This window comes from Lonchura striata, chromosome 3 (assembly GCF_050655825.1).
Source record: "Lonchura striata isolate lonStrDom1 chromosome 3, ASM5065582v1, whole genome shotgun sequence".
NCBI classification, from domain to species: domain Eukaryota; kingdom Metazoa; phylum Chordata; class Aves; order Passeriformes; family Estrildidae; genus Lonchura; species Lonchura striata.
In genome coordinates this window covers 74,930,726-75,196,042 of record NC_140705.1, presented here as the reverse complement: position 1 = coordinate 75,196,042, position 265,317 = coordinate 74,930,726, and the positions used below count along the sequence as shown (strand labels likewise).

General features: G+C 37.9%; 3 protein-coding genes across 16 annotated transcripts; all 3 read left to right on the top strand.

Annotated features, from left to right (window-relative positions):
* Positions 1–14,892: 14,892 nt before the first annotated feature.
* LOC110477952 (sulfotransferase 6B1-like) lies at positions 14,893–23,044 on the top strand. Its single transcript, XM_021544215.2, has 7 exons — positions 14,893–15,660; positions 17,096–17,235; positions 17,927–18,016; positions 18,659–18,785; positions 19,567–19,661; positions 20,174–20,330; positions 21,256–23,044. Exons 1-7 carry the CDS (start codon positions 15,459–15,461, stop codon positions 21,384–21,386), a joined length of 942 nt encoding a protein of 313 aa, XP_021399890.1. The 5' UTR covers positions 14,893–15,458; the 3' UTR covers positions 21,387–23,044.
* A 1,938-nt stretch (positions 23,045–24,982) lies between these two features.
* LOC110477941 (sulfotransferase 6B1-like) lies at positions 24,983–59,376 on the top strand. 4 transcript variants are annotated; one of them, XM_085575479.1, is made up of 7 exons: positions 24,983–25,337; positions 27,483–27,622; positions 28,059–28,148; positions 30,201–30,327; positions 30,742–30,836; positions 31,246–31,402; positions 32,858–39,484. In XM_085575479.1, exons 1-7 carry the CDS (start codon positions 25,136–25,138, stop codon positions 33,004–33,006), a joined length of 960 nt encoding a protein of 319 aa, XP_085431605.1. In that variant the 5' UTR covers positions 24,983–25,135; the 3' UTR covers positions 33,007–39,484. The 4 variants fall into 4 exon arrangements, with proteins under 4 accessions (XP_085431605.1, XP_021399874.1, XP_021399875.1 ...); XM_021544199.2 differs by lacking the exon at positions 32,858–39,484 and adding an exon at positions 46,587–47,050 and having other exon boundaries at positions 25,004–25,337; XM_021544200.2 differs by lacking the exon at positions 32,858–39,484 and adding an exon at positions 55,764–59,376 and having other exon boundaries at positions 25,032–25,337.
* Positions 59,377–67,909: 8,533 nt separating this feature from the next.
* Positions 67,910–204,500, top strand: SMOC2 (SPARC related modular calcium binding 2). 11 transcript variants are annotated; one of them, XM_085575475.1, is made up of 13 exons: positions 67,910–68,512; positions 112,514–112,685; positions 124,795–124,901; positions 126,009–126,108; positions 132,879–132,926; positions 136,889–136,939; positions 137,708–137,782; positions 160,754–160,940; positions 167,980–168,062; positions 196,522–196,624; positions 197,520–197,767; positions 200,147–200,190; positions 202,915–204,500. In XM_085575475.1, the coding sequence occupies exons 1-13, from the start codon at positions 68,438–68,440 to the stop codon at positions 202,936–202,938; spliced, it is 1,317 nt and encodes a 438-aa protein (XP_085431601.1). In that variant the 5' UTR covers positions 67,910–68,437; the 3' UTR covers positions 202,939–204,500. The 11 variants fall into 11 exon arrangements, with proteins under 11 accessions (XP_085431601.1, XP_085431600.1, XP_021399880.1 ...); XM_085575474.1 differs by having other exon boundaries at positions 197,520–197,794; positions 200,150–200,190; XM_021544205.4 differs by having other exon boundaries at positions 197,520–197,794.
* Positions 204,501–265,317: the final 60,817 nt, after the last annotated feature.

The following is a 265,317-nucleotide window of genomic DNA, read 5'->3' as shown; positions in this document are numbered from 1 at the left end:
TATGAATAATTTGTCTGTCTGCAACCAATAGTTGCTATACTTAAAAAATGGGAAGTAGACAGAATTACTTGTATTTTAATTATAAGTACATCCATCCTCAGGCAATCAGCTGTTGCTGCCTCTCAAGCACTGATACAGAACTGCTATAAGGCAGGAGAATAAGTCAACTCCAATGCAGTGAAGTCCAGAATGAGGTCTTGAAAACCGTGCATTGGAGAAATAAAATAAGAAAAAGGCAATTCATTTCAAAGTGAGTTGTCTTAACAAAGGAAAATGGCTAACATTTCATATTTTGTACAAGTGATCAGACCAGATACTTAATTGTTCCTTTTGGACTTCAAAAGAAATCTGTATTTTGAGCACTGATGGAAGTAGATTGATTGTGAAATGCTTTCTGCAGAAGATGGGTAGGTAACAGGGAGTCTTCCTACAATAAATAGACTGCTAGGGAGCAAAGGAGAATGAGTTTGCCTATGGCAGTGGAAGGTTTGGGACAAAACTGAAGCCAGGGCAATACTAAATGCAGTCAGGGATTTTCCTGAATGACAGTTATCCATCATATCTACTTATAAATGTGGGCCCATACAATACTGAATTTAGTATTGTGGACTTAAAATATAAAATAAACTGATATGAAATAAAATTGAAAAATTAATAAATAAAGCAAAAAAAATAAAAAAAGAAATTTAATGGAATGAAATTAGGTGCAGTGAAATTTGCCACAACTTCATGAAATGATAGTAATTGAAATCTCAATATTTCATTTCCTTTCATGGATATAAAGAATGAAAAATCAAGGAATGGAGTTAAATGAAAAGACATGAAAGGAAATACAAGGAAATTAGATTGTAAAGAAATAAAATTCTTAGGACAAGTTAAATTCTTGAATGGGAATGGAATGAAATGAGGTGCAGTGAAATTACCCAAAACTTCAAGAAATTATACTCAATGAAAAGGTGAGATTTCATTTCTTTTCCTAAAATGAAGAATTCCATTTCATGAAATGAAATAAAATCTTGAAAACAGTGAACAAAGTGAAACAAACACATTGGGAAGGACATATGAGGAAATCAAATGTAAGTGAAAAAAAAAAGGAAAAATTGGAAGTGGAGTGAATGCATAGACATAGATTGGGATGAACTAAGGTGCAGTGAAAATGATGGAAACTTGCAGAAAACCCCTTTTCCCAGTTCCAATTTAGATGATACTAGGAAATTAAAAAAAAAGCAAGGCAACCATTAATTTAATTTTTGGAAGAAAGAGGAGACTGAAGTTTCCTTGGATGTCCAATGTGCATTTTCTTCTGTGCTTTCTCTGTTGGTGGAAAGCCTTGGTTTTCTTCTGAAGAGGTTGGAGTAAAATGGGATAAGCTTTGAAAGTTCCTGAAAGACACGTGAGAAAGTTTATGAGAACTGTGCTGGCACTTTGTCACTTCCATTGTAGCAAACAAATATTGAGAGTTCCACACTTCTGAGCTGAAGTCTCATTAATATCTCTGAACATCTGTTTGCACAGTTATAAGAGCAGGGATATCAAACTAGAAGATTCAAACTACTGGAAAATGTTTTGGATTATCTAACTGAATTTCCCATACCTCTGTTAAACACATTTCTGGCAACTGGTATGTCCAACCAGGAAAAAAATCTTTAATGCCAGAAAGAAAGAAATTGATTTATTTTCTTCTGATCTTAGTAACAGGGAAAGATGTTCAAATCATTCTTGAAAATAGTAAATTCTGGTTTTAGAAAAAAATGCCAGGAAAAGTCACGGAGAATGAGAATATTCTCCCTTCTGCAAAGAGAAATTACCACAGATAGAAATGTCCACACATGCCAGTAGAACACCCCTTTGAACTGTGATGCAAATTGTGATGATATTACTGAAATTGAAGTTTTTGGATGGTATGTATTAGCAGATGAATTTTGATAAGGCTAGTAGTAGTCTTGTTATTATGGCCTTCTTCATATATCATATATAGATAAATAATATTTGTTAAGAGAAGGTCTTGTATTGGATTACCATTTAAACTGGAATAAACCTGTGGCCTCAGGGCAAAAATTATTAAAAATTAAGAAAGCAAAGAAGATAAAATAATTTATTTCCTTAATGCTAAAATGGTAATATTTTTCATATATATTTTGTCCTTTTGTCTTTGTTTTTTCTTAAAATTATTGCAACAAAATTATTGCTTTAGAGCAATAATGGGCTGAAACAAAATCATTCAACTAGTCTGGTTTCCAGTAAGTGCAGTAAATGAAAAGAATCTAAGCCTAATTTTATCAGCAGTGTCTCATAAAATTATTCAATTCCCATAAAATAGGTTCATTAGAATTTTATCTTTGGGATCAGGCAGTATTCTCGGTTCTATTCCATCTCAACTTCTTTTTAAAATCAAATTGCCAAAATCTTTCTAGAACCTCACAGTCTTCAATATGAAGGACAGCAGGTAGATTTGCCCTCTCAGAATACAAGATTCATGTCATGTGTCATCTGTATTCTGACTTTCCTTTAAGGTGTCAGCAGTGCTTTTCTGATGAAAAAAAATTTTTGATCAGAAAGTACTCCAAAAGTCTCCAGAGATCCAGTTATGTATTTATAGTATTTCCTCTCTATCTTTACATACAAATTCATCAAAACCATGTTACTAGCCTAATTATATTTTTTTCTACATTCCAGACTAAGTTCTCATAAATGAAATAGGTATACATTCAGTGTGTGTATGTTCCACAATGTGTGTTTCATTCTGTATTGCCTATAAACATGGAGCAATTTTGCTGTGATTCATGGCAGTAAGATTATGTAAACATCAAAGTAGAGTTCATAAATATATATCAAGTCTACTCTATATTCATCAAATGGTGATGATCTGAACAAGGAACTCTGGCCTAGGTCAGATTCCATAGCCAGTGGGGCACAGTCCTGCTCAGCCTCGTGCTGAGATCACCAAAGGTAACTCCTTTGGCAATGAAATTGGACTAAATGATCTCCTGGGACATCTTCAACTGCAGGCATGTTGTGTTTCTGTGATACAGTGTGGGCAAAGGTGGCTAAAATCTCCTCTACTGAATTGGCTCAAATATCTGTCATTAAAATGCCTGAGTCCCATGTTGCTGCTACCTGGATATTTCAGCAGCTGAACTGTTGAACAAAGGTCTCCCTTTTTTTGCTAAGTACCAGGTATGTGACTGGAGATGTTACTTCTGATGGGATTACAACTCTGCCCAGCATTATCAGAAGCCAGGACTCAGCTCTTCTGCTCCTTACTTGTTCCATATCCTGTAGTGACCTGAGCTTTTATGCAGGGTCATGTGTTGAATGACAAATAACAAGGTCAAATTTCTGCTCCTTAGCCCAATGATGAACTTCAGCTCAGCTGCCTATGAAAGTAAGGCAACAGCAGGCTGGTGGTAGCTGTTGTTTCCATTCTGCTAAATTTGTGTAATTTAGATAACAAATAATGATACCATTTCATGCACAGGAAATTTTAATGTTATTTTACTCTTTAAAGCATGGAGAACAAAATAAAACTGGATAAAACTCATGAGCTTTATACTATGCTCATTAAATCTCTAACTAGGGTGAAGCTTAAAATTTTTTGTTGAGGACGCAGAAAAAAATAAAACTGGATAAACTCATATGAATTATACCATGATTATTAAAGCTCTAAGTAAGTCAAGGCTTCAGTCATGACTTCAGTAATTAAGTACAAATCATAATGCCCATAAAAAGGAGGGAACAAACTATTTTCCCAACCATTTTTTCACATACTTGAAAGTGGCAAGATCATTTTCACTCAAATACTCATAAAAATATAGCCTGTGGCAACAAGTTAAATTCTTAGCCTGAAAGGCTTTGGAATGATTGACAGAATTTACATGATCCATTCTTCATAAAATTATATTAAAAAATACTCACAGGCCCTATAAATACATCCACCTAGAGCAGGCTAAACCTCTCTATTTTTAATTATAACTGTCAGCTAAGCAAATAGAAAAGTGAAATAAAAGCCTGAAAACTGATCTTTTCATGAGTTGCAACCTGAGAATGAGCTTAACTGTGTACTTTAAATCAAACATTGCATAATAGAACACATATAGAAGCTTAAGCAATATTTTAGATTAGTTATTTTATTTATGCATTCCAGGATAAATATTGATTCTGGCTAGACTCCTGCGACATGAGACCAACTTAAAATGGCATCTTTAAAGACTATGGATCATAGAGCATTTAGCCATGAGTCCTAGGTACAAGCATTTAGCTATTTGTTCTAGGTATAAGGACAACAGAATATCCAGCACTTAGTGACAATTACTCAGAATTGTTTCCTAGTCAAAGACATCTTGAATCTGGATTTTCTTATATTTCACAGCCCTCTAAGAATTTATCCTCCATAAGGCTGTTTGAAAGCTTCTTTAAGGCAGTGTGCTACAGCAGGGTTTTGCCTGAACTGGTTACATACTCTTAGAATGTAGCAAGTGCTATGACTCCTCTTCTAGTATGGCAGATCTTCATTTATGTAATGCTTCCAGTGATAAAATACCAGTTCATATTGTTAGTTCACCATTTAAAACACTGAAATATGGATCATTGCTTACAGAAATAAGCATTGAGAAAAAAGAACTGCTTACCCGTCTTTGTATGTAGGACCTCCCATGACCTTTCCATGCCTAATATTTTATTTGCCTAAAATGGCAATAAAATGCTGACTAGTTCATAGGATGGTTTGGGTTGGAAAAGGACTTTAATGATAATTTAATCCAGCTCCCAATTATTCAGGCTAATAATACTTTTTAGGAAAAGGCAGATGTCTGAAAAGGAACAAGGAGCACTTTTTTTAGAGTCCAATAATCTGCTTCCTTTATCACACTGACCCAGAGATCTGACCCTCAGTGACACTGCAATGAGTGTCCATTTTATCAGTCATCAAATCTCTTTTCAGGACCCTGTCAGCATGCTGATAATTCTGCTGCCTTGTCCCTTCTTCTGGACCCTCTATTTCTTGATCTGCATACCCAGGCCAAAACTCTGGTGTTGCTGAAATAAACTGAAAAGTAAATTGAAAAGACCATCAATGGAGAGTCTTGACGTTGTTTGTCACATATGGGGTATTCTGAATCTCCTCTCTCAGTGTGTATGAAAAATACCCACATTCTTCCCAGGTTAGTCAGCCATGTTATATTCATTTACAGGTAAAGTATTAAGCCTAATTTCCCTTAATTATCTCTTGTTCAATGACCATCTGTCAGAGGCCATGTTAACAATCATGAGATTGGAATAAACGCCAGACACATAAAAACATAAGATGCATGCTAGCTGTCCTTTGAGTTGTCATTAAAAACATATTCCTTTATATTTCCTCTGGAGTCTATGGGTTTCTAAGTGGAATGGTGTCAGTGAGACAGTTTTAAGTGACTCAGTGATTTATTAAAAAAATACGGATATTGATCTAGTACCGATATCCAACTGTGATGGACAAAAACTCTCTAACAGTATAAAGTTAGAAAGTGTATGTTTATTCGCCGCCGAGCAGCGTGTGGGATAGCTCCCAAATACACACCACACCTTCCAGGTGATTACAGAGTCCTCTTATCCATACAAGTATTGAATACCCAAAATACAAATACATATTCATAATTTTGGTACATCCCATTCCTCGCTTTGTATACTAATCACTTCAAAAGCTATTACGCATGCGCAGTTTGTTCCTTGAAAGGGGTCAGTGGTCCCTTTCATGGGGAGGGGTCCCAAAATGAGGAAGTAAATGAAGTCTTCCTTGTTCTGACCTTTCTACCTTTTCAATGCAAATATGACAAATGAACTCTTGGTAGAACTCCCATTCCTTGTCTTCAATTGGTTTCAGAACAGAGGAGGCCCACAATTGTCTTATGTTCCTAAAAGCTATTTGTCAGTTTCTATATTCTTCATTATAAACCCAGCTAACTAAACATTGTGCTAACAAGCAATCAATTATTAGTTAACTACTAACTCTTAACTTCATCAAGGCCTACTCATTTATTTAAATTAACTCCAGTAAGGCTTATTTCTAGCTAAAATCTTAGCTCCTCTACAATCTCTAAATTCCTTAAAATTTACCTTTCAGGAGGAGTGGACCTAGCTCCACCATGTGATACACGACCCTCTGATCCTGCTAAATAGTGAACCCAGAGACTGACAAGAAAGCATCACTTGATTTAAAATTTCTAAGAAGCAGCTTTCAAAATACAGAGATTAAGAACAGATTAAAGGATTTGATTATCTCCAGATTGGTAGCATTTGTTGTTCAAGCCACCACAGTTTCTCTGAAGGTTTCTGACTTCCCATGCTTACCAGACCTGGTCTTCCCTGATGGTGGAGCTTGGCAAAAGCAGGCTGGCGACATTTCTGTGATAGCTACAGGACAGTGCCAGCTGGTCCTTACATACTGCACTGATCTGCTCATGCAGATCCATTCCTTGGTAAATGAAACAACCTCAGAAAATGAAAGCTTCAAAACATGTGCTCCCAAGTGCTAAATAAGAAGAGGTATGTTTTTATATTTATTTCTGTGATCTGCATTTATCTCAGTAAAACTCTGGAGAAGGCTTCCATAAATTAATCCTCTAAAATAAGCTGGTGCCCAGTTTTTGGATAGTTCCATTAAGATTGATCCACTCAATGAGGTACCTTAAGACTCTGATCATTCATCTGTGACAACAACAACAAAAGAGAGAAAAAGAAAGAGAGAGAGAGAGAGAGAGAGAGAGAGAGAAAGAAAGAAAGAAAGAAAGAAAGAAAGAAAGAAAGAAAGAAAGAAAGAAAGAAAGAAGAGAAAGAATTGCTAACTGCCCTCTCCCTCCCATTAATTCTACACAAGATAGTATGAAAGAATAAGCCAGTAGATACAGATAATGTCATGACACACAATGCTTGAGAAATAATCTTATACCAACCTAAAGATGTCATATATATGCTAACAAATTCCCCAACCATTATCTGGTCTCAGTGATTACAGAGTTAATTTTCTTACCAGTAGCTGGTAGAGTGCTGTGTTTTGGATTCAGCATGAGAATAATGTTGATAACACACTGATGTTTTAGTTGCTGCTATTAGTGCTCACCCCAAGTCAAGGGCTTTTCAGCTTCCCATGCTCTGCCAGCCGGCAGGAGCACAAGGAGCTGGGAGGAAGCGCAGCCAGGAGAGTTGACCCAAACTGGCCAAAGGGATACTCCATACCCCATAGAGTGTCATGCCCAGTAAATGAACTGGGAGAGGTGGCCAGGAGGGGCTGATCACTGCTCAGGGATGGAATGGGCATTGGCTAGTGGGTGGTGAGAAATCACATTGTGCAGCTCTTGTTTCTTCTGGGCATTATGCTCTTTTTCTTTTCAGAATAATTATTAGTTATTATGAATAATATGATTTTGTTTTTATTATAATTTATTTCAATTATAAAATTGCTCTTATCTCAACACACAGGTTTAACCTCTATCTGATTCTCCTCCCCATGCCACCAGTAGAAGAGGAGGGTGATGATCTGAATGGGAAGTTGCATGATACTGAGTTGCTGGCTGGAATTTAACTCTGACACACCAAAAAAAAAAAATATTTCCTTGCTTTTTTATCTGATCTTACCCAACCCTATTGGTAACATTGATTTTAAAAGCTGGAAGTCTCTGGCTAGAACTTCATATAATGAATAAATGTGAGAACCCAAGCCTCAAGAAATTATCTCTTGCCTCATTGTGTAGCTCTACAACTGGACGTTAAAAGAGGAAGGGGAGGAAGGAGCAAAGAAGAATGTCACAAAACACTCACTGATGTTATGGAAGACTTTCTGACTCTTGCTAATGCACTAATGTCCTGTTACCTTCAAACCTGTCATTAATCCCATACTGATCTATGTCCCTCAAATAATCAAAGCTCTGGAGCCTTTAGTACAGAAGTAATGATATCATTTGAAGTGTGATGTGGCAATACAAATGAGGCTGAATATAAAATGCAAACGTATAGTATGCTAAATTAAGCTGATTAAAGTGGTATTTGAAATAGGTCATCCAGATACATTAAAATAATTAGTCCTGCCACATCCTTTGCAAAATGAAAAAGGCACTTTAATTTTCAGTATATGAATTTGAATGTACAAATCAGGATTATCAATGCAACTTGCAGGACCTTCGCACCCAGTGGAAGAGACAGAGATCATCACTCGCTCTCTATCCCTGGGTGAGCTGCGTGACCTGTGGAGAGAATTCACCCACCAGATGAACGAGTCCATCCTCACCTGGCTACTCCGCATCTGGGACGCTGCAGCCAATGACACCATTCTGGATGGAAGTGAGGCCAGACAACTGGGATCACTATCCCGGGATGTGGTCATTGACCAGGGGATCGAGAGAACCCAAGAAACTCTCAGCCTCTGGCGGTGACTGCTCGCAAGTGTGAGGGACAGATACCTTTGTAAAGAAGACCTCCAGGTGCACCAAGGAAAACGGAACACCATGGAACAAGGTATCCGATGCCTGAGGGAATTGGCTGTGTTGGAGATAATTTTCTCAGAAGACGAGAGATTTCCTAAGAGTCCAGATTGTGTTCAGTGCACATTGCAAATGTGGTTGAAATTTGCGTGGCTTGGACCTGGCAACACTTCAATAGCAAAAAGGTGAGGACAGGGTGGGCGTCTTTGCCAATAAATTAAGAATTTACGAGGATACTGCCACGACCCCATTTCACACCCATGTCTCATCTCTGGAAACAAGGTTGGCTGAGCAAGTCTGAGACTTGATTGATGACAGTCATCAGAAACTAAAAAAGGAACTTAAGGAAGAAGTCTACCATATTTCATCAGAACCAACAAGAGTCTCTGCTATTAGGAGCCGGCATTCCCAAGCCAAGGAGAGAGGATACACTCCATGAGGTAACCTCTGGTTTTTTTCTTCAGGAGCATGGAGAAGACATGAGGAAGTAGGATGGAATATTTTAAACAATGTATCTCATTTCAGAACCACTGATTGGGAAGTCATTATAGTGGACCTGTCAAACAGCTCACAAGACCTGCAGGCGTACAATATGGAACTGGACAGTGAGTATTTTGTTAATGGGAACACAGCATACACACCTTCAAAGACTGAAATAGTTCCCATGACTACTAAAGGAAAAATATCCAGTCTTATGCTGTTGGCACACTGTTTACACCCTCCATTTCACCTAGAAAAGGGGCAAATTCTGGCATAAGCCATTCCCATCCCAGTAGAAATAACAGTAGAAGGAAAATCACCAGAAGTCTACTGGGCAGAGGTAGTAGGAGAGGATAGACTCTCTATGGCATGCAACCTAGCACATGGGTCAGGGCATCTTCAGGTGGAAGGGGCTCTGGACACAGGTGCAGACATCATGGTAATACCTAAAACCATGTGGCCACCACACTGGGAATTGCAACCTGTGGCAGGCAAACTTCAGGGCATAGGAGGAACCACATTGGCAAAAATTTCAAAAAATGTTGTGCAAATTGAGGGACCTGATGGGAAATTGGCAAACGTTTGCCCATTTGTGGCAGACTGTAAGGCTCCTCTGTGGGGGAGAGACACCATGTCCCAGTGGGGAGTCCAGTTAATCATTCCTAAGACACCGCAGGATTTTTGGAAGTAGCCACTGTGGGGCCCCCTGCCCACAAGCTAAAGTGGTTGGATAACACCCCAAAGTGGGTAGCACAGTGGCCTTTGAGTAGTGAGAAACTAGAGGCACTTTAGAAACTTGTGAAGGAGCAGTTAGCTCAAGGACACCTGCAAGAGACAGACAGCCCTTGGAACTTTCCAGTCTTTGTAATAAAGAAGCCTGGGAAGGACAAGTGGAGAGTGCTCCATGATCTCAGAGAAATGAACAAAATTGTAGAGGACATGGGACTTCTCCAACCTGGGATGCCTAGTCCAGCTATGCTCCCCCAGAATTGGAAATTAGCTGTATTAGATATAAAGGACTGTTTCTTCCAAATTCCATTGCACTCTGAAGATGCCCTGAGGTTTGCATTCTCGGTTCCTACCATCAATTGGGAAGCCCCGATCAATTGGGAAGCCCCGATGAAACGCTATCACTGAAAAGTTTTGCCCCGAGGTCTAAAATCCCGTCCTTTCATATACCAACAGCATGTAGCAGCACTACTGTCTCTGGTACTTGCAGAGAGAAAGGATGCCATCATCCTTCACTGCATTGATGATGTGCTTGTGTGTACTCCCAATGACTCTATACTCCAATACACACTTGACCTAGTGGTTGAAGTTTTAACCTCTCTGTTGGATTTCAATTGCAGAAAAACAAAGTTCAAAGAATGCCACCTTGGAGATACCTGGCCCTGGAAATCTCTTCAAGGACTATTGTCCCTCAGAAATTGGAGATCAATTGCAACCCCAGAACACTAGCAGACCTCCACTCGCTGTGTGGGTCTTTAAATTGGGTAAGGCCCTGGCTAGGCCTCACAAATGACGACCTAGAACCTCTCTTCAATTTATTGAAGGGGGAGAGGGAACTAGCCTCCCTCAGGGAACTGACCCCAGAGGCAAAGACAGCAATCAAAAAGGTACAGAAGGCCTTGTCAGAAAGGCAGGCACATCGGTGTGACCCAAATGTGCCTTTCCAGTTCATTGTTCTAGGAAAGCTGCCACACCTGCATGGGTTGATTTTCCAATGGATCGAGGAGCAGAAGGATCCCCTCTTAATCATAGAATGGGTTTTCCTGTCGCTCCAAAGATCCAAAACTATCACTAGACCACAATAGCTGATAGCAAAGCTGATTCAGAAGGCCAGGGTGAGGTTGTGCGAATTAGCAGGGTGTGACTTTGCATGTATCCACCTTCCAGTCAGGCTTTCTGAGAAGGAAGGAACTCTCCTGAGAGATTGACCAAAGGGATGTTTGAGCATTTGCTCCAGAGCAGTGCCAGTCTCCAGCTATTTCTGGACAGCTACAGGGGACAAATATCAGTCCATGCCCCATCTCACAAGTTGTTCAATGAAGAATTCCACCTTATTCCTCAAGAGAAAAGGAGCCAGAGGGCACTCAAGGCTCTCACAGTGTTCATGGATGCCTCTGGGGCTTCCCACAAGTCGGTGACGACTTGGAGAAATCCACAGACTCAGCACTGGGAAGCTGATGTTGAGCTTGTGGAGGGATCCTCCCAAGTGGCTGAACTGGCTGCAGTGGTGAGAGCTTTTGAGAAGTTTTCTGAGCCAATCAACTTGGTGACAGACTCTGCCTATGTGGCAGGAGTAGTGTCCAGGGCGGAGCAGGCTGTGCTCAAAGAAATAGAAAATGAACATCTCTTCAGGTTGCTCTCAAGGCTGATTTATTTAATCTCTCACCGAGAGCATCCATTCTCTGTGATGCATGTGAGGTCACACACTGATTTTCCAGGTGAGATTGCAGAAGGGAATCTCAAAGCAGACTCACTTGCTGCTCCAGTCAAAAAAATACGTCTCCCTGATGTCTTCCAACAGGCAAAGCTGAGTCACCAGCACTACCATCAGAATGTGCCAGGTTTGATTCGACAGGTCCAGGCTCGAGCCATTGTGACCAACTGTCCTAATTTCCAGCTCCAGGCCGTGCCATCGTTGGGCATGGGGGTAAACCCCAGAGGCCTTAGCAGCTGTGAGGTATGGCAGACAGACATCACACACATTCAAAGTTTTGGTCGCCTTGAATGTGTTAATGTAAGCATAGACACATTCTCAGGTGCTATATAGACCCCTGACATTTCCTGTTCGTCCTCTTTTGCCCCACTCTCCCCTGGGACATCACAGAATAAAGAGAGCTGCACCAACGTATATCAGAGTTAAGAGACTCTTTTGGAAATCTTCACCATCTCCTGATATTCCTCCCCTCACAGCCTTGGTTCTCTGGGCTAGCCTTATTATTCAAGGGGCTGTGTGAGGTGGGGAATTTCAGATGATATCGTGTGTGGGAGCACAGCAGGGGAAGTCTTCGAAAAAGGAGAGAAGATTCTTCAGATTCTGCTGAAAGCTGGTTTTGCCATTAAGCGAAACAAGGTTAAGGGACCAGCTCAAGAAATTCAGTTTCTAGGAGTCAAGTGGCAAGATGAATGCTGTCAGATCCCAACAGAAGTAATCGACAAGATCACCGCTATGTCTCTACCTACCAACAAGAAGGAGACACAAGTTTCCTAGGTGCCATAGGCTTTTAGAGAATGCAAATCCCTGACTACAGTCAGATTGTGAGCCCTCTTTACCTGGTCACCTGCAAGAAGAGCGATTTCCACTGGGGCCCTGAACAGCAACAAGCTTTCACCCAAATCAAGCAGGAAATTGCTCATGCAGTAGCTCTTGGCCCAGTCAGGCCAGGACCAGAGGTGAACAACATGCTCTACTCTGCAGCCAGAAACCATGGTCTGTCCTGAAGCCTTTGGCAGAAGGTGCCTGGGGAGACTTGGGGTCAACCACTGGGGTTCTGGAGCTGGAGTTACAGAGGGTCTGAAGCAAACTACACTCCCACAGAGAACGAAATCTTGGCCACCTATGAAGGAGTTCAAGCTGCCTCAGAAGTAATTTGCACCGCAACACAGCTGCTTCTAGCACCCTGGCTACCAGTGCTGGGGTGGATGTTTAAAGGAAAGGTTTCTTCCACACATCATGCCACAGACACCACATGGAGTAAATGGATTGCACTCATCACTCAGCGCGCCCGTATTGGAAATCTGAATTGCCCTGGGATTTTGGAAATTATAACAAACTGGCCTGAAGGGGAGACTTTTGGATTGCCTTCTGAAGAGGAGGAGCAAGTGGCATGCTGAGGAGTCCCCACTATATAATGAGCTACTGGAAACGGAAAGACAATATGCTCTTTTCACTCATGATTCCTGCTGAACTGTAGGCACTAGCTGGGAATGAAAAGTATGGAGCCCCACACAAGGATTTGCACAAGCTACCGAGGGACAAGGTGGATCAAGTCAGGTTGCAGAACTTAAAGCTGTCCAGCTGACTTTGAATATTCCTGAATGAGAAAAGTGGCCAAAGCTATATCTCTACACCGACTCATGGATGGTAGATAATGCTTAGTGGGGATGGCTGAGTCACTGGCAAAAGACCAACTGGCAGTGCAAAGGGAAATCAATTTGGGCTGCTGAGATCTGGCAGGACATTGCCACCCGAGTAGAGAAGCTGATTGTGAAGATTCAACACGTGGATGCACACGTACCCAAGAGTCAGCTACTGAACAGCATCACAACAACGAATAGGTAGACCAAGCTGCCAAGGTGAAAATATCACAGGTAGCTCTAGATTGGCAGCATAAAGGAGAATTATTCCTAGCTCATTGGGTCCATGATGCCTCTGGTCATCAGGGGAGAGATGCAACATACCAATGGGCCCGTGACCAAGGGGTGGACCTTACTATGGACAACATCTCACAGGTCATGCACGACTGCGAGACCTGCACTGCCATCAAACAGGCCAAACGGATGAAGCCTCTGTGGTACGGTGGGTGATGGTTGAAAAACAGGTATGGGGAAGCTTGGCAAATTGACTACATCACGCTTCCCCAGACCCGACAAGGCAAGCACTATGTACTGACCATGGTGGAAGCAACCACAGGATGGTTGGAAACCTACCCTGTGCCTCATGCCAATGCCCGGAACACCATCTTAGGCCTAGAAAAACAGGTCTTGTGGAGACACGGCACCCCTGAAAGAATTGAGTTGGACAATGGAACCCATATTAAGAATGGCCTTATCAACACCTGGGCCAGAGAACATGGGATTGAGTAGATATATCATATCCCCTATCATGCACCAGCTTCCAGAAAAGTGAACGATGCAAAAAAGGACTGCTTAAGACCACCTTGGTGGGAGAACCTTCAGGAATTGGGAATTGAATTTGGCAAAAGCCACCTGCATGGTCAACACCCGAGGGTCCATCAATCAAGCTGGTCCTGCCCAATCTGAACCCTTGCAGTCAGTGAATGGAGATAAAACCCCTGTGGTACATACGAAAGGTGTTTTAGGAAAGACAGTTTGGATTAATCTCACCCCAGGCAAAGACAAACCCATCCGTGGGATTGTTTTTGATCAAAGACCCAGTTACACTTGGTGGGTAATGCAGAAGGATGGGGAAACCCGTTGTGTACCACAAGGAAACCTAGTCTTAAGTGAGAACTATGTGTACGGTTTCATCATGATGCAGATGGAAATAGAAAAAGAGGTCCATAATGTCTGAGATTGAAAGGCAAGATGTTTTCTAGAACCATCTGTGTAGCAATTACCCTCTGGGCAGTTTTCCTTATCTCCTCTTAATGAGCCCTTCAATGTCTTGCCACATGACTCAGAGATAACACTCTCCAGAGGCCAGTTCTGTTTAACAGGTGATCAAGAACACACCAGAATGACATCAGCCCATTGTGAGATGCTCTGCCCGGGGGGAGGAGCTAAGCATTCCCACCTAGATATATTCTGGGATTTCTAGACAGAGAAGCAGTCTTCCCACAGGTTTCCAAGAGGACACAGCTGGGGTTTTCCACTGGACTGACTACACCTTTTCTACAGGACCACTGCACAAACAGAAGCCACATCTGTCACTCCAAGAGGACGCAGCCACTCCAATTTGGACTGCTACCAACACGCTGGCCAAAGGGGTGTCAGGTTGTATTCTGAATTTTTTGGTGGTCTTCATTTTGTATCATTGCATGTACTTTGTCTCTTTTCCATTTTCCCAATAAATTGTATTTCTGACTTGAAGTTTCTCACTGGTTTTGCTTTCAAACCAGAATAAGATGTTAAACAATGATTGAGTTCATCAAAGAAATGTAGAAATGAGTAAATTCCTGTAGCTACCAAAAAAACAGACCTCTGTAGTGCAGACTGATGAGTGGCCCAAAGATTGCCTGTGCCCCTGTGCCCTCCTGGGCACCAGCTGCAGGCAGCAGTCGGCCACACTCACAGGACTGTGCTCAGCTCAGTCTCTAGTGCACTGAACATTTTCTCTCCCAAACCCAACACATTAAATCTAACTTTGATGAGAATGATAAATTATATAATAAAGAAAAATTATAAAATCCCAGCAGTGAGTACTGGAAAGAGATGTCTGCTTTGAGGATTTTGATCATGGCATTTAATATCCAGTCTGCAATTCATGCCATTCTCTTTTATTATATTCTGTTTATAAACTCTGTGTTGTAATCACAGATTTTCTAGCATGATATTCAGTAATTATCTAAGCCCTTTATCCCGGAATGCAATTGCATTTGGCTGCTTATCTTATTCAACTTCTATTGATTTCAAAGGTTCATATTATGTAAGGTCTTTGAGTGGAGCTGCATATATCTTAGCAGGTTCAGAAAGAGGTAAATTATTGTTCATAGGGTCCAGAAAAAAAAAAAAAAGAGCAACAAACCAAGCACCTCTTAAAGGACAATCTGTGGCTTTCTCCTTCTACACAGCAGTTCACACTGCGACAGAGCCTGTGTGGTGAGAGTTAGAAGTAGAATGGAGAAGTCCAGGAATATATCTGAAGATTTCATACAAAAGGCAATGGCAGCTGCCAACTCAATGCGTCGTGATGAACTGCTTTTCTCTTACAAGGGAACTCTCTACCCTACCACTATTTGCAGTCCTGAAACATTCAAAGCTTTGGAGTCCTTTGAAGTCAGAAGTGATGATGTAATTTTGGCAGGATACCCAAAATCCGGTGAATACATTTTAATTTTTTGCATTAACAAGGTTCTGTAATAGTTAGTAACTAGGGTTGTACAGAATATAAGCAATATATTTGGATGGTTCACAATATTATATATTATGCTAAATAATAGTCTTTAGAATGTTCAGCAAATCTTGTAAAACTTATTTAATTCTCAAAAAGCACAAGAAATTAGTTATGAATATTTGATATGGGAAACTTTCCAAAAGACTGAGAAAAACAATCTGATTTTCTTTTCTATAGCAACCAATGGTTTTTGTTATTTTTATTTGGATAGTTGTGATATTATATGCACAAATAGGTGGGAATCTAAATACAATTTTTTACACCAGAGGCAACTAGATCTCTTGATATTACACAATCTCCTCCACATGTATGTTTGTAAAGTTAAGAGCTTTATGTTTTCACAATGGAGTTTTTGGTACCTTCAAATGGTGAATATTCCATAGTCTTTATTTAATTTCCCATAGATGTCAGGAAATAGTTACCAACAATATTTTTGTTCTTGAAGTGATTGCAGTGTTCTTTAATCATTGAGAAATCAAGAGGACATATTTGCTAGGCTTGCAAGTTTACCCCACATATTTACTCCTTCTTTCTCAAAGCACTGGTCCACGTGCAAGCCAAAGTTTGGATGAGATGGGCCTCATATACACTTTAATCTACCTGTTTCTCTCTTCCAGCAATTGGCTAACACTGCCTTACAGCAGATAGTCACAGCTGACAAGATTGTGAAGTTTTTGCTTTTTTATTTATTTTCTTTTTGAAGAAATGTTATGCAGTTGAATGCAGTTGCTAAGATTGCATTGAAAAAGATGAAGGTACCCAGTGTCCAGATGTCAGGAAATGGTAAATTAGAGATGGGAGGTTTATGCAGGCTCTTTGTTGTCTTTTGAATAAAAAGATAACAAATGTTTCTAGGAAATGTCACTTTAGAGAGTTTTTTCCTATTGTTAAAGAAAATGAGTGCACAATTTTCAGATCTAGTTCTGCTGCTGTGTTGAAGTAGTGTGATCCATCTTTCTCCCTAAAGTAATCCAGCACACCAGAAAACACTTAATGTTTAAGGTTTTAAAGTACAGGTTTACCACCCCAGTCTTCCCTTTATATGTCACAATAAAATTTATTACTTTAATGCAGGTTTTCCTAGTTGGATCTCAATGGTTCTTCTCTTTTATTAGTTAGTTCACAATATACAAGGTAATTTATGGTGTCCTGAACTGCTCAAGCTGGAGAAATATGTCCTTCTGAGGAGCAAAGGTAGGAGCCTGGGAGGTGATTGACCAGACAGTCAGATGTGATTGCATCATATGAAAGGAGGCCAAGTAACTCACCTGGTAGTATTACCACCACTTGATTTCCCTGTTAAATTCATTTCTGCTGATTCTGAAAGTTTTACAGCAGTTCTGTATTTTGCTTCTTTTAGGCACAAACTGGCTAAGTCAAATCTTAACTGACCTGATAGCCATATCTCAAAAGAAAACACCAGGAAGTGAAAGTAGTTTGAATGCTGAAGAACAAAAAGAAATAGCCTACCTTGAAGTTGGAGATGCCAAGAAATATGAGGTGGGAACAGAATATGTATGGAAATGATCAAAATTATGTGCTTCAAATACTGAATATATGATGTATTAGTTGTCCCATTGTTTGATAAGAATGTTACTTCTATTGTCCCATTGTTTGATAAGAATGTTACTTCTATTTATGTGACATCTTTTCAGGAATAACTTTATCTGGACTGTCAAATACTGAGGGGTAAATTAACACATCTGTGGAACAGAAAGGGGAACATACCCATGAGATACATAAGTATTTCCAAAATTCAACATAGCATCTTTTGTATTTAAGAACAGCTTCATGAAGTGTCAAATCATGAAGTATTAGCTTTTGTCTCTTTTACTTGCTTTTCCTCCTTATCCCCTCTCTCAGTCCTTCACAGGCTTCAGCTTTCAGAGATAGCTAATCTGTATCCTACCACTAGATTTTATCCCTTGTCTAACAGAAATGAAGAGAATTATCACTGAAGAGAACTAACAATGGATAGTCTTTTTCCAAGTGCTCATGGGCTTTGGAAATTAGAACTATTCAGAACAGCCCACTAATCTCCCAGAGCAACACTCACAAAAAAATCCCAAAAACCATTTCTATCAGCCAATAACTGTTGATAAGTTCATCAGAGCAACATTTTAGCATAGGTTAATGAAAAGAATACTTGTACTAAGTGAACTCGCCATTTTCCTCCTTCCAAATCTTCAAGCGAATGACTAGATTACCTTCTCCAAGATTTCTGGCTTCTCATCTCCGTCCTGAAAACCTTCCCAAGTCTATCTTCAAAAACAATGCCAAGGTGAGTGCTCATTTTAATGTATTAAAGCAAACACTTCAACAGATTTTTGTTTAAAGCAAATTTAGTACTTTATTGCCAATTTTCAGAATCACACTTATACTTAAGTGTTTAGCCTGGCCATTTCTACATGAGTCCTTAAGCGCTGTCATTCATCTCACCTAACCACAGTTTGGCCTTTATTGGCACCTTTGTGACAGTTTCCACAAGACACTTGCAGGGTTTGAACAAATCCTCCAGAGGCAGAATGTATTTTGATGTAATTTCCTGTGGGAAGAATTTTATGGCATTGTTGCAAGTGAGGGCTTCAATGTGTCAAATTTCCAGGACAATTTATATTTTTGTGAATTTCCCCTGCTACTTAAAAGATGAACTATGCTTGTATTGATCAAAACATACTTAGATTCTGCATAAATAATTTGGTCAATCTGTAAAAGATAGTAATTATAGGCAATCATCTTCTCATGGTACCAAAGCAAAGTTAAATATTGCACCTTCAGAATTGGGAATGAAATTGCTACTTCTGCAAGGAGCACACAAGGTATTAGAAATCCCCAACTGCAGTTATAAAGAATATTATTGTTTCTTTTTTAATGTTGTAGTCTGCTATGTCTTTCTCTATAAATAATTCAATTATTTTTCTAGATATTGTTACTGATTCGTAATCCAAAAGATGTTGCTACATCATTCTACCATTTCTCCAATGGCATAGTTTTTCTTCCCTCCTATGAGACCTGGAATGATTTCTTCACGGATTTCATGACAAAGAAAAGTACAGTATATTTTTTCTGTCTGTGTCAATTGTCCAATGATTTGTCTTTGTCTAAAAACCCTTGTACTTTGTTATATCAGTTTCACTAGGATCTCTTGCTTTACAAAAGCAGAGATTAAAGACAGAGAATTAGAAATCTGAACTGAAGTCTACCAGGCTTGTCTTACTGCTTGAGGATAAATATTTGTCAAAATGCACTTCCACAGGCTTTAATTTGTACAAACTGGTATTTTTCCTGGAAGAAGCAGTTCTTCCTTACCTCTACCTCGGGTCCCCTTTACCCCTGCTCTCCTATGTCCATCATCTTGTGTCCAGGGAGCTGTATAATCACCTCCATGCCAAAATGGATGAAAGGAATTATTTGGTCTAGGCCTAGTGCATTAAAAAGTGAACTAATTCTAATGCATTACAAAAGAGAAAAAGTAATAGCACTAGTTTAATTAATTAGCACTAGTTATGAGTTTGGCATAGCACATGGTCAGCAGAAGAGAGGGTTCAAAATGGTTTTAGACTGGATTAAGGCAGTCTTACAAGATCGTCTGCAAGAGGATAGCTATTTTGGTGAACTCAAAGCTTTCTTGAAATACTAACAAGTTTTATTTTTCTGACTTACAAATGGTATCACATGCCTGAGTCTGGAGCAAAACTTGTACTTACCACAGAAGGTGGTAAACTCTGCCATAAATACAATTAACAAAGCCCTTGGTTGACACAACTTAATGAGCAAAACTTGTATAATCTTAATTTGTGCTTCATCTTAGGATCCTTTTGTTTTATTTAGTGGCCTGGGGATGCTACTTTGAATACATTTCTGAATGGAACAAATATGCTGACAAAGAAAATATTATGACAATAACTTATGAAGAGGTAAAAGAGGTAAGACTACCAATAGTTACAAATTCTCTTTACATAAGGGGACACTTTTTTCCTGAACTAATTCACCATTGTATGCATGCAGGGTATCTAATTTGTGTGAGACAGGTTCTTGTTATAAGGGAAGAAAAGGGGAAATTGAAACTTAAAAGCCCTCTTAAAATTTTTCTTGTGAAAATGATTCTGGTTTTTTATTTATCTGTGATATAAGCCCAAGTAATTGTAAATCCAATTCAACTGTAGTGTCTTTGCGGAGGAGCTTTTTTATTTTCAGCAGTGTAGGTTTTACACACCTGTCAATCATATAAAATATTTTGTAATCTACAGGAAGGCAGCTCATATCTCCTCCAAAATAATTATGGACAAGAGAAGCGCTATGGCCCACTCTAGTCCTAGTGAAGTCTATGACTATCCTATGTATGCAGCCAGCAGAGTGATATAGGGATGTGTAAACACCTTGGAAAGCAGTGTCATTTGTTTGAACATCATGCCATATGCTACATTCCTCTTTCCAGAATCCAGCCCTGAGTGTGAAGAACATAGCTACATTCTTTGGAATACCTCTGACTGAGGAAGAGCTCCAGCTAGTGCTAGAGAGGAGCAGCTTCCAGTCTATGAAGAAAAACTCGGACAAGACCCATGGGCCAATTGCTAATGCTCTCTTTCGCAAAGGTAGGAAGCTGCAAGTGGCTCAGAGGTAGAAATGTCCCACTGCCAAGAACTTGGGCCATCCTTTGGTTCTTTTTCCTGCACTCACATTAGCATTGCTAAGCAGGTTATCACTGCTTTGCTTGAGAAGACTATTCAAGAAAAACTGGTGAGGAAGATAGCCAGCAAGGCTCTCACAGCAGAGACACTTTTGGAGGCTCACAGACGGCTGGCAGGAAGGAGGAACTGTCATGCATCAGAATTCCTCTCCACTCTGTGCCTGGAATACCAGTTGCCCAGCCTTTGGAGCAGGCAGCACTGGCCCAAATTCAGCCTGAGTGGCGTGACCACACTTTTTAGGAGTGTAGGAATCTTCTGAGATGGCCAGTGCCAAATGCCTTCTCACTCTTACCCATTAGAAATAAGCCAAACAAGCAAGAATCCAGGTACACAAAAGGGTGGGAACACAATTTGGGAACAACCTTTGCAGTATAGTGTGTGGGACATGGACATGAGAAGGGCAACCTGGTTGTCAGAATCTATTTCTTCATTTTATATTAGAGACATAATTGGAGAATAACTCAAGCTGCCAAAGGAGCAGAAACTCATCTCTATCTCCTGGCACATAATTCTTAATCAATTCCTCATGATCTTCCACTTTGCCAGTCATGACTGACTAGAGGAGAGAGATGGATGGAAACAGGATTTTAGGCTGCATTTTTGAGTACCATCACCTAAAGAGGAGTACGTTCTTTTGCATTATAGCAAAAGGTTATTCACATAGACATGTAATGCCATGGAGTTCACAAAATTATATTGGTGTAGAAAAATGCTTCATCTGGAAAATGCATCAACGCAATTTAGTGTACAATGCAATAAAAATGAGAGCTCTGTAGAATAAAAAATGAAATTCCTTGCTTTTCAAGAGTTTGTTCTTGCTTCTTTGAAGGTGGTGTAAGTGACTGGAAGAATCTTTTCAGTGAAGATCAGAGTGAGAAAATGGACAAAGCATTTGAAGAACATATAGCAGGAACAAAACTTGGAAAAAAGTTAAAGTATGACTTGTACTGCAAAGCCTGAAGAATTATGAAACGTGGTTAGAAGAAGAAATTTGCAAGGCAGACTCAGATCATCTGAAGGGTATACACAGGACAACTAGATCAAATGATACAAGCACCTTAGAATTACTGTGACAGTCATTGCAGCAGTCTTTAGAGTGACTCTCTTGAGGAATGGCCTTCTGTTTCATGGTGAGACCTCAGGCCACACCCATTTGCTGAAGAAGATGACAACTAATGACATTTACAAAAACTCAACAGCCCTGTTCCAGCTGTCACCTTGAAGGAAATGCCCCTTTTCTTTCTAGACAAAATTGTATCCTTCTAGACTACTAATACTTATCTAGTATGCAGATTATTTTTCTCTTCAAAACCATTTCAAATGAAGCAACATCTTCACATAAAATATCACTAGCAAAAATAGAGATATGACAGAAGCTTAATGTCAAATGAGATCTCCCGTGAGTTCAACACAAACTAAATCAAAGCTAGAGGGTGGAGAAAGAAAGGCAATATGGATCATTGTTAAGGCTATTCATCTCTCTGAATGCAGAATATCAAGATGGATTTCAGATTATGGGCTGATGTTAATAGGCAAGATTCCCTGAGAAGCACTGCTTTCTATAGGATCACAGAGCAGCCCAGGTTGGAAGAGACCTTGAAAAATCATCTGGTACAACCTTTCATGGGAAAGGGAGCCTGGATGAGATTCATTCTAGATATAATATATTAAAAACCTCCAGTGATGAGGAGTCTACCACATTTATGGAGGCATTGTTCCAGCAAATGCTCGTTCTTGCTGTAAATAACTTACTTCATGTATCAAGATTAAACCTCTCCTGTTGCAACTTGAACCCATTGCCTCTTTTCTTCTCCATGTGGTGTCTGGTAAATAGGGAGCCTTTATCCTCTTTGGAGCTGCCTTTAAGTACTGGAAACTCTGATGGGGTTGTCCCTGAGCCTTCTCAGCTTTGTGGTCCTCCCTTGGAAACCCTCTTCTTTGTCTGTTACTTGAAAATGTCTCTATTGAGATAGTGGGGTTTCAAGAGTGATGGTGGAAGACATTGCTGTACCCAGCCCTCTTCTAGTGCCACTGGCATTTGCCTCTCTAGACACAATATTGCAGACTTGTCCAAGGACCTATTCTAGAAAAAAAGAGGCAAAATAAGGTTCTGTAATTATGGTTGATTAAAAACAGGAAAAACCTGACCCAATTTATAGAACCACCACCTAACGAGGTAAGATGTAAAAATAAAAGATACAGTTGAACAGTGAGACAGGGGCTTGGAAATTTAACTCTTGTTAGAAACCAAATTTGGATTTAGCTGAAGTCTGCTTGTTTAATCTGTTAACTCATGTGCTCACAAAAAGGCCTGGGGAGACAACAGATATGATTCAAGGCTACTTCAAAAGGAATAAAAGCATTCAAACTGAAGTGAGATAAGAGGCCTCACTGACCTTGAGGCTGAAGCAAATGGAAAAACTGAACCTGGGTTATGTGACTGAATAACTTTGCAGGCTCATAAAAATTTGAAAGACAGTTTAATACATATGCATATGTCTTTTATGCATATGCAACAGATTAGGGGATAAAGTAGACTTGGGAATTTTTGGGGGTGCGCATGTCCTTGGGGAGCATGTGTCCAGCTCGGAAATAAATCATACCGGCTTTACAACTTTTACAGGTTGTGGAGTTTTTTTTCTGCAAATCAAAGGAATGAAATATCCAAAGAATTTTTGTTTCACTCTTCTAAAGCTGGTTGCTTCTGCTTGGACATAAGTGGACATGCAGAGTTTTGTAAAGAAATAGGAATGCTCAAAGTAATACTTAGAAATATTTAGAAAATAAATGAATGAGCAGCAGAAAATCCTGTGGCAAGCCATCTTTGAACAACTACAGGTTATCTTTAAGCAACCAGAAAGGTACCAGATTTCTAGAGGAGAACATACATAATAGTAGTGTTTAAAATCTTGCAAAGGAAGAATCAAAATAGAACAGTCACCTTAGCTTGATCCATAGAAATATGGTAGCAAAAATGACAAAGCAACTGACCATGGAACATTTTGAAGAACATGAAATAGTAAATATATGTTAAAAAAGTTGGTGATCCTCCTTAAGATAACTTACCTCTTGAATAAGCCACTGACAGAAAATGCAAGAGGTGACAGCATTGGGGAGAGCCTGACATGTGACTAAAGAGACAGAAATTTATGTGGGGATGGCAATGTACAAACATTGGCTATAGAAATGAAAGTACTGGAAGCAGACTTAGGTTCTTAGAAATTCATACAACAGCAATAAAAGGCATTCAGAAGCACTCTCAGCACCAGCAGCAATACTTCAGGAATATCCACTTGTTCACATGGATATTATGAACTTGGTTGCAATAGTATGCTTATGGTCACACTGCATGTACAGGTTGAGAGCAAAATTGGGAGGGCAATTAAAGCAATCTTCTTTAGTGGTGAGTCCTGATCATATTCAATTTTGTTTTTAACATTGGTGGGCAGAACTACTACCATACAGTGTGTCATAAATGTCTGACTGGTAGGTCTGGGGATCAAAATAGAGAGCTGAAAGTACTAGGAAAAATGGCAAAACAATTTGAAACATAACACATTGAGAAGATTAGAGAACACAAAGTTTAGTAAAGATAAATGTAAAACTCTATATTTAGAAAAGGGAAGCCAAAAGAACAGGTACTTGATGGCGGTAAATCAGTCAGGCAGCAGCTGGCATAAAAACGCCTGAGGAATCACACTTAGCAAGGACTAACATGATGACAGTGCTAGCAAAAAAAGTCACAGATCTTATTCTGGTCTTGGTGATCTGATTGAAAACCAGACCATGACCTGTTTCTGGAGTTTTGTCCTCCCCTGTGTCATCCCAAGGCTTGAATTCAGTCCCTTTGTGCCCCTAACAATCTCACTCTGAAGGACAGAGCTATTCAGAGCAGTAACACCTCATGTGCTTTTGCTCCATTTGAGATAATCTGTGGGCCCTTACATTCAGTGGGGTAAGGGGGTGAAAGAAATGAGAATGGTAAAGGCAGGCTGCCATGTCAAAAAAATGAATGTAGGCAAGGAAACTTGGTATGTCACTTAAGTGACATATTTTGAGAGTGAAAATTAAGCTGAGATGAAGCTAGTGAGTGTGAGAAACAATTCAGAAAACTTGGGAATCTGTTTTGAAGGTAAGACATAATTGACTGACACAGTAACAGAGCTCTCAAAATTTCTTACTTCTATGTTCTTGCCAACTATCAAAAAAAGAAAAGTATATTTCTTTTTGGTCTAGTCTTTTTTGTTGCCTCTGATGCCTAAAAAGAGAAATTTCCACTGAAAATTATGTTTATATTGTATTTTTGTCTGTTTCTTTTAAAAAAAGAGAATGAACAAACCAGAAAAATTATATTAACATCTTCCACCTCTTGTACTTTCCCTAATCCATTTCAGGATTTTATTTCAGGAAATACAATTTACAGATGTGCCTTTGGTGTAATTTAACATTATTATTCCTACTAGTTGTTGCCCTAATATTTCCTGTTCCTAGTATTAGTTGCAGCAAAGACCATAGGTCACTCTTGTCAGTCTCCATGGAGTTCAGTAATATCAAAAGGATTTAACAGAGTACAGAGTTAATCAGTGACTTGCACCTTCACCCCTGAGTGAACAACCCTGTCCTATTTACTTATATGTTGCATAAAGCTTTTCTGCATTGTGGACAGACAACCTATTTCTCTTTGGGTAGATTTACACAGGAATATAGATATGACCCGAAACAGTGAAAGAATCATTGAAATAGTGGACAAATGTTTTTCAGAGGGTGACAAGATGGCCCCAGAAGATATGCTGTTTTCCTACAGAGGTATTTTATACCCAGCTGCAATTAGCAGCCCGCAGACTTTGGAAGCTCTGAAATCCTTTGAAGCCAGGAGCGATGATGTGATTCTAGTAGGTTATCCTAAATCAGGTAAGTGTTTTCTTGATCAGTAGTCAAATACACAGTGCTACAATCCTGAAGTTGATTATTTAATGCTGTCACTTAACAGAGCAACAATTCCTGAGAAAAGCTTATGATGACATCGGACTTCAAAGAATCATGAATTTAAGTTGTAAGGCATATCTGGAGCTCAAATAATGTAACACCCTGCTCAAAGTGGGGGAATGACCTAACATCCCAAGTTAAGTTTGGTTGCTTAAGGCCTTGTCCAGAAGGGTTTTGAAACTTTTGAGGATGGCGCTTCACCACCCATTGAAATCTTTTTCAGTGTTTTGCCATAATAGTGTTTTTGGGGGGATTGGGTTTTTCTTTGTTACTACATCAGTGCAGTCAGACATGCCCTTGTTTTGAGTCTCAATCTTCATTACTACCTGCAGTAGTGGAAGACTGCAGTGAGTGTCCCATGCCTTTTTTCTTCTATCTGCAGCCTGAGCAAACCAAGCCTTTCTATGCAGTTCATTTGCTCCAGCTCCCAGTAGTTTCATGGACATTCAACAAAACTTTCCCCAGGTTCTCAAAATCATTTGTGCTTCAGTCTAGGAACTGCACACAGTATTCCAATGGTGAACACACCAGTGCCAGCTAAAGCGGGACAATCACATCCTTTCCTTTGTATCTAAATGGAGAAAAAGACATGAATGCCTTTGATATGAAAAGACAAGGATTTTTACATATTTTCTCTCTCTTTTACTCTGGGCCTTTCAGAATCCTTGTTTGTTTTTTTTTTTTTTTTCTTTTTTCCTATTGGCATTACAGAAATATCTTAGTATGTAATTTGCAGAAAAAGAGGAAGTTGATCCTTATCACATCACCTTTGTGTGCAGACTCTAGAGCTGTACGCAAGCAGAACTGGTTTATATGTGTGAGGATCCACTTAAACACTGCAGGAGGTGTTAGTTGAAAACTGAGATTTGTCTCTCTGAACCCAGATCCTCACGCACCATATTTCTCCCAGGCTGCAGAAGCCAAGACAACTAAGTCTGGTGAAAGATGGTGTCAGGAGCATGATGGTCTGGTGGCTGACTAATGACCCTTGTGCTGCCAGTTACAGAAGCCTAGCTGGGAATTGTGAATGAGACCAAAGTGGGTCAATAATGAAGAGAGAACAGTGCTCCTAAAGAAAGCACTGTGGAAAGAAAGCAGAAACAGAAGAGAGATTACTCAGTTGGCCCAGTGCTGGGAGACACACAGCTCTTGAGTAATTTCCACAGGCAGTAGTGTGTGGTAACCAAAAAGTAGAGAAGTTGAAAGGAGTTGAAAAGAGCAATAGAGGTCTGCTTCTGCTTCTACCAATGTGACTCTGAAGCAAGCAGGGCACAGTATCTGCTCTCCACAGTATCTGCGTAACAGCTCTGCCCCTGTTGACCTTAGGCATACCCTTGTTGATTGTTAACCAGGGTGATTTACCCTCAGCTGGCAACTCACAGCTCAACTCAGTGGCCACACAGGGCCACTCCCTCTTTCACCCACAAGGCGATGGGCAAGGGAAACAGAGTGAGAGGAGTCATGGGTTGAAGTAAAGACAAATACTTAAAGCAAGATCTATGTATGTAAGCAAAGCAAAATAAGGAATTCATTCTATCTTTCTGTCAGTCAAATGTTCAGCTGTCTCCAGGGCTCCATCACCCATGGTGGTGATACGGTAAGACAAGTGCTTTAGCTCGCAGCATCTCTCTTTCCTTCTTCTTCCCTCAAATTTTATTTCTGAGCATGACTCCATATGGAATAGAATACTCCTTGGGCCAATTGGGGTCAGCTGTCCCATCTGTATCCCCTTTTAATTTCTTGTGCACCTGCAACCTACTCTCTGGCAGCTCAGTGAGAGAATCAGAGGAGGCCCTGACACTGTGTAATTACTGCCTAGCAGTAACTAAGATATCTCTGTGTTACTGACATTGTTCTCAGCAAAAATTCAACACAGAACTCTATACCAGCTACTATGGGGAAAATTAATTCCATTGCAATGAAAACCAGCACACACACTTGTTGAAAGGTTAAAGTACAACATTGAACCAAACTGGTTCACTTGAAACCAATTTGACAGGTACCATTGGCCAGATTTACATGAAAAAGAAAAATTGAATGGATGTCCTACTGGTGTCTTTATCCTTTCAGGAACCAATTGGCTTGAACAAATGGTGAAGGAGTTGGCAGATGCCAAATATACAGAAGAGGAAATGAAAGAGAGAATAAATGCTGAAAAGAAGCTAGAGACATTTCAGCGGCTAGAATTTGGGGATCCTGGGATATATGAGGTAAGCAATAACTGAAAATACTGTTCCTGCTCTTCCTACAGGTAATAATAGCTGAAAGACAATGGCTGATCTTAGAGGTAATGGAGAATTTCGAGCCTTAACAGCAGCTACAGTCTGCAGAATTAGCAAGTGTAGTATCTCTGGTGTCCCAACAAAAGGGCTGAGAAGGCATAGTGTGCTCCTGCTATAGACCCAGTAAGTTTGATTAGTAAGACCTTTTCCTAGGATGTCCTGTTTTTAGGCCTGTGTCATGTGAAATGTTGCTTGGTGGCAGAGGTTGCAGAAGCCTACACCACCAGTGCATCCCTGTAGGTTTTTGAAGTGATAAATATATCTCTGGTCTCAACTTTTCTTATAACCTATAATAACTGAACAGGCACAACTCACTGAATAAGCTACTTCTCTCTTGTCGCATTTCTTCTCACTTTCTTTAAAGAGGATGAAGCAGCTTCCTTCCAGAAGAATTATAGTAACCCATCTGAGACCTGGTATCCTGCCTCCATCCATTTTCCAAAGCAAGGCTAAGGTGAGTCTTCTCTTTGCATCATGCTGCAAAAGCTTTCCACCCTAAATTAGCTTTCTTCTGTGTGAGATATCTTTTCTGCATTTTCACCAGAGCTGGTCAATACACAACCACATTTCCAAGGTTGGAGAGACAGCTCTGTGTGCCAAGGCGGTGAACAAATATCCTCTTCCAGCAGCAGCTTTGCTGACTGTTGGTGGGCTTATTGCTGAGTGTCACTATCCTTTCAGAAAAGTGCTTCCACGTTGGTGGTAGAGAATTGAGCAAGGCAAGGAGTAACTTGCCTTTAAAACCAGGGTACCTGGGAAAAGCCCACCACAGGCTGTGGCTAAAATAATCTTAGATGGGAATTACTGCAGAGAGAAGCTAGGGTGCATCTAGAGACTGTTTGTGCCTCTTTTGTTCAGTAGATCATGAACTCATTGCTCTGGAGTGGAACTAGGTCAGAACTGTCTTGAGGAAATCAGTGACATCTTGTTTTCAGCCTGAAGCTTACATTAGCAACAAGTAATCTGCCAAAGCTCTGATTTCTTACTCAATAAAAAGAATTAGACCAGAATTGTATGGTCTGGCAAATTTTAGTGGACAAGTAAGCTTGCAGACAACACGAAGGGTGGGAGTGTTGATTTGCTGGAGGCTAGGAGGCTCTGCAGAGGGATTTAAACACAGAATGAGCGGACGCCAATTCTATGAGGTTAAATAAGGTATGTACTGGGTCCTGCAAAATGGGGGTCACAACAACCCCATATGTAGTATCTTGGCACTACTGAGGCCCTTGGAGTGTCCAGCATGCATGATCCCAAAGCTCACTGCTACCTTAGAAAGCTGGAAAATAGGCAGGATGGGTCTTTGTATGAGCTCCAGCAAACCAGGTTTACTGGTACACGAACCAGGTCCAGCACCAAACAAGGTCCAGGGATAAAGACAGGGTGCAAGCTGAGGGCACAGGGTCTTATATGGGATAGTGAGGGTGGAGCTGAGGGTCAGGGTCCAATGGATACAGGGGAAAATGGTGCCAAGGAGGGGTTAAGGGTCAGGTCAGCCAATAGGCAAATAGGGGTGGAGGAATGCAGCAAACTAGGGCAAATGAAGGGACAGAGAGAGGAAAACATTCTAGGGTCTAACCAAACATGGGCAATAGAGATTGAACTAGGGTAATTACGCCAATGGGCCAATGGGGTATCATAATTTTACATAAATCAGCATGTGCCTGCAAAGATCTATGAGAGAAACAAGCTTCTTACCCTAACCTAAGAGCCTATTCCTCTTACCTGGGACTAGTCTTCCATGGCTGGGGGATTGAAGACTTTGATGGTGGGTTTCTGGGCCTTTGTAACACTAAAGGTTGGGGGCAGAGTGGATAGAAAACTTCCCAGTGGAAAAGGACCTGGGGGTGCTGGTTGACAGTGGCTGAACATGAGCCAGAACTCTGCTTGGGTGGACAAAGCCGTGGCATCCTGGCCTGGAGCAATAATAGTGTGGTCAGCAAGACCAGGGCAGTGATTGTTCCCATGTACTTGGCACTGGTAAGTGACAGACCTTGAGTGCTGTGCCCAGTTTTAGCCTCTCACTACAAGGAGGACACTGAGGTCCTGGAGTATGTCCAGAGAAAGAAAATAGATCTGGGAGGGATTTGGAGCAGAAGTCTTAGGAGAAGCAGCTGAGGGAGCTAGGGTTTTTTAGCCTGGAGAAAAGGAGGCTCAAGTGGGACCTTGCCACTTGAAGGAAGGTTGTAGCTAGGTGGAGCTTGGGCTCTTCTCTGAGTAATGAGTGACAGGACAAAGGAAATGACCTCTAGTTGCACTGCGGGAGGTTTAAATCTGTATACGAGAAAATTTTCTTCATAGAAAGGGCTGCCGACATTAGAACTTGCTGCCAGGGAAGTGTTTGAGTTACTGTTCCTGGAGATATTTTTTAAAAAATGTAGATCTGGTACTTATGGACATAGTTTAGTGGTTGGACTTGGTGACCTAAATGATTCTGTGATTCAATGCCTTTATGTGGTATGTCAAGATGTCATCTTGATCAGTCAAAATATGTGTTTTCTTCCTCTAGATTCTTGTGCTAGTTCGGAACCCCAAGGACACGGCTGTCTCCTATTACCACTTCTGCAACAAGCTACCAGTGATGCCGTCCTTCGCCTCCTGGGATGAGTACTTTGCAGACTTCATGAATGGAAAATGTACTCTGCCCTACATCCTCTGGCATTCCTCCTAACATGAGTGGCACACACAGGGTCTTGTGCATGAGAATCCTTCTGTGACATACCAAGGCACTTACCAAGGCACTCCCAGAACAGGCACACAGGCTGTTATGGCAGAAACAGAGTACTAGAGAATCAGAGTTTTGTCTCTCACTTAGAATAAGAAAGCTTTTGCCTGACTTTTACATTCCCACAATAGAGCTTGTGGTTTGCCATATCAAGTGGACAGACTTGGGCCATGCTGCACTGATATCAGGAGAAAGGACATGTTGAGCTGGTCACCCCTTCACCATTCTAAAGCCACACTTAGCTGTCTGGGCTGACTCCTCTGATTTGGTTAAAGGCCTGTATTGGGGAGTACTCTAGACAGTTATGCCTCTTCTTTGTTTGCAGTGGCCTGGGGATCCTACTTTGACCACCTAGTGGAATGGAACAAATACATTAACAATGAGAGGATCATGACAATAAGCTATGAGGAACTCAAAGAGGTGTGGCATTTCACCCAGCTCTTCCTTGATGAGTATGCTGTGCATCCCTCCTGATATGTGTGCGTGTGGGAAAGGCAAGCCTGTCTGCCCCTTTAGAAGGGTGTGCCTGAGTTACTCATTTATGTTTGGGGCAAGCCCACTTAGGAGCAGGATAGCCTTGCCTATTTGTGAAAGGAGATTTATCTGGCAGAAGCATGGATTTTGGGAAAGAAGAAAAGGCCTTGAAACTGAAGCCAGAATGTGTAGGTTTCCTGGTTTGAAGGGTTTTCTGTTAGAGCTCTTGGAATTCCTTGGTGACATTGAGGGAGACAGCTTCCCCTGCTAGCCTTTCCACACAGTGCTGGCTCCATGCCAAAGCCACAGTATCAAATCTCTTGGTTTCACCTCTGTGCTGTGTTCCTTTGGATAGGACCCAATTCTGGGGATGAAAAAGATTGCTTCCTTCTTTGGATTTTCCCTGTGTGAGGAAGATTTTTCCAGAATTGCCAAGAAGACAAGTTTCAAAGCTATGAAAGAGAAATCCAGTGAAACTCATGGAAAGTTTGGGGACATCCTCTTCCGGAAAGGTAAGTCTCTGCAAATGGAGACCTACCTTTGGAAGGAGAACTCCAGAAGGAGTTTTGAGCATGCTACTTTGCTTATTTGTGAACTCATTGGACTGTCAAGGTGACTTTTCTTCTGTGGTACCACCTGTACAGAAAGCTTCTGCTGTTGACAGGATTTGGGGCCTATTTGTGAGAAACTTTATCAGAGTGCCAGTCTTAATGTCCTCAGTCATTGCTTTTGTGTTGCTGTCTCTTTCTGTAGCAGCCCTGGTTAGTTGGGTAGGTGAGGTGCCAAGGTGAGGGCCAGCACCGGTGAGGTTATGGGGGCAGTTATGCACCAAATCTGCCTGGGCTCTGTGTAACTCTTTGTTACTCCATGTTGTAGTGCAGCTGTTTCCTGTTGTTCAGGTGATGAGGCTGCGCATGTCACTTCATGAAAGTCACCTTTTGGAGGAGTTGTGCTAACAGGCCAAGCCCCTTGAACCTCAAGGGAATGCATTGCTCACTGCTCTGCTGGCCTCAAAGGCATTTCCTGTTAGCCACTCAGCAAGAGCTTTATATGTCTCCTCTCAATGGACATGTCAGTGGTGGTCCCAGAGATGGTCTCTCACAGGCTTGGGGCTGGGGTCAGAGCTCTGGCTGCCTTCCCGCTTTCCACAACCTCAAGTGTCTTTGGTTTCTTAGTACTGCAAACAGGGGCTTTTTAAAATCCATTTCTTTCACCACTCCTTGGAGAAAGAGGGATTTAGCCACTCTCCTCACAAAAAAAAGTTCCCCCTTCAGAGAAAATAATTCACAATGAGCTTTCCCTTGTGACAAAAACAGATTTCCTTTTTTTCTGTGTAAAAGCTTCATGAAGTCACCTTGGAAATCCCCTTCAGGGGAGGGAGTGCTTGCAGGCATCCAACCAGAAATGGTCCCTGTTTTCTGGCTACAGTCTTTGCTTCTGATCTTTGATACCTTTCCTCTCCCAAGCAATCAGACCACTCAGGGCAATTAATGTGATAGTTCCTGCCTTGTGTAGTCAATGACTCTGCACCACTGCTGCCTAGATATTATTTTCTCTCAGGAGCATCTCTCTTCAGTTTTTGGTACTTGTACACAGGGGTTGTTGGAAACTGGAGAGACGTCTTCTCTAAAGCTCAGAATGAGGAAATGTACCAGAAATTTCAAGATTCCCTAGGAGGAACAAAGATGGCAGCAAAGATAAAATATGATGTGTACTGCAAGGCCTGAAAATAAGCAGATGAATAGCATGACAGCGAATCACGTTCCAAAGGTGATTCTCCAAAGGCGGATAGTCCCCATTTTTCCTTCCCATGAGAGAAGAGAGAAACCCCTACGAGAACTACCTGGTACCTCCAAGAATTTGGTAGGTAATTCTTAGGTGTGTCCAGGGTCTAAAACTTGTGCTTTGATTGATGTAGCCAAATAAAATGTGTGTATACCTCAAATGAATGCCTGGCATCCTTTCAGACAGATGTCATGCACAGACATCATGCCATCAGTCTGGTGGCATCCCTGTCTCTGCTTCTTGGCCTGAAGTGATGAATGAGGCCCCTGCAGGTCTTGGTGAGACAGAGGGATCAACACAGAGCCTCTCCTCTGGCACAGAGTGGACTTGACATGGATATATGGTGTGGGTCTGAACCACCAGATGTCTGTGTACAGGTAGAATATGTTAGTCTGGGTTTAGATCCATCATAGCTGCCATGGTGTTGGCAGGTCAGAAAGACCTTTGACACTTTGTCAAACTTCACACATTGGTATGGCAAAGGGTGGAACTTCTCAAGCTCAAAGAGCCATGAACTATTAAGTAATGAACAGCTATATGCTTTTGGGAGTGTTTTGCTCCTGTTGGACTCTCTGGGAAGGTAAGTGGCAAGTAAGAAGAACCATGACATTCAAATGGGAGGACTGTAGGAAATAAGATACTTGATGACCCTAAGCTAAACTAGCTAAACTATGAGAGTGGCATTTATTTGACAATAAATATGCTATTCTACATAGGTATGTTCTCCACACCTCCTTGCTGATGTTGATGTCCTTGCTACATCTGTGCAGAATGTCACAACCTTGTCTCGTCACCCTTGTCACAACCAGTCTTGTAGGAAACCACAAAAGCCAAGGATGTTTCTGTCTGGCAAATGGAATTCGATTCCTTAGAAGAGGGATTCCTCTGTCATATTCCTAAGTAGATTTAACAGCAGGACTCTTACACACTGAAGTAAGATTAAATACTGAGCAAACAGAAACCACAAATGTAATTAACAAAACTGGGAAATTCTTAAGTCCCTGTCAAAGTACTGGCTGTCCCTGCACAGCTCCTTGGGACTACCCTACTCTGTCCATGGTCCAGTGCTCCATGCCAACCCCTGCTCCAGGCTCTCAGCCCCTGCTCCAGTGATGGTGCAGCAGGGTCAGGCTTCAGCTCATCACAGTCTGCCCTGACTAGTCACTGGCCCTGCCAAGCTGGACCCATCCACAGATCCACATCCTGGCCAATCCTCAGCCCATCTCCTTCCCCAGGAGAGTGTCCAATGCCTGGGCTGGGGCTGCCCAAGTGCAGGTGGCTGTGCACCTGGCTGGACAGTGGGATGTGCTCTGGCTGCCATGTCCTGCATCCCCTGTGTGACAGGGATAATGGGAAGTGATGCAAATTCAACTCTGAAGGGCCACTCAAAGCCTGCTTCCCAGGCAGATTTTCTAAATGTGTGTGCAAGAGCTGCACATGTTAAAAAGCTCTGCATGGAGAGGTATGTTTTTTTGAACCTGATGATTCTGGGTTTGTTAAGTTTCCATTTCCAGAAGAGTAGGACTTTTTCTTATTCTGGGCTTCCATGGATGAAAAGAAGCAAGTGACCATGACATGTAATTTTTGGAACTAGCAACATTTTTACCTGTTACATAGTACAGACCCTATACAATTTACTATATGGTGATAGCAAAAGCTATCTAGACAACAGAAAACACTGTGTAATCTCAATGTCTGCAAGGAGTTGAACAAGGAGTTAAAGAAGGAAACAAGCCTGATCAGAAATGGAAAAAATTACTGAAATATTCAAAAGGCATTTATTAAGATTAAGAGGTGACCACCTAAGGTCTGTTGGTTTGGCTTTTTATTCTGCAAAGACTTTTTGCAGCCTAAGCACCCTTAGCAGTCCAGAAACTTTGGAAACTCTGAAGTTCTTGTAAACCAGAAGCGATGATGTGATTCTCAGCATCTTTCCTAAAATGGATGTCTTTCTTACTTGATGAAGTGTCCATTGCTGCAGTACAGAATTGCGTGGCTGCACATAACAGAGCAGCAATGCCCATGATGAATTCAGATTTCTGTGGAGGAGCAGGAACAGGAGTTGCTCCCTGGAGGAAGTCAGAGGGTGCTTCCATAGGCGTTCTTTATTGCAGGATGTAGATAATTTCTTGGTGCTGGGTGGAGCTACAAGCTCACCTGCCGCCCAGACTCTTGGACCTTTTTCCTCTCCCCATGCCTTTCAGTCCCAGCATTTGGGTTTACTGGTTGCCCTCACATTTTCTCCAAATCACTTAAAGAAACAACCAACCATTTGAGGGAAAAAAAAAAAAAAAAAAGAGTTGATATTTGAGCTAGAAAACATCTCTGGAATACATCTTCTTAAATGCTCCACTTGAATTATTTTTTTTTCAAACAGAAAAGGTATAAAATTGTCTTATGTAAATATTGTAGGCAATTTAGTGATAATTAGATGTCTGGGTTGTAGCATCTCAGATTTCCAACCAGTCTTTAAAAAAATGTATTAGATAATGCTTTATGTGTCTTATTTTAAATATAATATGGTCAAAGTTCAACTCACTTAGATAATGTAGTGGTGAATTATGAGTAAGTTGAGAGGGGTGCAGCCAAACTTTCAGGTCTACAGAGGGAAAGGACTTTTGGCTTCCAAACAATATTTTTCACAGAAACAGAAATTATAGCAATATGACTTGGGGAGATGAGCTCAGACTCTCTTGATGATTAAAAGGCTGAAACTGAATTTGGTTGTTAAGAGACAAGGTAATGGCTGCACAGAAACTCTTCTGAGAACTAGTGAAAGCCTTGCATGGAGCCGAAATAATTCTAGTCTGTAAAGACTATTATTTTTGACTGATTCCTGCAATTAAAAAAAAAAAATTCAGAAATTGATCCACTGTATTTTCTTTTCACAGTTGTCATTCCAGGCTGTTTTGGATTTACTTCAGAAATACAGCCTTTGCTGATTTGTGCAATCTTATGGTTTCTCACCCGATGTTACCCTTAAAAGATTTCCTTCTTCTGACCTCTCAGTCTATGTATGCTTATGAGTGTACAAGCTGGAAACATTGTTTGTAATGAAAGTCCCTTCCTAAGGCACACAGTTTTAAATATTTTTCTTTGTTTTATTTATTTTAATCTATAGTTCATGGAACTATCTTTTTCTAGTAAAATGCTTACTTTGTATTTGTTTCCAGTCCTGTTAAAGAGAATGAAAAAATTATCTTTCAGAAGGTAATTCAGTCTCATGTCTTGCCCCGCTTGTGCCTTTTCAAAGTAAGGCTAAATCTTTTTGATTTGATCTGAAACTATATAGCATTTTCATACAGATTAGTTTTTAATTTCTGTGTAAAATATCTTTTCTGAGACTGTATGGAGGATTTAAAGGAATGATTATACATTTCTGAATGTGAAGTGATAAAGTGCCATTTAAAAAGACTAAGGACACACATTCTTTTTCAGTTGTGGCTCCATAGGCTACTGTTGCCTTCCCTCATCCCTGCTAAAAGACAAATGTTCCCTCAAATTTCCATGCGGAGCTGCTCCCTAGCCTCTTTTATCCCAAGTAATCCAGACTAGGATACCTTTAAACTAACAGTGAAACAATCTTCAGCTGCCCAAAGTTTAGAGGTGATCCTAACTAGAACTTTTTTTTTACAGTGGACAGACCATAATCACTGAGAGGACTGTAAATTTCTAAACGCTACGTTTAAGTTTAGCTAAACTCAGACAGCCAATGTTTAAAATATATAAACTCAGTTTCTTCTGAGTGACCATAAAAATATAACAGATCTTTCTCTTCACATTCTTTGTCTCAGTCCAGCAAGATTTTGTGGCATTTTGGGTTGCAGCAGGCCCCACACAGGCTGAATATTCCCGCGAAATCTGAGCTCATGGCTGCCCCAAAGGCTAGGCTTACTTCCCGGTTCTGGCTGCAGTTGTCTGCTCCTTTTTTGTATAAGCTCTTCTGTTTGTTAGACACCCCCAGCTTTCTGAAACAGCAGAAAACACTCACTTTTGGTGGCAGCAAGCTGTCTGATTGACCCAGCTGTCTTGCACAACCTCACCCTTGGTGTCTCTGGGTCACTAAGAAAGAATTTTTTGCTTCAAAGACTTGGCTCTGTCATTCTCTGCTTCTTTCAGGCGTCTGCTAATATGTGCCCTCGCTGCAGGCTTCCTCCCCACTGGGTCATGCCCTCGTGCTCCAGAAGACTTTCCCCTTCAGCCAAGGCAGGGCAGGCACAGAAAGGCAGAAGGGCAACCCCCTGGCTGGCCACTGAAAGGGAACGGGGCAGACACAGCATTCTGTGCATGCACTGATATTTAGCATCCCTCTCCCTCATACCCAGACAGGGACAGCAGTGGGTATAGATAAGCTGGAAGTCACAGTCTTTTGGGTTGGGGGTGGGAATTGTACTTCTTTCTGTGAGCAGAACTTTGGACCTCAATTCAGTGGTGATAATTTCAGGTTTATTCTATTCCCTCTGGTTGTTTTACCAAGAAAGTAATTCCTTATATGAAAAATAGAGATTTTATATATTTTCTGTCCAGAAACAGCTTACTAAGAAAGGTGTGCATTCATTATTTTTTAAAACAATATCGAAAATTAAAAAAATGTTAAACATATATATTTTCTGAGTATTTACCATCTTTTTCTTAGCCACTCAATTGCATACTTAGAAGTTTTTCTCATGTTAGATCCAGGACATCAAAGATAAAGCCATTTATTTTAACTTTTACGTGTCCTAAGTCCTTCGTGTCTTTGTGAATGAGAAAGGTACTTGACATTCTCTAGAAAGATGTTCTGATTATCAGAGTGTACATGTGAAAATAGTTGTAGCCAAAGTGAGCCTAACTTTTTGGCAATAAACAGAAAATCAGAATTTGAACTTTTGCTTGGCAGAAACTGCATTTTCTGATACTGTGTTATTTGGGTCTTTCCACCAGAAAAGTACTCATAAACCTTAGCCCTGAATTCCCCCACTCTTGAAATAATTGCCATGTATTATTTTTAAGGTTCCAAAGACACACATGTGGTTCTGCATTGAACCTTTCCTAGCAAGAGACTGAACCAGTGGCTGATGACAGGGGTTCGTTCTATGCATTTGGCTTCTCTCCAGCTAATGCACATTGGCTGCTGCAGTTAAAACGTGATGAGGGAAGCATGGAGGGAGGCCATTGTATCCTCTTCAGTGATTCCCATGTGCTTTCCTACCTACTTCCAACTTTCTGATGGCTGATAAGAACCAGATGTGGGGTGCTTGAGCAATGTTCATTTATAAGAGAGCTTCTCTGTCTCGAATCCTAAGGAAAAGGAAAGGATGGCCTGAAACATATGGGCAGGTTGGATATAATCCTCAGACTTCCTGCTGGACAGTGTTTTCTAGGCCTTATTTTTTTTTGAAGACATGTAATTGTTTATAAACTGTGCAAAGCACAACATTAGAATAATCAGACCAGTGTTATTGCCTGAAGATTTGCTTACATTAATAGAAATAAAAATCACAAAAATATGTTTGTTATGTATGATTCAATAAGAGTTTATTAAAGTCATCAGAAGAAAAATTTTCACCAAGACTCTATGCATCAGTATGGACAGTTTCATTCATTCTCCTTACTTGCAAAAAATATTAATTACTGATTTTTGAAGCTTTGCTGTTGCTATTTGTAAATATTAAAAAAAAAGATATGTTGAGTACTACAATCTGCACTAAATGGAGCAGTAAAATGTTTGAGTGGCAATTTTTTTGAGGGGAGAAGGGTATAACATGACAGTGAGAAATACTGTTATCATGAAAAAACTCATGTTCAAAAATACAGAGATCAAAGGTTTGAGAGGACATAACTTTAGAGACATAGATGATGTTCATTATACCACAGACACGCATGCTGAAATAGTTGAAGAATTCATTCAGAAGGTTCTTCCAGGACTGAAACCTAATAAAGCACCTCTGATTATCCTGCTAATATAGAAAATCTTTCTTTCATCTTAGTCCTCCATAGACAGTTTACTGTAAAGAAAGTTAAATGCAACCCAGGACCTGGGAACAAGTCAAAATTCAATCTGTTATTTGTCCCAGCTAGCTCTGGATATGATGCTTCATTGCTCTTCTGTTTCTTAATCCTTGCTTCATAGTCCATGTTCCCCAGGTGAATATAAATCTAAAGTTATGAAAGGAAGGTAGTGTGAAGAAGAAACCCTTTCTTCTGTACCTAACACATCTATGCTTTCATTGCTGCTAAATATTTTTTCTCTTCAGCACTGACTTGGGAATTGACTTGCCTGTGCATTTGAGTGAAATAAATATTTCAGTGATCAATATCTAAAGTCAGTATCTAAGCTATGAGGAATCAGAAAAGGTGGGGTTAATGCTATTGAAAGTAAAACATAATTCAACTTTTAGTCAGAGTAGTACTGAAATAATGTACTGCAGGTCGTAATGACCCATTAAGATCACCTCAACAATGCTTCAAAACAGAAATGGTCAGGAAACTGCTCTTCCTGCAAGTGACATTAAAATAATGCATATTTATGTAATATAGTTACTGGCTGCTATTGAAACCTGAAATATTAAAACATAGTTTTGAAAAAAAAAAAAAAAGGAAAATTTTGCATAAAATTTCTATTAGTCAAAAAGCCTGTTTTTTGGAAAATATTTTGGCAGAAGCTCTTAACATATATGTTGAAATGCTTTTAGAAACACTCAAAATTTGGTTTGGATATGACATAATTCTAATTAAATTCTTTGGCAAAGGAGCAATTTTTCCAACTTCAATCAAAGAATGTACTAAAGAAGATGGGCTTCAAAAATAAAAGCACATTGTATTACAAATCATGTGTCAGTGCTCTCCATAATGATTCATGGCATACAAAGTACACACATCTACACATCCCCAGTCTGTTGACAGAATCAGGACAGGTCTTAGAGGTTCACTTTCTTTCCTAAATTGTCTGGAATATGTTGGCTCTGTATGAATCATCAGTGACCTAATTTTCAAAATTACAAATTATTTATTTTCTACCCATTTTACACATATCAGTAGATGGTGATACCATGAAATAGCTCTTAAAATCAGACTAGCTGATCTATCTTATGTAAAAATACATAAGGTGTTTTGGAAAGAAATTTTGCCCAATATGGCATTATTTTTTAAAAAATAATCAACATATTGTCATGAGATTTAAATTACAAGACTGAAATGAAGAGTTAACTATAAAGTATGGATCCTATAGATGGAATTGAAAATTGCATTGCAATAACATGAAATATTATGCATCTAGAAAAGCTTTTAACTACTGCTTGCATGTGTTTTCTCTTATTTGCCTTACTAAAAATGTCTTCTAACTGTCTTCAAAAAGTCTGAAGTACATGGGCATGTTGGGAATGCTACACCATCATCAGACATTCTGCTTCCTTGTTCAGTCTCTCCCTGTCCACTGGGATCAGTTCCCTGAGAAACACATTTTTGGCTCATGGCTCTGTATCTTCCCAGAACACTTATTCTTACAAATACAGAATCATAAACTGTGTCAGTGAATATACCAGAGTTTCCTGAAAGATATTGGTAGTCCAGTGTTTCCCACTTGCATAATTTTGTACAGACAGTATAGCTTTGCATGAAGAGAAACCTCTGCCCACTGCTCCCCTTCCTATTCTGCCTCTCAGATTTTCTCAGTGGAGCCAGGACCCAAAGCCTTTTCACAGCAAGCCCACTAAAGGAAAATTGTAAAGCCTACAGTTACAGTGCTGGAACACTGCCAAAGGTACAGACAAAATATAATTCTGTATACATTCTGAATCACTATCAGATGCTGGGAATGAGAAGGGTAGCTGAATTCCTTGGGTCTCCTTGACTAGTTAAAATTGAAGCATCTGCCAAGAAGACCAGTTTCCAAGCTATGAAAGAGAAACCCTCAGAATCCCAAAAACATTTGGGAATAATTTTTCAGAAAGGGTGAGCTGATAATTTTTGTAGGCAGCAGTAAAAAATTCTATTCTAGTTCTTAATACTAATAATATCTCTCACAAACATATAGCTCTTACTATATAGAAAAATATGTGGATGCATTTACAGAATAATACCAAGAATCATTGAGCTTACCTAGGCTCAGTTACCTGGTATCCTGGTATCTTCCTAATGGAGAGAGGTAAGTGCTTGCAGCAGAAAGTTCATTTATTGCTAGATGTGAGTCTTGGAGCATTATCTTGTGAGGGTACTCTTCCCTAAGACTGCTTTGTCCCCTGAGAAAATCTCATCCAAAAATACAATATATTTACCACTTATACAGAAGTAATCTATTGAAGAGTTATGTTATAGGAAAATGGGCCATATTTAAAAAAAAATGTTATGAATCATATCTTGTCAGCTGAGGAATACAATTCAGTTACTGCACACTCCTCATGATACCAATTCTAGGTTTCCCTCACCAAGGCCATGCAAAAGTGAACTGCTCTATTTGACCTTGGTGAAATGAGTTGGATTCTTACAATTTTGTGTACTGGTTCATACAACACAATGTTTCTGTGAAGAAAAAAATAATCAGTTGGATTTTCGTATTCTGTTGAGAAATTCCATTAACTCCATGAATGTTATGATTGCTTTTAGATGAAGCTGCATGTGACTTACTGGATAAGAAGAAATACTTAATATCTTGAATTGTGTTTAAGCAAGAATTAAAGTACACAAGTGTAATATTTTTCATCCTGTAAACCACAGATCAGGTGCTGCCTCAGGTGCTCCAGAGGTGAAACAACTCAGTTTTTGTCTTAAAGCTTTCTATACTCCCAAACTCTGCTTCAATACATAACCAAGAACTTTTCTATCTTAACAGCCTCAGGGGCTTCTTGCAATCATGTACAGCCCATTTGAACTCCATAGTTAGATACCATCTTTCCCTCATACTCAGAAATTTTGGAATATGAGCCTCCATCTAGACCTCTCCAGATGGAAACATCTAAAAATGCTAATAATTTTTACAAACCTTTTGCAAAGTATGTAGTTTTGATTCACCAGAACAGCATTCGCTACAATAAAATACTTGCTAATACTGATCTGCCTAAAGAAGCCCAGAAGAACAATCTTGGTTTTACTAAAATTACTTATTTAGCCTGTCACTTTTAAAATGCTTTCTTCACCTCAGAATTGGTTGGAGGCTGAAAGGCTCAACACAGCTCTTCTGGTAATTGCAACCTGAGTCAAAATTCTTGGAACTGGACTGAGGAGAAATGTGCCAGCCTAGGCAGCAAAATCTTCTGGTGGCCTTAAGGGAAACATTGGCAGGAGACTAGGGCACTGTGGGGAAGACATTTAAAAACTGAAGACATATGAAATAGTGCATATGTGTTGGTTAATATAGCACAGCATAGTTACATCTCTGGAAAAAATATTCAAGAATTAAAAAAAAAAAAAAAAAAGAAATTCTCATTTCTAACAGTTTATTTTCCCTGAAGTTAAAAGTTAAAAAGGGAACTTTTTAACTTAAAAGTTCCACAGAAACTTAATTTGAATGCCACTTATGAAAGCCAGACTATGTTTTACACAGAATTATGTCTGAACACAATTTTTCAGATGCTCCTTGTCTGGCATGCTGGGAAGGGCTGAGCAGTTCCAGTTTCATCCCATTTAAAGATTATCTGAGCAACATGCCCTTGGGGAAGCATTATAAGCCCTCTCTATAGTTACTGGAAATCAATAAATCCCCCTGAGTATAAAAGAGTGAGTTTGATTTTATATGGGTTGAATCAACTTTTAGTCTCCCCTGACACTGCAGCAAGTTTTTGTTGGTGGTGTAACTAAGCTTACCAGATGAAAGTTTTCATGGTATTAATAAATCCACTTATTAGCAAGGATGGATAGAATATGTAGGCAATGCAGTTCTCATTTTATCCCAGTTTTAAGAGATGGTAATAGTCACTGAATATAGAAGGTGTACTAAAAGGATTCCATAAACTGAACCAGAGACTCATAGGAGTTACTGAAAAAACAGAATAAAATACTCTATGGAGTCTTCAGTTGTTTTTTTAAAAAGTCAGCTCTATTGAGTTCTGTAGCAATAACAGAATTTCCTATTAAATGCTTGCAGAAAAAAAAAAAATAGGACATTCTTAAGTTAGAGAAAACACACACAAAAAAAAAAGTAAAAGAGCTGTGCTGTGCACATAAAACTCCCATCAGCACTGATGGTAAGGAAGACACAAGCACACTGTGGAAACAAGCCCACTGAAATGGCCAAGATTCCAGTCGGGCGATAGTGATTCCAGCAAGTGTGACTCTTGTTCTACCCTACCAACAGGCAAAACTTATTTGTGTCTTAGAGACTGGCATTACTTTCAAAAGGGAAAGACAAAAACCTTGGGTGTCGCTACCAGATTCTTTGTGAACCTGGTGGCACTTTGATTTCATCGAGGACTTGCTTTCTCTGAGCTGTGGCAGAAGCAATATAACCTGCACATCTGCCAGTGCTTTTAGGAGACATCCTGTGCTCCTGAGTTGTTCGCTGCAATGTTTGAAGAAGCGCACCAGATGGCTGAAGTGTTTGACTGCTTTCCTTTCCAGAGCTGGGCTGGCAGGAGCGGGAGTGCGGAGCCCTCTGTGCCCTCTGCCATGGGCCAGCTGTGTTTAGGTGATGTGATGGGGCTGGTGGGGTGGTTTTGCATGGACAGACCTCTTCCAGCCTGGCACTCTGAGTTGCTTCTCTACTGGAGACCCGTTCTCCTCATCCTCGTGACTAAACTCAAACCAGATGATACCTCCCAAAGTGAACAAACGTTTTTTTCTTCATTTAGTGCAAGAGTAATGCATACAAAATGTTAAAAATGCAAAATACAAGAAGTGGTGTGATAAATGTGGTTCTGTGGCAAGGGAGTCACACATCTATGAAAAGACTTGTTAGATATATCTTGATAAACAAGTAGCTTTAAATAGCTGTACCAGAAAACAATGAAATAAGCAGTACAGTTTCCCTTTGAAGTTTTGACAAGGGTAGCAATCACAGATTGTACTATTTTTACTAACCTCACTAAGTACTTACATGCCTTTTTTTCAATCTTTTTTTTCCAAGACAGATGCTAGCAGTCAGCATAGCTACTCACACATTTGAGTACTCTGCAAAAAGAAATGTTGGAAAGGCTTTTGGATATATTCAATCATTGTCTTACACTTCACAGTGCAACATGTGGGCAGGATTTTCTGTGCAAAAAGGACTGAGAATATTCTTCTGTGCTATTATTGTCACTAAGAAAAACTGATTCTGCTGGCAATGGAAAATGTTAAATTTCAATCATGGTGGATCTGATTTTTCAATCCCAGAGTGGAGGGCATATGTGAGAAAATATTGTGTCCATATCTGATTATCATATATAGCATTAGATAACAGAAAATGTAGTGCTTTATAAGTCTAAAATGCCTAAAAAAGGTTTTTCTAGGGGTGAAACCAGTTTTATCGAGTCACTCTTGTGTCCTTGGCAGCTGGTAACTTTCACCTCATGGATGAAGCCTGCCATTTGTACAGCTCGTTCAGCCAAGAGCTGAAAAAGTACATCATGGATGTTATTTCATCTCCGGATGTTCTGTGTGACAAGTCTGTGCCACAGCTCACATGAAGCCCTTTGAGGCCAAAGCAGGACAATCTAAAAGAATGCTGCCAATTGAATGAAAAGTGTTCAATGTATTTTACACAGATTTGAACATCTGTGGTAGTCAAGGAAGATTTCATGGAGTTGTATTAATCATAGAATCATAAAATCACTAAGGCTGGAACTTGTACTTAGCTTCACAATATTGATGAATTTTTATACATGGTTTATGGCTAGGGAGATTGACACAGAAAAGATAAGCACTTAGCCCTTGGGAAACAATAATATTTTATGCTCTAGAGGGAAGCAGAACTCAAGCAAATGAAGCAGTAAACCATATTCCATAACACCATTTTGTGGAACTACTGTTTCTAATTTGGAGGAGATGGCAAACAGCAGTTTAAGGTTTCAAAGAGGTGTTTTGCTTTACAGCAATAAAAAGAGACGGGAAACACATTTCTTCTCAGATCTTCTTCTTGTAGGTATCTAGCAGAAATTCACAATTCCAATAACAAAAAGCATAAAATCATGTAATTAATTATTCATGCTTCTTAAAGAAGGAGATTGTTTTAGACTGCATCCTTCTTTTTAAAAAGGTATTGTATATTTTGCCTTCCAATTTTGATCTTGTATGATACAATTAAAAATATTTTTAGTTCTCTTGCACAGCCACTGAAAACATTGCTATTGTTGAGAATGACAGCTGAATTCCCTTTCAGAAAGGAATTAGGGTTTTCTGGAAAAGCCAACTTTTGCTTCCCTTGGTTAGCAGAATAAAGTTTTAAAACATCCCTATGAAGAGATAGGGATACATGGACAACATGGAAAGTAAACAGGATCTTCCTGCTGCTTTCAGATCACAGGGCTGTAAATATTTCCTGCTGGGATGGTCAGTGCAGGTGTCGGGGTTCTGGTTTGCTGGCTGGCCAAGCTGGAAAGACCTTCCATGTACACAGCAGTTCCTCCTGGTCCTGGCAGACACTGCAATGTTCAGGGGGCACTGATGGCTGGAAGAAAATATTCCCTCTGACAGGTCCTGGGGACCCCATTCAAGACATCCTAGATTTTGCAGTACCACCATTTAGATGTAGTTTACAAGACTTTGGTGAAGTAATTGGTGCTGCTCCTTATTAGAAGTTGTAGCTTATCACAACTGTGCAGCCTTTGCTGTTGCCTGGAGATGCAGAGAGGCAATCAGGTACTGAGCAGCAGTGGTTAATACAAAAGGAGCAAGTACCCTTCTGCACATTTAAGAAGGGAGTCCCAAGCCCAGAGGAATGTAGCTTTGGCTTCCAGACCCTAGGCTGAGATTTGAGGCAGTTAAAAAGAAACAGATTTTGTAGAAGTGTTGTAATAGCAAAAGGGCTTTCAAATTGGTTTTGAGACTTTTGACACCTGAAACAGTGTAAGGACAAATGTGTTTGTTTTCTGCATGGGAAGGAGTGGTTCCATGGATGTATCAAGGTGGTTTATCAGTTGAAGGTGAAAGATGTGGAGTATCTGTGTGCATCACACAGCCATGTTCAATTTTATGCTTGCTGCAAGGGGTGGGGCAGACTAGTGAGTATTTCTGTCTGAATTGCGATACATCTCCACACTTGTGTGGTGGGAAAATGGGTAGTGGGGGTTAGAGGTCCTACAGTCAGGACTAGGAGGATCATGGATGTGGTGGCTGGGCTCCAGGACCCTCCTGAGATTCCAGAATTACCATGATTGGCCAAGAGCTGCCCAGGTCCTTCTCAGCCCCACCAGTGTCAAATGGCACCATCTCTCACAAGTTGAGAGTAAAAGCTGGTTACAAACCCAGAACAGCTTTCTGGAGCCAGTAGTGAAAGACTGTGGGGTAAAAGAATCCCTCCTGAGAGGCTGAGCCCTGTTCTTGATGTGGGTCAGTGCCTTTCTCAGAGTTTTAGGGGTGTGAGCAAATGGTCTAAGCATAGCTGAAATTTACAAAATCTCTCTGTCAACAGGCAGGAATTTTTGCTTCTCTGATGTTTGAGCAGGTAATGCAAGAGTAGATATTAGGTTCACAGTCTTCTTGTAGGTATACTACTCAGTTTCTAAACACTACTGTATTATCAAAAATTACTAATGAAATAACAATTCTTCGAGAGAATTTCATAGGAAGAATGTGATTATAATTCCAAAAAAAGAATCAGAAGAAATGGCACCTAACCATGGGAGATAACATATTGCACTGAGATTTGTTTCTACGTAGGAGAAGAAGCAGAGCTTGGTTAGGTAAATTCCTGTGGGTACCACTGAAAGTGCCCTGCAGTGTGACTTTCCTGCTCTATCAGATGGAAGATGCTTTCTATGGGATATCTGTGACTATGACGTTTTTTTTTTTTTTATACAGGCTACAGTTCTCCTGCCTTCCTCATCTTTAGGATACCAGCCAGCTGTTAATAGCAGGAAACAAAGGTGGTGAAGTAGAGATCCTGATTTTGATTGTAATGTTTTTTGGAGGGAGAGTAGAGACCCTGTTGGTTTTTGCCTGCTCTGGGCAGATTCCTCATGACTTGAACAGCATTGCATGGTGGAGACAGACTGAAGGGAAATTATAGAAATGTATGCCCTGGCTGAAGAAGGGAAAACATTAGTTTTACTGCACTGACGACTCTGGTTGCAAACTCAGCAGCACCTGTATGGACATTAGATGGAAGAGAATAGCTGGTTAGTGGTGGCCTGCTTTTTTTTGAGGATCCTTCTGGCTAGCCAGTGTTGGACATATACAGTGGCAGAAAAATAATGGCCAAGAACTTAGTGAATCCCACTGGGTCTGCTACTTTGTAAACTACATGATAAACTGAATTAGAGATACTCAAGATTCTTCTTTTTTTTTGGTATTATTAAAGCCTCCCTAAGCCATGAATCCAAATGTTACTTTCATGTTAAGCTGAGATGCTGGAACTAAGTTGCTGTTGCCTGGACCCCCTTCCTGCTGCACTCCCTCAACAGAGACTGTCATACAAGTTCCCATTGCAGGTACTCCCAAGCTGCTGTAAATACACTGGTGTGACTGTATTGACGGAGCAGACACTGTTGTTCGGCGTTGCCTAATAACGAGAAAATACCCAAAACCCGGCCAAAAAGCAAAAAAGCCAAAAAGCGCGGGCTGCCCCGGCCTTGAGGGTGTGAGCGCTAGATGTCACTGCGGCCCAAGGAAAAGTCAGCGTTCAAAGGCTCCCAGAAAGTGCCGGGGAAAAATCTTCCGCATTTCAGGAAAAATTGATTCTGCCGATGGCAAAGAAATAAAAAGACAGCTATGTTATAAATACGGACTCAGGTATAAATATATGAATTTTATGTGAATAGAATCTTTTATTCAGAAGGCAAAAAGTAAATTGCTCTCTATGCTTGGATCACCTTAGCACACAGTGATAGAACTCTCATCTTGTTTCAGCTGACGACTCCCATAGTGAAAAAGGTCTGCTGTACTGAAACGAATCAATATTAATTCCTTAATTACCTGCAAACTTTAGATAACTGATATAACTTAAGACAAAAGAGAATAAGAAATACAGTATGTAAGTACAGGGCATACAAGCCTCTGGAAAACCAGTTGTATATCTCTCCAAAACCTCAAATTGTTCACTCATATTTCTTAAACTTTTTAACCTTTCCCCCTGCATCCTAGATATCTTTATTTCCTCTGCTCTTTCAGTGTAAATGTGTTCTAAAATAATTGCAGATATTTCAAGTTGGAAAAAATAGTGAAAAGTAAGAAATACAAATTTATATTCAAAGCAAATGAATCCTTTTATTTCTTTATGTCTGGATTTCATCATTTGCTAATTTTTAATGTAGAAGAGCAGTGTGAATAAGAAGCAAAAGTTCTGGCAACGGGTTTGGGGTTTTTCTGTCTTTTGACAAATGTTGGCTTCTGTCAAAATAACCCCCCATAAAACCTTACATAACTCCCTTGTGAGTTCTTTATATACCAATTAAGTTCAAATGAGATTGAATGGCTTTTCATTTGCTTTTAAAAATTATTATTTATTAGATGTGTTCAGACAGTCTCTGGCTACCATTAGAAATTTGCAAATAAAACAAACAGCTTATTGGTCTGTGTCAGCTCAGCTCAGAGTCCCCTCCAGGATAAACTAGACATGTTCACCACCACATCCTCAGGCAAGGACTTGAGCAAATAGATGAACCATGCATCCTGCCCAAAAAATCAACAGGCTGGGATACTGGTAGACCAGTAGAGGAAATGATACTCACAGGCAGACAGATTTCTTACTGGTGAGTAGGTACGAGGCATTTCCATGATGAAATCTGCCAGCTAAGACTGACAGGTGAAAGACTATCCCTGCTGCTCTTCTGCAAAGAAATAAAGAAGGATTGGGAGGTAATTTGGTATCTGTCTTGCCAGCTGAGCTCTACATTCTCCCAGCAGTGGGTTCAAAGCTGAGCTGGTACGAGCATTTTCCACTAAAATGGATGGGTAATCATGGATCCAAAAAGGTTTCTGGAGGAGGTGAGTCACAGGATTGGCTGTTCATTTTGCAGATGCAAGGAAAAGATACAGATTCATGGTGCTAAGTGAGCTGCTCTTGACCCTGCTTTGAGAAGGGGGGCTAAATTAGAGACATCTAGAGCTTCCCTTCCCACCTGAAAGTTTTTTCCATTTCTAGTTCCCAGGTTCATAGATTGTATTACAGAGGAATGATAGCGAAATTGAAATTCTGATTTACATCAGAATTGCAGAGAAGGAAAAAACAGAGAGTTCAAAGATGTTGTAGAAGGATCAAAGCACTCCAAGAAAAGAATGTGACCTCACAGTGGCCTACCAAATTTGCTGTAGTTTAATTTAGGAACTTTTTTCACTCATTTACGTCAAGTGTGAAATTATCCTGTTACGAATGGGTGTTAACAGGTTAAAGAGCTGCAGACTGATAAATGCAGATCTCCTCAATCATGCTGGATGAGAGGCACTTACAGGCCACATGTGCTGCCAACAGGACCATCTATCAACTCTGTAGGTGTCCAGACCATAACTGAGGCAAGCCAGCAGATGACATGCAATTTTTCATAAGATGTGAATATTGAGATTTATGACACACAGCTAACATCAAATGTTATATAAAAAAAAAAGAAAAAAAAACCATTTAAAGGTAGGCTGAGGTAAACTGGAAGATTTTGGGTAGTTGGAATTTTTTAGGCTATAATTACTAGTTAATTTATAATTAGTGAGAGATAATTAATATAATTAACATGAGCTTAAAACAATGTTTTCCATAATAAATTGTGTTGCTTTATGTTAAGACCTACAATCAGGGTCCAGGTCCCTAAACAAGATGAATGTCTCATAGACCACTTAAAGCATAGCATTTTGCTTCATATTCCTTCTGACATTATGCCGCTTTCTTCTAACAATCTCAGTGATCATAAGATCTAATACTTCAGTATCAGGCCTTGTGCTCTTGGTGTGTTTGGTGCCATCCCATCATTCTGCTTTCTTCTTCTGTCCTGTACTTCTTCTCTTCTCAGTTTATTTTCCTTCATATGGTCATGGTCATGTCTTTTCCATAAACTACATGTTCTTTCCTCATTTTTCTTCTCTCCTTAAACATAAGCTCTCCTTCACTAGGGCCAACTCTGTAAATGTCTGAGTCTTGCTGAATCACTCATTAATATCATCCCCACAGACTTCTCTTGAACAATCATTTCCAACAGCACATCAGCACATCATGACTGCCAAAGAAGCCGCTTGAATGGAAACAAACTGCAACTCAACGTGCCCAGTGTGACACCAAACACATGTGATGTCATTCCACGACCACAAGACTTAGTGTTATTTTGTTTTGATTCTCCCCAGCCACTGGTACTGGACTAGCAGCTTCACAAAGAATGGTTATTTAATGGCTGCTGTGCAAGCCAGAGAGTCTGAGCTAGTAGCTTGAGAAAGCTGTGATTTGATTTCATCCTGGCCAGTCTGGAAGTCTGAAGCATCTGACATTACACAGGCCCAGACAAACAGAAGACATAAGACAGTGATTTCATAAGAGGAATTGAGCTGTTATAATAAGCTTAGGGACCAAAAGGTGAACAGCAAAGGTTAAAGAGCGCGTGTGGAGAGACAGTCTACTTTTCTTCCAGGATAAGAGGGAAAATATTTGTCTTCTTTCCTCTAGCTTGGAGCACAGCAGAGCTCTCTCATTTCTTACTAAGTAGAGGGATCATATGATGAATCAAAATATGGAGCTTTTGGCTATAAAGTAGCAATCCAGACATATAGCCTCTTTCTAGCCCTTGGCCAGCAGTCACTCAAGCACTATTATGTACTGTATGTGGCAGAGTATTTAATCTATCCCTTTTCAATAACATATAGCACAGCAGATAAAAGAAGATCTAGATTGAGCAGGGCAAGACAGGAATGGTTTTGTCTTCTAATGGCTGCTTCTGTGAAAGGAGGATTGAACAGACCCTGCCTTGCTAACTAAGAAAAATAGACAGTGTCATCAGTATCAAGTGCTTGAGCCAAAACTAAGAGAAAAATAAAATTTCAGAATCAGCAGATTATTTGTGGCTTTCCATGTTGGAGAGAGACTAAAGGACCCAAAGAGAGCGGGCACAAGCATATATATGTACCATCTTTCCTGATTTACTGTCAGGACACACCTCCTTCCCTGTTTTTCTTTAACCATCAGGTCACCAGACCTAAATATTTTTCTGGATATTTAGATACATTTTAGATAATACATGTAAGGTTTCTTCCCAGGTGTTTGGTCTACATCTAATGAAAATATGAGAGGAAGTGTTTATCTTCCCCTACTCATCAAATCCTAGTCTCCCATTAGAAACACAAAAACTTTATTTGTCGTAAATGCTGTGCCATAAAGCTTCCTCTGCTTTTAGTCACAGAAATTCCATCTACTGACTTGTCTTGATGTGCCAGGTCCATGCTTCTGCCATGGCCAAACATGACATTCCCAGTGTTTACAATGGATGGGAACTATGGTGACAATAAGTTCAGACATGTGCTCCAGGTATGCCTGTACAAGCACCATGGAAAGCCTCTGAAAAACTTCCAGCTAAGTATTTTCATTGTCATTGTGCTTTTAGACCCTAGCTAAAAATTCAAGATATAAAGTATTAATTTTTCTAGACATCTTTTCTGATTCTCAGACAACCCACAGAAATATTTATGTTTTCACACTGATATTTTCCCCTGAATATACTTGTTTCAAAACTTGTTTACCATAAATTGCCTATCTCCAAAAATTTGAGCCGGGTTGTGGCAGGTTTCTGGCATCATATGATGTCATTGCTGTTATCTGAGTTTGATAAACAGGAGAGCATTTCCTGCAAAAACTGTTGCACATGCATTTTTTTGAATAGTCTCATGGAAGAACATTCAATCAACTTTATTAATTCTTTTTCTCTGGGTATTCATGCCAGGGAAATATAGTCACTTCAATGTTTAAGGAAAGACTGAAATGTCAAAGAGAAATAGCAAATGGCATAAGCATATTTATTTCATTGCAGTTATAGAAGATTCTTGGATTACTTTTTTAGTTCTGATTTTCTGGAATTTGAAATAGATTGATAAAATGGTACATTCCCCCAAAGACTTAAATATAATCTGTGTTGCTCACAGAACTGCAATATATCTTCACAGATTTCATTGGAGCATTGTATTTCAGTTCAGGTTATCAACACTAGAATCTGTAGGACAGAAATAGAAATATCATGGGTTTTTTAATAGTTGCTTTTCTGCTGAGCTCACTAAATGTACAAAGAAATATGCCAAACATCTCTCTATTTCAACCACAAATTTGCATTTATCATTTCCTCATTCCAAGTTATTTATTTCTCTTTCATTCTAGGAGTGAAATGACAAATTTCTCTTGTAAGGAAAGCATGCTTCTCATCATGCTTTAACCTTTTAAAATGTATTTTTTAAAAGCATTATAATGACAGTTAAAAATACCTGGTTTGGTTAGACAATGTACTATACTCTTTGAACAGGACATGTACTGAATTATGAACAAAAATAAATAATAAAATATGTTTTAAAGGTTCACTTGAACTTGACAGCAACTTTCTACCCAGGTTAACAAATATGACACTTGAAATGTTGGCAGTTCACATAATTTAAGTTTTAAAGTTTCAAAAGTTTGTGTTCTGCTGTGAAGCTTGAAACTGACCCATTTGCAAACCTTAATCTGAATTATCACCAACATATTGAGAAGTGTCTTCTGTCTGTATAAGTGAAAATTATACAATTTCTTCTGGGACTGAAGTCATCCAATTGAGATTAAAAATAGTATCGGATGACTCAGCTTCAAACAAAAGTAACCCAACAGTGGGTATTTACAACTCCTAAGTGGAGAATATGTAGTATTTTAACATTGAAAGCAGAACTATTAAAATCACTGGGTACAGCATTTGCCCCAAACCATATGAAAGTCTGATACATAAAAGAGTTAAAAAATCTCTCAGGAATGATTGCTTCAGAAAAGTGTGTGTGAACTACCTCTTTTCCCTCTGCAAGTCAGAATGAAGGGAAAGAGAAGTTGTACAGGCCTATTGCTATCCTTTAGTACAAAGACACTGATCACTCTGTCCTATGGAAGGTTCATTACTAGAGCATGACAGCAGCTAATGCACCTATACATTGGAAATTGTATTATTAATGGCCCTACTAATAGCTGGTGACAGTGAGAGAATGAATTTCCACAGTTCACAGCCCTTTGTAAGTCTTCTTCTGGAACATTTTTCTCTACTATCATCACCCAGACTCCCCCTCTGACCTCTTTATCAGTCAGTGAGTGGTACCAGAGGTATAAGACACATAATGACTGCAGCATGCCATGTGTGCTCTGCAGGGCAACACAACACACGGAGAAACTAGAAAAAAAACCCCAGTGTTTTAAATAAAAATAATTTCCTATAAATACTTTATGAGGTAATGATAATATCATTTACTTCCATTTTTATTCTTGTGTGCTTACTTACTTCACCTGAATTTTCATGTTTCATTTTCAAGTGAATCTTCTTATTTACAGCTATTCAGCCTGATCTAAATTTCACTGTGGGCAGTGGAAATGCTGCCAATGACTTCAGTGGACTTTGGATCAAGCCCATATCTACATTAGAACTCTGGTTTCCTTGACTCCTATATATGAAATCAAAGGCTGGACCTGGCTTATCTATATATTTGAGGAGTACAGAAGTAACATTAAAAGAAAACACTATTATGTTTGCTTCCACTTCTGCCTCCCTTTCAAGGGGAAGAGAAGTAGCTGCTCATTTCAGCACCTCTGCAATTGAAGATAATATAACCAGCTATATGTTACAGTTAGAAAACTGATACTTCTTGCTCCCAACTTTTTGCACCACAGAACAAGTGGCTGAATTTGTTTGGTACAGTACAGATAATGTTACACAGATGTTGCTGAAGCACAGCACTGGCCCTTGGACTGTACTTGGTGTCTGCAGGAGCACTGGAGTCTTCCAGGGCCTTTGAAGTCTTGCACTTGGCCTTTCACAGAAATGTACCAAAACACAGTGATGCTGCTGGTGATTTTAACAGGGAGGGTTGGTGTAATGTTGTGCTCCACGTGAGACAGCAAAGGCATCACCTCTCACTACTCCAGCTTTTGAAATTGCCAAAACTTCTTTAGGCTCTGTTTTTACTGTTAATGCTATTAAAGGTTACTGTACTTCCAGGGAAGCCTAAGTTATGAGGCTGGCAAAATCATCCTGAGTTTCATATTGTGTCTAAGAAGAGACAATATGAAAACAATATAAGTACTTGACTATCAATTTCTAGTAATGCAGATTTTGAGTTTGCATCTGATCTGTTCAGAGAGGTTTAAAACATTTTTTTTTCAGCAGAATCGAGGAATTTGTCTTGCGTAGCATTTTCCATAACTAAAAGGTCAGTGAAGCTATTTTCAAGTCTGCTTTATAGGAGAAGTAACTTTAATTTTCCTATTATTATTCTTGGTGTTTTTCAGCATCCTAAAAGAGCACCTGAATGAATCACTTAGAGTTAAAATTTTAAAGTTCCTAAAGTAATATTTTACTTGGTTTGTTTCCTTAACACAAAATTTGTATATAATTCTTACTCAAATGCAGAAAAGCTGAATTAAAGTTCAATGAATAGAAAGAACTACCCTGGTGTGCACAATATTGCTGAGTGCGGGTCAAACATGGATAATTTATACACTTCTCCCCCCTTTTTTTTTTTTTTTTGTTTGATTATTAATACTGGTGGCACTTTTCAGCTTTATTGGGGACCCAGGGGAATTGAGGAGGTACCTTTTCCTTATTTTTTTTTCAAGGAGCACCAACTCTAACAGGTCAAGATATAAAACACTCTGATTAAGGGCAAACAGGATCCACAAGCTGTTCTGGAAGCACTGAGACTGAATGGCTTCCCAATAACATATCATATCATTGAAGATGATTCTGATATTTCAGCAGCTGGAAGATACCTTACCTCTTTCTCTGCCTCAGCAGCTATTTCTGGCTGCTTACTTTAATGAAATTTGGAGGATCTTAAGTTTCTCAAAGATTGTTATTCCTAAATCAATTAATTCACCGGGAGATGGGGCTGGAGGAGTGGTCAGGCACAACCAGACATATGCAGATCATGATGAAAGTCTCATTTCTCTAAGACATCAAAGAGAAAATCATCTATCATGTTATATTCTAGATATGGTATTTCTGCACATTTTGCATGGGTAGCATACAGGTCCTTGCAGTGAGATGCCCAAGGTAAAAGGTGGTTTGCAAGCCTGCCTTCTCAGCAGCCTCATGGGGAGAGAGTGGCAGCTGCTCTGAGCCAGCCCCTCCTTTGCCCAGGACTAGACCTTTCCAGGTGCAGCAATGCTGGCCCCACTCCAGCAAAGCACTCACACACATGCTTAACTTTCAACACATCAATTACTCATGGAGAAGTCAAGCCCGGAGAAGCTGCTGGTGCAGAGATAGCAGTGAAAAGGAAATGAGGATGTGGTGACCTTAGTGCCTCTCTTTCCCAATGGACCTGTCTGCAGACATCATTCAGGGCCTGGGGTAAAATGATTGCAGAGGCTAAGAGGTCAATGACCTGCTGCTCTGTCCTTAGCCCAGCCCCAACCTTTGCAAAAGAGAGGGGAAGGGAGTGGGGAAGATCCGTACAGTTTGTCAGATGTTATCATGCTTGATAAGACAAAGCTTTGCTTTCAGGAATTTTTCTTCCCTAGTTTGCTGTGAAGAAGAGATGGCAACCCAGAGATCTGTAGTGGCAAAGAGGAAATTTGCAGTCTTTTGTTCTTTCTCTGCCACTCACATCTGTGACAGGTTTCCTTTCTCCCTTAAGCTATTCTAATTTCTAGCTCAGCTTGTGTCAAAATAAGTTTTCAAAGCAAATCACAAATGTATGGGGTAATTAGAACTGTCATTTTATTGTCAGGGGAAGGCACTCCCCTTCCTGAAGAAGAGTACACCTCCCTGTCAACTTCATACTGTAGTGATGATGAAGAATTTAACATTAGTCTCTTTCATTAATTAATATTTCTTTTTCTTTTCCCCTGAGGAATGGAATAAGGAAAAAGAAGAGAAGTGCCTCATGCTGCTGCTGTATGAACCCTTCTCTGTTTGAAAATTTCTTGGAAAATGCTGTTGAGTGGTAGACAACTAACCTCTAAAGGTGTGCCTTTAGTGGCATAAACACTAAAACACACAAAAGTGACCCTAGAGTCACCTTTTCAGACATGTGGAGACTTAACTGAATTTAAAGAAAATTCAAAGCTAAATATTCAAAAATTTCATTCAGAAAAATTGAAATGCAGCAAATTGAAGGACAAGATCTGTTCCTTCATATTGCCAGCAACACGAAAAATATTTTCTAAACATTTGGAGGAGTATCTGTAGAAAGACATACAGCCCAGATCCTCACTTTTCCAGAGTATCCCTCAGGAAGGGACACATCTGGAGCTCCCTTTACAAGACACAGTAATGACAAGCTGACCATAAACCTACTCTCAAATGTTTTCATAGTTTTTTTTAAATATGTGTATTCTGTAATAATGGCAACATATATGGAGACAATTATTTCAAAAATCATTTGTGGGAGTTCAAGTGCACACAAAAAGAAATTATCTTCCAGTTAAACTTCCGTGCTTTAGTTTTATATTCCTGTACCATATATGACTCCCCAGTCTTTGCAAAACAGTTTTCTCTGGGGCACCCACAGCATGGGGACAAATGGAGTCAGAGATGTGTTTTAGATGCAGAAAGAGTGGATAGATTTCTAAAATGCATACTGCAGCATTGAAAATGCATACTGCAGCATGGAAAAATGGGCTTTCTAATCAGTATGCAGGACACTTGCATTCAGATTTGCTCTCTTACTGCTGTCCAATATATTTGTGATGAGCCACTTACTTCCAGTGCCCAGTGAGCAGATCCCAGCTCCACAGAGGGAAGCACTATGACTCCTTTCTTCTATGTTTCTTGCATATTTTGCAGCATGGCATTTTATTAGTGTGCTGGGAATCCTGTGGAGCATAAAGCATGGTGAAAGGAACAAGCATGGGAAGGCTCTCTGAGGTGCCGTTCAGCTGTGGGGTTTAATGGTAAAGTCAATCTAAGGACTCCTGCCCATTTCATCTGCTAGTCCCTGCCTGTGCACTGCAACTCACTGCCCTGTCAGTTGTTCCACTCTGAATTTTTCTGGAAGGTGCTGAAAGCAGATCAGGGAACTTACCTAGTTAAAAGTAAGTCTTGTCTTGCTAACATACTTTCTCATTCAGGTCAATGTGTAGATAAGGACAGCGTGGTCTCATCAACAGATCTTAGCACAAGTAAGATCTTGCGAGGGCTGTGAGACAGCACAGGGCTGAAAATAAAGACTTTGGGTGATCTTAAATTAGTTTAGTCATCATTTCATTTCACTGTAACCTGAGCAAAGCTTTTTAGACTGGAGAAGCATTAAATGTTGTTATATGAGTCTGTGCTCCAACTCCATTGTGAAATTTTGCCCTTCTGCAGGATTTCTGATCAACTACCACAGCAGCTCTTTGCAAACATTAAGTACTGTGTCCCTACAACACACCTGTCAGGCAGATACAATATCCTCTTATCAGATGGGCAAAATGAGCTGCACAGAAATCGCAACTGGCTCAGCCATGCAGCACGAGCCAACAAGAGAAGCAGCAGGAAGTAGAAAGTCCCAGCTGCTGGACTGATGTTTTCACTACCAGGCTTCTGCTGGAAACCAGTGACCACTCGCAGTAACTGCCAATACAAAGATGCTTCAAGCAGCAATAGGAATGGGATGAGGAGTAACAATGATACGACTTGCAGATGGCTTTCATTAAATAGAGTTTATATTGGATTAAAGACACAATTTTGAGTCTACAGCAAAACTGCTTGAAATAGTTTAATCTAATCTTGAAGAGGCTTTTTGACCAAATCAAACATTTTGCTGCAAATTTTGCAACTCTGCTGAAAGTTCCTGGGGGATTCTGTGTTTGAAAAATAAAAAATACCTCCACACTCTCCTTCCCTCCCTCCCCCCAAAAAAGGGGAATCTCAATACTGTCATGTTTGTAAGTCTTATCCCTGAAAATGAGATATATTTTATAGAAAATGCATGTCTATTCTTCTAAGAATAATGCTTATTTTTGCTAGCTCTTGTCAGCAGATTTGTCATTGATTAAAATGAGTGAGTGACTGAGCTACAAATAATGTAAAAAGCAAAATGCTGTTCTATGTTGCAGCAGTAACAAGAAAATATTTATTCCAGTGACAACAGTAGTGGTAATCATAATCAGCTTTTCTTGAAAGACAGATTGTTTCATGTTGTATTTGGTGTCTACCTTCAAACTTTAAAAATATTATTGCTTCCATAGCAAAATTGTTGTCACATGAAATTGTTTCTGTTCAGGGGTTTTGGGAGCCTAAAAATGAAAAGATAATTGTATTATGCCAGAAGTTACCATTTTCACATACATTCATACAAAACTGCGTCAAGGCACATATTACTTGATTTACAATGCACAATGCAAATAAGGTTCTATACATGCTTTCAACTCCATTTCCTGCTATATTCTTTGACATTAATGAAAGTTTCCTGAAGCTTTACTTTTTGGGGACAAGCCCACATAGGTAATCATGGATAGACACTGAAGCTATGACTGAACAAGGTAATCATAAGTTTGCCTTTGAACAGTCAAAAGAAATAAAGGAATTGCCTTCCTAGGTTTTTGAGCCTATATGTGATTGGTCAAATGCCCAAACCAACTGAAACTTCAGTTACATTTTCCTTCTAAATTTCAACTGTTCAAAATTAACTGGGGACCTCAGGCTCCAGTAGAGAGACCCAAAACCCACTTTGGCTGACACCTTGAAGGACAGAGAAATCCCTTCTGATTACGGTCCATAAAAAGAAAAATAAGCATGGAAAATAAGATTCATATTTGCATAAATGATAACAAGTGGTGAGGGATGTTAATGGAAGGGATGGATCTTGCAAATCTAAAGCAAAGAACAAAAAGCAAATCTCCTCAAAAGATTAAGAAGTCCTATCAGACCAAAACCAAATGTTTTCAAAATCTGCAAAAACCTTCTGGTATAAAATAATTTCAAGTCTCAATGACAGTGCCGTTGGCAATAAACTATAAATCACTGTACACAGAGGTTTCTAACTGGCAAGTGGCAAATACATGAACGCTGTTTCTCCATGCTTTTGGCTTATTCAAATACAATTTATTTTGTAAGGAAACAAGATTTATATAACATTGTATTTCTCAACCCTTTTAATCTCTCTGATCCCTGCTGGATAACTCCAGTTGGAGTTAACAGAGCACCAGAGGCTTGGAGTATTGTGGTCCTAAATAACCTTTGAATGTAACTACCCAGGTACTGGAGAGAGGCTCAGAGGCACTGAAGAGCTGTGATAGGAGAGCAAGTGCATCACCTGCTGCCAGGAACACTGAAGAGAGGAGATCACTGGTGCATGCACTGGCAGTAGGGAAAGCTATAGCTGCAGTTCACAGTTTGCCAGATGTGAGGTGTTTCAGCAGAATTGAAGCCAGAGGTGGAGTCTGCTACTCACTGAACAGGTTTGTGGAAGGAACCTCTGCTTGCTTCACTCTCCTTCTACATTGTTACTTTTATGGTTCCCCCCCCCCCCCCCACACACACACACATACATTTTTCTCTCCTTTGACTTCATCTTAAAAGTTAAAGAACAGAAGTTAAGCAAACGCCCCTATGAACACAAGCATGTGGGTAATCAGATGATTTTGTAACAGCTGCTATATTGCTTTCTCCTTCACCTTAAGGGAATTCCTTGTTCCACAGTGTTCCCACCACTATTCCCTGTGTCTGCAACAGTCACTGCTCCAGTAGTATCATGTAAGACCCCAATGAGACAGAAGCCTCCCCAGGATTCTTCATGGGGACAAGAATGATCTTGGCAAAATGTTCTTCAAAATGTTGTTTAAAAGATACCTTTCTCTTAACCTGCTGTGATAACATTTCAGTCACAGGCAGGAAAAGACCTGTCTGCCGGCAGTGGATCCATACCTGACAGTGGCAGGAATGGAGAACGGTGTATACAATAAAAGGCAGGAATAACTGGCATTATACAAGCATCTGAGGACTCTTCCATAAGGACCCATGGAAGTCAAAGTTACGTCATCATTCTTAGTGCATCAATTTTCAGAAAAATCTGTATATCTATGTCACCAACACTCCAATATAAAGGTACTTTTTTTGCTGCCTGCTGTATGGTGCAGAAGCAGGTGCAGACAGGATCACATTCAGCACTGGGAAGTCATCTGAGTATTTAATAGCTTCTCAGCAAGATTTGAAAACTTTATACAGATTCTGGTTCAGCCTGCAGCCAGTGATATTTCTCCTAACTTCTGACTCCAGCTGGTCAGCAGTCAGGACTCCTCTACAATCTATACAATGGGTGTGACAATCTATACAATGGGTATGGCTTTGAGGTGCTGCTAGTCATGGGCAGGCATGACAAATCTGAGGAGCCCGAACCTTGATTCAACCTGTAGTGACCTTAACAGGCTGTTCAGATAGCATATTCATTGTATTGGAGTGGGAATTATTACTGTGCATACTGACACAGAATTAAATGCAGGCAGAGACACACAAGAGAGAAGGGATACTCCCCAGGAGCATTCGAAATGAAGGTCTATATTGGGGGACAAAAAGAAATTAGCCAGCTGAGATTGATGTTGGAGAACAAATGTGGTTCGTATTTTATTAATAAAAGAGGTCTCGCCACAAAGGAAATTCCCATCTTGGCCTGGCAATGTAGCACTAAATGGTAATGGATACATGAAATGCCAAAACCCATAGATCTCTAGTTACACCAGAGTAGACACTCTTTGGGGCTTGTAATTACAGGGAGCTGGCAGACATTCAGATTTTGTCTTTGAGAGAGAAAAGGACTTTCTGCTCTCTTGCCAGCTGGGATGACTTAGCTCAGTGCCAAGCTGGACATACCTTCCAGAGTATTTGCAAAGTAGCATTCAGCTCTACCTCAGATTCTTTAACTTTCCAGGTTTCTGAAAATGAACAAATAAAATATTTGTAATGGCACCTGTAGTATTGAAGCATCTCAGAGAGAAAAGCCAAGTCCTGCCTCCCAACCAGAAGAAAGTACAGTTGAGAAAAAGCAATAGCTCAGAGCTGTGTGAGACTGAAAAAGAAAAAAAATTATAAACTCTGGGACATAAACGATGTGTCAAGGACAGTAGATATTCTTGGAGTCAGGTTTGTTTTCTGGACGCATCCTAATGATGTAGATTAGGCACTGATGCACTGAAACATGAGGCAAACATCATTTCTCAGGCTAAAGACAAACTGACCATGCTGCCAGGGGTCATCTATGTAGTCAAGACCTCTTGTAAGACCTGGAAAGACAGACCTGTCCTGTGTTACTCTCTTCAGATTATCCCTGGACATTTTCTGTCAATTTATTGTACTGAGATTAACCCTACCAAGTCTGCCCTAGGAGATTTATGCTGACTGCCAAGGTGGCAGATGATGAGCTATCTGATATTAAATTAGACCTCGTCACATGACATATGTAAAACCTGTGGGCAAAAGAGCAGGCCCAATACTTCTTAGCCAAATTCTGTTCTCAGTTACACCAGAGGAATGCAACAGAAGTCAATATGATTTATGGCAAAAAATGACAGTACATGGCTTGGATATTTTTTGAGATGGCTTGTAGATTCTAGTTGTAGCTAATAGGTCTGGCTACAGGAAAAAACTCAAAGAAAAGTAACACAGTTGTTTGTTTTTCTTCCCTAACTCTAATGTCAGCCCCAGTCTAACAAAGCATCCAGTAATATTTGATTAGGCACTGAATTTGTTAGCCTAACTTATTTTCACTGTTTATCTCACATTTCTGTAAAAATGTGTTAAAAAGAAATTATCTGTTAATGCCAAAAGTTCTCAAATACTCTATTTCACTGGCATGATGTACACTAGAAGGAGCTTGCAAGCACCACTGTGCTGGAATTTTTATATCAATAAACCCCAGAGGGGTGGTGCAACTCCTGACACTGCACCGGTTCCAAGGATGAAATAACACATCCTGGCAACCCAACTGGATTTTGCCAGCAGAGCTGCAATTTTTTTTTCTTTTTCTCTGGGAGAGAATACAAGCAAAAACTTCTGAGAAACCAAGCAGGGACTACATACACACTAGCTGTCTGCTTGGGATGCTCATCTGGCACACAGGAGACAAAGGTGTGCACCCCAGCTCTGTTCAAATCAGCTGTATCAAATCATAACCCCTCTCCTAGTGAAAAGTCTCCTCAGTCCTGGCCCCGCCTGACTACAGAAAGATCCTTCTGAGTTCATCTGTCAGAACTGCTCCAGAACAGTTTGCTGACCCGGTGGTTAGGGTGGGATGTGGGAGAGCTGGGTGTCATTTAGGCAATACAAGAGCTCAAAGAAGGGTGTCCTCTATCTCCAGACATCTCAAACAGCAGCTTTTGGCTGGGGGGCAAAGTTCTGTCTGCTTGTCAGCAGAAACACTTGTTGGGGACCCAAGGAACCTTTCCTGACAAGGATATTATTGCAGTTGTTGTGCCCCCACTGTAAAAAGCATACTTTTTTAAAAGCTGGTGTGTACTTGCACAAACACAGGTACGTTTTGTTTCTCTGAAGAACTTCTGATCGGCTCTTATGAGCTCAGGAAAGGCCAAATGACCTAAGGGTTATAAGGTGCCAGTTACAGATACTATTTCACATTCTTTCTTAGAAAAATAGTTATGAAACGACTGGATTCTCTTTCCCCCCCACCCCTTTGTTTTTCTGCATCTCTTCCAATGCAAAGTATTTTGTTCTCCCAGTGGAAACCAATAATTTACTAAATACTTAGCGTAATTCCTATCACCGTCTCTCAAGTGGGCCCATGTTTACATTTCATAAGCAAGAATCTTATTTCTTATGCCATAGTCACTACATAGAAATAAATATGAGCCACAGAACCTGCACAAATCTGCTGACACACAAAATTTTAAACACCTAATGGATTAATGTTTATGAAGCCTGTCAGAGGTTTAAAACCACAATGAGAAAGAAAAATTTTCTTCAGGTCTGAGAAATGTACTTTTGGTCTAATGTCAGCCCTACACAGAAAATGCCTTAATAGTTTGTTTGTTTAAGCCGACAGCTCCTTAGTCAATTGTTCACAATGTCTCTCCACTTAATTCTTGCTATAAATTTGTCTCTTTGCCACAGTCTTTACACTGTACCTCAGTGTGTCCCAGAGACATGGTGAGCCAGCAGCTCACCACTAACTCAGCTTAAGGAGAAATGCTAGCAACAAAGACCAGCCTGCCAAAACCCATAAAACTTGCTGCTTTTTGCCTCAGTTTAAAGCAAAAAAATAATATTGTCTTTTCTCTAAAGTGGTAAAGCAACACATGCCCAAATGACTTCTTGACATTACAGGATTTTTAACAGTTTTGAAGAAACCTTGGCACTTATAACACATTCTCCAAAATGTATGGTGGTTAATTAGTTTTGTAGTTAGCATAAGTAAAAACAAACTGGTGGGAGTAAGCACAACCACTGGCTTTTGGTAGGCAATGGGAAGTACATGAAATCACAGCTTCTGAATTACTGAATAAATTGTAAAGGAAAGAACTGATTAAAAGCTGAGAGGTAGTCATGTCCATTGCCATGTTAACCTGCTATTTTACTGTTACCACTGTGTCTATGAGAATGTACCTGTACTTACCAGCTGGCAAAAACAGATAATGAAAATGTAAAATATGAAGAAAAATGGGCATTTCCCCCCAAAATGTGTTTTTTTTTTCTTTTTTTCTTTAAGATTTAAATGAGCTTTTTGCATTATTTGTCAATTTTGTTACTTTTTCTGAAGAAAACTTGGTAAGAAAAGATGACTCACAGTAGATTAAAAGCCACTGCTATGCATTGCAAAGCAAAATTTCTCTAGGTCACATGTAGCAATTTTTGCACAGACCACTGCATGCTGATAATACCACTTCCTACCAGAAGTGCCTGTCCCCCTGCACATGTCCTCAGGATCACTCAAAAACTGGCTGCAGGAATATACTGCAGATCTGCACCCTCTGCAAGGCCTGCAGGGTAGATATTCCTGCTTTCACCCAATTTCAGGGTCCTGTCCCCACTTTTGCTTATGTTTCCAGTACTTTACCCCTGCAGATAAGGCTGTTGTTTGTAGTCTTGAGTTATGTTTTCTTATCTAGCACAGAAGATTTGTTCTGACTTTCCTTGAACAGTCATGGGGGGCAGAAAGGAGCAAATAGGCTTTTCTTTGCTGTGTGCCCATTATAAGGAGGGGGCAGAAGTGAAGGGCAGAAGGGCTAAGGAACAACTCGCTTATGCCTGTTTATTTTCTACCTCCTAATGTCTTAAAAGGAATTAATGTCTGTGTAAGGTGCCCTAAAAAGGAAAGCCTTCTGTTTATGTAGGAGGCAGGAATGATATGGGAAGAGACAAGGATGGCTGCCCTGCATTCTCAGGCAGCTTTGCCTCTCTCCTGTCCTGGACTGATCTCTGCCAGTGGTGATGGGCAGCTCTGGCACTGGGCCCATTTCACATTGCCATTTGGGCTGAGATCACTGGGTGTGGTGAAGGCTTTGCAAACACCTCATACTCACAGACAGCTGGCTTGGGACCATGGAGCTCCCCTTACACAGGGCTGAGGAAGAGGACTGACACTGTAAAGGAGTTTGGGTTACAACAGGTTAACAAATCTGAAATAGCAAGCTGGTACACAATACAAACATCAGTGCTCGGGATTGGAAATAAAAAATATACAGGCACTAAACCTAGCTTTTTATTCCACATTTAGGACTGCATGAAATTTCCACTGGTAAAATATCACACTTTCCCTGCAAAAGGATTTCCATTTAACCTCAGAGGATTAGAAGAATGGAACCTCTTCCTATTCTTCTGAGAAGCAGTGCATATGGATGCTGAAGCGGTACATCTCTGAGATCTGGTCAGAATCTTCCAAATAAGAAGATTTTCCATATTTCCACATTTAAACTGTTTTTTCCTTCTTTTATTTGACTTTTGTACTTTTATATATACTTTTATAAAAAGTATTTCCTCCAAAAGATGATGAGCCATAGAATAAACAGGTAATGATAGCAGAACAAGTCCAGCCAGGAAAGGGACTAATAATAATAATAATAATAATAATAAATTATAAACACATACTACTTCTGTGCCCAGGAATTTTGATGTCTTAGATCCTCTGGTGCTATTTTGTGTTCTTATTTTCTGCATTCTATGTCACCTACATCAGCTACTCCACTGGCTCTCAGAAAACATTTTACAGCCGCTATTTCACTTCACACGATAGCTCCCTTCCTGTGTGATTTTAATGGTTGGTGCAAATCTAGATGCGAGAATTAGGGATGCATTTATCCTCCCCAGACAGAAATCCTCCTGCTGACATTCTCCACAGCATAGTTTACGTCCAAAGCTCCAAGAATCATGCAGAATCCCATGGTTGTTTCCAGACAGTCAAGCAGGAAACCAGGTTTGTCAGCAACAATTCTAAAGGCTGTCTTTTTTCTGTCTTTTTCCTTCTTGCCTCTATTGGTGTTCACATCCTTCTTGCCAACACTGGTGCTCCTTTAACTCAGCCACCAGATGTTTTTTCAGGGTTTGGTTCTTATCCCAGCCATGCCATCCCAGGCTCCACATTTGAGTGAAAGAGGAACACCTGTGGCTCCTCATTAAACCTCTGATTTAATGCAAGGTGAGTGAATCAATACCAATGCCTCTCTCTGCACTACAATAAGCAATCTTCTGAGAAGACCAAAGAGTGTGCTGGCATTGGGTGATGGGGAGAGCATAGAAGAATTCTGTCTCTAGCAGGTGGGAATGCTACTAGCACTGCTCTCACGTCAAGATGGGAGTGGGGTTTTTGCCATTGTTGTTGCCCTGAAGATGTTTAAGTCCTCTTCCTCATACTGACTACTCACTAAATACTCACTAAAATATGATAAATCTCCACACAGTAAGCTCTAATAATGAAAAATGCAATATGCTGAAACCAAAAAGTCTAACTGAAGTATGATGCTTTTCAAAGCTGTCTGTTTTCCCAAGGACAGCCAGCCATACACACTGGTCTATGCCTGCACAGTTTTGACTTGATCTCTATATTCTGTCCTCTCCCTAAAAAGTAAGTTTAATGTATTTTGACAAATCATTTTTATTTTAAAATTATAATATCAACAGTTTCTGGACTCTAAACTTGCCTTTTTGCAGAATTTTGGCCTTTTGGCTATTGGCAAATTTGTGTAAATGCACTCACGTTTGACAGTTATAAACCCTCAAAAACCTCCAGTTTGTTTTTATTAGATACATTTCTCATCAATTCTGAGAATGTATTTTTTTCTGCAATGTCAAATCCAAACTGTGTGCTGTGTCATTCAGCATGTCCTGACAGACAAGCCAAGAGCAAAGGGACTGTTGGCCATGAATTGCCTTTGCCCAGCTACATGCCAGCCGTGCACAGAGCACTGAACTGATGGTGAAAGAGTGTGGGGTTTGCAATAGAGAGAGAGAGAGAGAGGTGAAAGAGAAGGGAAAGAAGGCATGGGCTTTTGATGAAGGGGACATGGACCTAAACCAGGAAACAAACTGGGGTGGACTGAAGAACATGGAAGAGGATTAGAAAGAAGGGGAGAACATGATCTTGTACATGTGGTGAATAATTTTGTGGTATGAAAGAGGCTAGTCATGGTCACAAAAAAAAAAAAAATTACTTTTGTTTTTGACAGACACATCAACATTGCCAAATTTCACCCAGCTGAGAAGAAAGAGCTATGAAGCCAAGGCTGGCAAATTGTACTGCAGTGCCTAATGCAGCAAGTGGCATCACTATAAGAGATGCTGCTAATTTGGGAGCAATAGAGGTCTGGTGCAGTGAAGAGCCTCAAACATGCTTGGGTGATAGAATATGGTATTTGTTTTCTCCATTTAAAAAGCACATGAGATATTGCAGGCCATTTACACACAGATGTGTGCAAATACTTTGTTAAAAATTGCATAATATAAAACAAAATATTTTGAAAAGGCTTACTTTTAAATTTTTGTGACTGTGGGTGCTCATGGTGGCCTGGCAATGCTGTGACTACCTTGCTGGTTGCATCCACTGAACGTTGTAAGATCTGGAAAAGCTAGCAGTAGGTGTCTCAAGTAAGGCAGCCAAATGTCTCTGTATTTAATGCCTACTTCTCTCCACCTTGGCTCACCATGCCTTAGAGAGCGTGCTCCTGAGCCCCTCACTGAGTCACGTGTGACAAAGCCTGCAAGGATGTTAGATGTAATGCTTGAAGAAATTGTCACTTGTGTGCTGGGACTGTGCCACTTTGCAGCCTTCCTAAAGCCCTTGTGTCCCATCCCACAAACAGGCATACGTGGAGAATAAAGCAAGCCCTGATAGCTTCGGCGTCCCTTCCAGTACCACTTACGTGTGAGGATCTCTGCAGGCTGGCAGCGAGCTGTGGGTCCCTGGGAAGAGTGGGGAACTCCAGTGACAAAACTGTAGTGAAAGGGTTTCTTTCAGGCAGCAGGGACGAGGATTTCCTCGTCCCTCACAGTAAGGAAATACAAACAGACCTCTATTTGTCTCCTAAGAGATGAGAAAGAAAAGCGCAACTCTGGGTGGAAGGTTTCACCTGGCATTAAGTGCACGCGTAGCGACGGCACCGCAGCCTCCGCATCTCACCAGGGTATCCCGCCCGGGGCCAGCAGTGCCCGCTCCCCGCCGAGCTGGAGCGCCTGGTAGTCCCAGCGACAGCCAGCCCCACGGGGAGCTGCCACCTTGGCTTTTGTCCCGGCTCAGAAGCCTGGATGCCACGGGCCGGGCTCCCGCCCCGCGCGGTACCGGCGGGAGGCGCGGCGGGGCCAGGGCAGGGGCGCTCCGGTAGGAGGTCGGGGATCACCGGGGAGGGGTCGGGACCACCTCCCGCGCCTGCCAGGGGCTGCCGGTGTTGGTACACGTTGATTCAGCATGCGGCGGGGGCGTGGGGGAGGAATAAACCCTGCGGGAGAAGCAAGCGGCAGCCCCCCGGGAGCATTGGGGAGGGTTAATCGGCGAGGATCTGTGGGGCTGGGAGGAGAAAGCGGAGGCCGGGCTGGGGAGGGGGAAGGATAAGAGGAAAAGGGGCAGAGCGGCTCGGAGCGGTCGCACACCGCCAGCCTCCGTAGCCGCGGCAGTGCCTTCCCGCGTGCTCCCGGTGGTGGTGGTGGGTCCTCCCTTCCCGTCCCAGTCGTTTCCTCCCGCTTCCCCTGCCACAGAGGGCTCAGGGCTGGAAGGGAGAGAAAGGGACCCCCAGGGCTAGACAACAGCCCGCCCGAGGCGAAGGCAGGCGCGGCGCCCCGGGGGAGGCGGCGGCGTTCGGCAGATTCCCCCGGCAGTGGGAGGGCTCCGGAGAGGAGAGGCTAGGGGAGCATCTCCTAGCCGGGGCTGACTCCCAAGGAGCGAGGGAGGGACAGAGAGAGAGGGAGAAAGTGCCGCCTCTCAGTTTTACAGGCGTCCCCAGATTTTAAGGACTGGGGTGGGGAAAAAGAAAACTGAGGACCTGAGCTGGGACCTCCCAGCCGGAGCGATTGAAAAGGAGCCAAGCAGGCGTCGAGGGGGAGCGACATCCCAAGGAGAGTCCCGTCCTCTGCTACCCGCAGCCGCTGTGTGCCCGCCGCCGCCTCAGGATGTGGGTGCCGCTGCTGCTGCTGCTGCCGGAGCTGCTCCCCGCCGTGCCGGCGCAGAAGCTCTCCGCCCTCACGGTAAGGCCACCCCGCCGCCGGGAGCACCTGAGCGGGCGATGCGGGTCCCGGGTGCGGGCCGAGCGCCGCGCCCTGCCCGGCCGGGCGGGAGCTCCGCCGCGTTCGCCCGGGAGCAGCGGCACCGCCGGGGAGAGCGCGGCCCGCGGCTGCCAGGCGCAGGTCTGCTGCGGGTCCCCGCAGCGCTAATGTCCGTGTTAATGCTTTTATTTGCCCCAAGAGCAATAACGCTGCAGTGAGGTCCGCTTTTGGACCGACTCGGGCCGACCGACTTCATTTTAATTATAAAGCAACGTGAAACAAGCCTTTCTGGCTATTCCAGGCTCCGTGGTGCTATACATTGAACTCTGCGTAGAGATGGGTGAGCCAATTCATTAGGCTTACTAAATAAGCCATAACCACTATTCTAGCCAAGACCTGAGGTTTGTAGCTAATAGCTCAGTTCAGTCTTCTTGCAGAGCTTGCAGTGTTTGCGAAGCTATAATTAATGCAATCTGTAGAAATAAAAACATTTTCCTTAAATGTGTTTTTGAACAAGTGCTTGAGTAAACATAACGGGCAGCAAATACCTCTTTCAAGCTGTTTTTAAGTGTTTTGGTGAAGGCTGTGTGCTTAGAGTTTATTATGGTAAAGTTACAGGCAGCTGCAAAGTGAAATAGATCTTATTTGTTTAAGTCTTTCAGAAAATTTCTGTAAAATCCCAAGCGTTGAGTTTTTTCCTTTTTTTCTCCCCCTTTTTCCCCCCACTTATTGACGAAGGTGCTATAGGGACAGCTCAAGGTGAAATGGCTGTGGGGGATGGCTGTGCTGTTCATACCTGAAATACTTCAGGAAAAGTTTTGCCTTGTTGACTAAATTTGAATGTTTTTTTTTTTCCTCTTAAATGATTTGTAGATTAGAAGCTGCTAACTGAAAACCTTAAAGGTTTGAGCTTGCTTTGTGAATTTTATTGTGTGTGTGATTTTAAAGTGTGGGACAGATAAATTCAAGTGATTCTCATATTTTACTTTTTAAGACCCTCATTTGAAACTCCTTAGACTGTCAGGTGATATATACTATTCTAGTAAACAGATTAACATTGTAATTTACTTTCAAGTTTATTTTAACAAATGTATAAACATAATTTGCTATATAAGACATGTAATATTCTTTTTTCCTGTATCTAAAAAGAGTTCTAAATATTAGTGTGGAAGTAAACTGGAAATGCTACCAAACCTTAGTTTGTCCAAATATAAAAGTTAAGAGTGATGGTGACTGTTACAATATCTTTAGATGATACATAACCCAAATTATGTTAAAGCTGTTTAAATTATGGATATAAATCACTGCAGAATGTTTTTCAGTCACTGAGGGGTTTCAATCACAAAAGGGAAGAAAAATATGGCCAAGAGCACTTTGGCAAACTCTGAAAATTAAATGCCATAGGTTCATGCAAATATATTTGACTTCACTGTTATCTGAGTGATGTTAGAAGTCCCTCTGTTCCTTCAAATTCAAAGTGTGCATTGCTCATTTATGTACCTTATAGCAGTCTGCATCTTTGTGAACCATGAGCAGAAAAGTCAATCATGGTGGAATTCCCTGCCTCTGCTACCAAAAAGGTAATAGATTTGAAGACGTCAGACTTTCAGACTGAAATGAACTTGAACATTTTGGTAGGTGTAGCTAGTCTTGTTAGTAGAGGACTCTAGGTAGTGAGCTCATGTTAGTTTTTCCGCTGCCTCTGCTCTTCTTACGGAAAGGGCTCACCCATACAAATACTAGACTAGATTGGAAATACTTCCCTGAAACAAGTAAGGGGACAGGCAGACACCCATAGGAACGAAATAACACACGCACACACTGATGCACATATACTTTCTACATCTTCCCATAAGGCTGAACTTTGAGTGAGGCAGGTTTATTTCTACTATTTCTGTACTTAGCTGTTTCAACAACAATAAAAACCCAGAGCTATTACAGCAACAAATACCACATCGCTTAATGGTTGTTAACTCCTGTAGTCATTTTGCTTGTATCTCACAGACTATATAACCCCCTTCCACATGCACCTTTCTCAAATATCCATGGATAGTATCTGCATAATTACAAGGAACTACAAACCCAAGCTGTGTAGAAAGACCAAGAAAATCTGTGGCTTTTTCTTTTCACCTGCTGTACCACTGTGTGGCGACTCAGAATAGCCATTTTTTTCCACACATCATATGCAGATTTTATTTTTATTTGTGGTTTGAAGAATAACAGATATAGGCCAGAGGTCATGAGAACAGGGCATGTTTCACTGTGGATATGAGTTTTATGAAAACTATGGGATGATCATGGAGAGGGAATGCACATCCCTGATCACAGTACTGTCAGAGGTATATTCATCTTGCCAGGTGGTGGCAATATCAGGGAAACAGCCTACTGCAGTCATAAATCTGACATAAGATGAACCTTGGCAGAGACAAGATAATAAAATTATAGTTCTCTCTAGCAAAACACACTACTGTTTTCCAAAAGGTAACACATGGATAAGAGGTTTGTTCCTTGCCTGGGCTCTAAGCAACAAACTGGGTGATAGCATGGCAGGGAGGGAAGATATCAACATCTGTCTTTAAGATTTTCATCTGTATAAACAGATCTCTGGCCTGCTTTAACTATATGTCCTCACTAGGTCAAGGAGCAGATCAAGTACTTCTTTCAGAAGACACTTTCAGTAGTTTACAGATCTGTTTCCCCATTTAATTGGGAATAATATTTTTGCATTTCACTTGGGCAGAAATACCCACAAGAGCCACCCATGTCTGTAGTCCAGGTGAATATGTGATTTTCAGATGCTGGAAGCTTTGCAATGGTCTCATAGTAATAAATCACAGAGTTTTCACAGAAATAATATCTCCAAGAGATTTCTGATTGTCTAAGAGTCTTATGTGATTGCAGGTTTGCAAGGCGTGATGAGCATATGGGTTCCTACTACATTAAGATGATTTCTGGCAGGCAGATGCATCAGAATAGTCAGCAGATAGTTGAAATGCTCTAGTCTAGAGTCTTGTCCCCTGGATCTCATGGCTATATCTAAAGGGAGTGTGTATGTTATAATTTGTCCCTCTCTGCCCAAACTGTGGACCCAGCCAGCACTTACTTGACTGCCTGACTATGTGCCAGGATAGAGAAAGACTGATGAGAGATGGGCTGATGCACACCTGAATCTTTATTGGGAAGCCATGATGTGCATCAGGGTCTAAGAGTTTCAGAGTTTCTATATGTTCACTGGGTTAGAGATAGTCCAAATCTTACTTTGAGTTTGTACCAGTCTTGGCTTCTTGTCACAAAGATTACTCTTTCCTAAGGTTCTCCTGGACTCTGCAATAATGGATAAAGTGAGGTGAAATGTAATATTCAAATTATTAATTGCTAACTGAGCCTCAGGGATGCATGCAGGAGGATAATGTTCTTTAGTATTGTATTTATTGTTATTTCAAATGAACAAATATTGGCAACAGAACAATGGCTTTCATTATGGAAAGGTAGGCTGAGAGCTGTCTCACAAGAACCCATGAGACCTGGAGGTGCTGTAGCCAGTTTGGCTATTCCTGTTTTTTTCTCCCCTTGTGTCAAATACTAATGTAAAACATTCTTACATTCCACAAAATATCTTAAGTAGCCTTGTCCTTTTACCTTGTTTATAGAAAACCAGGTAGCACTCTGCAATTTTTGTAACACAGTGTTGGATTTTTTTGTTGCAATGTTACATTTTTATTCTGCTCTGTGAGATGTACCCGTTCTTTCTGGATATATGAAACTGCAGAGATCTGAGCCTTGTTGATTTCTTGTATTAGGAAAATTCGGTGTATCTTGAGGATATAGGTACTTTTGTTTTGAAATACAGTGCTTTGAAGAAAGCTCATTTTGTTTATGAACACTGCACTTACCAACACACTTTGTCATTGTTTATACTGCATTTTTGAAACCATCAACTTCACTTTTATCTCAGTTGCAGTGTTGTGTGTGTGGATGTACTTCTAAAAACAATAGGATACAAGTGTTTCTTATTTTAAAATCTTGATGACTTTCAACATACCACAAACTATTTATACTTTCAAAGCCTTGCTGCACCATGTGCTTTTCTCAATACAATTGATAGATCTTACAAAGGAAGAAAGTTTGCTTGAAATTACTTCTTGAAATGAACACCTCTGCTTGGTAATAGTTTCTTTCATCAGCAGCTGAATATTTCAGGGAACAATTGTTTTCTTTTTCTCCCTTGGCACATGCTTTGTGAGTATTCAATAGCATTTAGTGCGCTTGATAACTTCGCAACACTGACCAATATAAAGTGGACCACTAAGGTAGTACAGTAAAGGGAAGCTAAAATCAAAGCTTTCCAAGTTAAGGACCCATTTGGATGGTGCCTGCAAACCAAAACATTTGGAAAAGTTACTCTAATTGTGACTGAAAAAACAAGACCATAAATAAAATTGTAAGTGGCTCCAGATCCTAACAACATTGTTACTGCAAATGGGCATTGGTACAACCAAGGGTACATCAGCTCTGAAAATAAAACATTTTCAACAATGTTCCTTGCAATAAACTCTCAAGACACTTCTTATTAAAGAAACAACACCAAAAAATGTGGGAGTTGATCCTGAAAGTGTCAGCAAACTTTTCATCAGGGGTCAGAAGTAATTTTTGTGCATGCAGCCAACATAAACTGCACCTTATAATGTGTAAGACATTAATGAAGATGGCCAGTTGACTGCATGCCCATAAAGTTTTTACAACTAATATTGAAGATTAGAAATGAATGTGAATGGGGAGGGAAGAGCAGGACAGAGCAAATAAAAAGAAGTAGATAATGCATATTGTGGCCAATTTTAGTGCTGTCATTGGCCCCCTGTTGCCTACTGAATACCTCGAGGAACAGCTGTATTCCTTGACAGTGGGCAAACTTCAAGGTTTAGTTAATTTTGAAAAGCCTCCAAAGGTTCAGCTGCTATCCAAAACCTATCTGAACCCTGTTGGTCTGGAAACCAAGCTACAGATATTTTCAAGATCTGGCTTGCTTGGGACTTTGCTCATATTTCCATTTCTTCAGCCAGACCAGCCTCACCACAGGCACAGCCATTTTCATGGTATTTTGGTACTTCATTTCCTGTCAGGCCTGAGACCAGGAAGTGCAGAGGCGCCTGAAAATTAAAAACTGAGTAAGAAAGAGTTGGAATCAAAGACCTATTTTTGAACAGCAATGAAGGTCTGAGTTTGGTTCAGGAGTGACATTTTTATCTGAACAAATTCAAATATTCTTGGGCAATCTGCAGAGTGAAAGGTGGTTACATCTTGCAAGGGACTCAGAGATTTCCAAAAATTTTGTGTTTTCTTTAAAATCAAAATGCAAATGCATCTTAATTTTCTGTTTGATTCAATGTTCTGGTCTGAGGTAGATTTTTAAGAGTTGAAATTGTAGATTAATGATGAAGGCTATTTCACAATTAAAATTTGTAATCCTTTCTTCCAAATTAATATAGTCAAAGTAGTTTTTGTCTTAGTGAATATTGCGTCCTCTGCCCCTCTACTGTCTTCTACAGCAAAATGCTGGTGATGCCAGTCATTTGGTCTCAATGCCCTGTGTATTTTCTTTCGACATTTCTTTATCCACTTCTGGTTATTAATTGCTAATCACTGCCTTAATATTATCTACAGCAGCAGTGCAACAGTGCAATACTGGAGACAAACCTGGAAAGAGAAAATACTTCAGAAAAAAATTGCAATATGCTAATCTCACACATAATTTATGCCAAAAGAAAAGGAGGGATAGTGAGATGTAACACGATATTGTCTATAAGCAAATAAACTAAGTAGAGAAGGTATAGCATAAATACCTGCATTTTTTCCTACAGTTTTCGGTCTTTGCCCAGCTGCTGCATGTACATAGGAACTGGTCTGAATTACAGCCATTGCTGTAGTGCAGTGATGTGCATGAGATACAAGGATACAAACTTACAGGAAAGTGAAAGCTGCCTAGAAGAATGTGGACAAGTTTTTAGATTGGTGTGATAACACTTAGTATCAGAGGGCTGCTTAATATGAGTTTACCAAATTATCAGTGGTCCTCAAGCAGCAAAGCTAATGCGGTGTCATATCTTACCACAGAACTCATGAAGTTGGTCCCCCAAAGGGAACTTTCAGCCAGTCCTTGGAGAAGAAATTGCTTTGATGAGTTGGTTCACTGCCCTTCAGTGAATTTTTTTCCCCTCTCTAATTTGTTACCTTTTAAAAATGACCACTAAGTGTTTCATCAGCTGTTGAAAATCCAGGCTAATAGAGAATACAACCTAGAATTCTGGTCAGGACAAAAAGAGAAAATATTTCCTGAAGGTGATCCTTTCCAGCTCTCTCCCTGGCTTGCTCAGTGGGTTGCTAGAAAACTTGCTCAAGAATGTTTACTTCATACCTATCCAAAACCTAGCTTTTTTTCCCTTAATTTACTTTAGGCTGCTTGTTGTGTCATCTTCTGAGTCACTGAGTAAAGAAATTTTTTTTCTTTTGTGTTGCTTTAAATTTGTTTTGAGGATGTAATAATATACTTTCTTGTCTTTTAGATGTTCATTTTTAAACTGTATGCAAATTAGCTGTCCTACATGCGCTAGAAATGTCTGAATCTGCCCTAGAGCACCTAAAGAGTACTTACATGCAAATAAAGAAAAATTCCTTTACTTTGGAATGCTCTTTAAGTCATGGCTTTATGCTGTATTCTGCAGAGTTTTTGAATAAAATTACTGCCATGAAGTACTCACAGTCTTTTTACTTGGCTTACCTTTATCATGCAATTACTTATATTCTGACCTTTTTTCAGAATTAATTCAAGGTACTATGAGTGAACAGTCTAAAAGCTCAGGAGAGATCAGTACATTTTTTGAAATGCAAGTAGTGACAGATAAAGAATACTTTTATTGGTATTCAGGATGGATTCACTATGATCCATGTAGCAAGCTGCAGTACAGAGAAACAGATGACCCCTGGTGACCCCTGAATGTCAGAGTGGGAAGGCAGTGCCTTAGTTCCATTATTTTTTCTTGCTCTTATCTGGAGTAACGTGGAGGAATGGTTGAGTTTAGTCTGAGTAAAATCTGACATTGAGTCTCATTACTACTTTGAAGGATGGGGAGAAGATTGGGTGACCTTTTAGTAGACGTGCAAACCATTTTAACCATATTTTAACTGCAACATGTCTGTTTGTACAGAAATGCTGTTAAAATAGACCATGTGTCTGGAAGTATCACAGAATACAAAGTGTGTGAGCTGGGGACCTAAATCATGCCATCTAGAGAATTGCTTCCCAAATGTTTTTCTTTGCTGCTCCTCACAGTGGCATCTTCCTGTAAATGGTAGAATCTAGGGTGTAGGGCTGCTGTTCTGAGAATACATGGTAGAAATATGGCACTGACAGTATGTCAGAAAGGTGGTGATACTAAAATGTGAGACTCTCTTCTCAGGGAGGCTGATACATGTGTGCCATGCTACTTTCAGTGCACTTGTCTTCATCCTGATTTTCTATGCCACCTAAACATGCTGTCTGGACCACCTAATGGTCTTAAATTAAAAGGAGATTTTCTATTATGAGCAGGAGGACATGTTGAACACAGCTTACCAATGGTCTCTGGTTCAGTTGTCTCAATTTTTTTGTGCTTATATGTGCAGGTGAAGACTTATTTATTGCATTAAATCACAGTATTTTAATCAGTTCTCATTCACTGTGGCCTCCATATGGATGCCATTTAGTGCATACAAAGGGGTGTCAGTGAAACTGACCCAGGCTCTGTAAAGTTATATTTGTTAATGTTGTGGTCACTGTACATCACCTTTTTTTATCTATAGTGCTGTATAGCACTACTCAAATCCAGGGAGTAGCTGTCATGTGGACTGATGGGTCTTCTAAAGTGAAAAATCACAGTGGCAAATGTCACTTTTTAAAGTAAAAGTTTCTACCAAAGAAATGAAATCAAGTAAGTGAAACCTGGTCCTGAAATGAGTATGCTACCATATACTCGAGGGTAGCACATATTGTAAAGATACCTTTGTCTCCACAAGAGGATGGTAGAAATGAAACAAGATTGTCAACATAGAAACTATATCAGACTTTGAGTTAACCATAGGTTTATTTGTTCAGTGAATTATCTCTGGTGTGTTGGATGGCTTTTTTTTTTTTTTTTTTGGAAGAGAGCCATCAAAGATTTAAGTGACACAAAATAAAAAGCAGAGGTGGGAGGGTCTGTATCGGTGTTTCTCCATTGCTCCCCTTGTCCATTCCGTTGCAAATACAGAGCGGTGGCACCGCTTGCACAAGGTCCTCAGGGGCAGGGAGGGTCACCTTTCTTCTTCATGGCACTGCGGGGATCCACCACGGGAGGGAGAGCAAGAGCAGCGCGGTCTGTCCCGGCTCCTCTCAGTCCGGAGGGGAGGAAGAGAGCAGCTGGGGACCTTGAGTTTTCAGTACTTTACAGTTACACATCAGATGCGAACTCAAATGGGAAAAATCTCAAATGGAAAAAAGTCATGACACATGCTATTGAAAGGTAAAAAGAGTTCTGCAAAAAGAAAGTGTCTTTAATGACATGGTGTGGCTTGACATCAATTAACATGAATTAGCATTCATGAGAGCTCAGAGCAGGCTGGTGAGAACAAGAGGGAATAATATATGGCCTAAAATATGAGATGCTCTTGGCTGTGAGATAGGAGGAGGGGTTCAGTCTGCAGAAAGCATAGGGCATATTAATTTCATTGCATGCATCCATGCTGTTTCTTTTTGCAGCATTTCTTACATAAATTCTGGTGAGCAAGACAAAACAAAGTGAACAACTTATTTTTTACGTTGTATTTAATGGGATTGTATTTCAGACCATCTCCTCCTGGGACGGCAGTTTCCAAGCATGCAAAATTTTTGAAAGATTTCAGCCTAAGTGGATTTAGTTGCAAATCTGAACTTTAAACAGGAGGTTTTATCTTCCTATCATGTTTTCTTCTTGAAAGGCTCCATGAATTACATTTCTGAAAGAAAGGGAAAGTTTTTTTGAAAGAAGTGTTCACTTGGCAAATTGCTCTTCTGTTTAAGCTTTCCTTTTCCAGGTGCTGAATGACTCCCAGAGCAAAAGCTCTGTCATTGCTTGATAATGGACTTCCATTAATTTGCAATAAAATTACAAGGCAATATTTACGCATGGATAATTGATTTCAGTCTGAAGGGAAAATGGCAAAAAGCAGAGCTCAAGTGTCTACTTGTCTGTAACTAGTGCAGTAATTTTCTTTACTGCAAAATGGGTATCAAGTACTTCTCTCATGAAGTGTCAGTGTTTATGTTCATTAGCTGCAAGACCAGGAGAGGTCTAGAGCAATGAGTTGGGATATTTCCTACTACATGAAAAAAAACAGATCTGACACCAAGACTAAATGGCTGATAGAGATTAATTCTTTCATCTTTGTGGCTTGAGATAGACTCACTAAAGCTCAGTAGACACAGTACTGCTGGTTTGGTAGAGGGACTGGTGAGATAACCACAGGTTCAGAATACGTGCAGGATTGAGGACAAAGCAAAGAAATGAACTAGCTGCAACATTGCTCCTAGGAGTGAGCTCAGAGGACCTGGAAACTGGCATCCTTTGGGACTCGGTTGTGATTGGGCTCTCTCTGGCTGCTGTAGATTTTTCTCCAATATTCTCCTTCTCCATTCAGTTGATCTTTTCTTAGTTCATCTTCAGTATTTACATGCCTTTTCTGTCTATAGTCTGTAAGCTATTTGTGTTTGCACAATGTTTTGGGCAAAAGAGGTTCATGCCTGGTTGGCTTTCTTGGTCTGCCACAGTTTTCAAGTTCAGTAATAAATTAATCTGGAATGACACCTTCTTGCAAGTGAAACTGAACACAAATAATGGAGGATATACAAATAGTAGAGTTCATCAGGCAGTTGTGGCCAAAGTCTGGTTCTTTACACCCTCTGCAAATTATCCAAACTGGTTATTTTGTATAGACTTTCTTATGACTATGTGTGTAAGTATATGTATATATATATATATATATGCACACAAATACGTATGTTTGATCCTACTCTGCCTTTTGTAAAGAATTGGAGCAAGCAATTTAACATTACAGGAAATGATCAGCAAAATTGTCTATTCTCTGGTTTTGTCATGCTTTTGGCCAAAGTGTTCTGTACGGTGCAGAGAGCCAAATGTCATCTGCTTGGTATTTCCTGACTTGTGAGAGCTTAGTGTTCCAACCTTATCATTGCCCTAAAGCTGGGGTTCTCAAGCTGTGGTATGTGTTTCCTTTCATGGTGCAAAACTCTCCCCTAAAGAAAAATAGCTCTGAATATATGCAGCATATATGCAACCTGGTCTTTCCTACAAAGAATAATGTGAATGTTTGGATGCCTCTTCCTTTTTTTGCATGTAGGTCAGATGGACCTGGAACAAAGAAGAGGAGATGGGTTTGGATGAGAGATGCTTTGGTCCTGTGAGTGGAGACCAAAGCGTTGAGAGCTGTTCTTGCTGCTGTGTTCACAGCCTCTAAGTGTATTCTCTCTTTCTATAGCAGCAGCACCAAGAACCCTCTGTGAAACCTGGTCCAAAGGCTCTCTTGACAAACTCAGAGGAATGTCAAGCATTATCAATAACTTCTTCCTGTAGGCCTTCTGTGGCTTCAGCATGTTGTATCCATCAGCTGCACTAAATTCCTTAGATTACCATTTTCTACCTTAAGATGACCCATGTCAGCCATAGATGTGTATGCAGGGGTACACTATTTACATTCCCATGCAAACCTTTTCTTCCTTTTGTTTTTCAATAATGATTGGAAAACCCCCATAAAAGCTTAAAGTTCCCTTGAGGTTAATAACCAGAATGTCAGATATTTTCCCCCCAAAGTTTATGTAATTTGATCTGACTGCTTTGATCTGATATTTTCTGTTTGTGTGTTTTGGTCTAAGGGAATGATGCATAGGAGTCTAGTGTTAGTTTTCATTTGACAAGATTTCTAAGTTGTTAGCTTTTGAGTGTGTTGGAAGTGCTACAGGGCAGCTGTGTTTGTTAGTTGATGAATTTGTGTAATCTAAAGACTGAAAAGAACAAAAAGAATACCATCTCCCTTCAAATCTCAGATCAGGTCACTTCAGGAACTGCCTCAGGCAATATTTGATTTTATTTTAGCAGCTTTCATGATTATCATTCTAAATAATGATAGAATAGAGCTTTTACTGCCTGCATTGCTTATTATGACAGGACAAATCAAAAGGTCACACAGTATCTTTCCTTGTCACAAAAGTTAATAATTTCTTTAAAACTACTGTCCTGAGTCTTCTCAATACACCTGGGGGTGAGAAAACTCCCAAGTGAGATTCATTTTACAACCATGTCAGGAAATCTCACTCTTTTAATAGAAGTAAGAAGCAACCAGACATCTCCAATGAAATTAGGAGGTTACAAATAGGACTAATCACATGTAAAAACTCACTATTTCCAGCTGACAGCAATTAAAACATTGTCAAAGATGAAATGAAATTCCCTCCAGGGATCTTCATAAAAATGAGACAAACATTAGAAAGAGTGTGTATGATGGATGGGAAAGCTTGAAAAAAAAGTGACAAGTCTATCAAAACTGAAGGGGGTCACAGTTCATACTCTCCAGCTCTGTTGTGGTATGCAGGATGTCTCTCAGGAAGAGCCCTGCAGCTATCTGCTGTCAACAAGGGTAAAGCAGGTGTGCCTGGATGATATACTTTCTTGTACCTGATGCTTCTTGCTTGAATAAAGGTCAACATCTTTTAAAACTTAGTGATTATTTTTTTACTGCTTCTGTTTTTGCTAGGAAGCTGTTCAGTGGAGTGAGATTTAGAAGCTGTTGTCAAAGTATAGTTGGAGCTGATTACCTAATTTCCTTTAATTTGTCGTGACTGTGAAGTAGCCTGAGGGCTGCATATGTCATATACACACATTCTGTGTCCTGTATTGATTAAAAAGTTGTGTGATGTGTGTCAGGTGTCTGCAAGGCAGCCCAAATGGCGAAGTAGCATGGGTGAGGAGAAGTGAGATGGTTTGCCCTTCCAGTACCCTCTTCTAAAAGATCAGAAATGATTCTGCCTCACCATGCTTCAGTCCTTCCTACTAAAGAGGGGTGTCACAACTGCATCTTCTGTCGTGGCTCTCGGGAATATCAGTTAGCTTCTGGACATCCCTGTGTTACTTGGGGAGCAGAAATACCTGCAGCAGGCACTCAGCTGAAGTAGATCTCTGGCTGTGGCCTGTGTGTTGTGGATACAGGAGCTGCAGGTTCTGCTGTGCATGGTTTCCCAGAGGAGGGATTGCATAATAGCAATTCTAATATTCTACAGTATTTATAATGTGTGTGTCCAGGCTTCTCCATAACATCCTGCTGAGTCCAGTGGGAGTTTGAGCAAGACAGAATTGGACATCTGTCTGCCCTCCTGAATCTGGAACAAGGAAAACTATGGGTCTACCCCATAAGGGCAGGAGCATGCAGAAGAGCTTGAAGATAATTGAAGTGCCTGAAACTGATGTGCATGTTTGGATATGAAGCCTGGTATGCATGATAAAATCTTTTAGTCTGTGTGTATCTGTGTGGTGGTGCTGTTCATAACAGATCATGTTGGTAGCTTTTTGCACATACAGGTAAAATTTGATCAATAGGATACCACTGGACATATACTGGGTATATAGAGTATAAAATCACCTCTCCCTCTTCTTTATTGCTACCAGATGGTGTTTACTTTCTTGAACCAACCCTGTTGTCATATTTATCCTTCTTACATGTTGTTGACAAATGCATGTGACTACAGAACCTAAATGTCCATTGAAATAATAATTAATGAAAAAAATTCACTAATTCATGAAACAAAACTTGTTAAAATCCTATAATTCCCCTTTCAGGGCAAATATACCTAAGTCTCTTACAATGAATTTGATAAATCCCATATCCATCAAAACTGTTACTATAAGACTACCATTTTTTCCCCTGTGAATATGATAGTTTTAGTCTTTGTGGCAAAGGCACAATCTCTTCCAAGACACAGCCATACTTAAACAACATGCTCAATGAAGGCTCCAAAGACTCTTCTGGGAGACAAGGATTGGCTAATAGATACCTGAGCATTGTGGAAGCACTGGCTCAATTGAAATAGAAGTGAGGAGAACCTGGAAGAGACAGAAGTTAAAGTCAACAGAATGGGGAGCTGTGCTCATGGCAAAAATGTGTGAAGAAAAAAGCTTGAGTCTCAGCAATGTTTATGTCTCTTTATTCCCCTCAAAACCAGTTGTCTGTTTCAAAATAAAATGGGTTATAAATAAAATGGGCTATAAATAACATGCACACTTTTTGTAAAATTATTTTCTTTCAAGCAACCTATAAGGCAATCTCTAAATGATACATATTCCCTCAGTGACATTGACTATCTGTGCATACAACTCTGTTAAATTAGACCTAAATTTGCATATGTGTATGGTTCATCAACACAATCATTAAGGAAAGTTCATGAAGCTGGGAGTGCTAAAATACTTGTTACTCATTCTGACTGCATTATCTGGGCAAGCCCATTCAGTGTGCATTGGTTTCACAATGCACTCTTTTTCCAAGCTCATGCCTCTCAATCAGTCCTGCTGTCCCCCATGGCCTGGAATCCTGCCCAAGCTTGATTGCAGTATGTCAGGTGAGGTTCCTGCTGCTTACCTGCTGCTTCCTTAGTTGGCAATGCCCCATGCTGTCCAGAAGTTCTTGCACATTGTGTTAAGACTCCTGCAGATTGCCTAAGAAAACATGGAATGAGGGAGTTTGTGTTTTCAACAGGCAGACTCTGCCTTAGCAACTGTGTGAAACAAGTCTGTGCTGTTATTTCAGTTAATGTGTCCAGGACTCCCTGGTGTCCATTAACCTGAAGCTGTGAATGATGCTGTGAAAAGAAGGGATGGTCTTTCAGTGTTCAAGTCACTTGCATAGTTGTGGTAGCACATTGATCAAGATTTTAAGCTTTTTCTAGCCCAGAGATCTCTGCTGCTTGCTCTTTTACAGTCTTAAATAGCTGTTGACTATCTGCTGTCTCTGAGATAGACTTTTTCTTCTGTGCATTTTTCATGTCAAAGGTGGACACCATTGTGCTATTGCTATTTCATTTTCCATATTGAATTGGGATCTGTGCCATGGGAATCCATTTAACTGTTAAGGTGTTGTTCAAATAAACTGAACTTGAACACTTGGCAGATTTAGCCTGATGGACTATGAATCCAGATGTTACCCTTCTTCTGCTCATCACCTAATAAAATACATTACCCAGTACTCTGTTATCCTAGGGATAATTTATCAGCCACACTCAGCTTCATTATGGACACTTCCTTTATCCTGTGAAGAGTGTCTGATCTGTCTGGTGAAGTGCAGTCCCACTCTATGTAGTAGGTTGCTTGGGAATTTGTCTGGGGATTCTTTCTTCTTAGAAAATATATATTATGGAATCCTGATTGCTAGGTAATCCTGGTGTTCTAGTAAAGGCCAGATTGGTGACAGTGTAATGCCCCTCAGAACCACGGGAGACAGGCAGGTTCAAAAAATCTTTGGCAAATATTCCTAGGTCACTGGCAGGTCACTGCTGTGTTTCTGATTGATGGCTGAGTACAAGAACAACCTCACATGTGAGGCACAGTTGCAGTTGCCCAGTTGTTGCTGTTTATTTACTATCACCTCTGTAGTTCTTCAGGAGCCAGTGGAAACTGAGTTGGTGAAAAGGATGGCTTCCTCATCTATTCAAAGACCATTTGTGAAAGGCTGAAAATTGTATCAGCTGTAGCAGGGGCTGAAAAACAGAGAGTGAAGAGTCACACATATCCAAAGATAGGTACATATACTTTTAAAGGATTGAAAAAGAAAAGCACAAAAGAAGAAGAATGTGTAATATCATATACAGGATAGCCATCTAGCTCCAGGCAGCCTGGGGAAAGTGCTTTCCTCTTGCCCCAGTCATGTCCATGCATGTACTGACTCCTTTTGTGGATCTTTTTGTTTGCTTTTAACTGATTTCCTTCATTTTTAGATAGACGGCTTTTCATTATCTGACATTTTAAAAAGAACTGTTACCAATAACAAAGAATGTAAAATCTTTCCTAGCTAATCTGATTAGATTAATGGCGAAATGTTTTCTCTCATGATAAGAATTATGTAATCAAAATTACAAGTGATTAATAACTATGTTAGCATAAAGACAGAAAGAACAAGAAATTTGGGCTTATTAAAATAAGTTTTTTTAAAAGGAAATTTGTTTATGAAATGTTGCATATTTAGAAAAAAACACTTCTTAACAAACAGCTCTTCTGTTTGAAAGATTTCTGTAAAATGGGTGGATTTTACTGAAATTCTGTGTTTAAATGCTAATGTTGTTAAGGAGATGGAGAAGCACTCTTGTATTCCAGAGATGCAAAAAAGCTCAGCTTCCAAAGAGAGCTGACAGAAGACAAAAATGCAGGAAATCTAGCAATTTTTAAGTAGAAAGATTTTAAATGGAAGGAACTTCAAGAAGCTGCAGCATTTAATGCACAGTGTAACATGGATGCAACTACATGCTGCTGTAATTATAGTTTTCTGTCAGTAACAAGGTAACTGCTAAACAGGAATGAATACAGTTTTAAAAGTTTCATGAACTGATTCTGCTTCTGTGAGTCTTTTCTAATCTGAAAGGTATTCTGCAAAATTAGCAAATTCTGCAGGTTTTCTGACTTAGCTTCTTGTTAACAATCACATTGTCTTATTTTAATATTGAAGATAATATAGAAATATTCACTGTTGTCTTTTTTTTGCAAATTTCTTGAGAAGTTCCTCTACCATTTTTAATATGTGAATATCTATTTCTGATGAAATATTTGATATATACCATAAATGTGGCTCATTTAAAAACCAGCTTATCAAGCCATATGTTCAGAAAAACAATATCTTTAATACAGAGTAGCTAAAATGTCCAAAGATTTTTCAGATTTTGTAGAATATTTTCCAGCCTTGAAATATCTTATAAAATCAGTCTCTGTTCTTGAAACATTTGTAGGCATAGCAAACACTGGTTAATTGTCATGCCATGGAGGACAATCCTGTATGAAGATGGGATCAACTGACATTTGTATTTTGAATTATTGTTAACAAGAGACTGAGATAAGACAGGTTAAGCTGTTGATTGTTACTTTTGCTAAATTTGTTTCTCACCAGGCATATAAAAATGTTCACAGACAGCTGCAGATTTATCCCTGCAGAAACAGGGGGAAAAAAGTCTTTGCATAATTATTACCAAAGCCAAACACTTATAAAGTAAAACTGTTTATTTTATTATCGCAGTTACTTTTCCTGTTTCATACTCATACTTTTCTTTGCATGGCAGATATGATCATCTCTAGAAGTAAAAAGGTGTGATTTGGGAGATGTCTCCAAAGATCCATTTTTGAAAAATCCCAAGCTATTTAATTAATGTATATTTAAAGGTATCTTTGGTTTTATATAGAAAATTGCTTTGTTTCATTGTGCAACTTCCTTTATGTTTATATCACTTCCATGATCTTAGTGTCAGAGTGACCTTACCCATATCAAAATGTTTAGTGTCAAAATAGTCCAGCTGTTTTCTCCAATTACCCTAATTACCCAATGTCAAAACATCCTAACAACCCAGTCTAAACACATTTGAGTCCAACAAATTAGCACATGTAAGGCTTTCTTCTCATATTATTCAATTAAAAATGAATTTCCCTTCTTTGGTCCAAAGAAAACCATTACACATTTCTCTCAGGGGACCAATTCCTTTTTACTTGAACCGCTACAACTGCCTCTTAATATGGTAAAATATGTAATGTAAAAGGCAAGAGGTCTGCATTAGAGTGTCAGGTGTTGTAAGGGCCAGGGAATGGGAAGAGTGGGGGCTCATTGTGGGCAGGTCCCATCCCCACCAGGAGCAGGCAGCCATGGGGGCCTGGGGCAGCCCCAGCCCCTGGCATCTGATGCCTCCCTGGGTATGGGCTGCTCTTCAAGTGGGAAGTCACTTATAATTTGGAATATGGGCATGGATGAGCAGAAGCCATGGTGAAGATTGAATGGGGCAGGAGTGGTGGATCAGGCAGAGGCCAAGCAGCAAGGTTTTAGCTGGAAAATAGGTCCCATGGGTGGGGACAAGTCTCAGCTGGGTTGCTGCCTCTCCAGCACAGCATGGGTGCCCCTCTTCAGGGACACCAGGGAAGAGGGGCTGCCAGTGGGCTGTGCTGTCTCTCCATTAGTCCTGATCTCAGGCAGCCAAATCTTTATGAAGGGCATCATCACAGGACCCATATGTGGGATCAAAAATCTCTATAATCTGTAAAGTAATTCTGATGAAAAACTCTATCAGCCATGTTTTTGATCTGGGCAAGGAGATACAAACCAACTTAAGGCAGGCATAGGCCAAGCTGCTTCTAGTTTTACAAGATGAAACTGGATTGGTTGGTGTCTGCATAAGCACCCCAGTAAACTGCCCCTGCATTCTAGTTGATGTTGAGTTACATTGTCCTTTCTATAGTATAGATTTTAAAGCTTTAATTGCCATGAAATACACAGGCAGTAAAGACAATTAACTTCTGATTTGATTGCATATGCTGTGATGAAGTTGCTTTGCTATTTGTGAGTGAAGACTTTTCCCTTGGAGAAAGAGAATTAAAAGAAGCTAGCACAGTACAAAACCGAAGGGTCTCATCATCTCCTAAGTCATGCAAAGACTGAACAGAGAATTTGCAGAAAACTTTAGGAAAATACAACCCTCTGTGTAGTGGACTGACTCTGACAGACTGTGGAAGCAATGTGTATGCTGCAGTCTTACAGCTAATCACCCAGTGTGCCTAAGGAACATTAGATTTTGTAGGTTCCTACATCTTATTGACTGTTGTTTTTCAAGACAGCAGTAACCAGACTGTTGACAGCTCATGTTCATATACTTGACAGGACAACAGCCTGTAGGTAAAGCTTCCCCACCCACAATCTCCTCAGGTGTGAGTAGCAAGCTATTACAAGAAATGAATAACGCTTTCCACATTGCTTTCCCTGCTTTCCACACTCTATAAACCAAGAAGTGCAAGTAAACCTTGTGGAAGCATGGGTGGGCTGGCAGAGACAGAAGCTTCAGAGGGACTTGTCTGTGTCCATGTGCACACCTGTGTGCCCAAGTGAAGGAAGCACAGGAAGGACAAGTGCTTTATAACTATTTCCCCACTGCACATCAGGTATTGATCAAACACTTAGTAGTAGGTAGTAGGAGACCACCTAGCTCAGTGTAGCTGTGTCACCATGGCACAGTGCCCATGCTGCTGTGACTTTCAGTTGTGCAACAGGGAGTAAACATATCCACCTACATCAAGACTAATGTGGCAGTACAGTTCCTTAGCAGGCAGTTCAGGGCTGCCAGAGATCACCATGGTTGTAATTGTCACAAGCATCTCTCACTGTTTTCAAATGTCAGACAGCTAAACTGAATAAGCAAGTTGCAGGTAACTAAGAGACATGTGGCTTGCCTTCAAATATTCACACCAAAAGTGCCCTAGTGAAATCAGTTTCTATTATATTGTAAGATCTGGTCAGAAATAGTTCTAGACAACAAGAACTGATCTCATGTTGATGAAAGATCAAATTTCATGCCTTGTGTTTGCAGTTATGAAATGAAAGGTGCTCATCAGCATGAGCTTTCCGGAGACAACAAGAAAAATCTGACATTTTCTCATCCCTGAAGAAAAAGGAAAGAAGTATCCACTTTTAATTTCTTGCTGCAAGAGAAAAATTTTTGCTTTCACATTCTTACTTTACCATATCAGGACATTTTCCCAAACTTTAGGAGAAATATTTGCACTGAAAGAACTTGCAAAATAATTTATGTTACTGTTATATCGGGTCATAAGGTTATACACTAAAACAAAACTTATTTATGGGATTTGGAGCTGATTTTCCATTGATAATATTTTTATCAACCTGAATAAATAAAATAATAGGAAGAATTTTAGAATCTTACAGTTGTCCTGGAAATTTTCCTTGCTAACTGATTGTTTATGCTACATTAGGCTTGTGTGACTTCTGTTATGTTTTCAGGATAGGCAGTAGCTCATTAAATGGTTTAAGTTTTCTACAGGAACTACTTATGAAGAGTTTGTGTGAGGTAAAAATTTTATCAGTAAGTCCTATCTGCCTTCACAATAAATGTATTAACCTTGAATGATCCATTCAGTTCCTCACTGAGATTTTCTTTAAGTAGTGGATATTTTGTCACATCATTGTAATAGCCTTGCTATTCTTCCAAAGACCATAGAAATTTTCAGCTAGTTACTGTTAGTGTGTGAATTCATCACTGTAGCTTTATTCACACACAATGTAGTTAGAAATAGACTTTTTCACTGATACAAACTTATGGGTAGCACATCAAATGGATGATATGGGGAAAGGAGAAGTAAAATCTGTTTTCCATTGCATGAGTTCTATGTCAAGGAGATCTTCTGTAGCTGTCTGTTTATCTAGCTCCTTCCCTGGCCTTTCTATAGCTGGTGGTGCCAGGGAGTCTGATACATTAGGCTGGGAAGGGGCTGAGTGAGCTTTTGGCAGAGCTGAGGTGTAGGGAAGGGGCAACACTGTCCGTGCATGTTTGCCTAAGTGCTCTGTGGGGTATTTATTGGCTCTCGGTGTTTTTTGCTGTGCTGCTTCTGCTGACGGAACAGACTGGGATTTCTCAGGAAGGCTTTCAGTGGATTGCATCTCTGTGACTGGCAGCTCAGATCTGCTGAGAAGACAGCTTCTTGTGGTGCCAGCAACAGGGCATAACGCATGCTACCTAGATAATAAAGGCAATATTTGATATGTTCTGGTTTGAACGAAGTGTTTGTGCTAGAAACAAAATCTGGTGGAGAGATGATCCCTAATGAAAGTTGTACTCTAGATGACTTTAAAATTTCTAGTGGGAAAGGAGCCTGTGCCTTTCCTCTGCTCACCAGAGCTGAATGCAGCCTGTGTGCAGCAGATCTGAATAGCTGTTTTTCCTGTCCCTTCTGTACTTTTAATGCCTTCTTTAGGTGCCATCTATAATGTGTTACACAACACTAACAAACTGTAATTTATGAAACAGTCTAATTACTCAGCAAAAGGTACCAACAGGGAGGGAGTTCTGAGGATATCCCTTTTATACTGCCTTTTATACTGCAGGGAGCCTTGAAAAGATAGATTAATAATTTGGGCAAAACTGTGAAACTCCTAGAAGTGTTTTAGTGGGGTGGTTTATGTGCCCCTTGATGGCAGTGGTGGCGTCAAGGATTCTGCTAAACTCTATTTGTTGATATTTTTTAACCTGGTGGAATCTTGCTTGTTGCACAGGGAGGAGAAATAAATTCATTGAAAGAAGAATGGAGAAACATTCCATCTTTCCAGGCACTTCCAAACTCAGTGCTTCTGTCAAGTTGTTTTGGCCTAGTGGCAGCACAAACCAGTAGCTCTGTGGCAGGAACAGATGAGAATTTATTCAGAGGAAATGGAAATTCTTCAACCTTGCCTTTTTGGTTTGAATAATCTGAGGATAAAGCTCTGCTGCCCATGTTATCCTCCCTTGGGGAGAACAGTGTGCTGGAAGAGAGGATTTGTTAGGCAGGTTGTTGTGTTACTCAATTTGAGCAATCACCAATAAAATCTTATATGGTGGTGAACTCTTACATGAACTGAACTTTAGGGTGGATTTAATGCCAGCTTGCATGTTATGACTTAACCTTGGTGCTCAGAGCTCTGTGGTTGCTTTCAGGAAACAGGATTTTCCTGCGCTAGCACTGTGTGTGATTCATTCCACAAGTTCATGTTTGGGAGAACTAAATGTCACCCCTAATTCTGGGGGTGGTGGGAAGGGGAGGATGTGAAAAATGTTGAAAAGATGTTGTCTAAACCACATAAGAGAAACAATGAAAAAAGGAAGAGTTATGTCTCATGCCTTTATATCCTATGTGTATGTTACTGTGAGTTCACTCAAAATTGCTGTGAACACAGTGCCAGTATTCTTAAATTAAGCTACTACTGTGGATTTAAATCTTTGTTGCATATGGGGGCATCCTGCATCAGTGAATTTGCAGCACATATTCCAAAAGGGAACTATGGGAATTCTGCTGAATACCAGCCCCCACACACCTGTCAAGCCCTCTTTTTATTTCACTGTTGTAAGAAAAGCTATTAGATATGTACATTAGACAACAAAAGGAAATTCTTTTTTCATTATAGCAGTGAATATTTATTCAAATGGAAGTCATTGCACAGCTGCAACTTGGAAGATTTTGGCCTGTAGTATTTACAGATGGGAGCACAGTGATGGATTACTGACATCTGCTATATATTTTGTCTTCTGTGAGATGCTGCTGTGTTTAGTGATGATAAACAGCATTTCTCAGTGATTCTGGATGTGCCCATATTATTCAGCTTGTAGTCAAACTGTTCAGTTACAAGGATGAAACTAAAATAGTTAAACACACTAGGAGATCCTGTATGGAATAAGGACTTTCACCATAGGAAAAAAAATTATAGTATTCTAAAGTGTCAGCAGAAGAAACCTGCACCTTTCCTGAAGGGAAAAGACAGATAGCATTTCCCAGTATGTGCTCACTTCAAGATTAGGAGAATAAACTCTACCAAAGGTTGTATTACAAATGAGTCCTTGCAAGAGTTCATCAGCCTCTTTTAGTTTTCTTGTCTCTTAATAACAGAGGAGATTGACATCCAGCTGGCTCCTGAAATGTTGAAGATCTTACCTATTTGAGAAGAAAAACACTATAGTTAGCAACACTTTACTGACTCCTGTAAACTGGATTGAGTTCACTAGTTTGGAGAAACTAAGATTGTAACCATGGAGTTTTTCTATTAATAGAATCTAAAAGGCATAAACACAGGATAAAGTAGTAAATTTTTTCTTAGTCTGCTAGGAAAATTCCTGAAGCTGAGCATTTTTACCAAAAAGTCTATTACCTGCACTAAAACACATCAACTGAAATTCTGCAATATAGTTAAAAGAAGTTTTCATTTTCCCTGTGTAGGTTTATAGTTAATAAAAATCCCAGGTGTTGTCTGTATCTTAGAAGTAACAAATTACAAAATAAAGGAAAAGAGGATTGTACTATGAGTTTTTAGATGTTCAGCCAAAGATAGATGGGGATGCCTTTATCTGCGGAATCTACAGTCCAGGGAAAGTTTAAATCTCATAGGAAAATTATGCACAACACAATATGTTCAGTTCTGGTTTTCTGCAGGTGCACTGCGTTTTGCTAGTGCTTTTCTCTGTGAAGTATAAAAAGTATTGTTACTTTGATTGGGTCAAAAACCCTTGAACACTGATCTCACCTGGAAGCTTTCAAGGCCTGGTCTCATAAGAAAATATCCTTGAGTTACCAGTGCTGAAAAAGGGATGTTTGTTTAACTTTTGATTGTCCCAGTTGTATGTCCTATCAATCTACTGATCAATCTAGTTAATGATTTACCCTTTAGGGATTCAAATGAGTTTAAAACATAAACTGTAAATCTCTCTGTCTGTGACCTATAGGTATTTCCACTGAGAAAATGGCACAGGGTGGGTAAGTTTATTAGCTTCTTCCTCTTCATCTCAGCATTTTAGGTACTGCTAATCTGAATTGTGTAACTTGCAAGCAAAAGACACATCTGGGTACACCTCTGTAGTTTACAATGGCTTCTTACAGACTCAAAAACCAGCATTAAAAGACAAGATAAAATTAATCAATTACTTGAGAAAATATTTTCCAGGTTTATTAGAATCTTTCACTTCCATAAACTACCTTTTCTAGTGACAAATAGCCAAAAAGATGTTTAGATAGAGATGTATCTTCAAAGTACAACAGGCAGCTGCAGTATTTAAAACTCTTCTGCATTCTGGGTAACACAATTCCACTTCACAGCTGTGTTTTTGCAGATGATACATTGAGAGTTTTGGAAAAGTTGCTTTGTGCCCACCAGAAACAGAAATAGCTGGAACTCCATTTCCCTAGTTCTTTAAGCCACAACAAAAGACCATAGAAATTTTCAGCCAGTTACTGTTAGTGTATGAATTCATCACTGTAGTTTTATTCACACAAAAGAAATTGAGTCTTCTGTCTGAGCCAGAGCGAAGAGTCATTGCAGACATGCTTGGGTTTTTGTAATGAGTGCTTATCATCCTTAAATGTAAATAAAAAATTCCAAGCAGACAGAGATCAGAAAAACCAAGATCAGATACTTCCAGAAACCTGTATTTTATCTGTGTTCTCTTAAGGTGCAGCTGGGCTGACAAACATACAGCTGGGCTGACAAAGTGTCACCTGGCCTTCTTGGAAACAATTGACATTTTCCCTCTTATCTCACTATTGACTGGAAGATTTTAATTAAGCGAATTTTCCCACTCTTGTGTAATGAAGAAGTTATTTCCTACTTTCTAGCTACCTGACTGAAGAAAGATACTAATAATTTAGTTTACTGAATGCACTCTCTGGGTGAAACAGTAGCTCCCCTCCTTGCTCTCATAGTAAGCAGTATGTTCTTTACTGAAACTGAACCACAGTATACTAAGTCAGTAAAATAATAGAATTTGTGTCTATAAATCTGACTTTGTATGTTTTTCTTGTATTTAATGTAAAGATCACAGTAGGAGCAGTAGTAAGAGAAATTTCTCATACACATCCTTGGCAATGTGACCTTGACTCAGATATGCTTTAACTGAAATAGTTCTATCCCTAAATCTTTCCAAGCTTAGAATAATTTTTAGGCACTCAAAAAAGTGGCTGTAGCAGGTCACATAGCCTGTATAAAGAAAAGAAAATATGCCCAAACACACAAAACTACCAGCAAAGTTATGATTTCACATATAAGCTAGTTCTGAATAGATGAGAATGCAGATATATACAAAGCAGACTGATGTATCAAAGTTCACCATTTAACCAAAAAACACCACAACAGCTTTCCCCTCTGGTTGAGAGCATTGAGTTTACTCCTACAGAGCAAACAAAAACATCTGGCTGTGATAGGTGTTGCAGTGTGGATCTCTCTGAGGCATCTGAGTTAATTTATGGATGCTTGGAAGCAATTACAGCTTTTGTAGTTTTATTTTGTTGAATAGTGTCACTGTTGATGTGGAGACTGAAGAAACTATTATTTCTGCTCACCATCTTTGCGCTTTGTGCTCAGATGACGCTGAGGTATAGCACTACTTGTTTTTAACTAACATATACAGTTTTGTTGTGTAAGATCATTCAGGTGGGCCTGAGAATATCAGTTCATATCCTTGTAAGTGTTGCTATTTTTCTGGCTGGGATGAGGCTAAAGATCTGCTCTGAAGGTTGCTGTTGTACCCCACAGACTTGTTCCTTTTTCTACCTAAGCAAAATCTATGGAAGTGGTGAAAGCAACTGAATAGAAGAAAGTAGGCAGAATATTCTTCCATTTGGAAAAGATTATTTCCCACTGATTAGTTGGGAAAGTGTTGCATTGAGAAGGCTGGCAACTAGCTACAGTTAGTACAGTAAGTACTAACATTCAGCACAAAGTTTCAATTTTGCATTTTTCCTCTTCAGTACTACCAGCAGAAGAAGAGGATTTGAGGATTTGAAACTGTCTGACTACACTACTTCGAAAACTTAAATTACTGGGTTGTTGTAGCTCAGAGTGAAAGGGGAAATAAAGGCTTATATTCCCAATATTTCTCAATTGTCAATTTGGTTGCCAGCATATATCACCCCTGAGGGAAAACATCTGTGGCTGGAGTCAGTAGACCTGTAACATAATTTGAATGCACTTTCTCAAATGTGGAATTACTGGCCTAGACTCTAGGAAAGAAACCTTTTTCTCATAACTAACTGCATAGTTGATATATTTTGGTTTGGACACTGATTCTCAAGGGTGGGAAGATGATTTAATTTTATTACTGGGTTAATTACTTCTTATACAACCACTTTCAGTATATACATATAAAAAAGATGAACACTTCAAAAATCAGAATAGTATATTAGGGAAGTATTAAGCATATACATATTCCTAGATGGGCAGCTCCTAGATGGGCTTCTCATTCATACTAAGGGTATGTAAAAATCATCTGATTAATAAGATTCAGCTTTTTAAAATAAAATTAGTTTGTGCTTTGAATTTTTCTAACTTTAGCTTCAAGTTACTGAATCTTTGCCTTTAGTGGAAGTTAAGGCAGGTCACTTGAATGAGAAAGATATTTTGCTTGTTTAATTACTTTCTGTCAAGTTTTCTTGCATTTCAAATGTTTTGGTAATAGGTAAGTTCTGCTTTCTAATTGTAAGCATTCAATGACTTGTCCTATGGAAGGAAATGGGATTGCTGCTGTTAATGACAATAAAAGAGTTCAATGTCCTCCACAAATATTTGAGCAAGGAAACAGCTGAGGCTGATGGATAATCTCCATAGAAGCAGAGTTCTAACTGTAAGGAAAAACTGGGTTTGCAACTATGACAATTTTTGCATGCTGGGAATTGTTGAATTCTGTCACAGTGGTCCCTACACTTTAACTCTGGAATGAGTTCTAATGATCATGTATTTGTTGATATAGCAAATTAATGATCACATCTGAGTTATGGACAATGGAATTTATAATTTCAGTGGAACATCTGGTTGGCACTTGCCTGTTAACATGTTTATTTTCCATGTTTCCTTTTTGTTCTAGACAAAAAAGTACTTACTATTTATGTTCCACAATTTAATTAACCAATTACCACAAAGCCTTTAAAATCCAAAGTAGGTGCTGATGTATTCAGTGTGATATATTAGTAAAAATTACAGCAAATTTTGAGTTGCTACAGTTGATATAGACAAGGGCCTGAATCAAAATCTTGGATCTAAAACACACCAAGCTTGAGGAGGGTTTGTATTCAGATCTAAATTCTGTGGTTTGGGTTTTTCTTTAATCACATGGTGTTACAAACATCTATTTCATTATTCTAAACTGTCCCAGCTGTGCAGAGTAGTTCCTTGAGCACACTGGACTTATTTTTACACAGATGCAAATCAGGAGTAGCTTTGCTAAAGTCAGTGCAAGTGGTGCCAGTAGGTGATGCAGAAATAAAAGTCTTTGCTGTCCCTATGGTGTCTCTCTATGCTGATAATGAAGAAATTACATGTATTCATTGCATCCACTTAGGAAAGAAACTGTCTGCAAGTCTTTGCGTGTACAAGAACAGGATGCAGGTGTGTTAGAAACACAGAATATAAATGAGTTGGAATAGCTGCTCTGTACAATGGCCACTTGACACTTTTCTTCAGGTAGCACTCAGTGCCATTGCTGCATCCTCCTTCCCATCTTCCTCCCACCTCACTGGTTTCTTCCAGGTTCTGCTACAACCAGTGAATTCTCTTCACACATTTCGTAGCCATGTCCTGTTGCACCCTGTCAGTCACTGGATTTGCCATTGTGCTTTTGCCTCTCTCATTTAAGGCTATCAGTCATCAGCTCTTAGGAGCCAACATTATACAGTATTTGAGGTAAAGAGAATATAAGACCTGGATCAAGTGTTGATTTCCACTCTGTCTTTCCCTATTGAATTACATAAACGTTTCAACTGAACTTGAGCTATAAAGAAACCCAAGCCTTTCTTTAGGTTGGATAGAGCTTGTAAAAGTCCTGTGTTTTTGTGTCTGTCATTCCCCATCCCTCCATCTTCATTATTCTTGCATGCATATCCAGTTTCGGATTAAACTGTGGCTGTTCTTGTGGTATTTCTTGTCCTGGCCAGAAACAGGAGCTCTGGGAAGCATTGCTGCACAACCCTCTTGTTGTGTGTTCCTGTGTAGTTTTTCAGGCTTGCTCAATCTAATCTTTGTTTTTAGGTCCTCACTGGATGAAAATAAATTACCATTCCTTTACCTGTAGCTTTATTTGGATGCAATTGCTATTCTTCTGTTTCATCAAAGGAGGGGACTTGACTTATCTGTAGTAATGAAAGTGATCTGATTTGCACCATATTATGCCAGCAATGAGAAACCACCTTACAGATTTGTATTTTCCAAAGATGATATGTGGTCTCTCCACAGCTGCAATTCCCCTGGAGGAAGATGGTCAGACCTCTTCTTGGGGGTTGTTCATTCTTGCCTCTTCGAGCCAAGAACAATATAAACCAGGGTCAGTCAAGGGTAAGATCCACGCAGTTACCAGTTCAGTAATGCTTAGCATGGAAATATTATCCTCTAAGGGAGCATGAGAGAAAACAGTGAGTCCTACAGAATGTCATGTTGCATATTCTATCAGATAGACTAAACCAGTACTTCAGGTGGCTCTGAGCAAGTAATAAAATAGAGTGCAAGGAGATTATTAGATCTACAAGCTCTTCTTAAATGAAATACTAGATCTTGACCAGGGCATATAAAAATCCTTATACTTCCTTTGAAGTTGCCATTCAAGTTTGTAACTTTCAGGCAGGAAAGGATGACCACTCATATACTGCTTCCCCTTGAAAAAAGTAGTATTTCAAAGATTGCAAGCAGTGTGAATTCTGGAAGGAACAGTAGAGATTTTCTTTTTGTGTACAAAAATATGTGACTAGGTAAACTGTTTTGAGAGCACAGGCGAATTTTGTAAGATATTAGTTTTTCTTTCAGTATCTTAAGAGCAGCTTAAGCAGGTAACATAGAAAAAACAAGTTTGTTGTAGCACCAGTTTTTTGTTATTTAGAATACATCATTTATTATTCATCAGAGGAGGAGGGGCACCACAATACAAGAAAGATACAAAGGTATCAGAAAGCATCCAAAGGAAGACTACAAAGATGTTGAAGGGTCTGGAGGGAAGACATATGAGTAGCAGCTGTGGTCACTTGGTCTGTTCAGCCTGCAGAAGAGGAGACTGAAGGGAATCCTCCTTGCAGTTACAACTTCCATGTGAGAGGAAGAGGATGGACAAGTGCTGGTCTCTTCAGTCTTGTGGACCAGTGACAGGACCCAAGGGATGGTTCAAAGTTGTGTCAGGGGAGATTTATGTTGGATATTAGAAAGGTTTTCACCCAGAGGGTGATCAGATGCTGGAACAGCTCCCCAGTGAAGTGGTCACAGTATCAACTCTAACAGAGTTCAAAAAGTGTTTGAACAGCACTCTTAGGCAATGGCGTGACTCTCTAAGTGGTCCTGTGCAGGGCCTCAATGATTCCTGTGAGTCTCTTCCAACTCAGGGAATTATAGAATTCCATAATATTCAAGCTGATAGCCTGTTTATGCTGTGCAAGAACACAACTTTATATAAAAAGTGTCCGGCTTGCATATTACATGAAAACAAAACAATAGAACTGAGGAAAATTCAAATATAAACATCAGCCTACGTAGTGATTGGGGAAACCTGTACATCCCCAAAACTTTAAACACAGACACCTTTACAGTTAGGTAATGGTGTATATTCTCTCTCATTGACAGCTTAAGCTTAGTTAAGGTTTAAAGGTTTAAATTAGACTCTTGATTGCTCATAATCAAGTTGCCCCAGATTTAACACTTGCTCTCTCCCTACTGGAATTTTATATATGCTTAACAGTAGATAACTTTTAGACTCCATCTCCTTTCTATTGTCTGCATTAGATCATCTACTCCTTTATCTGGAGTTCAAGATCCAGCTTAAAACCTGACATTTGTCTGCTGTACTTCTGCAGGAATTATTAAATATAGACTTAAAATTCACTGGTTTAATTTATTAATACAATTTTTTATATTTTTAAATAGTTTTATGTCACTTCTAGTGTTTGTTTTTGTGTTTTCGGAATGTGATATTCCTGTAGCCAAAGAACAAGGTCTTAGTTGAATTCTTGTACAGGGTTATGTCAGCTGTGCTGAAAGATATTGGAGTACCTCTTGAGTGGCAGAATTTTTAGAAATAGGAAAAAGGAAGAAGAATGTTTAGTAATGGGCAGCAACAATTTATGAAGCTATATGTGCAACACATCTACCATAAAAAATATTCTATTTGTCTATTGGTTTTTTACATGTTCTTGCACATGAAAACATGATACTATATTTCAGCTCCATCTGGACAGGAGTACTGTGCTTTTGAGCTGGGGAGAAAGGAGTTGTATGATAAGTGGAGTGTGCTACGGCCTTTTCTAAAGTGGAGTGTCTATTTGCCTTTTCTAAAGATTGCAGCTGAAATATTGTTGCATGAAGCAAAGCTTTGACTCGACCGACTTAAGCAATAAGAGTGAGCTGTTCTTTATCATATTAATTACAGTTGACTCATGTCACTTCACCTCCCAAGACCAATGATGTTTGGTTGAGATTATATCCAAACTGGTCATAAGTTACCAATGAATCAGTAAGAGAATATTTTGGGCTGGTATACAAAAACATGTCTTGCTCCATATTCAGCTTGGATCCACTTGTGGTTCAACAATATTTTACAGAAACAAAACATTTTCAGCTTCAAGCAGATTCCAGTTTCCTTAGTAAAACCCTTAGTGCAAGGAGAGAAAGAGTTTAGCCGATATGCAGTTTCATTCCTCTAAAAGCAGCTAACAGGCTTATGTACTGTGTGTTCAAGGCTTCCTACTGTCATTTATTTTCATTACCTGAAAGCTCTTGTGATATTAAAAGCATGGTGTGAAGGAGATAAATTATGACATCAGCTTCTTGTCATGCTAATCCTCTCAGCTTTTCCAAAAGTGAGAAGAAAAGATTGAGGTGTTTGAGTATGGAAACCATGTTGAGGAACATGCTCTCCTTGGTCGAAGTGTTTCCTGTTTTTCTCAGATTAGTTCACAATTTGGTTGAAATATTGCTGTGAAGAAGCACTGAGGTATAGCTTTTAAACAAATTAGTGGTAAGGAAAAATGTTTAGAAAAACCTTAAAACATATGCCTCTGACTTAACAGTGTCTGTTTGCTATAGAAACATTAATGTATCATATCTATTGTTTTGATGGCTATATTAACAATGCTTTCATTGTTTCTCTATATCTGACAGCTACATAAAGAAGTATCTGGAAACTGAGGTGCTCCTAAAAGCTAAAAAACACATAACTAAATCAAATACTGCACTAAGCTGACATATAAAATACAAGTAATTAATGCTTGGCCATAAATAAGCCTCAGAGAACTAAAGCACAAGTCAAGTCTGTGGCCATGTTTAGAGCCTGATCTTGTGGCTTTGGCACTTATTTAATATTCTGCTCTTATTGTATTTTTCATTCATGTTTTATGAAATGCTTTACAAACACAAGTAATGATAGTCTGATTTTTGTTAGGGGGGGTCTAAAGAACCACTAAGATAAAATGTCTTGTCTGTGATCTAGTCAGTTCATTGTGGGTAGGAAGAGTACAAATATTGTGTTTATTATGAAGGAGACATGGTTATTTCAAGAAGGAAAGTTGCAATTATGTATCTCTTATAAATGAAACTATTATTGTTCTCCTCTACTCTTTTAGGCTCAGAAGTGGAGAACTCTGAGAGACTGTGAATTCAGGACTTCCCCTGAAAGAACTAAAAACCAATCAGTACCACACTGTTCAAAACTTGGGAGAACTAATAACATTCAGAGTCCAAACAGATCAGCCTGTGGTTTTTCCTGAGAACATCATCCTAGATTGTGTTAAAAATGACATTTAGTGAAGAACTATTTTTTTTTTTTTTTGTAAATTGAAACAAGAGTAATAAAATAGTCTACAAAATATCCTCAAATATTTTTAACAAGAAAATCCATGTGTCAGTTTTGAAGGACTTATACTTTTTGTCTTGCCATGTCCTTGGTTTGTTAATGAACTGGGCTTATTTCAGCCATGACTGAATCTTATGTAGGAAAGACCATTTGGAAGAATGACACATGTGGTTAAAAAACAGGAAGGAGTTTCTGGAGACCTGTATTTAATTCCCAGCATTGCCACAGACTTCCTCTTTGACTTTTGAACAAGTCACCACATCTCTGTGACTAAATTAACTGTCTGGAAACTGATGCTAGCAGAAATTTTCTCCTTTAATGGAAAGTTCTGGGGAGAATGTATATTTGGGTATCAACTGCAGCTGCAGAGGATTTAGATTTTTAGCTTTCTAAAACATGAATCCAAGAGAATTATTTAAAGGTGTAGCCATTTTCTGTGAATTGTTTCAATAATGGAAAAATACCACAAAGTATTTGGAGTTGTTTGCATCAGCAATCTGTGATGCTTTGGCACCTATTCATATCTGACAAATTCATAGCAGAACATACTTTCCTACCTGTGAATCTAGGTCCAAAACTGTGATAATGACAGATGTGTCAGTCTGTGGCAGTTGTGTCAGTCAGCTAATGATGCTGCTCTGAGTAAGCTGTGGCTAGAGCTGTGGTGTAGATTGCAGAGGTGACAGAGCTCAGGGAACTTTAATTAAAAGAAACGTCTGGCCCTTAGGTGCTGTAGGAGATGGCTAGGGATACAAGCTTAGTGTATGGCATCCAACAGGTCAAGTGACAGACTGTACAGCTGACAGAAGGATAGCTTAGGTGTCAAAGGCAATCTGTTCTAGGTGATAAGGGACAAATTTTATGCCCCCAGGCCTACATCTTAAAGAGAAGAAGGTCTCTTCTGTATGGGCATGCTGAATTCACATAAAACATTTACTCTCCTGTTTTCTGAACAGTTAAACAGTGATTTACATTTGCCCAGGTGTGTGAAAAAATACCTTTGTTCATCTAGTCCAAGCCATATTCATGGCTGAATATATATTTACAGTGTCGTTTGTCTTTTTTATCGAGATTACTTTAAATGTGGTTAAGTGCTGTCCACAGTGAGCCTCAGTAGCCTGTGGTGGGCAGCTTGTAATTCTCCATAGGTAGTTGGCCAAGCTGTCCCTGCAGAGAATGGTGGTGAATGAGCAATTGTCCTTAGTCCATTCACCTGATGTTCCTTTTCCTCAGGCAACAACATAAAGGGAGGTTAGAATGCCTTAGCATCTGTTCTGTAATATGCTTTTTTTTCCCCTGTGAGGCAGATGACAAGGAAAAAAAATTAAGTTTTTTAAAAATGGCATCACTATTTCTTTTTTTCCATCCATGTCAGTGAGATATGGTCAAAACTAGCCAACAGACTGCTGGCTTTCCAGGCCACTCCATGCAACAGAGAAACAAAGCTGTGGCTCAGGCTGCTCTATTTGACCTCACAAGCACTAAAAGACAAAGTAAGATTTGTGAAAGATTCCATGCTCCAAGGAAGGCAACAACTTGTAACATTGGGAGGAACAGGATATGGAATTGGTATGATGGGTCTGCCTGTTATAAGGGGGATGGGCTGTCTTAAATATTCTTCCAAATGCTATCATTTGTGCAAAACCATATCAGGGAGCCATTTTTCATAGTGAAATAGGAAAATATTTCCTAGGTGCCACCTCTGCCTATATTTTGTTGGTCAATTCTGCTGCATAAAAGCATATCTGTAACATGAGATAATTATAGGCTTCCAGCAAAAATAATCAGAGATGAAAATATTTTCTGATTTTTCAAGTATAACCACAAATGCAAAATATTGCATCAGAGACTTTGGACTGCAGAAATCTTCACTCTTGAGCTGTAAAAATATGATGCCTATATAAGCTCTTGATAAGAGCTGAAACTTGGTGGGCCTTAATTCTTTCACTTTGTGGGGTGAGAGAAAATATGATTAAAATCAAATACCTGTTCTTTAGAGGTCTGGGATTCTTTATCTGTTTTATTTTTAAAGTACTTACAAGCATTTTCTTATCACAAATACAGTGTCTAGTCTTTCTCCAGCATGCAAAAATTAATTCTGACTGTGTAACATTAAAAACCCCCAAACTCTACAAAATTTCAAAATCTTTGATGTTGGTGATTTTTATTAGAAAAGGATCTCAATAAATTGTTATAGTCTTATTCTGTGTGTTCTCAGGTCCACTATGTATAAAACCAGCATTTTTATTTTTACTTCTGAAGTGCAGTAGTCTCTTCTCTTGCTGATTCTTCATCTACAAGACAGTATGTGTGACTGTCATTACAGCCTTTTTGGGTATTGTTTTTGGTACTGCACCAACTGTTGCGAGGTCTTTGCTCATGGAACCTAAATGGAAGCTCTTCAAATTCTCCATTTAATTTGTCGTCCATAATAATTCCTTATGCTATCAAGAAATCTCACACATTTGGGTCTGTGGTGGAAAGAGAGTAATAGTTTGTACTGTTAGTATGACAATTCAACATCCCTAGGACTACTGGATGATCTTTTATGACAGATTTTGGTGCTACTGGCCAACTGGTGTGTAGAAGGCAAAGAACTGCAAAGAAAAGTTCTGACAAAGAAAGCAGCTGCCATTTAAAATGTGAAACAGAACTTGGAAAAATTCTTTTATGTCTGGTTTGGATCATGGTTTGTTGACCACTTTTATCCACTGCTAGATGCACACAAAACTTTGTCTTTCATATTTAAGGGTTTTTTCTTTTGAAAAAGTCCTCATAATAATTATAAATAAATGGCTTCCTAATGACTTTTTTCCCATTGGAAAACAATGGTTTAAATTAAAGGAAAAATGGTTTTGCCCAACATACAAACAAACATACAAGAGTTCCATAAAACTTCAAACTTGAGAGGAAATAGAGCTGCCAGTGGTTTGAGAAAACTGCTTACAGGTTCTTGTGTCCCTGTGGAAAGTGTTTTTTGTTTTCATTAGACAGGCTTGTTAAACCCTTGTATATTCTAAATGTGTACTATTATACCCTTTGCTTTTAGCATGATTCCTCTTTTTAAAGATGACAGTCTTTAAACCTAGCAACATGTTATTTTAAGATCAGCAGTTTAGCAAGAGCAAAATCTGCCTCCCAGACTCAGCTGCCTGCCTTCTTTCCCAAATACTTTGTTCTGAAGGAGCTGATGGCAGTGATAAATGTAAGAGAGTGAGAGCTCTGCAGTTATTGTCAGCAAGTTAGCTTTATGGCTTGGGGATTAGACCTTTGATGTCTTATCGAGTTTCTGCCCTGTGTGAATCAGTTGCTTACTTGATTTAAATTATAAAAAGAAATGCTGTGTTGTGATATTGTCTCATACTGTGTCTTCGTCATTTGAGATGCCCCTGTGTTCTTTAGTTCCCTAGGAAGAGAAGGCAATCGGCCATATGGAGAGTGGCCAGTTGCCTGCCGATCCTGATAGGCACTCAATAGAGTTGCATAGAAATTCAGATATAGGAAAGCCCTGTTTAGCTGAGCCTTTCTGTCCTCCACAAAGGGAGATTGTTCCCTACAAGTCTGCAATGCAACATCCAGCACTGTTTCACTTTAGTTTTTGAGGGGGTCCCTCTATTCCTTTAATAGACAATTTCCTTTTCACAGAGGTAAGTGCTTCTTATGAAGTTTTCTTTTTTGACATCCCTCGGTGTAATTGCAACTGGAGTGCTGCTTCAGCAAGCATGTGGTGGGGGGAGAGCAAAGGTGGGCTGGAAGTCTCCCTTTCATGATTCCAGGAAAAATGATATCTTACACTGGAAATTACCATCTATAAGCTCATTTTCAGAGTTTGGCGTGTTCTGTATGCTGGAGATTTCTGGAATTTGTGACAGAGGTTTAACCTAAAGCTTCTTGGAGTTATAGGTCATTGCCTTTATTTTTATTGGTTTAAGCTACCTCAGACACTTTAAATGGTGTGTACTGATATTCTTTAATGCTAAAACAAACCTCTCAAATATAGAAATGTTGATGTCACTTAGATTTTATTTGCATTTAAAATAGCTTTTCAATATTTTGGAAGCCAAAATATTTTTCAAACAAGCAGCCTTTAAACAACACTAAGAAGTAAAACTTGTCTATTTTCCCAAGTTGCTGAGGTTATGAAAGATACCAGCCAAATAGATGAGCTGTGTCTCAAGAAACTGGCTAACAGGATGGTTGTGCTAGCCCACTTGTATTCTGAAAGCTGGGTCAGTACTTATGAAAAGCTTAAGTAAACTAGAGGATAATTCAATACATAGACAATGCATCCCACTGTTTCTCTGTTTATTTTCTCTCTGTGTGACTTCTGGCAACTGAGAAGGAACACTATAAATGACAGCGACCCGCCAAAGAAAAGATTATGAATAACAATACCACAAGAATGAAGGGCATGAAGTTACCACTGACTTGGGACAAATGCAGAGCAGTGGACACATGACACAGCCAGCCACTAGTGGATTGTAGTAGATGCAGAACAGAAGACTTTCAGATTAGAAACCCTTTCAATTTGAGTTTCAACTTAAATTTATGCTGGTTTGTCCTATCTCCGGTAATCAAAGGTCTTTATATCTGTAGGTTTTTGCCTCTGTTGAACCTCTATGCTTTCCTGGTAATACTCTGAAACCAAGAGAACTGATGCCACTGGGCATTGACAAAATGAAAAGGCTGAGCTCTCTCTTACAGTTACGTGTACATAGAGATGGTGCTAGTTTGTTTTAAGCACTGTACAAGTCTGTCATGCTTTCTATCCCAATCTAACATTCAGTTTTCAGGCAATGCATGCCATAAGTTTCAATACAGTTTAACTTTCTGGATGCTGCAAAATGAAAAAAAAATCCAGCTGTTTATGTTAAACTGGAGTTAAAAATAGCTATAATAAAAATCTTTCTCACCCCTGAAAAGTCAGGTAACCTGTTTTTTGGAAGAAAAGGTTGCAGATTGCTTGCCCTTGCTGAGATGCACTTTTATTACTTCTAAATATCTACAGTATTAAATGTGTTGGCTGTTTTCTTCTAAAGTGAATACACTAGGATCAGTTTGCAAAAATGAGTGGTTTCATGAAATATGAAGGAATCCTCATATTGGAAATGAATTAATGTAGTCAGATAAAATGCGTTTTAGAGTCACTTATAGTATTTATCATGTCTTGAAAAATAAGACGATTATTTTATTTTTAGTTGTATGGGGTCAGATGCTCAGATTTTGCAGCTTCTAGCATGACTCGTTTGAAGTGAGTGCTTTGTGCTTGAAAAGACTGTAGTATAGAAGCATTTGCATGAATCAGGGAGAGGTCTCTCTGAAAGGGTGATTCACCATGGCTGAGTGCTACTCAGCTGGAACCCAAGCCTGCTTCTGTCAGTGTCTATATCTACATTACTAGGAACGGAACCAGATCTAGAATTAAGATACTGAAGAGAATAGCCCTTCAAGAGGTATGGTTTCGCTACCTTTGAGTTTCTTTTTAAGACATAAAGAGGGAAAAAGAGTAGATTTGGATGAATTGTTCTTGGAGCATTTTTTGGCATTCATGTGCCCATGCTTTCTTGAAAGCATGTATGTCATGGTTTGCTTCAGTTTCAGCCTAATCCTTCTTAGTTTACATAGTTGCACAACTGAGATATTCTGCCTTTTTTAGTAATTTGTGAAGCAGCAGTAAAAAGAAATGATGGATGTGCTGACATTCACCCCCCCACCCGCACCCCTCCATCAGTACAGCAAAGTAGAGGTCACTTTAAAAAAACACCTGTTAAAGCAATAAACATTTAAAAAATAACATGCCAAAGCAAAACATATCAATCAAAGCATAACCCTGTTTAATAATTTTCTGTGCTGGTTGTAACAAGAGGAGACTGTAGTTTTGGCAATGAGGCACTAAAAGCTTTACTCCTCTCCAGGCACTGAGGGAGTAAATTGCAACACTCTTCTAATCGATATGTAGGTAACTTGGAGTTGACTTTGAGTACTAATACTGCATGATTAAAAAACAAAACAAAACAAAACCACAAGCACCACCAGAACACAAAAACAAAACCCAACAAACCCAAACTCCAACTTCCCACTCAGTGAAATTGCATACCCTAGCTGTTTATTTCAACCATCCTGGATAAATTTTATAGGGAAAGAGACTATACATCAGTTATTTTTGAAAAGTTTTATGAAATACGATAAAGCAAAGGTAGTGGTGGTGGAGGGTGTCTGTGTGCAAAGGTTTTAACATGACCCTTTTCAATAAAACAGTGCCTCAGCAGGTATTAGAGACAGTTCTGCCTCCTGTGTGTCCCTACAAATGCACAACCTATGGGAGACCTTTGATAAAGTTATTTTTGAAACCTAGAGTCCACCTTTATTTCAGTTGTGTGAAACCTGGGACTTTGAGAGTTTGTTCCCCTTTGGTTTTTTTGACATTATGGGATAGGTTATTATTACAGGAGAGATTGTTTATCAGGCTCTCCAGCTCATAACGTAGAAATGATGTTTTTAGGACATGATCTGTCTTTTCCAAGGCAGGTGAAGCTTATCCTAAATCTGCCAATTTCTAATTTTTGTAGTCTACACAATTAGTTCCACACTATGGCACCATGATCATGGCTTGCTACCCTGGAAAGTTCTGCACTATTGTGGCTGGGTCACTAATTTTTTGTGAAAACAGGGATAATGAACTCTAAATAACAAATATTCATTTTTTCTCAAATTTGAGATAACTTCATTGAAATCAATAATCTGTTCACCTGTCTGGTAGGGGAATATAATGGGAACATTCTGATGCGCACCATGAACCCTTGAGAAGAGACAGAAATGTTTCGATGAGATTCTTTGCTGTAAGTGCAAATGGCCTTGCCCACTGTAATTACAAGCATGGGCATGTTCTGGCTCACCAGAATCATATCTGATCAGTCTCAATTGCAGAATGGGTCAGGCTGGAAGGGACCACAGTGGGTCCTTTGGTCCAGTCTTGCTGTTCAAGCAGGGTTGTCCTAGAGCACTCTGCACAGGATTGCATCCAGATGCTTCTCAAATATCCCCAATGAAAGATACTCCACATCTTCTCTGGACAATCTGTTCCAGTGCTTAGTCCCCCACACAGTGAAGTTCTTCCTTATGTTCAGGTGGAGCTTTCTGTGCATTGCTTTCTGCCCATTTCTTCTTGTCCTATTTCTTGGCACCCACCTTTAGGTATTTATAATATTAATGAGGTTTCCTTGCAGTCATTTTTTCTTAAGGCTGCACAGGCCCAGTGTGTGATGGCTTCTGTGTAAATTCTTCCATGCAAGCTTAACCTTAATGGTGATATCCTGTATGTTTGTGAACTAAAGGAGGTCACAATTTCAAGTACACAGCTCTGGGTTTGTCATGGAAGAGTCATTAAGGACTATTTTGCTTCAGTGGGACAGCACAAGATGAACAAATATGTTTAAGATTGGTTGAGTACAGCAGTTATACAGAGCAGGTATTTTAAAGGCATCTTCTAGTACTGTCCTTTATAACAGGGATAAGGAGAACTTAAGATTTCCATCCATTTCAGTGCTAGGGCTGAATGCTTTCCCATGGCATTGGAATGAGAATAGAGTTTGTTCTGTAAATTTACTTTAGAATCATAGAATATGAGTTGGAAGGGACTCATGAAGATCACCATCTGCTTCATTCCTTGGGAGAAGAGTAAAGAAATAAACATGTAAAAAATTAGTGATGTTTCAGTGAAGCAGATTGAGACAGACTAGCTGATCGGAATGCTTTCTAAGGCAGAGTGTAGTATGGATATTTAAACATCATTGCTTTTTCTGAAATACACATGGGAATATGTCTTTACAGATTATAACTTGCATATGTATGCAGACACACACACACATACACAGGCACACACACACACACACACACACACACACACACACACACACACATGAGTTGTTGTCTAACTCATTTTTCCATTGTAGACAAGCCCAGAGGAAACAAAATATTCCTAGCTTGGAGATTTCTACATCTGCCTGTCAGGCAGCTATCAGACAGAAACAGCATGACTACATAAATCACTGCAAATCAGCACATTTTTCACCAGCACAAAGCTCTCAGCACAGAGCCACTTTAGAGTGCACTGTTCCATAGTTTGTTTGCAGACCTCCCATGCCAGCAGCAGGGAAGTCAGACCATTATATTCAACATCTCACAGTCACCAGATGGAGAATAAAGAAATTGCCTTTCAAAACTGTAGTCTGCAGTAGGTTTTTCCTAGCAAATCAGTGATGTCTAGCATCCAGCTTCTCTATTCTGCTTGTTTTTCAGGCCCTTTTGGCCTTCAGCCCTCCAAGATAAGGTGTTAGTCTGTTTTACAACCAATCTTGAACTGTATTTTAGATTCTGAAAGTAGCATTCACTTGGTCAAAGGGGAGATTTGTATATCAGCTATAAGGTGTCCACAAAAAAAAAAAACAAAACAAAAAAAAAACAAAACAAAACAAAAAAAAAAAAAAAAAAACCCTGTTGTGAATGTGCTTAAATATCCAGTATCAGTGGAGGTCCAGTCATAACTGAAGGAATCTGTAAATTGCAGAAAGATTAGTTAAAAACCTCTGATGAACTATCCAAATCCATGGAACTGAATGTCTGTCTTTTTCATAGTTCACAGACTCCAAGCTGGTGTTACAGAAAAGAATGAAGGTTTCTATATAGACAGAAAAAGTGGTTTCCTGGTCTTCAGCTTTATTAAGACAACTTATATTAGGGCAAGTTAAAAATAGGTTTAGCATGTTTATGAGTTATGCTTTATGTGCAGCCTGTTTGCATTGAGGATGTCTCTACAGGACAGTATTAGAGACAAGCTGACCCAAATTTAAGGAAAAAACAAAAGGAAAAAAAAAACAACACACACAAAAAAAGGGAAAATGGTCCTGCCTTGCTCAGATTAATCAAACAGTGGCATCAAACAAAAGACAAAATCCACAGCTATGCACTATATGATGAAATGTAGAGTAGAGCATTTCCCATTACTGTTTAAGAGGTTTTGAGCCAGAGTCAATAATTAATCTTAATGCCTCAGCCTAAGTGTGTCTGTTGTCAGCTTTTCTTCCAATGCAGAGAGATGCTGGTGCTCCCCATGGTCAGACTGTAACTCTGCTCTTGACTCTTCTGCTTTCTTGGGCTGGCAGTTGTGCTTCCAGGTGTATCTGTTGTTGGCTCTCTAGCCAAGCACCGCTTTTCTCACCTCATACTCCGTCATCTGCTAAGAAGCAAGGAGAGTTTCCCTGAAGTACAAAGGGTGGGGGTCACAGATCTGTGCACCAGAAATGCAAAGGTGTGCATGTGGCTCAGTTTTATCTGAAGATCTTTTCTGCCCTTGTGATGAATGTATCTGCAGGATGTAGACCAGTGGGAATGGCACTTAATCCCTGTATAAGAGTGAGCATAAGGTAAAGATGTATGTGAGGTACAGATATGTTACACCATAGCAGTGAGCAAGTTATATATGCATAATATTTATCAAAATAGTTTAATAGCACAGTAAGGAAACCATCAATGTCCTATTCTTAAGGTACTGGGAAAAATTTCCCGTTGACTGCAACAGTGTTTGTGGTTGAAGAAATAAGCGTCCCGATTGTCCATAGCCCAGATGTGGCACCAGTGACAGAAACAAAGAGGAAAGATAAATCAGAGCAGAAAACAGAAAAATCAGAGTAGAAAACAGCAAAAAACAGAGCAGAAATATTTTTTTCCAGTTTAAGCAAGGTTTCATTTTTCTACTATTTCATACTCTGAACTTCAGTAACAGATGAAAGATCACTGGGATCATCAGTGATAAATTTCATACAGCATTAAGATTCTTTGAAGTGTGAGAGTGAAGGAAAACACTGGAATTCCATAATGCCAGAAATATATGAAAATAAATGATATTTCAGAAATGCTTATACCTGTCAAATGGGTACACATATCTAGTAACTTTAATGATTAACTTTTATTAATGAGGTAAACCTAAAATCAAACATTTTTCTGCTATGGACCCATTATCATTCTTTCTTCTCAGAAATACTACATGAGAATTTAAAGCAGTGCCTCGTACAGAATAGTAAGTCCTTTGGAAGCTGGGTCTTGTCAGATTTAGTGCTTTGGAAAGGCTGAAATGAATGATACTGAAATGTAAAGGAGAAAATAAGTTACAGCGATTCCAGCTGAGTCGTGCCTCTTAATGTATGGAGTAATTTTTAGTTGAAACCAATTTTTTGAAACATGACTAGGCTGGTTTCTGTGTCATCAGGGCAAGAACATCTCTCAGTTAAAAGTGTTTTGCTTTTTAATAGGGTTTAACAATAATTGTCCACTTTCTGCTGGTTGTTCAAAATAATTCCATCTCAGATTGGTCAGCTATTGTTGGCCTAATTTCAGTCATTACCAGCATTCAACAGAAATGCTGCTTTAAGCTTGTCTTTCAGTGAATCATGTGTTTGTACAATAACACATTTGTTTGTTAAATGAATTCAAAGACAGAAATAGATGAACCAGTACTGAGAGTGCGTCACTTTCTGGTTCGTATTGAACCATATTTCTCTCTCTCTAAACTGTTTTAATCAAAATTCCATCCTGTCCTATAGGTTAAAAACTATGTCCTATTTTAATCAAAAGGACTATTTTCATAGGAAAGTAGAGTTCTAAGATGTGCACTACTGTGATCTCAGCTTTTCTGCCATTGACTATGCTTGCTCCTGTTTCCACAAGTAGCAAATATTATGGAAAATTCCATAGCCCTTTCTTGTTTCAGCATTTGTTTTCAATATGTTCATCAATTCCTTTGGCTATATAAGCAAGTAATACTAATTTTGATTTGTGCCATCCTATACTGCTGTAGTAAAGATGACAATGAAGTATTTTCCAAATTTCAATCACATATTTTCTGTATGTTTTTTTTTTTCCAAATACATTTTCTAGTCTCTCTTTCATGCTGTCTTTCCTTATAATTGCTTGCCCTTTTGTCCTTCCTGCTCTTAAATCCCTCAGTTGGGATCCTAGGTTGGTGGAAATTGTTTACATGTACAACCCAAATTCTCCAGTGAGGTTTGGCTAACCAATAGTCTATTCAAGTGGTTTTGTCTTCATCCTCTGCTTTTCCAGGTTGCTTGAATATCCTTGAACCCTTAATTTGCCCTAATCTTCTCTACGACTTTTAAATAATAAAATACTTAAATAAAACTCTTTGGATAAATGCCCTTTTAAATACAGCTTTATCTGTGAACTATCATACTCTCAAGGGAGTGGATTTTGTTCCTCAGACAATTAAGGGGATTTTCTGTCCACAGGCATATCCACATTAACTCCTGCAACAGTTCAAAACAGAACAAATGAAGAAACTCTGGGGCAAAATAATGTACAGGGGCTAGACTGCTGCTCTGTGTCTGATTTTCTTCTGGTGCCTGGGTTCAGTCCTCTGATCTGCTGCATGATTTTCTGTGGGTCACAAAGCCTTCCTGTGCTTTTGAAAACTAATTCTGTGCTCAATGGGGATGCTGCTGAGGATAAGTTAAGGGTGGAAAAGTGCCTATCCATTACAGAGGGGTAGTCTTCTACACACAGAAGGGCTGTATTCCTTACTTCTCAGAACAGAAAGAGGGAGATCACTTGACTTGCCATCACCAAATCCTCAGGGGAAGTCAGAGGTAAAGCAGAGAACTGGATCCATTTTTGTTTGTCAGGGGCTCCATGGAGTCCATTTTTCATTGAGAAATCCTTTTCGTAGTGCTAGGTAGGCCTAATCTCAGAGTCCTGCAGATGCCTGCCAGGCAAGAAAGGGAAGCTAGGACAACCTCACAGGGCTCCCACAGTGCAGCTCATCAGGGCACCCAGGCAAACCCTGGAGACCAATACGGTTTGGAGGGTGTTCAGAGCCATGGATATCTGTCTTCACTGTCACTAATTGTGCAGGTAAAGGGAGATGACTTCAGTTTTATTCCCTTCCCACTCAGCTCACCTAATTATCAATTTCTGTTGGTGAGAAGGAGCTGCAAAATAAATTGTGTGTAATTTGTGAGTAATTTACTTCTGAAGTTAATTATTCCTAAAAGTGAAAAGTTGCTCAAAAACATTTGGAAAAGGAAGCTTTCCTTTTCATCTTAGTGTGCCACTAAAATATAAAAATTCTGGTAAAAGTCCAACCATATGACTATTATTATAAAGTGATACCTTTGAGATAATCTCTCCATTTTCATGCAGACTCTCCAGAAAGGCATCTGTATTTCCTCACATTAAATGATAGGAAATGGAAATAGACCACAGTTTTAAGTATGAAGGTTATGGAGATTTATAATTCTTATTATATATTTCTTATGTGTAATAAAATGCAGGGGAACTATATGTAGCAATCTTTAAAAAAAATTTAATCCCAGATCCTCCTCTTTTTGCTCTTTTATTTTTCCCCTTGAAATTTTCCTCCTCCTAATTTAATTTCTCATCTGAAGTTCAAAATTTTTTTTGCCTGATGTTTGTAATGATGAATTAGAACCAATGAAAAAAGGGCTTTAGCTGGATGCAGGTCTTTTCTTGGGCACCTCATGATGCTTAGGATTATTATTACCTCCTGGCAGCTGTATGCCTTGCTTAGTTTTGTGCAGAAGCAGAAAGAGAGAAATTCATCTGAGTACTTCCTGAGTTTACCTTCTCCCTAGTCTCAGCTTTTCAAGAGCTCAAGATAAAGTATTACCTTTGTTTTTATCTTTTTTTGTTTTTGGCTGGCACATAGTGGCATCTGATTGGGGGTTTTTCTTGGCAGTGTATTTCAGGGTGAGAAACTTCTTTTCACAGTGCCAAGGATGATGTCAAACTCATCAGCCTTGCTGTCTTGACATTGGAGGGATGAACAATTCAGTCAGGTTCAGTGAACTTTGTGTCAAAACTAAAAAGAGACGCATTGAAATCCACCATGAGAATATTTATTTTAAAAATCTTGGATCTTAGATCAGCCTTTTTGGCTTGTAGAATAATACATAGCTAATAAAATAGACAAGCATCCATTGCTGTCTCATTTTTGTTGTGAAGAATGTTTCAATCACCATTTTCACTTCAAAAACTCAAGTTACTGTTTTGAGGCTCATAATGGTTGAAAGGGATTCAGAGAGTTCCTAATTGTGATACTGGATTTAGTGTATATTGTGGAGATGTTGCAATCACTGCCATTTCACAGCAGCAGTGGAAAAACCCGATATAATGAATCAGCTTGGATCTCAATACCAAAAAAAGGCAGAACTTTCTTTTCAGTTTTGGATAATATTTGTATGTCTTTGCTGGGGAAGGAGACCTCAGAGCAGTTTTCACATGGGAATAGCATTCCTACAGCATTAATTTTTTTTTCCTAGTTTTTGAGAGTGGACCAAGACAAAGACAGAGAATGCAGCCTGGACTGTGCAGGTTCCCCTCAGAAATCACTCTGTGCATCTGATGGAAGAACTTTTCTGTCCCGGTGTGAGTTTCAACGAGCAAAATGCAAAGACCCTCAGCTGGAAATAGCCTACCGTGGCAACTGCAAAGGTGAGAAAAATCAAAATTTCCCTTGACCATAATGAAAAATAATAGACTCTAAAATAGTGTTTGAAATGTCTCTGAATTTAAAACCAGGAGTGCTGGACTTGAAGAGCTTTTTAAAAGCAAATGGGTTGAAGTCAATCCTATTATTTATATAACAATATTCTATCTAAAGATAAATTAATCTTGGGCCTTCATCAAAATTGTGACTCTCAAATTCACTTATTTTTCAATAAGTTACTATTAAGGAAATTGCATGGCCAGGTCCTTGTTCAGAAGGACCATATCACTGGCAGGTTCAGATAAACTCTTAAAATAGTTATTTTGCAAGGTTTCCTGCCTAGTACAATTTGGTATTTTGCATTTGAGATGATCAATTTAAGTCTTGTATTTCCTAACTACAATCACATTGTGTGGCAAGGGTGGTTGTGATAGGGTGAGTTGAGTGAGAAAAAGTGAAAAGCAAAAGAATGCATATGCATAGATCCCTCACAGGCCATTCCTGCCTATATCATCCACTCTTTTACTTCTGATCTCTGTTTAGAGAATTTTGGTGACAAGCAGCCAAACAAAATATCCACAGTTAAATCTTTCAACTTTTAGAGTAGTATGGTGCTGGACAATGCACCTTCCTTACTGAAGGTGATTCCCCACACAGTGATCTTTCTAAAAGAAATCTACGAATAATATGTAAGAATAGCAGTGGTCATAAAGATTTACTTTTCCCTCTGTCCTAAAGAGAATGGCAGGGAGTGGAGGTAGGGGGTGGGGGAAAGAAAACTGCAGGCACCACACCAATTCAACCTGCAGGAGGCAATTTTCTACATCATCTCTCTCCATTAGCTCCTGCAAACCTCTGAAGCATCAAGACTGCTTCAGAGAAACATTCTGTCTCATCTTCTGCCTGGATGAAACAGTATCCTCATTCTTCAGCACTTTCATAGTAAACCATTGTACTAGGTGATGGATCTATTTACTGTGGTGAGCAAGGATAACATAATGAAGCTACCTGAGCCAAAGCTTTTGTTACACTCATGAATGACAGAGACAATTATTGTGCACTTGGTATTGTTCATTTTATACATTAGAGCTTTATGGAAATTAGTTTTGAGTGTTTTTCTTTATTTTTTTTAATATTGCATTGAAAAAGTTCTCTGCAAGAAATTTTATTCATTAAGATGAGAATTGCTCTGCTGAAGGTTTCCTCACTGATGACGTCAAATTTTTCTGCAGTCAATGGCTTCAATTTGGAGAAGTACTCATTTGCTGTTTGTTTATTAATGCATACAGTAGAATTGTAGATTTGGAATTAGACACCTTAGGCACTTTAAATATTGCTGATAACAGGTACACAGCATGTTCTCGTCAATCAAAAGTTTTTTCCCTTTGATTGGTAATAGGCAAATATTTGCCAATAATGCACTTAGTATCAGCAAGAGACAAATGCTCTTTTAGTTTTACATCTTCATGGTATATCTTATTCAGTAAAGCAGTCGTAAATTTTGAAGTGACCAGTGTCTTTATTCCTACTTACGGCTGTGATAATCAGAAATATTTCAAGCTGTAAAAACAAGTTTTAAAGAAGAAAAAGATGATTCATTGGCCTAGCTGAAGTTTCAATTTTAGCATTTGCTAGGGTTAGTTCAGATGATCATATCAAACATTCTGATAAAGCCAAGGAAGTTCATTGATTAAGACCTTTAGAGCCAGTTGCTTTTGAGTGGTAAAATTTGTTTTGCAGGTGATGCTTGATCAAAAAGAAGAAGGTAGTTGTTTTAGTAGGGTTAACCAAAAAGTGATGTTTCATTAGAGAGCAACTTTTAAGGTTTCAGAATGTATTTTCATTCTATGTAGAAATAAAAACAGATCCTTTTGGAAGTGTTTGTCTGTACTTCTGAAAAAAAAGACACCCACACTAACTCCTCATTAAAGCCTTAGTTTTGAAACAAGTTTTGGGCTTGCAGGTAAAAGGGAAAAAAGCATGCATGTTTTCATGTGAATGTTCTGAAGGGAGAAAAGCAGTGATTCCTGGTAGAGACTCCACAACTTTAAATCTGTGCCATGATAATCATCCACAATTGATCAAAAAAGGCAATCTTAAGTCTGTCTCCTCCTGTCTTCCAAAACAAATCCTTATTCACCTTACAAAAATCTTCTCTAAAACCAAAATATTTCCAGGTTTTCTATTTAAATCAATTTAATGATGACTAGCTCTTTGGTTCAGTGTATTCAGTAGAAATCTAAAGACCTTGACAGTTTATGTTGACAGCCTTTTGGAATAATTTTGAGTCCATCATTTCTTGATTAGGTATTCAGAACTGTGATTTCTTTTAACATCCATAAGAAATTTTGAATGATTATCAGACTGACGTCTACTTTCTCTGTTTCTTTTTCCTTTTGAAAGGCAAATTTGTATTGACTCTTTTTGTCTATTTCTCACCTGTTGTCAACATTTTTCTCATCTATTTGGTTTTGAACACTTAAATACTAACCTTTAACAAAACAAGCATCAAAATAGATTGTTCTGTTAGTTTGTTTTGTTTTTTTCTGAAGACATTAATTTTATGGTTTTTTTTTTTTTTTTTAATTTTAAGTCTACTTCCAGCCTTTGCTGGAATTTATTGCTAAGCTTGGAAATGCTATAAGAAGTTAAAAGGTTATAAAATAGCCAGCCTACTTTTGGAGTTTCTAAATTCTCAAATAATCTGTGTACACTGTAGATGAACAACCACATTTTTGGATACTTTTCCAAACAAAATCTTAATTCTGAAGTTCTGGAGATTTGCCACTTGCTTGACACAGACATTCACTGTGCAATGAGATTACAACTCTAATAAATAAATGTTTGTTGAAGGCTGAGAAATGCTACTTGTGTTTTTTAACAGTTAGGACTGTTAAAACACCACCTGTGATAGGGATTAACCACATGCACACACAAATGCTTCACAGGAAATCTGGCCCAACATAGCCAAAGGAACAAAACATACAAGAAGTGGAAAAGCAATATAATTGTTTTTAAATTGCTCAGAAAGAAACAGATGCTATGTCTGCACAAATTAATTAAGCAATGCAAGGCGACAGTATGAGCCCAGGCAGGTAAGGTGGTAAATGCTCCCTGTTACACATTGGGCACTGGCCAGCTGTGCTCATCTGAGGACTGTTTCTATGTGGCTCAGTGAAAAGATGGGCCAAGGACTGTTCCAAGCAGGCAGCATGCACAGAGGTGCCTTCTTTTACAGGTTAAGGCTTTTCAGCTTTTTTTTTACTTTCTTTTTCTGTTTCACTTTTTGTTTCCTAAATAGCATTAACAATGCTCATTTAATTTCTCAGTTTGTTTTTAAGTGAATGTACCTGGCCCATAATTGGGGCCCTGGAACTAATATTCTGAATGTATTAAGCAAGTGGCTCAGTAACCAGATTTTTATTCTGGCATCATGATCAATGAGAAAACCAATTAATATGTATCTTACCAGCATACCTCTACCCTAACACAGAGCTCTTAAAATATTCCAGCTGGAGCACTTGGATTTTGTGGCTTCTCTACCAGTACTTCACTAAAATAAGATTTCTCTAATGGCTGAAGTTTTGATACAAATTATCAATCACTATAAAATCTTCACTGCCGGCTCACATCACATTTCCTTACTCCACTATCATCATGTAACAGCACCTGGGTGTATAAGCAGCTGGTAAACTGGGCTTGCACAAATCTCTGAGTGGTCCTTTCTATAAATGGCAATGTAGGAGATTTACACAGTGATATTTAATTTCTGAGGGGTTTGGAATTTAATCTGTCTAGCACTGAGTACATACTCAGTGTTTGCAGATGTGGCCCCAACAGTGACTTACTGCTTTGTGAGTGCACCAAGGAGAGCCATCACATGGAGTAGTGTCATTGTTATTCTGTAGCTATGTAGATCCCCTTCCTCAGTTGGAAACCCTAGGTAGGTCATGTTTAACCTAATTAATTTATGGTATCTTAAAGAGCCTCACTGTTTAAAAATTCTGTTCTTTCATGAGCTATTATACATATAACAAAAGGTAATATCTTCATTCCCACAAGTCATATAAAGAACCAAAGCACATCAAAATATGAGTGAAATTTCTCATAAAACTGTTATTTTACCATTTGCTTTCCTTAAAGAAGAGAATATTCAACATTTGTTTCTTTAAATTAGGACTTTCAGGAATAGTGAAAAGTTTCACTATGATTAAAATGAGTTAATGAATGGATTAAAAGCATGTTTAAATAAGTTGAAATTTCTGCCTTTGGATAAACATGCTAATAGGATTTTTCCCTTTGTGCAGAGCATGAAGGCATTGCTGGGCAGTAGCTGTTTTGAGACCACAAGTTAATCTTGGTCCCATAATTAATGAATCCAAGCATAATTTGGAGAGACATTACTCTTGCCTATTAGCCAGAGAACTGGGTAGTAAATGCTGGACGTGGTTTCTGAGTGCACACCTTTTCCAGAATTCCCATGGAGGCTGCCATCCAGCTCAGGGCTGCTGTGAGCCAGGCGGGCATGAGCTTGATGTGAGCTGGCAGTGCCTGAGCATGTCTCTTGGCTCAGAGCATGGGCAGGGACCTTGCCTTGGCCGGTGCACCTGCTGCCTGGAAGGCAGCCCCGAGGGACGTGTTTGGGTGGTAGAATATGCTCCCAAGATGTTCCATTTGGAGAGAGAATAAAAGAAGTGAGTAGGTAGGGTTCCTTTTCTAACATAAATGAGTGAAAGTGGGACTGGACCAAGGAGTCTGTCTTAAAAATAAACCTGAACAGAGCGAGACCTTGCACAATTTGTATGTTGAAAACAGAACAGTTTTTATATCTCCTCAGCTCTCCCTTTTCATCTCTCCCTTTTATTTTTTCTTCTCATCTTTAATGAGGAAAAAGAAATGAGTGATGCAGGTCTGTTCATTATTTTGAAAAACATTAAAAAAAGAATATGTTGAGATGTGGCACTAAATTTGGGATTATTGATAATAATCACAGGATTGATTATAAGGCAGATTTTTGTCTTAAAATACTTTCAGCTAGGAGATGTCTCCTCCTTTTTCAGACATATTTTCTCACTATAGACACTGTGTTTAATCTGTAGATTACTGCAAGTTTCCAGACTACAGTGCTGGCAATCCTGATACAAATACTTCTCAACACCAACCTAATTTTGGTTTTGATTCTTCATTTATATTATGTATCAAGATGTTACACATTGAGCCACTGTAGAAAAAGTGGTGAGAAACAAAATATCCAACATGGTGAAAAAGGTATCAACATATAGAAGTTACAATATATGGTATCTCTTAAAGCAAGTGGAATTGGCTTCTGGTTATACTTTCTAGTATATAATGGAAATTAATAAAGTTTTAAGTATGTTTGGAATGTTTTTGTGTAATATTCTTTGGTCTTTAAAATGTATCTATTGGTACTTAGAACACAAGACAAGTAACACTGCCATAATATCTACAGTTTTCTGGAGATACAGTTTATACCTTTTTAAAATTATCAATTTTTATTGATAATTTTTCTCCAAGCAGAATTTGCTGAAGCCAGAATGCACAGAAACAAGGCATGTGAGGGCATTCTTATGCACAAAAATGAGTCTTCATAAAATCAAATATACAATACAACAATTTGATTTGAAATTAATCTTCTTCTGGTTTTTTTTTTGTTGTTGTTGTTGGTTTTTTTTTTTTTTTTTTTTTTGTGGAGTTTTTAATTCTGCTCTTGTATTTTCAGTTTGAGTTTCAGACATCATATAAAAATGAAGGTCCTAAAAGAAGTGGAGAGTGCTAAAGCAATAATACTGCACTGAAGACTAGGAACCACAAATCTTTCCAAACTTTCTCAGATTTCAGTGCAAGAATTAGCAAAATAGACTTCTCCAAGCTATCAAATCTCCACTCTTCTCAGAAATCCAGTGTAGCCTTTGGCATCTAAAAATTTAGAAAGCTGTTGCTTTAGGTTTGCTTTTTTTTTTTTTTTTTTTTTTTAAGTATTTGGTTCAGTTCTAATCAGACTGTATCTTTCCTAATGCAATTGTTAGCAAATTGAAATAGTGTGCCAAGAGAGAATCCAGCACAGCAGTCCTTATTTTATCTTAGAGCTTAGATATCTAAGTGGCTGTGTGGTTGCTAAATGTAGGGGGAAAAAAGAAAAAGCAAAAGCAGGAAGAAAACAACAAAGAAACCCCACACTGCCTGGCTCTGCCTGTTAGATGCCAAAAGAGCAGAGTTTAGATTGCTCTGCTGTTTTGCTTGAATACAGCAACCAGTTATAAAAATAAATAGTGAAAGAGTTGGCCAGCTCTTGTCACAAAGCAGCAAGTCATTATTTTATGGTTTTGTCCGGCTAAATGTCTGTGCTGACATCCTTTCCAACCCACGAGGCTAATATCTCTGCATCTTTAAAACTGATACTTTCAGCATGTATAGTTTGCTACATCTTTCCTATCACTAGATGCTACAGCTCTTTATCTGCTCTGCTGTTAGACACAATCAGTTCTTTACAATATACATTGACCTAGGTCAAATATAATGGGAAATTTTCATGAGTGGTTTATTCCATATAAACCAAATGGTGTCTTGTGCTCCAAATAAAGTTTTGGTGCTAAATTAACTGCAAATAAAGACTGTTTGACTTTTGTCATATCACTACGAGTTACCAAAAAGGTACAGCTGTGGGAAAGAAGTACAGAAGCAGAAATAAGTTCTAGTTTGTAGGACAATTCAGTAAAGTGCTCAGGTGAACAGCTAACTTGAACAGTTTGTTGCACTGCATGTTTCTAAGTTTAAGGACAAGTGTACACAGGTATTCTGGCAAAATAGAGGTGCAAAGGGAAATAGTGAAAGGTCTTTGGGCTATGTGTGTCTGCACTAGGTCTCGTTGCTTACATCTATGTGACTTTAGAAAAGATTTCTGTTTAGTGTAAGAGCAGCTGACTCTCTGTGGGAAGGTCTCAAGGAAACCTTCAAATGATTAAGTTAACCACTTTACATATAGTTTTTACAGAGTGGTAAATGTGTCTGATATGTTCAACAGAATATTCCATCTATAATAAAATAAGTAAGTAAAGGGTGAAGTGTATTTTTTGCATAAATAAATAACAAGGTTGTGTCAAACACAATAATCGCTTGCAAAGCAAGCAAAGTTTGTTCCATTTATTGGGACTGAGAAAGATATTTTTATTTCTATTGTGATACATAGCAAACCAGAAATACTGGATGAACTAAATTGAAATCTTTGCAAGAGATTTAGCTATACTTTTGGCAAGCTGTTTACTTTTCCATGAGAGAATCTGGGTTAGAACTCCCTGTAGAGCCCCAAAATGCCTGTAAATCAGTTGTACTGAATGTCACCTCAGAGATGGTGTTTACACCCTTGAGGAGTTTGTGTCATTGTTATAATGATAAACTTCTACTTTGCAGTAATAAACTTCCCTCTGTTTGATATATTATTCAAGGATTAACCAGCAGAGTTGATGTTGGTGCATATTTTTTCCTTGAAGCTCAGTGTTTTCAGAACTGTACTGTTGGAAATAAAGCATAAAATGAGATTAGTTCCAAGTCAAGCTGGTGCTGTTTGTGAGGTTAACTCTATTTCCAGAATTTCCTGTTGACTTCAGTGCTATCTCAGGAAGGTACTGCAGCAGTGTAGTGGCACCACTTCATAGGTGAAAGTTTTCCCTGTTGCACAGGGAAATGTACACAAGAATTAAGATGACTTTGTATTTTACTTGTGCTTTCTGGTCTCTGGTCTCCCCTGGAAGCCAGAATTGTCACCAGGGCAGTTCAGAAAGACCTGCCCAAACAGCTGCAACTCTGTACTCTCTTAAGTCCTGTGTATTTAGGTCCACTTCCATACACCGATTTTTATCTTCTGTTGTACACCTCAAGATGTATTCGTCTCATTAAATCTCTGGTTGCTTTTGCAGTCCTGGTGCTAAGTCACAGAGGTACAATCAACACATTGGCCAACATACTGTACTAAAATGCAATGAGCCTTGTACCAATCCAGTTTGACAGCTAACAGAGTCCCAGTGAGCTGATTTAAGGTAAACTCATGCTCCATTTCTATGCCAGGAGATATTTTTTCCCCAATTCCCCACAAGGTTGTGGGATGTAAAAGCCCATTTACCTGGAGTTGAGAGGATAAAGTCTCACTGAGTTAGTAATTGTCACAATTCCAAATTACAGCTGGAGATTCCTATCTGCAAAATTAGTTCTTCTCATTGTATGACTGTAGGCAAATTAGGCTGCATTTCAGCCAGATTTTAACAGGTCTTAGAACCTAATGGCCTTTTCACCAGGTCATATACCAAAATCCAGTTTGAGCCTGCTGTCTTCCTTAGTAATACTTTAGTTAGGAAGAAAAATAACGTATAGTGGGAACTCTAGTAAGAAACCTATAACAGTTTCAACACCCTTATTTTTTCTACTAGAAAGTTCCAAAAGTTTGAAAAACAGATTAAAAAAAAACAAAACAAAAAACAACTTTGCAGCATTGCACAGTGCTTGTCATCCTTCCAAAACCTTGCAGCCTCAGAGTCCCCTCTGCTCTCAGGTTCATCACCAGAGGGACACTGCTCACCTCATAAGACTTTAGCCTGCTTTTGTCAGGGGCAATTCTGAAAAGTCAAAAGCTGTGGGCTGATTCATCAGCACAGGGGTATTGAGTCAGTCCTATCACCTTTCATTCTTGGTCTTCATTTCAAAATAATCACGGTCCATCCTGATCAAAATTATTTCTGTCCTAGATAAATAGCCAAGTTGAATCTGTGTGTGAGAAACTTTACTGTTACCCATCCCCTTAGATGGATTTATTTATTGATTGATTCATTTATGTAAACTAAAGTCTAGCAAAGCACATAATTCTAGACTCATCCTATTAATCTGAGTTTCATATGAAGCATTTTCATTACCTGCACTTCTACAAAGTGCACAGAGGGGACTGTAGACAAGAATTATCTGGGAGATAATTATCTAGGGAGATTTTGTACAGTGAATTCCAGATTTGCCTTTGCTGAATGGTCATGAACAATGGCCATGTTGAAGGTTTTTCTCTCTATGGATTAGGAGGTCACACATCACTTACAGGTTTCCCTACAACTATTTTCTGATATTTAATGTGAGCTCATGTTTCAGCCTTTCTTCCAGTCATGTCAGGAAATAATTTTTGTGATCCTTTTTCAGCTGTTATTTTGCATAAATGTATAGCCCTTAAATGTCTTGAATTCTTTTTCTTTGGAAAAATTTCTGGAAATCATGCAACAGATTTTAAAGGCATTGTCATCAGGGCACAGTGGCAGATAATCAGATGGTGTAATCTTACAAATTTATAGAAAATATAATTTCTTTTCTCTTCAATGATCTCTTTTTTATTTGGGAGGAATTTAGCTCCTCTGAATGAACAATGTAATGATCATTAATATTCTGTGTATGAATGGTTTTTCATTTATTCTTTTTATCTTGATCACCTGATTACACTTCTCTCAGGTTTGGACCTCAACTCTGTGTCGTAATTATTCTTCTGCAGTAATATATTGGTAAAATAAAAAAAATAAAAAAAAAAAAAACAACAAACCAAAACAGAACTAAACAGAACTGGAAATAATATTTTGACTTTACACACTTTCAGATGCTTAACTTGATAAGAGATCTTCCTCATGGTTTTATTTTGTTATACTGAAGCACAGTAATACTCAACAGGTTTAAAATGTTTTCATGGTTATATAATACAAAATAAGACTTCAAATGTGAATTTTATATTCCAATAAATTTGGTGCCTGTTGATTTTAAAGCATATTAGATCATCCATGAATAGAAGGCCTTTAGAGCATCAGGCTGTTTAGGAACAAATGGTGGACAGTTTTGGAGAACTTCTCTTTTTGGCATATTTTTAGGATAATTCAACTATTGAAGATAATTTACAGCTCTGCTGGTTCTATACCAAAGACCTTATGTGATGGAATTTATATCACTTTTCCTTTTAGACATTTAAACCACATGTCATTCTAAAAAAACGAGGACAGAGGTCCAACAAAGAAGTGATTTATTTTCAGTTAAAATACTAGCTACATTAAAACCACATGTTATTAAGTACTGTATAACCAAACCATGCTCAGAAGAATGCTTACGACACCAAAGCTTGCTTAAAATGTTTCTTTATTTTTTTTTCCTGCAAAAAAAAAATTCTTGGCAGTGCACACATTAGCAGATTTTACCTGAGCTGCACAGTACATTGACTATACTCCCTTGGAGTAAAAATACTATTAAAGAGCCACAGTACAAATTAATTCAGTTCCTTATTGTTTTTCTTTCTCACATTTCTGGATGCTTGAACTTCTCTGTCCCTTTCAGTTATCATTTCATCTCTGTAAGTATCCCTCCAGAAACAGCATAATAATATTAATGATGCTAAGACTGAAACATAGTTTTTCAAAGTGAAACTATTTGTATTTGGGACATATTAGCAACATGAACTCTCATAGTGCTCCTTTGAGAAGACTAAAGTAGCACACAGAACTAGTGCACATGAATCCAAGATCAGGAGGGAAATTGGAAGATTAGAATTAAGGGGCCCCAATTTTGTTTTCAGAATGCAGATGCTGAGGACAAGTTTCTGTCCTCATTTATGCTACACTTCCACACCAGATTGTTTAGGACTTGGAGGGATTTTTTAATGCTAATCTTGCCAGGTGAGTTATCCAAAACTCAGTGGAGGTGACAAGTAAAAAGAAACTTCTGCCATTCCACTAAGTTTCCAGGTTGGTTCTGTGAATGTGTGTCTGGATCATACTGGCACAGAGAGGGTGCCTGGGGGACTGGGAATTCAGCTGACTCACCTGTGTGCTCCTAGGAATGCAAACCTCTGTCAAGTGCTGTTGATTCACTGTTCAGATTCTGTTTAATTTGCACCTTGCATGGACTAGAAAGGCTGTTCCCATGCTTTTGAAAACTGCACAAGCATTAATGAATCACCAAAACATCACTGTCTCAGAGGTAATCACTGGACAGTTTTAGCCTTAAAATGGGATTAACCACTTTCTGTCAGTCTTTAAGCCAAACAGGGATCAGGAGCAGCAAATTTCTCTGTCGTATGTTTGAAATCATTCTAATTCAGATGTTACAGTCACATCTTGAAGTCATTAATACTACCTTCAGCTTGCCTGGTATTCTCATTTTTTCTGAAATTGCTTAGCTCAAGCAGATTCTGAAGTTCTGATTCTGCATCAGCAACATGCTAAAATTTGTAGTGTAAAAGGTATGACAGCTTATGTTATTTGTCTTTTTCAAACTCTTGGCTGCATAACTGAAATAAAGTATATGTAGTAGACAATATAGTTTGTTAGACACCAGAAGTTCCATTAGAAGCCAGCTAATTAAAACTGGCTGGCTTGTTATTTGGTCTCTTGGATGGAGATCAATGCCAAGTAACGAAGGAGATGGTACAAGAGACCTCACAGTGGACAAAAAGGACCATGTGGTAGACTTGGTGTTCCATGCTTAAATCATAAACTGTGACATAAAATTTTAGCATAATGTGAATCATTCATGTCCAAAATTATTATTTAATCACCTTCCCAATAAGTTCCTGCACTGTACAGTATATATATATATATATTCTTTTTTTACCAGCCTGGTGGGGACATCTGTAGTCACAGCTGAAGTTGTTGCCTAGCTGCAGTAAGTAGGAAGTACAAGGCAGCTGTGCTCCTGCTACCTCCTTTGCCTTTCCTGAAGCACTAGAAAGATGTTGCTGCCACCATCTCTGGAAGAATAGCGTGGTGTTCAGTGTGGCAGCTATTGCTGTGTTAAATTGAGAGGAAAAGCCCTGTTTCGGCTTCTACTCCTTGGTGGCATTTGGAACAGAAAGTTTGTCTGTCCAGGCATCTCTCCATTTCATTTACCATTTATGGATTATTGTCCATAAATTATTGCCCTGAATTGGTTTTCTTCCCTAAAAATAATGCAAGTTGATTGTACATTTTCTCTTATTAAAATTCTGATTCTCTTTGCATGAGTCTTGGGGTTGTCTTTTTCATAAAATAGATGATCACCTACCTTTTTTTCATATTGCATTGTCTAACTGACTTACCTTTTCCCTTTCTCTAGATGTTTCCAGATGTGTGGCTGAGAGGAAGTATACCCAAGAACAAGCTCGCAAAGAATTTCAACAAGTGTTTATCCCAGAATGCAATGATGACGGCACATATAGTCAGGTTTAAAATTTTTCATTCAGTGTCTTGCATGACTGGAAGGTCAGACCATGTGTGTTTGAAAAGGCTGAGGAAGAGACAAATGTAATGAAGGGAAATGTAATTTCAAAATTAAATGTAATTTATACCAACATGTCAAAAAAAAAAAAGGAAAGAAAATCTGTGTTAGGTGTTGAGTCCTTGTTCTCTTTTTCACAGTTGTCCAGCAAAAGAGCCAAACGTTACCACTGTTTGTTTAATACACACCCTGTTCTTCTAGGGAGGCAGCTGAGTCATTATTGTAGCCCCCTGAATACTCATCAGATGGTAAAATGCTTGTAATTTGTGATCTGTTCCTGATTTGAAGCAGAAACCTTGCAACTGGAGTCCATATCTTAAGTGCTAAATCATGAATCATACAGAATCCTTCTTTATTCTCTGCTGAATTTCTTCACAAGCATGTGGTCTGAGGCTAATTTACTTAGATCATGGAATTCAGAAGGAACACAGTTAGAAACTTATCCTGAGGTATATATTCTAATCATGATCCCCTTCTGTTCCCTTTGTACTGCATTTTGGTTTTGGAGTTGTGCTGAAGACAATCTTTCTCTTTTTAAGCATGATGAGGCAAGTGATATTGGCCTTAGAAAATATAATGCAATTGGTTTTTAAGCATAATTCCAAGAGTTTCCTTTCTGACAGCTTGGGATATGAATAATGCTGGCAGAAGCACTCTGTCCTGCTCCTTCAGTGGGTGGAACAATATGTTCTCTATGTGGGAAAAAACTCAGGATTTCTTGTTTCAGGAACAATTTATGTGTCCCCTGAGAAGCTTCCTTGTGAAGTTTTTATAACACCTGCACCTCACTTGTCTAAGACAGGGTGTAAACAACCACATAGTTCAATAGTTTTCTCTTCCATTTGATTCTGATGGATCTACCACACTTAGCTTGAAACATGCTTTATGCTAAAAAATCATATATAGGACTGAGATGGGCCATTGTGGTTTATTGTTCTAGGTTTTGTCAATACAGTTTGCTGGATAAGTTTCTGTTCTCACGTGCCACGAATGCTGTGGTGTAACAGGCATCTGTCTGACAAGCTGCACATGGTTCTTGCTGTTTCTGACAGGTTCAGTGCCATAGCTACACTGGATACTGCTGGTGTGTCACTCCCAATGGCCGTCCTATCAGTGGTACTGCTGTGGCCCACAAAACTCCCCGCTGCCCAGGTAAATCTTGTTTATCTAGCTAGGTTATGGTGGTATTTCATGAACAGAAGTTTATCTGTGGCATCTGATTAGACTTAAGCAAAGCAAGTTTTCACTAGAAGAGTGGTTCATGCCAGAAACAGGTGGTAGTGGAAGCTGTGGATGCCCCATACTTGGGGTTTGGTAAAACTCAGCTGGATGAGGCCCTGAGAAAGTTGATGTAGCATTTCATGTAGCTGTGCATGAAGTCTGAGATCACTGCCACTCTGAGGTCGCTTAAGCTTTCCTGTGATTCTAGGATCCATCTACTTTATTTGTACATTAATCTAGCTATGGATGGTTTTCTGCAGTAGTCATTTATACCATATTTATGTGTCCATATATGAAACCAGGTGACTGAATTGATGATATAGTACTTTATGTTGTAAACTCTCTTGCACAATAAATCATTGCAAAAACTTTTCAGAGGGTTTTGCATTTTTCAATAATTCAATATTTAGAGTACAGGAAAAACATAGTGGGAGTGACCATTTGTAACATAGCCCAATGAAAGAACTCCCATAGCACATTCCACAAATTACCAAATCCAGAGGAGAAATTATAAAATAAAAGCATTAAAAGCAAAATGAAAAAACTGCCTGCAGAAATTAACTGGCAAATCAAACTTACTGCCTTGTATACTGCCTTTTGTCTTCCATCCGGACAATTAACAAGTTTTGTTTTTCAGGGGTTTGCTTCTGACCCCATTTCATTAACAATGATGATAAATATAAATCCTGAGTGTATGAATGGTTTTCAGAATCACTGTTCACACACCTTGAGGTTGAGAGAATTGAACAGAAACATCTCTACAAATATTTGCACACTCTATCTATTAACTGTTTGTGCTGCAGCACCATTCTCTGCCAGAAAGTGAATCAGAGAATTTACCTGTCCTGATCCACTTCAGTCATTCAGGCACAACCCTGATGTTTTTAATGAATAGATGGAGGAAGGAGGAGACTATTGCAGAAGTTTCAGCAAAGTTTATAGAAAGTTATTTTTATTCTTAAGGTCTTTCTAGTTAAAATTACTTGCAGAATCTTTCCACATCTTGCCTGTAGGTAAACTTTATCCAGAAATAATACTCTTCAGAATATTTCTTTTAGTCCAGTTTGAAAAGACACTGTGAAACAAGACTCAATTGTGAAAAATAATATAAAATATTCAGAAACCTTAAAATTTAGTAGCTCAGAGATAAATAAACTGCTCCAGGGCACAGGTGAGTATTCAGTATCTGATTTTGGTCTATGGAAAGATTGTAGATAATTTTTCAGTTGTCATGAGACCCTGTGGGATTATCTCTGCACATTTTGTTCCCTGCTTGTAACGGTGTTCTCATGTATTACTGTTCATAACTTCTCCTTTGTCCCTCAGGAAAGAAATCCAGCCACAGCTGAGTTAGGAAGTAAGACTTGAAATGCTAGGAGATTTTTCAGTGGTATTGGCTAAGGACTCAGTTTTGAGAGACCTGGAGAAACCTTCTCATTCAACAAAGAAGGCAGCTACACATTTTCTCAGAAAGTTATGGGGTATAATAAAGCAAAACTTAGTTCATTTATTGCAAAATGAAATTCTGATGCACAACTGCATCTTTCTCCCATTTCCCATATATTCAAAATTGCCATCTGTTTAGGATAACAAAGTTGGATTTCTTTTTCCTCACAAGAGTGTTGATGTTTTCCAGATCACTATTGATTCCCTTTTGTACTTTTTTATTTAGTACGGCTATGCACAGGAATTTTAACCAAAACTTCAGTGGGTCAACTGAAGTTGTGTAGATATATTCCTAGTATTACCAAGATGCCAATACTGTTGTGCCTTGTTAGTCCAATACACTGTGCCTTGCTAGCCTTGATGCAGGAATTGACTTGCTATTTCTGACATGCAGGCAGATCTCCTGCAATGGTGGCATCCTGACACCAGCATGTTTCTTTATTCTCACTGCTTCTTTGTATTCTGCAGGCTGGATGCTATACGTATTCCAAAGACATTTATACAAATTTCTAAGCTTGCCTGTACCATACCTTTTTCTCCCAAGATCACTTTTACCACCTTTTTCCTTTAGAGGAAAATTTGTACAGACAATTAAGATGCTTTTCTAATGATTTTCTCACAGGTAATGTGCTACCATGGAATGCATGAACATTTTTTGCTTTAATGAAAATATTTGGTTAATTTTCAGTTCTAGGTTAGTTCTTCAGCAACTTCAGATAAGGTTCAAATACATTTCTAATCAACTGTGCTGATATGAAATTATGGGATAATTTCTTGCCTTTCATTTCCCGCCAGTGGAACTACCTTTGATGAATGCCTGGAAATAAGAAAGAAGAAAATGGCAGTGTGGAAGAACTTGAATTTCAATAGAGGAAATATGGAGTAGAATTTAGAATGGGCAGTTAGGATTTTGGTTTAACAATTCCAACCCCTATGCATGCTTCCCATTTACTGTGTGATACTGGATATGCAAAACAACCTCTACATTTCCCTAACAGTTAAGGTTGGTTAGCTGAATAACATGCTGCTTCCTAAAGTTATCTCAGGTCCAAAAAGTGTCCCATATGTACTTTTTATGTATTAACAACAGTTGCCTGAGCCATTTTTTTGCTCATTTACTTGTTCTTGTTGCTCTTATTTAAACTGCCTTTTGTGCAAGAGACATAAGATATGGAAGGATGAAGGTCATAAACATTAAAAAATGAAGGACTTTCAAACTGTTTTATGTAAATCTTTGCTTTAATTACTATATCTTTACCTGAAAGAGGCTCTTCTTCCTTCCTTTTCGGTTTTTCCCACATCAACATTTGGTACTGCTAAGACACACATGATAAATCTCAAAATGATGTTCCACTCCATGAAAATAGTCTTCACTATTGCAGGAGCAGTGGTGAGAGGGACAGTAAATCAAACACATTCCCATCATGGCATTAAAAAAAAAAGCTCCTTAAAAATTATTAATGTCTCCCAGTACTTTCACTAAAGAGAACCAGACATAAAAAAAGGACATTTTTACAACTCTCCATCTCTGTTATCAGCACTGCAGGGAACTACAGAAATTCCATAAGCAGGGAGTTCTAAGAAATGGGACAGAAGTTGAGAAGCAGGTGTCATATCATCATTGGAAGATACAGTCTTTGCCTGTTGTAGGGGCTTATTCCTTATTAAATATGCTGGGTTCCTGCCAGTGAGATTGCTGAGGTATGGAGACATATTTTATTCTTCTGTGAAGTAGTTTTGCTCCTTTTTGATTAAGATTGCATTATCATCTTTTATGGCCATAATACAAGTAAGTACCTTTAGAAATTCAGAACTCTTCTAGTAGAGTATTGCGATCAGATAATATGATGGCAAAAATATATTTGGGAAGGCAATGAACTCTTAAAGTGTTTTCATTAGCTGGAGAAAAAATATCTATACTTGAATCATCTAGATATTTAGTTGTCATTAGTAGTTCTTTGCCTATACATACACAGTCAGACACAACCATAGGTGAGATAGGAAGAGTAGGGGGAATTTACCTTTCCTGATACCTGCATTCAGTGATTATACATCAAATATTCTCTAACAGGAGATCAGAAATCATTATCTAAGCTAGATAATAGTAGGCTTTCACCTTTTTTTTTTTAATAGCCCAGTTCCATATGATCAGAATTATAGAAAATGAATATACTAAAATCAAAAACCACAAAACTCACATCACACTCCATGGAATATTTATTGTGCCTCAGAGGATGTTAGAGTAAAATTGGATGGAATTGTGGGGTTTTCAATAAACTAAAGCATGAATACATCTGCCTTTAAAAAAAAAAAAAAACCAGAATCATAAATAGATAGATGGCTAAGCAAGTGCACAAGCTTGAATAGTGCTAAATTCTCCCTCTTAAAGTAATGCTGCTGAATCTAATATCCCTCGTCATCCTCCATCATTCCATAAGGATATTTATTTATGTGGTGATTTGGTTCCTTACAGTGTACTGAAAAGTTGGAAGCCAGTTGCATTGCCTAACTTTTAGATAAGTTATAATTTGGTTTTGTTTCCTGCCTAGCTGAAAATGTGGAGATTCATCTTGATATTGAAGACACAATTTCCTAAAAACTTGCAAATACAACTTCTTATCATCACTTCAGATAGAAGTGCTTCTACCTTAAATATATTCAGGAAACAGTAAAAAAAAAGATACAAACTCAGTAACTCCTTACCTCGAATTTGGAGACAACAAGAAAATTTTATGCTGCATAAATTGAAAATTTCAGTGGAACTATAAGAAGGGCACAGGTCTTCTTTTATAGGAAATTCTTTGAATATTGTTGTTGACTTCTTAAGACTATTAAAAAATTAATGTTAGCCCAGTAAATGTAATTTTCATATAATTAAAACGGTTTCTTTCTGAAATTAGATTCAGTATGATTATGCTAGTTTTTAGTACTAGTTAATGACATTCTCTTCCTCCATCCATTAATTTTTCATGAAAATTTAGGGTAAAAAAAATCAAATTCAATTCTCCCAGACTTCAGTCATTCTCACTGTTTCTCATGTAGATGAAGTAATGTGAATGCATCTGGCAAGATTTTTCTGCTTTTAGTTTAAGATGTGGGATATTATATAATTTTCACCAATGTGTTAAATTACTTATGTATAAACTGAGTTCAATTTATACTAATAGAGAGACAACACTGGTGCCAAGCTGGAGCAGTATCAGTAGCAGTTGATCACACACATTCTCCCTGCTGAGACATCATTTCTACTCACAAATGAAAAGTCTGTTTAAAATGCTTGTGTGACTGAGTCTAAAGTATCTGGGTTTTTAAGGAAATTATAATTATAAGCCTGTGAACCAAAATGAAATTCAGAAACTACAGAGTTAATAGTAGCTGGATGAGATTTGAGGAAAGATTGGATCACTGGTATTTAGTGCAATTAAAAAACCTGTAATTTTGTATGTAGTACTTCTGAACACTGGAACATTTTATTTGAGTTTGAGCTGAGCCTTTTATCAAATGCAAGCCAAGCACCAAAAACTCCGATCTTCTGGATTCAGCATAGATACAAAATCTGCCTCCTTTTCAGAGTGATCAACATGGATTAGTATTGGAGCCCATTTAGAACAAGCAGCCTTGGATATAATTCCTACAATGGTAGAGACTTTCCTTTTCTTGCCTCAATTAATATTGAGGCATCACTAATTTTATTCAATTTCTGGTGACTCAAACATTATATAATGAAAATACATTCAAATATACTATTGCTATAAAAGGAAACAAGTCTAAGAAAGAATAATTTAATTTGAATTTATAAAGCTGTAATTTGGATATATAAAGCTGTATTAAGAGCTGAATCCATCAGAAGGTTACTATCTTGGCTGTGATGCCATCTATTCTTTTATGAAGGCTTTAAAATCAGCAGGGCTGATTTTTAATGTTAGGCATCTCCCCTCTGGCAGACTCCTTGTCTAAACTTCCTGCTGAAGTAGCCATCAGTTCAGCATGGTAATCAAGACCTGTGATTTAGTGAGTTCTCTTATTTAAATTGTCCTTTTAGAACATAAGTATTGTGCTTCAAGGTTTCGGTTTTCTTCATTTTTTTTTTTTTTAAACAGTCATTGTAGTTATTAAAATAACTTAATAAATTAAGAAAATTAAGGCAACTAAATTTAATTATTTCACACACACAAGCATCTGTCAAAGGTGTCAGGTGTTTTTTTGGTATTTTTTTCTTTTAATTTTAGCAGGTGTGTGTAAGAAGAGACTCTATTGTAAAAATGGAAAGACTTCATGTTTTTAAGATTTGATCAATCCATGTGGCTCTTCAGAGAGAAAAATACCACTTTTAAAGGTGGTTTTCAATGCAGCAGAGACAGATAAATTGTTAAAAAGTGTCTAATAATTAGAATCATGAAAATAGAAATAGCACATAAGCAAGAAATAAGGAAGGATTCCTATTTTCAACCCTAAGGACAAGTGCCCCCTTGAAAAACTACTAAAAAAAATAAATGGATTCTCCATTTCTTGATGGCTTGAAAACAAGGCTGGATTCTGTGTTGGGTTGGGGTCCTGGTAGGTAGGTAGAATAAGCTATTAAAACCCATTTATTGAAATTTTCTTGACTACCTTTTCACCTCTACTGTCTCTTCTCCCAAGGGCTGCAGCTCTGGGCATGAGCCGTGAGCCCAGCGCAGGCTCAGGCTCAGAATAAGACTCTGTGTTCCCCCAGCACACAAACTTTGCCACACCAGTATGGGGGTTCCACAAGGTTTTGTGTGAGGCCTTTAAAGCAGAAAAGGACAGTTTTTAATCTGAGCTAGTCCTGGCCTAGAGGCTAAAAAAGCCCCTCAGAGCATCTGAGGTGTGAGGCAAAACTGAGCAGAGGGAGAGAGCTGCCCTGTATGAGGGACAGCAAGAGAGTGGTTCTGGGGTGATGCTCCTTCCTGCAGAACCTGTCCTGGCTGGGGCAGTGGGAAAGGGTCATCCTGCAGCACATGAGCATGTTCTTGGACTTGTGTCTATGTAGTGTTTAATGCTGCCTCTTTCTCAGGTCTTGTGTTGGCCAAGACATGGAATGTGGCAGTGTATGGATTGTGCACAAATGCCGAGGTCAGGCAAAGCTAAAACCTTTGGTTTGCAAAGGAAGAATCTGCTGATATTTATTGCTGTAATATACAAAAATGAATCATTAAAGCAGAACTGTGTTTCTTAGATGGCATATTAGAAATGAAAATATTATTTTTCTGGTTAATTCCTTTTTCCAATTGTAGGTTCAGTGAGTGAGAAGCTGCCACAACGAGAAGGTGCAGGCAAAACAGGTAAATATTTTAGCTGGCCTTTAAATAGAAGCTAAAATAGCTGTGGGAGACACTACTGTGGTTTTCCATATATTTAAATTATCAATATAAATTTGTGATGTATTGGAGCTGCATGCGTAATATATATGCATGCATGTTATTCATTTTATATTTGCATTGCAGATATTTAGTAAACATATAAGTAGAAATATACATATATATATATATATATGTATGCATAAACACTATATTTTTCTAGTCTCAATCCTATAGAATTTGCAATTCAGTGCTGTTTGGAAAACAACTTTCCTTCCCAATTCTATTCTCTGAAATATTTTCCCATACTTTTTGCTTTTTTTGGAGGACAGACTATTCTGTCTGTTTGATAAAGACAGCATTCTGCAGTCCCAAAATCTTGGCAACTGGAGTTCTCACTTTATTTCCATAGCAATCAGTGCTTGAGTCATCTTGGACCCAGCACTTGGCTTTATATTGTGATTAATTCATCTGATGGCTTATATTTATGGCCAGAAGATTGGTGTTGTTTGATATAGGTCATGATGTTTATCTTTTTGGCAGAACAAAATCTGATGTGAATATGACATAGCTGGTAGACTAAAATGAATATTTATGCTCTAAACAAAATTAAAGTTTACACTCCCCAAACACTTGAAGGAATTTTAGATTCAGCTGAAAACAACATACTGAATATTTCCATTAGTTGCACTGCATAAATTAAAGAATTTACTAATTTTTGTTCTAATGTTAATGCCTGTCTGTTTGGTTCATGGTAAATATAACTGGATTTTTTTTACAGGCACTTTTGCAGCATTGCAATAAACCTAACTTTTAAATAAACTAGTGCTGTTAGGCTAAACGAATCACTATTTCTTTAAGGTTAATAATTACAAAGTACTGAAAATTTGGTCCTTCAGGTATTTCCAGACAAATTGCGGGTTCCACTATCCTTAGGTTGCCCATTTTCTTCAGGTCTGGACTTTCATTTTCAACTTTGAACTGAATGAACTATCCATATATAAAACTTTATTTTTGTTTGTGGCTGTAATAGCTGAACTACTGAACCCTGAATGAACAGTCATAGAACAAGGAAATGAACACAGTTTATCAAATCTCCCTTCTTACCACATATATTTGTGTCTTAAGTGACATGATTGCATTTTATTCATGCCTGGTTTTTGTTCTCCTGCACAAGCCTGCAGCATTAAAGGCTTCTGACATGGTTCCCAGGTGGTTCCTGCTTCTTCTCAAATTCTGCTGTCTTCCTCTCCTCACCCTTCTTCCAGATGGTCACTGCCTTATGCTTTAAGTAAAGTAGTGCTGTCAGAGACATCCCAAATTCTTTAGGGACTCTCACAGAGTAGGGACCAGGATCATGCATCTATCTGAGTTAAGGAGCTGTGCTTCAGCTTCACAGCCAGTGTAGTAAAACATATTTTGTAACTCAGCTTGCAAAGGCACAGGAGTAGTTTTTGCAACAACCATAACACTCTCTGTTCCTCTTTCCTCCTCATGTTCCTGTGGAATAACCAGGAGTGTCTGCCCATACTGTAGCCCAGCGCACTTAGGCTGGTTCACAGTGTTCTCAGTGCTCCACAGGATGTTCTTCAGACCTTCAAGGTGTGCATAGACTTACTTTGAGACAGTCTCCTCTTTCAAGATGTCTCATAGATATGGAACTGATGAGCCATATCCGTTGTACTTGTGCACCTTGCTTTCTCTGGGTATTCCTATACGGAAAGAAAACTTCCAGCTGCAGGTATTGGACATCAGGGACTTTGTTAGCATGTTTGTAAACTTAAACATTAAACGGAACAGAAATGAAACTTAAAATATATTCCCTTAAGTATGTTCTCCGGCTCCACAGTTCCTTCCCCTATCCAAGGAAAAAATTAATATTCTGAAAGCACAGGTGTCAGAGTTGGGATCACATCCCTTTTTTTCTGATTCTTTACTGACTACAGGTCTGTGTTGTTGGTAACTGAACTCTGACAGCAAACAGAATTTGAACAGCTTTATGTTTAAATATATGGACTGGTATGCATTCTTTATGCCAGCCAGAAAGAATTTTGCAATTGGTTTGTGAGATATCTAATTCATATCAGTTGCTAAACATATGTTTCATTATAACAGCAGCAACACCAAAACTGTTTTAAATGTTGCTTTGCATTTAAAAAGCAAAGTTCAAGAGCCTAATTTTGATTGGGCTGATTATCACTGAGTTTCAGCATTATGCTAAATTTCAGGTAATTGCATAAGATTAAATGTGTCACAAACTGAAATTGTCATTTCAAGTGTCATTTAAAAGCAGACCCAATTTCTGGCTTGGCTCTGGGTAATATCTGCCTACCATAAGTTACCTTCTGAAATACTGGGTTTCTTGAATCACATATTGATTGATGATCTAAATATGTGTCTTGATTTTCAGTACACTAGGATGCTTGATGGACTCTGAAATTAATCAATGGTCTTATTCCACCACCCAGAGGACACCACAGAAATGCCAGAAAACTAAGGAGTGACAGTCTTTCATAGCTTTGGGGCAAAGAATCCTGCCATTGCATGGACATGAAGAATGAGCACTCTTAAAAGAAATCTCCTTATGCCTTGGTTAGATAATTTTGCATTGAAAATAAGCTCCGATTGCTGCTGCTTTGGTTTTGTATAAAGATCACAATCCCATGGCTGGAAATTTGGTTTTACCTGCTATCAATATCCACTTGGTATCTGTATTTGCTGTGACCTAGACTGTGACCCTTAGAGACAAAGGTCAGAGTGACCCAAAACCTTTTGCACGATTTAAAGACAACACAGATTTAAAAATACCCCATACAGTGATGGTAATAGCAAAGAGAACAGGAGACTCTTGGAATTGCACTAGCAGGACGCAAAGGAAAGAGATAGTGTGTTAGCCTAAAAGCTGCTGCTCCCTTGTTGCCCAGGTAAAGCTACATGCCAGAAGCAGCTTCTCAGTCACCTTTGATTCCGTCTTCCATGCAAATGCCAAGAAAACAATCTGGAAACTGTTCTGGTCTGACATCCACTTGTGAAAATTCAAGAAATAGTAATAAAACCTTTACACAGAAGATGCTGTTTATTGCAGTACACCTTGGTCTTGGAGTTAGCTCCATGCCACAGGAAAATATGACTGGAAAATATGTACTAGCACAGCCTCCTGAATCATATTTACCCCACATCTGCAATAGTTTTAAATAACAAAAACATAATAAAGTAAAGATGGGTCTTTGGTACCACTCTGTTTAGCAAAAGCTTGTTTAAATAGTTTCTTTTATGTTTAATTTTTCTTTTCCAGCACTACGTCCGCAGTGTTTTACTGAACCTAAAATGACTCACATCTTCTTGTCATTTCTGTAATTTTCCCTCCCTCATTTCTTACAGTAATGGTTGGTAGTGGGTGGATGGAGAATGCTGACCAGAGGATAACAGTTGTGCAAGCAATATCCTGGTTATATAATCTGTGAATCTTGCAAATCAGCTTGATTCTTAAATAGATCCTGTTGTATTTTAAAAACCCTTTGATTTTAAGGTGTTTGCAGCCACTCATTCCCTCCAGACTGTTTTTTCTTTTACAGGTCTCACTTTTTCTATACATTTACCTAATTATTTCTTTAGAAATGCTGATTTTTCAGTTATAATCTATAGGTATCAGTGTGCAGTATTAGAAGTGAATAATTACACTCCAGAGGGCAACCTGATCATTTCAGGCATCATCAAACAACTTGCAATAAATTCACCATCCATAACCTCAAACCCCATCCATTTATAAGACATAGTCTCTATACGTAATAAATCTGTGCTGTGTACTGCCTACAAAAGAATGTTTAAATTATTGTTTACTGGCCGGGGCTATGTGCAAATCATTATTTTCAATCATGTATGTACACTTATTTAGCTTACTCTCATAATTGTAGTCTCCTTGCAAATCTTTTCCATTCTGAATTCAGATGATGCCTCAGCTCCCTCGCTGGAGACTCAGCCTCAAGGTGATGAAGAAGGTGAGCGAATTTAACAGTGTGGTATTAAACTGTGCAGTTATGGACTGTATTCCACAACATAAAATGCCATCCTAGGAGTACATACAACTGCTGGGGCAGTTGCAATAAATTGCAAACATCTGTTCTTTTTTTAGGAACAAAAAAGACAACAAACACAATAAAGTCTTACAGGCAGCGAATTTTGTATGATAGTCTGGAGATGAGACTTTGTGTGTGGACCAACATCAGCAATTTTATTTGCCATGACTGAGGGCAGACACAGGTTTTAAACTTGAGCCAAAGTGCAGATTAAAACTCTGTTCAAGTGAACAAGTCAAAGGGTAACTTCTGTCCTCAGCATAATAAATAATAATATCACAGTAAAGGTTGATGTTTTGTGAGGCTGATTTGCCTCTGGAGAAATTAATTGCCATTAAATAAACAATAATAGTCCTGTGTTATGGCTGCCTTATCACTCACCATTAATCTTGCAGAATTTGTGTCTGCAGCCATTATATATTTTGAGTCCAGAGTAGGACGTTTTTATTTTAATTAAACATAATTTTCATCTAAAAATATTTATTTCAATCTTCTGTACAAATAGGATAAGGAAAGGACTATCCATGCCTTTGCATTAATAATAGTCTTAACTGCCCTAATATAAGCCAGTGTGGCCTTTTTTTCAAGATCTATGTTTCTTTAAAACTAGCCACATACTATTCAGTTGCTAATAACTTTAAAAAATGTTAACATTCATAAAGTATTTTCTGTTGCCCTTTTTTTTCTTAGATATAGCTTCTCGTTATCCTACCTTATGGACTGAGCAAGTAAAGAGTAGGCAGAACAAAACCAATAAAAGCTCAGGTAAGAAACTTAGGTCATCCTTACTCTGCAAAGCTCATATGAACATATGCATGAACCATTTTAATAACCATCATTCCTCCACGCTCATGGGTAGTGCCTTAATGATTTGCATGGTGATGATTTACTAAGCTCATGCATCATATGTTCCTTTATAGACAAGTACCTTTGGCCAGGCTTTACTTGGCTAAAATTATATTAGTCCATTAAAGTCTCTGGCTCACACCTATTTGCATCTGTTAGTAGGTCAGACATTTATTTTTTACAGACTTTTCAATTATCTTCTTTGTTATCTGCTTATTTTTTTGGTGATATGTAGTGAGAAGGGACTTGTAAAATGACAGTGTGGGTTACATTTGTTTGATGGTAAATCTTAGGAGGCAAACCTGAAAAGAAGCAAACTCCCATCAGAAGCCAATTTTCAGTGAGCAGGAATTAGAAAGACAGTTACTTGCTTTTTGCTACATCAGTAACATACTATTTACACACTGGCCACTGATTTGGTGTGAATTAATTATGTTGCTTTTTAAATAAATAATTGTGGAATTCTGGCTTTACTTATTTTCATCACTGTTTAGAATTGAGCTTTTTAAACCTGGACTAGGAATGTCAGGTGCATGTCCTAAGACTGAAGTCTCTATGGTATTCAGATAAATTCAGTGCTTTGGTGGATGATGAATTTTGATGCCTTTCTCATTGCTCCTTTCAGTGGGATGAACTTTAGAGAATCTTCCTGGTTTCTATTTCTGTGGAAAAATGTATAGTTTGAATGGCAACCTTAATGATGTAGGCTATGATTCAGTAAATCACCCCAAACCACGCTTCAAATACAGTAGAAATGGAGGTTTCTCAGTTATGCTTTGTATTAAGTACTTTGCTTAAGTATTTTACTGAATTGAGGGCCAAAAGCATTTAGAGAAGACAATCATCCTAAGTAAGAAAGCAAGATGCTAAAAGGTTTAGAGATTCCTTTATACAAGCTAATTTTAACATCAGTGCAATAATTAATAATAATTTTTCTCTCCTTGATTTTCCAGTAGGCGCTTAAGGGAAGGACCTTAAACAATCTAGGCAAGAGTTTGAAGCAAATACTTTTCATGCTGAAGATTTAATTTTTCATTTCTTTAGTCAGTGTAGGCTAGAGCAGAACTCCTTTGGGATTTCTGTAGCACAAAATATGTCTGTAGAAATTTTGTTTAATTTTTACAGTGCTAGAGACTAAAGACTTCTTGAGTTTGCAGTGTAGCTGCCAAAGCTTCAACACACACACACACACACACAAAAAAAAAAAAAACAAAAAAAAAAAAAAAAGTACATACACAGAGATAAAATAAAAAAAGGAAAAGGTGGGTTCATTTCTGGGAACTGGTAACCTCCAGTCCATTACTTCTGGATGTTCTATGCGGCAAACCTTTCTGTAATTTGTAGCTATATCCGATGTGCTAGATTGACATAATCAATAATCAATCAAGGTGAATCCAGGTGCTAAAAACAGTGTCCTCACTGATTGTTGTTGGCAGGTTTTTAATGTCTTTAAAAAAAATAAAAAAAGGGATTTTTTCCCTTATTACCTCTTAGAATGTTGCCAAGGCTTTTGGGAACATCCACAGAGAATCAACTCCAGACTCTTATGTGTACAGAGCAGGAAAGACCTTGCTACTGAATCCAGTGATTGTAAACTTGTCATCTTCCCACTTCCAGGCTTCAATATAAAAGATAAATATAGTTGTCTTCTTCACTCAGTTAGCTTAGTAAACTCTGATTCAGACTTGGTCATGCAAACATAGAAAACTTATTGAAAAGTATTTGTTTGAGGAAAATGGGGAAAATTTTTCTCTGCATAGGAACTGTGTTTATAAAACAAAACATGGAGCCAAATTTATTCATAATGGGGTACATTTTCCTTTGTTTTTCTATAGTAATCCTAGTGCAGTCAAAGAAATTCTTGAGGTGTAAATAATACTATAATCTAGCCCTGCCTATAGAACATAACTATAAAAAAGAGAAAACTAAAAATTTCAAGCAAGATACTGAAATATCCTATTTAACAACTTACTATTGTTAGTCTGTATTCCTTTCTTCTTGCTAGTGTTTACTTGAATATATGTTCTAATATATCATGATCAACATGTCATCTACAAACATCTTGAGCTGAGAAATCAATCTCCTTAGGAGAAAGTTTTTGTGAGTTAAGGTTACAAATTAATACATTAAATTGGTTTTATCCCTCATTAAGTGATTCGCTTTTACTATTCTCCAAATGACCTGCCAGTTATAATTAGCCAGTAAAATCAGCATAAACTATTTTAGGTTTTGGAAGATAGGAAATAATGGCTCAGGAAATTCTCGTTTATATTAATTCTCCAGTGCATTCATTTGACTGAACGAGCCTAAATTAATTTAGCACAGAGTAATGGCATTTGCAAGGCTCAAAGATGCAAGGCATGAAATGAGTGGATTATATATCCATGTTCTATAATGCCTTCTAGTGTATGTTCTTTTTGTTGGCTCAGAGAAATAGGCCTTTGCCTTCACTTAAGGCATTTGTGGAATGGTATTTAACCTATTAGTTTTTGAAAACAGATTTTACTCCTGGCAAAAATGCCATCAACATTGGATTATGTTACAATAGCTCTGTTTAGAGTGGCTGATTTGAGTAAAAATATCTCTATAGCTCTTTTGGTACATTTAAGATCATTTCCAATACTTTTTCTTTCCATAGAGTATTCATCTCATTGCTAAAATAGGTTTTTCTGAGATATTTTATACATATGTCACAGTGCCTTTGTAAATGTTTTATGTCTACTCCCACTCTCCTCATTTATTTCTTCATTTCACAGAAAATATTGCGGATTTGCCATATCAGATTGACAGAAGTAATAATTTTACCAACAGCTATAGCAAATAAACAGAAAACACTGAACAAGGCACTACATGGATTCTGATTAAGACATCAAAATGCAGCAGCCTACTCTGTTGTGTTTCAGTGAACTCAGGGTCTAAATTCCTGCTAGGAATTTAAGCATGGCAGCTAGTTTAGATCTGTAGCTGATATTAAGGTGTCTGTGCCTTAGGTGAACTTAGTCCCAGACTGGTACCAGTTGGAAATCCAGGTACTGTGTGAGTGGAGAAGACTGTGCAGATACTTTCCCATCACCTAACAGGGAAAACCTAGTCCCCTGAGGACAGCTCAGGGTGGACTGTAAATCTCTTATGTTCTCCTTGCTACATCTGCCCTATTAGCAGTTTATATCCCCATGGGATTCTTGGAAATACAGTGTGATGTTTTTCAGAGGTTGTACACCATTTTTTGTGTGTGAGTATAGACAAAGAGAGTATTTTAAATCTTGCCACAATGCCCAATGAAACTTCATATTTATTTTGTTAGCTTGAATTTGAGAGCCATTATTTTCAAATGGTCTGTTGTGGGAGCACTTTCCTGAGAAATAAATAGGGTGAGTTTAACTGATAACATTTTTAATGTTCAAAATGGTTCTTAAAGTACTCAGTAATTTATCAGTAGAATCTGCACACCACAGAATAAACCATACTTAGTGTAAAATTTCATTACTTTTGCAAATACAGGAAAGAAAAAGTCATCCATAGCCTGTAATATACTTATATAGGTACTTAAAGACCTTAGAAATTCTGGTGATAATGTAATTCAAGATTAAAAAAATGTTTGAATATTGTTTCTAGTGGCTAAAATACAGTACAGTTTCACCTATTTATTATTTGGTTCTATTTTCTTATTATTATACTTTCATCTGTTTCTGTAAAGATGTAATAGTATCTTAGCTCTAATGATTTATATGTTCATTGGTCATACATTTGTTGATTGTGTATTTAATGAGCATTGTAAAGGGGTTATAAAACTGGTGTTTATTGTGTTGATGATCCAGTATGAGCAGTATGACCAAAATAGAAGAGAGGAAGAAATTGTTGCCTTTTTTTGTTGACCCAATAGTTCACATTTCAGCTGAGCCACACAAGCACCTGATGCAGTGCTTGTGCCAGCTCCATGATTTCTGCTATCTTTATTCTTATATGCTTTAAGCAGGTGCTAGTAGAAAAGCCATACATAATCCATCATAAAATAGGGCTGACCCAGGGAAAATCCTGATCTGCCATTAAGGCTTCTGCGGCAGGGTGAGGTTTATGTGATCATGACATTTTTCCTCCAGAATGAAGAATCCTAAATCAGAATTGTCTCCTCAAACTATGGTTCTCGTGATTTCAAGAGTGCCCAGATTTCAACCCCTTTATCTGGATATTCTGGAAATATAGAATCATTATAATTTTTTACTTCTCTTATGTGCATGTGAAAGGTATACATAGCTTTTAATTTAATTTTCTGGCACAATGGAGTAGTGTTTTATTGCTGCCTTTTTGCTACAGACTATAATTTTCAGGATTTAAAAAATCTGTTGCAAGATTTTATCAATTAGTCCCAGAGAGTTCAATCCAACAGGAGTTCCATTCTCAAAACACCATCTGGGAAAACACTGATGTGCACATACAGCAATGGACTGGCTGCAAATGCAAATGAAAACAGTTGGTATAATATCTGCTGAGAATACCTTCTTTATAGACTAAAATAATGAAATCTGAAGTGATAATTATGTGTCTGTATCTACACAAAATAGCTGCTTGCATTTATCTGTCTGTATAGTCTGAATCTGTTGGCAAAGTATGCCAGTGAGGCTGATTAATATGACAGAGTGACATTCTAAGAGGTGAATGTAGTTTTTATTGCTGTGTCATCTGACAACTTCAAACATTTGTACATTAGAGATTTTCTCACATGGAAACTATGTTGGTTGTCAATGAGGTTTCTGTCTCATTACCTTGCTTGTTTTGTTTCTCAGAGGCAATTGTTCCAGTGGTATACTGGAGCATTGACCATTTCCTGAAAGTCACCTCCTGAAAGGACCAAGACAAACCTTGTTCCATACTCTGATGCTCAGGTTCATTCCAAACTCAACCTGACCAATGTCTTACTGTTTTGCTTATCCTGACAAAAGTCAGTCCTAAAGTTAAAAACACTTGCATTAAAAAAACCCCAAAAAGCCATTTTCTTTCTGTAAGAGTTCATGTGTCCTATTAAATCAATTCTAAGAGCCATTCCTTTCTAAGCATAGGAAAATTAATAACCTAGAGACAGAAAACTGTGTAACAGCTCAGTGACTTTTTATTTATTCTCATTAATTTTTGCATTTTCCAGATGTTGCTTTTAGTGTTCACTGAAGATAAATTACCTGCAGTTGAAGTGTGTAAGCTAGCAAGGAAAAATTAAGATCCAGTTGAATGTTTCCACTTACATATTTGTTACAAAATAGTTAGAAGTTTTCTAGAAGTATTTTGAATTAGGCTTATTTCACAATGTGGAGATCTGAGATATGAAACCAATTATAACAGAAGGAAATCAAAATGGATATCATAAAAAAGTAAGGGAAGAACATAGGCAAGAGGGGGAAGAAAGTATTTAAAAAGCTTGTTGCCTGTCTTTTTCAGCAGGGCTTCCTAGGAAGTCATATATTGTCCTGCAGAACCCTGGTTAATCTTCCATTCTCAAATTTGCTTGTATTTGGCATTAAAGGAGGGGCAGGTGAGGATGACACCTGCTTGCTCTTAATATATTATGCCTATATTGGACACTCAGAAATGGACTTCAAATTAATATATAAAGTAGATTTGCATAGGGAAAGAGCCAGAGTAGAAATGGTCAATTAATTGAAAACCACTGAATTGCACAGAAAAACTGGAGCTTTTTGTTTGTTACTAGCTCATTTCAGCCCTAAAGAGTGTTTCTTTCCAACAATTAGTGAGGTATGAGCCACACTCAACCATGGTAATTCCTTCTGTTGTAAATGCAGTCATTAGCCATAGCTGGAGAAGTCAAAAGCATGGTAATAAATTGTTGAAGTATATCCATGTCATGCCTAGAGTATCTGACATTGTCATGGGCTAAAAGTTGGAAATCTGTAATGTTCTGGCACAGAGGTTTGATAATCAGAGTATCTGAAATGCAATTTGCTTTAGCCCTAAATATGTCAATTCAAACTGTGAAAGGAAAGTAGAATAGAAGGCACAAGTATTGATTTTAAATGTCTTCAAACATCCCAATGGGCTATAAAGTCAACACAGGGATTCTGTCAGTGGGAACTCAGTCCATAACAAATGGGCAATCTGTATCTGCCAAATTTTAGACAACTTCAAGTCCAGACATTTTTACTGTGAACTTTCTACCTTGGGCTTATTTGTAGGTTGGTTCCCTACACAAGAAAAGGCACTAGCATTATTTCATGACATCTACAGCAAGTCCCAAGATTTTATGTTAGCCATAGATTTGCCTTTTAGGCCTTGTAAAATTTGTGGGTGCTGAAAGACATGAGCTGTTAGAACAATTTTTGTTTGGCCTGTTCTCTCAGCAAAGTGGTGCATGGCAGTTAAAGACAAAAACATTGCATGGAATTTTAGTAAGAAATACTTAGATGAAGACTGGAAGCTTCCAAAACACAATTTTATAGCCTTCTCAGACTCTTTGGGTTGACTCTTGTAGCTGATTCACGAAATGTTCCCTTTAGAGTTCAAGAAGGAACTTAATTATTCGGAGTGAACTATAATTTCTGATTTGTATTTTACTCTAAACCTAGCATTGTTAAGAAACTGCTGGGGAGAGAGATCCATGAGACATGTCACAACTTGTTATATGCACTACTGTTATATTTTAAAGTGTAGGAATGTAGTTCTCTTTACTCCTCCTTCATTTGCTGTTTGTCTATTAAGAACCAAAATAATCTTAGAATATAATTCTTTCTGAATATTGCTTTCAAGATGCCCTCTGGCAGCTGAAAAACTCACAGCTTAAAACCTGCTGAATGTTCACATCACTAGGGAAAATAAGTAATTGGTTGACTTAGTTCCTAAGAGAACTTTGTCTTATTTTTAGCAGCAATTTTTAATGATACTGTAGTCTTGATTTACCTGTAACAAAAGAGGGAAGAGTACTCTTCAACCTCTTCATGTTTTTCACCAGTGAACAAAATCACTCTTCATACTCTGGTTTTCTTTCTTTTCCTTGCCTTGTTTTGCCTTGCCTGACCTAAATTGGTAAAGAAAAATTGCTGTTTTCTTTCAATTCTTTCAGAGTCATCCAAGAAGATTAAACTTTCCAGACCTCCCCACACTGCTTGTATATTATGATTCATTCTTAATTCATAGGCTGCAGGATCATGCAGAACTGTAGAACTGTCCTGTCTTTAATAATCTTTTCCACAAGGATTTTCGTTTATCTTCATTTTAATTTTACATATTAGTTCAAAACCTTAAAAAAAGATCAAGCACTGCCATTTCCAGCTTTTTCCTCCCACTACAGGGGAAGGCCATCCCATTCTAAACCATTAGAAAAAGAGCTCTGTTTTACATCCAGTTGATGTTCTTTATCCTCAGGATGTTCCAGGGCTTTACTGGACCCCCACCGTGGGGAGGGAAAAAAAAATCTGTTTTATAAAAGGCTGATAATTTCTATTTTACAGCATGTGTTAAAATTTGATGCCAAAAGATAGTAATCTTTCCTGACCATTTTTAATTATATCACATTACTTTCTACAGCAAGTAAATGACAAAATAGTCCTGCTTGTAGTTCTTCTTTAGTTTTCAGACATGCACTCCTCCACCTACCCACAGCTTTCTATGGTTTGCCAGACATCAGATTGCATAATCATAAAAACATCAATAAGATCTATAAATCCTAAGAGGAATGTCAGGTTAATGATCTGTATTTTAGTGACAGATGAAAACAAATTGTGTAAATCATGTTAATGCACAGAAACAGATTAGACTGGATCATATCTAATGACATAATCTTTCTAGGAAATAGATAAAACTTTCAGTCAAGACAGTCTGGTTCTGGCTATGGCTGTACTATGATTGCTGGGTGGTATATAGAAGACAGGTCTTCCAACAGGGTAAACAGTAAGAGCTGCCAGGTGCTCCATCATCATCCAGTGACCTGATAGTTAGAAGAAAATGTCCAGGTCCTTGCAGAGATGCAGTTTTTTCTTCTATCAGGATAAGTCAAATAACCTGCTGTCTACCCTTCCAATAAGCTTTGAATAAGCTTTGTTTGAAAAGGAAGTGAAAACCAGTTATATGGACTGTGGAATTCTACTGCTTGATCTGCAAAAAGAAAAAAAAAAGTCTGTTTTTACTGGAAATACAGAACATAGGAGGACCATGTAATGTTCCCTGGTAGATCAGGTTATGGCTAATCATGTTGGCTTAAATTTGGAGGCATTTTTAATTGGATGATTTATCACATATGAATTCCACATTTCTTATTTGCCAAGCCATGTATCTCTGAACAAAATTGTTGAAGAGACTGACAGCTTGTAATACAGTTCATGCATTACTTAATTATTTAAAAAAAAAATCTTGCCTTTTTCCTTAATTCTGTATTCTGTAGCAAATTTCCACATGATGCAGGAACTTTTTGAGGCTTCATCAGTAATTTTAGTGCTCTCAATTTGGTACAAAAGCAAGAGAAATGCAGCTCCTACAGTGACTTCTATGTGATGGGTGGAATTCACCTCCAAATCTGTGCATTGGCCACGTGTCTGCAATGAAGGTGTTGCATTAGTCTGACCTTACAACAGTGTCTGCTTTTATGGACTGTTAAGGTCCAAGGTTAATGCTGTCATCCATGGATCCTTCACTCAACCCTGTCCTTAATGCAATGTACTGGATTATTTTGTTAGTTACAGTTTCCAGTGTAGAGCCTCCTCTCCACAAAAAGCCACACCAAGGGTCATCAGAGCAAGGGAAGTTCTTGTAGGCAAATTGTGTTGCTAAAGTACATAAACACACTTGGAGATCTTCTCATCTATACCCCAACTATCATGTTTTGGCTGGCTTGCTTTACATTTTACTGCACTCTGTACATTGTGCTCTTCCATCTCTCAAATAGGACGGCTCCAGATAAATGTTAGGCACCATGTTGTCCCTGCACTCTGCAATGCATAGGAATAACTGCCTAGGAATAACATTAAGTATTGTTTCCACAATGCACTAGATTTCTGTTTTACTGAAGAAGAAGCAGTGGTTGAAGAGACAGACCACTGTTTTTCATTAAGCAATTTTTAATACCTGTTTTATTTTAAAAACAGCAGGCTAAGTATCTACACTCATCCACAAATAAAACTATGTTTAAATACAATTAAGGCTGTAAATTAAATTTCAAGTCTTAAATTGTCTTGGTCAAAACACAAGAGAAAAGAAAGGGCAAAGCTTAATATGCCAAACTGGTTAAAAATGCAGTCTTCTGTGGAAAACACATGACTTACTAGGGAATTTGTTTTTTAAATGTATGTATTTTCATTTTAAAAAATGCATTTTCAAGACAAAAGTTCAATTAAAAATATCTTCAAATAGTTTTGGCTCAAAACCTTAACTGTACATTATAATGTCTTGTTGTAGCTGCAATTTTAAAACTTCATTAGTTCTTCCTTTTTTGAGGGCTGGCTCCTTAGGCTGACAGTATATGTAGAATATAATCATCTCCACATTTTATAAACTCAGATACTTGAGGAATCTTGTATTGTGTAGTTCTCTGTGAAGTTCAACACAAACAGCTTGTTGAGGGGTTTTGTTTTGTTCCCTTTTTTTATCAAAAAGAAACACTTTGAATGAAAACCATATTTTTATTCAAATACTTGTTTTTCCAGCAGACAGTCAAAATAAATTTTTTCAACCAAAGGTATTACAGTCATAACAAGCTATGAAAAATTTTATTTCTTGCCATTTAAGCAGTGGGTTACCTTGTACCATTGCTTTCCAGTGAGATTTTAGTGATATTTATACTTTCCAGTTTTGTTCTTCAGTGAGTAAAAGCAACTTATCAAAATGAAAGATCTTTTATTGGCCTCTATTTGAAGGAATGATTAGTTTTTTGTGGGACTAGAATGCATTATAAATACTTAAATTCTTCAAGTATGGGTGACTTTTAATGCCCCTGTATTATTTTCCAGGACACCCAGTTAGATCAGGGCAACAGACTCATTGATATTTGCTCTGGAAGCAAAGGACTATGAAGTCATATTAACTCTTCAGGTGCCTCCAAAATCTGAGGTAAAGTTTTTGCAAGAGAGTAGTTCAGAGTTTGAAGATCTGTTCAAGTTCAAACCATAGGAAGGTTGAGTGCCTCCCTCAGTCATTAGGCCAAATTTTCACATCTGCATTAAAGCAAATTCCAAAAGATGAAAGAACTGCCAAAGACTGATGGTTATGTTTACCTGTTGCTTACCGAATTCATCCATGTACTCTGATACAATGGAGACTTTTAACAGTCAGAGGTGGGATTAGTTGCAGAGGCTCATGACCACACTGTTCTGGTGCAGTGTACTCTTTCAGAACATCTCTGTGCCCAGTTATTCTGGCTGGCAAGGAGGTAGGGGTGTTTTCTCTTTGTTTACATGCCTAACTGGTTTGGGGATGAGAAATTTAAGTAACTTCTGATCTTGTTTCCTCTCTGATTTTCCTAAAACTCCCATTATGTAGCTAAAGTCATAATCTCAAACTGCCAGAAAGTAATGAGAAAATTGCTAATCTCACTGCTGTCCTGTTTGGTTGTCTCTTATCTTAAGGGACTTACAGTTTCATTGTTCTTTCAGTTTTTAATCAGATTTTAATAGCAATCTAAGATAATTTTTAGGATGTGATTTTAAGTTCCTACAAATTGATACAACAGAGAAACATCAAAGCCAAAAATATCAGTATAAATGTCAGCAGTTTGAAAGGTCACGTCTTCCCATTTCCCTACCAACATCTTTAGTATTGAACAGTAACATTAATGTGGTCACACATCCTGTTCATTCCTTTAGCTAAACAGTCCAATATAATAACAGAAAATGACTGTAGGAGGAGATTATTTCATTTCAGCAGGCATGAAGCCTCATTTTACTCGGAGCAGTGTAAATAGGTGTGACTCTGCTGCAGTTACAAAGCTAATCCCACTGGAAGACCTATGAGGAGAGAGGAGAATCAGACCTGGAGGGTTTCTTTAATTTTTTTTTTTTTATTTTTCTCTTTATGGGGACATTAATGGTACAATACCAATGATGATGTTATGGCTTCTCTTAGATACATAGTGCACACTCATTTCTTAAAATACCTAGTATGTAGTATATCAGTCTGCTGAATAAGTGACAATAGGACAGTCCACTCCAATCCTGCTGCTGTTACATAGCTGTAATTCCTCTTGACTTTAATGAATGTGATGTCAGCACAAAGGCTCCTCTACTCCACTGGCATTGCATGCTGAAAGGCTGAATAAAGTACTTTCTCTTTGTTATTGCTATGTACAACAATTGTCACCAGATGATGTGTTTTGCACACTGAATCATATTTATATTCAGAAAAATTGAATATGTAAATCATGACATTGAATTTACATCTTTTTCCTTGCAACTGATTGATAACTTTAAAGATTCCTCCCCTTCATTCTGCAAACTATACCTGTCATTGTGTCATTGTAAAATATGGATGCAGAATACAAGAAAAAGAGGATAGGCTTGCCCCTTTGATGCAAGGGAGAGCCTTTTCTTCTCCTGCATGCTATCTTCATGAAAATGTGCATATGTGTATAGGGCAAAATTACTACTGTTCAAGAGTACTTGCCATGGGATTATATGGTAGTTGTTTCCAAATGAGACCCAAAGTAAGCAGGTTTGTAAATACAAACACTCTTCTTTAGCCTGTGTTTGTTCCTCATGATTAATGAAAACAAGTACTGCTAAAGGCCCTTGTGAACTACATTAATTATGCCAGTGGTTGATTGGTTTGGCCCCAAATGCTTTGTAACAATAGGCACATTTAATTAGCAACAGCTCTGATTGCAATAGCTTCACAACCTCCTGGGAGCATCATGCAGTGAGCTTGCTTTTTCATTATTGTCTAGACATTAAACAATGTTTAATTTTCCCAAATTAAAAAGAACACAAAGCATACAATGCATTATATGTAGAAACAATAACAGTACTCTCTTCACATAAGTGATAAAAAAATGGTTCCTTATTAGGTGACTAAATACCAACAGTGATGCTCACTGTAAAAGTTAAATATTTATAATCTGTTTTATTTGAACAGTACTGCCAAAACCATTCTTTCAGATTTTCTTCCTTAGTTGAGGAGAGCTTCAAAATAAATATGGTTTGAGGTATCTGTACATGTCTGTATGGGGAGATGAGATGGGTACAGGTCTGAAAGGGGTGGAAATGCCAAGCAAACACCTTGAAAAATAACACTTTGGGAAACCTACTCTTTACTCTCACAGACAGTAGATTGCTGGGAAATATTTTTGCAAGGCGTATACCATTTATACAGGTCATTTTTGTGGCATGTTAAACACTTAATGATCTGAGCACATAAAGTAATCATGGATTGTAAAAGATTAAGGCTCCTTAGTCACTTTAAAACTCTCATTTTACTAGTTCAAAAGTTATTGCTACTATGCATTAACTAAGAATCCTTTAAAATTGTTCTGAATATTCTTGGGACTAACTTTTCTGCTGCTGATCCCTACTGCAATGGAATGTTTCCAATTCATAGGAGCAGAAATTTTGGGCTGGAATTTTTCAGTATGGTTGTAAGTCTCCCATTCTTCAAAAGCATAGCAATGTTTCACTCTCACATTATATTTAGCATTATCTACTCTTCAAAAAACTATTTCTGTTTGAAAACAGAGATGAAAGTGGGGTAAAATTGGAATTTTTAATTCAGATTGCCCTTGTTTTTTTCCAAAGTTTGAAGGTAAATCCAAGCCAAAGATTTGTCTTTGCTCTTGAAACCAAAGCACAGGCTGAGCAGTTTAACCATGGCCATATGACAAAAGCAAAAAGGAAAAGAAAGAGCAGCATAAAACTATATTAAAAGTCATTGGAGTTGAAAGAATTAGTATTAGAATATTCTTACTGGATTTTACTCTTCTTTGGCTCATCCTCTTTATTGCACGCAAAACTTTGCCAAAATCAGTAAACAATCATCTTTCTGAATCCTAGGGCTCTCCTGTTATGAATACTGATATCCTACGTGCTATGTGCTTTGGATATAGTGTGCTGTGGAGCAAAGACCTGTACAGCCTTTAATCTGAGATGAGACTTCAGCTTTACACAGGGTTAAAGCACTGCAGTTACCTTTTGACCAGGCTTCATGTTCTTGTTGTCAACTTTCATATTGAGGACAAGAGTTTGGGAACAGTATCATCAACAGATAATACCATGTTAGAGAATACGTTTGTCGCTCTGTTAAAAGTTTTTCATTGCACAACACAGTCCTTGTTATTAGAGACAAGCAATAATATTCATGCTCATTTTCCACCTGCCTTCTCTTTGACGAGATGAAGAAAAAATAGTGGAAAAGTTTTTGATTCATCTGTCATAGGTTAGTTTTAAGGGTGTAATTATGTTCTCAGTATTACTACATTTTTTAAATTTTGGGATTGTTTAAACCAAGTAGGTTTTAAGGGTACTTACCTGAGAGGTAATGGCAATGGTATCATAAACTTTTGTATTATGGTTGTCAAAGTAACCTATCTGAAATACTGAAGAAAAAATGGAGCATTTCTGTCTCAGCAGTCTGGTTTAATGTCTGTGTTCCTGCTCAGTGCCAGAGGGCCAAATTCTTACCATTCTGTAATGCCCATCCAGTCTGCTAAGAATTAGGCAAAGGTGCAGACAGTATTGACCATTTTGGAAGATACTTTGACACATTTAAAGGAGAGCTACCAAAATTCAAGATAGCATTCTCTTTTTTTTTTCTTTTTTTTTTCTTTTTTTTTTTCTTTTTTTACCATATCTGGGCATTTTAAACTATTGCATTCCCATAAAAGAGACAGAAATCCTCCTGGCTCTACTGGCTTCTGCAACAGTAGTGATGATTCTGTCTGTAAGGTGGAAATGGGTTGATACGTAGAAAGTTAAATGTAGGTGGAGTGCAGTCACCTCAGGCAGGAGTTAAGCAATAAGGTTGGAAAACATTGCATGGTGCCAACAGCATTAGCAGTGTGAACCAGTGGTAGGAACAAGACACAGGCTGCAGCCAGAGATGCCACTGTACACCTCTGAAAAGAAAATTACTTGAGTGCCTAAGGTCAAGTATTCAAAGTCATATCCACACACTCAGTTTCCCAAATGGAGAAGAGAAACAACTTCTCTTTCACGGAGGGGAAATGCTAGATGAATAAACATTCATGTGAGATGGCTGGGTTATTTAAGTGCCAAAATATGAATTTAGACACCCCGTGTTTACTTGTTTTGGTTTTAAATTTTTTTAGAGCTATTCAAACAAATATGTATCCTCAGCTTACCTGGCAAAGAATTTAATTTTCACAGCTCTATGGAAAAAGTGAACCAGCTTTATTTTCACTTCAAATCTCTCTTGAAAAATTAGAGATTTTTCCACTGGCAGGAGAATAACATTTGCTGGTCAATATACTCATAAAGCAAGAATGATAGCTTTGCGCAATTTTGTTTAATGAATGAGCCTTCAGATTGCTATAGCAAGCTGGCCAGCCAGCCACTCTGTTTGGGACAAGTCAGTGATTTTTATTTACTGTAATTTTGGGTGGTGGCTTTTTTGTTTGGTTGGTTTTGCAGTTTGAACACAGTGGGGCTGCCCTGCTATGGCAGGATGAGGCAGCCATATGTAGCGATAATAGGTAACAGTATTTCCTCTTATGTAGGAAAACCAGATTTCATCCCATTTAGAAAATAACTGCTTTCAGATGTATCTTTGCAGAATGCACATTATCCTCTCTCATGTTAGGGAAGTCAAGTTAACAAAGCCTAGCAAAAACACCTGGAGATGATAATCCATGCTCTTCCCATTAATAGAGCAAAAGCAGGATGAGGGATCTCATCTCTTCAGAAGACCAGATTTTCCACTCTCATTGTGAAGCCTGATGCCATGACACTGACCATTTGGATTGAAATGATTTTTGATTTGTGTAAAGATACTTTTTAAAGATCCATTGAGGATGGTAGGGTGTACATAGTCTTTGGATTATGCTATCATTTTCACACACTGCTGTTAAAGATTTAACAAAAATATGCTGCTTTTGGTTTACTGCACTCTCACATTTCATGGATGGTACAATAAAATATTTGACCAAGGATATTCAATACAAGAATTTTGATTCTAATGCAAAATACATCTTTGAAGTAACTCTTATCTATAATCTAATGTATACTCACTTCATGTTTCTCTCTTATTTATCTATTGTAGAAGAAAATGCTAATATGTAAATGTTTAGAATCTTACTGTGTCATGTTTATGAATGAAGACTAATTTCTGTGTGAGTTTTCAATTTGGGACAGATCTCATGCTGCTGTTTTATTCAATCTAACTAAGAATGGCAAAATTGAGAATTACATTTGGTTTTAAAGCAGTAGCTAGTTTGATCCCTTAATCTGTTCAATGGCAGTGAAAAGTGTCACAAATGAATAGCTGATTATTTAAAATTCATCCTCTGTGAGAGGATGAATTTGAATACTTGCATAATATTTCTCATCTGTTTAACCAAGCAGTTGGGCTAAAATAAATAAACAAGCAAGCAAATAGAATGCTAAAATGGCAGGCTTTTTGAGGCAAAACAGTTCTTTTTCTTTTGCAGTGACTGTGGTTATAGTCTTTCTCAGTAACTGTGGTTACAGGATTTCAAATCTTAAGAAAATAAAGAATTGCAGAGGTAAACTTCCCAAAACCAGAAACATTTAAAAAAATCCCAGCAGAAAAGTTAGTTTAGATTTGGATTAAAGAACAAGGCATCCCATTACATTTCAGACCTCTGTCTTATGGCCCCCCAAACTTTTGCCAGTTGGTAGAACAGAATTTGTGTATTTCAGAAATCTTGATTAGATATAGGGTTATTTGGCTGCTTGGATCCAGGGTAAAAGTTGAGAAAATCTTGGTGTATCCCAGTAAATTATATTGATTATGATTATACTCTTTTCAAGTAAAGTTAAATAGGGGCTAGTGGTTTCTGTATTTTTAATCTTTTTTCAGTGAGCTCAGTGCATTTTTAGAGGATTTCCCTTGTGTATTGCAGTGTCTTTTCATATGAAGCCACATAGATAAATGAGAGCATCTGTCTGTGATTTATCCTTTTTTGTTCAATGGACAAAACTACATAAATGAATAATTAAGGCTGTGTTGAAGCAATGAGCTTTTTGCTTTTTGAGCCACAGTCATCGGCCCAAGCTCCAAAAGTGCAAAATAGTGATCAGCTGTACACTGAGCACTCTCTGAAAATGCACACAAGGGGCCTGCAATATTTGGTTCCCACAAATTTTTTCACAAATGAGAAAGAATATGGGTAGGAAAGTTGCCAGCTTTCTCCAGGCTTTGAGAACCCTCATGCTGATGCGCATCTGAACCTAACATAAATCAAAACATGTGGCGCCAGATGAGTATGAATGCTGTAATTTAGTCCTAGATTTTGGTTGCCATCTAGATGTTGGGTCTAAAGTTGAGTGCTTATTAATGTTACCTATTCCTTACAATCAATACTTGGTCCATGGACAAATATTAGGCTTAACTGGAAACATACTTGCATATGAATATATTCAGCTGAGACCTGATGTACTGTCCCTTGTATTTAGTAGGTATTTTTCCATGGATTTTTATTGGGGAAACCTGGCCCACATAAATACTCTTTCTTTGATCCAGATTAATGAAGAGCCTTTAGAAGTAGCTAGCAGCATGAGTAAATTAATTCTAGCATTTTTTTGTAGCACTGAGTTTCACTTTATTTCAGTTAGAATCGAGGTTACTTGAAAGTGTCAAGAGGTGGCAGGCAGATAAATTCTTCTAAGAACAAGTGTCCTGGCTTGAATAAAAACAATCTTTAAAATTGTTGGTGTGAGATACCCATGCTCTGGCCATGAGGGACAAGGAAACAGCTTACTGTTCAAAAAGGGTAGGAAGTTGACAGTCAAAGTGCATTATAACTCTTCATCTGCCTCTTCAGAGAAGGAATCTATCATGCTAGAGAATGTCTGGACAAAAGATGAAAACCCTGAAAAAATAGAAATCCATGGAATCCTTTACTAGAATTAAATAATTTGGGGACTTTTTGTCTTTTGTATTAGCTGTGCTTATAGCAAGAACAGAACTGATGGATTCTGGGTGATGAAATTGGTCAGCTACAGGCAAAGAACCTGTTAGTTTACCTTGAAGGGGCGTGTTTGCTGGAGTTAGTTTGATAGAGCCACTGCTGTAGTGGACCATTTTGCAATTCAGTCAACTTCAACTCCTCTGTAGGAACTACACAGCTTGACTAAAATTTATCTCACTTCCCACATTTCTTTCTAAAGTGAACATTCTGGTCATATGTGGAAATGCAATTTGGTGTAAATGTAAGTGGAATTTCATTAAAAAGAAACTTGAATACTGTGAAAACTAGTTAAAAATATAAAAACATATTGTGATCAGTTTCCTTGGGGTGTATCAACTTCACTGGTTCAAAGAGGGTTCATCCTAAGCAAATGGATCAAATTCTTATTCTCATGAGATGTGAAATTTCTTGGAGGGTTTCATGAGTATCAACAGGATGAGTATTTACGCATTCTAATCATGGTGTATTGAAATAAACTAGCACAAACCTTCTGTAAATCAGTACTTGAAGTATGCTAAATTAGGCTTAATTAACTAGGACAGATAGATGATTTGAAGAATGCTCTTGATTAGCAGAAATTGTCATATAATTTAGGTATGATTACATTATTATATTCTGTCTGTATATCCTCCCAGAGACAGGGCAGAACTGTAATATTAACTGCCTGTAATGTTACACTGTACTCCTCTAGAACTTGCTTATCACTTTTGGATGTATTTTTGTTCACAGGTTTCTTGTTACCTGCTTTCTATAGGGGACACTGAGCTTCAAGCCCTAATAAAAGATCCATTTACACAGAAAACTAGGCTCTCTAAATTGCCCTTTCATGGCCCATTATGATAATGAGAAAAGGAGGTGAAGGAACCAACTGAAAACAGAATTTCTTGGAATGGATTCTCTTTGTTATATACACATTGTGGGGTTAAGGAAGTTGGAAGGAAATGTTTGTATAGTGGCAGGAAATATTAAAGTACCACACAGATGCCTCTGTAATTTTCTGCAGATTTGACAACTTGTTCCTGCAGACCACACTGAAATTTGGAGATAAATACAGCTATTTACATTTAGCAAAAAAACCCTACTCAATTTTTTTATAATCATGAAAATCTACACATTGGGAGAAGCTGTGATAAGATACAGCATAAAAACGGCTTGAATTTCTGAAATAAGGAGCCTGTTACAAGATTATCAAGATGATTATCCTAACATACATAATATGGTGCTTGTTGTTTTAGACGTGCAACAGAAAAATGTACAGTTAAATAGATTATTCAGGATGATTTTTCCAGGAGAATCACTGTTATTCTCCTCTAGGACATTCTCTAGTAAACACTAATTAACATTTTAGGTAGCCCATCATAGATGAGTAAGTGGACTCTTTAATAAATAAACTTTTATAGTGTTACATCCTATTACTATTGAAATATTTTTTCTTAAGAATGAACTGAAATAATGTAAATTTTCTTAATTGACTGAAGTTTTCATTAAAAAAAAATCTTGTAAATGAACTTGATTTGTTGAAATCGAGAGTGCTTTCTTAAGGAGGACTGGCAAAAATTTGACCAAAGATTTTATACAAAACATGAAATTTCTCCAAGTTTGTCATTAGCTGAAGTGTGTTTCTTATTGACAGCATTTCAGCTGGTTGTTTGTAATGGACTGTAAAGGCATATTAAACCAGAACATGAAAAATTTATTTCGTAACTAATCTTTAAAATGAAGAGGGAAGAAATGGAATATCACTGTGACACAGGAAGTGTAACATGCACTACATCTAAGGCATTTTTTTAACTCACTCTTTGTCGTGAGCAAGAGTTTTACTTTGTCATTCAGAAATGGCCATTGGGTGGATGGTACAAAGGCTCTTGGTGTAAAAGGTGGACAAAAAGGTGTATTTTCTTATATGATTGAAATGTCTGCTTTGAATCAATAATGCTTATAAGTCTAAATTAAAATGTAGTTTGGGTAGGAAATGCAGAAAGTTTTATTAACCTGAAATAAATTACCCCAGCTAAGCTATAGCACTGGCTAATGTGGTAGACTATGCAAAAAGGATTTTTTTTAGCCATGTTTATATATTTTAGGCATTTTTATATTTTTTAATAAGATGCTTGGAAATTATCTTTTTTCTGGCAAGGTAAAATTGAAGGAATTAAGTAAAATAACAACAGTGTAAGAACATTCCTTTAAAAGAAGAAACTGGAGTGTCAGGGCTTTTCTGTTCCCAGAAGGAATGTTATTGTAGTAACACATTCCAGAGAAAGTTTGATGCATTTTAATGAGTAAGGTATTTATCCTACTTTTATTGTGGCATAGATCTTTTTCCATTCTGTTCACTTTATGAACTTCTGGCATCCATCTGTTATGGTTCCAGTTCATAGTTGTTGTCAGATTGTTTGGACAAACTGTCAGCGATTTTCTAAGTTAATGACATTTATCACTGGTTCTCCTGGGAAATGAACATTTGTTGACCATGACTCTTCTGACATTACAAAGGCAATTATTTTCAGTGGTATGGTAGCTCTTGTGATAAGAACTCTTAGCATCACAGGGCTACAGTTGCATCTTTCTACTACTCCTGTTGTAAATAATTGAAAGAAAAGTCTGACAGTGGATGAATGGCTCCCTCAGACAGGAAATCATACAAAGGATTAATGTTCTGGTTCTGGCAGGCAGGATTATAGATAAGCACTTGAGACCAGTTTTCCTTTAGGTAGGATCAATGCTCTAGTGGAGAAAACAAACAGAGAAGCACAAATAGCTGCATCAAAAGTGTACAAAACATTAGATTTCAGAAATTACTCTCTGGGGCAGATGGCCTGATAGCTGACCATGGGCCATTGTATAAGGGAGAAAAATTACCAGATATTCTGCACTTTTGTTCAATTAATTTAACGAACTCTGTTCAGCAGACTTGTTATAAGACTCAGTCATTTGGCTCACAGAGAATTAACAGATGTAGTGTTTATGCTATTCTTTTTTTGTTTTCTAATTTGTTAGAAATAATCTAGATTTTATCTGAAAACTAATTTAAGCTCAGTGATAAGTGTTCCTCTGCTTGTTAAAATTTCCCATCTGTACGAGAAAGATAAGAAATTGAAAATTTCAAGAAGGGGAAAGTCCTTTATCTTAAACCTTCCTTTGATTACTGTCTGTTCTGTTTCCAGTCTAACTTCTGATGTTAAGTTCAAGCAGTCTTCTGACTCTCCTGAAGCTGTAAGCCACATTTTCAGCCCTTCTGTGACATCTTCCCCGTAATTCTGCTTTTCTGTGTCACTGAGATTTAAAACCTGACATAAGGGAACAAAAGAATCAGAAGAAACATGACCTAGTGCAAAAGATAGAATTTCTGGCTTGAGCAACAGCTTGTAGAAAATCTTGCCTCAGCAAGTCAACCAGTAAAGACCAGTTATCAAAGTCTAATACTGTTGTCTAAACCACCTCAACAGAGGTGACTGCACTGGCCCATGAGGCAGCAGTACAGTCCTTCATGGGTTGTTTCAATCAGTTGAAACTAGAGCTTCACAGAAATTAGGGAGTGTAGCTTTTGACTACAGCTGAAAAAATTCATATCTGCTTCAGCACTGGGAATTTTCCATCACACCCGCTCTGTTCAGATATATTTTGTTTATCTAGATGGCCTGACTATGTGTCCTTTATACGCCAGTGTATTTTCTAAACAAAGCTGGGAGCATACAAACGTATTTTTCATACAAAGCTGGGTTTTGGGGAGATAAAAATACCTGCACATCTGCCATATTATATTGCTAGTTACAAGGACGTAAACCAAGAGAAAGTCACAGTAACTAATGGCATGGTTCCAAGGTTTATCAGTATGAAAGAGACATTAATTAAGTTTAAAAAGTAATTATTTCCTCTTTCCGATGGCAGCTGCTTCACCCCATGTGCTCTTTTTTGCTTGATTGTATACAAAACATAAAAAGTGAACAACAAAGTTAAGTGAGGTGTTTTCTAGAGTTGTAGCAGCTTGTTATTTGATATTCATTGTAATCCAGATTCACTGAGGGAAACATTTATTTTGGCTACTCTAAGATGATGTTGGTGACAGATTTCTACTTTGTCAAACTATAGTTATTTCTATGATGGTTTTAACACACAAATGATTATTATTTCCATTTTTAAAAGAGTGTTTCTGTCCCTACTGAAGTGATTCTCTAAGTACACTTTATTAGCTAAGCACTGGAAATTTGAGAGGTATTCAATCTCTCTTTATGTCAGTGGGTAGACCAAAACAAAAGTATGCACAATCATCAACTTAGCTAGATACCTTGTTCAAATACTGCATGAAACAAAAGAGGGGAAAAAAGTCAGCTAAAGACCTTCATCTGTGCCTTGTGTAATTAAGCTAGAAAGCGATATTGTCTTTTTAAAAACCTTTTACATGGACTGGAGAAAAGCACAGCTTTGTAAACCAGGCCATTGTATACATGGAATTACGTGTCATTTAAAGTATGAAGGTGTTTAGCTTCCTAGCATCTTTTCCCTTGCAACAAGTCTTACTGATTTTGGACATTTACAAGTGCAAAAATCTGTCAAGGAGCAGTATTATTCTGCGAGTTTCTATTGGTGCCTACAGTTTGCTAAGTATTTTCTGAACTTTGTGGATAAAAGAAAACAAGATTACCCTAGAGCTGAAATTTGTTAAAATGCACTAGAATATTCAGTCAGGATTCAACTTGTTCTTTGTGCGCTGAACTATTAAAAGTCAAAAAGTAAATCCTTTAACTGGTTTGAAAGAAGAGCAAATATTACCCACTTTTATTTTTTTAGTGTAACATTATAACGATGGTTCTTTGACTGAAGAAAGTCTGTTACTGATTGAAATTCTACTGGCTTGAAATTTTCCTGTTAGCAATCTGAATGTCTGTAGAGTGCTTAATACTCTTGCTTTTCAAATATTTAATATCTTTTTCTTAGTGGATAGTGTGGGAATTATTTAGAAATGTGTTTTTTAACAATCTAAATTTCACATGATAGGTGATTTTCAAGTCCCTGGAAAAATAATGGCTTGAATAAACAGTCTTTCTTATTTACGGTCTCTGAAGTTTCACATATACTGGTTTATTAGTGACCAAAAATCCTCAGCAGAGGTGTTATTTTTCTGATTGGTGTAAACTCTCAGGCCCTATGGTTTCTGCTCTTTTCCCCTTGCCTCAGCTTCATGTAAAGGCTGAGAATGTATAGATATGTAAGTTTTTCACACATTCAGAAAGATTTCAGAAATAGCAATTACATGACTTGAAAATGTATTCTTCTCATGGGTCTTTGCTCTCCAGAGCAAAAGATACATTGCCAACACCAGAAGCACTAGAAAAGAATGTAGAAGAATTCTCAGTGTTAAAAGGTTGTTTCAAACCTGAAAAGAATGAGCAGAATGTAAATATCCAAATGAATATCTAGATGAATAATTAATTTGAGGAATCCTAAGAAGTTGGATTTTTTACTATTACCTCTGAAAAGAATCCATACTTTAGGGACTGTGGAGTGCATGAGGATTTTTTTAAGGTCACAAAGTATATGCTTATCCATAGATTATATCAAGTATAGAAAAGGGGATGTTCAAAATGCTATTAGGACTATAAAATAAAGCAGCTGCATGAAAAGGAAACAAAAGTTTCTAATAATATATAGCCTAAACCAATGTAGCTGGTATTTGAGCTGTAGCAAGCCTTCACAAAGAAAGTCTTTACATGCAATCAAAAAAAGATGTAAAATCTGTTTGATAAGTCAGGTAGGCTCTTTTTATCTATCTTCTTCAGTACTTTTTCTTTTCCATCCAAAAGCATCATCATGTGATCAAGAACTTCAGTCAGCCCTGGAGGAAGCAAAGCAGCCCCAGAAAGACAATGTGTTCATACCAGAGTGTGCTCAGGGCGGCCTCTACAAACCAGTGCAGTGCCATCCTTCCACAGGCTACTGCTGGTGTGTTCTGGTGGATACAGGACGTCCCATCCCCGGTACATCAACCAGGTAAGGGAGTACACGTTCAGTTCTCAAAAGCTATGATTAGAATATGTCCTAGTGTCCATGGACTATCGTGTAGATTTCTATTGCTGGTGGAATTATGTCATATAGGGTTTTTCCACTATAAAGTGAAATATTTTGCAACATCACAAATTAGGGCCAGATGGCCATGGACCCTTTCACTTCAATGGCAGAGGCAGTTTGTAATCCTAGTCCTCTACCTTACTCCTTTTTTGTGCTGGGAATCCAAGGCTTGAAGAATATAATGAATAATCCCAGAGGAAGTCTCATGCTCCTTATCCTGAATATAAAAGCGGCAAGTGAGATGGTCTATGACACAAACCATGTCCAACCTCAGAAAAGCTTAGTTATTTTGTTATTTTTCCAGCAACCTCCTCAACTATTTCATATGATGGGCTTTGAATGGAGCAACTCCTCGAGAACCCCTAGCAAGGAAATATCATTTTAGTGTGTTATTAATAGAAGGTTGGAGTTCAGTCATCTCAGCTAAGCCGGATACATGGTAAATTATTGTAAACCACATAGCACAGATGTAGGCAAAGCACATATCAGGTTCCAAAGGATGTTATTTAGGTTGGTTATTGAGGTTTGGCCCTTGTAGGAATGCTATAGAAGCTCATATGGAGCTGGCAGGCAGTATATATATCTTGATACAGTCATAACTCTTTTATAACTGAAGCAAAATCTTTTTTATCATTTGCATAAGATTTGTGAAGCTTGCTGTAAGAAAGCCACTTGCTGTAAAATAGTGTGTTCTTGGGGAGGATTTTTCATGTATTCTTCAAGTGCTGAGTTATTGCTAGCTGTTTATACCATAGTTAGACTATGCCAATTACAGTGCCATCTGAAGTGGACTTGATGATCTTAGAGGACTTTTACAACCTCAAGGTTTCTTTGATTTTATCACTTAAAATTGCTGTTGATCAACTGTTTCTGACAAGTTGAGATAAATTGTCAAAACATAATAGTCTAAATTTGATCCTAAAACTGTAGGATCACTATACATATTGTATGAGGATCTAAAGTTCTAGAGATTCTAGATACTCTCTTTTACACTCTTTCTCTGTTCTCCACTCCTAGGTTTGTTCACCGTTTCTTCTTTTTAGTGCTAATCCTTCTTTGAATTATTATCTTAAATAATTTTATTTCCTATCCCATAATTTGATTCCAAATCATCTTTTTGTGTTCATCAAGCAATGGACCTTCTGCTGTGGTTCTGTTTCTGCTGGGTTTCGGGTTTTGGTGCGGTCTTCTTTTTATGTTTGTTTTTGTTTTGGTTTGGGTTTTCTTCTTGTGGGTTTTTGGTTTGGGGTTTTTTTGGGGTCGGGTTTATGGTGTTGCTTCTTTTTATTTTTTCTCCTTTTTTGTTTTTGTTTTTTTTTGGGGGGTGTTTTAGTTCTTATTGATATAATTTTATTATAGTCACAGAATAGCTGAGATTGATAGGTACCTCTAGAGGTTTTCTGATCCAATCCCCCTACTCAAAGCAAGATCATCTAAAGTGGATTGCTGAGGACTATGTCCAGTTTATTCTGAGAATTGCTAAGAATGAGGAATCCATAGCCTCTCTAAGCAGCCCGTCTTAATGTTTGATCACCATCATAGTTAAAAAAAAGTTTTTTCTTACCTTTAAATGAATTTTTCAGTATTTTTTGTGCCCATTGCCTTTTATTCTGCCAATGGACATTTGCAAGATTATAACTTTCCTTTCATTATTTTCCTCTCTTTGGATACTTAGAGACAACATTAAGATCTCCTGTGAGCCTTCTCTTCTCCAGGGTGAACATTGTCAGCATTCTTTTCTTACTATATCAAATTCTCCAGTCCCCTAATCATATTCATGGTCTTTTGCTAGACTCAGTATGCCCATGTCCCTGTTGGTAGGGGAGCTCAGATCTGGGCATAATGCAGATAAATCTCATTCTCCCATTGTGAATGAGAGGTCAAGGATCTTCCCCCTTGACCTTAGAGCAGTACTTTTTCTAATGCAACCCTGAAGGCTATTGCCCTTCTTTACTGCCTTGTACTCAGCATCCATCAGAAATCCCAGGTTCTTGCTTCAAAGTTGTTTTCCAGATGGTTGGCCCCATACTGTACTGACGCAGGGAGTTAATTATGCCAGGGGCAAGAATTTGCAATTTTTTTTAACTTCATGAGGCTCCTGCCAGCCCATTTCTGCAGCCTGTTGAAGTTCCTCTAAATGGCAGCACAACCATCTTGTGTATCAGACACTTCCTCCCAATTTTGTATCCTCGGCAGTTGTTGTAAAGTTGTTCCATGTCGCAGTGTCCTGGTCATTAAGGAAGAGGTTAAACAATATTTTTTAACAATAAACAAGCTGGTGACTGGCTTCCAGCTGAAATGTTTCTGCTTATCCCAATTATTTGAAACTGGCTGTTCAGCCAGTTTTCAACACACCTCACTGCTCATTTATCTCGCAGATACTTAATCGGTTTCTCTATGAGAATGTGCTCAGAGTGTCAAAAGCCTAGCTAAAATTAAGATAATATCTGCCCATCTCACCTTATCCAATGAGCAAGTTACAGAATCACAGGAAGCTGCAGCACTGGCAAAGTATGATTTGCTCTTCATAATTCCATCCTGACTACTCTCAATCACCTTCTTCTTTATATGTTTTGAAATAGCTTATAGGAGGATTTGCTTCATCACCTTCTCAGAAACTGAGGTAAGGCTTATTTGGCTCTTCCTTGCCCTTCTTGAATACATAAGTGACATTTTCTTTCTTCCAGTCCTCAGGACCCTTCCCCAGCCAGTACTTTTCAGATATAATAGAGTGGCCCACAAATCAGCCAGCTTCCTCAGCACTTTTGGGTGCATCCCACCAGGTCCCATGGAGTTATGTATGTCCAATTTGTTCAAACAATCCCCAAATTGATCCTTCATGACCCAGGATAGGTCTTCTTTGCTCTAGACTTTACTGCTGCCCTCAAGAACCTGGAATTCCTTGGAGGCTAGTCTTGCAAGTAAAGACTGGGGAGGATGTGCCATTGAGTATTTCTGCTTTCTCTCTGTTCTTTGTCACAAGGTCTCTTATCCCACCCAGAAGGAGGCTCACACTTCCCTTGTCTTCTTTTTGCTGCTGATACACAAGTAGGAAGTTCTTCTTGTTGTCTTCATTTTCCTTACCAGATTCCTAACCCCATCCCTGTGCACTGGAACAGTGTCTGTTTATTCCTCCTGTATCAGCTTACCAATTGTATGCTTCTTTTTTAAATGGGAATTTTATTAGGTGTACTTTCTTCATCTATGCAGGCTTCCTGCCACATCCTGCACATCAGGATGAACTATTTGTGAAACTGGAGGTGATGATCCTTAAAAGTCAACCACTTTGCTTTCCTATGCAAATGTATAGTGTTCATGCAATATGTGCCATTTTGGCTCCTGCTGTCACAGGAGTTCTAGCCCTTCCCAAGCCTTTGATGAATCACCTATGGACCTAGACTCAGTCTCTGTCTCTTTTTTTCCCTGTTTGGTCTGCTGGGCTCTTGTTTTTGGCACCTACACAGTCACTCAGCTGTGGGAGAAGAGGCGACAGGAAGACCTTTCACTGTGCTGCATGTCTCAAGGTTGAAAAGCTGGAAAATTGGATTCAATCTTTCCATGCATATGGTTTAGACATAAAAGTACTCTGTCTGATGACTGATACTAAAAAGATCAGCTGCTATGTTCTTGACCATGTCTAATTTTTCAGCTGTGTTAGACTTAAGGTCAGTCCTTAGTGAAGCTCTGCGGAAGTAAAATTTAGTAATATCCCCAAAGAGCACATTTCTGAGCACAGATGGGTAAGGAGAGTACTCAGCTTTAGGAATTTCATACTAAATAAAGAATGACTGGTGTATTTAGGAATCTACAGTCTTGGTAAACAAGCAGGTAGGATTACTGCCTGGAGTTTAAGAGGAATGTCTAGACCTCATTTCTGAGAAATATTTAGATGGGCTAGAATCCCATTAATTATTTATTGATTTTATTTTTTTCTGTATTGATAAAACTAAACTTTTTTTTTCCTCAGGGAGAGGGAACTAAGTGGGGATCAGAATATAATGAGGAATATACACTTGTCTTTTTGTAATTCTTATAGAATGGAAAGTAGGAATATGTGAGTTCTTCCTAGATTAAAGAGCCAGGGGCTTGTGCAAAATTTGGTGTACTGTCTTTCAGTTTTCCACTGCAAAATACAAATTAAAGGACCTTAAAACTCTACCTCAGGAACTGATAACATTAGTACTCCTGGTAGGAAGATGGGTGCATAGCATACTGAAATCTCTGTTCTGCAAAAAAGGATCAAATTGCTAAGTGACAGCACTGAAATCTTAGACAGATCCAAGAAGCTATTTCCAGAACAGCTCAACATTCTGCTCGTTATTTGTTTTGAGTGTATTCATGAGGATGATATTTGTCATATTATAAAGTTCTGAACACCTCAATAAATGGTAGTCACATTAAATAAGACCATCAAAATGGAGGGAAGTTATTAACACTCATTTACCTTCTAATACATTGTCATTTGAAAAAAAGAAAATCATTTGTCAGTGAAGGTATTTCAGAAAAAAATACACTTGTTCTAGAGTTAAAATAAAGGTGTGTCAATGAAGAACCCCTCTAGGATATTTAAGACAGTAAATCAAAAGAAATAGGTAAAGTTGTGGAATAAATCTGGATTAAAAGGAGGTAATGCATTTAAAGGCTAAAAACAACCATTCCCACAAAAGTGTCAGTGTGGTCCTCACCAGTTGGCTCCCAACGCCTCTCGGAAATCACAGCATGACCCTCAGCTGTGTTCTCACATGTAAGCTTTTTGGCAACTAGGATCTCGTGCAGAGTAAACCCCAAACTTGCACAAGATCCTCTAAACTTAAAAAGAAACATAAATCATCTGTTTCATGAGTCTGCCCACACTGTAGAATCCCTGTGGAAGCCTCTATCCTCTATTGCTTTGTACACCTCAGTAAATCTCAGTGCTTCCCAGTAGACTGATAAGAGATATAAAGCAGTCTTCCTAAGCCCTTGCCAATTCTAGATATACATTTACTGCTAGGGATTCTTTCCCCTTTTAAATTCAAAAGAGTAACTTGGGATGTCTTTTAACTACACTGTTTTTAACCTGACAGTGCTCCATTCTGACATGCTATTCCATTCCCACTCTTTATCCATGAAAACTGAAGCAAGTCTGTTTTTCTTATCAGTTTTCACGATGGCTTTTCCTGTATAGTAAATTTTAAATTACTTGTTTTCTTTCTTTATTTGCTTTAAAGAGTTAAATGTATATTTTTCACATTGCAGCATTTTAACACCTATTGGGCTTTTATAGATTTAGTTTGTATGTGATAAACTATGTGTGTATTTAACAAAAATATCAGCCAAAAGGGTAGAAGAGTAGAGGCCAAAAAATGAAATGTGGGCACAGAGCAGCCACAGTAATGGTAGAGAAGGAGGGGAAGGCAGAGTCAGGTATCAGATTAATCAGGGGCCAGGCTGTTTGCCAGATACTGCATTAGTGAGTGCTGCTCAGAGACTTCCCTTTCACTGTTTTCCTGGCTGATTGAAGTGGTCATCCATCAAGTATCTGAATCCAACCCGTGTTATCAAAGCACCTTCTATTTCTGCCATTCTGTAGGGTAAAAAAGAGTCTATAGCTCTCCCATGTCCATAAAAATGATACTGTACCTTCTTGCACCAGCCAAAATTTGACGGGCCAGTAGTCAGTTTCATCAGATGGTATAAAAATAAATTAAGCACTTAAAGGAAAAAATAGTATTGCAGTTCTCTATGTTGCCTGATAATTAAAAGCAAAATATTTAGGCATTGTTTTTAGAAGCAGTCTGACCTGAATCAAGGCCATTGCCACCATTCAATGTTTTTAGAAATATTTTGTTCCAAAAAAAAAGGATTAGTATATTTTAATAAGATATGTAAATATGCCACACAGTAAATATGATTTTGGTGAAGTTGGAGTAGGAGAACTTCAGTTATATAAACTATGAAAGAATCTAGATTCAGTGAGCAGTATGTGCACACACATGTATATAGACCCAATTCATGTTAGTTTAACTGAGAGTTGAAACATTCTCTGAAGTGCTACCTGATGAGTTCTGCAACTTCAGTCTACTTTAGGACAATAAAGTAGAAATTTCTCAGAAAGGGACACCGTTGAGTTGAGTGAAAGATTACTATGCATTGATAGTGGGATAGAAAAAGAGGTGAGATTCATCAGCAGATGCTCCTGTGCCTCCTGGTCTTGCATAGAAGATATTGCTGGTGGTGTTGCATAAGTCACTGTTTGTTGGAAGTACAAATAGCACAGATTCTTGTTACCAGTTAGACTAACAAAGTGACTTTAAGTAAACTCGGCAAGCACAGAAAGGCCAGAATATTCCAGTAGCAGGTGGAGATTTGGTCTTCTTCACAGTTCACTTCAAGCAGGTCCAGCCCAATTACATCTCTTCTGGAAATCTTATCACTTTTTCACTCTTGTTCAAAACATTCATGGTTAACCCTTCTTACTTAAACTATTTTTTTTTCTTACAAGATACAGTAGCACACAAATTTAGAGCTGTAGTAGTACCCAAATACACTACCTGCCATGCTGTGATTTTGAAATTGTATCTCTGGTGTTTCCCAACATGAATACTGTCTGTGGTACTGTTTATGACTTTTTTGTTTTATAGGTGGGAGACAGCTTTGTTTTCTCTTGCTTCTGTGGGGTTTCTTTGGTATATTTTTCAAAATCTTTTTTGGTATTAATTTATAGCAATTCTTTAGTTTTTCTCCCTGTAAAGTGGGCTTTAGAAGAGAGAAATTTTTTTTTTAGTTTGGTATCAATTCCAGAAGAATGAAGATGGTTTCTTTGAGGTAAGTGAAAAATAGACAGATACATTTGGAATGCTCTCCAAATAAAAATGCAGGCTTATTCCCTAAATACAAGAAGGACTACAAAATTGGAAATTAATTAATTCTTAATCCAGTTAACCTGACTGGTTTTATTTTGTTCCTATTTGTTCTTTAGGTATGAACAACCTAAATGTGATAATGGTGCCAGAGCTCACCCTACAAAAACAAAGGATTTGTACAAAGGGCGCCAGCTTCAAGGTCAGTGAAACTGATAAATTTATGTATTCCATGCTTTGTTCATTCACTACAGTAAATTAGAAAGCAATTCCTTGCACTATATCAAAACAAGGTATCTTTTAGATACCACTATATTGATTTGCCACTGAAAGTCTTTGACTCTGGAACAGTGTAAGTCAATACAGGTCCTGGGATCTAGTCAGAGAAAGTAAGGCTCATTTTAGTCAGTAGTTTAATAGCCATCACATTTACTTACTGAAATTATTCTTTGCTGCTCTCATATCAGGGAAATCAGCAAATATATCCAGGATAGCTTAACCTATACTTCATAATCCTTTTTCTAGCAAAATACATGGGAAATTTGCCTCCATCTTCAAATAAGTCTAAATAATGTATCCACATTACTTTTTTTCAAGAGTATCTTGGTCAGTTTACCTCACAGTAATACATTTTGAAATTATTCTTTGTTGAAGGAAAAAGCAGTGTTTATTAGAGTTTGCATTTTTTTCACACTTTTTATAATCATGTGAGAGATCTTATCTATGGATACTTGAGCTACACAGAAGTCAGTGGACTTCCTTAATTTTTGATATGGTCTTTTAGGATGCTTAAATAACTTGAGGTGTAACAGGTTTAGTGATATTGCACATTATGATAGAATTACAAGTCACTATCAGCCATTGAATCAGAAAGAAGTAAATAATATGTGCAGATCTTTCATGTAATGAAAAATAATCTAGTTTGGTCACCCAAAGAAACATTCAGATGATTATCAGCCAATAAGTCTCAACTTATGACCATCAGCATTGAAATGCATATTGAGTGAACACACAATGCTCTATGACATGAAATAAATTTAATTACAAGGTATAATAAAAAAAAATACTAGATATAACTCTATGTTGTGTTCTATATAGAAGCTAATCAAAAGACCTAGTTGGAGATTCCCTGCTCATTGCAGTGGGGCTTGACAAGATGACCTTCAAGGGTCCCTTCCAACCCAAATTATTCTGTGCTATTTGCAACTCCATGGAAACCAGTGGAAAGTTAGCCATCTTCAACAAATTATTTCACACAACACTTGCATGGATACACACTTGGATGGTTACTTGATTTTATGGAGTTTTCTTTCTGAATGAAAAGAACTTGACTCAGAAGATATAGCAGAGCAGAAGTTGAAGAAACAAGTATTGAAGTTAAAGATACCACTTACTGGTCATTCCTACCTTTTGCTAAATATTTTGAAAAGCATTTGCTAGATGGAATCTAAGAGAGAGAATGGGCAGGTGAAGGTTTTTAAGATTGCATATATCTATTTTTTTGATCTAAACTGCTAGTTCTTTCACACAGTACAGTAATAAAGATTTATCCAAAATCAAGATACTTTTCCAGTGAAACTGTTAACAAGGATTTTCAGTGCTGCAAGCTCCTACTTGAAAAATTAATCTTCATTAAGTTAGGAAATGGTATATGGATTTTCCCTTTTTTTTTTACATTATGATATTTTGCATTATGTGAACTTTAGTCCAAAAATCTACTACAGCAATGCAAGCTATAATTATTATAATTTATTTGTATGACATATATTTGCTCTCTCTCAGGTTGTTTAATCTTTGACTTTCAAATGCCTGGTTTTATTTTAAAATAAGGCAAATACCAATATTTCTTAAATACTTATAGGTTAGCTAGAAGAATCTCCTATTCTGCAGCAGCATGGAATGAGTACATGTCTGTAGAAGTAATTGGGGGAAGAGGCTACTTCCCAGTTGCAGTTGTGTTAAGATTTTTTTTTTTTCATTCTCTCCCTGCAAGGCTAAATGCACAAGTGCATTTGGCAGTAAATGGCAAATTTATTTCATATTAGGAAAGCATTACATCAAGTGAAATGAATTGAATTTACTGTAGACAATTTTTTTAAAAAAGGAGGTTGAAAGCTGATCTTGTACAAGTATTTCTAGTTGCTAACAAGTAACACAAAGTTGTGTAAATAGCTAATATGAATCAACTTTTTAATAGCAATGAATCACTGTTATTCTTTTTTTCTATTGTAAGCATCCTTGCAAAGGCATGTTCGTATCTGTGTTGTCTAAATTTAAATATAGCATATAATTGCTGAGTGGTGCCAGGACTGAATAAAGAAAAAAACTAGGTTAATTGGAGTCTTACTTTTAAGGAATAATGCATTTCTGAAGGGATGGGTTTGCTTGATTTGTTGATTATAGCCACAAAAATGCAGTAGCCCTTGGTGAAACCACTCTGACTACCTGCTATGTAAAACCAGGAAGATCTTAAAATTAATTACTTTGCTGCTATGAATGATCTTAAATCCTCAAGTGGATTAAATTGGCTTGGTTCTGCAACTGCACTGGTTTATACCACCTGAAAATTTGAACTCATTATATGTTAAGCCAAATATTTTTTGCAATAATTTGTAAGTAAATCAAGATACAGTTTTGGCAAGCACTGATACCTTGTTAAGGCAAAATTGTGGCAGATAAGTGTCCTTTGGAGTTTACAGCAAAATTCCCACTAATTTAAACTTAGCTATGACTATGTCTTCACATCCTAAGGTAACCTAATATAAAGCATCTGAAGTTGAAGGCTAGTCTAATATTTGTAGGGATGTTCCAAGCCACCTGTATCTCTTAGTTTGGGCTGGAAGTTATATAATAATAATAATAATTCTTCCCATTACATTTCTAGTCCTTTTTAAAGCCAAAGCATTTTTCTGAGGTTACGTGTGGTTGTGATCCTTCTCAGAAACTGGTAATTCTGAGATAATGAAATTGAACTCAAAAAGGAGTATAGAGAATTTCACATACTATGGAAACAAAAGGGTTTTTTATTTTTCTCACAGTCAGAGTTTTCAAACATTTGTATTTTGACCTTTTGTTCTCTTCTGTGTTATACAGAAAATGGAAGCTCTCTGATGTAAAGCCTTGAATAGTTTTTTCCATACTTTGAATTACTGGTGTGTTAAAGAGGAATTCACTTTTCTCCATAAGCTGATCAAGAGCATTTAAAAGGGTTTAGCCTGAAGGCTAGTTAAGCTAAACATATAGTATGATGAAATGAGGTGTAGGTGCCCTTATAAGCTTCCTGTTCATAAAGGTAGTCTTGCCTTTGCTCTAAGCAACCTGGAAGAAAAGGAACTTGGTGTGTAAGAGAGCAAGACATGATAGCATACTGAGACAGTGCCAGACTTCTCAGATAATTTATCTCCTGGGTAAATCCTTTTCTTATTTAAGAAGTATGCATTGAAAGCAAGAAGTCTCTGTTAGCCTCTGCTGTGTGTGAGGGCTGGATAAACTTTGGATAGTACTTTATATGATCGAAGATTTTTGTATTCTTACCTGACTTGGGAATTTATCTTATTTTCCTGTAATATGATTTTCATTACCCGGACCTGAAATTTGAAAAGTAGATGGTAAAATTTTTAAAGTATTCAAGGGAACGTAATTTTGCTCACATAATATTTTTTAATTAGAAGTACCCTTATCTTTTGTGCAGAAAAAAAACCCCAAAACTAATAAATGAGTAAATGGCACATACGTTTTAGCAAGGGACACAATGTCAAGCTGGATTTTCAGACTTTACTCAATTGCTATGGTTTTGTCAATTTAAGTCAGACCACTAATTTTTTTAACATATTATTTTGTTTTTTTTTAAGTTTCTCCATTTCATTGACACAATGTGGAGTTTTTTGGAAGTTCCTACAGTTGTGATATTTTGTTTTATATAAAAGGATAATTTGAGAGGGGAAAGTATAGTTTGGAAATGACAGTGCCTTGAACAGCAATACAGTATAATGACTTGGGTCAATGTGCAGATGTAGTAAATCAATCTACTAGAAGTCTTGAAAGTCTCCCTTTTTATTGAAAGTCTCCCTATTTTATTTTCTCTAAAATAGCATAGCTCTTCACTGTTGATTATTTTGTTTTACTGAGATGCTAATCTCAGTTTGTCTTGCTGGAAGTAGAATGCATCCATTGCACTCAAGTTTCTGTAGGTTTTACTGGTGACGTAAGATCAGCATTTCACTCTTATTTCTGTCCTTACTGGCAATGCCTCACTTCAGTTTATTATCATTACAATTTTTGACTCTAGACCATTTCTCATAAAAAGATGAGTGTTTCAGGGTTTTGATAGCACTAAGTTAAGGAGCATCTGAAGGTTTTTATTGTCCAGGTTTTTATTGTCCACTAGTATATTTGGTGGTGCAAGAAGGATCCAAATTAGTTTTGCACAGCCTCTATGAGACAGATTTCAAATTCTCTTTGCCCCCTTTTCCTCACAACCCTTTCTGTGAGACAGATTTCAAATTCTCTGTGCCCCCTTTTCCTCACAACCCTTTTTCCCACAATCCAAATCCAAAATTCAGTGCTTTCCATCCAGAGCCTAAGCTCTGTTAGTCATGGTGGTGGTGCTCTGATTGTCTACAGTTTAAGTCAAACTTAGAACATTATGACTCAATTGAAATGTCTTGACAAAGGTCCCTTGTATAGCTAATCAACTTAATAAAAAAACCAAAATGAATCCCTTAAAACTCTTCCTTAAATATAAACTAGAGGTTGTTTTCTAATTCCATAGCCTACTACTGACTCAGCTCTTGTTTTGAACTATGGGTGTTCTTAAGCTAGTTTAACCTTGGCATTCAAGTAGTTAATATTTTCTCCTGAAAATCATACATGAGAGGAGTTTAACTCATCTGTTTATTTAATTTTTGTGTTACTTAAGAGAAACAAAAATATTCTAACTGCCCAATTTTCTTCCTATTGTAATGGCTTTATCGACTGTGTTTCTGATGGGATAATCCTGCACTGACCCTGAACAGTTTATGTTTTGTGGGGTGAAACTCATGATTTAAGGTACCGGGGAATTATGTGTGGATAAGTACAGTTTACTTTTGGTTGTTGGCAGTGTATCTTTTTCCAAAGTTAAAGGGAAATAGTCGGAAGCACTCAAACCACAATGATGCAACACCCAGAGCCAAACAGCCATCATATGAAGTGTCTCACTTCAAAGGCATCTGAAAAGAAAAGGAAAGTGATAGAGGCTTAACTGCTTTTCCTTTTGAGGTTCATTCTATCATGCAGTGATTCCACTTTTGACCATGACTGCATCAGATTTTATAAGGTGCCAGAGAATTTCTCAGCTGAAATACTGAGGTACCACCACTGCCCTACCTCATGTAGCTTAGTCTGTTTCCCCATAGTCCTTCATTTCCACCGTGTAGTCTGGTACAAACACCAAGTAGAAACTAATCTTACCTTATTTTGCATTCTTAAATATTTGAATGACTAAAGTTTTCTTTTTTTTAAAGGCATCAAATAAGGCATAATGGAAATTTTTAACACATGTCCTCTTTCCCATGAGCTTCAAATTGTTAGGTCAATTGCCATGTAACTGTGTCCACTGAACTGTGATTTAAAAGGATTATATTTTTATGATGTAACCAGATTTCTGGCTGCATGAGCTAATACTCAAAATACTCCTTTCTGCTATTGAATCTTAAAGCTCTGAGTAGTCATGCAAACACCTGAAGTTGCTAGGTGTTTTGAATGAGCCTGTAACTATTGCCCTGAGCTCTGTGCTTTTCTATTTACCAAGATGTATTTGGCAAAAAGGCTCTTTATGGAGCAGAACTACCTAAAAAAATGACTATGACCAGGAAATATTGGTTCAAATGTGGCGCGAACCTTCATGACAGTGATGGCAGAACTGAACAGATGTGTGGCGAGAAGATGGAGGGGACCTGCCTGGAGCATGGTGGGGTCTGCAGGGAAGACATGAGGCTCAGCAGTGAGGTACAACTCCCAGAGCTGGAAGTTCATGATTGATGCAGGGTGAAGCCCTGATAATCCAAAAGGAAATGGCTAATGACATTGTATGCCAGTTAGACACCCACAAGTCTGTGGGCCCAGATAGGGTGCAGCTGAGAGGAGTGAGAGAGCTAGCCAAAAGAGCTTCCCAAGTCACTTCCAGTCATTTACCAGCAGTCCTGGTTAACTAGAGAAGTCCCAGAATTATTAGAAGGTAGTGAGCAAAGGTAACACCCATCCACAAGAAGGGTTGAAAGGATGATCTGGGAAACTAAAGGCCTGTCATCCTGACCTTGGTAATGGGAAAAGTAATGGAAAATATCATCATGAGTGTCGTCATACAGCATGTGCAGGACAACCAGGGGATCAGGCCCAGCCAGTGGGGGTTTATGAAAGACAGGTCCTGCATGAGCACCTTAATCTTCTATGGAAGGAGACTTGCTTTAGAAGATAAGGGAAAAACTGTGGTTGTTGAATGGTTAGACTTCAGTAAAGGCTGTTACACCGTCTTCCACAACAATCTCCTGGAGAAATTGAGTCTTTTTTTGGCTTGAACAGAGGTACTTTTTACTGGGTTAAACACTGGCTGGATGGCTGGGCCAAGAAAATGGTAGAGAATGGAACTAAATCCAGTTGATGGCCAGTCACTACTGATATTCCCCACGATGCAGTATTGAGGTTGGTCTTGGTTTATATCTTTTATCAATTATTTGGATAAGGGGATTTAGTGCATCCTCAGTAAGTTTGCAGATAACACCAAATTAGATGGAAGTGTTTTTCTGCTGGAGGGTAGGAAAGCTCTGCGGAGAGATCTTGACAGGCTGGATCAGTGGGTGGAGGACAACCGCATGATGTTCAGTAAAGCAAAGTTCTGGGTACTGCACTTGTATTGCAACAACCCCATGCATCGATATAGGCTTGGGGAAAAGTGGCTTAAGACTGCTTAGCAGAAAGAGATTTGGGGTTGTTAGTTTACAGCTGGCCAGCTGTGTGCCTGGGTGGCCAAGAAGGCCAATGACATCTTCTCCTGTCTCAAGAATAGCATGTCCAGCAGGACTAGAGGAGTGATTTTCTCCCTGCACTCAGCACTGGTGACACCAGACCTCAATGCTCTATTCAGTACTGGGCCCCTCACAGCAAGGAAGACAGTGAGGTTTTGGAGGGTGTTCAGAGAAGGGCAGTGAAGCTGGTGAAGGGTCTGGAGCACAAGTCTTATGAGGAGCAGCTGAGGGAGCTGGGCGTGTTTAGCCTGGAGAACAGGAGGCTCAGGAGGGGAATCTCACTGCTCTCTAAAACTATCTGAAGGAGGTTTTAGCCATGGAGGGGCTAGTCTCTCGTCATGTCTCAAGTGAAAGGATGAGAGTACATGATCTTAAGTTGTGCCTTGGGAGGGTCAGGTTAGATATTAGAAAAAAATTTTCACTGAAACAGTTGTTAGGTATCGGAATAAATTGTCCAAGGATGTGATAAAGTCACTGTCTCTTAAAGTGTTCAAGGAGTGTCTGTATATGGCACTTGAGGTTTTGCTTCATGGGTGATTTAGGTTGGTGTTACGTTGATGGTTCTATTGGATAATTATAAAGATCTATTCCAACCTTGATGATTCTGTGCAGAGGTGTTCTGGAGGGCCATGCACACTCCTTGTCAGTCCCTTGGTGCTGGGGTAGGAAGGAGAATGGCAACTTCCCCTCCCAAAGCACTTGCTGTCTCTAGTGTGTGCAGCAGTGGCCTAGGGAGGGGGGAGGCAGCAATCCTCACCACTATATAGCTCTGTGGTTCAAGCAAGTGCTGGGGCCACTGCTATGGCTTCAGAGCAGCTGATCCTCCAAAGAGGACTCGGTGCCTTAAACCTACAATAGTTTACTTGTGCTTTTGGATTTAGTAACTTCAATATTATTACACCATTGTCTGGCTATATGAGCATATTTTAGTCTCCCAGTGGGAATTTTAGCTCCCGAGGGAGGAAGTCTTGCAAGTTATTTTTCAAGGCTCTGCAGACCACATTGATTTCCTATACACCCTCTTCTATTAATCTCCTCATCCTGATTTGATTTATAATTATCTGGCCACAGTTCTTCATACGGCTTTAATTTTGCCTCAATTTTTAATAGTTTCTTATTATAATGTATCTTCACACAAACTGCAGTAGAAATATTAATATTTGAAAAAAAATAATCTCAAGCACATAACCCAAGAACTACTTAATGTGCAAATTTGCCTATAAAAATTACAGTGAAAGCATTTGTGTTACTAGTAAAATGCCAGTGAAAGACACAACTGTTTCACAGCTAACAAAAGGAAAAAACTTGTTAATTAAAGGTGGTGCTACTGGCTCAGCAATAGCATTTCATTCATTGCTCTACTTCATATTAACCTATAATTTTATGTTTATTTAAAGGGGCTAAAAATAGAACTTATAAACACTGACTTCATTTGCTTCACAGCATTTGGCTATGTCAAAGAATATATATTCTGTTTCTCACCTCGCTTGTTGCTGTCCTCCTTTTCCAAACAAACCCATGTTAAAGGACAGCAGTCTTGCCTGCTGTTACTGTGAGCAATGGAACATCTCCAGGAGAACATGCCCAAAGGGAGAACGTTCTCCTGTATCTGGCTGGTTTCCCAGGAGGTTGTCTCACACCAGCTGTACAGTTACATTTAATCCCTAATATTATATTTACTCTCCTTCTATTTTTTTTTTATAATAGTAAAGAGGCAAAGAAGGAAATAAATTTATGTGAAATGTTTCAATGCAGAGATTAGCTTAATCAAGAAATCCAAAAGAAACTGCAAAACAGTACATTTTAAACATCTTTGTTTCTTTTAACAAGGTCTCTGCAGAAAATACATGTGAGTATTAAGAAAAATCAAGATACTTGCCCTCTTTTAAAGACAGTCTAAAGTTTACAGTGAAAATGCCACACACAGACCCTTTTAAAACAGCTCCAAGTACATTACTGTGGGATACTGAGGTAGTGTCTATGCCCAGTATAAAATCCTACAATGAGCAGAGTGAAACTTTGATCACACTGGAACCTAAAAGGAATTAAATAATTTGCCTCATTCAACAAACTTCGATGCTGTATTCTTAAAACTAAAAACTTCAATAAATGCTTTTAAAAAATCTTGAAATAATCTCTGTTATAGTGAAGGCATAGGAGAGGTATCTCATAATAATGCGGGGCAACTGAATTGTAGCTCTTGTGTCAGCAGTAGAAAAAACCCAAACACCAGCAGGAAGGTTGATATAGAATAGCCTCAGTGTTTTCTGCCAGAATGCCTGCAGTCATTATCATCTTGCAATCTGAAAGCTGTCAAGAAAAGCTCATATTAACTGAATGGAAAAGGTGAAAACATTTTAGTGTGCCAGGGCTGTAATCATAATGAAAAATGACACCTGAATCTTATCATGACAGTGAGTGGGAGTCATATAATAAGACACTATTTCCTCAAAGGCACATGGCATGGGGCTTCTCCTTTATAATCTGATAGAGTAAATTGCATAAAAAACATGCCATGGATTTGTAACACTGTTCCTTTCAAAATGGATCTCTTGTTTTGTTGTGTTTTCATACTTGGATACAAGTTCTCCTTGATTATGTGGCAGAAACAGCTCTCATGTTTAATCTCTGGACAGGGAAAAATAAATATTTTAATTTCAGATTGAATGTATATCTGGAGCTATATTTTCAAGAGGGAACAGTAATGGTTAGACATTTATTCTTTTTGTTTAATCACTTGGAGAAATGTTCCAGTTTTCAAATAAAATGAGCACGTCACAACTGTGAATTCAGTGGGATTTTCAATTCCCAGCAATTATGAAAATATCCTGTACTTACAATAAATCACCCTAGAAATTTTGTGTTTTTCATAAAACAGTGACTTTTTGAAATGCAGACTTACGAGGCTAGGGCTTGTGAAAAATTAAGCCAGCACAAGCCCTCCTACTTACTAACATTTTGAATAACTTAATGTGCAATACAGTAATAACATCAGTCATTACACAGCTGAATAATGACTGAAAGTGTCAAGCAGTAAGCCTAATTTACTTGTCAAGGAAAATGAACAAGATTTAGTCAAAATTGTTGACACTGATCTCACATCATTTAATATATTTTTCTGAAGAAATATTTTTGTTTTAGCCTCCAAATGGCTTTTTTTGTGTAAAATTTCCTCCTCAAGGACTTTCAGTTGTGGATGCCTAGAGGTTAATTCAAACAAGGAATAACATCACATATTTAAAAACACTGAGATAGTCTCATATGCACTACCATGCAGTATACTTAGCCTGCCACAAAAAAGAATTACTCTGTTTACTTCTTTTGAGAAAAAGGCTGTCTCTGATAATCAGAGTCCATTCAATGCTCATGTTATAGCTTATCTGAGACCAGTGGAACTGATCCCCAGTAGAAGAGTGTTGCACATCTCACTGAGGTTGACTTTATGTTACAAAGTAAAATATCATTATTGAACATAGTTTCTCACTGAGACTCAAAGGTAATGCCAGGTTTTGTCCCTCTTATCACAGTGGATCAAAGACATGATTAATTTCCCATGCTTTGTCTTGGTAAGGAAGTGCTGTAACCTTGGTGCAGCCACAGATAGAGGATGTAATTCCTGTTGTTGTATGGAGAACCTGCAACCAGAGATGAGCTTGGAAAGACTCCGCGCTTAATATTGTTAATTGTTTGCATCACAGCAGTTTATAGCTGTATAGTCTGGGATACCAGTGTTCTGGGCACTGCACAAATACACAGTAACAAGATGATGCCTGGAAAATTCACAGTTGAGCTGATTGCAAAGCCACTCGGACAATGGGTGGACAGATGCCATCAGCTGGAGAGGCAGTGAAAGTTCCTGCCAATTCCTCAAAGTGCTTCAGTCTGCCAGCATGTGTCACCTTCATTTCACACTGGCTGAGCTTAAGCCAGCTGGCTTTACTCCAGATCCTTCTTCGCATCAGGTATTTAAAATGCAGAAAATGCATTTTTCTGGGCTTATTGAAGAGATGTAGAGTAAATATTCTTGTTCACAGGGATGCAATTGTATATGATACTATCTCAGTGTTTTTCAAATACATGGTGTTATTCCTTGGTTAAGTACAGCTTATAGGCCTCCACAACTTAGAGCCCTCAAGAAAAAAATGAAATGGCCCCATACTAACATCTGGGAATTCTTTCAAAAAATTCAGAATGCCTCACAAGGTTCAGAAATTTGCTTTTCTGTAGCTCAGCAGGAGTGCTACTGTTTATAGATTCCTGATGTTAGCATATGGCAAAAATCCATGAATAATTTTGGGAAATAAATGAGTCACAAATTTTGCCCTTTGCATTTGTGAAGTTCTTGAATTTGCTTGCTATCTAGAAATGTTTTCTGGTAAAGATTTTTTTCTCTGTAAGTCATCCACAAGCAACTCATTGTTAATATCCCTAAAGTAAAATCCATGACCTGCTGAACCCTGACCCTGCAAACACTTACTTGCATTCTTCTTGTGATTAGTACAATTAAAATCAAGGAAACTTTTACATGTGGTTGTAAAGTTAAGCCCAGGCATAAGTGTCTGTAGGACAAAGGCTTAGGTTGTTCCATAACCCTTGATATTCTATGTGCTATGCAGTCTCTGATTGTTAAATGAGATACAGACAGTCAGAACCAGCGCAAAGTCAGGGGTTTTCAGTTCCAGGGTATTAGTCCTGTTCTCTAACTGGAGAGTTATAGAATGCATCCTTACGAGTCTATGATTTGGGTTCTTTGAGTACACAATCCAGATTTGCTAGTAGCAATCCAATTTAAAATTAGTTTTGGAACAAAGTTCAATGCTGACAAAGGTCATTGAATCAAATAAATTTAAGAAGCAGAGTGAGTATTTATCAGCTTTATTTATGGCTTCTTAATCACTACAGACCCTTCTGTGCTGTGAACTTTATAATGGGGAAAAGTACTGATAAGTGAATTCCTAGGCTTTGTAGCCAGCCACAGTTACAATGAAAAATGTCTACTAGAGCTGAGCAGCAGATTTTTTCACAGAAAATAAACCCAGAGTTTGAAAAATTCACCTGGCTCACTGAGGAGAAAAGCAGAATCTAGGAATAGCACTTGACTAACATATTCAGCTATATTGCTAGTAGTAGTAGTAGTTAGTATTTTGTCTACTATACATCTGGTGGTGAAAGGAATAGAGAGCTATGGATAAATATGGATTTAACTCATAAATTGCATTTGGAATTTGGCTTTCCAATCTCACTTGCTATTATTGCTGTGTCTCTCATTTTCACCAAGCAGGAAGGCATTGTAAAGAACTCCATTAGTTGTGCACCTATGGGTGCATCTAAATATAATCATCAATCACCAATAATGAACAGAGTTACTTTTTCATGTATGCTGGAAATAAATATTCAGATCATAATTTCAGTTTAGAGAAGTAATATATAAATGGTCACAAAACGGTATTTCTGAACCAATGAAAATAAAAGATTGCTGTTTTTTCATTACGCTATTTAGTACATATTTCTACCCTTAGAAATTTTTCAGTATATGTGGTGCTTGTCCCTTAGGCTTTGAAAACAGAAAGTCAATTTGGAATTATTTAGAGAAGGATTTTATTACTTAGAATTTTTGTGTTTCTCTGAGATCTGTATAGCTGAATTCACACTATAAAAGAAAGAGCTGGAAGGATACAAAATATTCCTAATAAAATGTTTGTAAACTCTCTGAAATATTTGTACAAGAGAGTTTTGGATTCTTTTTCCCAAAATAACATGTACTTGTGCAGGGTTTAGGAAGGTGCATTAGAGTGTAATAATTTCTTCTGGTGATTTTGGAATTATGTGTGCTAGTAATTTCATCACCCAGGAATAATGTGTTTCTGATTTATGTAGATTAAAAGTGTTTATATGATAGCTAACATAGCCCTTAATTTAAATCTGTATTTATACTAAAATTCACATTTACAAACAGAGATCTTCTTATGCCTCTCAACTCACACTCCTAGGAAAGGATCATAAACAGGTTCTACTTGCAAATGTATTCCATATATATTCTCAGTAGTTTTCTCATGTTTTGAAATTAATCAAAGCCATTCTGCAAGCTGTATCCTATCTCTGCTGTTTGTAATGAATTACTGTGATGCATCTTAGAGAAAGAAATCATAGTTTTACTTAGCCTCACTCAAGTTGCAAATATAAGAACAGTGATTTTGCTATGAGAAATTTGAAAATCATTGTGTCTTTGTATTAAGAACAGAAAAAGTAAATGCATGTTTTGCCAATATTTTCAATAGTTGATATAATCCAGATGATTATATAGACAACTTCTTGAAAGTAGGTTTGTAGTTGTATGCTTGGCAGTTACTTGCTCTAAAGAAGAAGTTTATTTTATTTAATCTCATAAACTGTTGTTCAAATTCTGCTTCTAATTCATTACTTTAAATTGAAAATAGTCTCACTGTAACGAGTTCTCTTAGGGTGTAAAATTATATAAAGGAAACCAATAACAAGGGCAGGATACCTACAAAGAGCTCACAAAAGAGACCTCTGATACTAGTATTTTTCTTGCTTTTTATTTCACAGAAGGAAAATCAGTGGCAAGTATCATTAGAAGGTTTCAAGGAGTGTCAGTATTTTGATCCAAGTATCTCTTGTGAATACTGACATATTATGGGGAGGGATGCTGGGATCTGGAGGGAAGATGTCACATCCTCTTCTCTCTAAATGTCACAGCTCTCCTGCTCTGTAGAGACAGCTCAAACTCCAGATTCCAGTGGGGCTGCAGGACGTGAGGCTGGGCTGACACCATCTGTGTGCACCACTGTGCCAAGATGACTTGAGACTTCCATGGAGTACTCCCATGCTCCTTGCACACATGGAAGAGGCCAGCTTGCACAGGCATGAGTCTGGGCTGGGGGTGAGATGTGATGAATGAGCTCTTTTTGTATTTTCCTGTCAGTGAGACTTAGCAGGGGTTTTGAACTATTCCCCTACCAGAAGTGGGATGAGCTGCTCTGACCAGCCCATTTGCCTGTAAGCACATGTATGTGCCTTCATTTTTTTTACTTAGAGCTGGTTCTGTGACACATTTCTCTGACAGAGAAGAGTCACTCTGCTGTGTCAGTGAGCTCAGCAGCCTCAGATGATGTTTGGTTCACTGCATGTACAATGTGACTCCTTGAGCATACCCACACTCTCCACTTCTCAATGATTTCTATGTGTTTGAAAGCTACTGAGTGGTGGGTTACCATGTACAGCACTAGAAATCGCCACACTTTTCAGCACTTTGCACACTTATCTTTCAGATCTGTCCTGCATACCTATTAAAAAATTGGAATATACTTAAGCATGAGAGAACATTTATTTTACAGCCCTTAAAACTGTGTCTCAGCATCTTTTGTCTTAGAAAAGCAGGAAGATTGCTTCAGAAAAAAATGTGATTGATGCTTTTATGCTATATATATATCAAAGGACTACTTTCTTTACACAATATGAGATATTTTACAGATGGAAAGCCAGGACATTTAGTTAATTAGGAGCTCTTGGTAAATATCTCCCTTCTTCCTTAGTAGTTCAGCTGGATCCAAGTTTTCCTATCAGCTTTGTGCAGAGCATAGTTCATCATAACTGGGACACCAGATGTACTGTAGAAGTTAGGGTCATCCAAACTTCATAAACAACACCAACTGGGAGTTCATGCTCTAGGTGTTATTGACATTACCATATCAATTTGAACCAAAGTAATGGATAAAAATAATTAATATTAGATATATAATTTTAATGTCAAATTTTGAAAGGAATGATTATTCTCTGAATTTAGTCTGGTTCCTACTGAATCAAAGGAAGCTAGTCTCCTTTTTATAAAAATACTTTGTTCTCTGAATTCCTTAAGTTTTACTAATATTTTCATGAAACTTTCCTATGCAAGCTGGACTACATTTAATGGTTTTTTTTTTTTTTTTTTTTTGCAAACATTAAAATGCCAATCTGTTATGAGCTGTTTGAAATCATGTTTTCTATTTCAACTGCCCACTTGCTTGGACACAATGCTGATTTCATCATTTGTCTCCTCTGTTTCTTTTACCCTTGTTTTTCATTCTTGATTAAAAAAATGAGAGCAAAGAGAGCTACAACATCTGTGTCTCACATGTTTACAAGTCCATTTCATTAGATCTATGAACTGTCCAGGATTTATGTGTAGCATTTTATTCACTAGGTGTAACTGTCAATAGGAAAAGTTTACTCTAATAGGGATTACACAAAAAAAAAAAAAAATCGCTTACTTGAACTTCCTATAAAAAATTGATTTCTTTAAACAGGTATTTTGATCCCTGCATTAACAAGGTACACAATTCTCTTGGAGCCAAAGTCATAGTTCCAGGCATGCATCACACAGGGTTATTGCAAACTTGGCAACTAAATCGAGGGAGGAGATTAATGTGCAGTGTGGTGGCTGGACATGTAAGGTCCAGGAATCGGGCTTTAATTTAGAGTTCCCAGTCTGGCTGGGTAAAAAAGAAGGTTCACTGCTGTGGTGCTGGCATTTCCGATGTTTAGAAAAACAGGGCTTGCTCTTCATCATGAGTTGTTTTTACTTTTGAAGTTCATTAATTTCCCTGACATAGGCAGGTGGCTTGGTTAAAGTAGCATTATTTGGGAAAGCACAGTTCTTCTGTGAGAGTGAAAACTATATGGTTTATTCTACAGTGGAACCTTATTTTGTCAAATTCCTTAGCTGCTTGAGATTTAAGCTTGGAGGCTTAGCTAAGCGTTGGGGTGAATGCTTCTTCCTATCTGGCTGTAGGGCAGCTTGCAGACAGGCTTCACTTGATAGTCACTTTGTGTGGAAGGCAGCGAGGGAAGGAGGAATGCGAATAGATATAAACTGCTCTGATTCTTTACAATCCACTCAAGGAAATCTGCCCAAGAAGCAGGTCAGAAAACTCTGGTTTAATATGAAAGGAGAGGCACGCATTTCTTATCATAAAATTATTATGAATTAATCTATCAAACCTGAACTCTTCATTTGAAATCAAATGTGGTTGTCTGGAGGGGGAGTGAAAAAAAAACAGACCCACTGGATCATACTCTAATTGTAATTATATAGGTGATATACAAAAGGTGAACTCATTGTGGGCTACAGTGAATGTCCTGATGCTGAAGTTTTTCCTTTTTGTACAATGAATTTCAGAAGATGTTCAACTTCTGAAAGAGAAGAGAAGGGTAGAAAAAGAAGGGTACCTTCTATGCCCTATGTCTTAGAACTCATAGGTCAGCTAATGTTTTCAGTCCTAACATTAGGAAAGGAATACATTTTTTTTAAAGTGTTTCTTTGCAAATAAATTTTATAATTTTTTATTAAAGTTAGGATTCATACCATGTGCACAGGCTCAAGTCAAGCTCCCTCACACAGATTTTTTTTCTCTCTCAGATGTTTAGCTTCAGAACTTTCACTTAGTAATATTTTTAATTTGGAGACAGAAATTAATTGGGTTAATTTTCTTGTTGCCAACCCAAAATTTGTACTTCAACAGCAGAAGACTAATTCTCTAAGCCTAAGTTTTCTTCTTAGTCATTTATCTCTGTTTACAGATAAAGCAGAACACTGTAATACAGGGCAGATAAAACAAGGACATTCTATACTCATTATATTTTCAGTAGAGGCAAGAGATAAATGCCTGTCATAAAAGAAAAGCAATTTATTCTTGAAATGGTCTTTAATAGCTAGGCATTTATATTCTTCTTCATGGTTTTATGGTAACCATTTCCAAATGTATCAGCATAATTAATGGAATCTCTCAAGTACTTGAGAGATGAAAAGTGATCCTTTTTATGCAGAAAAAAACCCAGAAAACAGACTAAATAAAATTCACTAAAAAATTATTATAAAATTTGAATTTGGAACTCCCTTTCTTTCCCCTTGTCTTGATAGATGTTTTTATCTTCAAACATTAATGAAATTCATGGATCAAATAGATTCTGCTCCATCTGAACAACCCAAGATACACTTGATATTATAGACAAACCTAGGTGTTTTACTATAGTTTGTTAATGTTTTTGAAGTTACTGTGTGAGTTCCCTTTCTGTTCAAAATTTAGACAATTGAGTGAAACCTTTCATATTAACATAAAAAGAAAAATAAAAGACAAATTAAGGTTGTGCTCTGTGTTGTCAGTGGAAATTGTCAGGTTGAGATAGAACCACTGGAGTGCCCTATGCTTCTTGTTGCCCCTGTAAATAATGGTTCTTTTTTTTTCACTCTTTTCCATGACATCTGAATATTTGATTCCCTCCAGCTGCCCAATTTTTTCCACTGTGCTCTGGATTCAACTTTATACCACTGAAATTTGTAGTTTCTACTGTTTTAATGTCCTCTAAGTTAAATACTTAAACTGAATAATATATTAAATGCTCAGTTTTAAATTGAATGGATTGAAAGTTGGAAAATAAAATCCAACAGACTTCATGTGTTTTTATATCAAACAACAGGCTTCTCTTTTGTATTTGCTGAAAAAAGTTTTAAGCAGTAGCTTATCCTATGGAAGAATGATAAAGTGCTGCTTAAACATCCATTCACACAACTCTGTTGTTTGGTGAGGGGAAAAGCCCTTAAAACCAAAATATTCAAGGCAAAAACCTTTTTACTGAGAATTTGACTCTTCAGATTATGAAGAGCAGTGCCTTTGTCCAGCAAAGCACTGAAGTCCATGTTTTTCTTTAAGCTCATGAATTCATTTGATCTAGTGAAAAGACTGTGTTGACACACTTACCAGGCTTTTTGGAAGATGCTTTTTGGAAATGGTTGCATTTCTTTATGCCATGCAGGATGAAGCCCTGACTTAAAGAACATGCTGTCCAGTTCTGATGCTGTTGTTATTCTGCTGAAGAAAATGTTTTAGTGTAGCAATTGGAATTGTTTCTGACATTTTCTTTGTTCTGAGGGCTTGCTCACAGCAAAAGGAACCCTTCTGTGGACACACAATAGCTTGATGATTAGAGTACTCAGCTGAAGAGGAAAGAACATAGGTTCAAATTCTTGATCTAAACCAGACAGAGCAGGGAATTGAACCTAACTCTCTAGTGTCAGAGATTAGGGTATTCCACTGGGATAACAGCAAGCCAGGTTTCAACTCCCTGCTCTGTCTGGTTTGGATCAGGGAGTTGAACCTCAGTCTCTTCCATCTCAGCTGCGTGCCCTCATCACCAAGCTATTTGGACAAGATGGGATAGGGTGTTTTGCCCTTAAAAAAAAAAAAAAAAAAGGCATTAAAAAAAGAATTTTGCACCAGAGTAAAATATAAACTACCCAATCCTGACTATTTCTACATGATGGAATTGCTGTTTCCTGGCCAGGCTGAGAGAGAGCTACTTTGTTGTCACATACTGAGAGTGCCAGAAATAATAGGAAGATATAAAACCCTTCTGTCCCTGCAAATGCAGCTAAAGATGCAGAGATTCTGCCCTGTTATCCACATGGCTTTGGAAGAAGCAGAGAAAACAAAACCACCAGAAGCCAGTTCATGTGAATTCCAGAGCTATCTCAGTGAATCACAGTTCTATTTGGAGGAGAATGGTGGAAGAAGATTAATATTCTGTCAGTGCTGTTGGAGGTGTCTGTGTCAGCACACAGGCTGTGAGTTTGCTTGGAACTTCAAGCAGCCTTTTTCTCCACTGGTTTCCATGTCTCTCTTCTCTCCCTTGATTTTCTATCTGATTCTCTCCAGTTTCCATGTCTTTCTCCTCCTTTCACTGCCCTTACCGTATATTCATGTACTTTTCACAGAAATTGTTCAGGCCTAAGCTCTAGTCTTTGCAATGGCACACATAATTGAAACTTGTAAAATCCTCTGCAAATGTGCTTCTATCAGTTGGTAGAAATGGATAGGTTGTAACTGTTTGCCTTTTTCTTATAATCCATACATACATGTTGAATATCTTGATCTAATCCTAGGCATTTTTAAAGGTTTACGTATTTGTTTTTTTTTTTTTTCCTGATCATTACATACTATTTTGGCTCCTGGTTTCAACCAGCAGTATAACACCAAGTGATTTTTGACAATCTAGCATGTGAACCCTTTTTTAGTCATCTGCATAGGGGGGCTTGTTTACCTTAGTCGTGTGAAGCTCAGAGACTGAAAGTCTGTATGTCTTGGAATTCGGGTATCTGTAAGTACAGAGCATGGACTCCTAGCTTTGAATAAGTTTTTTCCATTCATTCACTTGTAGTGGCAAATGACCACCACATACTACATCAGCATTAGAGGATGCATATACTAAAGAATTATTTGTTAGAATAAAAGTTAGAATGGAAATGTGGGGTATATGAATGACAGAGTCATTATTTCAGTTACCTTCATCAACAGGCAAGCACTGCTGCAAAATGCATGGCTGAAAACCATGCCCAAGAAGGACTCAGTTTTGCTGGGTCTGAGCATTTGGGATGCTGCTGTTGTAGACTTAGATCGAATTTTCCCCTATCCTCTTCAATACCCAGGGCACAAAGTTATAAAGCAATGTCTTGTTTCCATCTCTCTCCATTCACTCAGCAGCACAGAGTAAGACACCTGAGAACCTCGCTTGTGTGTTTTTATTGCTGTGTTATCAACAAATGAGATTCCATTACCTGCTCCATAAACTGTACACACATACACTGCCATAACTGTCTACACTGGCTCAGTCTTGCCGCACGACATGCCATGTCAGCCTGTGTATAAAATAGGGTCATGTTTGTTTGTAGACCATGCCTGATGTCTGGAGGAGATGATAGAATATTTCTCCCTCTCTCTTTTTTTTTCCTGTAGAGTCCCATGTCAATAAACCTGACTGTTTTTCACATTTCAATAACGTCTCTCCTCAGCCCTTTTGGATATTGCCTGTTTGTTTGTACCAAGAGCCAGTTGACTCTGAGGAACCTGGTTGGCATTACATTTTATGATATCTGCTGAAGTTGACAGGACTTTTGTGCTTCTGCACAAAAGCAAGGAAATCCAGTCCTTGGCATGGCTGCAGGATATCCTTAGTTGAGTACCTGCCTGAATGCTGGACATGCCTCAGGGTCTGAGGTGTTCGAATGACCCTAAGATTGTAAAAGACCTTGTTTCCTAGCCCATGCAGCCAAAGAAGGAGTCTGAAATGCATAGGATCAGCTTCTCTAGGTTGTTTATTTTTCCTTACCTATTACATTCTTTCTCTGACCTGCTGAGCTCCATCTAGCAAGTTGGCCATGGCATTCTGCGTGTCGCCTTGGGTGGTGTTAACACTTATATCAAAAATTATGTGTAGTATGTTTACAATATTGTGCCAATACCTATCATCTATCTTAGACAGTGTGTCTCCACCTTAAACCATAGAAAAGTGCCACCATCACACCAAGACATGGAGGACAAGAAGAAGCAGAAGAAGGCTAGGACATGCCCAAATCCCTCCATCTTGACCCGCTGAATTCTCATCTAAAAAATCCCAAAATTCTACTTTTTCACCCTGTGTTATCCAAATATCATACTACTCAAACCCTTGTGGCTTGTAATTCCTCGTACAAAGTTGGCAGCTTTTTCCATGGGCTAAAATCGAAGCCACAGGTGTTTTTGACTTCATGCCAAGGTCTTCAAGCCCCCTGCCAGGGTCTTGAGACAGCCAGGGCAGCCAGAGGGATGTCCCAGACTCTGACAGACATGCACAGGGGAATCAGGCCACTCTGTACCCAATGAAACTCACCTGCAGTGTAGTGGTTCGGTGTCCTCATAATCCTGAATGGAGTGTTATCATGGCATTGGATCTTCCTGCTGTAAAGTGACCCAAGGCACTTTGTAATCAAACTGCACACTGTAAACTGTTTTACATGAAGTCAGCTGCATTGCATCCTTCCTGGCAGACACTTTAGAACCATAATTACATTAATCTCCATCCTTAATTTATTCCATTGTTCGTCTGTCATTGCAGGATCTCTGCTACCAAGTAGGATGTGTTCATTTCCTCAGTGTTTACTGTAAATTGCAAATTAAGTGTGGCATGGTTAACTCTCAATTGCCTGCTTTTTGTGGGATTAAATCCAGTTCATCATTACTTGAGCATTTAATTTATTATTGTTTAATGAGGTACACAGTACTACATTTGACTTGGAGGATCTTTTCCAAACAGAGGTCTATTTGCAAAGAAAGCTGGTTTGAGAACCTGCTGTAGCTACAGAGACCTCTGTCAACCCTGGAGAAGTGAGCTGGGTAATGTTGAATTAGGAGTGGACCATCATCTTTAATTTAAATAAATAGTGTCTGATTATTAAAGCCTGGGCCTATTCAGTCTGTCATAGTCTGCCCACCTCCTTCAGCAGGATCTACAGGAATTTAATTATTTTGTAATTTCATACCTTGTAAGAGTTTTATATTGAGGAATTGTAAGTTGTATTTATGTTTTTTGTATTAGTCATCTTACAGCTTTTTGTCCAGCAAAGGATGAACCACTGAGATTCAAAATTATATTTCCAGAGGAAATCCATCATGTTTAATGGAAAGTGTCCAGAAAGGTAACACAGATCCCAAAATAAAAACTGCATAAAGAAAAAGGGAGATTTTGTGATGCCAGGTTTCCAAGAACTATTTCATTCCATAGTGTTCAAGTAATGCTTCAGTGGTACTTCTTGACTCTTGTTTCACTTCAGTTACTTCCAGGATTTCTATTTTATAAACCTCTTTTAATCACTTCTGTAAAAATCCATTCTGATTCGATCAATTCAGTATATAGTTAATGTTCCAAAAATAGCCATGCCTGCCTGCCATTAATTCTAGCCTGGATATCCAGTTTCTAAATCTGTCACTTGCCAGTTATGGAAGGGAGGGTGAAAAAAGTAATCAGGTAAAACTGGTGAAAATTTGTCTCTTAATCCAAGTTCAGTACTTACACATATAAGCAAAATAAAGCAAGGGTAAAGACTGATATTTTATGTGACTGCTTGCAATATTGTTAGATCTTCTTCCTCCTTTCTGCTCCTCCCTTCCTCATCTTTTTTTTCCATCTTATCCTTTACCATGCAACAATATGCTTTGTGCCCTGGTAGCACTTAGTTTTGCTTTTGGTGGTTCTGCCACTGCTTTTATTTCCAGATTCAAAAGACACCAAGTCACTGCATCTGTGAAATATTCCATTTGTGTGCCACAGGTTGGCATTGCACTTTACCATCTCCATTTGTTCTTTTCTAAAAACAAAACAAAACAAAACAACCACCAAAACAATGAATGTTCAGTGTTTCAAAGGTGTATTTGAGAAGATCTAACATGTACAAAATGGTATCTCTATGTAGAGTGCTAATCTACCATCTCCATCCATCCTATGTTACGTATGATTGCACAAGACTCACACACGGGCATGAAGGTACCACTCTGTGCACAGGGACTCTTCGAAAATTGCTCTAATAGGAATATGAGCTGCTGGCCCAACAGCTCTGAATTTCCTTCTTCTGATTTAATGACCACTGGTTCTTAGCATCTGAATAAAGACATTTTTTGTGGCTTTAGAGGATAGTAGGTGCTTTGAGGATTTTCAGCTTATGCTTCCAGTGGTAAAATCTCAGCAAAACTCAGCCAGAAAAGTTAAAATCAACATCAGTTTGTAGAAAAGACTGTTTTTCATTAAGGTTTCCAAGGAGCAGGCTGCTTAGATTAATTAAGTAATGTAAAAAACATCCCCACTAAGCCAGGCCCCCTTAGTTCAATTTTTCCATCAAGAGACCAGAATTATGCACCTTATTTCTGAGGTCACTTCCATAATTACAACAACATACATTCTTTGTAATAGCTTTTCCTTTTTAATGGATATTTAAATGGAGATAATTAAATATGTTTTCTTTCATAGCCTTCTCCTGAGAGGAAATATAACAACATGATGAAAATACAAGTAAATAGGAAGTAATAAATGTCTACTAAAAATAACTGTATTTTTACTGTCTAAGCAGTATTTATTGCTAATTGTTAAGACTCTCAGAGTGATAATGGGGAGATGCAGATGCCCGTCATACTATATAAAACTGGATTCCAAAATATTTCAGTTTAATAAGCTATTCTTAAAAGTGTTACTGCAGTCAGACATACCGGCTGCTTATCTCAAGTCCAGGCAGTCATGAAATATGGTGTAGCAGAAGTATAATATTTTGAAAATCAGATCTAGTTGCTTTTCTCTTTTACACACTTTTGGGTACCTTTCTAATTTTTAAACTTCTCTCTGTGTCCTAATCAGTGGGAAGAGAATGTTTAAGAACAGCAAATAAGATCCAAAGACTTTCTCAAGTTTGCTGTTGATTTTTTGGCTGGATGGCCTCTGAAAGGATTACCATGTTTCAACTGATTCATCACTCCGAGTTGTCACAGTGACATCTCAGAGCTGTTAGCAGCAAGAAATTCACTTCTCAAAAGCCTTTAATGGAAGGAAAAACAAACTAAAAAGTGGTAATCAGAAGTTAGCCATTTCACATTGCGGTCTTATGCTTTGATGATCTGACCTAATTTTCTTTTTCTTGTTTAGTAATAATAGTACAGGAACTGAAATAAGTGTAATGGGCTGTCTTTCCTATCAACAAATGCCTTAGTCTTTGTTACTCAATTGCCTGCAAAAGCTGCTTATAGGATCTTGTGTTTCTGTTATGAATATTATCCCTTCTTTCTTCCACATTTACCCAAAGAATTAGTAGTTAGAGCCTAAATCTATCTGTAAAACAGACACATATAGAATTAATCACAAGCTTTTTAACATGACCAGGGAATAGAAGTTATCCGTCTGGACTTCCTTGGTTAATAGGGAAGAAGTGAAACATTTTAAGGGAGATTCTCTTCTATTCTAAAAAAAACCCAAACCTCAGGTAGTTGGGATGAATGCCTTCTGAATAGGTTCCTTTATACTGAGCTTAAATAACTATTGTGGGTGAGACATCTCATTTCAGCAGGCTCAAGTTCAACAAATCCCCCTCAACAAACTTTGGTATGATATGAATGTCTAGGGTGAAGGGTAGGGCTTTGGGAGAGCATCCTTTGTTAACTCTTTAGTTAACAAAGAGTTAACTAAACATCCTGTTTTAATTTCAAGAACAGAGTTCTGTTCTTGAAATTAGAACAGAAAGATAATTTTTAAATAGTAACAACAAATTAAATACATGTTAAGAACTGAAATCTGCTTCCTACACTTGTCGAGAAATAATACTTCTTTCCTGTAAGACATGGAGATCTGGGGCTACAAAAGCAATGGATCAGTAGCCCCCTACAGCTAATATCCATTGTATTCTATTTACTTATTTTTGAAATTTGAGTAAGGACATATGAAAGAAAATTGTTCTCTGAGCTTAACTTAATTCTTTTAAATTGTATGAGTATTTAAGAGAAAAAAAAATTATAAAAAAATTGCAATACCTGAGGGGTGTTAACAAGGAGAGGTAATAATGTCCTTAAGGCTTCAAGATAGGAAGTAGATAGTTTTTGTCTGTGAGAAGTTACCAGAAGTTGCAGTGAGGGAAAAACTGAAATGAGGCATAAAGTCACGGAATCAGAGAATTCTTAAGGCTGTAAAAGACCTCTAAGGTCATCAAGTCCATATGTTAAATAAAACTATAAAGGCAGTGACTTTTTCAGTGAGATATGATTTGAAACCATGATTTTTAGTAATTAGTAGAGTAACAAATTTCACTTTCCAGGCTCATATTTTGAAGGATTTTTTTTTTTTGAAAGGGAGTCAGGAAGAGATCAGGAAGTCCTCCAAGAAATGAGGAGACCCCTCAGCATGTCTAGACAAACACAAACTTGTGGTTCACATGGATCAACAGAAATAAACTGTACATATATATGTGCGTATAGAATAAATGTCCAAGAAAAAATGTTTTTGTTTTATTGTCTATTCTCCCAAGATAACCAGTAGCACTGAAAATTTTTGTTAAATTATTTTCTTCTGTACAATACTGTGTTTCAGTGAAATCAAAGGTACAAATGAAACATAAATAGTTCTGGTCATTCTGCTTTTTGGCAGACAAAAAACCTACCTGGAATCTTTAGAAGTATTTCAGTGGTAATTGTATTTGAGTGTACTACTAAGCTTTATGTTCATATTAGCAAACAGGGAATAAAAAAGAAACTTTATATTTGCTCATTGGAAGTTGTCATGCCTTTAATAACTTGAATGACTGACTCCTTTCTTGCAAGAAGATTAATGTACAATCCCTTTTAAGGTGGCAAATCTTGTGTTTTGGATTCCCATTTTTACAAAAGTGAACAAAATGCTCTTCTAGCCATGACTTCAGATACATTGTAAAAGATAATCTTCCAAGACTGACAGTAGTAGATTATTATCAATCAAGTAGGGAGCTCCAAAGCAGTAGGGTGCATATTTTAGGATGTTTATGGAAAACCTCCCCACAGATCTAAGTTCAAAAATTCATTCTCAGTGCTAAAATTCGTTATATGTATAGAGAGATGTGTATATATGAGAGATGTAATGCATAATGATGATTCTCCAATTTCCTTTATATTATAGCTGATGTGAGGTGTTTGTGTATTCCTGTCATTTGTTATATGTATTTGTTGGTCTAAGGCTTATTCTGGGTAACACTATCCTTAAAGCAAACACTTCAGTCTACGTTCTGAACCAGTATGTTATCTCCATGTGGTTTCAGCTTCCACCCTTTAACAACAAATTACTATGTATGCAAGCTGTCAAATCCACATAGGACAGGCAGCTGCAGAAGAACAAACTGAAGCCTATAAACCATAGCAAGAAGCATAAGGCTCCAATAAGAGACTAGTCTTTCCCTTTCTGTATTTAACCCAATGAAAGTGAATTATTCATTACAATCAAGCTAAAGATCCTCCAGTCTTGCCATCCAAAAATTTGTTGAAAATTAAAGCTCAGCTTGAAGCCTTCAGAGAATTATTCTGAGTTAGTAACACCTGCAAAGAACAGAGATTTCACTGTGGGGTAAATTGCTGTGTGATTGCCCACAGGTCAGCAAAACTTTTAATTGGGAGAAGCTGAATATTTTCTCTGTATTTGACTGATGAGGATTTTGTGGCGTGTCATTTTACATTAAGTAGTAGAGTAGTAATTTAGAATGTTTCACAGCAACTGATTGTGTTTGTTTTAACAACCATTTTTTGTATTCTACGAGATTTCTATTGCTGTCAGCTGTTATTGCAACTTTATGAAATGCACATTTAGAAACCTTTCTTATTCTTAGGAAAAATTGTCAGAGGCAGGCTTTAAACTGTGGAATTTTCTTCCTGCAATTTCTTGTGAATTTATAAGTTGATACTTTCCACTGCTTGTATCTCATAAATGGCAAGCTAAGTGAGGATTTTGATCTCTGTATCTGTAGTATTTGTACAGTCAGCAGCTCCCTGGACAGCAGTGGAAGCTACCTAGAGCAGATTTTTGTTTCTTCCAGATGTTTCAAGAAATACAGTCATAAATAATATGAAAAATTGGTGGAACTCCTAAATCAAATTGGATATTGTCATTATTAACTATCCAAAAAAAGGACAGAGAAAGAAAAAAGTCAAATTACCTTTGCTCCATGTTGTGCTGCATTGTTACATGCTGAGGTCTTATTTGCTGCCTGTATCGATTCACAACTTTAGTTCAGAGCAGAATTTAGGCTTCTGGCTGATGTTGGTAATAACAGCTCCAACATGAAATGAATAAAGCTCATAACATTCAAGATAGGCCTACATGGAGAACCTCAGACAGACTTTTCACCTGTCCTTTGAAGGGAACCAGCTCTGGCCCACAGGGCTGTCCTTGCTGGCAAGAGGTAGCACTGAGCTCAGTGGGTTGCTCAGGGACTCAGTTGCTTGACTCCTACAGGTTGGCATGCTGACACAACTGGATGTGCCTGCTGCATGCCTGCCCTCTACCTGCTCGTCTCTGGACAGATGTGCTTTTGTGGCTCACAAAGTTATGTGACCTCATTTAAATCACAATCCACAATTTACTTTCATGGCTGGAATGCCTGAACCTAATTTGGCAGCAAACTCTTTGCACTAGAGAGTATGCACTGAATGGAACCTGTTGGTATAGAATTCTGTCCTTCCCTTACTGACATCTTGCCGCCCCTCTTTCATTCCTTACAGTGAAAATTGAAGTGCTTGCCTCACTGAACTCAAACTTATAGTCATAGTTGCTGGATTGTTTGGTTTTGGTTTTTGCAGGGTTTTTTTTTATTTCTTTTTTCCAGTTGTGACAAGAAAAAGCCCACAACTGATTAAATACTAAGGAAAAAGGGACATATCTAACTGAGTGACAACTGCTTTCATATGTGTACTTTAGTGCAGTGAAACTTGCCTCAGTGAATTCCTTTTATATACCTTTTACTGAAATAAAATATCCGTGGTGCCAAAGGCAAGGAACTCATAACTACATGAATGTGTTAGACAATAACATCTAGTGAGTACTTCTGCTCTGCTGTACATAATAGCTGAGCTATTTTGACTGCAACACAACTAAGGGCTAATATAACACAGGTTTATTTCCTTGGATCAACATGGGATGTATTAAAAAATAATTTGCTGGGCAAGATTAAGCTTTTCAGGCTCATGTAGTCCTACTGCCTGCTCCAGAGGTTGCTGAGGAATGTAATAAAATACCAAATCCCTACTGACTGACTAATCTTACTTTTCCACAACACTTCAAAGTATTTCTATTTTTCACTTTAAAACAGAGCTACAGTAAGTGGCTTCCAGCATGGAATTGTCTGTGAAAGTCCTGCCGTGGGCTCTAGCTTCAAGCTTGTAATCTCCATGTCACTGACCATGGATCATCCTTATTTAACTCAGCTGTTTGGAGGGTTAGAGGAAGACCTGGTGTTTGGCTCAGGGCTCTAGGGAAAGGAGAGGAAGCAGGTGTATTGTATAAGCAAATGTCCATGTGTCAACTTCCATGTGGTTGTCAGAGGAATTTATCTGCTCCAGCTGTGCTGCTTGACGAGGGGATCTTTCAGTATATATTTATCTGACATATTATGTGTCCAAAACATGCTGTCAGTTTCTTTCAGAGAAGAACTTTGTAGCACGGGGAATGCGATTATGAGGATGATCTAGCATCACCATAGGCTCTCACTGTATGAACCTAAGTACCGACAACTAACTGATTGGGCGAGGTGCTATATACTGCTAATTAACCCCTGTCCAAAGGAAAGGGAAGGACACAAGGAGTTGACTATCATTTTACAAAGAGGAAAACCAATGTACTGAAAATATGTGTGTCAAGAAAGCTAGTGGAAAATAAGAGGAGCAAAAGTGGAAATCTGAAATAGGTATTGTCTTGTCAACTTCTAGACCATGTTTCATGTACATGCATCATTGTACAAACTTTTATGGCTTCACAGCAGTTTTTTTTCAAAATATGACACCCATGTTAAAGACATCTGTAAGAAGGAAAAGTTATGGTCAAAATTTAAATAAAAGAACTCAAGGTATGCAAAACAAATTCACACTTGCTTCAGTTCAATGGGTTGGTTTTTTATTCCTACTCTGTTACAGATCTGTACCTGAATTTAAATGCTTGTCTTTGAATTATGTTATGAACACGTTCACAATTAATGGAAATTTGTGTACAGGGAGTAATATCTATCTCAAAGTCTAAATTATTGTTTGAGTCTAAGTGTTGTAAAAACAGGTAACAAGAAAAGAAATAAAAAATCTGATTTTCTAGGTTGTCCTGGGGCTAAGAAGAATGAGTTCCTAACGAGTGTTTTGGATGCATTGTCCACAGATATGGTGCACGCAGTCTCTGATCCATCACTGTCTTCCAGCCGGTGGGTTTCAGACCTTTTTCTGTGTCTTTAAAAGGCCTCTGACGGTGGTGAACAGATTGTTGAGGGCTTTGAGGAGGAGCCTGCATAAAGGGTGAATTTCCAAGAGCCTATCTAGGAGAGTTTATTTCAAAGTCACCACTGTGGACTATGTTCACTAAGCAGAGATACACTTGACAGATGAATTCTCAGCAGCACAGCTCAGGGTTTATCTGTAGCTGCTTGGGCAACTGTGTGTCAGTCTTTGTTCTCCTCTCAAGGCTTTATTTCTTGAATGTGTGCTACCTTCCTGATTCATATTCTTCCTAGTTGCTTGCAAAACAAACCAATGCTATCAACAGTCATAGGCAGTGTTAAAAATGTGTAAGTGATGTCAAACTTAGGGCAGCTGCAGGTCAGGTACTTATCTGAGGAGATAACATTTATTTTTATAGCTTATCCTGTAATTCAATACATTTAGGTGTTCTAGCTCTAAGAGAATCCATCATGTGTTATAATTGGAGCTTTGGTATTTGGCAATGCTGATTGTTGATCAACTTCAGTTGGTTACTTTACACATTTAATGTATCTACTGACTATGAAGCAGTCTTTTTTATTTCTCTCTCCACTTTTCTCTCTTTTAGGAAATTTAAGGAGAAAACACTGTTTGCCGAATATGATGCTGACCTCAACAGGGTTTCAGAAAGTACACTAAAAGCAGATTTTAGCCCTTAGTGTAAAATTTAGGACATCGTTGGTCAAAATGAAAAAAAGAGAGATTTATTATAAGTTAGTGTCCAAAACCAGGGCATTTTAGATAACAATGGTAATGGCCATCTGACAGTGATGTAACTATTCTGAAATAAAGGTATTAAATATCAGAATTAAGAATAAATTGTGGTTGTTTTTTTTGTTCCAGTGTTTCTGAGCCTGATCCAAATCATACTCTGGAAGAGAGAGTTGTCCATTGGTATTTCAAACAGCTAGATAAAAATTCCAGTGGTGATATCGGCAAGAAGGAAATCAAACCATTTAAGAGATTCCTAAGAAAGAAATCCAAGCCGAAAAAATGTGTGAAGAAGTTTGTGGAATACTGTGATGTGAACAATGATAAATCCTTGTCAGTTCAAGAATTAATGGGCTGCTTGGGAGTAACAAAAGAAGAAGGTAAAGCAGAAACAAAGAAACGCCATAGTAAGAACCTTTTCTCTCTGTCTTTTTCACTAAATTCTTCAAAGTTTATGAAACCTGATATTTATATGTACCAGAGTTATACAAAATAAAAGAATACACCTGTCTACAGTTAATGTTGCTGTAGCTTAGGGCAGACGGCAGGAAAGTTGCTTCTGGATCACTTTGCTCCAACAGAATCAAAAACTTCCTGTTGATTCTAACTGTTAAATGTATTATGGTAGGAAACCTAAGAAGATATAATAACAGTCATCAAAAAGCCAGTTTAGTGTTATTATAGAATTGTGTTCTGAGTAGCTGGAAGTATCACACCTGTGCTTTTTGAATTCCTGGAAGGAAGCACATGGTTGAGCTTGCTAATGAGTTCTCATGTCTCAAATGTGGTTTAGAGATGCAGAGAGGAATGTGGTAATTTGCCAAACAGGTGAGATAATGGCTGATACACAGCCACCTTACCTTGCTGCCAGACTTATAGGAAGGGGAACAACTAACTACAGAGTATAATAGTACCTGCAGAGTTCAATCACACAATTCCTGAAAAGGGGAAAAATAATTAAAAAAAAAAAAGCAGTAGGTCCCCATACTTTAAGAAGTTGTGGAAGAATTAATATAGGTAATTTGTTTCATCTGGTACCTTAAAATGAAGCAAGGACAGTAGAATAAAGGAATCATTGGTTGTATTCAAGGCTAGGAAAGGAATATTTTATGTCTGCAGAGTCGGAAGAGACATTTTACTAATGAAATAAATTGTCTATGGATCACAGTAACAGATCTCTCAAAACAAGTATTGATCAGATCCAGGTGTTTTTTTCTGTGGCTTTTTTTTTTTTGTGGACCTCATAATGATACTTTCCAATTTTCACTTAGATGATGAAGGTTAAAAAAATGCATATGAAGGTGGATGATTTCTGGTATCTTTATGCTATGAATGTGGAAAGAGAAACACTTCTGTCCTGCTGCAGCAGGCATTCTTAGGACTTATTGCGGATGAAATTTGGGTCCAAAATCACTACACAGGAGGTAAAGGAAAGCCATAGCAAGACTGAAAGCAAACCCCAGGTTTTTTTTCTTCATATTCCAGTAGAAAAACCCCGAAAAATTAGGATAAACTTCCTGTTCTGGAAATGAAAATTGTAAGAGGCATGAAATAATGTGAAGATCACACACAGATTTGGCTGAAATAAAAATTATGACCACCATAACTGAAGTTCTGTAACAAATCTTCTTCAAAAAAATCTATTCAATAATGAGAACATTCAACTTTGGAAGGGAAAAAAAAAAATCTCAGAAGTTTGGCATTAAAAATCTAATGGTATCCAGTTGGAAAAAAATTCTTAACCAAATCATTGGGTTGCTTTACTAGAAGTACATATTTTTAAGGACAAGACAATAAAAATTACTTTTGTTGGAGTATCATTATTCTATTTTGTTTCTCTTACTTGATAATTAAAATTTATTTTCTGATATTCCTTTCACTTGCACAAATGAAAGCAATTACCACTTCACTGCAGTTAGAGTTACATCTCTAGGAAAATATGAGACTCTTGTCACCTGAGGTGTCAGAGCTGAGCTAAGAAAGTGACTGTATAATTTTGTGTGAGTCCCAAGGTTCTTGTGTGAGAATAATTGGAAGCAATATAAAAGCTAGAGAGTTGTAAAGCATGTTTTCTGAAGGGGGTACTAGCTGCTGTAGCATTTTTCAGTATTCAGTTTTGTTTCCCTTAGTTCCAGTACAGCTTGTTTGATTCACAGACTGACAATGGAAAACCAAGAGAGCAAGTTCCTCCCTAGTCTCGCAAGTTTACTTGGGAAGATTAATGGGCTAGCAAATTCATTTAGCATTTTGAGGGTTTATTTTCCCCTATTTTGGGCACTGTCTTTGAGACTAAAAAATTTTAAAAAACAGTGATAATCTTGTCATTTCACAGATTAAATGTGAACAATGTTTTTGGTTTGTAGAATTGTTTCTGTGCACTATCTTTAATCAAAATGAATGCTTTCCAGACATTCTATTTGTCCATGCTTCTTTACTGCCAAGCATAATAGACTATATTTACTACTAAAGTTTTAGTAAGTTTGAAATGCTCAGCCTTGAATATATGCAAACTTCTAAGCAAATTTGACATTTAACTGGCAAGAGATGTCCAACTTTCATATAATGCCTTGAAAAAAGCAACATCTGTATTGAGGAAAGAAAAAAGTAGCTGTGTCAACAAAAGATATGAAATATTGTATCTCATTTATCGAAAGCTGTGCATTTACCCTGCTCTAAAAAATACCTTTTCAGAATGAGGGCTTCAGTTCTTGAGGATAACTTCAAACCATATTTATAATGTTTTCTTTCCCTTCCTTTAGCAGTCCCTAGAACCAACACTGAGAGCACTTCATCCAGCAGGCAGGTGAGTACTGAGGAGAGCAAGATCTCCATTTCTGCATCTCCTGGCTGAATTTCTTGGGGTTTTAGCAGTCATCATTGCAGCTTCAAACTGATTTAATCTGATATTTTGCAGAGTTGCCAGAAAAATGTAAAGCAACATCCCAATTAATGAATTTTAACTTAAGTTCTATGTATGGAAAGCTAAATCAGTCAATTACAGGCGCAGAGTAAATGTGCATAATTTGCAAAGTGGATTAGGCTTGGATGTGGAAGTTTCTAGAAAGGTGTATATTGACGTATAGGACATATATGATAACTTGGTGAGTGTAATTGAGCCCTCATGAGTCTTCTGCATTCCTGAATGACAACATTCCCATACACTTTTAAATGTGCACTGATTCATCTTCATTTAACTTTTACTTTAGCTGAATTCCGTCAGTTTTTCTTCCTGTCACACTATAGACACAAACTGACATTTATTGAAATGAACAAAGCCATGCATTTCCCATGCCCCGTGCAAATCTATATGTTTCACAAACCCCACTGCATCATTATATCATGGCTTTAAGCAGCTTTTAAAATCTTAGTGCAATGAAAAGAGCTGTCACTTCCAAATGCCTTTGCTGGCTGAGCAAAATATGCCAAAGAACTAGGATTTGCATCAGTCTGCTAACCTATGTTTAAACTAAAATTGCAGAATGATGGAGAAAATAAAATGTCAAGTGCCCTGACAACATAATCCATGATTTTTATTTTTATTTTTATTTTTTTTTTTTTTATCAGTTTTCTGCAAAGACTTGATCTTGTTTTTCAAAGTAGCCCCAGTGTCATCCATGTAGGTTTGGCTACTCAAGCCATTCAGAGCTGCAAAAGGCACAAAAGTAGAGTTTTTTAATGAAGGAAAGGTGCACTTTGAAAAGGAAAGACTCCAGTAAAGGCCACAAAAGTAAGTTAAAAGAAGTGGGGTTTAACTTGTGTGTGTCTATTTTTATAGCCACTTATTCTAAAGAAAATATTTCTGGCCAATATTGTCATACCTTCCTAGTACTTTTGTATGGTCTTGTAGGAGGGCTTGTGAGTCCAGTGGCTTGGTGGTCTAGCAAAAGAGTTATCTTCACACTATTCTTATACCTTACTATTGTATTAGTTAGAGGACTTAAATTATTAATGCCTACAAAAGTGTCAGTAAATGATGCACTAGTTTAAAAATTATTCATGTAACTATATTATAAGAACAGCTCAGGTAATGCTGCACCTATGAATATAGGAATTTGGCTAAAAATACCCCAAAACCCTAGTTGTGGTGAATGTCTTTCTATCTCTCATAAAGCTAGATTAATTTGTTAGAAACTTAACCCCAAGTGAACCTACCCACAAGCCAAGAGAAATCTTCCCCTCAAAGTTTCTTGTTGATTTGTTCCCTTTTTTTGTCTCTGCTTTGTTTGATGTTAGGTTTGCACTTCCTAAGGCAAGCTCAATATTGGTTGTGGTTTTTACCAGAGACCTCCTACATACCTTTGATGGAATATAAAATATTCTCACAGCTACAATAATGTGATACATTTGTTTGTTTAAACAAGTGTTTTTGGTCTTACTTTTTCAGGTTTTCCCCACAAATCATTTACACCTTAAACAAGACAGCCTGAAAACAATTATCCTTTCAGAACTCCAGAGCATTCAGAGGGGTTATTTTAATTATATAATGGCAATTACTGGCACACATGCATTGCAATTGAAGCATTGCAAGCCCTCTCCCCTTTCTTGTAATCTGATACCGACTTGTGGAAGTGTCCTTAGAACATCTATGTTTTTCAATTTTGTCCAATAATTTTGCTGACTCAGCATCAATTAAGAGCTGTTGCTGACAAATGATAGCCTTACATTAAGGCTGGCTAAGAAAACCATCTGTTGGCAGTTTTATACTTGAACAATGCATGGCTGCAAATGCACAAGGTGGTTTTCATCACAGAACTTCTCACTTGAAAGGAAGCTACTGAAAAGCATAGAAGCTGCTCAAAAGAAACCAGCCATCTGTGAAGGCCTAATCAGATTTGCACCACTCAGGAGACACAAACTCAAACACAAACTCTCTACTTATTTATTATTTAGCAGCAGTTTAGTTAAATATATGCGTGCTTTGGCACATGTTTTTTCACATTTGTTGAAAAAACAACTCAATGAAAGCAAGCAGATAGAGAAACATGCCCGGATGTTGTTACTGCAGCACAGCTTGGTTGCTCTAAAAGAGATCAAATAGGGGATGGGTCTGACTGGACTCAGGTAGTGGCCAGGTACATTTCCCTTGCTCAGCTCCACCCTGTCCAACAAACACACACATACATGCCCACGTGCCATCAGCGCTGCTTTTTGAAGCCTAGCAAAAGGTTTGTAAGGAAACCACAGATTGTGAGACTTCAGCCAGCAGCCCATTCCTTATAGGAGGATAGGAGCATGCCATAGCAGGTATATGGAACCAGAGACTTGCCCAGGCAGTTGCTCAAACTGTGTGATCAACAGGTATGGATTTAAAGGGCCATTGGTAAGTAGTCAAGATATTGCTCATACCCTTGCTCACAGGTGCCATAAAGGACTACAGGGCAGGAATATTTTTACTCCCTGTATATATTTATGCAGAATTCTGTTCTGATAGTTGCATATGAGTACTGCTAAAAAATAGAGATAGAATTTTCTGCTGGACTAATTGAAAACATCATTAATAATGCAAATTTTCCCAACTTCCTTTCAGCAAGTTTCGAAGAAGCAAGGGTGAACAACTTACTAATCCAAGGCAGATCTCTTTGACATGTGGGAGATTTCCTCACCAAAAGGCAATAAAAACAACTGTAGTATTTGCACTTTGTACTTAAAAATGTAAATTCACTTTGTAGAAATGAAATATTTAAACAGACTTTTTTTTTAATCTGTGAAAAAGTAATGGCTAGTTTTGAAAAATTATCACATACAATGTATGTGTATTCTTTTGTTGTCTAAAATATGTAAAACATGTTGGAGATGTAAAAGTTTGCATTTAAACAATTTTTTAAAAAATAACATTTTTGGCAAACAGTAGCACAGAAACCTGATTCTATGTATTTTTGATTTCAGTAGTATGCCTTATTTTTCTTAATACTGTCATTTAAGTAGAGTTATACTGAAAAATCTACTGTATTCTCAATTTTGTCCAAGCAGTGTTGAATGTTTCAGGTTTGCAGGACTGAGAGAATTGTGTAAATTGCTGTTTACTTGGTTTTGCAGTTTTTTACTGAACAGATATTTCATTGGTGGCAATATTTTATTTCATTTTATTTTTATTGTAATTATTAAGCTTTCCAAAGATCATACAATGAGAATACAACCACTAATGGATTCAAAAAACAATTATTCTACTTGGGATGCTTATAGAACAATGTATCCTTTTATCAATTTTTGAAGTGCCTTTATTAATAAGTTTTGGTAGGATTTTTCTCCTGTCTGCTTTCACTTGGGTTGATAACACAGCAAACCAAAACGGAGTTAGGCAGATTGTAGTGTCACTCCAGTCTGATTCAGCTGGGACCTTAAAAGCATGTTTCCATGGTCAGTGCAAAGCAGGTACAGAGTTTGTATGGGGCAGAATAGTAAATCTTTCTATTGTGACGGGGAAGGATAAGCCTTTTTCCTCTACACATGGCTACCCTTATAAATCCTTTGGCTTGCCTGCGGGCCCAGTAGAGGAGGGGCTATTCACATTGCCCCCACCTGAAGCTATTTTTTAACTGACTAAAGAAACTTCTTGAGCGTTTTCATACTTTCTCCATCATTTTCCCCCCAATGCTTTTTTCATATGTGTGTCTGAGGGGAATAAGAACTTTGGATGTGAATCTAAAGCAGGGGACCCAAATGAAAAAAGGTTCTGCTCTTGAACAGCTGGGAGTTACAAGCAGCTGGGCTGATCAATGCAGTGGTAGAAGGACTACTGGCATCTAGGAGCTGACATGAGAAGGCAGGAATGTAGCAGCAAGCAGTGATTTCATTGCGGTTTATTTGAATAATGTAGGATTTGACATGTGACCAACTATTCATAATAGCACCCTGCTTGAGTTTGTATCTGGAAAACTTTCTCTGAATCAAAAGGTGTCCTTTCAATTCCAACATATTCTGAAGTAATAGGAAACATTGTATGCAATGGAATTGTATCCCAGAAATTGTGTACTCTAAACTCTGCAACAGGAGAAACCAAGGCAATTGTGTGTTATCTTGTATTTTTGTTTTTAAAAGTATTTGTTATTCTTTTATAATGTTAAACTTGGAAATTAACCTTCTTTACAGATTAAAGATTAGTATGTTATCAAACTATGCTGCTGATTTTTCTTTTGCAACACAGAGAGACTTGTTTGGAAGTAGATACACATAAAGATGACTTCACCACTGCTTTGAGTTTACAAGGAATCTCATGACCTTGCATTGTGTCCATCTACTTTTATTGAATTCTCTTTTAAGATCATTCATTTCTTAGTCATACCATTCCTTCCTTGAATTCTCCATATAGCTTCAACAGGCCTCTTGCTTCTTCTCAGCAGAGTATAGATAGAGATGACACCTTTTCCCCTGCATGTGAGTGTGAGCTGCAGGGCAGCTTTCAGCCTGGCTAGAAATAATGAGGAGAGAGATGCAAGCCCTCAGAATTTACAATGCCTGGTTAGGTGGTCACAGTATGGTTAATAGCAGCATTTTGTAAGAAGCATTTAATTCCATTGCTTTGGCTTTTGGAGACAATATAAACATAGGCTACCAAATTTTTTGCCACGTCCATGGCTTGAAAATGCACCCCATTTAAACTGAGAGGTTGTGTGGGAGGGCAGATTTGGACTAGCAATATGATTATATCATGAGTGGTGGAAGTGCAGGTAAATTCTAAAGGCTTTTTTAGGTAGCCAAAGACTTCTACAACACAGAGTCATTTAATAACTCTACAACAACTGAAACAGGAGGTGTTTCTTCTTTGTATACATTTCTGTGTCATCACTTTCATGACTTATGTCAATTAACAGAGACTACATCACTTGAATATAAGTCATACTGACTTCTTATACTGCCAGGTAGAGTCCAGATCCTTCATGGAACCATATTTGCAAGATTGCTAAATTCACCTTGGCTTCCTGTATCTCCCATATGCCCACGGGAATATTTAAACTGAGATAAATATTCTATTTGTAACTAGGAACAGCTTTGATACCAAAAAGGAATCTATGTGGATAGGCCCTTAGGCTCACACTACAGTGTTTATTGTTTACACAGTAAATTAATTAGTTCTACTTTTTATCCTACTCATTGTGCAACAATTTAATTTCAATTTTAATCCTGTTACTGAAAACACAACTTATACTCTGCTTCTCATTGACCAATATTTGTTCTAGTTCCAGCTATTGCTGAACATATTTGTTTGGAACTTTTATAAGGTTGTAAATAGAAGACTATAAAGTTTGTAAAGTGTGTATGCATTCAATTATTTGTTCAGCCTGTTGCAATGTTCATCAGTCAACAGGCCACACAGTGAGAAATGCTCTATATTTTGACAACACTTTGGAAAACTTACTCATGTTCTTCCTATCCCTACTTTTAGACCAATGTCATAGTTTAATTTTTACCAAAACCACTTAATTGTCAGTCTTCTCCCAGTCTAATAAAATACCTAGTTTTCAGGTACTCATTTTGTAGACTTGGGACCTTGATGAGTGCTCCAAATGACGATTTTTCTTGTTAATGTAATTTCAGATATTGAAAGACTAAAACAGAGAAACCTGAACAAAAATCACTGCATATAAAGTTTTACACTGTACTTTTTTGACCACGCTTTTGCCCATCACAAGTAACATAAACCCATGGAGAAAGCTGGCATTCCTAGAAAGCTTGAAGGAAAAGAAAAATAAAGATTGATTAATTAAAGATATTTACGTGTTTCCAAGATTTGATAGATGTAATTAATATTTTCTTTTTACAGTGGTAAAAAAAGATGGATTAATGGAGGTTAAGAAATCTTTGCTGCCAAAGATAATATAATTGTCCCTTTTAAATTTTTACATTGGTATATAGCTAAGTTATAGAAACTAATGTTTTTAAGTAAGAGTCTAGTCCTGAGAGTAGAAGTTTTATTACTTTGATTTCCTTTAGGATGGCAAATTGATGTAATTTTGGAGAAATTTGACATTAAATAGGAACCAAGTAAGTTTATTGATGTCTGAAACATTAGAATGATTGTAGTAAATTATTGATACAAACTGTACTCTTGTCCAATTTAATTGTTTCAGTTCAATTTTTGTAAGTGAAAACATGTCCTATGTTTAAAAAGCATCAATAATGCATGTTTCTTTTTCTTTAAACAAAAACTCATGTGGAAAGCATTGAGAGCAACGCATTTCCCTAAAACATCCAATGAGGAGGATAGCAGGGAGAGAGGTCTATTTTTATCTAAGTTAATGATAGAAATATATGCAGTATTTTCCCTCTACTACATCCACCTTCCCTTTTTTCATCATACACTTTGCCCTCGGACTCATGATACTGGTGGTGCACAAAGGCTTTTTGGAAGGTAAGATAATTAACTGAGAGTCCATTCTGTGTGTATGAACAATCTTTTACATAAAATAGGGTCATCTGAGTCATCCTTTCCCTAGATAATCTCTTTACTTAACATCAGTTCAATGCATGGGATTTCTTGCTTCATATCAAGTACAGAATCCTTCTTTGCACAGTCATGGGACCCATTCTTGGCTGAATGGGTAGTTTATGAAGAAAATCTTTCATAAAATATCAGCACAGTCTATGGGATTCTAGGTGGACAGCTGCAATTTTTTATTAAGCCACTGATAACAGTTAATAAAGATTTATAAAACCCACTCAGTATGTGAAGTGAATCCATGAAGTTGCCTCTATTTGTTCTAAATAGTCAGTCAAGGACAAAGGACAAAAAAAAACCAGAAAAAAACAGGGTGAATGAAGTGAGAAATATTGTTTCACTAAACCATGATTTACTGATTTCATGAGATTGGGGTTTACTATGAAATGTCACTTGGAGCTTATTTTACTTTAACTAACAAGCATGAAATATCAACATGGAAAAGCAACATTTGGACACCTATTTTGTCACAAAATTGGATATTGTGAAAGGTAGAAGTGTTCTTGCTCTTCCACCAACTTTTTTAAAAAAATTGTATTTGTTTAAAAGCAGTCAGACAGTCCAAACATTTTTTCATGCTTCATCTGAGTTTTGGAGTGTCTTGCTATCACTGTGTGAAACAAAGAAAAACAAGACTGGGGCTTAATGAATGGTTGGATTTTGCACTAAATGCATATGAAATGTGAAGAAAACTGTAGTATAGGTAAGGGTATTTATATTAGTTTGTATCTATGCAAAACAGTTGAAGCAGTGTGAATTATATGCAGAAATATAAGGGGTACTATTCCAGCTTGCAAAACAAGCCTGCCATGAGACTGATTGCAAACATACTCAAAACCTAAAATATTCTAGCATATCTCTACTTTTAGCAGTCATTTCACTCAAAGGCTGATGTGAACCAAAATCCACTTTGACTACTACCCAAGGAGTAAGTCTAGCTCTCTTGGTTTGTAGCTTCCCAATTAGTTTTCCTGAATCCACAGCTTGGGTACATACTTCTGAGACCCCCCAGGCTGCGATACAAAGGGACAAAGACCCAGAACAAAGAACACAGGATTAAACATGGTGACAGATACTGCAAAGTACAGGATATTGCTCCATAGCTCAGAGTTTTTTATCCTGATGGGCTGTGATCAACTGAAAACTCCTGCCCTGTATCATCAATGACAAACCCTAACTTCCTGCTTCCTAATGCATCAAATCCGTGCCCAGATTTAGAGAACATTATGCTTCAACTGAGTGGGAGGCAGTGTGAGTCACAACTACAGGGCATTTGAGAAATGCTGTGTCTCCTCAATAAGTGCTCACTTAACTCCCACCAATTAATTTCTCTTTCTGCTCAATACCATATGATGGAGCAGCATCTGCACACGTCAGTTCTTTAGTGCTCTGCAGAAAGGAGCTGTGCTTCTCAGCCTGGAGCATAGTTTGTTGTATTGAATGCTCAGAGTCAAGGAAAGTTTTTTCTGTAGTTTGCTGTTATCCCAGGAACCCACTGCTGCCTTACAGAGGTTTCAAAAAATATTTTGCAGCACAAAATATACAAAGGAAGAAGTGCTGGCTGAAGTGGTAGAAAAAAAAGAACATGTAATTTAAAAAAAAAAGCTAATAAAAAAAGAGAGAAGAAAATCCTTAAGAAGAGAGACAAGAGAAAAAAATCAAAATAGGATCATGGAGACACTCTGAGGCACTGAGGAAGGTGGCCAGAGCTCTGCTAAAGCCACATGTGGAAATGAAGGAAGAGCAGACAAAGAGAACACAATGAAGAGAGAGCAGGTAGAAATGGTAGGGGAGCGAGCTTGAAAGGGTATGAATGAAAACAAAGCAAGGATAGAAATGCTAAAGATAGAAAGAATAGAATAGGTGTTTAGGCTCCCATGAGGAGGAAGAGTCTGAGAGATTGAGGGGAGAATAAGATGAAGGGACACAGTTTCTCTCATACAGCATCACTTTCTGAGTCGTATAAGAGGTTTTTCTTGCCTTTGGATATTTCCTTATCCATGTATAAGATCTGAATTTATTCCTTGGTATCCCAGTCACTCCAGTGCCTTGTTCCAAAAGAAATTGTTTTCATGGCCAATCCCAAGGCTTCCTTTAGATCCAGGAAGTCTGAGCAACATATAATGAAAATGTGAAAAACAAACCAGTATATTTCTAAACTAAGAGCAGACTTGACCAGGATGAGGAAATCAGAACCACAACAAAGATAAATTTTCTTTTATATTTCTTATTCAGTAAAGATGCAAGAAAATTTAATTAGCTATGTTTTTTTAGATTTTTCTTTTATTCATTTCACCAACAAATCCTCTGCAGGCTTTGCTGATACCCTACAGTTTAACATTTTCTTTAATCAACACATAGATGACAAAGGATTACAAGAGTTCTTAATTCTTATTGTCTGGTTTTTTCTTTTGTGGTTTTCTTTATGTTCACTCTTGGGGTGGCTAAAAACTAATTATTTAAATGCTTCTTAAAGTCTTTAATCTTTAAAGGTTTGTATCTCTGCAAGGGAAAAAAGCAGAGAAACAGACTGCAAGAAAGATGTTCAAGAAAACTTCGGAGCCCTTAGAAAGTACCACATGTTCGTATTAGAACTATTTTTAAGGTACAAAATGTTTCCATGATTTGATGACAAGGAGTTTGACTTCATTACCTTTGGAAATTTACTTAGAAAATTCATTTGGATAACTACTTAGAAAATAGCTAATGTCAAGTAATGTCTCTCACTTTAGATTTTCAGCAGTGCACTGGAGCAAGTTCAACACATGCTGTCCTAATGCAAATAGCAAAACTAGGGAGAGGCTGGGAAGGGGCTTCATGTGGGTGCAGTTTGAAGTGAGAAAGCCATCTACATGCCCATGAACAGCTTGGAGAATGGGAGAGAGGGACCAGGTGAAGAGGAGGAGGCTGCAGTGAGAGTAGCAAGATAGCTTGTCTTACAACCAGTACCTGCTCCACCACTTAAAGCCCAGAGACTTTGAACTGTTCAGAATCTGTGTTCGGGTAGTAAGCAGCGTAGCCAGTCCAGATCAGATTTTGCCTGAAAGGTTTTCACCTTACACCAGGCAGTACAACTGAAAAACGGAAGACAATGGAAATTGGCACAGACTTCTGTTTGCTTGCAATGGTTGAAGGTGGGGAGGGTGGGGAGGGAGGGGGGGATGGACAGTGACAGAAACATTGTTTTAAACTCTGGAGCCTCTGCTCAATTTTAACTCTTTAAAATAGAAAGTTTCATTCTCTTCTGAAATCTATGAAGTGGAACTTCCTAGGACTGAATGTACTCTTCACAGTGAGAAAGGGAGATCCAGGCACCACAATGAGACAGTCATCTCTGAGAAGAGATGGCCCCAACATCATGGCTGTTTAATAAAAAATACTGAGCATTGCTTTAAAATAGAAGCTAAATGTATAAATGAATACAAATACTGCCACATTGAAACTCAATCATCATATACTCATTCCCCATTTTTCTTATAATTTTCAGTGAAAATTTGATGGATTCTGTTTAAGAAATTGTTTATTATAGCTTCAGCCATAAAAAAACCCAGTAAGTTTCAGATAAATTTTCCCTTGGAAGTTTTGCTTTAGTTTGTACTGTTGGGGTATAGGCCTTGTTGGTGGGTAAAAGTCAGTAATGCGTTCTTTACAATCTTTGGTCAATTGTAACTGTTAGTGTATCTTTTATTTTATTATTTTATCACTTTTTTTTTTATTTTTTAGGGGCTTGAAATTCTTTCATATGGTAACAGACCATACTTCTACCAATTACTGTCTGTTAAATAGTATTTCCAATCTTCTTCTGGACAATAGTAAACACATTTGAGAGGGAAATAAGAGGACAGATCATGCAGCATTTGTATATTAGTGACATTGCATTGTTGATGGTATTTTCATCTTTTGCTCTTCATGCATTTAGATTATCATTATCTTTCATCATAATTTTATTAATCAGTACTTCTACATAGCAAGCAATGAAAACAAAGAAAATATTTTAGAACAAAAATTCTGTTAGGGAATTAATTGCATTTAAATTTTATTAATGTTTATAATCTTTTACACACATTTCCATAAGCAAAATTCAGCTCATGCTGATCTACTTCATGTTTTCATCATGCTACTGTATTTCACAGAGCAGTTTCCCATTGTTTGGGTGTCTGCCATAAATGTAAGGGAGTTCATTATTTTTGTCCTAAACCCCTATGTTTGTAGTCTAACGCAAAACCATGAGAAAATTTTTTGTGGCTAACAGCCTTTGTTTTAAAGATAGTGGGGAATGGAATACAAATAATTAAGGAATACAAATGAATGCCAAGGCAAAACTACGCATAGAAACTCGTAAAGCGCCTTTTTCAACTATTTGTAAGCTTGCCTTCTAGTGAATTTTCAACTCAGTTTTTGAAGAACACATTTAATAGATAGTGAAGTAGGATATATTTGCTACAGATGTTTCTGCATATAAATAAAATGGCTCTTGTCTAATAGCCTTTGTGAATTGCCTTCAATAAACACTGTGTTGTGGTTAACAGCAGAATCTATGTTTATTCAGACAATCTAACATGCAGGCAGATTTCTGTTCCCATATAAAGTTCCCTACCTTTCCCTAATACACTGTGCAGACCAGCTGTGCTCCAGTTCCCTGGAAACATTAAAGCGGTGTTTGACTAGAGCCTGGGACTCTAATGAGAACAGTGTGGATTTAAAGAGTTAGCCAGATCTGAGGGGGGAGTGGAAGCATCATTTTATCACATCTTGTTCCTGTGAGAGTCAACATACAGGGCTCCCAGAGGTAGGAGTTAAGGTGCTCTGGAGTAAAAGTATGCCCAGGTCCCTGGAACCAGGATCTGCAGTAAGTGAATGCAGGCTGTGAGCTTACCTGCTTAAAAGTGCTGCTACCCTTTCCCCTCTTCCACCTCAGGCTGAAGTGTGGTGAGGGTATTAGGCTGTGATACTCTGTTCACTCTGGAGTTTCTTATGCTCTTTGCCTTTTAAAAACCTGTCTGGAGGGTGCTGCTAGATGGGCTGAATGCACATCTGGTTGGCTGACAGGTTTAAGTGTGGCTCTTGGGTCCATTTCAAACCAGGGCTCCAGCACCATTGCTTCAGATCATGGCTTTGTGGGATCAGGCACAGGGCAAAACTCTAAACAAGCCCCAGCATGAGCCATCCCTACAAACAGTCCCTGGCTCACAGCAGCCTTTCCATCAGGCTTAATAAGTATAGGCGTGAATAAACAGATGAAACAATGGAACCTAGTATGGACTGCACAAGTGCTCAAGGACTGTCTTCCATGAGCAGGGAGGAGAAATGATCGTTTGCCAGCAGTAAGTTAGAGCAACAATTAGTTTGAATTTAATTCACACTAAGACCTCAGACATGGGCACAGTTAGCTCCAGCTGCAAAGGAACATATTTTGCTTATTGGCTGACTTTCTGAGTAAAGAGGTGCATGTGAATCCAAGACAGGTATTTCAAGAACATGGCAATGCTGCTTTTATAGACCAGATAAATTTTTTGAAGCTGAATTTTATTTTTTCTCTTGGGTAAAGCTAGGATAAAAGTAGCTAATGTGTAATGCAGACATCTGTACTGATGTAATGGTTTAGGCCATCATCAGGACAAAAAAAATGTTGAACCATATTTTCTGAAAATTCAACAAAAAGTCAGTATGAGGGATATAAAAAAAGTTGAATTTGGAGCAAGTGCATAATCTAAAATTTAGCAGTCAATCAAGAAGTTAGGTTTATGTGCACTGTTTCTAATAGCAAATAAAATCTCTCCTGCTGAATGGAGTCACTGCAGTTATATGTAGTGAATATACCCTAGCTGAGTTTCATCATCATTGAACAAGTCTTCTGAGAACCTGTTTCCAGTAACAGAACAAGGTTGGCAGTACAGGCTATACACACATCTGTTTCCTGGAACATGGCAAATCTGCAGTTCGTATCACAAACTGGGTTGCACATGTTCTAGAAAGCCTTGGGCATTGATTCTGAAGAGGAAATATGTTAATATGGGTTATTTCAGAATGGTTTTCAGGTTTAATTTAGCTGGTTATTCTGAAAACAGAAACCTGTATGAAATCTCAGCAAAAGTAGAGAGTCATTACTTACCATAAAGCTTTTTTAACTGCATAGAGTGATGGTGAAGTTTGGGGTGAATAGTTCTGTGCAAAGGTTCTGGTGAGGTTTAATGAAGATTGTTGACTACCAGAAGACAGAAAAAAATACCAGCAGAAAAGAAAAATGGATCATTAACTGAAGATTCATGTTTGGATTCATGTTATATTTTCCTGTTGTGGTCTGGTGACAACTGAAATACAAGATGTATAGCAGGAAGTTTTCAGTAACTTTTCAGGTCATGAACTGGTATAAAACCTGAGATGTTGTGCAAAACACAAGAAATTATCTCAAAGAGGAGTATGAGTGTAGTCAACACATATAAAAAGAAAAGCAGACACATTGCAATGAAAATCCATTTTCTTTGCAGGTTTAGAAGATACACCTGCCAACTCTATTTCTTTGGGAAATGTACTGAAACCCTCAGTTAATCTATTGTCCTCCTAATATAATGCTATAATCTGTATTTCAAAAACATGTAGAAACTTCCACCTACCATGGCCACAAGGGTCACCAAACATCAGACAAAATATAGTTAACTGCAACACTTTCAACAGTACACAAGGCATTCACTAGATTGGAATTTAACATCCTGGTGTCAGCCAGTGGCAAAGTACATTACAAATTGTGACCTTTAGCAACTCCATATGTTCACCTAATTGGTGGTCAAATATGGATTCAGGAAATACCCTTCTTCATAATAAAGATGGTGAATGAAGTCAAATTTTGTTGTAACATTTTAGGAAAAATGCTATTTTTTCATAATCTTTTTATATGAGTATTTTTGAAATGTTATTGTTAGATCAACATAAATTTCTCTTATATTTCTCTCAGTTTATGTCAGGAGTGAACTGTCCTATCAATTTACTAATGCAATGAACAACATAGCAGACTCGTGTGGCAATTTCTAACATTTTTCAGTTTGCAAATCTAATTTTTTTTTCAAGTTAGTTGCTTTCTCTTGTAGAGTCAATAAAAGGTGCTATCAGTAGATATTTCTTCATGATGTTTTGTGGATTTCTTGGAAACAGTCCATGGAACATCAATAAATACAGTTCACTGTTTGAGATTACCACTGTAGAAAGAATACTGATAGTATTGATAATACTATTCATGAATCCACTACCACTCATTTTTACCTGCTAATACCTGTTCATGCACCTTGGGAAAAAAATATGTTCTGCCATGAGGTCTATTGGAAAATCTGATTTCTCCCAGTTTGCAAATTAACTGATACTACAGGTTTGTGTTTTGGTATCTGTAGCAGTTTTGCTGTTTGCCTCAATTATGGGGTGTTTGTTTGCCCTTCTAAGTCTACGTCTGGTGACATGTAATTAAATGAAGAATTCCTTCTTCATGTCTGTTGAAGGTTTATCATAGCCAAATGTTTAGGTGGTAATTATACAAGAAGGATGTGGGGAAGACTTTCCACGTGCTTCTGTGGGGACAGAATTTAGTTTCTTAAATCATGGTTGGTGTATCCCTGAAAATATTCTCAACTCAGACAGAATTCTGAGCTTGGTAAAGTAGTGATTGAGCAAGGATCTACTTAGATTGATCTCTAGACAAGAAGTCAGACTGTGGATTATGTGGTTCTTGGCTTCTACAGCTTGTGAATTTCAAAATAGATATGCAATACAGAGGAATAAAGTTAAAATACACTTAATGCCACCCATTTAAAAGAATTATTCAGTTCAAGGTTTAATTAGAGGTGAGATTAGCTTGTAGGATTTGGATCAGTAAAACTTACTTTTTTGTTTGTTTTATAGGAGGAAATACTAACTCCTATATTTAGTTTCAGGCATGCTACTTTAGATTTCAAGTTTGTTCTATCCTCACTTTAAACTAAGTAAAAACATTAAAAGTTTGCAAACGTATAATTCAGTTGTTACCAAAACCCAATGGCAACTTTTTCTTCTTGTTAGTTGAAAGCTAAAAATGGGGAAAACAAATAGTAGCCATTCTTGTTTTTACTAACACTGTGAATCTTGGATTTTCTTTTTGTCTGCTTTTGTGCAATGAGATGTAACTGTGTTGGGATGAAAGCTTTGAGAGACTGACCTGGGACCCGCTGTTTGGCACAGATTGAGTTGGCCAAAGAAACTTTGCTTGTTGCCCTGCTCCCTGTCCATAAGCAGGCAAACATCTCCTTCACCCTGCTGAGAGCCACCCATCATTGCAACTCAGCAAACCAAACAGAAATTTATTGAAGGGCTTTACAAATGAGACACTCTTAGGAAGGGCTTGCAGATTCAGTTGAGAGCTTACATCTGGACTCACCCATGTGTGTCTAGCTGGGAATCTTGCCTCACATCTTACTTTAACTTGTTTAGGTATTTCCCCAGAATGCAAAGAGGTCCTGACATTCAATGGAGAAGTTTCAACAAGTTTCATGAAGCTAATTATATACATGGACATAGAACCAAGTACTGGAAAGAGTGTTATGAAAAAAAGTAATATTTCTGTAAGTAGTGCATAGGGATTGGTTTCTGATGGTTTGGCATGTGTGATTGAATTTGCTGGTCTATAATAAGTTACAAGAGACATGTGGAAACAATATTTTGAAGATCTTCATTCCTTGTTCTGAAATTGTCTGAGGAATTCAAAATTTTTTAGGAGTTCACATAAATGTATCACACTTGCTTGGGACCCCTGAATAACAATTCATAGGAAGGAACAAAAACTTTAGGACTTAGATACTTTAAAACAACTATCCAAAAATATGTTCTGATGCTCTAACCATTTCTACAGAGTAGTCTCTAAAAAATCAGATCTCCTCTTGTGGTGCCTAGCATCATAAATATTAAGTCTTTGTCCAAAAGTATAACTCACATTCACTGATTGATTTTATAGCAAAATATTGAAGCTGAGCTAGCCAGAGAATGCTTATAATAGCATCTTTCAAAGCTTTCCTCCAGATGGAGCATCTGTCCCCCTGCTGTTGTGCCAGTGTCTATAAAATACACTATCACTAGCTTAAAAATTATTTTTATTGAGTAAAATGAAACCAGAAGTCTGTTGTGGTTTAGATTACTGTTTCATATATTAATATTAAGCACAATTTCTCAAACAGGACTAATAAATGAGAACTGGCTTGTGCATTATATCCAAATTTACTGTTAGTACTGTAAGGGGACAGTAACAAAGCAGTTTTTCAAAACTGAGTCAGTGTTTAAACTGCCTAGGATCTTATTATTTTAAAACATCAGAATTGCAGACATGGTTGTAATGATTACTTAGAAACTCTGCTGGAAGAATATGTTATTCTAAAGAAAAAAATTATTATTAGTCTTGGGCTACGAGCAGTCATATATTGATAAAGTGTGTACATGTTTTTCCTAAACAATATTAACATAAAATTACACAATTTAGTTCAAATATAATTTTCAACTAAAAAATGAAAAATCAAACTGTTTCTTTTCTGTTTTTCTCTTTTCATTCCCCATTATCTAACATACAATGATGAGTTTAGCTTAGTAAAATGTGCATTCTTGGTTTTGTCCAATGCACTATCTGCAAATTCATTACATAGTTATTTTGGAGCATTCATGTTTCTCTCTTTTCCCTCAAAATACAGAAACCATCACTATAATGGTTTCTTCAGTGTTAAAATTCCAAATATGAGTGCTTCTAAAATGTACCTAACCATACTTGAGATAACAGTCTCACATCCAGCCATGTGATGGACTATCCCATTCCCTTCCCATGGCAGCACTGGAGCCAAGCACAGGACTTTATTGTGCAGCAGTGAAGAATACTGTGAATAGTTACATCAGGAGAAAAAAAATACTTAACTTCCCTAAATTTCATGGAGCCAAGCCTTGTTCACATCTACAAATTTGTGCTGTGTTACACCCAGGAGAGTCAGAATGACTGTCTGTCTGAGGCTTAACGATTTCAGGACTGACAGGTGTTAAATTAACAACTTTGATGTCATGAGAATCCATAAGGGTTTAATGGTTTAATGAGGACTTAAATGCAACTTCCACCTGTCCCAGTAGAGAACTGAGTTTCAGCTTGTGTTGTAAGTGCCTTGATCTTGTGCGATTCATCTGGTTCAGTAGAGAAAATGATCATGGTTTCAGTGGGAGTGCAATCTAGTTTCTAATCCTGCTTGTGTTAATTATGAAATTAACTCATCAGGGAGTTGGCTGGATGTATCATTTTTGTGCTGCAGCACCTCACAAACAGCTTCCATGATTACATTTTTTTACATTAATCTGTAAACATTTCTAGATAACAATCTCTTCTCACATCTAGTTAAGTTAGTGGAAATGACTGTTTTCCTACCATCCCACAGACCTGAAAAATCAATGAATATTTTGACCATACCAGCATTTCCAGAAGATTGTTGCTATGGTTACCTTTCCTAGTAGCTTACAAGGAGTGTGTCAAACCAGAGTGAAGGGAATCTGCTTAGCTATATGCTAAGAAACATTCAGGCAATCCCACTACAATTTTGGTTAAAGGTACTGAGCCAGTGACATGAGAAACTTTTCACTTGAAATTATCCACTTCCTTTTACTCTGTGGAAGAGAGCAGAACTCAGTTATTCAGTTAAGCCTTACCTTAGGTTTAATGGGAATGTCTGATCACTCTTCTGTATCTAACTCAATTTGTGAAAAAAAAAAGCCAACCCTCTATGACTGCTAAGAATAGATCCTATGCTTGGTATCCATTCTACCAACATGCTTATTCCAGTGAAGAGAAGCCTCTCCCTAGCAATTAGTCTTTTCCTTTAAATGACAATTTCTGCACTTCGTATATGTCCCTTCAGTAAGGACTACCTAAGAAAATAGTTGCTTGAGAAGGAAAGGAGGCTGGGCAGAATTAGGAATTTTAAGTCAATTCATGGCATGGGATTTATCACCTGGACAAAGAAATGTCAGTTTGGGCATCAAAGCTGAGTATCTTATATCACTTTGGAACAAACCCTCTCTGGTGCTTGGGTTGCAAAATGATGGTTTTCTTGCTACAAATAAATCATGCTTTTTGCTCTTCTTTTCTTTCCCAAGCTTCATTCCCTCACTGAATGCTAAGAAAATCTTATCTCACAAAGCTGCCAGGTTTAAGGGCAGGAGAAGAGCAGCAAGGCTGACCCAGGGGAAAAGGAGAATGAGGTTTTAGTTCATAGGAACACCTTTTTATCTGTGTTAGGTGGGTCTGGACAGACATCAAACAAAAAAACTTTGATGGCATGGCTCAGCATCCCCTAATATGGAAAGGATGTGTGTGCATTACAGGCAAGGTGCTGTGTTTTGGCGCTGATGATTCTCTCAAAGGAATGAGTGCCCTGCAGAGCAACCTTGACAAATTAGAGGGCTGGGTGATCACCAGTGAAGTTGGAAGGGAAAGTGCCAGACTCTGCATCTGGAATGGGGATGTGTGGACAGACTGGGGAATGAGAAGTTGGAGACCAGCACCATGGAAAGGGACCTGGGGGTCCTGGTCAGTGGCAAGTTGGACATGAGCCAGCAGCCAGGAGGGCCAGCCCTGCCCTGCAGGGCATCAGGCACAGCATCGCCATCCACGCAAGGGAGGGGATTGTTCTGCTCTGCACTGAGCTGGGGCAGCCTCACCTCGAGTGCTGGGGGCAGTTTTGGGTGACACAATGTAAGAAAAATATTAAACTGTTAGAGAGTGGGCCAGGAGGATGATGAAGGGCCTTGAGGGGAAATCATATGAGGAGACACATGTCAGTTGGTCTGTTCAGCCTGGAAAAGAGGAGACTGAGGGGAGATCTCATTGAGTTACGACTTCCTTGTGAAGGGAGGAGGAGGGGTGGACACTGATCTCTTTGGTGGCCTATCACAGGACTGGAGGGAATGGCCTGAAGCTGTGTCAGGGGAGGTTTAGGATGGATATTTGGAAAAATTTCTTCACTCAGAGGGTAGTAAAGCACTGGAACAGGCTTCCCAGGGAAGTGGTCACAGCATGAACCTGACAGAATTCAAGAAGTATCTGGACAACACTCTCGGGCACATGGTGTGTCTCTTGGAGATGGTGCTGTTCAGGGCCAGGAACTCGCTTGTTTATCCTTGTGGGTCCCTTCCAACTCAGCATATTCTGTGATTCTGTGATTCTGCAATATAATTAGCCAAGTCTACCAGAGGTCTCTGCATATCTGATCACATTCAGATATGACGGCAGTAACTAGCACAATTTAACTGGAGTCTGCCACGAGATGGGTCTACCACACTTCCAGTTTTTGTTCAGTCTTAAGGCAGCTGAGAAAATGTAAGCTGAGAGATACATTTACGTGTGGTTCCAAACCAAGTTTAAGGCATGGCATTCCACAGTACCATGAGCAAGTCTGAATGCATTTTGAAATAAATTAAGTTCTACAGCACCTCAGCAGAATTTAGTGAATATCACAGCTACATTCTGCACAGAAGCAATGAATAATCAGTCATGGAATTTGCCCAGCACCACGAAATGGAAACCTGGCTTTATTTTATCCACTTTGACTTCCTCCCCACCTGCCTGTGTTTATTACATTTCAATAATTAAGTGGAGCTAGAAAACACCCCGTTTATTCTTGGAAAAATTCTAATTTATATATTTTGTATGCGGTTTTCTTGATTCCTGTGAATAGATTTGCTTAAGGAACAGTAAACACGTGAAAATTAATTTGAAACCTTAATCAGACTATAGACTACAATTATTTTTTCCCAGACTAAACAAGCTTCAAGGAGTTTCATGCTAGCCTTTTTCTGATGGGACAGACTACTGTTGAAGAAAAGGATTCTTTCCAAGATCTTCATACTTTCTTTCCATACCTTGTGTGGAAGTGTTGCCCTAATTTTTCTGTTGCTGCTCTCTTTGGAATCTTCTAAGTTAAATTTTAGAAATACAATGAATTAACTTTGGGAGCCTGTTTGCATTTGTGCCATGAAGAGCATGGTATTTTCTCAAAGAAATTATGCCAGCTGTGTTTGTATACTGATGGTAACATTTTCCTGTCATATGGTTGCTCTCAACTACCAGATTGTCTCCTAGGACATGTTTAGAGAGGTGTTCATGCACATTGGGTTGGGTTTTTTTTCACTAACCTGCCAGGAATTGTTATTGTTGGCATGAGGATACAATATACTCCTAGGAGCAGCATAAGTCCAGTCTAATCTGAGACCTATGATTCAGATCTAGCACAAAACCTGACAATTTTCACTACAGTCAGACTCAGGTTTGATACACAGAAACCAAATCTGTATGGAGCCAAATACAGACTTTGGGTATGAGAGAAATATTGCTCCATGTTTGCTCTCAAAGGAGAAAAGCCTGTCATGAAAAAACACTGTTCTGCTGAAGTTATGGTGGGTTTAGTTTAATTGAGCCAACATTGGACTCCAGTTTCACAAACTTGTGTCAGAATAAGTAATTTCATACCTAAGCAGAAACAAAACTCCAGTGTAGTAATAAAGTTCTTTAATTCTTTTCTTGTGTAACAATCAACACATACTATTTTTTATTATAGTAATTAGGACTAGAGAAATAAGCTCTAGCCAAAATAAAAGCCAATTAGGTATTATTGTTATTAATACTATCTGATGATGTGATCTGCAAAAATAATGGGTACATTTTAAATGCCTGGGATGAAAATATTGAAACGTGAAGGAATGAGGTAAATGTCTAAATTAAAGGCCTGATTTATTTTTTGTAGAATGCCAGGCTGTTAAACCAAGCCAAACCCAGTGGCATGCCAGTAAGTTAACAACATACTACCACGAGAAAAACTTCAGGTAGATTTATGGTCGCTCTGTCTGAACCTTTTCTGTTTGAAGATGCCTAACTTAAATCTGCACCATGGGTGGCAGGAGTGTGAGAGAGGGAAAAGGCTGCAGTCACTTTCCTGGTCCCTCTTGCAAAGCAATGGCACAATAGCACCAGTAGCTATAGGGGCTTTCTTCATGTTAGGAAGAAGCAGACAAGCTGTCTCCTCTTGTTCTAGTCACAACATTGTTTTCTTAGGGAGTTGCTTTTTCTCAGCTTGAAATGTTACAAATAATAAGATGGAGCATTATTTTCTATTTTGTGGAGGATTATTTTCTATTCTCAAGTTCTTTGGAAGTGAAGGTGATGTAAAAATTATTTCTGACTGGAAAGAATTATTTTCCCTTTTGCTCTTTTAAGTATTGGAACACAAGAAAGAAAGAATCATGCTCAAGGAACAAATAAATAAAAGATGGGGAAAAACACTCAAGCATCTTAGTGAGCAAGTAAATTAAAAAAAAAATCAACCCCATCAAACCAAAGCAACTTTCACTTTTGGAGTCCTTGTGACTTAATTTGGTATTTTGTCTTTCTGCTGAAAACCGAAAAAAAATATTCCTAGGAAATTTCTCATAACTGTTGGACAAAATTCTCTTTACTTGCAAAAAGAAAACACAAATTTTTGAGTTGTTCTTCTTCATATTTTGAAGATATAGCCAAAGCCTCCTGCTTATATCTCATACTGCAGCAACACAGACACTCAAGGGAGAGATTTTCTTCAGTGTACTCTTTCCCTGGAAGTCATTCAAAACTGGTAGGAAGAAAACAGGCATCCTGCCATGAGCCAGCATTGTCCTCTCTCTGCTTTCCACATCTGGCAGAAATTCCTGCTGTCACTCCCACCCCATCCTATTTTACCTCCCCTTGGAATCTACGTGGAGGGTTGCTTTTTTATCATTATTGTAATCAGTCATGCAGCCTTCTCATTCTGCCCAGATTTCTCCTCTGAATACTTGCTTACTTGTCCAGTTGCCTTTTGTGCCTTGTATACCATCGAGACAACTGCATTTATACTGTCTCATGGGGCGTCAGAAACACAATAAAGCCATGAGTGTACATTGCATTGAGAACCTGAGAGAAAAATCAGCAACAAAAGCATGCTTAATTAGTATGAGTTTTGTAATGTATAATACTGTTGGACAGCAAAATGCACTGGATGAACTAGAAATAATTCATTGACTCCATCTAAAGAGTGAAATTGTGGACTTTCTCATATTTAATTTTTTTTCTTTTTGCACAGCTGTTCTCTGGTATTTAGAGGTTTGTTTTAGCTAATTCAAACACAGCATAGACAGAGTAGCTACAGATCTGCTTTAATTTGCACCACTGGCCTTGTTTCCCTTGCCTTTACCTAACTCCCCATAAACCTCTCAAAGCCTCATGTTTGGAAGTTTGGCTCTGGGTGGTTAACTAGATCATCTAAGTTTCAGGGGATGTCCTTGAATCTGCACCCTGCCTCACCAAGTTTAGGAAATTTTTTCATAGATCATATATGATTTTCTCTGACTCTCCATCCCAAGTTATGGTCCTGGGAAATTGTCTATACTAGTCTTAAAAGGGATTAATCAGTTAGGTAATCAACAATATTGATAACAAAAATAACAACATGGTCACTTTAAACTCTGATCTCCATGCAAGCTGAAAACCTTCCTTTTTCAGAACACTCAAAGAATTAAGCTACCTATGATATAAACTTCTTTGCCTCCTTGCTTTGTCATATCATTGTTTTGTCATATCATAGTCCTATTAGCTTAGGAGGGAACCTAAGCTATAGATAAGCCTAAGATAAGTTAGGCCTATGACCTGAATATTTTTAGAGGCTGAAGCTAGCTAATAAATTCTGCTTCATTCAGACCTGGTATATTTTTTCTTCTAGAAAATTATTGAGTACATATAATTTTTGTGATCCTTAGTAATAGGGTGATACTGGACAGAATTTACATTTATACTAAACAGTAGGGCTGAGTAGGTTTCAGAATTATGACTGCTTTTTGTGATGCTTTTTGACTACTACAGTCAAAAAACATCAATTGTATTAGAATGGAAACATTTGTTACATTTTTTTCATCTTGTTTAGACAACAGGAACAGTTGTAAATGGTTTTGTGGCTGTAGGTAAGGTATTTAGATGAGTATAGTTTTAATGTTGTTGGATGTGGCAGCAGACTGGAAAATATTTAATTTATATATTGTTTCATCAATTTTTAAATAAACTTTAGTTTCAGTTAGGATGTGCTTAGAACCTCAAACCATGATACACTGATGCACATGCTCCCTCTTTCAGTTGTGCTTCATCAGTTATTTAGGGTCATATAGGTGACCTTTCTCTATATCTTGGCAGGTAGTGAGAGTGGCAAATGAATGCACCTTTTTGTACCACTCTTGGCATAAAAATGCAAAATTTATTCCTGAGGACATCACCTCTCACTGTACCCTTCTGTTTCAAGTAAATGTTTTTTGTTTGGAGCTATTATGAGAACACTGCTCCTTCTCACTCTTTCCAAATGAGAACCACATGCTGGTAGCTTGGGATCTCTCGGAGAACAGCAGTGCAGTTTCTGATACATGATTTTGGCTGTTTGCATCGACAGCTATCTCAAGGGAAGTAATGAAAAACTCAGAATGACAACTGTTCTATCATAAATATTACCATCTTGGGAAACAGGTTGGAGAAGTACATAATGAACAAAAGTAATATTACCTAGCCTTCTATAAAAGGACTATTTTCATTATAAGCGACCAAAATATATCAAGTTAACATAAGCTGTGACAATAATTTATATTCCCCAGAAGACAAAGTTTGCAGCTAGAGGTGAAAGTTAGATTTGTTTTATAAATATCAAAGGGACAGGATGACTAAGATGTATGTGTTTTATTTCCATTCTGACCTGCACTGGGACTAAAGGTTTATCATTTTTACCTTTCTGAATTTGAGTTTGTACACCTATTGCCAAAATTCTGTCTGCCAAAATTCCTCCCTCTTTTCCACGTTTCCCAAAATCATGCAAAAATTATAAGCATTAGTATCATGTACAGATCACAAAAACCAGAAATACTGTGGTTGAGGTTGGTATGTGATCTGTTACTCTGACATCCTCAAATGATGGTATTATTACAGCCTTGCTGAACAGGACTTTTCTGGGAGTGCCCAAAAGACAAACCAATTCCCTTGAATACCACAGCCATACTTTAAAAAGTAAATATTTACACATTATATTAAAAATATAAATTACATACATATTTTTAATAAGTTGTCCTCTCTATGTTTGTGCAGTGGATAATACTGGATTTCCAGGGAGCAACATGTATATTGTCATGTAACTGTGCCTGTATGCACTGAAGGAAATGCTTTGGTCTCACAGTCAAGATATAGTAATTAATTCTAAGTGAATTGGGGTTGACACTTCCAATATGCTTTGAGTATTTTTCCCCCCTATAAATAGATATCCTGCTTTTTCTTTTTATTTAAAAACAAAAAAAGCTGGTAAGAGCACATCCACCTGGGAAAAATTTCCGAATCCAACTTGAACAATATTAGAAGGAGGAATATAAAATCTTTCAATCTGCAGCACAAACCTGAAGCACTTGAGCAACCAAGCAGTTCATAAGAATGGTGTGATAGTACTTATGGTGTGAACCAGTGCTGGACAGCACAACTTGTGGATTTCATTAAGTGACAGAAGAATAAAAAGAAAAGAGTAATAATAATATTTTCTATTCTTGCCTCTTGAAATGTCTTTTTAACTTGCTCTGTTTTGTTTTGGTTTAGCAGTTTTCTTTTCATAAGTGGGATTAATTTTTAGCAAAATGAATTAAAAGAAATGTTAGTAATAATAATTCAACTACCCAAGATATAAAATAACTGGAATAATTAACTCAGCTCTCAGCTTAATGAGTTCCTGTGAGATGCTCCACTGGTACCACTCCACTGGTATTATCTTATAAGTAGGAATGCAAAACTGAAAAAGAAAAAAAAAAAGAAATTATGAGAAATGACACATAATTTTTTACAGACAAAAGGAAATGGGAAAAAATTTGCCCAAAGTTAAGCTGTGTTCACCAGAAAAGAATAAGTATAATGGTTTTTGCAATATGTAGGGGCAATCTGAAAATGTCCTGTTTGAATTAACCGAGAATAAACAAAAAAGTTAACCTGGAGCAGAGGAATGAAAATAATCTGGTTCTAATGGAAAAATGAACTTTCTATTAAAAAAAAACAACTTGCAAGACTATATTTGGAGTTGTTGCCACATAGATATTGTGATTCAATGACCTTGGTCTTTTCTGGCCAACTCATGGACTGCAGAATGAGGGATGGGCTCTGTATGAAGTATACAACTTATGCTTTGAGAGACCTAATCAAACTGGTAAAGATGAAAGCAAATGAAATACCAAAAATAATGCATCAAGATGACACTTCCCAAAAACAGTTTCTTCATGAGTTTTTACCCAAAATTAACATCAAAGTTTTGAGTAATACTTTTTCTATCTCTTTCCACCTACAACATAACACTGGTATCTAAATGGCCCTAGAAATTACCACAGACTTGAGGAACTGCTTGGATCCCCTTTCAATAAAAGGAGTGTCAATACTTTCAAGTTTCAACCAAAGACTGGAAGATTATGGATGGGATACTCAGAAAACCCCACACAGAGCAAGAGCATGTTCTTGAAACACCTCAACTCTTCTTTACATGGTGAGAAGGCCATGACAAGTCAAAAATGGCTCTTTCTTTAAACAATACCTACTACAGCTGGGATTGGATGCATGTTTCCTGGCTACTTTAAACTGTTCCAGCAGTAAACCTCAGTCAGCCTTGTTTGCAAGTAAAGCTGCAAGGTAAAGGCTTTGTTTTAATTGGCAGTGTTGTCCAGGATTCAGAATGTGAATGGAACAGGAAGACACAACAGACCCACCACAGAGAAGGTTACAGCTGCCTTGGCATTCACGACACTGCTTGCTGCTACTGCTGGCATTCTAAATATTTCCCCCGATTCTTTTCCCTCTCTTTTATTTTGGAAAGAGTCCTTTGCAAATCTGAAATAGCTAATGAATAAGGACACCCACAAATATTTACTAGGGCTGATAAACAATGGAAAACTCCGTGAACGATCTCAGCTTATTTTTACAAAGATGAAAAGCTGTTCATGTTTGCCAGGTCTAGAAGCCTCAGGCCATCACCATTAAAACAGTAAAGGCATAATCAGAAAGAAAAGGACTTGAAAATTGAGTTCTGGACCTTGTCTCCACAGCAAAATGCACATTTTAAAAGCAAAAATATTGCTTTCAAACCATGATACTCAAGCAAACATGAGTGCCACAGCGTGGCATTTTAGTGCATTTACCTAACAAGCAAGTATAAGCCTCTGGTTGAAGTCATTTCCAAAAGGACCTTTGGTTTCTTACCTGTGAAGATTAACAGAGAACTACTATTATTGCTGTTTCTGATATAGACAATTTGTAAAAAAAGCATGTTTGTGCACAATTATTCACAGCTTTGAAAAGTTTTTCCAGAACCAGAAGAAGCACAGGAAGAAATTCAAGATGAATTACCATGCAAGAAGAAAAATAAACAGTACTATATACTTAGATAACCAAACAGAAGACACAGAAACATTTTAACTGATGTGGGGTTTCTCCCTAGAGAAAAAAAGACCAGTATTATTCACCTAAATCTGCCAGGGCCCTGCAGGATGAGGGGGCTGCCCATGGGGGTCTTTTGAGACAAGGCATGACAGCCAGCACCTATCCTGGTGCAGGAAGCTGGGGCATAGGGACAGTCCCATCTTTGGGCATCAGGCACCTTCCTGAGGATGGAGATGGGTGGAGGTCTGGACAAGATTTGGACCTGGCTCAGTAGGACTGAGGGGAACTGGGGACCAGGCCTGCTGCAGAGTCACTGAGACTGGGCTGATGGCCCTGGGGCTCACACAGCATCCTGGGCTGTGGCCAGCATGGGGGGAGCCCCACAATCTCAGCAGGGACACACCACAGGACATGGACTTAATAATGAGAATGATCAACACAAGAATGTATTATTCAAATGAATCCTTTGTTATTTTTCCAGAAGATAAAATATTCTGGTGAAATTTTGTAAGCCAAGTCAGATAACATGGCCTATTGGTGTTGTAAGATCTCACAGTCTGTGGATGTTCTCTCCAGTTTCAGTTTAAACATGGTGCCCATTCAGCCTAAACCAGGCCTTCCCTGCAACAGAAACAAATAAAAAATATCTTCTCTTGGTATCAAGTCTGTGTGGACAGTTACCTAAGTTCAATTAAATCCAAGTAAATTTTTGTTCATCTATTGGCTTATGTTTGATGTTTAAGCTGAATTTAGAATATGTTCAGATATAGTCCCAGATCAGAAAATGCTAAATTAACACATTATATCTCCTAACACCATTTTTCCTCAGGTGACAGGTAAAGACATTGCCACCTTTGTTTGTGTGCTTTATTTGAACAGTCTAATGAAGGAAATCAAGCAACAGCCCTTACCAGCTTCCTACAGGAGGTCTGTCTCAGGTGGGAATGGGAGCAGGGAGTTAAACATAAGAGTTTCCTCTTGACCACTGCATTGGAAGACTAGGGTACAGCAGAAAAGATTTTTTCTAAACAAAACCCTCTTCTATATTGTGTAGGCCTCTAACCTGTCATGTGAGAGGACACAGTTTGTGTGCATTTCTGCCCAAACTGGGATAGAGAAATTATAGTGAAACAGTTGTTTATGAAGCCAAGTATATTTGAGTATAGAGTGCTAGTAAGCGCAATCACTGTACTATAGCAAAGCCACTGGCACTTGCCAGAAGCTGCTCTTCAATTGACTGCTGTGCTAGCAGACTGCCAGCTGGGTTAATGGGACCAGGAGCTGGAAGTCTTGAAGGCTTTTTGGACAGTCTTTTTGCAGCAATCAGTAAAATTGAAATTGCCACTGTCTTTTGCACCATGGTAAACAGTTGTGTTACTACAAAATTTCTACTACCTATTAATATCTCTTTTATAATGCCACAAAGGCTTCTGAATTTGTTTTAGGAGTTGTTAGGATTTGCATAATCATTTGTCAACTTGAAAAATGGTAGATAGATACCAGTAAAAGGTAATCGGAGGAATAAGAAATGTTGTTTAGAGGCTGGACCGGATAATCTTTTGAGGTTCCTTCCTGCCTGGGTTGTTCAATGTTTGCTTTAAAGAAAAGCAGAAAATTCTTGGCAAAAGCCTGCAAATACCTGGGATTGATGATGCTTGAAACAGATACACAAAACAGCTCAAAAAGCCACAAATGTACTTGCTCTGCTGTTCTGGTACATATGAACCCTGAGGGAGAAAGCAGGTTTTGAAAAATAGATTCTTAAAAGGCATGAAATTGAGATTTTTGTCATTCATATAGTACCAGAGTAGGCAGTTTAAATACCACAGTGGCAGCATGTTTTTCCCTTGGCCCAGAGACTGTGCTTAGCTGCAAGTGAAAAGGCCATGAGCTGTCCTGGGCATTTCTGGCTCGCACTGTCAAAGTGGCATGGAAGGACACCTTCATCTGCTGTGCCTGGCAGCAACCAGGCTGCCCATTGCCACACAGGCAGGCTGGAAGGCTGCAGGGCCACAGCTCTACAGGCTGGCCAGGCTTGTGCATGAGAGATCTTGGAAGTCACTATTTGAAGCCCACTTGAAATAATGTAATGATGTAGAAGGCTTTCAAAGAGTTTTCTTCATGAAATAATGTAATGATGTAGAAGGCTTTCAAAGAGTTTTCTTCATTTCAACACCTCAACAGTATATAATGAGTCAGCTAAACTTTTTTGGTGATTTTATTTTTGGTAAATAATCAGTTAGTTAGTTGCCTCTTTTGTTTGTGTGGGTCTTTCAAATGACAAGAATGGGGGTTTGTTATTCTTGTATCATTTTTTTAATAGAGAAAATGTGAATGTAAAACCATCAGGAAAAAACTGGCATAGAATGTTAATGTAGTATTTGAAATTACTTATATCTCATTAAATGAAAGTGATTGGACTGCAGATTGTCTGCAAGTTTGATAGAATTGTGTGTCTGTGAGACTGGAAAAAAAAAACTGAAGGGAGACCATGTAATGATATTCTCACTTAAAACATTACTGTGGGGAAAACTGTTATTTTTGTCTTCTTTCCAGGAAAGGAACAGAAATGATGAATTAGATTTGTAGCAGGGAAGATTCAGGTTTAACATCACAAAATTCCCTCCTTTAACAGTGAAGTGCCCCAGACTGCAGAAGAAGCTCATACAGAAGGTGTTAATGAGCAGACTGAACATATTATAGACAAGAATCAGACATGCCTGATTCTCAACTGGGCAACGGGATGGAGCAAACATCATGTCATGTTCCTTTTTAGCTTCTTTTTCTACCATTTTATGAACCTTTTTTCTTCAAACTTTCAGTTAGAGTTTAGCTTTTGGGGACTGTTTAGGTTTTTATTTCCCCACCTTGTCCCCCAAACATGCATGTCTAACTCCACTCCCAGTCTCCAGATCCTGGAACTTGTAGCCTATTGCTATATGGTCTGAATGACCAGAATGGCATTGCTGATTTTGTCTCCCAAACAACAATTAAATGTCATCATTGAAGAAGCCTACAAGAGATCGTATAAACAAAGGGCTTTTTATGCCAATCACTTTTTCTCTTTCCCATTAGAGTGCTAGGCTAAATAGAGCACCAACTGGAGCTGGTACTTTAGCATCTCTTATATTCTATTTTCCTCTGAGTGTACCTTGACAATATTGCCTATAGTGTAACTTGGCATTATATCTGTTTCAGAGCTCCTCTCAGAAGACCTGAACCACCAGTAGTAATAACTTTTTTTACAAGGATGTAGTGGTAGGACAAGGGGAATGTCCTTAACTTGAAGGAGGGCAGATATAGATTAGATGTCAGGAAGAAACTCTACTGTGAGGGTGTGGAGACACAGCCACAGATTGCCCAGAGAAGATGTGGGCAGCCCACTCCTGAGAATGTTCAAGGCTGTGTTAGATAGGATTTTGAGCAACCAGGTCTAGTGAAACTTGTCCCTGTCCATGGCAGAGGGGTTGAAGCCAGATGATCTTTAAGGTCCCCTTCCAACACAAACCATTCTATGATGGGAAAATTTCAGGGAAAACTAAGTTCCTAGTTCTTCCCAACAGATTTTATAATTAGTATCATTTTACTTGCATTGTATTTTATTCATCTAGTCAGATAAAATATTGCATTGTGTGTCCCTGCCCCCACTCAAAAAACCCAAACTAAACCCTAAACTAAACTAACCAACCAAAAAATCCCTAAACCACAAGATTCCCTGGCCCCCCTCCCCAAAAACCCAACAAAAAACTAAACCCTAAAAAAAAAAAAAACCACTCCACTCTCCCTCTACCCCAGAAAGCCAGCCTTGAATACATTCAGGATAAAAATAGGAATATCTCCTCTTTATTTTCCCTTCTTTGCCCAATCTTAACTTTCCAGAGGATTGTTTAATTTGGTTTTTGGGAACTTGTCCACATCAGTGAATTTTCCTGGGAAAATTTCATGCAAGATTAAAGAAACTGTGCCAGCACTGTGACTTCTAACAAAATAAGTCTGTCTCTTTTAGCCAACTTGACTTTGATTGTGATGCAGCAAGAGGGAGACTTCTCCTTAGTTTGGAAGCAGCCAGCTCTCTTACTCAAAGCTTAGTGTGAACTAATCAGGTGTGTTCATTTCACTCCTCATCATGATCCCCAAGTCTGCCCTCCTAGGACAATCTACATGTAAATAATAGTATTTATGATCTGTTAAAGAAATAGATGAAGATAAAGGAAAGACTCATGAAAGTTTTGATGCCTGCAGATGATATAAACCTACTTTATTTTTAAAGCTGGTAGGCTTTGCCACCATTTTTTATGTGGTTCATAAGAATTTGCACCCCCAACTCCTCCTCTTCTAATCTGAAGCCTGGATGACTGTTTATTTGACAAAGCTTGCTACTGCTGTGGTCATCTGAAAAGTGGCATTTTCGCATTTTTCTGCTCTGGTATAATGAAAGAAGTGCCATAGATAAATTAACTTTAAACAAGACCACCAGATACTATAGATGCTGATTTCTAACACCTTATTTAATAGCTCACTTGAACAAACATTAAAATTTCTCTTCCTGGTGATGACTTTGGGCACCACCAGCCACTTTTTTCCCACCATTATGAGCTGCTGATCTGCTTCTGGTACTGTCATAAATCATAACTAAGGATCCCTCTTCCTCCTTGCCTCTTCTCCTTATTTTCCTCTAACTTATGCCTCCTCAAAATTTTGTACCCATTTCCTCTCATCCACTTTCTATTTTCTGTAGTGCAAAAAGACAGGCTACTAATTCAGCATTCCTTGCATGCATAAGTGATTTGCACATTAGCAGACATAGAAGATAACTTTGGAAGAAATGCAAGCCCATGGAAGACACTAAGTGTTTTGCTGTTGATTTCAATATAGTCAAAATTAGTGTTTATCCAAAACATGTTCACTTCCCTGTTATTTTTAAAGTGCTATCTCTTCTTTGGGATAGATAATATTAGATTATCTATGTTGGTCTCTGAAAGTGCTTTTTATCATGATACACTGAAAAGGGCATAAGATGGGTCCCTCTCTCTCTTCCCTTCAGATTTTCCTTTTCTGGCTTCACATGATAGTTTTTCAGCACAGTGTATTCCAATCTTTTACTCCAATTATATTTCATTGCATTCCCCTGAATAGTTCTGGTCCCACTGCAAAAGATGTCAGGGTCTTTTTGACTGTTATTTTTTATGACTTTGAAGACAAATGAAGTCTTGGGTGGAGAAAATGTACCTTTGTTCCAAAACCTACATGCAAGATATTGTTCCTACATGCAAGATATTGTTCTTCATGGAAGCCTAGGGCTTCCAGTTTTAAATACAGGCTCTTCATTACACAATATCACTTATTTGATGAACCCAGCATGTACTTGTCTGTAAAATCTGTTCCTTGACATTTATACACAAAAAATGAGTTAATTAACAGAAAAGCAGTACCTACATAAAATGGCAGTGGAAAGATCATCTGATGGGTAAGGACAGGGCATGTTATTTTCCTTCTTTCCTCTCTAATTTCTGTGGTATCATTCAGAAACCATCTCTGTAAGCACATCAATTACAGGAAACTGTGTATAGAGGTGATGTGACTGTGGGTGCCAGTGGTTCACATTGCAGAGACAAACATATACATATCCAGTGTTATATTATAGGGTTTTTTAGACAAGGTTAAATTCTTTTCCAAATCTTCTGCATTTATTATTATCTGGTGTTTGACATGACTTGACCCTACACTGCATGGTCTGTGTGTGGCTTTGTTTATTCCTGGCTCATAGCCACCTTTGTTTTGTTTCAAGGTAGCACTGAAACAGAAATGATGAGATAAGCAGGGCTAAGAAACACCTTGCTCCCTCTTAACATCCCTGTGTCCTATCCTGATAGAAACAATTGCAGTACTCTCAGAACATTTGGCTAGGCTTGTACTAAGAGAAGATTTTATAATATGGACTACCATGTCCTATTGCAATATTTTCCCTGTAGAAACTTTACATCACTTCCTATATTTAAGCAAATTTTTATGAAATATGAAGATTGAGTTATGAAGTCCAAAGCTGTAAGAAGAAATCAGCTGAAGTTGCAAGAGCAAGACAGGCACAGCGAGAATAGACCACATATTTCCTAACACAGCAGGGACCGTTATGCACAGCTTCAGAACTGGTTTAATTATTTTGGTGGTGTTGGTTTAGGCTGTTCCCTGTTATGGATGTGAATGTCTCTGACTCTTGTCATAATGTTATATTTTTAGGTTCAATATTAGAAACTGAGAAGTGTACATTAGTATCTCAATATCAATTCCATATAGTCACAGCTTAATAGTTATTCTAATAAATATAGCATATTTTAAATTATTTTGATACTTTTATAAACAATTAGCTGTTAAAAAGCAAATAAAGAATGACATTTGCAATCTGTCTTGGATTTTCATCAATAAACCACTTGTCTCTATTCACATCTCTTGCACATTATAAAAAAAGTCTTTAAGTGTTTTTTGTCATTGAGGAATGTGACCAGAATACTCCACTTCAGCAGCAACCAAATGACCGCAAAATAAAGAGGCTTTTCTTTCAGAACAACATTTCTAATGGAAAATATTCCAGAACAGGTTATTGCACGGTATTTATTTGATTCACTTTTGTCATACAAACTCTAGACTGATTTAGTTAAATAAGTATTCAGACTTTATATAGCCCAACTCCCAGACTTCTATTCTCAAAATGTAATGTACTCTGGAAAACAAAATTAAAATGGACCGACTGGATTAGATTGGCCAGGAGATTTTAGTTTTTGTATTTTTCACCTTTAATTTATTCTAATAGATTGCCTATTTGTAATTAAGACATCAAATAGCCAATTATGAAAATATGTTTTAATTTTAGAGTAAATACAAATGCATTTAGCAGAAATGTATAGCTACTCTTTTTTATGCTTGGTAATAATTTCTGCTTTTGCCTGGTTGATTAAGGAATCCTGTGGGATAACCTTCTCTACAACCTTCTCTACAAAACATGATCTGTGATTTCTCTAGTGACTATGTTAGCTCCAGAGGTGTGCTTAGGAGAATAAACAACTCAGCTTTTCCAGACCTCCAAATATGACTTTGTGCTTTGGGCAAATGGTCATGCAGGCATTTATTTTATTAGACCTTGTTTATCTGTTATTAACTGTTAGCTATAGATGAGCACAGGACTGTGGTTTTGGTCTGATGCTTTGTTGTTTTTTAATATAAACAGCCTTTTGATCATGCTTTGCCTTCTGTGGACTGGGGATAGAGAGGAAAATTAAACAAAATGAAAAAACAAAACAAAGAAACCACACCAATGAACAAATAAATAATGAAATTCATGATGTTTTCTGTATGGAACTAGCAGCAGACAAGTTCATTAATTAAATTATCCAACATGAAATGTAATGGATAGTAAAAATTAGGCCAGTGGTAGTTTTTCATATTATTTTGCTTCTTTTATTTTAAGTATTTAAGTATTCTCAGTCTCTCTTTAAGTTATTTTTTGAATACAACATTTCAAATGGACTTAACTTTGGATAACAAGCATGGATCAGCCCATGATGCAGACATCCCTCCTAAATCTGACTCTGAGGAGAATAAAAACTTCTGCTGGGCCTTCATCTACCAGGTATTTAATAAGGTCCAGAATGCCAAGCACCATACTGGAGCAAAGTTTATGTCAAGTTAAGTATTACTGTACCTCAGTTATCTCCATAGCACTGGCCACTGAATTAAATACCAGTGGCAACAGCAACCTGGAGGCTTGCTCAGAAGCAGTGGGTGTGTAAGATTTCCACATCACTTGCCAACCAAAACATGAAGCAAAATGTGTCCACTTGTATGGTTAAGAGAAGGGGAGAATCTAAAACAGCCTAAAAAAAAGGAAACATAAAATATCATTAATCTGGGTGAACTGGGTGTTGCTAACGGGCAAGTTGTGCTTACCAGATAGCTGAATGGCTGAAGACAGTGGGAAATTTGAGTTCAGTGGGCAGATAATTCAGGTCAAAAGATATAAGTTTTTTATACCTTATCCCTAAGAATTTTTCTGTAAATAAATAGTAGCTATTGATGTTTAGAGGCATGTGACACATGCAAGGGGTATGGTTTTGTGAGATAACATCTTGTTACATGCAGACCTGTGAGAACCAAAAATCCCCAAAATTTTAAAGAAAACAAAATTATGAGCTTTTCAGACCAGTGACATAGACAAAAAAGGGGTTGACTCTTCAGAAGAGTTTCACACAAGGATACAATCCTTTAGATGAATACCCAATCTTGTATTCTCATCTATGGTGGACTTTTGACAGCTATCTTTCCTCATTTTGTCTGGGATCTGGCATTTGTTCTAGTATAGATGAAGTCAGAAATTCTGGAGGAGTTACTGCTGGATCTCAGAGATCCATGAAGATAGACTCCAGCTGCTGGCCTTCAATGGCTCGTGCCTGAGGAACACATTTTCCCCTTGAGTCTGTCCCTCTAGGAGAACCTCTCAGTGTTTCTGCACCCCTTTTGAGCCTCTGCGCAGCCTCGCAGGGGAGTCTTGCAACACACATACACGCACACACACACACGCAAATAATATACCAGGGATAGGTCGGCATCACCTTGGCCAGACTCACAGTCTGTGCAGGGAGAGGCTTAAACACACCTTCCAGCACACACAGGGTCTTGCAGGCCTGAGCATGCTAATCAGGTTAGTGTGCCAGTAGGGGTGCTTGGCAAACTCTGCAGCCTGTCTGCAAGAAGAAGGAAGAGCACCATGATAAAAGGAACTCTTAATTTCTTTGCTAATATTACCACTTTTTGCCTTGCTACCAGACTAGTTCCTCAGTGCCCACAGAGACTGAATTCAAATGCCTGTGGACAGATGTTTCTGTGTCCAGATGGATATGAGTTCAGTGGACTTGTAGGAACTTCCCCCATTATGCAATGGATACCTTCAGGCAGGAGCTTTGAACATTGTCTGCCCTTCTTTCAGAGGGTCACTGCTGTTGTGAAGTCCCTCTAGCCACCTCCAACCTGCACAGAAGATAGTTGCTCTTTGAATCTTCCTCAGATTCTCCCTGTAGCTGGTAATATTCATGTAATTTAGGGAGTTGGGTTCAGTTATGTATCTTTTGTGACAATGTGTGGAAAGAGGGAGCCCGTGCTAAAACATTTGCAATTTTTAGTGGTTTTACATTTGAATTATTAGTACAGAGGTTTACAAAACAGCAGTTAGCCTGTCAGTTCGATTTGTGTTCTTATTCTTTCTGAGTCTTTAGAGCCTTTCTTTTACTCTCTCTGTATTTTTCTTCTTAATGGTTTCTTCATGTTTTTGTTATTGTTACATTGGCTCAAAGGTAATTTTTCCTGGCAACACAACCTTTTATTTGAGGGCTTATACTATTGTTGTTTTTTGAAAGGATTTTCCATTCTGCCTGGTTATTCCAATCTCTTTCAAATATTTTTTTTTTTTTTTTGCTTCATCAAGCAAAGATCATTCTGTTGTGGTTAACTTTCCAGACTGTTAAACTGAAGAGAAAAAAAAAGTACGTAAGTATATCATATATATAAGATACACGTAGATATAGATGTAGGCAAAACATATATATGTAACATATACATATACATATACACATATATATATATATATATATACATATATATATATATATATATATATATATATATATATGAAAACCACAGACAACCAGGCTAGGGAAGTATCAAGGGAAGGATGACTTGCAGCTGACTTTGTACAGGCCATAAAAATTACTACCTCTGGTCCATTATTCCACAGTTGTGTTGACAGCATAGCTGTAAATACCCTGTATTTGTTTCGGCCAGGGACTAGCAAAGAACAGCTGTGTACATCTCCTAAACCAGAACAGTTCATTTTCCCTGAAAAGGTCACTTCTTGTTGAAACTGCTCAGGGGAAGAGTAAGATGTAGCAGTAACCCCCAGCTGGGAAAATGTGATATGGGAAGTGCTGAAGGAGAATTGGAGTGAGTGGAGTGAACTGACAGCTGTGAGTAGGATAAGTTGACCCATGTAGTTATACAAAAGTAGTCAGATGTTGAAGGACACCCATCACCAAATTATCCTATCTTTAGCACTGGGCAGAGAAGAGACATGGGATGATTAGAGGCCACTGCAAATGTGTGAGAGTAAGTAAGACTCTTGATGCAATTTCATGGGAAATAGGTCAGCGTTAATGTTTTCAAGTCCTAGAAAAGATTACAATTTAAGTACTTTAATAAGAGCTTCCATTTTCCCCAGAGTCTGAACCACCAGGCTCCCGTTGAAAACCCTAGCCAAGAATAAATGGATTTTTTTTTTTTTGCCAGACTGAGCACTCAGAAACTGCTATGAGAGTTAGAAGAAATCCTAATAACATTGGGGTGGGACAGAAGAGGGGGATGTGTTTTTATTTTAGAAATCACTATTTAGTACCTCTAAGAAAACAAACCATATCTACACTGCTCACCCAAAACAACATAAATCTAATTGATGATTCATCTTCATCCACCTTGCACTCAGTCATGGGTGGTTTTTCTACCCTCAAAAGGCAGAAAGGTGTTTATGAGGATAGCTTTCAAATTTCTGTAGATCTTTTACCTCTCACTTTCTGAGTCACTTCAGAAATACTTGAATGCTGTTTTTAAGTAAAGTTATAAGAATAATATTCCTCATTTATTCACTGACTTAGCTTGAAGCATTAAACATTCTAATAAAATCTTTATTACTTCTCATGTATTAGCTTATTCATAAGCAGGAAAAAAAAGGGCCTAAGAGTAAGGGAAGGCATAACTCATGTCCCTCCACTTTTAGTATCTCTGTACTTCTTGTTTCCTTTCACAGGTAAATTATGAAAAAAAAACCAAACCAAAACACTTTCATGAGTGCTGAATGAAAGCAATTCTGGTGACATAAACGAGTCTATAGGATGGACAGAATGAAATTATTATAAGTGCAATGGGTTTTATAGTAGATTTGAAGGCTGAACCTAACTAGTTCATCAAAGTTCCCCCAATGCACTAGAGAAGAGCATATCAGGCTTAGGTTGTCTGGGATTTATTCCTGTCTAGACTACTGACGTTACATTTTGTACTATTGCATCTTGGTGTACATTTGTTTCCCACATTGTAAAAAAGGGTGAAGATATGTGTCTCTCTTTTTAAAGCCACTCAGGATGCAAAGCTCAAAAGCATCCTTTAGGAATGAGGCATTATTTCTGAGTTTCAGTCATGTGATAGTAATTGCAGGACTGGGATTACAGATTCTTTATTGGGTATTTAAATACCATAAAATCCTGAACTGGTCTTGACTGCTCCTGCCCTTATCTGCAAATGGATTCTGATCATATTTGCAAGGATTAGTATTGCCTATGTGGGATTGGACCCACTTTCAGCAAGGCCAGACACTACCCACAAAATAACTGATTATTAGACATCTGTATGCTGACTTGCTGGTTTGAGATATATTATTAGAGGCTGGTGTTTAAGGGAGGGGTGCCGTGTACAAACACTATTTAACCAGCATTTCTGATACAGCCCTTTATATCCCACAGGGCCAACATGAATAATTTCATCACAGGTCATAGATTTTTTTGTGTTTCTTACAGCATTGAAGCATGCAAGTCTGTGTTTGCAGTAAAATTATTGCTGTCAGCCTTCAAACCAAAGTGAGTTCATTTGCCTTATTGATTGCAAATAAGATCTTATATGAGTTTAAAAGATCAAGATCCTATCCCACTGCCTAGATTGTTCCATCTGGACCTAGAAAAGATTTGAATTATTCCAAGAGGTCCCATGTAGCTTGTGTGATTTCAAGTCCTTCCCTAAAGTTTCAGAAATATGGAAACACCCAATACCCACTGTAATCCAGCAAAGAATGAGATGTCTAATCCAGGTCTAAAATCTGAGCTTTTTGTCTGTGGTGCAATTTCTTTTCTGCAAAGTGAGGATTGCAGATCACTCATGTTTCACATAGTTTGGGAAGGGTTGAGTTATGAAGCCTAGTCATGCAGGAGTCCTCTGGGAATAGAAATTAGATGTAATGAGTAGAAATCCAAAGTTTATTAACTTAATTGGCAAAAATGTATTCACCAGTATATATTTGTAATTGTGAAGGTCTCTGTCAGTATATGCTGGTAAATATGAGGGTCACCACCTCCAAGGTGAAGAGCACTCACGTGAAGAGACAAAGCTATATTTCCCCAAGCATGGCTTTTTTCTGCAAGTGCTTCTTCATATGAGGGAGTGGGAGTTGCCCCAGGTCTTGTGTTGGTTGGAGGACAAGCCAGGGTCAATCAGATCCAAATCTTGGCCAGATACGGCTCAAAAACATTCTTTCCCCTGACATTTTCATGTGTTTTTCTTTACCAGTAGTATATTCGATATCAACTCTCCTTTTGCTGCTCTCAGTTTATGGGCAATGAAAGATATGGCTCCCCTCCATTTTTGATTCCACAAAACTGTAACCAAAACCAAGGACAAGTATGTCTTCCGCTCTAGTATGCTGTATTGTGTATCATATAATTATCTTTTGGCTTTTGATAGCTAGAAAAATAATAATAATACTTAGCACTGACATAGCAATTACCTCTCAGAGCCCTTTGTAACCATTGCCTTGTTCCGTGGTTCCCAAACTAAAGTGCATGCCCTGGGAGTGTTTGCAGAGAGCTGTTGCCTGACGCTGATGAACTCCTGAGTTTACCACCAGTGCACTGCCTTAAAGATAGCTACAAATCCCTTCAATTTGGTGATGCAGAGTAACAGACAGAAACCCTGGTACACAGAACAAGCTGGGGACACCTGCCAAATTGCAGAAAGTTGGTAACTTGACACCTGGACCTGGAACAGTTCATGCTTATACACAGTATAAAGGCAAATTGGTTCTCACAGGAACAAGTGTTCCAGTGGCTTCAGTGAAGTTTTGAGACCAGGAAAATGAGGATAAATGGTTTATAAGACAGCATGAAGGAGGGCTTTCACTGCTGATTTTGTCTTCAGAAAAAAATGGGATAAGGAAAAAAGTCTTACATCTAGAAAATTAATTTCATGCCAATGCAACTTTTTTTTTTTTTTTTTCTGCATGAGATTACCAGTAATCAATTTTTAAAGGTCTTACAGCTGTAAAAATAACTACTTAGATTTTTGCATATCCATCTGGAACATGGACTCCAAACTGGGCCTTCCTAACATCAGTCTATCTGAACAATCTGAACACAGTTTTTCATAGTCACCCCTTCTTAAACATCTCAATATTTTATCTAGGTGGAAGAGCTTCAGCAGCCTGGGATAAAGGCTGTCTATTAGCATATCACAAGTCTTAGTTGAAAAAATATCTTTTTTCTTGATCACAGAACACAGAAAGATGAACCTGAGCTTCCTTAATTGCAGATATATAATGAAGGAAGGGAGACCACAGCTATCCTGTTCCTCAGTTTTCCTGCAGCTTGTATCTTTGGCTTTCGCTAAGTGTGCCCAGAAGCAAAACCCAGAGTAAGTAAACAACATTCTGATTGTCCCAGACAGCTAAAATGCACCAAAGAAACAAAAAACGTTATCCCCAAATATGTTTAATTTTTTATTTGGCTGCACCAAAGTTCTGTAGATCATGTAACTACATCCAGGTAGCAGAAGCTATCATTTAGGGTTAGTAACATTTTGATTTCCATCAAATGTGCTTCCTGCTCTTCAGAAGGAACACACGAGGTTGATCAAATAGGCATAGGCAAAGATGGGCAGATGTTATGAACCTTGATTATCTACGCTGAGAAATTGTTCAAACAGTTCTTGGGAATGTAACTAGGCACAATCAGATGCACACACAGGCCTGCAATCATTAGGCATACTCAGGCTGGATTTGGCCAGCCTGTTTTGGAAAGTATAGGAGTGTCTAGTCTAACCTACTCACTCTCAGGGCCAAGGAATGGAGCCTAACTAATTTAAAAATTTCAATACACATATAACCACAAAGGTTTTGCAACTCCAGGGAAGAGGACGATCCTCAAATCTCAGGCTGTGTCAAACCAGTCAAGGCTTTGGACAAAAAGGCTGAGTTATGCCCCCCAGATTTTGTAAGCACAAAGCTAGTCAAGAAATTGAAATCAGTGCAGTAAAAAAAGTGTATAAAAATTAAAACTTCAGCTGTGAATTCCAATATATCTTATGAAGGAATGTACTCAGGAAAACTATCATGCATGTGTCCTTGAAATTCATTCTTATCTACATAGTTCTTGATAGTTTTCAGTAACTGAGTGCTGCATGGTAGGGATTAAAGGAAAAATGGTGTGAAATTAGTTTTGTTCCAGAGAAAGAAAACCCAAACCTCCTCTAGTCTTGAGGATGCAAAATTTTTTGCAGAGGTCATCTTTTTTGAAGTATTTAATTCACTGAGGGGCCTTCTAAACTTGGTCATTTTTTTGAAGTTCTGAATATTTTCTGCAGGCATGTGCTCTCAAATTAAAGCTCTGACATGTAACACACACATTTCCTTTGGCACATGTGAACATTTGCATTGTTCTTGCACTAAAATATATTGCTTTACCTTTCAACATGAAGTAATCTTTCAGTAGTCTTGTTTTATAGCTTCAAGTTGAAAAGAATATTGCAACATAAACTACAAAATTAAGTTGGAATTCTCAAGAGAAAAAGGCTGTTTTGTGAGGTTATTAATCCTTCCCATTTCCACTCTGTCCAAAAATACTACAATTTCAGTTTTGGTCACGGCATTTCAGCACTTCTTTCTCAGCCAAAATCTCAAAATATGCAAATGCAAGCAAAGGAAATAATCATGGGTGATATCAAACTTGCATTCTCCCTTCCCTTCTATCCCTGCTTTAGCTTTTTGTACTGAAATGACCCCTCTCCCATCCCCTTTTTATTTTACAAAGTAATAATTTTAGGTTGCTAATTAAATTTGATCCAGTAGATCTAAAATTTTATGCTTTTGAAGAGAGAATATATTGAAAACTGTAATTATTTTTGTGAAATAAAATAAAGCCTGTCTTGCATAAGACGGAGAGGAGAGGAGAGGAGAGGAGAGGAGAGGAGAGGAGAGGAGAGGAGAGGAGAGGAGAGGAGAGGAGAGGAGAGGAGAGGAGAGGAGAGGAGAGGAGAGGAGAGGAGAGGAGAGGAGAGGAGAGGAGAGGAGAGGAGAGGAGAGGAGAGGAGAGGAGAGGAGAGGAGAGGAGAGGAGAGGAGAGGAGAGGAGAGGAGAGGAGAGGAGAGGAGAGGAGAGGAGAGGAGAGGAGAGGAGAGGAGAGGAGAGGAGAGGAGAGGAGAGGAGAGGAGAGGAGAGGAGAGGAGAGGAGAGGAGAGGAGAGGAGAGGAGAGGAGAGGAGAGGAGAGGAGAGGAGAGGAGAGGAGAGGAGAGGAGAGGAGAGGAGAGGAGAGGAGAGGAGAGGAGAGGAGAGGAGAGGAGAGGTCTTAAAGTGTTAAACTCATTGTGCAGCTGAATCACCTGCAGTCTGATAGGAGTCAGGCTTGGAGTTTCATGGACATTGGACTTGATGATGAGCCTTTCTTATTAAGTTAAGGTCATGAGTTGTCTCCAAGATAGAAGTGCTCTGTGTCTCTCTGACTGATGACATTTTTTAACCACCTGGTTGTTATGTATAAGACCAGGCCTAAACTTCCAAAGCTGATATTTTTTTTCTGACCACTTGCAGAGACAAAACACAATTAAAGAACTGTGCTTTGTAAAATTTTAAAGCAGCAGCAGCAAGAGAATGAATATCCAGAAATACTAAAGTGAATAGAGAGCATTAAAGGATGTCACAGTCTGACAATAGCTGCAGGTGATATATCCATATGGCATAATGTGGAGCTCCCTCCCATTCTGGGGGGACCAAAAGCATCATGGGCAAGTTAACAGTGTTACTGTGGACACACAGGCTACCCATCAATTATAATTAAATGGCGATCCATGTATATGCTTCACATGGAAGTGAAAGCAATAAAATTCCACAGATATATGTAAACCTACTTTTTTCCTGGTTTCCTTTTCAACTTTTCAACCTAAATCAAAAGCTACTGACAATATATTTTTTTTACTCTAGTACATTTTATATCAGATGTCACAGCATAGGCTGGTATATGTAGTATTTCCCCAAACAACCAGCATATTGTGGGAACCTTGTCCTTATTCTGGGTTCCCATGTGGTGGTGAAATTTCTCCTCTAACCCGTGATGCCAAAGAAAAACTGTGCAGGCTCTTGCTTTTCGGTCTCAAGGCAGTTTATTGTTAGTTATCTAAAAGATTGTCTTCTTGGGCTGCGGCTGCTTGGTCAGCAGCTCAGGCAGAGGCACACACACACCCTGACATCCTCTCTGTCTGGTGCTTTCTTCTTCTCCCTCCCTGCCCAGGGTTGCTGCTATCTTTTATATGATATATTACGTATTACATGTTTATAGTTTTCCCCCAATACCTACTACCTATATTACAAAGTGCTTTTCTACTCTAAACCAATCTGTGAGTGCCAACATCACCAAGAACATGGAGGCAAGGAAAAGGAAGGAGGAAGAACAGGATCAGCCCACTTTCCTCCATCTTAGAACTTCTGACCCCCATGTACAAAGTAAAAACCCCCCTGTACAATACTAAAAAATTTCCCCTCTACTCTGTAATTACTTTTACTATACTATCTAACCTTTTGTGACTGCTTGTTCCACCTCCAAAGTTGGTAATTCATTCCATGGCTCAAACTCAAAATCACAGCTGTTTTTCAGCTGTCTGCCAGGGTCTAAAATGCTTCTGACCAAGGCCTGAAACCTCTAAAAATGTCTGAAAGACATTTTGAGTTCTGACACATATGACCTCATGTCGGCTAAAACAGTCTTTGGGGAGTAATCAAACATGGCATGCCTGAACATAAATGTAAATTTACATGATCTGGGTGCACATCCATTCACTTTAATTCAAAATGTTTGGAACAGCTCAGATCTATCAAAGCCCAGACCATGTTTTTAACCAAATATTTAAGTGTTGAATTTTAGGTCCTGGATGTGGTAAAAATTAAGAGCTTTCCTGTCAAATCCTCTGGTGTGTTCTGGGGTTTCTGTGCTGATGGATTTCAGTTTTTACATGGATGATAATTTGTTAAGGATGGACTCCATAAAGTACTAGCTTCAACAGGCTTCACCTAACCCAAGGTAAGTATTTGGCACTATGTTTTCATGTATGCTATGGACATGTTGCTAGAGGCATGTCTCAAGATTAGCATTATAGCTACAAGATGCAATTCAAGCAGCATAGGAAATACTGTCATCTTGTCAGTAGGTCCAACCCTGCTTTTTCCTTTCATCTCCTTTGCAGCTGTCCATGATTCACGGAAATGGATTCTCTGCTCGAAAAAAATGCATTATTGTTCTTTTGGATTAATCAGTAAATGATGTCTATGAAATCTCCTGTTCCCAAAGCTATAACCAACTCAGCAGTCTTTGGAAGTTCTTAGAGAACCAATGCTCTTATTCTACTGGTTTTAAAGTTCTCTGTAACTGAGAGGAATACTTTTTTGCATGTGTAATGTCTTATAAAAATATTTGTGAGATGGAAGCCATAAAAATTGACTTCTAAATTGTCAGAAATTACAAAAATCCTATGCAAGTTGTAAGTGTTCATAAAAGTACACCTTTCATTAAGTAGAACATTGGACTGTGCATCAGTATGGTTTTGTTTCAATACTTGTGGCTTAAAAATTCCTCTATGCAAGTTTAGTTCATTTTAATGATGAAAACATACTGTACAAATATAATTAGGAAGGATTACAGGAAAAACTCAAAAAGTGACTAATGTTTATGTCTGCAAAAGGTTAGAAAAAAAACTATAAAACTGCAAGCTCACTTTTGTTTCCAAAGAATGTACTCCTCTACATGACTTTTTGTGGTGTATTTAAACAAATGAGCTGCACTCTTTGTGGTTTCATGGGAGGTGAGGTTATTGTTCATTCTTGTCTGGAAGATCTAACCTGTTGAGCACAAATACCATCACTACTCATCCCTACAGTTATTTTTTCACAGGTAGGTATGGAGTTAGTTTCTGAGGGACCTCAGAAGTTAAGTTCAGATTGATTGCTCACTCGGTATGAGATGGTGCAAGATGTGTTAGTCATGTACCAATGATACAATGACTTGTGTCTTGGCTCATTTTATTCCCTTCTCTGCAGGCCCATCTGAGAAATTGTAGGGGAAAAAAATCCATGTTAATTAATTTATGTGAAAAGTAAAAGAGAATACCGAAAAGCAGGTTAAGAATGTGTAGCAGAACTAATTGAAGAAAGGGGGCGCCATATGGAGGAAAAAAACAGTGGAAATGAAAAGTTATTTCCATTTTACAGAAACTGAAATCCAGTCATTTCTTATTACATTATATTACAAAATATGAAAGTTTAAAGAGTATAAATGTATTTTTTTTCCTCTATTTATTTCAGTTTTCTAAATGTATGAATAGGTAGGCCAGTTTCCCCTTAGTACACAGACACACTGTTTACATATTTACATTTTAGATGCTTACACATTTTTGGTTTTCCTTCTGCTATTTGCAACTATTGAAATAGGAAAAAACTGTCCAAAGAATAATAATAATCTTAAAATATTCACTGTATGCAGATGAGGACTTTTAACATTTTGCTTCAGTCAAGTGACTTCTTAGCTATGTTTTTGTAAAAGTAAACATTGACATTTCAAGAACAAGATATGTTTACCTGTGTTTTAACCAACCTTGTAATGACCAGAATCAGACATGTTATTTTTAGAACCGTGCCAAGTACAGGAATTCATTCAACAGAAATAATAAGCTCCTTATTTCGGCTCAATATATTCTTCACGCAGTTATAGAACATGACATCCTTTGCCCATAGTCTTGCAATGTGATCTGTTTACCACCATGGCTTGCAATCGGTCAAAGTCAGGGCCTTATGAGACTTTTGACATATACATAAAATTCTGAGATGGATAGTTTTGCTCTTAAATATATAATTTTATAGGTGATACATTTAAAATATTTTATGGTTTCTTTGTACATGGCTTATAGGAAATTTCTCTGTCCTATCAGGATTCCCATTAAAATTTTGTCACTTGAAATTTTGTCAGAATTGACTTCACATGGTTCCCCAGAAAAGCAATACAAATGGAAAATAATTTAACATTATATCATCATCCCTGGATTTCCCTCTGAAACCTACCCACTCAGAGATGACTTCTTGCAAACAATTACACTTGAGTTACTGCTTAATCAAGTAGTTTTCCAGTATGATTTTCTTGTTTTGTTCTTGTTGTTGTATATTTTTTGGTTTTCTTTTTTTTGTTTGTTTGTTTTTACAAATGGAACCCATTAGCATGACAAACATTTTACAAAGGTTTGGCAATATTGTATGAATTCTTGCACTTTAATTAATCAAAATATTATTACAGTTAAAATGCAAAGTCTTTTTTGAAAACACAATTTCCTGTAAAGGCCATCTTAATTGACTTCTCTTACACCACTTTCTCCTAATCTTTATTAATGAAGTCCTTCATCAGTTGTTTAGATAGCCAGACTAATGTTTAGGAAGGCAAGGATTATAACTGGTTCATTCTATTTAGCTTTTATGAATATTGGCGTGACACTAGGATTCTTCTATTCTACTGGAACTTCGCTACTCTTTCCAAACTTACTGGAAAATTATATTTGCAATTTAAACAGACACTCAACAAGCTCTTTTTAAAATCTTGGATGCAAGTTAACCTTTATTCACCAGCTGAAATGTCAAGTTTTAGTATTTTTTGTTTAGTATCTTCTGTCAAAGTGGAAACTATTTCACCCAACTAAGAGCTAATAGAAACTTGCCAAGAACAAATTCTGTCTAATTTATTTTGCTCACACAGTAACTGAGCAGCTAATATAGTAATGACATTGTATATTCTCCTTTTAATGAGGTTTTTGATCATCTTCTGAAAATCCTAAGGAAATATTGTGCAGACTTTAAAGTGCATGCAAAAATCAAATGGATAGCAGTTCCAGATAGTTGTTAGCAATAGTCAGTGATAGGACTTACCCAGTGTCACACCACCCTGAATTTAGGCGTACTCAATATTTTCATGACTTCAGGAGGGAAGAGGGACCATGCTCATGAAATTTTACAGTTGATTGGAGGGTAGAAGAGTAGGAAGAGAAATCAAAATTATCATAGCCAACTGAAGAAATTATCTGAAAAAAAAAAGACTGCATGGAATCCAGTCATTGCAAGTTTAAGAAACAATCATCCACACAGACAGAGGATGAAAAAAACCCCACCAAAAATCCCCAAGAGTGTACCCATGCTTTAGAAACTCATCTAGGGATTTGATTGTATCATTGTTGAACACAAGTCAGAAGTGTTCAGATGTTGTGCAAAGGCTAACATTACAGTGGGATGTATAAACTAGACATGACATAGGAAATAATCCTGCCTTTCTTAGCAGTGGCTGGAGTTCAGTTTTGAACAGCACATCTCAAGAAAGACATGAAAATATTGAAGGGAATCCAAACATGATTGACATCCCAAAAATGCTCATCAGTATAGAAAACATGAGGATTTGTCTCACCTAACAAAAAGTAGAATGAAGTAGGCATAATAACAATGCTGAATTATGTAAATAGCTCTGCAAGGATGAAACGATTAATTGTTCTCTGTGACCATGGTGGATTGGACAAAAAAGCAGTGGGCTAAATCTGGAGCAGGAAATAAAAGATATTTGGAACAGTTAGAAGGGAAACAATTTGGTGTTGCTAGGTATTGCTTGGTATTGTTTGGTATTGCTTGGTATTGCCTGAAACTTAATATTCCAGTAGAACACTGGAATAGGAAACCAAGTGAGACTACAAAATTTTCACTACTGGAAGTCTGTAAAAATACAGTAGAAAAAATAATGCCATAAAAAATATAAATATTTCAAGAGTCATGAAATGTACTAGATAGCTTCTTAAAATCCCATAAAATTGTTTTTCTATTACTTTTTCAATTGTATATGTAAAATATAAATAGAGTCTCTGCTTCCCCCTGTGTACTAAATAAACATCTTGACATTTTCATTTTCCTGCTCTATTCAAGCGTTTTCTGATAACATGTCCCAAACAGTTTTGTTTTCTTTATAGTCAAATTGACAATTCTACCACTGACAAATAGAATAAGGTTTATTCTGCAAGAATTTTATTTGTTCATCATAGTCTTTAGTTTACCCAATTGATTTTATTTACAATAATTTCTTCCAATTTACATCATTTTACAATAGTTATATATGTTTTAAAGAGTTGTTTTATTTTTCCCTCTTAAACATGCTGTTTTCTAATCAGTGAGGCCCTCCCTTCAGATTATAGGGTTACAGCTTCTTGACTAAGAACTTAAAATATTCTTAAGCAATTCCCAACTATTCATAATTTTCTACTTAAAGTTATTCCTATAAACTGATCTTGTTCAAATTTGCTTTGGGAATTTTGAAATTGGTAATGTTAAAACCTCATGTGGCACTAATTTGGAAATTATTCTCCTTGTGTCTATGAGATATTGCGTGGCTGGGTTAGCACAACTTTTTAGAGTACTGTGAGAATAAGTTATTCCTACCTTTTTTCCCAGAATTTTGATCTGAGGATTTTTATAGGTGCTGGTAGAACATTCCAAAACCACTTTATTGACAGCTGTGTGAGCAAAATTCATGTGGTTCAAGCCAAAGATCTCCCAAATTATTTTAATTATGCTCCCATTTAAATTATAATCCATTTTTCCTACACAGTACATACTTGTCCTTAAACCACTGGTATGACCAGAAAAGACTGCTTTTTAGTTTTGTTGTTCAAGGGCTAAGAAACATTCTATAGGTGCTAATTATTTCTTTTTGCACATTTTGCCTAGCTCTGTAGCTATGCAATACTTGACTTAAACCTCAGGATTTAACACAAGGGGTATGACTCAGTCTGAGCCTTCAATGCCAGAAGGGCATGGTGGAGGGTTTATAAACCTGAGGGAACCCACGTGCCTGGTGGTACACTTCAGATCCCAGGAGTTTCTTAAATATATTATGTTTCAAAGAACCAAAACCAGTCAAGGGAAGAAAATGGAAGGGATTAATTTGTTTAAAATTCTCCCAGAAAGAGAAAACTCTATAAACCAAAACGTCACTAAAGCCTGAGTGGCCTCATAAATGTATAGGTCTGATTGATTCTCTAGTGTGATGGAGAAAGATAAACACAAGAGGTGGGCTTGAACTCTGGGTTGTATCTTCCCAGCAGGATGCACAACTTTCCCAAAATACTTTGCAACAAAGGGGCCACAAGAAGTTTGAGACTAATTTGAAGCCCAAAGATGAGAGAGATAGTGTGCAGGTCTTGTCTGCACATATGTATAAGTACCAGCTTAAACCCTTCATTCCTCCATCTGGAGAAGACCTCTGGAAAAAAACAGTGATTGGTATGCAACAGGATATGTGAATCAGTGTGTCAGTGTTTTTCTTTCTTCATCTGCTAATTTTGAAAAAGAGACCAGCTTTGTCCTAGCTATGTAAGAGACACTCCAATAATTTTCTAGATTTCACTCTTTTGCAAGAAATCCCTCATAAATATCAGGTTTCATATCCTTATGTTTTCAAAACATAAGTGAATTCGTCCATTTCCTCCTTGGAATCACCTTGCAATAGGTTTTTTACAGCTGACACGATTTATTCGCACTCAGTCAGAAAACAAACCAAAGAAAACCACTAACAAAAAAGTCTTTCTTTTGGCAATGTATGGCTAAGATCTGTAGAGGTGACTGAAAATTCTAAGTGCTGAATTTATTACATTGCCTTACAACTTTGAACACTGGATAGCCAGCATTTTCTGAAAATTAGGCTTGTGGAAATTGTCATAAATTAAACTCCCCCAAATAAGTAGTTATTTGATAATGTACTGGTCAGCTGCTGAAAGCATGGGAATACATAAGTACATTCACACATCCATTCATATAAATAAAATATAGACAGATTATGATGATGTGGGAAAGGAAAAAAATTATAAACATTTATTTAGAGTGTTTTATAGAGAGCAACTGAGAACTAACATATTGACACATATATCATGCTAGATAAACTAAGTTAAAAATGTCCTAATTAAGTGTGTTTTTCAAAAATGTGTGCATTTTCATAGCATGGAGCATCTTCGTGCTTTAACTATTGCCCTCAGTGTTTCTCTTAGAAAGAAGAGAATATTGTAACTAAGCAATCCAGAAAAATAACCCTGGAGGTGATCTGGAGAAAGGAATGAAGTAATTAACTCTATTTGAATGAAAAGGAAATGGAAATAAATGCATATTTCATTGAATATGAGCATCTGATCTGAAGGAGTTATTCATCTTTTGCCAAAAAGTGAAACCTGCTCACTAGTTACCCTAGTTGCTTACATTTGTCTATCTCTTGGATCCTGGAGGAGGTTTGTATTTCTGCAGGTTCTTTCTGACTATTAGGGGAATCTAATCATGGGAAATATCTAGAGCATCAGTGAATTTGTGACTTACATAGTATTCCTCTGGGCTGATGGAACAGAATAATATTCCTCTAGGTATTTCCAAAGCAAATAAATCATAAGCAGAGTCACTGATGTACAAACCACTAGCATAGGTTTGACATTAGCAAAAAAATAAAAACAAAACTAAAAAAACCTAGAAGAGAAAAATTGCATCTGGCTAATAAAATGTGTTTTGTTACCTCATTTCAGAGAAGAACCTATTGAATCAACAGGACTTGACAAGCATGTTTACCTAGCATAATCCTGCAAATATCCTATCCCGTGCTTCATCAAATCCCCTTATGTCTTTCTGTGCTGCCCTGCAAGGAGCTTGCAGACCAAGTCAGCAGAGTCAAAAAATAAATCTCCCCTGTGGTCTCTGGTTCCTGACCTCCCACCTAGGCTGGCTGAGCTGCAAAGCCTTCTGAGGTTATGTCATCCCTGACACTGCTGTGATCTGCTGCCTATGCCTGGGTTTCACACTCATACAGATCATACTTGCTCTCATCTTCCCAGGTTTGGCATCCAGAGACTCAGTGCTCGGCTGACAGCATCTTTGGGAAGGGCATCCTCACAAAACCAGAAATGGAATTTTTATACCAGCACAGCTTGTTTACTGCCCAGAAGAGCTAAAAGGCAGAATGTGTTTGTTTCATCACTGCAAACATTTTCAGTAAAGTAACCAGTTTCTAGTTTTCCTGCTCTTTCTAGGGCTATCTCAATTTTTGTAGCCCATTTCTGGCTTCTTTGTTTCATGAAATCTAATGCATAGCTTCTTCCCAATTCTGTTAAGCTTTCCAGTCTACTTAAATTGGCTTGGCCATGCAGGTCTCTTTCCTTCACAGAGGAAAGGCTTTTGATATAGAAATGTATTTTGAACACATGGTTCATAGTTTTGACAAGAACAAACAAATAGAACCTCTAAAAATATTTTTTAATTATTATTAATAATATTAATAGAAACAACAATAATAAAAATAATAAAAACACAGAGGGACACACACATTGCTGATTTTATGAAAATTAATAATATGAGATTATTTGAAAAATCAAGTCACCTTCATGTTTTTCCAAGCCACCAGTTTTAAGGATAGCATATTATACACAAACTCTTCTACAGCTCTCTGGTTCAAGGCATTGACCTGAATCACAGAGAAAAAAATGGGACATGCATGGGACACACACATGGCAGCAAATCTTGCATTCCTGGCTTCAGGAGATAGGAGTCCAATTTAAGTAGATTGGCACAATTTAATTTGATTTTGTTTCTTGGTTTTCTCTAAGGGAAATGGAAGCAAGTGAAGACAGGAAAAAAAAGGAAAAAATCAAATTAATTATTTTCTGCTGAGGTTAAGTAGCACTTTTCAATGATAATATTTTCAAAGAGAAATTATGTAATTATTCCTTAAAATAAAGTAATGGATAAAAAAATTAAATCTATCTCATATACTTGGAAAGAAGCATTGCTCCCATTTGAATATTTTTGGCCATAAGTCTATTTTAGTTTTGCAATCATAAATGCTGGGAATTCCATCATTCTATGAGTGATGTCTAATAGATTTTCTTGTTACAGTACTTGTCTTACCCCCACACCATATATTCTACACTTTTTTAAAAAATTTACTCAACAAACACAAAGAGCCCTTATGGAGCTATTCTCACTTGCAAATGCCTACATAAAAAACCAGTCACTGAACAGAGAAAAATTAAGTGCTGCATTTTGGCAGTGGTACAGAAAGACATAATTGCTTCCCTGAGTTTTGCAAAAATAAGGAATTAATTTTTGCAAATAATCATAAAAACAGCTTTCTGTTCTGTTTCAAGGCATCCTGATCCAAATTTTGCTTTGCCACAGCTTTTTGTGGCAGAAGAACAAAGGATGTTAAATACTTAATTACCAGGACAATACACGTGACTGGTGGATTGAGTTGGATAAATGAAGCTGCAATTATTTCACCACAGTGTGGCTGACTAAGATTGATACTTGGCCTTCACTCAATGGTTTTCATCATTCAACCAGAAATAAACAGAGCACAGACTAATCTCAATATGTTTACGCATCAGCAACTTAAATTGTCTTTGGGAACTGTGAAATTTTTGCCATTGGTTATAAAAGACAGTACAGTTTTGAACTTTTTCCTCATGTCCCACAATTTGGAATCAATGTGTGCATAATTTTCATCCTTCTTACAATACATGCTATTCCTAAGAGCTAAGCAAAAAAAAAAAAAATGAACATACTTTCTTCATTACAATCCTATTCTATTCTGCCTCATTTGCAAAGATGAGAACTAGGACTTGCAGAAAAACTAAGATATGAGACCAAGTTTCAGTTTCCTTCAAAAATTATATGGAGACAAGAATTTGTTGAAGACTGAAGCAGGTTACTTCGCCACAAAATTTGGATCTATGTGCAAAACTTTGTACAAAATCTAGAAATATGGGGTTGCATGCAACCTGCAGCCCCTGTGCTGTGAGAGTACCTGAATGAAAGATGGTGACAGTACCACAGTAATGTGGATATATGTCTCCAGTTTGGAAAGGTTTATGTTCAGCCAGCAAGTGATAGGGCCTTTACATGAACATCCTTGTCTGATTTTAGTTCTCTAATCAATTTAGAAATACAACACTGCAGAAGCAGTGGTAGGAATATTGGCAAGGGTATGAAAACTGTGACTTTTGTTCCTCCTTCCAACCATGCTATCCAGCTTTGGTCCAAGAAGGAAGAGATGACAAAATTCTAGCTGCTTTTTGTATGCCAATGTCTTTGCTGTTGTCTACCAGCATGGCATCTTTAGAGGTGCTGTTTTAATAACAGAATAGTTATAGAAACTGCACAGCATGGACATGACTACAGCAATACAGCAAGCTGTGAAAGAAAGAGTAGACTTAATTCAGCTGTCTTTACCTACATTTTTCAGACTTACACTATATAGTTTGTAAAGAAGGATATACAGAAGAGTCAGAATTAAATTAATTTTAGGCTCCTTTTTTTGTGTGCTTTACAAGTTTTAATTCAAGCAAGGACAAGCATAAGGCTTCTGAAGAATATCTCTGACTTCCTGACACAGGAAGTCAAATCATCTCTGTTGTGAAGACTTTACATTTTCTTAACTGATTGATTTTATACATGACTTTATATAGTCTATGAGGCCTAGCATAGCTTTCATATCTATTAGCCACTCTAAACAAGGCTGTTGTTCAATGTCATGTGACGAAATAATTTCCATATTGTGGTTTTCTATTTATTTACCATCTCCTAAAAGACATCTTGTTTATGTGTATCGGATTAGTTCTGAATCTGGCCTAAGTTAGCAACATCATCTGCTCCATATGTTTGTATGACATTTTTGTTCTGTTAAGGAATTTTTTTTATCATTAAAATTAATTCAAGAAGGGTTTCTTATGCAGGAAGCAGAAGAATCTGAACTGATAGATACCTTAGATCTCAGCCATCAGTGGTCAGCTCACACCAGTCCAAGTAGGCTTGAAGGCACAAGAGAGATGAGCTGTCTGATTCTAGCAATGTGATATGATTTCTCACATACAGAATACAGATCACTGGGCTAAGAGGAAGACAAACTATAGAGCAGGGAGTGGCAAGGAAAGAAATACTGATCTAGGAAAAGAAGGAAAGTAGATGTGTACAGCCTTGGGTACATAGGAACTTACTTATACTTTAAATTTATTCACTAAATTCCTTCAAGATATTTTCTACAAGGCCAGGTTGGATGGGGCTTTGAGCAATCTGACATTGTGGAAGGTGTCCCTGACCACGGCAGGGCAGCTGGAATTCAATGATCTTTATCCAGATCATTTCCAACCCAAACAATTTCATGATTCTATAATTCTAAGACAAATGTCTGGCTGTAGTACAGAACTAGTCCCAGCTCCTGAAGGAATGATTTTCAGGTACTAAAGCAATATTAATTTTCCCAGTGAATGTGATTCACATGGGTTACCATGATCAAGAGTTACAATCTAAATGTAGAAGAATTACAAAGATTAACCTTGGTACCGATTCAGGTAAGAGCCAGCAATATGTTTCTGAGCAAGACCAAAAGGAGGAAGAAAAAAGGATGCTATTCCTATACCTGCAGGACTGTTCCTCATAGTTAAAAAGTATTTTCTGGACACCTATTTCAGGGTTGGACTCAATAAAGTTACATTTTCAATACAAATGGCATAATTGTTTTTACCTGCTTATCCATTGCATTTAATAATATTGAAAATAACTAGAACTGAATTTAAAAGAAAATCCAAACAATCATTTATTTTCTGTGACTCTTAATTTACTTTTTTTTAAATTTACTTAAAATTTAAACAATAATATTTATTTTTACATGTCATATGTCTCTGATTTTATAAAGGTATGTGCTTATTTGAGGTAGGAAATCTTCTAGCTAGCTTAAATAATGTGATTCAAGTGGTTAAAGTTATTAAGTATGGATGTTAGCAGTTGGTCTTGGTCAGCTTGAGAAACTGGAACTCAAGAATTACTGTATCTCTCTCTCTGACTTAGGCTTCAAAATATTTCCAGAAATTAGTGGGGTTTTTTGAGGTATTCTAAAAAGCCAGAGAACTTGTGTCAGTTTCAAATTTCTAAATTATCCTTGTGAAAACTCCAGGCTTTTTGTATATGAATGTGAACTGCTGAAGGGTCCTTTCAACCATCAGTCTGTCATAGATAAATTAAATCAAACCAGCTGATATCTCTTTTATGCAGAGAGTTGTTCTTCAGAACTCAGTTTAAGGAGATGTCACAAAAGTAAAAGCTTGTAATTAGAAAATATATGAAGGCAATAAAATATTCTTGGAGCAAATTAAGAACTTTTGAGATTATGGAGACTTATGGTGTGTGGTGCTGCAGAATCAAAAAAATCAGCAAAAATAAAATAATGTAATGGGATAGAGACTTCAATTTCTTCTTTGAAATTCAATAAACTTGACTTTACTTATTTTGCTACTTTTTGTGGAAATTAGTGCAGATATTAAACAGCGAAACGTCATTTAGAATAATTTTCCAAAGTGCTAAATTTGCTCTTACACATCTTCAAAAACCTCTAATCAATTCTGGTTTATTATGTGCCCATCTTTCCTATCATAATGCCTTTATGTTTCTCAGTTACTTTCAATCTCCCTTTATCTCTCACAAGAACGGTTAGAGAACATATTAAGAGATATCAATCTAATGTAGAACACATGACAGAACAGAACAATACTGACAATGGTAAAAAAAATAGGGTGGTGGGAGACAGAAAGAAAAATTATTATTGAATTTTCTTCTCCTTAATTTTCCTTTCATCTGATACATGGAAAGAAATGGGGAAAATATTTTAGCTTAAACATTATTTTGTTTGGTCAGTATTTCTCTGTAGATTTCTTGTTTGAAAATTGTAGTTTATAGTGTAAATATTTTTATAATCCATATTACATATCATTTTATTGAGTATTTTAAAGCGTTTTTACTAGAATTAAATTTCAATGTATTTCCTCCAGTAATCAAATATTTAATTCTGAAAGACATAAACCTGGAAAAGGGTAGATAGCACATAAATTAAATCTCAATTTGTAGACTTTTAGAACAGGTTTCCTGGAAATACTCTGAATATAGTGCCTTACATAAATGTAAAGTGACTTGATTTATGACTTAAACATCTATGTTATTTGCGATATCTTTTATTTATTTGCTTCTATTTCTGTTAATTTCAACTTCAAATATGAGGAAACTTCTTAAATGCCTTTGAATTAATATTGCTTTAATTTTCCCTGGCCTTCTGTCACAAGATGATTACTTGCAGCTACTCAGAAACTCTTTAGTAAATAACTTTCCATACTATACATTTTTCTTCATGTCTGTTACTATGATGATAGGATGCACATTCAGAATAACTAAAGGCATTTTTTTGATATTAAAATTCCCCTCTTCAGGAGAAAAGCCATCTCCAGTGTAAATATAGATTTTATTATTATTATTATTAGTAGTAGTAGTAGTAGTAGTAGTAGTACTAGTAGTAGTAGTAGTGTTGCTGTTGTTACTATTATTATTACTATTATTACTATTATTATTACTATTATCACTATTATCATCATCATCATCATTATTGGCTGAGTCTGGTTGCTAGCATACAGATGAGTTAAAGAAGATATCAGCTTAAAGAAATGTTCAATTATGAGTATGAAATGGAATAGAATTTGAAAATTTACCAACTCTGCTAGTGTTCAAAACAAGTTGTAGCTGCCTTGTCTTAATGAGAATGGCAATATAAATCCTAAAACTTTGCAAAGTTTGCAAAACTGGAAATATTTAGGGGAGACCAAATTTTCTTTTTCATTATTTTCTTGTGTTATCAGCATCAATCAAATCATCTAGCACTGAATTTCCATTTCAAACTCATACAACACTGCATACAGAGTTTGCTAAACAACATCATCAAGGTATTTTTTTAAGAATAGTGCAGTACTGAACCTCCATAATTGTTATATTTAAATTAATTACTTATTCTTATCTGCATTTCCATTCCCATCAATTCCACTTGGTGTTGGATGGAAATCCTGCCAGAAGAAATCACATAGATACAACTAGTTAATGTGAGACACCAAAATAATGTTAAAGATGTTTGAATATTTTTGAGGTGGGCCTTCCTAATCGGGTGTATTTGCTAAAAGTGAATACTGGTAAAAGTAGACACACTGTTATGGAAGATGTTTATTTGCTGCATGGTCACTTGCAGTTCCAGTTCCTCATTTTGCTACTTGTTGGTTCAAGAAGTTACTACAGACTCAACTGGTATTAATTTCTTGATTATCTAAAGCAGACGGAAAAAATGAGAATGAAGAAGCAGCCATTATTTCCTACATGACGCCTGAGACAGCTTGGGGTTTTTACAATGTTTGTATCAGTGTAAAAACATAATAATTGCTGTGGAAGAAACCAGAGGACCATCTAATTTGACCTTCTGTCTTCAACTGAGCTGATGCCAGCCATCTCAAATACAGACATAAATATCCCTAATACACAAAATTGTGCAATGGTCTGCCATAGAGGAAATTATTCCTGACTCCAGCTGTTGCTCAATTGTGTCCTGAAGCATGAGTATTAATGGTTCTTGTGACTTCTGTCCCAGCATGAGTAATTGCTGATGCCATTATTATTCAGACTGATGTATAATTCTGCTCTGAACCTTCCTCAATGCTTTTCCTTCTACTAATTTATGGCCTTAAATGACAGAAGATGTCACATCATTTTAGAAACATATTCCAGACATATCCTACCATGCACCAAAGTAGATTCTATCTTGGAATGAAGCAAAATTTAACTGCAGAGAAATATTAACTGAGATGATAAGTTATGCAATCATTTGGCTGCTGGAGTGTAGGAGGGCTCTATAGAGGGATCTGGACAGGCTGGATAGATGGACTGAGGCCAGTTGTATGAGGTTCAACAAGGTGAGTTGCCAAGTCCTTCAAAATGGCCACCAGGCAACCCCAGGCAGCACTACAAGCTGAGAAAGTGTGGCTGGAAAGCTCCCTGGCAGAAAAGGACCTGGGGGTGCTGGTCAACAGCACATGAACAAGAGTCTGTGTATGCCCAGGTGACCAAAAAGGTCAGTGGCATCCTGACCTGTATCAGGAAGAACATGACCAGCAGGATCAAGAGAGTGATTGTCCTTCTCTACTCAGCACTGTGAGGTCACTCCTCAAATCCTGTGTCCAGTTCGGGGCCCTTCACTTCAAGAAGGCCATTGAGGTGCTGAAGTGTGTCCAGAGAAGGGCAATGAAGCTGGTGAAACTTCTAGTGATTAAGTCCTGTGAGGAGCTTCTGAGGGAGCTGAGGTTGTTTAGTCTGAAGAAAAGGAGGCAGGGTGGAGAAACACCTTGTAATTCTTGACAAGTCCCTGAAAGAGGGGTGTATCCAGGTGGGCATCAGTCTTTTGTCCCAGGCAACCAGTGACAGGATGAGAGAACACAGCCTAAAGCTACAACAGGGAAGGTTCAGGTTGGAAATTCAGAAAAATTTCTTCATGGAAAGGATTATTAAGCATTGGAATGGGCTGACCAGGAAGATGGTGGTGTCATCATCCCTGGAGGTATACAAGAAAAAACTGGATATGGTACTTAATGCCATGGTCTAGTCTACAAGGTAATGATTGGTCAAAGGTTGGACTTGATGATCTTAGAGGTCTTTTTCCAGCCTAAATGATTCTGTGATTTTGTTGTGAGCCATCCTTGTCCGATTCCATCAAGGCTGAAGGGTTGAGATCAGATAAATGGTTGAGGAGATGTTGTTCCAGTTAACTTCAGATCCTGTCTGGAAGTTGCATTAGATAACCATAGCCTGACAGATGCAATGAACAGACTTAACCAGTCTGGTGAGCAGGCAGTTCCATGAGTGATGAGATGGTCTCCTATACAACCTACACATTTGTTAGTAAGTCATTCCTAAGAAGGATAGACTGTCCCCTGAAAAACACATTCTGCTGCATGTTGTGTTTTGGTTCCAAAGCTAGTTATTTGCAGAAAGGTATCCATTAGTGACATTATCATTAATATTCATCTAATGATTTTATCTAAAGGTACATGCACTGAAAGGGAAACGGGAAAAAACCCTAAAAATTCCAGGTTGCCTTTGAGTTACAAAGGAATCTTTCAGCAAAGTGTTTACTAGGCCAATTTTTACTAGGAGCCCATGACTCCTGCCTTGAATAAGATTATTTTGTTTTTAAATTGAAGCAAAATAAATAAGCAAACATTTTCCAAGAGTCATTAAAATGATTGGAAGAATTAGCCAAGTAGGTGAACTAACTGGTGAGGGTAGAAAGACTGAGATGTTTTTATGAACAGACCAAAGAAATTAAGGAACTCTCTGTAAAGGCAACATTTCTTACTACCCATGAAATTACTGTTGCCACCTATTTTCCAACACATGATGCATCAGCAGGTTTCTGGAGGTTTCTGGCAGGTGACTTAGGGAAACATTTTTGCATTCTCTATTCCCCTTAGGAGACTGTTTTTCAGACTGCCATTTGGGTTGTATTTGGCAGCCATAGTGATTCACTAGAAAATGAAACACATTTTTGATTGTATAGAATACACTCAGGTCTACACACAAGATGATTTTATCAGGAGAAAAATGGTAGAAAAGTGAACCCAGATGCTCAGAGCCATTTCTGGAGGAGACAGGCTTGGGTCCTAAAACAAACCAAAAAATGAAAACTCCATAGTATAAATGTCGTATCAGAGAAAGTGGGTACCTGGGGAAAAAAACTTACGTGCACAAAAAAATCACAATTGGTTCAAAAGTATTATCATCTGCCTCTATTAGGATGTAAAGAAGGAGGCAGCCATCTGAGAGCTAGTAGGCAAAACTGTCCTGTGTAAACACATGAAAATCTGCAGAATAAACCAGCCTGTTAATCATTCAGCAAAAACCATAGTTGTGACTTCTTCACTCAAAAGTGGAGTTTTGCAAAAATAAGAAGAATAGGATGAATGTGTGGAAGCTGCTAGCAAAATCCTGGGTGTCCTTGAAATTAAACATAGATTAATTTGGTCATAGATATTGGGTGGAAAAGCAATTATTTTGTTTTGAAATAAGAGACCAATATTAGCTGTGTCTAGAAAACAAACAAATTAACAAAAATTAAAATGGATTTTCAATAAATTTATTTAGATATTTTTAAGTGATTTTCTGAGAATATTTGAACTTACTTTCTCCCATGGTCAAAACCTGAGCATTCTCTTTCTGTTCCCTCTAATGCCCATTCTGAGTCCATGCTTTTTGTGAGTGGTTGTTTCCCCATGGGTTAAGAAAGACTCCAGAGAAGGACAAATATAAAGATGCTAATTTGCAAACCACACTACTCTGATATGGACTAAGCTAGTTTACAAGTGACTTCAAAATTTGTCAAAAAGGCTTCTGCCTGCTTCCTTGCAAAAAAGATAAAATGTTTGAGCAGGAACCTGCTCACATTTGTTCTACTGATTCTCAGTCTGTTAAGTGATTTTTCTTCTCTCATATCTTTTCAACACCTTTTGAATTTTTTGCTTTTAGAAGCCCGCCTCAACTGCTACTGCCATCTTACAAAACCTAACCATGCAAAGAGCTCCCGTCACTGCCTGCTCCCTACACTAAAATATCCACAGCCACAAGCATTATCCTTTCTTCTCCCCCTCTTTCTCTTACCTTTTGGTAATTGCCTTTTGGTAATTCTTTGAACAAAGCAAGTAAGATATAAATTGTCATTTGTTTCCATTCCTTAAGCAACTTCAAAGAGATGGTACTCAGTTAAAATACACCCGTATGTAATATGGATGTGTAAGTTTTTTATAACCTGGTTTCTTTCTGATCTCATAAATTAAGGCTTCTGTCAGTGGAGTTTCAGAAAGCAACAATATTCCCCATCTGCTCAAGCTGGATATATATGTCTGGATTTGAAAATTCCTAATACAGACTGAAGGAAGAGGTCAAATTTGAGAGCTACATCAAGAGGTGGTAATGACATGGAAAGCATTATTTGCTAGCAACAGTTAAAAAATAGCATAATATCTGAATCTAAATTGTAGTTTTCAAATTTCTAAATGCTGTGTAAGTCCAGTGACAGTGGAGAAGCTCCAAGTATCAACAAATGTATTTTATATAAAAAACGGACTGTATCAATTTGACCTGCATATAACGCAGTTATTGTCAATGGAATTAGTTTTGAGCATTTCTAATTTTGTTCAAATAGTGTTGTTTGTAGCAACTAGATGCCAACTGGCTAAACTACAATTACAGGTAGTCCATAAAGAAGATTATACTTGAGAGAAGGGAGGAGATATAATTTAGCACTAAAAAAAATATTTTTCCCAAATAAGGATTATTTTTAAATTACAAATTTTAAGATTTTTAAACAGGAAAATTGTTCCAATTATGATTTGGTAGTTTATTTAAACTGCATATAATTGTATAATTTATACAATAGATATACCATATATTTCATTGTTGTAAAATGTGCACTTAGGTGTAGATAATGTCACAGCAAATGGAAAGAGGTCAAAAATTGAGGTGTATAAAACTAAATGAGAAAAATAGTATAAAGCACCTTACAATAGATGTAAATGGGTGGAAAAAGCAATTCTTTGCTAAGTGTGAAGTGTCATATGAGGTGTCACATGAATCTATTGGCGTCTGTCTCCTCTCACTGTTGTGATGTCATACTGTGGAGTCCTTGGCACAGCTGGCATCTTCTAGAGCAACTACTTCAATACTTTATTTCTTTCCTCTGCAAATCAGTAGTGGTGGCCATGGTAAATCAGTTTGGGAACACTCAAATTGTTGATGTTCACGGGATGTTCAGCCTGTTTACAAGGGGCACTGAGATAACACTACAAGGAGGGAAGTCCTGGCAAGATGCTAAAATCTCATTTTCATGTTCCAGAATATGTCATTTTGAAGGGTTCTCAGCAGTATTAGTGAATAAAATCAATGTTCTGTGCCTAATCTAGTACATTTAAGGGTTCAGCCCTTAAAGAAAATATGTGCTCAGTCTGTTTTATTCTGTGTCTGAGAGAAATTATTCCAGAGTTGACTGAATAAAAGAATATATCCACAAGTGTGTAGCCCTTAAAGAAATTCATGCTGATCATTATATCAGCAGAAATTTTATTAGGAAGTTTCATTTGCCTGCTGAAATCTGTCCATGCTCCATCCATTCCTAGTATGAGGAAAAATAGGAGAAGGGAAAAAATAACCTAGGCAAATAACCCATCCATCCCTGTTCTGGACATTTGGATGAAGAGATGCATGAGAAAGCACAGCTTTCTGATTAGCAGAAAGATGGTTATGAAAATCAAGTTTTAAGTTATGGATATTTCTTTCAAAACCTATTTATGAGGGGAAAAAAATGAAAATCACTGTTCAACAAGTTATTACTGAGGTTTACATTGGGACAAGGAGGCCAATTATATCAATAGGCAGAAAACATGCTGGAATTGCTCTGCAAGGCCACACAGTAAAAAACATAAATGTATGTGGGTAAACCAATGTCGAGCTTGTTTACACATGAATAAATCCTAATTAGAGAAATGGAAAAATGTCTGAATCTAAATTTAAAGTGGAGACTGTTCAAGAGAGTCATGGGTGACTAAAAGTAATTAAGGCCATCACTTAACTAAACAGATGTAACAGATTAACCATGTGTTTCTATGTTTGATGTAGAATTTTTGTTTTGGATACACTGCTGTTTAAAGTCCTTTAATGCTGCCTGAGATACATGTGCCATTATTTTGATTTGGTGTATTTCTTATTGCAAATGCATTTAGCACTGGCTGACATTTAGTTTGTCTAAACAATTGAAAGTGCTTACAACAAAAAGTATTTGTTCAAGCAAGCTACAGTACAGAGAAATACATTCAGAATGTAAAACAAAAGATGTGCAGAAAAATAAAATACATTTTAATACTTCCTTTTGCACTGATTTTTGCTAGAGAAGGATTTAGATAAGGGTAGAAAAAGGAAGTCCAGTTTCATACTACTCAACAAAACTAACTTTTCTTACAAAATAATATTCTATTTCATTATTGTGTTGAGGACTTTTAGTTTTATTTTCAGCCTGTAGAGCTCAGATGTGATAAGTTTCTAAGAATAATTGTATTCCACAAATAGTTCTCCATAAAACAAAAGAAGATAAAGTAGGTAGTGTTTAACATGGTTTATTCTCCTGAGTTTTCCACCTAGATAACACAGAGTTGCACATAATAAACCTGCTTGGGTAATTACATTGCAGATGCAGCTCCATGAACAGGATTACATTGCACACATACATTGAAACTGGAGCATTTATAATAAGGCTGAATTCTCCTCCTATTATAGGAGTGAGAAATTTTATTTAAGGTTTACTCCACTGGCTTTAATATTATATTGATCAGTTTACATGCATGCGCATGAGAGAAACCCTGAAATACGTGCCTCATATGTGTATGGTTTCGTACTTGCTGAGACAATGGCACACCTACCTTACAGAGAGTTGGGAAAGAATTAGCTAAAGATGGAGAATGTCATTCAGAATTGCCCAGAGTCTCATTTTATGATGATGAGACTTGAATGTCGAGTTGCAAATTCTCTGCATGCATTTAATGGAGGAGAAAATAGGTGAACTCAATTAGCTTTAACGGAAAGTTATGACTGATGATGCTCTCTGGGTCCAGTTTGGCCAAACAAGTATATGATGCTCCTGATCTGAAACATATGAGACCGGGGATGACTGTAATTCCCTATGTCTCACAGTATTTTAGAAACTCCTGATAACCAACAACTATGTTGAATTGTCATAATGGGCTTCAAAATTTCTGAATTATGACACTTCACCCTTGCTCCTCCAGAAGCTGTATTTAGCAAGTAGGTCTCTGCATTAGCAGGTTTTTTGTTTTATTTCCTTTAAATAATAAACATAACTGACATTTTAATCACTAAGTAAAATAAAATATCTCTTTGCAGATTTTTCTGATGAATGAGTTTCCTGAACACTGCTCTGGGAAATTAATTGGATTTACAGCATTTGTTTGCCAGAGAGCCACTCTCTAACTTCTGGTCACATAATCTTCACCCACCTAGAGTCCTCAACCAGCAGTTTTTTGAAGGGCAGACACCTGTGTTTTTATTTGGACTGAAATATTCATGTGAATCAAAAATAATTGACCACAACAAGCAGGTACTCTTGAAGCCTAATATCAGCCATCAGAGTTGAACTCAATGATCCTTGTGGGTCCCTTACAACCTAGGATATTCTGAATCTATGATCCTGGGAACCTTTTCTCATGCATTTTACTCCCTAAAGACAGTAGCAGCTCCGAAGGACAACTGTCTATTTCAAACAACCCCCACATAAGCCTTCCACCTTCTCCATGGACTACTAACACAGCTAAGGAGGCAGGCTTGAGTTACTGCTAGGTTTGTGTTTTGTGCACTCTCATATATAGCATCTGGAATTTAAAGAGTCATTCACAAATTATGTCAGCTAACACAGATAGAAGAAAAGGGCCTTAAAGTACTAGGTTCTCTTGTCCATCTTCTACTTGCGTGGGGTCGTTTCCCACACCAAGCATGGAAATGCCACCCATAAAGGCAGCTGGTAAGAGCAGCAACTGAGTCTGAATCACACAAACAAGGCAGGAGGGAAATTGTGTAAACTTTTTAGTATAAGAAAAGGACATTTTGACCAGGGTTTTAAGGACTTCAGCCTGATGGTTCCTAGAAGCTGTAAATCTTCCAAATATTACCTCAGTAACTGAGAATTTTCCTGGTGACACTGTAGAATTATACTGCCTCCTTCTGTGCCCACACTAGATGGAATATCTTCAAGGAAAGTACAAATTAAGCATTTCTTATGCTTAGCATAAAGTGAACATACTTACAGTATCAGAATCAACCAGTCTAGAGAGATGTTAAGTCTAGAATGACTTCTCTCCATTCTGCTGAGATCAAGAATACCTGTTTAAACAGCCTTACACTGCTCACATAAGAAGCAATAGACTCAAGGTATGATGCTGAAGGACAGGTATCAGTAAGGTCAGAGTTTTGGAATCAAAGAAGTGACTATTTAAAGCTACATTTTGGCTTTCAACTTACACATGACTGGTCAAATGAACCTCAGCAAATTTTGTGATATGAAAGCCATTCAACACCTATATACTATCTTGGGGATCACTATCAGAACTTTTTATTTTCTGTCTTCTGTCTCTTTTTTGGCTGAGTGATCTCTTAAACATTTATGAAAACACCCATTTCCATAGACTCCGTATGATTGCATTTTTTCTCTGGATAGTCTACTTACTGACAAAACTGACTGAAATCAGAAAGCAGATTTATAAGCTATGAAGCTATTCTCTGTGTTTAAAAAACTTTAGATGTCTTCTCATTTCTTCTCATTGGAAATGCAAGGCCAAAATTCATTTACATGCAAAATTTTCTAGATAAAGGTGTCAGTATTTGGACTTTCTGTAAGAAAATAAATACAAAGTCCATGATTGATAACTTCCTTTCTATAACTTGCTAAATGAGTGGTCAAAATTTAATATGATGCAATTAAGGACACCTTGTGACTACATCTGGGTCAGGAAATTTAAATGTCAGAACTACTAAATATTTTACATAGAAGATTCCCAGTTACCAGGTTTGTCAAAAGACGCAGGAATGTCTAAAGTAAGCATATCTAGAAATTACAAAATAGTGATACAAATATTGAGTTGAGAGCTTAAAAACAACTCAACTAATTGTTTAAAATTTTATCCATCTTAGATTTCAATATAGAAGCCTATTTGCATAATGTTTTTTAAAAAAAGTTTTAAAACAGATTGATATTCAAAAACCCCTTAAATATTAATAAACCCTTATAGTCTTGCAATTTCACTTCTGGTTATAGCAGACTCTTTTGCAGGATGGGTGGAAAACACTGGGGCTGAGAAGAAAGGAGACATTTTTATAAAATGGTTTATTCTTGAAAAGCCAACATTCTTTGTCCTGTAGCAGCTGATGCTAGGGAGCAAATGTAGTTTTTTC

Coding starts and splice junctions, on each gene's coding strand:
- LOC110477952 (XM_021544215.2), top strand. CDS start 15,459: ATGGAGAAGTCCAGGAATATATCTGAAGATTTCATACAAAAGGCAATG. Junction 18,786..19,566: donor GGATTTCATGACAAAGAAAA/GTACAGTATATT, acceptor TGTTTTATTTAG/TGGCCTGGGGATGCTACTTT. Junction 19,662..20,173: donor CTTATGAAGAGGTAAAAGAG/GTAAGACTACCA, acceptor TCCTCTTTCCAG/AATCCAGCCCTGAGTGTGAA.
- LOC110477941 (XM_085575479.1), top strand. CDS start 25,136: ATGACCCGAAACAGTGAAAGAATCATTGAAATAGTGGACAAATGTTTT. Junction 25,338..27,482: donor AGTAGGTTATCCTAAATCAG/GTAAGTGTTTTC, acceptor TTATCCTTTCAG/GAACCAATTGGCTTGAACAA. Junction 30,328..30,741: donor AGACTTCATGAATGGAAAAT/GTACTCTGCCCT, acceptor CTTTGTTTGCAG/TGGCCTGGGGATCCTACTTT.
- SMOC2 (XM_085575469.1), top strand. CDS start 68,438: ATGTGGGTGCCGCTGCTGCTGCTGCTGCCGGAGCTGCTCCCCGCCGTG. Junction 68,513..112,513: donor AGAAGCTCTCCGCCCTCACG/GTAAGGCCACCC, acceptor TTTTTTTCCTAG/TTTTTGAGAGTGGACCAAGA. Junction 196,625..197,519: donor CCATCACTGTCTTCCAGCCG/GTGGGTTTCAGA, acceptor TTTTTGTTCCAG/TGTTTCTGAGCCTGATCCAA.